Source organism: Loxodonta africana, chromosome 2, assembly GCF_030014295.1.
Source record: "Loxodonta africana isolate mLoxAfr1 chromosome 2, mLoxAfr1.hap2, whole genome shotgun sequence".
NCBI classification, from domain to species: Eukaryota; Metazoa; Chordata; class Mammalia; order Proboscidea; family Elephantidae; genus Loxodonta; species Loxodonta africana.
The window spans coordinates 88,655,485-88,872,871 of NC_087343.1; the positions used below are offsets into that span (position 1 = coordinate 88,655,485).

Genomic DNA, 217,387 nt, shown 5'->3' on the forward strand with positions numbered 1-217,387 from the left:
AATTTGATCCATAGTCAAGAGGAGACATAGCCAATGAAATCATGCAGAAATGAATGGCCTGTTAGATATATATACAAGGACTCTAAGATTGGTGTAATAAAAATGTTAAAGTGTCAGGTGGAAAAGGCAGGCAACAATACCTTATTTAGCTTTGTCCGATTTTGGAATTGTATCATATAAATGATGAGCAATGTATGACTTACTGCTATTCCTTAATGTTATGATTCTGTGATTCATATACATTATTGGATGTAACTATAATTTGTTCTTTTTCAGTGGTATATAGTGTACATTGGTATGACTATGCCTCAATTAGTTTATTCATTCAATTTTCAGCATACATTTAGTTTCTAATTTTTCACTCTTACAAAGACTGTCAAAATGCACATTCTTATAGATGTCTCCCAGTATCTATACACAGGAATTTCTCTATAGATTATCTATGAGTTGAATTGTTATCATAGAGAATCTATATACTCAATTTTACTATATAATGCAATGTTTCCTGCAGTAATCATACCGGCAGGGTATAAGCTCTTTTTTCCCACCAACATCAGACATTGACAAACTTTTAAATTTTTGCCAATGTTTGGTTTTACATGGGAACTCATTGTGATTTTCAGCTGTTTCTCTAATTTCTAATGAGGTTGAGCATCTTTTCATATATTCATGGACCATTTGTATTTTCTTTTCTGTGATGAAAGTTTTTTTTTCTAATGAAATTATAGGAATTATTTCTATTTCCTGCAGACAATTCATCTCTCATTTATGTGTTGCAAAGATTTTCTACTTCTAAATGTATTATAACCCCCACAATACATTGCTATCATGCTTATTTTAAGCATTCAATTATCATTTAACAGATTAAAAATGAGAAAAAGTATTTTATACTCACCATTTCTGATGCACTTTATTTATTTTTGTAAATCCAACTTTTCATCTATCAATCTCCTTCTATCTGAAGAACAGATTTTATAGTATGGATCTGCTGATGATGAATTCTCTCAGCTTCTACTTGTATGAAAAAGTTTTAAATTTCATTTTTGAAACATATTTTCACTGGGCATTGAATTCTATGTTGATAGTTCTTTCTTTCAGTACTTTAAAGGTATGTCCGCATTGTTTACTGGCTTGCATAGATTCTGGCAAGAAGTCTGCTTTTATTCTTATCTTTATACCTCTATTTGTAATAATTTTTTTTTTCCTTTTAGCACTTTAGAGGTGTTTTGCCACTGTCTTTTATAGACTCTGTGGTTTCTGCTGATAAATCTGTGGGTGGTCGTTTGAATGGCTGTTGCGCTGCATTAAAGCCTCTTTTTCTCTAGGTACTTTTAAGTTTCTCATTGGTTATCAACATGTGATTATCAGATGCCTTGTCTGGGTTTTCTTTATGTTTCCTCTGCTTGGAATTTGTTGAGACTCTTGGATCTCTGTGTTTATTGTTTTCAACAAATTTGAACATTTTTTATCTTTATTCCATCAAATGCTTTTCTGTCCTCCTCTTTGCCCCTTCTTCCGGGAGCGTAATTTTGTGTATTTTATTGCCCCAGAGCTCAGGGAGACCCTGCTTATTATTTCTACTCTTTTTCATGGTTTTGCTTCATCCAGGGTAGTTCCTACTGCCATCTCATCAAGTTTGCTGATATTTTTTTTCTGCAGTGTCTCATCCATCAGTTTCTTTTCCAAATACTATAGTTTTCATATCTAGAAATTCTATTTGGGTATTTTATGTGTTTTCCATTTCCTCATCCTCATGTTTCTGTTTCCTGTACTTTGTTGAACATAGTAAGCATATTTTAATAACTATTTTAATATCCTTGTGTGTAAATTTCATCATCCTCATTGTTTAAATGTTTGTTTCCATTAATTAGATTTTCTCCTGGTTACTGATGACATTATCCTGCTTCTTTTCACCACTGATAAATTTTTATTAGATAAAGTTGTGAATTTTACATTGCTGTTTGCTAGACTTTGTTGTATCCTTTAAGGAATATTTTTCTGGCATTCAGTAAAAACCAAAAAAAAAAAAAAAAGAAAAACCCATTGCCAATGAGTCAATTCCAACTCATAGCAACCCTACAGAACAGAGTAGAACTGGTCCGTAGGGTTTCTGAAGCTGTAAATCTGTACGGAAGCAGACTGCCACATCTTTTCTTTGTGGAGCAGCTGGCATATTCAAACCTCCAACCTTTTGGTTAGCAACGAAGAGCTTAACCACTGCACCACTAGGGCATGTAGTCAAGTAACTTGAAATTGGTTGAGTCCTTTCTAGTCTTGCTTTTAAGCGCTGCTTATCTATTGCCTATTAAGCGGTGTAGTGGTTAAGAGCTCGGCTGCTAACCAAAATGTGGGCAGTTCAAAGCCACCAGCAACTCCTTGGAAACCCTATGGGGCAATTCTACTCTGTTCTATAGGCTTACTATGAGTCGGAGCTGACTCCATGGCACCCAACAACAACAACAGGGCAGGTCTAGAGCAACATTTAGTCTAGGGCTAATTTAGTCCTCCCTTCTGAGGACTCAACTCAATGCGCTTTGTATTATGAGATATTTCTACTCTAAACACTGCCGCAGAGTCGATTTCTAGCTGATAAAAACAAGAAATAGCCCAAGCCTTGTGTGAGCTCTTGAAATTGTTTGACTATCTACTTTCTAATGGTTCTTTCCTTGATCTTGATTATTTGCCTTTCATGCCTGTATATATCAGTGCTAAGCCCAAGACCCAAGAGGATGCCTCTGTAGATCTCCGGATCTCCCTCTCTGCAGTTCCTTCCTCTCCAGTACTGTCTCATGTATTTTAATTTCCTTGACTTTCTCAAACTCTGATCTCTATCTCCTCAACTCACTGAGCACAGTATGCCCTATAAGTTCCCCTCCCTGTGATGTGACTTTGAAACTACCTACAGGTAATAAGTTCACCCCTGTTGTTTTCCTTTTTTCTGGGATAATAATCCTGAGATTCCTGTTCTCCAATATTTTAAAATTGTTGTTTTATGTATTTAGTTACATTGTCTAATTGTTTAAGGTAAAAGGATTTTCTGGTTCCTGTTATTCCATCATGACCAGAAGCAGAGTTTACTATTATCTTCTGACAAGCAAAGAAAATTTAGTGAATGAGCAGATGCTAAGTGCACAGAATAACTGCAGTTTCCTTTGTTACCAGTGCTTGGATGAAACCCGGAGCTTGCTCCTGGCCTGACACTCAGGGCCATCCAACCACGTTCACCACCACATATGCTTGGACTGCCCCAAGGGCCTCTCCACCCTAACAGCACACTCAGCAGCCAGCTTTTCTCAGCTACCTGACGTGATGACCATGTTCCCATTGCAGCTGCCCCAGAACTACCACCAGTACTACAGAAACAAAGAATTGGCCAGGTTTTCCTTCAGAATATCAAGAAACCAGACCTCAATGATGGGAGACCTGGATGATGGCAATGGAGTGTGCACGAACCTAGAAAACGTGTGACTATGTCATTGCTAAAACTGTACAAAAATGACCCCCAGTTGTTTGACTTCATTGAGACTCATTACCTGAATAAGCAGGTAAAATCCATTTTAAAAATGCATGAATATGTAATAAACTTGTCCAAGAGGTGATTCCAAAATCTGGTCTCCCAGTGTATCTGTTTGACAGGGACACTCTGACGGACAGTAAAAACAAGAGTGATGATGCCTCAGGCTGGCTTCCCCATAGCCAACAGGGATGACTTCCCATGGGGAATAATGCAGTGCTTTCGAATTTCAGTAACCTTTCGCATTTCAAGCTTTACCAAAATGTCCAGCTCTTCTTCCTTCCTACATTTGCAATATTGCTTTTAAATTTAGTACCTAAATAAATAAATATCTATGAAAAAATTTTTTTTAACTAATTAGTAGCAGAGGTTCTCAACTTTTATTTGGTAATTGGTTATTATTGCTGTTGTTGTTGTTAGGTGCCATCTCATAGCATCTCATAGTTCCGACTCATAGTGACCCCACATACAACAGAAAGAAAACACTGCCGGGTCTTGCACCAACCTCACCTGTGCTGAGTTGTGACATGATTTTTTTTTTTTTTTTTAATAAATAAAGGTTATTCCATAGAGGCTTATGAGAGTAAAACACTTTAGAGTTCACTTTCAGGGACTAGGTTTTTCTCCTTAGTGTTTTCTCCTTAGTGTTTTAAATGCTGCTTTGTAATCCTTTAGACTTTTCTTAAATACAAATGATTTTTATCAAGTACATTTTATTGTGTTTCTTGTATGATTTTCCAGGTCTTATTTCATTATCTTGAATGTTTAACCTACTAAATTCACTCACCCATTGATAATCTTGCTTTCTAAGAACTATTAGATGGGCTAGAAGCTTTTGGGCCTCATAATAGTTCATTCTTAGAAACAGGAAGCACAACTTTGCCAAGATTAGACAAGTTCAAACACAAAAGGTTCAAGGCCAGTTTGAAACAGAAACCACAAATTTTGATTGGATCTGAACTTGGCAGTGTGAGACTCACATGAATTGTTTCTAGTATTATATAAAGACATATATATACAACCTAACAAAGGGAGACAGGGAAACCAGTTTAAACTAGCAGAACATTCAGAAACGGATTTAAAATTCAAGTCTGTTGTAGCGAACACGGCTCTGGAGGCCCCGAGTATTATGTCCTGCCACTATGCCACTAACACACCTGTGGAGTAAGTTAACAAAAGGAGAGGGGCTTTTGGAGAAAAAAAGGAGAGGGGCTTTTGGAGAAGTCAACTAAATTTTCTGAGTTGAATGAATGGCACACAGCAGTATGCCAAGTACACATTCCTTCTCAAAGGGAAAGTCCAAAACTAAGAAATGGGAGTTCAAAAGGTAGAGTTTAAACATGCAAAAGTCAATTTTAGAAGTCTCGTTTTCTTAATTTACATAATGTGGTTAATTGGGTCAACTTCACTTTGCCTGGAGTCAAGGGGAAACAAAAAGGTATTTATGAAGTTTTTTTCAAGTCACTCAAAAGATAGAAGACATATGCATTAAAATATTTTATATTTAAAGTACCATTAAAAAAGAAATTACTATTGTATAACTGGAAACTTGTTTCTCATTGTCAATGGATCTCATGAAATACCACTATCATGGATTGAATTACGTCCCCCCAAAAATGTGTGTATCAATTTGGCTGGGCCATGCTTCCCAGTATTGTGTGGTTGTCCTCCATTTTGTGATTGTAATTTTATGTTAAAGAGGATTAGGGTGGGATTGTAACACTCTTACCCAGGTCACATTCCTGATCCAATATAAAGGGAGTTTTCCTGGGCTGTGGCCTGTACCACCTTTAATCTCTCAAGAGATAAAAAGGAAAGGGAAGCAAGCAGAGGGTTGGGGACCTCCTACCCCCAAGAAAGCAGTACCAGAAGCAGAGCGTGTCCTTTGGACCCGGGGTTCCTGCACCTGAGAAGCTCCTCGACCAGGTGAAGATTGATGACAAGGAATTTTCCTCCAGAGCCGACAGAGAGAGAAAGCCTTCCCCTGGAGCTGACACCCTGAATTTGGACTTGTAACCTGCTAGACTGTGAGAGAATAAATTTCTCGTTGTTAAAGCCATCCACTTTTGGTATTTCTGTTATACCCACTAGATGACTAAGACAACCAGTACTGAATTTGCTGGTATTTCACTGTGATTCTTGAAAGGCCTCACAAACTTAAAAACACAGACCATAACATTTTAAAAAACATTTTGATTGTGAAATATAACACACAAGAAGAACAGTATAAAGCATAAACAAAATGAATTATTATAAAAAATACAACAAAACTATTTTGAAAAAAAAAAAATGTAACCATCACATAGGTCAATGGATAGAACTATGTCAGCAACCCACAAGCCTTTCCCAAGGTCCAGACATATTGAGTTGTTCATTGAAATAAGCCCATCATTTTCTAGAAAATAAAAAGAATATTGTAAATCGTATCTTCAAAAATCAATATTCTAGATAAGTGGCATAGTCCAGCCTTATCTGAAAAGTCCTGTCAAATTAAGGCCAACCATAAGCCAAGACTTGCATTCTGTTGTGGCTAAACCATTTCAAGATAGGAGCTAGAGATAATGAAGAGTCAGCACCCCACAGAAAATTCAGTATTGCCCTAGTGGTTCCTTGCGTCACAAACATTGCACTATTAGGTTCTGCGATTTCCCCTTCGGGTTTCCTTTGTGGTCTAAAAGGACAGTTCCCTTTCAGATTAAAAAAAAAAAAAAAGGCAAATAATGTGAGGCCTAGTAGTAAAATATGCGTAGGGGTGAACGAATATTGGCCTGATGTAGCATCCAGTTTCTAGAAGAAAGTTAGAGCATCTCCTCCTCACAGATGACTTATTTTGTGTTTTCCTTCTGTCTTTCCCAAATCCAGTGGTGCTTCTTAACTGGAAATTGTCTGCAGCAGTACATACATGGTAGGTCAGCACAGCTACAGATTCTTCACAAATAGATTCCAAGGCTCCTCCTTTTCAAGGGGGACCATGGGTCTACCAGAATACTTCCTCTCCTCCCCTGCTCTTTCACCCAATCTTCTTAATTATATTTTGACGTAAGCTTGGATCTTAAAAATGTTGCATACTAATTTTGTTGAACTCTTGATATAGATAACGCCATAAAAACCAAAACCAAACCTGTTGCCATCGAGTCGATTCCGACTCATAGCGACTCTGTAAACCAACCAAAACCAAACCCAGTGCCGTCGAGTCCATTCCGACTCATAGCGACCCTATAGGACAGAGTAGAACTGCCCGGTAGAGTTTCCAAGGAGCGCCTGGCGGATTCGAATTGCCGACCCTTTGGTTAGCAGCCAAAGCACTTAACCACTAGGCCACCATGGTTTCCCAGCAACCCTACAGCTGGGTGCAATTGTCAGGTGAGTAAACTCGATTCCTCTATATATAATTTTATCAAGAAAAAACAGAAAGAATGAATGAATAAATGAAGTTCTACTTACACGCTCTTGCCAGAAGCTTCCAAACTAGGACAAAACTGAATTGCATGTGGTGCATATTTCTTGACTAAAGCTTTTAACCTGGATCAGGATGCCTCAAGTGACACGGAGTCTAATCTTGGTGCCATCACTATCTAATAATATATAAAGTAAGTTTTTAAACATCCTTCTCAGTGTCTTCACCTGAAAAATAAGATCAATGGGATAAATTCTAAGATTATTTTCGGCTCTAAAACTCTTCAAATCTGCTTCACACTCAGGGCCTTGATCATAAATCTTCTAAAGCTACGGTGCTCAGTTTTCATTTTAAAAGAGGGACCTGGATTGCTCTCACCACTGTTCAAAACTGAGATTTTCAGAGAAAAGTGATTTGAATAGCAAATGATACATATTTACCTTTCTCCAAAACTAACCAAACCTGGTGCCGTCAAGTTCACTCCAACTCATACACCCACCAAAATGCTTAGCAGATTGATTCTTCAATGACAGAAGCAATTTAAGAGATGAAACGCCACCTAGTGGACACGTTCCTGGGCAGCGCCCTCCCACCTGAACAAGAGGGGGCTTTGTTCTTTGTGGTTGAATATCTGACCCACGGCTTCTCCTTCCCCCCACCTGAGGCTCCCATCTCAACCTTGTAATTACTTATGCTGTCTAAAAATCACAGAAATGTTCATTCTGGCAGGAGAAAGCGTATTTATTTTAGCCATGTTTGATTTAATTTTTACCTATTTATATAAAAATTATTTGCTTTTCACATTTACAGTACGGCAGACATTTTAAGAAAAAAGATAAGGTCCTGCAAACTCAAACTAAGCCTTTTTACTCTCTTATCAATTTGGTTTGAAAACAATCCTTGAGCAGTCAGAGACACCATGGCTAGACAGACAGAAAAGGGATAGTAGAGTTCACATGTCTTGTGTATGGAGCCCAACCTTTCATCCAGTTCCTCTCCGAAGGCACAGAGTTTTACAATTGCCCTTGTTTAAAGGAAACCCGTTTCCTTTAACGGTTTTTAGAGGCTAATCTAGGGCTTTGGATTAGTAGACTTCTTTCAGTGTGAAGTGGAATCTTTGCCTGGATAATGTTCTCACTGAGCTTAAGAAAATTGACCTCTACTTAAAATGAGCAAAAGGATAGGATTATACAAGCTTTTCTTTCTTCACCAAGGAAAAAATACCCATGAGTTCTGCCGGTGGATGTTCAGAGGAGTTTAGAAGGAGGTGGTCTTGCTTAATTAATGAAACATGGGGAGGATTGCTAGAAACCTTCAGCCCAGCTTCTGATGCCTGTAAGGAACTTTGTTATTTTTGCAGCAGAAACTTAGTCACTCACCAGAGCTAATGATTCCTTCCAGCAGCTCCCAACTGGCCATTCATAATTGGAGTACTAAGGCTCTATATTTCTCCAGCCTCCTCAACATATTTTTTTTTCTTTTCATTAGTTTTTCTCTGTCACCAAGTGTCTGCAGCCAGCTCACGACCTCCTGCTATTTTAATTTTGGTTTCTATTTTAATTTGTTTCTGACAATCACCAGCCTAGTAGAAATTTCTTCACTTCTCTACAGACTTTTCTTTAATTCCTCCTTCTGTGTCTCAAAAAATTATGGAAGGTCTCTGAACTTAAAAATCATTCTTCTATTGCTATGATGTGGAAGAGATTTCAGCAGTGCTTCTAAACTGACAGGCCAGGAAGAAAGGCCTGACAATCTACTTCTGAAAATCAGCCAGTGCAAACGCTATGAATCACAATAGTCAGATCTGCAGATGGCCCTGGGGATAGCACAGGACCAGACAGGGTTTTGTTCCGTTGTACGTGGGGTTACCATGAGTCTGGGGTAGACTTGATGGCAACTAACAACAAAATTGATCCCAGTATCCACCCAAACTAAAGTTCTCTCCCTTTCTCCCTTCTCTGTTTCTTTTCCTCCTTCCCTTCCTCCCTCCCTCTGTCCCTCCTTTCTTTCCTCCCTTCCTTCTTCCCTTCTTCCTTTCCTTCTTCCCCATCTTCCTTCCTTTCAGAAAAATCCTTCAAACAGACTCTGATGAAGGTACGAATGCAATCTCCCCAAGTTCTATAGCCATGTTTGTCAGTGGTGATTCTGTAGAGCCTCAGTCCTAACAAAACCACTTGAGAGTTGTCAAAATTTCTAAGCAGTATTCTTTTACCTCTGCTCTTGAACAGACTTTACAGGCTTCCTCTTCTTAAAGAAGCAATTTTACCTCAAGGAGACCATTTCATTAGGATTTGAAGAATTACCTTCTTATCTATACCTTCTAGAAGAGGGTATATAGATCAATTCAAACAGCCAAGTAGGAAGGACTCAATGCAAAAAGAAAAATGAAGAAATTACAACCCTCGAGGTAGTCTTGGCCACCCCCTCCCCAAAGGAAAATCCACGGTCATACAGAAACTGCCCTTGTTACTCCAATACATTTCATACCCTTAGCAAAATCCCTATGGAGACCATGGGCGAAGACTAATGTACCAATCAACGTACCAATCAATAAGCAAGCAATAAATATCTTTACATATATTCAGGCTGTTTTAGGTGTTGAGTACAAAATAGAAGTAAATATAAGAGCCCAGTTCTTGGATTCTCAGAGCTTCCAATTTTATTTGAATGGCCAGGCTACCATCTAAATATTCATGGGAAACAGAAAAGCAGGCAGGTCATAAATCAAATCAAATTTTCCCATAGAGATAATGGCAGAATTGAGGCTTGTGTTATTGATCAAAGACTTGACGGTATCCTTATGGAATTCATCATAAGTGCCACGTTGAATTAACTATAAATAGTATGCCTGTATGGTATAAGTGTTTGTAACAGGTGTGTCAACAACTCAAATAGAGAAACAGTGTGGTAGATTGAATAGTGGCCCCACAAAAAGATATGTCCACATCCTAGAAGTGGTCAGTGTAAGCTTATTTGAAAAAAAGAGTCTTCCCAGAAGTCATTAAGGATCGCAAAACGAGATCATCCTGGATTACCCAGGTAGGTTCTAAATCCAATGACGAATGTCCTTGTAGGAGACAAAACACTAGAAGATACAGATACAGAGAAGTGCACGTGAAGCCAGAAACAGAGATTGAAGTTATGTAGGCACAAGCCAAGGAATGCCCGGAGTCACCAGAAGCTAGAAGAGTCCTCCCTCAGATACTTTGGAGGGAGGGTGGCCTGCTGACTCATTGATTTCAGACTTTTGACCACCATAATTGTGAGAAAATAAACTTCTGTTGTTCTAAGCCACCAAATTTGTGGCCATTTTTTTATGGAAGCCACGAGATACCAATACACACGGTAATTAATCACATAAAACATTTTTGATGTTCTCATTTTATTTAGCAGGATTCCTGCCTTACTTTTACTGTAATGAATCAGAAATCATAGGCATAGCCACGGAGGAGTAATGAAATTGAGGAGAGTTTCTATAGGGAGTGTGCTAACATCTTTGAAGCATTGTCTGGGGATGATTAAAGTTAGAGAAACTTATCCATGTTATTTATTTTGCACTCACCTTTTCCTTTATTTAAAGTTCTGGGTAACAAGTAAAAGCATAAGAGAATAAGGTTTGGACCATCTGTAAGCTTCAAATGTTTCCTGGGGCAAGCCTACTTAAAAAATTGTGTTCTTTTTTTATAGTCAATGCAATTGATACAATATTAAAAAATCTTCTTTAAAATATTCAAACCAATCCTTTTGAGCACTCTGACCTTCTATAATGTTATTTCACCATTTTGGAATCTTAAGAGCTATATTTAGATTTGATGACCAAAGCCAGAGTCATACATTGTTGAAAACTGTGCATTAGTTATGATTAACTCTATTGAATATTGTTTGCAATCATTACTTTTTCCCTTTAGTGAGTTATCTGGGGGGAAAGTCTGAGGTATAACTCTGAAATAATGAGACTGATTTTTTAACAAAGCTGGGTATACAGTAGGTACTCAATAAATAACTGTTCAGTGTGAGAATTTATTCAACTATAGAAAGAATTTTACTTCAGGGAGACCTTTTCATTAGAATTTGAATAATTAAAATAAACTTACTAAAACTGAAGATACCTACAGAAAGTCAGAGACAGCAGTAAAATAAAGCTTTATATATTTAAATAAAATATTTCTTTATGCAAATCCCTAATGAGGCTGGAAGAGTGAAGCTAACCTGGGGTTAAATAAGAGAGAGGATTGAGACTAGGTTACCTTAGACGGCATGCTCCCTGTCTTAAGTGAGTAGCCACTTCTCACTTGTACCCAATTGTTGCCATGCAGAAATTTGAGCCCAATGTTGCCACTCATCTCATATTTTCAATAGAAGCCAAAAATACAGATGAGAACACTTGCCATTTTAAAAGCTGGCAATGAGTTCGTTTAAAAAAAAAAAAAAGAAACCTTCGTGCTGGCCAAACAAAACACATCTGCTGGCCAGATAGCCCAGAGCCCGCCAGTCTGGGTCTCTGCTCCTGAGCATCTTCCTCTTTTTCCTACTTCCCTTGGGTTTCTATTTCCTTTCATTTCTCTCTCCCTTCAGTTTCTTGAACCACTAATTGGCTAGGAACCAGCATTCAGGAGAGAAGCTGCACGGGGCAGAAGGCTGCAGAACTAACCGGGTTCTATGCTCCAGAAGTAGGCTTACCTGGAGCAAGGCAGAAAGCAGAAAGAGAGGCAAATAAATGGGCTTTGGATGTCACAAGTGCTGGGGTTTGGTCCGTAATTTGATGACTGTCTGATCATTGGAAAGTTACTTAACCCTTGGATTATTAATTTCTCCATCTATCCAAAAAACCAAACCCACTGACGTCGAGTCGATTTCAACTCATAACGACCCTATAGGACAGAGTAGAACTGCCCCATAGAGTTTCCAAGAAGCACCTGGTGGATTTGAACTGCCGGCCTCTTGGTTATCAGCCATAGCACTTAACCACTACGCCACCAGGGTTTCCTCGCCATCTATAAATTCAGGATAATTACATTAATATACACTGCACAGTTATTGTGAAACCAAATGAGATAATAGTTTTACATGAACCTTATCAATACAAAGGGTCCTCCATTTCTTAATCAGTACAGTAATTGCTGATAATGAGATGATGATGTACGGCATGCTTGCTGTCATATGATAGTTACAGCTCACAGAGCACCAGGACTGTGCATAGCCAGAAGTCAAACGGTCGTAAATCAAAAATGCGCTAGGGAATTATACAAGGCAGTGTATAATTTAGAGCTAAATTATGTGGTAGAGACTAAAAGTGCTATAAAATTTCCAAAGAGAGGAAGATTAATGACAGCTGGAGTAGTAAGGGGAGGATTCTTAGAGACAGTGATATATACTAGACTTTGAAGGCTACCAAAGATATTCATAATATTATTGGATTGTTTTAGGTGTCAAAACAAATTTCACTTTGGAATTACTCACATTTTTATGAATATGTTCTATCTGGAGTACCACATAAATTCTTTTGTGAGTTTCTCAAACTTCATTCTTTGATTCTAGTGGTATTTATTGAGCACCTATATGTGGCAGGCACTTTACTAGGTGCTAACAATGCACTGTCCCTGCCCTCAGAGAGCTTACCATCAAAAGTTAGGTTTGGAAAATGCTAGGGTAAGCAAGATAAAACCTTTTGTGTGGAACTATTGCATGTGTGCGTGTGTGTACATATGTGGGTTTAACTGAAGGCTTTTTCAGATCTTTTATTATCCTTGAGTCTGAAAATATAGGAAAAGAGTATATTTATATTTCTTTTTACAGATTAAAAATTGGGCCCATTGCTTTAAATTTAGACACACTGCACCCAAAAAGTACTCTGCAGGTTGAAGAAAAAAAAATTATTTGAACAAATCATTTGAAAACGTAGATATTAGACTGTTTAAAAATAAGTTTGTCTTATGTTTCCTGACTTGCCAGACAACATGAATAATTATAATAACCATTTTGTGGATTACAGAAATATTTTAAGGTATCTATAAACTAATGGTACTTAGCTGGTTAAGAGCTACAGCTGCTAACCAAAAGGTAGGCAATTCAAATCCACCAGGCATTCCTTGGAAACCCTATGGGGCTTTGTCCTATAGAGTCTCTATGAGTCGGAATAGACGCGATGGCAATGGGTTTGGTTTTTTTGGTTTATAAACTCATAGTCCTTAGGTGGTGCAAATGGTTTGTGCTCAACTGCTAGCCAAAAGGTTGGCGCTTCAAACGCACCCAGTGGTACTGCAGAAGAAAAGGCCTGGTGATCTGCTTACATTAGCATTACAGTCAAGAAAACCCTATGGAGTAGTTCTACTCTGTAACACATGGGGTGGCCATAAGTTGGAATCCACTTGAGGGCAACTAACAACAACAATCCATGAACTCATATCCCATTGCTGTCGAGTCGATTCCGACTCATGGTGACCCTGTTGGACAGAGTAGAACTGCTGCTTAGGGTTTCCAAGGAGCAGCTGGTGGATTTAAACAGCTGACCTTTGCTTAGCAGCCATAGCTCTTAACCCTGGCCACCAGGGTTTCCAATGAACTCATATAGTCTTATTATTAATATGGCTTGCATTTATGTATAAGCACTGTGATTTACAAAATACAAAAGCATTTAAAATTGTTCATAGAGTTATGTTGTTAAACACTTTATCAGCTGTTAGAAGGTAAGTCTACCATGACATCAATTTTTTTGAGATTAGAAAAGGGTTCTCTGTAAGATGCATGATACTAACAGTTTTACACACACATTACAATACTCTTACAGTTTAAAATTTTGTATTTAAACTGTTTTGCTTTATTGTTTTCTCACTAGGATAGAGCCTCAACTTAGAACCTTTGGTATATAAAAAAATATTGTTCTACATGAAGTTGGCTCTAGTGACAGTCTATAACTTTTGAATAAATTACCTTTTGGAACAGGGGATTTGTGTGAAAGATTTTCAATGAAACTGTTGTTTCATTCTCCCCTAAATCCATAACCAATCCCTTATTCTGTGTGATTACCACAGACAGGAGTACCTAATATGTGTACAGTGAGCTGTGCTAAGGCTCAAGGTAGCTTGATCACAATAGTCATCAAGCACCTTTCTACCTGTTTGCTTTAATTTCATTTTTACAGTTTTTTTTTTTTAAATAAAGAAGGCCAAGTGATTGTCTATTTTTTAGGGACTAAATGTCAACAGCGGTGTTTTTAGAGTAGAAAAGTAAGATAGATTTAGGGCAAACAGACTCTCAGGAAAAAAGTAAAAAAAAAAAAAAAAGGCATAAAACATAAGCAGAACTGAAGCAATGATTCTCGAGCAGGACAGTTTCCTAACAAAATGACTTTCAAAGCTTTTCAAAAGACATTTGAGTTTCTTGAAGGTAAATGATATATTAAAACATTTAGGGTAAAAATTGGCTTCTTGGTTTTTAATATGATTAATCTTGATCCAGTAGCACAGATATTAGTTAAATTTAAGTTACTAAACCCAAACATTTATAAAAGAAAAGATTTTAAATAGAAAGGTTTAATTTTTCTTCAATGATTTAACCTGCGTTCAAGCATTAACAGTATTCTCTTTGGATTCCTTTGAGGAACTATTACATTTGAAAGCAGAATGCAAGTATACAGTCATTTTTGTTTCTGCTTTTTTTCCTATCTCCACATCAATGACTTAAGTTTCTACTAATGTAATTACCAGGTTTCTATTCCCACTTGACAAATGCTAGTAGTAATGGTAATGGCCAAAAGATAAATATATAAAAACCAACAAACCAAACCAAACTGAAAAAACAGCAACGAAAAGCTCCCACCCACTGAGCTTAATGATGGAGTGGAAGACTAGTAATCAAAGGAAAAACAAAAACAAACCCGTTGCCATTCAGTCGATTCTGACTCATGGCAACCTCATGTGTTACAGAGTAGATTTATAGAGTATTCTTGGCTGCAGTCTTTATGGAAGCAGATCACCAGGCCTTTCTTTTGCCACTAAGTGGGTTTGAACTGCCAACCTTTCAGTTATTTGCACCACCCAGGGACCTAGTAATCAAAGAAATGCTCATTAAAAGGAGAACAAACATTGTTTACATATTGTTTATTGGTATAGTTTAAAAATAATATTCTAGTCCACTGTTTCTGAGGCTCAGTGAGGTGGTTGCACTAAATCAGTAAACTCTTTTCCAGGGAAATTAAAAATGTGTGCACCTTTGCTACTTTGCTACCAAGATGTCCATCAAAGCATTGCTTTCAGTGAACCCCTGTGCAACTACCTAGATAACCAACAGTAAGCGTCCCTGGGTGGTACAAAATTAGCAGCTAACAGAAAGGTTGGAGGTTCGAGTCCACCCAGGCACCTGGGAAGAAAGGTTTAGCAGCCTACTACTGAAAAATTAGTCTTTGAAAACGTAACGGAGCACAGTTCTACTCTGATGATACACATGGGTTGCCATGAGTCAGAGGCAACTGGAAGGCAACTGGTTTAACTGGTTAAAAAACCAAACCCGCTGCCGTCGAGTCGATTCCGACTCATAGCAACCCTATAGAACAGAGTAGAACTGCCCCGTAGAGTTTCCAAGGAGAGCCTGGCGGATTCGAACTGCTGACTTCTTGGTTAGCAGCTGTAGCACTTAACCACTACGCCACCAGGGTTTCCTTAGCTGGTTAGGGGGCTGAATAAATCTTTGTACATCCAGACTGAAGCTCTGAAAAAATTTACAAAACATGTTCTATGAGATGGTTCATGAAAAATCTCTTCAAATTATTTTAGGAAACACTGGATGAACCTACTACATGCTAAGGTCATACTACAATACTACATACTTCAAGTCTTTAAGACACTAATGTGCATAATGAGTTTTCAACCGAAGGATTAGTATTTAATGTTTATTGAGTCAGGAAATCCTTTCCCAAGACATAGTTAATGATATTAGTGTTTTAAGAAACTAGTTTGGGTTCTCTGCTTTCTTCTACATAACCTACCCCTTTTCTTCAATGTGTATTAGTTATTTCAGGATTTACAAAATTATAATGATTTTGAAGCTAAAAATGGATGATGACATTATATATGGTGTACTTCTGTTATTTTACATACTTTTGAGTAAATGATATATATATACACATATATAGCCCTGATGGCGCAGTGGTTAAGAGCTCAGCCTGCTAACCAAAAGGTTGGCAGTTTGAATCCACCAGCCACTCCTTGGAAACCCTATGGGGCAGTTCTACTCTGTCCTATAGGATTGCTATGAGTTGGAATCAACCCAGTGGCAATGGGTTTTGTTTGGTTTGGTTTTGCTTTTTGGTTTACATGAAAATGTAGATATATCTATACATATAAAAATATGTATATAAAAATGTCTTGGAAGCTGCATTAAAGAATTAGGAGTGGTTATTTCTAAAGAGGAGCCCTGGTGCCACAGTGGTTAACCAAAGGTGCTTGGCTGCTAACCAAAGGTGGGTGGTTCAGACCGACGAGGCGCTCTGTGGAAGAAAAATGTGGCAGTCAGTTTCTGTAAAGATTACAGCCTTGGAAACCTGTGGGGCAGTTCTGCTTTGTCCCATAGGGTTGCTGTGAGACAGAATCAACTCGACGGCAATGGGTATCTCTGAAGAGTGGTATGACTGTAACATTTCTTTTTTATACTAATTTTTTCTTGTAAAGTATATGTATTAAGGAAAGAATTTCTTATTTACAATATTTTAAATAATTTTTTTCAATAGGATAGCATATGTAGACTAAAGAGGTGGGAGATATGGGCTTAAGCCTGGGATATAGAGCAGTGTATAAGAGGATACCCGTGAGAAACAAGGCAGAATTTAGGGAATCTTTGGGCAGTAGAAAACCGGGCATCTTTATATGAGGATGATCATGGCGGGGGGTGGGGGAGGGAGCTATGTCACTTGCAGAAAATTTATACCTGATTCACATTGGAATAGCAGTTCAGGCGTATCCATTGGTGAGCTGGATTTGGCTTGTACCATTAGTAGAAAGCCAATTGTGTGCATCGCTTCCCAAATATGCATTCAGTGACCTCACCTTGGTAGCATGAAATTGGCCATGGTGAGCGTATTTAAGTCATGGGAATTGGCAAACACTGCAAATCAAGAATTTCCAACCTCTCCCCGCCACCACCACCTCCCAGAGAGACGAATGTTAAACATTTATCAGCACACAGCTGGTTATACCCAACTTGGTCACACATCCCAAAGTATGCTTCTCCTATTGTTACCTGCAACATGCTTGTCTCTAACACTGACTCCTTCTGCTTACCCTAGTTACAAATTTTAGGGGGGAAATGATTTGGTTTATTTGATTGATTTCAACTTGATAAAGCAATCTTAAGAAAAAAAGTTGGGGAGAAGTCCATCTACTATATGCAGATTTTTTTTCCCCATCTTCACTTCAGCCAGCCAGCCAGCCAGCGCTGTGACACTGAGAAGTAAGACGCTCAGCAGACAGACAACTCCGCTTGTATTAGCTGAACCCTGAACACCTAAGTGAGTTCACAGGGCATTTCCACTCACTTGGTTCATGTTCTCTGAATTGACTCCTATTTTAGATTTAAATTATTTCTGTGGCCAGAACTATTCATGCTGTTTCTAGTTGGGTGTTAAGAATTGATTTCTCAATAATTTATGATAAAGCATTGATCTTGTATTCTTTAAAAACAGTGGCCTCCACCCCCTGAGCTTTCTCTTTTCTCTTTAGACTGGTTGCTTTTGTTTTGACTGCTTCAGGCCCTTTGGCACTGAGCAAGTTAATGTTTGAAGCTCTTGAAAAGTGGGCGCCTTTATTCACAAGCTTTTTGTGCACAGTGAGGGTATTTTACTTCCCCATTTTCATTCCCAGTCTGAACCTGCATTAGAGGGATTTATTACAAATGAACGCCTTGTAGTAGAGGCTTCCTCTTTGCCTCAGGACACTCACCACCTGTGAGGGGCTCCTCCAGTGATTGCTCCACCTTCTGGGAACCATTTCACTTCCCCCGAAGTTCTGCCACTTTCCACCTCCACTGCCTCAGATGTGTGCATGTCAATTGTTTCACCCAAAGGCTAGAATAATTTTCTCACCTGAATTGACTTTCATTTGAAGTAGTGTAAAAATGGAAGGATAATCGCAGGGGAATGGATTAAAAAATCTGCACTAATTAGAACACTCAGATCCCAAGTGCCTGAGCTCTACACTCTCAGACTTCTCAGGAAATGACAGGAAATCCCTCAGACCAGAGTGTCCCCTGGGCTGACCTTCCTTTATGGACTGATGGACTGCAGCATCAGCCTCCACTAGCTTCCCAAAGCTGGACATATTCTCTTAACAGATGAAGCACCCTGTTGATACCAGAAAAGAGCCAAGGCATAACATGGTATCAGCCATCAGAGTGTTTAGGGTAAGCAGATCCTTTACAAAATGAGACAGTTGCTTGGTAAACCACCTCAGACTTAAAATAGAATAAAGTGAAAATTCCTTAAAGAAGTAACCATTGCAGTCAGCTTGTGTGTAATCGGGTTGCTAATAAGCTACTCAAACCAAATCAAGTTACTAAGTTCTCACAGGTTACCGGGTGGGGCACTGAGCAACTCTATACTGCATTGTCTTCTCTGGTGTTGTGCATTATGCAAATAATAGAAAATCAACTAACTGGCCAGGGAAGAGTAATATATCCCCCTTACTTTTTTCTCCTCTCCCTAAATTAATATTAAGAGATCGTATTTTGTCTATGCTCAACTTAATTTATAATAAAGGTTCAATATCCAAATGTAATGCAATACAAATAATAGACTAATTATTTGGTGTCCATAGTAAACTGAAATATTAGAAAGTATGAGGACTGACAGTAATTTCATTTTAGGATCACATCTTTCTTGCCTTGCTTGGTAAATTTAACTGTTTACACTGGAAGAATGAGGACCAATATATATCCCCTCGCCAGAAACAACTGAAAAACTGGACAAAATATATGAAATCATGGTTCTAAAGTAATTGCATATCAGGCAACAAACGACAGACATACCTGATAGGAAAGTAGCAGGTTGAGCCCTACTATTGTCCCAGTCTCCTGCCATGAGAGTTTGTAGGCTGCAAGGCCAAGTGTCCAGGATATGGAGGAACTGAGTCTCTCACATACCGCTGGTGGTAACGTAAATGGTACAAGGACTTTAGAAAAGTTAAGCAGTTTCTTAAAACGTTAAACATATAACTACCACAAGATCCAGCCATTCTGCTCCTAGTTATTTACTAAAAGAATGAAAACATATGTCCACAGAAAGAATTGCACAGAAAAATTTCTAGCCTATCTTTATTTGCAAGGGCCAAAAAATTGGAAAAACCCCCAAATGTCCATCAACAGGTGAATGGATGAATACTCTGTGCTTTAATCCATACAATGGAATATTACTCCGCAATAAAAAGGAATGATCTCTTGATGGTCACAATGGCGTGAATCAATTTCAAGGGAAGAAGCCAGACAAAGAGTATATACTGAATCATTTCATTTATATAAAATTCTAGAAAATGTACACTAGTCTATAGTGACAGCAAGATTAGCAGTTGCCTAGAAATAGAAGCAGAGTTGGTGGGAGGAGGTATGACAAAGAGGCATAGTTCATGTTTTGGGGGGTGTCTCTGGTACATACATCTGTCAAAAGTTGTCAAAAATGCACACTTTCGCTCTGTGCAATTTATTATATGTCCTTTATATCTCAATACCGTTGCCATCGTTGCTGAATTTTTACGCAAATAACCTGCGCCTTCCGCGTTTGTTGGCGGCTGCCCTCTCACGCCCCCCCCCCCGTATTTACGTAAGTAATCTATGCCAATTTTTTTTCAGCCCAACGTGGAAGAGGATTGGCATGGAGGCGCTCCTGAGGTGCCTTTCCAGGGAGAATGCAGGCCCCGAAAACAAACGCAGAAGGCGTTTTTTGCATAAAAATAAGGTAGATTCCTACAGGGTAGAACTGCCCCATAGGGTTTCCAAGGCTGTAACCTTTATGAAGGAGACCGTCACACCTTTCTCCCTTGGAGTTGCTGGTGGGTTTGAACTGCCTTCCTTTTTTTTTTTTTTTTCCAGATATTTATTTATTTATTATTCAGTGTAAACCCAACATGATACCAACATGATTTCATGTCTTTAGGGAAGAAATATATTCTGGTTAAGTGGAAAATTGTGCGGATGGCTTCTGGAAGACCTTCATTCTAAGCAGCTTTATAGGAAAACATTTTATTTAGAAGTCAGGGCCTTCTTTCTTCAGTTTGCTGTAATCCACATTCACTGAGTAGAACTTGTATTGTTCATTGGGGGCCACTCTGTTCCATGGTTCTGGGTTATTCTTTTTGTCCCAACTGACGTCTGGATTAAACAATGCAAGATGCAAGGCATACAGTGCTGCTCCAGTACCTCCAGTTCCCATAAATATGAACAGCGGTATCAAGCTGGGGTGCTTCTTGGCCAGACCGATGACATGGCGGATCATGTTTGCGGCAGAGGCTTCAGATCCGGAAGGAGACTGAACTGCCTTCCTTTTGATTAGCAGCCGAACTCTTAATCACTGTACCATCAGGGCTCCTATATCTCTATAAAACTATTTTTTTTTTTAAGCAACAATAAAGTGAGGATTTTTTTCCTCAATTTTTTAACTTTAAATTGTTACCACTAGCCTGATGATTGGTCATTTATAGAGAAGTTAGCTTATGCCAGGCCTTGGGCGAAGTCTCCTGCTCACATTATGTCCGGCAAATTCTCACAAGAACTCTACAGAACAGACAGTGCTACAAACCCTATATTACCATGTGGAGACTGAGGAGTCTTTTCTTTTTTTGTAGGGACGAGGGTGGAGTTAAGTTACTTTTAGAATTTTACTCACCTAACTTTTTTAGTAAAATGGTGAAGCCATGTTTTGAACCTAAGCAGCCTGCTACTATTTTACCCTTTAAATACCCAGACCCAGTGCCATCAAGTCGATTCGGACTCATAGCGACCCTGTAGGACAGAGTAGAACTAACTGCCCCATAGAGTTTCCAAGGAGTGCCTGGCAGATTCGAACTGCTGACCCTTTGGTTAGCAGCTGTAGCACTTAACCACTAGGCCACCAGGGTTTCTTAAAAAAAAAAAAAAAGAATAATTTTTCAGTGATGAGGAGATAGATGGACTAGAGATTTTTACTTTATCTTGAGTGCTGGGTGGAAAACAAAAGTACAGTAGTCACCACTAATCTGCCAGGGGGATGTGTTCCAAGACCCCTGTGGAGGCCTGAAACCGGGGATAGCACCAAACCCTATATGTACTATGTTTTGATAAAGTTTCATTTATAAATTAGGCACAATAAGAGATGAACAACAATAATTAATAATAAAATGGGACAATTATAACAATATACCGTAATAAAAGTTAACGTAATATGGTCTCTGGGCGGGAGGGAGTGGGACAGCTCCAGACTTCATCAAGCTACTTGTTTAACATTTTTGGACCATGGTAACTAGAACCGTGGAAAGCAAAACCACGAATCAGGGGGGACTACTGTATCTCTGGAGCCCTGGTGGCACCGTGGTGAACAAATCGACTGCTAACCACAAGATAGGTAGTTCAAATCCACCAGCCACTCCTTGGAAACCGTATGGGGCAGTTCTATTCTGTCCTGTAGGGTTGCTGTGAGTTAGAGTTAACTCCACTGCAACCGTTTTGTTTGTTTTGGTACTGTACCTCTGAAATAGAAACCAGATATGTTATTTCCCATCATTCATTTTTTTTCACCAGTTTTTCAGGATATCCAAGTGCCAAGCACTGCTTCAGGAACTTTGAATACAACTGTGAAAAAAATATGGTCCTTGCTTTTAAGGGATTCATGTAATCTATGAATTGTAGCATGGTGGGATAAAAGTAGTAATGGAAGTGCATACAAGTTACAGTAGCTACCTCAACTGAAAGGTAGCAGAGAGGTGAGGTTGGGGTGCAGCAGGTGGAGTCACTTCAGAAAAGCTTCATAGACTAACCACAAACCAGAAGCCATCAAGCCAGCCCTGACTCATGATGACCCCATGTGTGTCAGAGTAAAATTGTGCTCTAAGGGTTTTCAGTGGCTGGTCTTTCAGAAGTAGATTGCCAGGGCTTTCTTTCAGTGCACCTCTGGGTGGACGCGAACTGTCAACTTTTCAGTTCTCAGACAAGAGCATTAACTGTATGCACACACACTCAAAGACTCCCTTCATGGACTAGAATAAACTTAATCAGGTCTTGAAATTTTGGTCAGTTTCTTCCAAATAGACGAAGGTGGGAAGCAGAAAAGACCCTTACAGTGTTTAGAAACGACATATACAAAGGCAAGAGGGATGATCTAAAAGGGCAAAATATTTTCAAAAGCAGAAGTGACCAGGAAATGAACTTTTAAGTCAATTTATTAAAAGTTGTCAATATTTGAGTTGGAAATTTCTGGAAAGTAAGAAGCGTTTATTTGGAGTTCCTTTAGGTTATTATAATTTCCAGAAGTATTTAAACATGAAACTCTCTGTACTTTGTTGCCAGGAGGTAACAGAAATAGATGAACTTGAGGGGGTCAGAAGTGATACACACTCCAGGTCACAATAAGTGACCTAGTATTATTTAGTGCATATGGTCTTTAAGTGGCATATCAGTAAAATGAAAATAATTTGAATCTGGACTAAATTTTTAGATTCTTATTTTTATTACCATCTCAAAGCTATTTTAATAAATGAAATGATGCATATGAGATATATTTTACAAGCTTTACGCTTTTATGAAAACATCTTAAATTTACTTTTCTAAATTCAACTTTATTTAAGAAAATGGAGCACTTGGAACACCAAAGCTTTGCCTGCTGATTTCCCCCTTAAGAGTCCTGTTCTTATGAAATCACTCTTACTTTTGTTTGAAAATTTTAAGTCTATAACTTTTAGTCCCATATAAACAGAGGTTTCTTAGTTATCTTCTCAAACAATTCCTAGTTTTATGTTTATAGATTATTGGCCCAATCTGTAAACATTGCATTAACTGGGGAATCCTCCAAAGACAGTTTTGCATTTTTTTTTTTTTTTTTTTAAGACCAGAATTTCTTGAAGATTTCGAAGCTTCAGTTCGTGTTTATTATGACTACTTCAGGGACTGATAGGGGTCTGAGACCTGGGTAAAGTTTATTACAAAAAGTCTTACTGAGTTTATTTCAAAAACAACTCTATCTGTAAGGACTAATACCCAAGGCTGATGTTCTCATGCTGTGTTACTTTGAAGCATGGTAGAGGGGGGAAGAAAGGTAATGAAAAATATTTAATTGAGTGAGAGCAACTGAACAAAACACCAATTGATTTTTCTGTGTTCTTGCACAAAACTGAATGATGTAGAAGTCAAATTTATCAAAAACAAAATAGTATGTCCGAGAAAAGAGTTTATCAGAATGTCTAGGATAGTATGGATTTACAGAGCACTTAACTAAGGCTGAAAAGGCTGAGGCCACTTAAAAGTGATAAGTATTTTTGCTCCACACTCCCCCCCCTCCGCCCCCGCTCACTTTTAGGAGGACTGAGAGCAGAGCAGTCTGTGCTCTGTTCAGCTTCAGTTTAGTAAAGAAAAATAAATAAATAAGTGGTACCGTATGGAAATAGTTAACAACTCCCTGGGAAAGTTCCAAAATAGTCAGTCTTTAGAAATTCAGTTGCAACCTCTCTTTAGAGTAAGTTGTGCTTTTAATCAGATCTCAGGTCTGAAAATAAGAACAAAATATATCACAATAAATCCTCACTACAGGGTCGCTGTGAGTCGGAATCGACTTGACAGCACTGGGTTTGGTTTTGGTTTTATCATGCTTTCGTGAGACATATATTAGCTTGCTATAATCTCACTCTCGCTCTCACCACTCCCAGCCCCCTTCTCTTATCTCCTCCAAAAAATATGGACAAATGTGACTATATATAGACATATACAGTACAAGAAACCAGCAGTGGGAATCAGTCCTGTCCTGGCTGTCTGAGGTGGTCAACTCCCTCTGTGAACATCAATGTTCTCTTCTCTGAACCAGCTGCTGTCGGGTTGACTCCCCCCATGGAGACCCCGTGTGTGTCAGAGTAGAGCTGCGCTCCGTGGAGTTTTAAGGGGCTGATTTTTCAGAAGTAGATCGTCAGGCCTTTCTCCTGAGGCACCTCTGAGTGGACTCAAACCTCCTACCTTTAGGTTAGAAACCAAGTATGTTAACTGTATCACCCTGGGATTCCTCTTTTCTGTAAAGCTGGAATAACAATAATTACTTTTAAGGATTATGGCTGGCATGTGCTAAATGCTCAGTAATGGGCAGCTATTATTACTGTTTTTATTGTTGTCATTATTATTTATTTTATAATAAAGATAATACTATAATAATAATATTTATTATTTCATTATTACCATCCTGGAGAATGAGGGAGGGCTATTTAGAGCTCATCTGAGATTGAAGCATCCTTTGTATCTTTTGGACAAACACTACCCTGGAAACTAATTATTTTGGTTTTGATAGCAAGAAGATGATGTAATGACTGGATTTGTCATCAAAACAGAAGCTAGAGATTAATACCAGCCTTGTGCATTTAACTTTAACCAACTAGCACAACCTTTTAAAAACCCAATGGTTTTTAAAACTTTTAATTTAAAGGTACCACTACTGACTGCCAACTTCTTGAATGTTTCCTTACCCAGCATCTTAAGTTAAAATTGTTTCCAAATCATTGTTTCAGGATGGCTAACAGTGCTGTCCTATGCCAGCCACACCAGCCACCAGCAGTCGAGTGAGCCCAGCACTTCTACAGCCATTTACCTTAGGCCACGAGTCTTGCCTCTTCCCTTCTAGCTCACTGGAAGAACTGGAGACCATTTCTGCTTTGCAAAGCCAAAGCTAACTTTCAAGAAATAAGAGAGTAGTTCAAAGCACTATTACTAATTACAACTGATGAGACAGTAGATACAGCAGTGCTTTGTAGTGATACAGCACTAGTTGTGGGTAAGTAAACTTCGGAATCAATAGAGAATGCTTACTTCTAAGTGTATTCCATTTCCCATGGAACATACTTGCACAAAGGAAAACTAATTTGACTCTTCAAGGTGGGCGGGGCAGGGGTGGAGTCTCTTGTGAATTAAGCTTTGAATCCCAGGGTGCTTTAGGAGATGTCTCTTAGGTCTGTGGAAGCAATAACCAAAAACCAAACCAAACCCAATGCCGTTGAGTCCATTTGACTAGTAGCGATCCTATAGGAGAGAGTAGGACTGTCCCATAGGGTTTCCAAGGAGCGCCTGGTGGATTTGAACTGCTGACCTTTTGGTTAGCAGCCATAGCTCTTAACCACTACACCACCCTGGGACTCCTCTTTTCTGTAAAGCTGGCATAACACTAAGGGCTTCTGTGGAAGCAACAGCCACTGCGATTGCTAGTGTTCTTCACGTGTGTTTTGGGACAACTGGCAGGTAATTTCGGAATATTGTTACAATTCTTTTAAATATAAAATTTGACAGTATTTTTCTGCAGGGTTGGTATGATATACCCTATGGATAGAAATTAATTGTTAATTAATTAAGCTACAAATTAATTGTTTCCATCATCACTTAAATACTTCTCTCAATTAAAGTACCATTTTATGAGCAAAAAATCAAATCGGATCCTTCAAATCAATGGATCTCCAAGTATCAAAAATTTTAAATAAATTAAATTTGAATCCTATATGTAATCTCTCTTCCTTAGGAAAAAATCTCTAGTCATTTATGTCAAAATTGGACCTCCCAAATGGAGTTACTAGGTACCTATTTCCATCCTCAAACCACACATTTGCTTCACAAATCAAGTAATTACGAGCACAAACGGATCTTGGAAGTGCAATCACTTCACTGACACATGCAAGTAAAATACGATGCTCAATTTCCATCTTAATGCATGCAAATGACACACCCACACGCACAGGCTCTACAACTGTCCCTGTGCACAGCCTCCTGCTTTAGCTATTGGATTTAAGGAGGCATCCTGTTCCTCTGAACATATTGAATGACATTGAGCAGAAGGAGTGTTTCCAATTCTATTTTCATTTACATTTCTTACTTTCATTCCTAAGGGCGTAAATATTGAATTCTAGTACTTAAGATATATTTATCTTTTGTCTAAAAAAACCAAAAAACCAAACCAAACCCATTGCTGTCAAGTAGATTCCAACTTATAGCAACCCTGTAGGACAGAGTAGAACTGCCTCAGAGAGTTTCCAAGGAGTGCCTGGTGGATTCCAACTGCCGATCTTTTGGTTAGCAGCCACAGCACTTAACCATTTTGCCACCAGGGTTGTCTTGTCTAAGAAGGATGATATATTATTATTATATTCCATTTTATAATGAAGTGAAACTGATTTATTATCCTCCTTGTATTCTATAATGTTTGTGGAGCCTTGGCTCCAGGATTTACTAAGTGTGTGGCCTCACCTCCCTGAGACTTTCTGTCCTCATTTGAAAGATGGGACTGTATTCAGGGATGCCACGTGTAGCCCAGAGAATGTATACTGTGCAATGTGAAAGATGCATGCCCATCTCTACACAGCAGCTCAACTCTGTGGGTTAGGAAATAGGTTCAGCCTTTGTTACATAGGCTCAAAGTTAGAGAAGACTAACAAGCTCTGAGTTTATTTCTCTCTCACAGAACTGAATGTAAGCATATCAGAACTGACGTGGCATAGTCAGCATCAGGGATCCAGACACCTTCTCTCTTGTTTGTCTCCCATCCTAGGGTGTTGTCCTCATATACATGACTCAGAAAGGCTAACTGCCACATCCACATTTCAGGCAGCAGGATGGAGGAAGCGGGGAAAGGAGACCATGTTGCCACCCTTTAACAACATATCCCAGTAGTTGCTCACACCACTCCCTCACCGCCCCAACATTGGCCAGAATTTGGTCATATGGTCCTACTCGACTGCTAAGGAATCTGGAATCTCCATTTTCCAGATCACCATAATCCAAGCATTCTGTAAGAAGGAATAACCTAGTTGGAGGGACAATTTTTTGGTGGGAACAACTAGAAGTCTCTGCTATAAGAGTTAGTAATATCTTCCACATGTACTACAGGGGCATAGTTCAAGGATTAAGTGACTAGTGAAAATACTTCGTAAATAGTAAAATTCTATTCAAATATAAAAGCAGTTTTGCAACCAAAAGATGAAAATTTCAAATCTTTATGATCATCTCCTGTCACACAGCTGAAATTAACATCCCCACTCCAAACATTTATTCTGACTGTAGCAAACATTGTAAAAGAAATGGCTGAGGTTGAGGGTGGAAGATGAAATCTCATCGCACTGGTTAGCTGCAAAGAGGCAAATAGAATCTTGATCCCCAAGTTTTAGCCACTTTTCAGGGAGACTTTTTGTTTTTATTTTGGTTGTTGGTGGGGATGATGAAGATGGCAATTGATGCTAAGAATCACCGAATAAAAGATTTCTTTTTTACTACCTTTAAATTTAATTTTTATCATTGAACATATTAAGAAAACTAGAAAATACCATCTTCAACTTTGGCTGTCTTTAAGTACTAACAATGAGAAGAGAGTTTTTTTTTTTTTTTTTTTTTTTTACCCAAACGATTTCTCAATTGCTGGGTTTCAAATACCACATTTCTTACAAGGAAAGATCTTTCAGTAAAACTTCCACAAAAATACAGTTCACTTGTAGGGAAAACAGTGGCTGATAAGCTGAACGCACAGAAGAATGGTCCAGTATTCTTGTTCACAGTGCACAATCCTGGATTTCACTTGCAGGCATGCCTCTTCGTTTGGTCTAGAGAAGGGTCTAGGGACCTGTATTTTTAACAAGCATCCCAAGTCACTTTTAAAAATATACACTTATTTTTTGGATAACAACTTTTTAAGATATCGCTCACATTCCATATATTTCATCCATTTAAAGTATACAAGTAAGCGAGTTTTAGCATAGTCACAGAGTTGTGCATTCATCAGCATTATCACATTCCAGAAAAATTTCATTACCACAAAAAAGAAACCTCATACCCATTAGCAGTCACCCTCATATCTCCACCTCAAACTACAGCCCTGGACAACTACTAACCTTTTTTGTCTCTATAGATTTGCCTGTTCTGGACACTTCATATAAGTGGAATCATGCGATATGTGGTCTTTTGTGACTTTCTTCTTTCCCTTAACATAATGTTTTCAGCATGTTGCATCATGTATCAGTACTTCGTTCCTTTTTATTGCTAAATAAAATTCCACTGTATGGTTAAACGACATTTTATTTATCCATTCATCAGTTGATGGACATTTGGGTTGTTTCCACTGTTTGGCTATTGTGAGTAATGCTATGAGCGTTTCTAGCCAAGTTTTGTGTGGATAAAACCAAAAAACCAAACCCAGTGCCGTTGAGTCAATTCCGACTCACAGTGACCCTATAGGACAAAGTAGAACTGCCCCATAGAGTTTCCAAAGAGCACCTGGCGGATTAGAACTGCCAACCCTTTGGATAGCAGCAGTAGCACTTAACCACTACGCCACCAGGGTTTGTGTAGATACATGTTTTAATTCCTCTTGGGTGGAATTTCTCGGAGTGGAATTGCTAGGTTATATGGTAACTGTTTATTTAACCTTTTGAGGGACTGCCACATTTTTCCAATGTGACTGCATCATTTTATACTCCCGCCAGCAGTATACCAAAAACCCAGTGACATCGAGTCGATTCTGACTGATAGCGACCCTGTAGCGGTATATGAGGCTCCAATTTCTCCACATCTTCTCCAGTATTTGTTATTATCTGTCTTTTTTATTACGCCCTGAAAGTGCAGCGGTTAAAGGGCTGGCTACTAACTGAAAGGTTGGCAGTTCGAACCCACCAGACACTCCATGGGAGAAAGACTTGGCAGTCTGCTTCCATACAGATTTAGAGCCTTGGAAACCCTATGGAGCATATCTACTCTGTCCTGCAGCGTCACTGTGAGTCAGAATCAACTTGAGGGCAATGTTTGAGGTTTTTTTCTTCTTCTTTTTTTTGAGTGAGTGTGAAGTATTCTCTCGTCGTTTTGAATTGCAACTCCTTGATGTTTAATGACGTTGAGCATCTTTTTATATGTTTATTGGCCATAAGTTCATGGTATCTCCTTTGGAGAGACGTGTATTCAGATCCTTTGCCCATTTGAAAAAATGAGGTTATTTGCCTTTTATTGCTGATTTGTAACCATGCTTTATGTATTATAGACCCAAGTCTCTTATCAGATACATAAGTTGCAAAACTCTTCTTCTATTTTGTGGGTTGTCTTTTCATTTTCTTGATAGTGTCTTTTGAAGCCCAAGAGTTTTTAAGTTTGATGAAGTACAATTCACCTATTTCTTCTTTTGTTGCTTTTGCCTTTGGTGCCATAGTTACGAAATCTAAGTCATTTTTGTGCAGTGGCACAAGGACACACTTTGAGAAACACCAGCCTAGTTGCCAGATGGTCCTTGACTTGTGCCAGTTCATTCATTTGAGCCAGTTCTTATGCGTTTACTGACAGCTATCCCCTGTAGGAAAATTAGGCTAAGCTAGACCCCAGTTAAAGGACACTGCCTTCATTCACTGAGTGCCTCCTGGAGGGCTGCCAGCATTGTGGAAATTAGAAAGAGGTGCCAGCTGTGGACAGACAGAATCACTTGGGTGCAAGGCTTGATACGTTTGTCTGAGGGCAGGAAGCAAAATTACCCCTTCCTCAGCCCTGTTGTAGATACAAGCTGGGTCCATAGCTCAACTTTTAGAGCTTGAGTGGGTTTTCAGGCCCTGGTCATTCCCTTGACTGGTCACATTTGTGCAGTGCACAGACTACACACCCATACATAGTATCCCTGGCCACTTTATTGGGTACTTCATTTAATTATCTCATCACACACTTGTGTTAACTCTGTGATATAGATATTGTTATTTTCATTTTGCCAATGAGGAAACTCAACCACATCAATTTGGTTTGCTCAAGTTTGCAAAACTAGTAAGCAGTAGTGCTGAGAGATTCATGTTCCCACCCTATGATTTGAAGTCTAATATTTTTTCTATTATTCAATTCTCTCATATTCTCTTTGTCACTAAAGCTTTGGTATCTTAATGCTTATTAACTTCCTTCACCTTACAGCAGATCACAAAACTGTCCCATATGTCAGGGGAACCTATTTACTTTGCCTGAATCTGCACTCAGATTACTATTACTTTCATAATACCTTCCTATCTTAAACACCTGACCTTTCAAATCAGTTTATGGCAATATTTTTCTTCCTCTACTGCTGAACCACAACAAGATTTCCATGGAATTGCCAAATACTATGAATCAGAAGAAATCCAGGAATTTGTGCGTTATATTGCCTTATCACTAGAATATCTGAAGGCCTTTTACTCAAATGTGATATAAATCCACAAGGAAACAGAGACAAGTGACTACGGCAGAGAAGACTGGAAGAAAGTCTTTTATACTCTTTATTTTTTGGTAGGTGGATCTTTTTTTACTAGAGACATACACACTGCTGCATTTTTGGACAACCTCACCACCTGTTTTTCTCCTCATCAATCTCTCTCACATGGCCTTCCCCCAAACAACATTTCTCTATTCTTTCATGGAGAATGCTGTCTCTTTACCCTTGTCTCCTCATGGTAGAAGTGAAGGGGGGCTCTAAGAGAATAATTCATGTAAATTGAGGTTGTCTGCAAGAAGAGGAGTGCAGCAGATCAACTCAGGAAGTGAATTTGTTGATCATCCTTGCAGCTACCTGAGCAGGAGCAAAGGTGTTTGGAGAGAAGTGACTGGAAGGAGACAGGCACGGGTAGCCTGTCTTCCCACTGTTTCGTCTGGCAAGGATAAGGTTTTGGTAGTCTCCTATGGAGCAAGTGACAGAGAAGAAGGTAACTGAACTAAAGTGTCCCCAGAGTGGCCTGTTAGACTAGGGAATATCAGCAGCAGGGGATTTGGGGTAGGCCATCTGGGTGGGAATTGAGAGTGAAAGAAGAAGAAGCACACCCCTCAGAGGGCATACCTCTAAGAGACATGTTCTACACTATTTCTCAACATTCTACAGTGGAAATAAGCTCCAATTGTCTACATCGACACCTATTTAGAAAACATCCTTCATTAACCTCCTTCCTTTCCCTTTGTTTCCTTACTTTCCTACAGTTGTTTCTTAGCCTCATCTCCCAAGTAAACTAAAACAAAAAACAAAACAAAAAAAACTACCTGCACTCAAATCCTTCTCTCAGAGTTGGCCTCTGGAGGAACTCAAACTAAGATAGACGTCTTGTGAGATTCTGTGGAAGAGAGAAGATCATCAGAGGCAGTTGCCACCAACTAGGAAAAGGAGACAAAATCTCCCCCATAAAGCTGTAGAAATGGGGACTAGGGAAGACCATTACATCTTCTCAACTCTATTTTTGAGGGAAGCCTAAAAATTGGATACTATATTGTCATGGACTGAATCGTGTCCTAAAAATATGTGTCAACTTGGTTAGGCCATGATTCCCAGTATTGTGTGGTTGTCCTCCATTTTTGTGATTGTAATTTTATGTTGAGAGGATTAGGATGGGATTGTAACACTACCCTTACTCAGGTCACCTCCCTGATCCAAGGTAAAGGGAGTTTTCCCTGCAGTGTGGCCTGCACCACCTTTTATCTCTCAAGAGATGAAAGGAAAGCAAGAAGAGAGTTGGGGACCTCATACTACCAAGAAAGCAGCACCAGGAGCAGAGCACGTCCTTTGGACCTGGGGTCCCTGCACCTGAGAAGCTCCTCGACCAGGGGAAGATTGAGGATAAGGACCTTCCTCCAGAGCCGACAGAGAGAGAAAGCCTTCCCTTGGAGCTGACGCCCTGAATTTGGACTTATAAACTACTAGACTAGTGAGAAAATGAATTTTTCTTTGTTAGAGCCATCCACTTGTGGTATTTCTGTTATGGCAGCACTAGATAACTAACACATATATTAAAATCAAACTATTCCTTTCATCTTTGTGATTATATACTAACAAGGTGTAAAAATGGCAGGGTGGGCCAGACCTCCTCTAACTTCACAAGGAGGAGAGAAAATCAAGACCAACATCATCCCAAGGCTGATTCCTATGAGGCAGAGGTCAGACATACCTCCTCTCTCCAACCTTTTTATCAATTCTGATACCAGTTGTCCCTCCCATGGCAATCTCTACTTTTCTGCTAGGTTGGATAATTCATTGCAATGGCCACACAGAACTCACAAACCATACTCACAATTATGGGGTTTATTAGGGTATTAATAAACTGCAGTTCAGGATGAGGAGTGACTCAGGATACAGTTCTTCAGTCATGACAGCTTCTCAGCCATGCCTGCTGGCAGGGTCTCTAGCAGCTCTTGGCCCCTTGGCCCTTGGCCTGGCCTCTGCCCTGCGTGGGCAGGTGTTACAAAGTTCTTTAGCTCTGCCAATAAGTGCCCAGAGATGCCTTACTCTGCCAGCACGCCTCCTGCCCAAAGGCACTCAGCTCTCTCACTCCATGGGTCAGCCCACCCACTGTAGCTGCCTTGCTCCCTGGGCTGGGAATTCCACTGTACTGCTTTGCGCCAGTCTTCTAGTTCTGCTGCCACTGTTTCTCTGCTACTGCTTCTTGCCATCTCCCACCATCCCTGGTGTTACAGCTCTCTCTCTCTGTCTCCTGGGTTTAGGAGATTCTCAGCTCGGGGACTGTGGATTAAAGGACACACTCCACTCCTGGCTCTTCTTGATGGTAGTGAGGTCCCCTCCAGCAGCCTCTGGAATTAAAAAAAAAAGGAATTGGCTCATTTTAATTCTAGTGGGATGACAAAACTGACCAATTACCTCCTTAAGGTTCCATACACCTTATTTGCATGGTCCCTTCCTGCAAGGGGAAACCCTTGTGGCATAGAGGTTAAGAGCTACTGCTGCTAACCAAAAGGTTGGCAGTTTGAATCTACCAGCCACTCCTTGGAAACCCTATGGGGCAGTTCTACTCTGTCTTACAGGGTTGCTATGAGTCAGAATCGACACGACAGCAGTAGGTTTGGTTTTTTTGAGTACACTGTAAGAGTCCCATGCACCTTATTTGCACAGTTAGCAAGCTGTCCAATCCTCTTGGTGGGCCACAAACTCCTTATTTGCATAGTCCCACCCAATCATTTTGTGGGAGTCACAAAAATCAGGGCTAGAAGCACCATATTAATTACTATAATTTCGCAGAAGAAGAATTTTTAGCACATTGTTCTTTTCTCTTGTTTCTTAATGCCTATATTGGTACCCATGCACAGCAGCCAGAGAGAGACCCTAGTGTCTGATCTTCTTTTCCAGTTAGGGTGCCATTCAATGCTTTCCTTCCACCATTCACCTTTTTTTCACGTAGCAGGAGTGTTTGATTTACCAACTCTGAAAGATTTTCAGAAATGAACCCTGAGTACATGTCATCTAATCAACTATATTTATTGTGGGAAAATAAGAAAAATATGATTTCCTCATATACAACAAGGTTAATGCCTGGAATTCAACGTCAGTAGAATATGTGCATGGAAAAGATTTTCCAGTAGAGGAGATAGATCTGTTGAGCTCTCATTTTCCCCTGATCCATTTGCAGTCAATGGCATGTTTTTAAAAGACGGTGGGTTGGACCAGTCTATGAAAACAAAAAATGTATTTTTTCCTCTAAATTCATTAGTCATTATGTAGATAAATTATAACCTTGACTCCTCTAATGGATTAATTTGTTCTCTAAAAATTATAAACTTCTTGAGGTCGGGAAGCAAGTCTTACCTTTTGAATGATGTTTGTCTAATGTCTAAAACAATACACATAGAACATGCTCAATAAATGTCTGTTGAATTGAACAGCGAATATAAAAAGCAATCGAGAGCAGTCTTCTTGTATTTGCTGAGCTTTATAGATAATCTTCTCTTATTTCTTTTTCCTTGAATAATTATTGCAATGATTGATTTCTTTCTGAAACACAGGGTTAAAATATGATCTCCCTCATTTTTCACCAAGGTGTCCCTGACATTTAACAAGACCTGCAATTCTTTTTACTGATTTGTTAATTCTATACCTGTTCTGATGTATATATTAGAATTCTCGAAACATTACTCTCAGTATGTAGAAGTTTCTCTGTTTTTTTCTTGTAGCTACCTTTGCTCACCACAGAGACACCAAAAACTGTCATGGTTTCTTTTGTACTACATAGAGCAGCAGCTTTCATTAAGCTCCTTGTCTCTGGGTCCCATTGTACTCTAATTAAACAAATGGTGAACTGGTAGTCTCTGAAAATAAACAGCAACAGCAAGAGTTTTGCCTCTTAAGAAAACCTCTGCGTTGTTCTTTGCTCTGCCTCTTAGATTCTAAGATCTTTACCTCTTCCTTGTGCTCAGAAACCAGATGCCTCAGTTAGTCTTGGTTCAGCCAGGCAAATGTTTTTATAGCAAATGGCCTATATTTTTCAAAAGGCTGTGGAGTGGGGAGAAGATGAGTTTGGGAAAGAGACTAAGGAAGGGAGTAAGGATGATACGAGCCCATTTGGTTGGGCTGCTTTCTTCATGCTTTGATCTTTTTCTTTGCACAAACGATGGCATTTTTGATGCTCTGCTTAGGGCAGCCTCCCGGGGTGGGGCGAGTGCAGATGTGCTGAGCAGTTTGGCTGTGGTGTGGACCGACTCAGAGAGCCTCTCTTCTCCCTAATGAAGTCATCTCCTCTCGGCAGCCCAGCCTTTCCCATTACTCCATGTTGGAACTTGGCTTTCGCTTGCATAGTTCCATCATGATGTAGGTAGTCTTTCAGTTAGTTAAGTTCTGGAGAAATCTGCCCAACCTGAAAAGCCAGGAGTAGGGCATTTACAACAAAGAAAAGAAACTATTTTATTGAAGGAAATATTTTACAGTAAATTTCGATTTGGGAGTGGGGGAAGCAAAAACTAAGTACATGATTTCTGGGAAAATTGAATTTCTTGTTGAACTCTGAGGATATTTCCCTGGTGTTTACTTTCTCTGAGTAATTTGTATACTTCAGGACAAAGCACAATGAGAATTGCCATCATTTTGCCTTTTGCAAGTTTCTTTTATTGTCTAAGGAAGGCAGCAAAGGCCTTAAACTGCTTCGGCATTTCCTAGTAAACCAAAGAGGATTTAAAGCGGTGGATAGATTGTGTGTCCCTAACCTGTAGGCTTTTTTTTTTTTTAATGAAACAAGCTTAGAAGATTGAGTTCCTTTTTTCCCAGGGTCTTCGAAATTTATTTTGTACACATTTTTAATCTGCAGCATTCTTTCACCACCCAAAAATGATACTTTACCTAGTTGTACCTAGGATCAGCCAGATGAGGGGCTTGAAATGTGAACTCAGTTTTCTGAATTTGGTTGAGACTGGAATTTGTCATCCCTAGTACTTTTTAGTACAGCAAGACACAATGTCATGTCTAAGAACACTTCACCTGATCAATAAAAAAGGAGAAGGCTGAAATTTGATCCTGGAAACTATCAGGAGGCTTAGATGAAGATAATGAAACTCCCTAGAGACCCACCTGCCATCTAGATCCTTCTCCAAGTCATTGGCTGACTGCCCCTGAACTCAGCCAAGTTCTTAAAGACAAGATCAAGGCAAAGAGAAAAAGCACCTAGCTTCTGGCTTGTGGTTTCTTGTAGACACCAGCACTATGAATGAAAATCTTACTCTATCTACACCTGGGACCTTGGGGCTTACATAAAGAATGTCTCAGTACAGGAACATGATTTCAAAGAATGAGATTCCGATTATTGTTTGATTTGTACTTGAGTGTAATGGGAAAGCTGACTTTTAGTTATAAAAGCTCAAAAATTATTTTTCTATTCAAAAACTTCTGATAGTTTTGTCAGACATGGGAGAATCAGAAATAACTGCTCTCTCATTCTCTTTCTCTTGATGAAAAAAGAAAGAAAGGAGGGAAAGAAGGAAGACAAGGACAGAGGGAGGTAGGGAGGGAGAGAAAGAGAGAGAGTCCGTATGGACAGTTACATAGAAATAATATAGCTATAGACTCTCTCCTGAATATGTTGTTGTTAGGAGATGTCGAGTTGGTTCTGACCCATAGCAACACCATGGACAACAGAAGGAAATACTGCCAGGTCCTGCCCTGTCCTCACAATTGTTGGCCCATTGTTGCAGCCACTGTGTCAATCCATCTCACTGGGGGTCTTCCTCTGTTTTGATCACTCTCTACTCCAGAATATACCTGGTTTTCCTTTTTAGATAGCTAGAGGGGAAAAATCTGCCTTAGACAAAAAAAAAAAAAAAGCAGACATTCAGGGATATCATTTCATTTTATTTATTTGACAGCCTTGAAGAAGTGTTTCATTTTCTAAATAATAATGTTAAGAGCCAAAGTAAAGGCATGCAATATAGTTTTTTAGCACTGTCCATGTTCTGACTAGTTAAGTCTGCCTGAGAAAGTGCCTTTGCCCAAAATAACTACTTTGTTAGGAATTGTCATGTCTAGGAACATTGTAGGGAACTATAAACGTTAGAGGGTTAGAGAAACACAACTGGCAAAATAAAGGATAACATCTTAAAATGTGAGGAGTATCTGACCCATAACTTTCCATTATGTTCCATTATGTACAGATGGCATTATTTATAAAACCCAGTGCCGTCAAGTCGATTCTGACTCATAGCGACCATATAAGACAGAGTAGAACTGCCCCATAGAGTTTCCACAAGGAGTGCCTGGTGGATTTGAACTGCTGACCCTTTGGTTAGCAGCCGTAGCACTTAAACACTATGCCACCAGGGTTTCCTGCATTATTTATAGTAAATGTTAACTATTAGGGTTTCCTTGAAAGTGGATATTAATTACACATTGAAAATTCATTCAACATTTAGCAAAGAGATCTGCTATTCAGCTGCTTTAGTTTGTGCTTTAGTTCTTCTTTACAGAAATGCTTTACTTAACTGTATTAGGAAGGAAGAGCCGGGTAATGGACAGGTAAGCTTTTCAGACAGGCAGGTCTGACACTTACAAAATGGCCTTGGGCAAGTCACTTAAATTCCTAACCAGGTTTACTCAAATCTAAGAATAAGAATAGTAATACCTACCTTGAAGTAGGAGCCCTGGTTGCACAATAGTTAAGAACTGGGATGTTAACCCAAAGGTCCGCAGTTGGAATCCACCAGCTGCTTCTTGAAAACCCTATGGGGCAGTTCTACCCTGTCCTATAGGGTCAGTATGAGTCGGAATCGACTAGAAGTCAATGGGTTAATGAGTTACCTTGAAGTAAAGGAGCCCTGTTGAAAGGGCCAGGCCGATAACTGAAAGGTCAGCAGTTCAAACACATGAGCTGCTCTGAGGAAGAAGGATGTGGAAGTCTGCTTCCATAAAGATTACAGCCTTGGAAACCCTGCGGGACAGTTCTACTCTGTCCTATAGGGTTGCTGTGAGTGGGAATTGACTTAACAGCCAATGAGTTTTTGACCCTGAAGTATTTTAGAGAAAGGTCTACTATAATACCACAATGTGTGAGGTTCAATAAAAATTAGTTTTATTTCATTTTTCTCCCTTTCTGAGTGAAGTCTTAATTATAAAGTTGCTTTGGTGAATTACTTAAAAGACCACTGTACCAGGAGTCTAGAGTGGTGTTCTGATAACAACTCCACTATTAATTGTGTGACTTTAGGAAAGTCTATTTCTCGGCCTTAGTTCACTTGTCTGTGAAATGTAAAGCTTGAGGTCCTATTCTGTTCTGTGACTCTGCTATTCTAAACATTTAACGGCAGCAAACTTCAATGTTAGGAATGGTAGTATCAAGTAAATCACTGTGAAAATAAGTGATAAAGAATTAATTAACCTTTTTTTATAATTAATGGTTACATCACTTACTGTAGTGAGCCAATAAAAACAAAGAAAAACAGAAAACAAATGAAAGATGCACATTTTGAGATCTGAAATTCTCCTCATAAACCTCCTTCCTGTTAATCATTTAAACTCGAAGATGATGTAGCGTATACAACTTGAAAAAGAAATTTACAAAATGAACATATTGTAAATGTGCCTGCAACGAAGTCTCATTTACTAAAAGCTTAAGTATGAGTTTAAACCAACACAGGCAAAGAAATTCAGATTGTACACTTGACTTTCTTCTTTAATCACCTCTGTGCTGAGGTACTGTGTTTGATATAATTTCCTAAGTAGCACTTTCATATAGAAGAATTATGAGGATACTTCCATTATTAGTGTAGAAAGAGTTTGCCACTCATTCCAGTATCCCCAGTTACACTGTTACATAGACATGCACCTTAGACTTACTGTGTTCCCATTGTATAAGCTCTTACTTGACTTCAAAGAAAAGGAAAAGCCAAAGTCTCTCTTTTCTAAAGGGCAGAAATCCTTTGTGTCAACTTGTTGACCCTTTTCTCTGTAAGGCTCTATTGGGAATCTTCTGTAACATAAGGCAGAGGACTCTTCCCTGTGTTGATGTTGTTTACACAGTGAGGTATGCCTGGCTGGAAAAAAAAAAAATCGCATAAAAGCATGAAAGATTAGGGTCGCATTTCCTGACAACACAGAAACAAAAAAATGATTGATAAACCGAAGGAGTCTTTGCTCCTCAAAAAACAAAACAAAATTAAATAGCCTGCCATGAGGGACACTTTGAAAAGACTGAGGAAAAAGAAAAACGGAGAAAGTAGAATCTAGACTTATGTGGCGAGATGTAGGTCTGTGACAGAGCAAGAGGACCCCCTTTGAATCCACAAGGGGTTTGCCTGGGGGTATTTCCTGTCCAGCCTTTTATTACCAGGGTCTTTGTAGATTGCGAGATGACGCTGGGCTCCCCATTGGGCAGTTCCCAGGGAAGACAGTGGGGAATTCTACACTCCCTCCCAACGTCGCAGAAGGATCTCAGTTTCTGGGAGTCCTCCTTTCAGGTTGGCAGAAGTCGTGAGCCTGACACTTCCCGCAGATGAGACAGGCAAGCTCTGTGGCCCTGTGGTCCTGTAAACACGCCGTAACCAAGTTCTTCGCTGATTTTAGAGTTTTGTTCGCTCCCAAGAACTGACCGCACTCAGTTGTCTAATGCTTGCCTGCCCCAAGAGAGCCTGGGGGCTCCTTTCCCTTAACCCAGAACTGGCAGCGGTGGGGGCAGGGAAGGAGGGGGTGGGGAGGGAGTTGGAGGGCAGTGGTGTCCGCGCGCCCAGCGCGATGTTACTGAGTCGCTGAATGGGGAGTGCTGCTGTCCCCAAGCCGATTGGTACTTCTTGTCAGGAAGAAACGCCGAGAGGTGGGAGTGCCGGAGGAGGGAGGCAGGCGGTCCCTACCGCAGGCGCGGGGAGCTGCCTTTCCGCCCCTCCGCCTGCTTTCCAAGCCTGGGCTCTTAAGAGTGGCTGAAGCTCTGGAGCGCTTCAGGAGCCTGTGAATGAACCCTCCTCCTCTTCCTCCTCCTCCTCTTCGCTGAGTCTCCTCCTCGGCGCTGACGGTACAGTGATATAATGATGATGGGTGTCACAACCCGCATTTGAACTTGCAGGCGAGCTACCCTGAGCCTTTCTGGGGAAGAACTCCGGGCAGGCGGGTGCAACAGCTACGAACACTAGGTGCTGTGGACAGGCGCTGGGACCGGGATCTGCGGTCAGCCCCGCATCCTCCCGCATCCTCCAGCACCGTCCCGCACCCTCCGCACCCTTCCCCAGGCGATCGTGCGTCCTATGTGACCCACCCCGACAACCGCCGAGTCCATTCGCGCAGCGCTGCAGCGAAATTTTTTCCCCACACTCTGCAATAAGCCGCCTTTCAAGGTAATCACGTTTCTTTTGTTTCCCCTTAAAAAAAAAAAAAAAAAACTTATAGAAAAAAACGCGAGCTTAGTAAAAGAAGTACATTGCAACTGGTAGAAAGCTTTATCTAAGGCAAAGGGAACTAGCTGTAAGGCTAAGTTAAGAAAGTGTGTGCACTTAAAAATGCAGGTAACTTTCTAAAGGTCGTTTGGAGAGAGGAATACAGAGGGACCGTGGTGCTGAAAAAGATCCAGACAAAAGAAGCCCGGAGTGGGGTGGTGGTAGAAGGACTAACGGAATTGGGGGGAAGGGAACTGTAGAGAAACCCTAGAAAAGTCGTGGAGTCGTAAGCCAGAGAGGAAGGGGGGGACCCCCAGTACCTTGATTTTTTTTTTTGTTAACCTGCTCGAGGCAAAAGTTTGAATGGAGACTCCAGAGACTTGCATACTACAAGTCCTTGATACCGCCTTGACGCAGGCCACTTGGTTTTCTGGCCCCCAGTGTGTGGTCAGTGCCCCGCGTTCCTGGAAAGCCGCTCCCTGATCAGCCCCTGACAGTGCAACCGGGCGCCCCAGCAGCCCAGGACCTGCGCGGACGTGGCCCCCTCTGCCTCCAGGCAATCTGAAGGGAGGTCTGGCCGGGGAAGATGCAGAGTCCCCGGCCCAGTCTCTTTGGCAACTCTGGGGCTGTCACGGCTCTCTACCGGTACCCTAGGCTCTTTTGTCCAGCGCGTGGTGCGCAGGGGCGGGCAAGGAAGGAGTTGGGGATGGGGATGGGGCTGCTGAAGCGCCAAAGAGGTCTGGGAGGTGCCTAGGCGGGAAAAGCTTGCCCCGAACTAGCAGGGATGTGCAAGATTTTTTTTTTTTTTTTCTCACCCAGAAGAGCGCCATCGCTCCCGTCTCAAAGAGCAATCTAGCGCCTAAAGCGCTCTCGAGACAAAGGTGGCGGGACCCGAATTACGGGGTCTCTGGGAACAGCTCTCTCTCGGTGCCGCAGCAATCCTCCGTTTCCTTCCATCTCCCCACCCCCTCCCAGCCCCCGGCCGGAGTTGAGCAACTTTGCTGGCTGGTCCGGCAACCGCCCAGAGCGTGTGCCGGGAGCCCCAGGGGACGCCCTCGGCTAGAGCTTTCCTCCGCCCTGCGGAGGCGAGGGAGCTGCAGGGCTATGTCTCGGTGCGTGCGGACTGGGGGCGTCCGGGTTGTCCCGGCTGGTTGTCTGTGTCACAGGGTGTGGACCGGTCAGTGTGTTAGGCAGCGGCGAGCGGGGAGAAAAATAGTGTCATAGCCCAAACTGTTTTCGGATCCAGCTGCTCCCCAGCAAGTTCTGCATGTCCCCGGGAGATACTGCGGGAGGGGGGATAAATTCACGCAGCGCCTGGAGAGCTGCCCCGCAGCGCGCACAGCCGCAGGCAGAAAGGCAGTCTCACTGTCTGTCTCCCTTTTCTCATCTTTGTCTCTCCTTCTCTGTCTCCATCTTTTAAGCCTCCGTCTCTCTCGCACCCGGATCCCCTCCCCCACAACTGACAAATGAATGGCTGGTGTGAAATCCCTGCCTCCTCTGTCCGCCGAGGCCGGTAGGGAGGGGAGAAGGGAGGCGGTGCGTTCCTTGGGATCTGCCCACTGTTCCTTGCTTCACGCTAGCAGAACCCAGATGTCTAGGAATAGAGAGTTTTGTGGTGGGTGTGGGCGCCCCCTGATGGAGAAATCCAGGACAGGTGGAGACAAACGAGTCCCCCAAATGAGGGGGTTCTCCTTCACAACCTTATATTCAAGGATGAAGAACCCTAGTTTACCACTCTAGAATCCGCGACGCAAGTCTAGGGGTTTGGAGAACCTGGAAATAAGGCGACCTTGTCTTTTGTCTGTAAGAAGTGCAGAGGCGCCTTCTCCAGAGGCAGCTGGAATCTGCGCGGCGCTTTGAGAGGAGGCTGCAGTTTGCTGAACACAGGCCAAGGGCGGATCCAGGTTTTTTGGGGCCTGTCGCATATACACTCTTGGGCATCTTTGAGAAGGGTACTACAAAGGGCCTTCCTTCTGCAAGTTTTAAGAAGGCTTATAACCATGTGAGTCCAATACTAGGGCCCAGGACTCTTCAAAAGAGAGACTCTCCTCGCGCCCCCGTCCAAACCTTAAGCTTCCTCAACTTCGAGACACACGTCGGACATGGGTATTGGGGAGAAAAAGGGCATCAGGCTGAAAAAGAAGGGAAGGGAAAGGAAGTGGGAGAGAAGAGACAGTGGGGGAAGGTGAAGAAGAAAGGAACAGATAGGGGCAGTTGCACGCTAACAGCCGGGAGCTGACCGGAAGGGTTCGTTTCCAGGTTTTGGTCTGAATTTCGCGGCTCATTTTTAAGATACTCTTTTAATTTCATCAACGATAACAAATGGGACTGGAGTGGCGTGCTGGGATGGGAGGGTGGGGGAGGAAATCGATGAGCCGAGGTGGTCCAGCCTGGCACAGAAAGGCTGGGACTAGGGGCTGCTGCCGGATCCACGTCGCCTGCGCGGGGGCAGGAACGGCGCCGGGCGCTCCCTGCAGCGCCGGGGCTCACCAGCCTCCGCCACGTGGGCTGGGGTTTCACCTCCCGGCCGAGACGGGTGTGACTTCCTGGGCTCCCCGACAGCTGTGTGATCGCACAGGCTGTCCGCGCAGCCTGCAGGCTGGCAGGGCGCCCCCGGTCCCCGCCCTCAGAATCCGATGGGGGCGGGGCTTTGCTTCCTCCGCGGGACCGGACCTGGGCGGGGCGAGACGGAGCCCCGACTTGGCGGTGAGAGCCCAGCGGCTGCGCACCCTTCGCTAACACTGCGGGCTGCGGCTGGTGTGAGCCAGGCTTCCATCCAGACGGCGCTAAAGCGCTCTTATAAAAAGAATGTTTAAGGTTTTTTCTTGTTGCTTGGGGCTTGTAAGAGGGGTATAGAATTTTTGACTCCAAGGAAACTCTTCTAGTCGAGAAATGAGAGGAGGGTTTATTTTATGCTACATATTTATATTTACTTTTAAAATGCATTCAACTCGGTCCAAAGACCTTTTTTATTCAAATACAAGACTAATCACTTTCCAGACTGCTATAAAGAGTTCGTCTGGAACTGGTAAACGATTGCCATTTGTCAGGACTGATAAAACTCCATGAGGGCAAACATGAAAGGATTGTGGATGTAACTCGGAGGTCCTTGGGCACAAGGAGCCTTAGCGTCGGTCTGACCCATAGTAGGAGCTCTGCACGTATTTATAAAATGACTAAACGAGTGGCCTGGGGAAAGTGGTGTGAGCTAGACTCGGCCACTTGCGGTTGTATTTCAAAAGCCTCTACGTGATCGCTTCTTGTTTGCAAAAAGGAGTTTTAATGATCTCAGATCTTCTCAAATTCTGGTATCTAATCCCTTTTCCCTTTCTTTTTCTCTCCTTCTAAAACCGTGACCTGAATTATTTTAAGTACTACATTCTCAGTTTACTGCTTGGCAATTGTGCCAAACCCCATCTTGAAAATATTCATATAAAGTCCTAAAATAGGATGTAGTGAATTTAGCATAAAATTATCATGAAGGTACCAGTGAAAACAGCAATTAATTTTCTGAGATAAAATCTGTCTCCAGTTGGGTAATACCTAACTTGGAGTGTAAGAGCAGCATAGTAAGAAAAGCGGCTTAAAGAGCCTGACTTCTAGTTCTGAGCTCTAAGTAAAGAAAGGAATACTTGATAAATTGTATGTGCCTGTCTTGACTAATACTCCAAATGGTTCCAATGGATTCCAAAGTGATTGAGCAATTACTTCCTCCAGCAGGAAGTCCACAGTACTTAATCTTTTAGGTGCTGGGAAGAGGGATGAGATTTAAGACAATCATTTAGGGTTTATGTAAGAGTTCAAATTTTTGTTTTTTCTTGGTAGCTTAAGAAAAGTGAAAAGTACTTTCTAAATTGTATTTTCTCCTTTTTAAAATGCAAGTTTGAAAAGAATCTCCCTAGATTTATATATCTACAGATGTAGGTTTCTTTTTTTGTTTTTCTCTCTATGCTTACAAATGGGAGTGAAACACCTGACATTCCAAGATACTTGTATCTGCATACTTGTAAATGATCTAACTCTGTTTTGGGCCTGAAAAGCTATCTCAAGGCTAAATATGATTATGTTAAAGGTACCTCCATTGTCCTCTCTTTTCTCACATTATTATGCTTAAATTCTTTGTGGTTAGTGATTGGTTACTATCTGACACTAACTGAGCATCAGAGCTTTCCAGGGCACGATGACCAACCAACAATGTCTCCGCAGTGATATAACTAACCTAGGCTTTCCTAGTGGAGCTTGAACATTTTTGTTGACCTTACTTGTGGACAAACAGCAGTAGATACTGTATTTAAAACGGGATATTGTCCTGTGACAGAGCAGAATTTCTCAAGACACACGGTTCTTTTGAAGAAAAGAATGAATGACTATAGTGGGCCATTATTTCACCACCCACTTAGAGAAATCAGTTAGGACTGACAAAAACGCATTGTTGGGGGTTACTGGCTCTGGTCTAAGAAAACATGCTGATTGTCACATAGGTCTGCACCTTACCAGAAAACACAAGGCCTGTACTCTCTCTAATTTGGAATCAGAACAAGGGGGAGTAGAGACAGATGTGTTGGCAGGGGCCTAGCGAGGATAAGATCACCCAACGGCAACGTCTAAATTGCGCCCTCCCACCCCAATTTCAAGATGAATAGACATTAATAGTAGCAACTTGTGAATAGAAACACCTTATCCCCTCTTGTCCGGCTGCCTCAGTCAGGCACCTTTCATATTTGTGGCGCTTCAGAATGTCATTCCGTGCCTCATCTGGCATCCCTTTGAATTTGAGCTCAGGGCAAGTGCCGCTCCATAGACCTATCTCTCTCTCTCTCTAGAAACCCTGATGGCGTAGTGGTTAAGAGCTATGGCTGCTAACTAAAAGGTGGGCAGTTCGAATCTACCAGACACTCCTTGGAAACTCTGTGGGGCAGTTCTACTCTATCTTATAGGGTTACTATGACTTGGAATTGACTCAACAGCAATGGGTTTGGGTTTTTGGTTATATATGTATATAATATACACATATATATAAAATATATTTTTTAAGTCCAGGGTTTTTAGACACTAGTAAGCTCTTACACTGAATGTGCTAGTATTTCATTGGTCAGTGCAAACAATCTTTGTTTAATGTGCTTGAGAGTTAGATTTTTTGAAATTCCTCTGGATAGGTCTATTATCTATGTTGTTATTGTTAGCTACTGTGGAGTCAGGCCCCCGCCCCGCACTCGGCTACCCCATGCACAACTAAACGAATGCAGATCTCCAGGCCTTTTATCTTAGTCCGTCTTACTCTAGAAGCTCCACAGATCTTGTTTCAACATCATAGCAACACGCAGCCCGCCACTAACAGACGGGTGGTGGCTGCACGTGAGGTTCATTGGCTGAGAATTGAATGCGGGTCTCCTGCATTGAAGGTGAGAGTTCTACCACTGTTGTTATCACTAACAGACTGTGCTTACTACACAGAAATGGAAAAGCAGAGAAATAGAAACGAGGGTTGAGGTGGGAGAGTGGTGCTGAAAACCAAGCAAACTTTAGGAAGTTTCTCATTCAGTAAGATCAAACACAGATGGCAAATAGCATTCCCTAGCAATTAAGGGCATGGGCAATGCCTCAGAAATGGGCATACATGCATTCTCTACAATGGTGGTGCGGTGGTAGAATCCTCACTTTCCATGTGAGAGACCCAGGTTTGATTCCCGGCCGATGCACCTCATATACCGCTGCCACCTCTGTTACTAGTGGATTGCGTGGTGCTAGCATGTTGAACTGGTTTCAGAGGAGCTTCCAAACTAAGGCGAACTAAGAAAAAAGGCCTGGTGATATACTTCCGGAAATCGGCCAAGGAAAGGTTTATGGGTCATAACTGTCTGATTCACAACCTATCATGGGATGGCACAGGACAGGGCAGCGTCTTGTTCAGTGGTACATGGGGTCACCGTGAGTCGGGGATTGATGCCATGGCAGCTAACAACAACGAAGATTTAAGCTTACACCTGTTTCTGTAGTTATATAGATCTTACCTAATTCTTTTAAGGCATTTGAAGAGGTGTCTATGTCTATAAAAATAAGATTACATAGTTTATAATAAACATATACAATACGTAGTCAATTATAGTTTTTTTTATTATTAAATTGCTGAATTAGATATTATCTATGGTGTAGTGTAATGAGCACTAACTTGCAATTAGAAGGTTTGGGTTGCACTCACCAGCTAAGGAAACCAGATTAAGACACAATTTCTGGACCTTTAGTGTCCTAACCTGTTAAATGGATTATAAAAATCAACAGGATCAATACCTGTGAATGGGCTTTGACAAAATGGAAAACTACAAATAAGGAGTGTTAACATATTATGTCCATGGAACTCATATTGATCAAATCCTATAATCTTGATAATAACACCATTACCCTAACCATGTATTTCCTTCTGAAATAGAAAATGAGTCATATTATTTTAAGAATTGTATAGTTTCAATGAACAGAAGACAGAGTCCAGAAATAGACCCAAATGGACATGGAAACTCAGTGGAATAGGAGGATTATTCAATAAACAATTTCGTAACAACCGATTGGTCCTCCTGAAATAAGCATCAGTCCCTACCTCATTTCTCACTCTAAACTAAATTTAACTAACAGTTGCCATCACATCGATTCTAACTTATGATGACCTTGTTTGTCAGAGGTAGAGCTGTGCTCCACAGGGTTTTCACTGACTGATTGCCAGGGCTTTCTTCCAAGGCACCTCTGCATGGACTGCAGCTTTCGTCCTTTTAGCTAGCAGCCGAATGCTGTAAATGCTGGCACCACTCAGAATTCCAAAATAAATTTAAGATGGATCAAACATGAAATGTAAAAATTGAAATTTTTAAAATAAAATGACTAGAAGAAATCAAGGGATTTTATTTAAAAAAAAACTAGGAGTAGAAAAATCTGTTCAAAGCAAAACATAACTCCAGAAGCCGTATTAAAAAATCGGCAAGTCTGACTAAGAAAACACGTTTGGAGAAGTATCTGAAGCACATGAGAGACAATTGCTAACTCTTTTGACATATCAAGAACTTTTACAAATAAATAAAAGAAGGACCAAAATCTATCAGAAAAATGAGCAAAGGTTATGTGCTGGGAGTCTCAGAAAGAGAAATATAAGTGTTTTTAATCATATGAAAAGTTGCTCAGCTCATTCATAACTAAAGAAATAGTAATTAAAACACCAATGATATGCTGTACCAATTTTAAATCAGTCAGGCCAAAAAAGGTAAAAGAGTTTGATGAAAGTTTGTGTTGGTCAGGTCGTAGAAAAACGGGGTCTCTCGTAGACTCTTGTGGGAATGTAAATAGCTCCACCTTTGAAAGATTTGGTAATAGCTATCAAAATTAAAAAAAAAAAAAGCATTTACCTTTTGGTCCAACTCCACTTCTAAGAATTTGTCATATAGATGTTGGTACAAATGTCACCCAGGACAGATGGACAAGGAAGTCCATTGCAGCATAGTTTGTAATAGCAAAAAATTGGAAACACCTTAGGGGCTCATCAGTCGAGAACTGGTTAAGTAAAAAATGGTATATTTATATAATGGAACACTATTCAGTTCTTAAATATAATGTAGAAAAACTGTATTTTCTGATTTAAAACATTCTCCAATATATGTTGTATTTAAGCAAAAAAAAGTAACATATCAAACAGTGTATATAATATATATCCAATTATGTAAAAAATGTGCGTATATTCATTCATTCAACAGATGTTTACTGAGTCTCCTGGGTATTGTGGATACAGCAATGAACAAAACATCAATGACCCTGTTCTGTAGGAGCTTAATCTAGAAAATGGAGAAAGACAATTCTCAAATAAATATATAAAATGATGATGGGTGCCTTGAGGAAAATAAAGCATGGTATTGAGAATAGAGAATGCAGACTGTTTTATATAGGGTCATGAGGAATTAGGAACAGGGGTTCACCAGGCAGAGGACAGAGCAGTGCTAAGTGCAACGACATCAAAAAGCTTAGTCAAGGCCAGGTTTAGGCATCCAGTTGCAGATTAGTGATAAATTTGTTTGAGGTCATTACTCATGCAGAGTAAATTCAATTTCATGTCTAAAACATGGGATTTCTTTCTTCATTACAGCTATTCCTCCTGTGAGAATGAGCCCAGGAGCAATATGATAGGCAATGTTTATTACATCCATTTTGTGGCTGACGTGTCCCAGACAATTGGCTGTCTAGGGTAACTAATTAGCAGAATGAATGGAAGACAAAACCACTATGTCTGCATCCTTAAGTCACCCTCTCTCAGCCAGGCTTCTCCAGGATCCAGGGGTGAATACTAACTATCTGTTTAATAGAACCTTGGCTCTCTCCTGCTCTGAGTCAGCTCATCCCTGGCATGGCCCTTATCCTCTCTGCAGTCATTTCTCATGGATAAGAATTCAGCATTCTGTTGACCTTGTCTCTTGTGTCTCCCAGACAATTAAACAGTCTCAGTAAGTTGTACCTTCATTGTTCAATGATTTTCTCCTCACTGACTTTGCTGGAGTAGAGGGCTAAATATAGGCATTGGCTCTCCTATCTCTCAGGTCTTTCCATGGAGACAGACTTGTTATCAGCAACAGACTGTGCTTACCAGACAGAAATGGAAGAACAGAAAAATAGAAACGGGGGTTGAAGTGGGAGAGTGTTGCTGAAAACAAAGCAAGAGGCTTTAGGAAGTTTCTCATTTAGTAAGATCAAACACAGACAGCAAATAGCATTCCCTTACGATCGAGGGCATAGGCATAGTTTAAGAAAATTAGAGAAAATGGGCTCTAAGGATGAGGTGATAGAAATATAGTTCTATAGCAGCTAAGGTCAGTGAAACAATCTGAGACATTTACTGTTGTTATTAGGCGCAGTGGAGTCAATTTCGACTCATAGTGACCCCATATGACAAAGTAGAACTGCCCCATTGGTTTTTCTAGACTGTAATCTTTATGGCAACTGATCTCCACATCTTTCTCCCGCAAAGCTGCTGCGTGGGTTTGAAGGCCAACCTTTTTGTTAGCAGCTGAGCACTTAACTGTTGTGCCACCAGGGCTTTTTGAGATATTTACTAAGGGGATATATTAAAAAAACAAAAGCCCAACAAGACCAATCATCGTCAAATCTATTTCAACTTATGAAGGCTCCATGTGTGTCAGAGCAGAACTGTACTCCATAGGGTTTCAATGGCTGTGATCTTTTGGAAGTTGACTGCCAGGCCTTTCTTCCAAGGTGCTTCTGGATGGATTCGATACCCCAACCTTTGCGACACTCAAGGACAAACCATCCTTAATTTAAGGGTTGCAAACTCAGGTGTCTATAGGGACCAGACATTAGTGGAAATGAATGAGAGGCTAAGCGGGGCAGTGATGGCCTGGAAGGCACAGGGCCAAACAGAGACTGCTGCTTGGTTAATGCAGATGATTTACTGCTGGAATATGGATCTAGTGTTGCCAGATCCTCTGATTTTTCAAGAGAGGCCTGAGATCTGGGATTTATTGTGAACTTTTCCAACTTTTAGGCCTTGGCAACTTATTCAAACATGTTTATGCAAATGTATTTAAAACAGGACTGACCTCTCCTTTGTATTTTTAATGCCCCTAATTCCTTCTCTAGACAAGTTTCAGGGGCTCTGATGCCTATACTTGTTTTGCCTATATAAATGAAGTACCATTTCCTCTCTCCCTTAAAAAAAAAAAAAAAAAAGCATTGTTATAAAGATGAAGTTTGGCTCCAGGTTAGACTTTTGAGTCTGGGATGGAAGGTTAGGTTGTGGAAAACCACATTCCCCATCAGAATCATACCTTCTCCTCTGGTTTTGCTAAGTGAACTGACATTGTAGATATTGGCAAATATCATATGCTACGGAGTCATGCTGGAGCCCTGGCGGTACAGCGGTTAAAGCTCTCAACTGCGAACCCAAAAGTTGGCAGCTTGAACCCACCAGCCACTCTACAGGAGAAAGTCTGCTTCCTACAGGGTCGCTATGAATTGGAATCTACTCAGTGGCAATGGGTTTGGGTTTTTTTTGGGGGGGGGGTACGGAGTCATGTTAAATATTCTACTGCGTTAATTAAAATGTGCTGCCAGTGTTAATTAGTCTACCCGCCATATTTACAAATGATTGTTGGCACTTCCACTTCAAAGTGCATTTCTGAACAGAACATGGAGGCATTGGTTATTCATTGGTCTACAAACATTCCTCAGGGGTCCACTCTGAACCTGACACTGTGGAAACATTGTGGGAATTAGTAAATTGAAAAGAGATCAACTCTACCTTCCAGAAGCCTACTGTTCTATAGAAGAGAGAAAATATGTTCAAAATTAATGATTCGGAGTATATAGGAACAAGTTACAGGACAAGTCATTGTCAATATAAAGTTGTACGCTGTTACTGTGGTGGTAGTCCAGGTTTTGATTTTCATATCCAAGAACTTGAAATATTTTTATTTTTATTATTAGTGATATGAAACCAGAAAAAGAAGATCTGTAGAAATCTTGAGTTAGTAATTTTGATAATAAATATTGAGTATCGAACGCACTTTGACACTGAGCTGTACTTTGTATGCATTATTTTATCAATTCTCACAATAACACCAATGATTAGGTACTAGTTTTCACTATCAAATAGCTATAGAAAATGTGGTTTAGGGAAAGTTAGTAACTTATCAGAGTCACAGACCGAAAGTGGAGGATGCAGAACTTCAATTCAGGACTATTTGACAGCACAGCCCAGACTTTCAATATTATGCTTTAAAGGTTTCCTGAAAAACAACAATAAGGACAACAAACAAACAAAAACAAACAAATCTGAGAACAATTTTTCTTGAAGGAAAATAAGAAATTATTGTTTATAAGGACAATTAAAGAAAGGTTTCTTATTTGGATTGTTAACATTCATGGAATACATTTACTTTAACAGCATTTTATGATACAATCTAAACTTTCATTTTGCTTGGAAACTTTAAAATTGAGAGTACGTAAAATTGATATCTTTTTTTTCCCCCCTTGGAATATTTTAGTGGCATTAAGGTATAGGTGAATATCTTCTACTTGCTGTGGTATCTTATAAGGAATTCAGAAATGTAGCACTGTTTGGGATTTCCCAATTAGTGTTTAACAAAGTCTATCAGCATATACCAGTAACGATTTGATAAATAGTAAATTGCTGAAAAGTATAAAGTTGATAGCCCTAAGTTAACCTCATACTTTTCATTGTGGGTTGTCACATGGCCTCTAGGTGAAAAATGTCATTATTATACTAGGTTATAAAAAGGTCCTTCAGAAAATACCTAGAGTTAAAGAATTTTATAACTTTGTTTTGTTCTAACATCTTCCTAGATATATAAAATGAAGAAATCAAACACAGAAGGATATTAAGGAACAAAGAATAGCTGTCATATACTATGAAACTGGACTTGAGCAAAAATTAGTCTTGGATTCTTACGGCTTTTTTTTTTTTAATCTATGTTTCCTAAATAATACAGAATTTGGATGTTTCTAAGGAAGATGTAAAGAAGCTATTCAGGGCACCGGTTAGAATATGTGTCAGGGTGCTTTTCACTGCAGTAACAAAAAGGCCTGATTTATTGGGTTTAAACAAAAACCTATCTATTATCTCATGTAAAAACAAGTCAAAAGGTAGGGCCCACTTTAGGTTGAACTTCTGAGGAATTAAGCCCTTTCCCTCCTGATTCTTGACTGCAATGGGATGTTTTTTTTTTTTCCCTTGGTCTTCTGATTCTCAGCTTTGTCGACAGAGGCCATCTCATACACTCATGTATGCAACACACCTACAACAGTTTTCAGGAGAAATATGCTATCATGACAATGTCCAATGAAGAAAAACAACCATCTCTCCCATTTTTCTCGTGATGAATATAAAAAAAGCAGGGATACCTCACATCTCGTTGGCCAAAATTGCATCACATACTCATTTAGAAACCAGTCACTGGCAAAGGGAATGGGACTACTGTAATTACCTTAGGAAAATCAGGATGGCCCCCTTGAGCTGGGGTTGAACTCAGGCTCTTCTAAAGCATATGGCCCTGTGAAGGAGGTCAGATGCTGGAATGGAATCAGACTTTCATTCAGAAGGAGAAGGAGGAGTGGCTACTGGGTAGCCAACCAACAATAGCTGTCATAGAATAGTTGTAAATACAGCCGAGAAGGCACAACTGTGGACAACAAATAATCCGCCATTCTTCTGAGATTGGCTGTTTGATTTCTAGATGGTCTCCAACACTGGTATTTACCCCCCTTTAATCATATCTTCTTAGAAATTTGAGTTGAAAGGGGCCATTCTGAGACTCAGATTATTAAATGCCCTTCCCAAAGTCACCTAATAAGTTAATAGCAAAGCCAAGGGCAGGGTTTCTTGACTTTTAGTACAGGGTGTTTTCTTTCATTCTTTGCCCTTGAGACTTTAGAACTGCTGGAACTGCTTTAAAAAAAACTCATGGCAAGCTTTGGTTTCTTTTGTAATTAATAACTTATTATAATGTGTTTATTTTATTTGTTCAGCCACCTAGAAACTAAATTGAGTCTGTGCTTTAAAAAGCCTGCTGAAGCCCTTATCCTGTTTTTATACCATGTACATGGAACACCAATGGATTCCTCTTCACATCTGATACAAATTCATTCCTCTCAATATCTCTATTGCTACCCCATCTTCTCTTGTTCCATCCATGACCAGCTTCCTGTTTCTAAATAGACTTTGTGGTCACCCTCCTTCTTTGGGCCAGATCCTGGCTTCTAGTTACTTAGGCTGTGGTCTGTATTACTCTTCCTAACGGCCTACTCAGCTGTGGCTGTCCCACATATCCACACTGTCATATGTCCCCAAATTGGGTTCTGGAATTATTTTGGTGACTACTGCATTGGGTGAGACTCAAACTAATAATTAAAGTGTTGAAACAATTTCTCCTATTACAAGTTCCCTCCTGTTTTTACAACCCAAGAGAAGTTGCTTTTTGTACTTTTGTTACATACAGTGCACTAATAGCATGTGATTTATGGCTTGCCACAAACCAGAATGCTCATGACTTGCTTTGCATTTTTCTTCATTTCTAGGACAAGATGTTGGTAAATATAAAAAGCATCTTATGGATGTTCTCTACCTTAATAGCAACCCATGCATTACATAAAGGTGAGTGTGGTAACACTTTTGTTGGTGCTATTTGAAATCAAAAGCTGAGTACTGGGGAGTGGAATGGCAATATGGAATCAGTGCACATAAAAGATGAAATTTTTGACCTATTCAGTGCTGAAAACTTTCAGCTAACAATATTATTTGGCTGAAAATAGTAGTTTTAAATAAACAAAATAATGATCAGTATGCTAAAGAAGCAAGTGGACTTTCAGTAACTTCCCAGAATACTTGCAAACTATGGGCAGAGGTTCACATCTGATATTGGGAATATTCTTAAAACTCATTTCTTCAATACTACTTAAAGACTTTTCTATAAAAAACAAGATCATTAAACATGTAACGGTCTAGGGTATGAAAAGAGTCAAGAAGATAAAGAAGGCTGACAACCAAGTTTTTGCCCCCATTTCTCTCTTTCTGTAATTAGACAAGTGCTTATGTATTGTTTTTCTTAGCTTTACGTTTTGTATCCACCTAATGAGTGTTCTGTAATTACAATTTTATTATCTAATATATTCAAGGAGATATATCCAAGAACTTGAAGTAAACAACAGTGACTTTTAGTGATCTGGCTTCTTCCTAGTGTACCTATGCAGGCTCGGCTTCCACTTCTTCCCCACACTCAGCCTATGCTTCCGATGTTCTAAAATAATTTACAATTTCATGCACAGGCATTTCTTTCTTTCTTTCTTTCCTTATTTATTTCCTTCCTTCCTTCCATTCATTTATCCACCCATTAGCAACTTTTTTTTTTTTTTATGTGCCAGGCAGTCTTCTGGGTATTTGGGGATACCACAGTGGACAAGTCATATATTGTCCTCATTTTAATTAAACTTCATCTTCTAGTTATTAGAGAAAGGCAATAGTAAACAAACAAGCCAGGTAATTTCATACTGAAAAAAATAAAGCAGAGTGAGGTCATAGAGAATAGGCTGTGTTGGGGAGAGAGAGACCTGTTTTTCATTTTCTAGCAGAATCCCTGACACATTTTCAGCTCTTAATTGTTTTGTGTTGAGTGAATAAGTGAATGAATAAATAAATGAGCAAATAAATGAATGTCTCCTTGATTAATCTAGATGGCCATCAGAGTATAGGCTGTACTGATTTGTTAACGGCCTGGGAGCTGTCTTCTTGAATATCTTTAGGAAGTTAAGTACCAGTGAAGGTCACAGAGAGGAAAGGACAGCAGCATTCAGAGAAGAGGGAAGGCATATAAATAAGACATGGAGAGAGGTGTTGGTTTGGGTGGGCAGAAATGGAAGTGGAATTACAGAGAAAGTAGTGGGAGAACCTTGAAGGACAGGGCAGTCACCCATCCACTTTAAACAAAGTTTAAACTTTCCACTTAAAGAAACAACTCGCAGAAACATTGGGGAGAATTACTTATATGGTAGCTCCTTGACAGTATTCTAAAATACCAATAATAACTAAAAATATTGAGTAATTTCTATGTGCCAGGCCCTGTTCTAAGTATATTACATAGTTACTTTATGTAATCCTAACTTTCCAATGAGGCAGATACTTTTATTACCCTCTTTTTGCAGATGAGGGAACTGTAGCACAAAGAGATTTGGAAACATAGCTAATGTGCAGGATCACTCAGCAAATTCGTGATGGAGGATCCAGGAGTTAACCCAGGCAGTCAGGCTCCATGGTCCATGCCCTTGACCACTGTATTATACCTTACTCCAAGAATCAAGTTCTTTGTAAATCCACGATTACTATCGAGAGATGTAATTAATTTGGGGCTAATTTCAGAAGAGTTTTATTTTTTCACATTATAGGCAAAGTAGAAAACTTATGATTCACGTAAAACAGATCTGCTGAGTTCATAGTAAGAGTGGGATACAATGCGAATACTTTCATCTTAAGGTTTTCTCTGTTTATTCCAAGGTACTCAAGAGGTCAATGACTAAAATGAATGAACACACTGTATACTGACGGTTGGCTTTATGCTAACACATGAAGAGCTCTTTGCTCTAACAATTCATGTTATATTAGGTTACAAATGGTCCTAATCAGTGATCCTCTAGGATTAACGTAGTTATTTGACTAGTCCTCTAATGGCAAGAAATGGTGTCATGCACGATCACGAGTCATTGGGTAAATGAGAGTGATATTTACTATTTGAGAGAGTGAAACATTCCCATATCCTCAATCTGCCATCTATTTGGCCAAAATTTCTGTGTGTGTGTGTTTGGTCAAATTGTGCAGATGGAATTTGCATCATCCTTATTTGGCAGAATTTACTGAGAATGAGGGGTAATTGATCATTCATTATTTAGATCTTTCTCTCTTACTGTACTCCTTTAGACCAAAGCCATCTGGTGGGAACAGTGAGTTTTGTTAGGATTCGTTTCAATTACTTGCATTGTCAGAGTTTCAAACAAGTTCCTGCAGGTAGCAGCTTTTTTAAAATTTTATTTTAAAGCATAGCCTATAAACATGATTCACTGAATTACTAAATTTCTTTCATTAAATATTTAGATTTAGTGAACTTAGCTCTTGTTACCCAATGCATTAAGACCCAGGATTTAATACACAAAAGATTTGACCACACAGCTTTTTGTTAATCTTGTCATTAAGACTAGATTCTACATGAATATGCATGTTTATACAACCAAAGCTTTTAATGTTGTTATATCTATAAACATTCAGAACAATAAATAGCCTTTGAGAAATTTGCTTTTTTACATCATTTTGCTCCAATGTATCTTTTTTATAACCATGCAATTATTTATCAATGCCTTAAAATTCAGAAACCTCCCTAATTAGATAGATTGGGCTGGATCTTGTGGCTGCCTCTCCACAACTAAAATTATGAAAAGAAAGTATAATCTGCTAATAAATATTAAGGAATTAGAAGTAATTTGTCTTTTACTTATTTTGAAGGAGATGATAAAGAATATTGTATTTTATATGATAATTGAAGTTGATGGTAAAGCTGTTTATTTCCCATAAAAAAAGCATTATTTTATTTGTGGTGAATAAAATCATCTAATTCTTCAGGAAGCAAGAAGAAAAGATTTCGCAGAACGTAGGATGAACGTAAGTGAGGAGGTTTTAGCCCACAGAATCCTCACCCCTTCCTTTCCCAGACTCCCGTTTTTGGCAAAAAGAAAAATTAGAGATCGCCTTTGTGCTGTCATCATCTCCTTAACTGGGTCCAAATTTAAGAAATATGACACAAGTGGGGGTCACTGTCAGGGAGTCACCTGTGGACTTCATGAACTTATTTTAAAAATAATGAAATTTCTAAAAGATTTTAGTTTAGATAGTAATTAAAGAATTACAGAAATAGGATGAGTATGTATTCTGAGGAGTCCCTGGGTAGTGCAAACAGGTAATGTACTCACTCAGCTGCTACCTGAAAGGTTGGAGGTTTGAGTCCACCCAGAGGCACCTCAGAAGAAAGGCCTCGTGATCTACTTCCAAAAAATCAGCCATTGAAAACCATACGGAGCACAGTTCTACTCTGACGCACACCCTGACATACACATGGTCACCATGAGTCAGAATGGACTCTATGGCCACTGGTTGGTTAGACTCTGAAAGGCAACTAAGACTAATATTTCTTATGAGATTTAATTTAGGAGTAGGGGAAGAACCCAGTCAATATCAAATTTAAAAGATTATTCAACTAATTATAAAGAGACATGTGTTCTGGCCCAGGTCCTATCATGGGCCAGCCATGAGCTTGAGTGTCATTTTCTTTCGGTGGAACATCCTTAGTAAGGGATTGGGCCAGTGTCACTCTGAGGTTGCTCTTTAAGTAAAACAAATTTATTTGTCAACCAAAGTGGCCATTGAAAATGGAATTATTTCTCTGATCTTATATTCCAGAATGCTAATAATCTCAGTAATATTTTAAAAGATTAATTTAGGGCAGCTAATTCATGGCACATTTAATTTTACTTTTATTTAATCTTGTTAAGTACTTTAATCCTGTTTTGGACAAGGTATATATTGATTAATAGAGTGATTTTCAAAAAAATACCTCATAGCAATGACCATTGTAAGTTTGAAATAATTAGTGATCTCTATAGTGAAAAACCAAAACCAAACCCATTGTTGAGTTGATTCCAACTTACGGCACCCCATAGGACAGAGTACAACTGCCCCATAGGGTTTCCAAGGAGTGGCTGGTGGATTTGAACTGCTGACATTTTGGTTAGTAGCCAAGCTCTTAACCACTGCACCAGCAGGGCTCTGATCTCTATTATAGATACACTAAATATAATACTGTATTAATTATTTTAGATTTATTTGTGTTCAAACATTATATAAGGTTTTATAGGGCAGTTTTTTGAAGTTAAATTTCAATCTTAAGCAATAGAAAGTATTTTTTTTCTTAGAGCATAAGATCTCTATAATATCTTCCTGCAATTTTCAAAATGACTTACCTGCAACTGAATCTTGAGTCTACATTGAAGCTGTATCATTTCATATGCATGTTCATATTGAGATGGGCCTTACCAATATCTTTGACCACTAACATAGATATACGCCACTCTGTAAATTAAAAATCATTATATCACTCCACCTAGTGATAACTTATAGACCATATTTCCATGAAGTGAGATTTGCTTGTGCATTAACAATAATTTGTATTCTTACTCCAACATTTTTTTTAGCCCAATTAGTACGCTCTTGGGGCAGAGGGATGGATTCCTTTAAGAATGAAAGAACATTTTCTTTTGCATGTAATGATGTCGATTGTAGTCAATGTATTCTTGATCATTAAATGTTCAAGGGGTTAAACAGAAAGACATTTTGCAGAGAAATATTTTATTTAGAAGGGCTAGGTGAACAGTAGCCAACTTTCCCCTCAGGAGATACTCGAGAGGCAGTCTTTCACTGCAAAGTGATTGCAGCTGGATTTACCATTATGATAAAACGTTTGGTTCAAACACAGGACCAAAGGGAATGAATCCTTTAAGTATTAGACTTTTTCCAGCTCCAATCCAGTGATGTACTTTTTACAAAAATTCTCACTTCCTTCTTCAAATTTATTTGCATTTCCTCTAAGGTGAAAAAAAAAAGGTGATGTGGCAGTTAAATGTTTTTCATCTTCTGACCTGCAGACGTAATTTTTCACCTTTCAATTACTTTTTATTCTTTTGCCCTTGATTGCCTTCTGTGCTCACTTTATTTTACCACGCATTTTGTTTACATTACACTGTTACATGTGCTTTGAAATGGTTGCCATATTTCAGTACATAAAAGGAGCTTTATTATCCTCTGTCTTTGTTATAAAATTATTTTAATTGTCTCACATTGAAAGTACAAACCAAACCACTGTAAGAATTTCTTGACCATTCACATATTTAATACACTAATTTTGTTTTGTTTTTTAATACTGTTGATCTGGTATTTTCTCTTTCCTCTAGTTGATGTGGAAAAAAATCTTCCCGTGAAGGGCTCCCTCTCTGGAAAAGTCAGCCTACCTTGTCATTTTTCAACCATGCCCACCTTACCACCTAGTTACAACACAACTAGTGAATTTCTTCGAATCAAATGGTCTAAGATTGAAGTGGACAAAAATGGAAAGGATTTAAAGGAGACTACTGTTCTAGTGGCCCAAAATGGGAATATCAAGATTGGCCAGGGCTACAAAGGGAGAGTGTCAGTGCCTACGCATCCGGAAGACGTGGGTGATGCCTCACTCACCATGGTCAAGCTGCGTGCAAGTGATGCGGGCCTCTACCGCTGTGATGTCATGTATGGGATTGAGGACACACAGGACACCGTGTTATTGACAGTGGATGGTAAGACTTGTAAGAAGATAGTACAACATGATACCTTATTCAGAATGTGAAAGGACAAACAAAAGTAATTCTGTTATCCTGGGAAAAAACATCAAGCAAATCAACATTCCATGTCTTTCACCAAAAATGAACTCTTTGTTTTTCAGTTCTGGGGTCAAGGCAGGTGACTTTTTGTGAATTAAAAAAAAAAAAAATCAAGTTGATTAATTAAAGGTAGTGAAGTATATTGTTGTTATGTGCCATCGAGTCGATTCTGACTCATAAAGACTCTATATGACTGAGTAGAACTGCCCAGAAGATTTTGTAGGTTGTAACTTTACAGGAGCAGATCACTGGGTCTTTTCTTCCACTGAACTGCTGGTGGGTTTGAACCACCAACCTTTAGGGAGGAGCCAGGCTCTTAACCATTGCACCCCAGGGCTCCTTAGTAAATATGTTCTTGTTGTGTGCTAAGTATACTGGAAAAATGAATACCTCAGAACATGGTAAACAGTTCAATATTCATTATTTCAGGGTTGAGATCTATCAAGCACTATTCTTTAAGACTGTAAAGGCTTGATCTACATTTTTTTCAATACATATTTATATGCCAACTTATTTTCCCCCTTGTTTTCTCACTCTCTTGATATTATTATTGTTGAAGTATTTGAGTTTGCTTTTAAGAAATATAAATTCTATCTTATATTGAAAAATAAAGTATTTAGTAAGTACTATGTTATGGTACATATTGGTTGGGTATGTTATGGTACGTATTGGTGGAAGCCCTAGTGGCATAGTGGTTAAAAGTTTGGCTGCTAACTAAAAGGTCAGCAGTTCAAATCCACCAGGTGCTCCTTGGAAACCCTATGGAGCAGTTCTACTCTGTCCTATAGGGTCCCTATAAGTTGGAATCAACTCGATGGCAATGTTTTTTTTTTTTTTTTTTAATGGTACATATCAGAGCCCAGATGTTGCAGTGGTTAAGAGCTTGACTGCTAAGCAAAAAGCTGGCAGTTGAAAACCACGAGCCGCTCCTTAGAAACCCTATGTGGTCATTCTACTCTGTCCTAGAGGGTGGCTGTGAGTCAGAATCGACTTGACAGCAGTGGATTTAGTTTGGTTTTTTTGTATGGTACATATTACAGTGCCTTTAAAATGCCAACATTAAATAATTATTGAGTTGGATTAAAAAAAAAAAGAATTTAGTCCATTTTTTTTTTTTAAGGCTAATGCACTAGTAGTTATCCATTAAGTCTTGTAATGAGACATTTTAGTTTTATCCTCTTGCAGTGGTAGTTTACATGTCATTTGAATTTAAGTTAGGAGACAAAGCAAAAAAAAATTGCTTTAATTGGGTACACACATAATGCCATAGCTCTTGGAAGGATATTATTTTGGCAAGTTATTAAGCAAAATTCTAATACCCAGACATGATGGAACAGATTTTCTTCTAACCTTCCATTTTCCTATAAAATATTTACCTTTCAGAAATATATACAAAGGGATTTATTAAAACTCTTTCTTGTGTAGCCAAAAGGAAATACTTTGAATTTCAGATGCAACAGATCAACTTTCTGAACATCCTTTTACATTCGGATTCTATTGCTTCCTTCTATAAATCTGTTTTTATGTTGTCTGGGTATCCATTAAATATTCTGGGCTCTTTTAACATTTTTATCATTTATTTTAGTTAACCTAAGATTATTCTACTGTCATTTCTTTTATTTTATATATATGTGTGTGTACGTGTGTGTGTATATATATATATATATATTTAATTCCAAAAGGAGTTTTAACAACTTCTTACAATTTTTGGTATTAAAGAATTAGCAATGGATTTGTCCCTTGCCCCTCTGAAACAATGGAAATCCTCTACTTAATCTCCTTAGCCCCATGGGGTCTTCACATTATGCCAACAATTACACATACTTATACATCCCTATCATGGTCATGGGGGCCCCTTTGTGCCCTCTTACCACCAATCTTCAGTGTAAGCACAAGAGTTTTAATTACCAAAAAGGCTATTTGAAGCTTTGATCATCGTAAGTCCAGGTTCTTGCTTAGGCCTTAGAGATTACAATAGGCTATCTCTCATACTTACCAGAAAGTACCATATATACTTCCTGGCAATTTTATAAAGCTTCTACAAATGTACAGATTTTCTGAAAGGCATTTGATTAATTTTTTGTAAGAGTTTCTATTCGAGGTGTAAAAGTGGGAAAATGAATGTTAGTTGTCAGTGTATTTACTTGGTCCGGGGCAGGCCTTTTTCTGTTGACACTGATCAGAGGTGCTTATCTATGAACTGACTAGTCCATTTCCCCAGAGTTACTTTATTGGCACACACTCAACTTGGAAGAGAGAGATCATGAAAGGAAAGTCATATGGGAAATAATCTTATAGCTAGGAGTCAAACTGTGAGTGAAACACTGTTGTCAGCCCCAGGAAATTACTAGGGATGAAAGGAAAGTAGAAGCTGTCTTGGGAACCATAAGTCATTCCAAATAAAAAAAGGTCATCTTAAACGAATGGTTAGAATAATTTAAATCTTCGTCTTAATAAAATCTCATTGTAAGATCCAGTTGCCCCAGTTTCTATTTTCCAGCAATTTTCTGGGCTGGACTAACTTTGTAGGCTTGTGGAAATGAGTCACCATTTATTGCAGCTAAAAATGGAGATGCTCTTTTTGCAATGGAAGGAGAGGACCCAGGCTCTATCCCCGCTGCTCTTCTCTCACCCCTTTGATAATTCCTTGAGCCCTGGAGACCAGAACCACTAGTTTAGCCAACCTTAAAATACAACAAAATGGAATTTGAGGCAAGTACCAAGGTGTCTAGCTTCATACCAAGGGATTCTGGAGAACTTTATTTCAGGCCTTCTTTAGGACAAAAATCTTACATTTTGCCTTTGCTGTCACAGCAAAGACCCTAAATTATGCTGGTCAGGTAGTGAATACGATTACACCTTTGGGTAGTACATAATAGCCTACCCGACATTTTTGCGCCCTCTGCTTAATTTGACTTTCACATCAATCAAATCACATAAACAATATTAGTTCCACTTTATGCGGAAGCAAATTAAGGCTCAGAGAGACTGACTTGTATGTGACTAAGAAGCAAAGTAAGGATTGAAAAAAGGCTTTTGATTCACACATAGTGCAGTGTCTTTTGCAGTCTAGTGTATTGTCTCAAGGCCCCTAGGTGGCATAGGAGTTTGCAACTGGCTGCTAACCTAACGGTTGGCAGTTCGAACCCATCCAGTGATGTCGTGGAAGAAAAAGCCCTGGCAATCTGCTTCTGTAAAGATTACAGCCAAGAAAACCCTATGGAGCTGTTCTACTCTGTAACAGATGGGGCTGCCATGATCAGAATCCACTTGACGACAACAGGATTGGTTTTTAGGCTTTATATTGTCTCAGGAAGTAACTATCTCAATGTTTTATGTTTGGAGGAAGTGGTATTAGTGAATGTTTACATGGAACATGCAAATGTTTCCTGTTTCTGTCGAGTTGTCGCTGGGAAAAATCATGAAGTAGGGGAGTTGATATTACGGCCTGCTTAACTCTTGTGTGTTCTGGAGCATCTACTTGCTTTAAGTTCCCAGTGTTCCTGTGACAAATATTGCCTGCGATTAGGACAGCTACCTACCACTGGGTATTTAGTTACTTAAATCCCCTTCTAGGATTGTTTACGTGTTAATAGAAAATTCCTGGCTAGGAAACTTTCTAATGGAAAGGAATGGGAGACCTAGGTGTTAGGCATTTTGGAGCCCTTCAAATCACCATGAAGGTGACTTGCATAGTTCTGGCTTCATTGAACAAAAAAGTATTACATCAAGTAAACATAAAGAACCATCATGATGTTATTACCATTTCCTATTTCCAATTAATTGGATACATTGCTCCAGTGAGAAATTTTGCACAATATGGTGGGAAATGTGAACATGCTCCTAACTGCTTGCTGCTTGCTGTCTTTGCAGGAGTTGTGTTTCACTATAGGGCTGCGACCAGCAGGTACACTCTGAATTTTGAAGCCGCAAAGAAGACTTGTTTGGATATTGGTGCAGTCATAGCAAACCCAGAGCAGCTCAATGCTGCCTATGAAGATGGATTTGAGCAGTGTGATGCAGGCTGGCTGTCTGACCAGACCGTTAGGTGAGAGGTCTAGGGGCCGCAGGCTTTAATTCATTCATTGAATGCAAGAGAAAAGTGCCACTTAGTATCTGTTTATTTCCTCAGATATCCCATTCGGACACCCCGTGAAGGCTGTTACGGAGATATGATGGGGAAGGAAGGAGTCAGGACCTATGGATTTCGTTCTCCTCTTGAAACTTATGATGTGTATTGTTATGTGGGTCTTCTGGATGGTAAGAGCTTTACATTCCTAGAGTTTCATTCACATTAAGAAAATTGAGGGAAAGACACCTTGGAACGTTACAAATCTTCCTTTGTTTGGATTCCAAACAGCAGCATTTAGTGTAAATGACTGTATGATTCTGTGGTAAAATAGGCTTAAATTAAAGCAGAGGGAGAAGGAGGGGTGTGTAAATGGTTATGCAGGTTAGAGATGTCTTTTAGTTAATGGCAGGTTTTCTTATAGCCATGCTGCAATTGGACTGTTTCCACTACACTTTTAGAGCATTAAGAATAGAAAGTTGTAAGGGTGGTACCTATTCTAGTGAGAACCTCGGGTACAAATTTCTGTGATGACAAGCCACTGGGAATCCAAGTACTGATATTTGCAATAAAAAAATTAAACACCCCAAAACTCAACTGAATAACCCTGTAAACTAGCCCAGGAGAGATTCAATGTTTCACATTTCCTCATATATTTTGGTTGCACTCATATGCAAAGGGATTATTCGTTCATTCAACCAATCAACACATTAAAAGAACACCTACTGTGTGATGGCAATGGGGGTTACCAAAAGGCCAGTGGTTCGGAATCCACCAGCTGCTCCTTGGAAACCCTATGGGGCAGTTCTGCTCTGTCCTATAGGGTCTTTATGAGTCAGAATTGACTCAGCTCCAATGGGTTTTTTTACTGTGTGATAGGTACTCTGCTAGTCATTAGGAATATGAAGCCAGGTACCACATAGCTCTTGCTTTAAAGGTGCTTTGAGTCCAATTGATTTTGGCACTATCATTTCTCACTCAGCATGAGTCAGAGATTTTAAAGACAGAAGTTTGACTTTAACAGTGGCACCATTGTGTAAAGTGCACCAAAAACCAAACCAAACCTGTTGCCGTCAAGTTAATTCCAACTCACAGCAACCCTATAGGACAGAGTAGAACTGCCCCATACCACTTCCAAGGTGTGCCAGGTAGATTTGAACTGCTGACCTTCTGGTTAGCAGCCTATGGTGCCAGGGTAGTTTTATTATAAAAACACATGGAAGAGACATTTCTGGTACTTTTGAAATGGGGTTTCATTTGTATTAACAGATACCTTACTTTTAATAAATAAAAAGTATTGAGCTGATTTGTATTTTTAATTTTGGCTGGGTACACATAAAAAAGAATGACCTTGGGTTTCTAATGTATAAAATCAGGAGATTGGACTAGATAATAGGAAACCCTTGTGGTCTAGTGGTTAAGAGCTACGGCTGCTAACCAAAACGTTGCCAGTTCTAATCCACCAGGCGCTCCTTGGAAACTCAATGAGGCAGTTCTTCCCTGTCCTGTAGGGTTGCTGTGAGTCAGAATTGACTTGACGGCAATAGGTGGGGACTGGATAATTTCTCTGGTCCCTTCCAACATTAAAATTCTGTGATTCTATGAATTGAAAAAACAGCTTCAAAGATTGAGAGTTAAAAAATAAGCAGTTTAACAAGTGGCCATCTAAGATGCATCAATTGGTCTCAACCCACCTGGATCAAAGGAGAATGAAGAACACCAAGGTCACATGATAACTATGAGCCCAAGAGACAGAAAGGGCCACATGAACCAGAGACTTACATCATCCTGAGACCAGAAGAACTAGTTGGTGCCCGGCCACAACCCATGACTGCCCTGACAGGGAGCACAACAGAGAACCCCTGAGGGAGCAGGAGATCAGTGGGATGCAGACCCCAAATTCTCATAAAAAGACCAGACTTAATGGTCTGACTGAGACTAGAGGAATCCCAGCGGTCATGGTTCCCAAACCTTCTGTTGGCCCAGGACAGGAACCATTCCCGAAGACAGCTCATCATACATGGAAGGGACTGGACAGTGGGTAGGAAAGAGATGCTGATGAAGAGTGAGCTACTTGTATCAGGTGGACACTTGAGACTGTGTTGGCATCTCCTGTCTGGAGGGGGGATGGGAGGGTAGAGAGGGTTGGAAGCTGACAAAATTGTCACGAAAGGAGAGACTGGAAGGGCTGCCTCATTAGGGGGAGAGCAAGTGGGAGTATGGAGTAAGGTGTATATAAACTTATATGTGACAGACTGACTCGATTTGTAAACGTTCACTTGAAGCTCAATAAAAATTAAAAAAAAAATAAGCAGTTTATATTTTTGTAATACCCTTACTGAATTTGAATAGGCAGGCCTGCTTCCAAAAAGGTTGTTTAATGTGTGTTTCTCTAGCATCTTAACATTCTTATTACCATTGTCATTTAAGACTGGCGAATGTATTTTGTAAATAAAAAGTGAGACACTAATAATTTCGATTTTTATGTAGTGACAAAGGGATAATATATGTAATATCTAAGCTACGGTTGATATATGTAAAACCAGAACTTTTCTTTTCCCTTTTTTCAAGTTTTATTGACTTAAAAAAATTACACGTATGTATATATATATAGAATAGGAGATAGCAGGAGAATCTGGTTCTAGGAAATACATCTGATTATTGCTATTTCAGTAAGGTGGAAAATTTTATCTATCACTATTGCTCTAATTTAGAATAATATCCATCAGAGCGATAAAACAAAAATCTCTGGAATGCTGGTAATACTGGAACTGAACTAGAACTGGAACTGAACTAGAGCTATTTTCTGAGAAATTACATGTAAGATCTAACTACCTATAAGATCTTTACCAAATGTAACTGAAATGGTGCTTTCAGGTGAAAATCCGAGGCCTAATCCAAATATGAGTAAGTATCCCAAGCCAGCCTCCTTGATGGAAAGACAGGTTTATGTACCCAGGATGCCACCAGCAGGAGAGCCCCAGAGGTTGCTCTATGTGTCTGTTCTTCAGTCTTATCCTGATGGAGCTACAAGAGCCTCATTCTCTTAGGACACAGATTCCCCAACTCCGAAAGCATTCCTTCAAGCTTAGAGGAGGCCTCTGTGAGTTCTCAGCTTCTAGAGAAGTACCAGAAATCTTGTGCCCTTTGTAAGTATCATCTGAAGTACTTTTGACAGGTCCAGGTGGTGAAAGTCCTGACAGAGACCTTCCAGCAATACTGTACTCACCAGTCATTGAGAGCTGGCTCCCCTACAATCTGCTCAGAGTATCATAACCAGTGTGCAGAGAACTGGGCTCTGTAAGAAATTAGCTCTGAGCATGTGCATGTAGCCTACAATGGGGAAGGGTTTGCTAGTCTTATAGAGGCCCCTCCTTCCCCGTTTCAATAAACATAGTCACTTCTAAGGCAACTGGGATGTATAAATCCAGTTTCTGCCCCAATATTACCCAATTGTATTTTATATAGTTACTTGGGGGTGTGTGCCCCATATATTTGATGAATGAAAACTGTAATGTAGAATACAGCATAACTTTAATTGGGGCATTTATACCAAATCAACAGAGTTCTAACCCTTTTTGCTTAGCATATAAGAGCGGGAAGAGAAACAGAAAAGAATCAGTACAAATACTCTTTCAAGAACCGGCTGAAATTTGTGTGAGTAGTTTAACGAGACTTTTACTTGTTCAGCTGAGGAATCTTGACAATTCTGGAGGATATTCAGCATGTTTACAATATGGCTTCAGAAATTTTTCACTTTTTATTTGTTGGCCCTTGGAATCATTAGCAAAACTTTGGATACTGGCTTTATCTCTTTTGACTTGAAATTGCAGGGGGTTGAGGTTTAAAGGGAGTTCCTGGGTGGTACAAACAGTTAATGTGCTCAGCTACTAATTGAAAGGTTGGAAGTTTGAGTCCATCCGGAGGTCCTTAGAAGGAAGGCCTGGCTCTCTACTTTTGAAAAAGCAGCCATCAAAAACCCTATGAAGCAAAGTTCTACTCTGACACACATAGAGTCTCCATGAGTTGGAATCAACTCCATGACAACTGTTTTTTTTTGGTTTGGGGGTTAAAGAGACCTTCACAAAATCATTCTTGTAAGATATTTCTCTTTACTTTGCTGAAGTGTATGTCCCTTTGAAATAAAGACCATTTTCTTCTGTGGGTTGATAAAAATTCATGTGGAAAGTTGGCTGTGTAAAATTACATCCGGTGTTTTAATAGCCACGTGGATAAAAGATTGCTTTGACTGTTAGCCAAAATTCCTTATATGAGATATTCATAGCTATATTTATGAATATAATAGTTCCCATCTTGATTTTATTATATATATACTTTTTTTGATTTTATTATATTTTTGAGAACCAAGTGAGTGTGTTTAAGAGGTGCTGGGCAGTCAGAATTAGAGATGTTGACATGATGGAACATTTACACACAAATTAGGAGCCAAGGTGCAATTACTTTCTATCAGAAGCCCTATTACTCTAGATAAGCTTAAGAGAAATGTCAATTAACTATGCAATGAAACCTAATTAAAAAATAAATTAATTTTGCTGTAATTAATTTATTTATTTTGAAATATAGTTAGCTGACAGAATGTCAACCTTCTGACTTTTTCTCCTTTCATGTATTATAATGTCATATTTACCCTGACCTATGTGTTTCTTTATAAAATTCAAACAATTACACTAAATTAAATCCAGGCACTTTGAGGGTAAAACAAAACAAAACTACTTTGCTGCTTCTTCTAAGGTGGTGATTCTAACACAATCATGCTTATGTATATAATATTCAAACTTACTTTTTTTTAAAAAAACTAAACAGTATAAAAGAGCAATTACATTAGCTATATTCACTAGTAAGCATTTCAATATAACTTGTGTCCTCAGAAATGGTCTAGAAGTTATTTTGCCTTATTAGCTGTGATTCAGTAGGGGAATATTGCTATTCAGAAATTAATGGAGTTGGGATTCTAAAATATGAATCTAGAATTTAAGATTCATGAAATAATCTTTATTAGGAAGTCTAATCTGTGTGCCCTAGAAAGGTAGATTTGGAAAACACTGAGAGTTTAGAATAGAGTTGAGATAATTAAATATTTCAGAAAACTGGGTAGAGGATTTGTGATTACTTAGGAGTGGTAAAGACAATACGGAGAGAGGACTCTTGGGAGGCAGTTGACTTTCTCATAATTAAGAATGGGAAGGACTTGAGTCCCAGATCTGTTACTTTCTAGTTGTGAGCTCTTGGGCAAGGCTTTACTTCTCTAAACCTCAGCTGCTGCTTCTTCTCTGAAATGGGGACAATAGTACTTATTTTTCAGTCATGGTGTAAAGATTAAATGAGATAATGTGTAAAGGTTTTATCACGGTACGTGGGACAAATTACTCAGAAAATAATAGATGTTATTATAGTTTTTAGGCATATGAAAGTTTCTTTATTTCCATTGAAATTATAATAGTAGGAAGAAATAATTTAAAATTGCAACACTAAATTAGGTTCGATATAAAGAAGAATTTTCTGACGATGAAAATTGTTAAATGTAGAAAGAATTCTAAGAGGCTGTAAAATTCCTTCTCTGAAGATTTCTTAAAACTAGAATTGATCTAAGATGTTACGAGTGCAATGCTTTACCAAAGTCTATTGGAGTCACAGAGCTTAGAAGGATACAGAAGATAACTGAGCCACTTTATGGGGAGCGGTGACTTCTAGGTCAAGTATTTTGTGTATAATAAATAATGCTCAAATATTACTGAGTAATTAAAAAATAATACTGTGACAAAATAAGAATTCCATATTATTCCCCCTAAATTTTTTGAAATAAGTTTATTCTCTGATTAGAGCATTATCTTCTTGAATCACACTGTTCAGAAATAATTCTATAGCTGACTCCCCACAGAAAGTCACAGACACACAAATATGACCACTTTGCCACTAGAAGATTAAAATACTTCTGAAAGTGCTTCGTGAGTTAATGTATTAACCGAAAAGTAGCAGTTTAGTAGGAAGTATATGTGTGTCTAGTTATATCCATACCAAAAAATAGTTCCTAGATAACAGAGTTCTAGGAAGAATGGAGTACCACGTAAATCTTTCAGCTAAAAAACAACCAACAGCAAATGAACAAACAAAAAACCCACCCACACGCACATAAACAAAAGCCTCAAACTTTTAAGGAACCTCAAACTCTTTTTTAAGGAAATTAATAGATCGACTTTATTTGGTTGCTGTATGGTAGCAGACACTTGTAAGAAAATTATTTCCTTTCTATAGGGATTTAATTCTCTGCAGATAAATCAGAGTGTGGAAAAGAGGTCAGACTGCTTGCTTTCCTGGTTGACACATTTAGTTCCCTTGCAAATTAGTCAACACTTTCAGCTTTATTCCCAGACCTGACAAATGGTTAATCCAAGGATTCCTTGTCTCTCTGACATGGGCACCCATGCAGACATACGTTCTATCCTTCTACGTCCTATGTTTTCTAGTTTAGCCCTACCTTTTGTCTTTTACTTCACCCAAAAGTGATAGAAGACTATCACCCTACAATTCCACTTTCCTGGCCTTTTCACAAGCTTCACAACATGTTGATGTGTCTGTACTGTGGGCTCTCTCTTTCATCTCATGTCTCATCCCTAAGTCCTAGTTGATCTCTTTCACCTTTTTCCATCTCTGAACCTTGAATTTATGACTAGTAATCACCCTCCTGCAAATATTGGCTTATACCTCCCTCTCCCCTACTAGACTGTGATTTCTGGGAGGACAGGAGCCATGTGAATTCATCTGTGTATCCACACCATGCCCTTGGCACGTAGTAGGTGCACCACCAATAGAGTTGAATAAATGAGTGAGTTAATGAATTGACCTCTAAATTTGAAATGCCCATCAGCCTGTTCCACTGGCCTATCCTCACCTCATCTTTACTTGCCTCCCTTCACACTTGCATCTTGGATAGCTTCACACCTCCTCAGTACTCTTCTTGGTTCTCTTTGCTCCAATTTCCTTATTATAAATTTCATTTTTGTACTCTTATATGTAAATCATAAGTCATATCAAATGCTTAGTGAAATGAATGGGGCACAGAAAGGCACATACATGAAAATGTTAATTTCTAGTTTTGCCTCTCTTGCCCCAAACTCTCTTCTAAATTTCATACCCATAGTTGCAGATCATTAGTCATTTTTGTGTCTCTTCTCTGGTTTTGATTCTCACCACCAGTCCCCATACCTTCAACAGTTCTTCATGGGGCCTGTTTCATGACCATCAAAACATTTAAACATCATTGCCATATCATTCCCCTACTCAACGTTGTGCAGCAGTTTTCCTGTTGACTTCCTCCTCAAGCATAAACTCAAAGCCGCTAAAACATGGCTCTGGAGTAACCTGTTCCAACTCATTTTCCTTACCCTCTATCAGGGCACCGCACCCATGCACCTAAGCTCCACAGATTCTGTGTTCCCTCCTGCCTGCAATTCTGCTTTGGTTCTCACAGAGAGAACACATGGCCATCTTTACAACATTCAAATTTTTTCTCTGCCTGAAAACTTACTGTTTCCCGGAGCTCATCTCTGTTTATTCCAACTTACATTGCTATTTCCTCACTCTCGACTACTTTTTCTCAGAGTTAGTTCCACACATTTTGGTGTTTAATTATTCACCAGTTACTTTGCACATTTATCAAATACAAACGATTATGTCTTAGTTTTATTTCTGCAAAACTACTGTAAGGTCCTGGTAGAACTAAAGCCAATCCCAGAGAACATGATCTTCCAGGAAGGGGAGGGAATTGGCAAAAAAAAAAAAAAGGAAAAATTATAATGAGAGGCTAGAAAGGAAAAAGGAGTATCTCTGGGGAAGATTTATTTTTAAGAGACACCCTAGATCAAAGTGAGACAAGAAATCTAAGGAGAAAAAAAAAAGCGCAATGTTGATCCAAGAAAGATACAAAAATTAGTTCCTAGTAAATTTTGTGAACAAAGTGAAGCATTTTTTCAAATGATATAGAAATGACAGATGGTGAGGGCAGTTTCTGAAAGAAACAAAGGCTGGAGAAATACTGCAATTACCACCGACTATTTTTTTGAACAACTATTATGTGTTTATCACTGGAATAGGCCCTGATTGTGGTTGGTGGTGGTACAGAAGAAATTTTTGGCCTTATTCTTTTAGATACCATTGTAAATTAAACTTTCTTAATTTCCTTTTCAGATCGTTCATTGCTGGTGTATAGAAACACAAGTGATTTTTGTGTGTTGACCTTGTGCACTGCCATTTTACTGAATACATTTACTAACTCTAGTAACTTTCCGGTGGATTCTTGCCATACTTTTACTTTTTTCTTCCTGACTTGGATACCTTTCATATCTTTTCTTGCATAATTGCTCTGGCCAGGACTTCCAGTACAATATTAAATAGCAGTGGTGAGAGCAGGTAACCTTGACTTGTTCCTGATCTAAGGGGAAAACTCCCATTCTTTCTCTGTTGAATGTGATGTTAGCTGTGAGTTTTTATAAATGTCCTTTATCAGATTGGGGAATTTCCTTCTATTTTTAGCTTGTTAACTGTTTTAATCATGAAAGGGCATTGGATTTTTGTCAAATGCCTTTCCTTTGGTTCTTGCCCTTTGTTCTATTAATGGAGTGTTTTATATTGATTGATTTTCTAATGTTGAACCATTCTTGCATTCCTGGAATAAATCCAACTTGGTCATGGTATATGATCCTTTTAATATGGTGTTGGACTTAGTTTGCTAGCATTTAAGGTTTTTGCATCACATTCATAAGGTATAAAGGATATTTGCAAGTTATACATCTAATAAGGCATATTGGACTGTAGTTTTCTTTTCTTCGGGTCCCTTATCAGATACATGATTTGCAAATATTTTCTCCCACTCTGTGGGTTGTCTTTTCACTTTCTTTAAAGCTCAGCAGTTTTTAGCTTTGATGAAGCTCAATTTAAAAAAATTTTTTTGGTTGTGCTTTTGTGTCATATCTAATAAAACTTTGCCAAATCCCAGGTTATAAAGAAAACCCCTATGTTTTCTTCTATGAGTTTTGTAGTTTTAGCTTTTACTTTGATCTGTTTTGAATGAATTTATGTATATGGTGTGAGGTAGTGGTCTAAATCCATTCTTTTGCATATAGACATATAGTTGTTCCAGTACCATTTACTGAAAAGACTATTCTTGCCCCACTGAAGGGTCTTGGTAACTTTGTTGAAAATCAGTTAACCATATACATCTAGGTTTATTTTTGGATTCTCAATTCTATTCCAGTAATCTGTATGTCTTTCCTTATGCCAGTACAACACTGTCTTGTTTACAGTTGGCCAGCTGGTACAGTGGTTAAGCGCTAGCTGGTAACTGAAAAGTTGGTGGTTTGAACCTGCTGGCTGCTACATGGGTGAAAGATGTGGCAATCTGTTTCCATAAAGATTTATAGCACTGGAAACCTTATGGGGCAGTTCTGCTCTGCCCTATAGGGTTGCTATGAGTCAGAATCAACTCAGTGGCAGTGAGTTTGTTTTTTTAGGTTTTGAAACTAGGAAGTATGAGTCCTCCAAACTTGATCTTCTTTTTCGAGATTATTTTGGCTATTCTTCTGGATCTCTTGAATTCCCTTATGAATTTTAGTAGCACCTTCTTGATTTCTACAAAGAAGCCATCTGGGATTCTGATAAGGGACTGTGGTGAATCTTTAGATTAATTTGGAGATTTCTTAAATCTTCTGTGAACATGGATACCTTTCCATTTATTTAAATCTTCCTTAATTTCTTTCAGCAATGCTTTGTAGTTTCCAAAGTGTAAGTTTTGCACTTTTGTTAAGTTTATTCCCAAATATTTTATTATCTTTTATGCTGTTCTAAATGGAGTTTTCTTAATTTTTCTTCTGACTGTTCACTGTAAGTATATAAAAATGCAATTGCTTCTTGCATATTGATCTTGTAACCTGCAACCTTGCTGAACTCACTTATTCTAGTAGTTTTCTAGGGGGTTCCTTAGTGTTTTCTATCTACAGTTTTTTTCATTTTATAATCGTGCCTTGTTGTTGTTAGGTGCTGTTGAGTTGGTTCTGACTCATAGCAACCCCATGTACAACAGAACAAAATGCTGCCCAGTCCTGCACCATCCTCACAATCATTGCTATGTTTGAGCCCATTGTTGTAGTTACTGTGTCACTCCATCTTGATGAGGGTCTTCCTCTTTTTTGCTGACCCTGTACTTTTCCAAGCATGATGTCCTTCTCCAGGGACTGGTCTTTCCTGATAACATGTCCAAAATACATGAGACGAAGTTTCACCAACCTTTCTTCCAAGGAGCATTCTAACTGTATGTTTTCCACAACAGATTTGTTCATTCTCCTGGCAGTCCATGGTATAGTGAATATTCTTCACCAACACCATAATTCAAAGGCATCAGTTCTTCTTCGGTCTTCCTTATTCATTGTCCAGCTTTCAAATGCATATGAGGAGATTGAAAACACCATGGCTTGGGTCAGGCGCACCTTAGTCCTCAAGGTGACATCTTTGCTTTTTAACATGTTAAAGAGGTCTGTTGCAGCAGATTGGCCCAATGAGATAATGTCATTTGATTTCTTGACTGCTGCTTCCATGAGCATTGATCGTTTATTCAAGTAAAATGAAATCCTTGACAACTTCAATCTTTTCTTCATTTATCATGATGTTGTTTATTGGTCCAGTTGTGAGGATTTTTGTTTTCTTTATGTTGAAGTATAATCCATACTGAACACTGTAGTTGTTGATCTTTATCTTGCCTTAAACCCAGTGCCATTGAGTCGATTCCGACTCATAGCGACCCTATAGGACAGAGTAGAACTGCCCCTTAGAGTTTCCAAGGAGCGCCTGGTGGATCTGAACTGCCGACCCTTTGGTTCGCAGCCGTAGCACTTAACCACTACACCACCAGGGTTTCCAATCTTGCCTTAGATAAGTAGAAATGTTTTGACACAAACCCTTAGAAGCATGTGACAGTCATTTGCTTTAAGCCTTTCGTATCCAGGTCTCCTGGAGTTCTAAATCCAAAGAGCTTTTTTGGAAATTCAGTGGCTATTTGTCCTTAGCTGTGAAAAGCCAAACAACAACAACAACAAAAAAACAACTGAGCTGATCCTCCTGAAATTGACCCAAAGTCATACTATGCCTATTAAACCAAATTGCACTTTCAATCACTTATATATTTTGAAGACTTGGAAAATGAGAAATCTTTTAGAACCTCTGTCTCATTCTAATTAAAATCTTACTGCTCTGTCAATAGGAAAGAATGAGCACAGACATCTTGAAAATCATACAAATTTCTCTAACTTTTTGTGAACACTCCCTCAGTCTTTAAACTCTTTAAATTGACATACGTGAGAGATTGTACAAAAACACGTTCACAAATATGTGGACTCCTTTTCCCATGAATGTTATCTGATTTAGAGGGTGCTAACTGACTTTTTTTTTTTTTAACTGACTATCAGAGCAGACAGATAATAATAATACTTCAATAAACCAAACCAAGCCCATTGCCGTTGAATCGATTCCAACCCTGAGTAAAACTGCCCCGTAGGATTTCCAAGGAGCTGCTGGTGGATTCAAACTGCCAACCTTTTGGTTAGCAGCTGAGTTCTTAACCACTACACCACTTGTTAAAAACCAAAGCCTAAGTTTTGAGCCACATCACGTTTCTGCTGCAGCCTAAGAAAAGTGAGAAATTCGAAAGGTGCTAACCTGAATGTCCAGTTTCATTACCTTCCAAATTTGAAATATCGCCAGCCTAACTTTAGCTGTAGGTTCTAAAATGGAGTGGAGTTACCTTGATATCATCTGAGTTTTTCTGTTGCTGCTAACAGAAAGTTGGCCTCTGTGCAGGTTAAGGGATTGATATACTTTTGAATTATCTGTGAACATTGGCCCTTAAAAGGTTATATAGTAGCATATATTCGCTGTTAATCAAACATATATAGCTGATGGATTTTGTGATATAGAAAATAATGCTTACTAGTTTTAGGAGCTTTAATTTTGCGTATATAGACACAGGCAAATATACAGACACAGGCAAAAAGAAAGAAGAAGGAAGGAAGGAGGGAGAAAGGGGCAACAGGAAAGGGAAGAAAGTGAGAAAAAAAAGAAAAAGAAACAAACCTTCTTTGAAGAAACTTCAAAGTCCAAAACTTTCTAAAAGAAAAAAAAAATAAGTTGGATTGTTTCTATCACCTTGTTACTTGCTATATAAGGTAAGTAGTTTTATGGTATAGGTATTTAGAAGCTTCTTTCATGCGACTACTTCTAGCTTACGTACCACTTCCAGTGCACACTTGTTACTTATTTGCCATTTTGACCCAAATAACAAGGAAATGTAAAAAATTTCCAAATCTTGAGCTTCCTCGTAGTGGGGGAAAAAACAAAAAACAAAAAACCGTGGGGATTTCTATTCCTAAATGGGGAAACGGGACCATAATTAGTTTACAAGGACTAGTTTACAAATCAGACTATTCAGTATAGTAGGGTTATGAACACAAATGAGCAGAAGAAACATTAAACACGTATCACACCACCCAGAAAACATGCCCAGCTAGAAAATTGTGGCGCGATCTCAGTTTTGACTATTGTAGGAAGCAGCCCCATTAGCCACAGTCTCGGCAAGGATTGTGTAATTACCTGTCATCTGCCAATTCTCCCTTTCCCTTGGCGACCGCAAGGAATATTCAAAGGGAGAGAAAGATCCCATCTAGCCTTGCTTTAGACCCAGGCTCTTGATAATTTTTCTGAATTGGGTATAAACTCTAGCTTTTGAACCCTCTGGGCCATTTCAATGTTTTCGCTTGCTGTTTCCGTATGTGTCATTTCTGAGCCTGCCAAGAAGCAGTTTTTTCCATTTAGCAATCAAAAATGTGGAAAAAGGGCAGGCATGGTCCACTTTCCAGGGAGCCTTTTAGCAGCTAGTTATCAAATTAGAGTATTTTTTTTCCTTAATATTTCTGATGATGCTAATCCCCATGATTAGGATGAGTTTAATTTTTGAGATGACATCAGATATTAAAGTCTCATCAGCAATGTTTTCCACTTTCTTCCAGGACATTCCTGAAAAGTTGAACTAACAGGAATAATTCAAGACCATGAGAATTTAACTTGGAATTTTAGAAAAATATGGCTTAGGAAATTGCATATATGTGCTCCAGATGAATATGCAAATTATCCTGCGTGTGCAACCTTCTCTTCTGCATTATGTTTTTCTATAATGCACACTCATGTGAATGGATATGCACACTAATGTGATTGTATGTGTACAATCTCGAATTATTGCTTATGTCAAGTTAATTTGACATTTCATCTTAAGTAACACACGGTTTTGTATATATAAAAGACAGTTTGCATATTTCTTTGCTGACATTTTATTCCTCTTTTTAATTAGAGAAAACAAAATCTTTTTTTCATAGTAGATAACGTTTAGAAATGTTTCAAATCTGTACTCTAGTTACAGATTGATGTAGCTGTTTGATGAGAGTGCTCCTGGAACTTAATAGCAGACTTGTTGTTAACGGATAAAAAGGATGCTCGCTTGTCTTTATGTAGGGCATCTATTCAGTAAATCTAAAAATAGATTAAGTAGCTCAGGCACAAGTATACAGGAATAAGGATAGAACACAACCTGGTCCTGTGCTCTCACAGAAGGCTTTGTTTCCCCCTCTTACTCTAAAGGTTGTTGTTGCCATTAGTTGCTGTTGGGCGGGCTCCAACTCATGGTGACCTTATGTATATGTGTAACAGAGTGAAACATTGTTCAGTCCTATGCCATCTTCACAATTGTTGGTACTGTGAATAAAGCTGAGAAGGAAATCAGAAATAAAACTGTGCCTTTAAAAAACGTACCCTCAGGATAAGAACTTACACAGCTGGGCCAAGTAAATCATGTTGCGAGGGAGTAACTAAGCAAGTGCACCAAGATGTTTTGGTTAATTTCCCAGTTTTGCCTGTAATCAATGATTTTTTCCTTTGGTTCTTGATTTGGCTTTGCCTCTAGACTTCAGTTTTTATCCCTTGGTACATCCTCATATAAGCATTCATTTTTGGATCAAGTCTGGAGTTGCATTATGGATACTGCCCCAGACTTCATTTCTGCCCAGTTTCATTCCACTGTGCTTTGGTTTAGAACATATAACTTGACCTGTATATAAGTTCTAGCTATGGACTTAAAGGCTGAAAGCACATCAGTAGAAACTTTGAAAATCTTTACATCTTGAGTGCTTTTCTCACTGTAAAAGTGATCAGTGTTCAGTCTAAAATCAACATTTTTCCGTGGGGATTCAAAGATGTGCGACTGGAATTTTGTATGGAGGAGAAAATTTGCCACTTTTATCCGTGGTACTTTGGCTTACTTTTTGAGAAATTGTTATTGATTGCCATCAAGTTGGCTCTGATTTATGGTGACCTTAAGTATAACAGAATGAAACGCTGCCCAGTCATGTACCATCTTTATGATTGTTGGTATGCTTGAATCTGTTGTTTTGGTCACTGTGTCAGTCCATCTCATTGAGGGTTTCCCTTGTTTTCGCTGACTCGCCACTTTACCAAACCTGATGCCCTTTTTCAGCAATTGGTCTTTTCTGAAGACATGTCTAAAGTAAGCAAGCTGAAGTCTTGCCATCCTTGCTTCTAAGGAGCATTCTGGTTGCATTTCTTCTAAGTCTGGTTTGTTCGCTCTTCTGGCAGTATATACAACATTCTCTGCCAACACCACAATTTGAATGCATCAATTCTTCTATCTTTCTTTTTCATTGTCCTGCTTTCACACGCATGTTGTTGTTTTTTGCCATTGAGTCTATAGGAGGCGATTAAAAAGTCTATGGCTTGGGTCAGGTCCCCCTTAGTCATCAAGGTGACGTCTTTGCTTTTTAAAACTTTAAAGAAGTCATTCGCAGCAGATTTATCCAATGCAATATGTCATTTGATTTCTTGGCTTCAGATTCCATGGACTTTGAGAAATTAGCTTCTTGTAAGAACTGAGGTTTTTCTGTTATGTTTAAATTGCTGTCTTAGACACTTGTCAGGGTTTCCCACTCCATATACCCCACTTTTTTGGCTCACTCGCAGGTTTTGACTCAACCCTAGGAGGCAACTGAGTTCATATTACATTTGCTTTGTACTCTCTTCGAAAAGTATTTTGGCTCCTGCTCTGATTCTTGTGGTTACCTTGTCTACTCACTCTGCTTCTGCCTTGAGCAGGTTGACACAGACTACCTTAAATGTAATACTAAACTACGTTTAGTATAAACAAAGTGAGATTCCTCTTCTTGATAGAGACGTACATTTCTCTAGCACAGTGTCTTACAAACTATTCCACAAAATGGATCTGTGAACTATTAATAAGTGTTCTATGAGAAAAGAGAGTTCTCTAGTCACATGATTTGGGGAACCACTGCGAACCATAACTTCCTTGTGGGGACTCACAATAAATAGTATAATAATAAAAGCACCGAGAAGTCTTGTAGAAATGAAACCTGTGAGATAATATACAGTCCCCAGTTTATGAATGTCCGACTTACAGACAACTCGTACTTAAGAATGGACTGCCATAAAGCCTACTATATTAAAAATTTGAGTTAAATACAATGGTTCATAAAAACAAATGCATGCAATACTTTGCGATGTTCATGAAAACATTGTGGTTTGGAAGTGTTTCTTAAGTGTTTCACATGCCTAGAAAGGTAAAATACACACTATATACTAAGACAAACATTTGACTGATAATAAATAAGAAACATATGTACATGTTCCAATTTACCTATAAATTTGACTTAAAGACAGACTTAGGAACAGGTTTCATTCATAACTCAGAGACTGCCTGTATTTGTTTTCTAAGTGGAACCTCTTTTCTCTGAAATACTTATGCATAGCTCAAGGACTACGAGCTACCTGTAGAAGACATTTTTGGAAGTTATATTCTTAGAACTTGGACCATAAGTTAGCAATCTTCCCTATCCTCATCTTCAACAATAAGATTATAGTAGATTAAATCTGATTCAAATATCAGGCCACCTACATCAGTATTATGTTGGATAAAAAATATGTAATGTGAAACGGTTATACAATTAAAACCAGGCATCTAATGAAGTCAGAGAAGACTTGACAGGAGGTTAGTTTTGTCAGTAAAACATAAAAATAAATGTCTTAGAAATCAAGAACACATAGTAATATGGAGTAGTTGATTACTGTTATCTTTGAATTACCTATTAATTTATCTTTTTTTTTTTCTGGTTTGGGTTTTAGTATAAAACTGATGCTGGAATGTCTTGGCACAAAACCTGTCCTGGCATAAAACCAATGGTGATATCTCTTTCAATATTTTTTTTTTCAATTTATTTACAATGTTTGACAAGTTCCTACATTTAAATAAAAAGGCAAATAAGTGGCCTTGGGATAACAGAATTTAATCAAAGAAGTAAAATTATTTTTCTATGGATATTGAATAGATAAATGGAAATTGTACACTCCAAACAAGTGAATTAAATAATTGATATTTTGCTCTAAAGTCAGATTTAATAAGAGTTTCTGTATGAAAAACTCTGTAAGTAGGTCTCTATTCATTTAATAATAATAAGGAAATTTCTTTTTCAACCTGCCAGCCCCTACCGAAACCTTTTCTTTGACATCCCAAACATGTTTGCTGTTTAAAACTGGGAAGCCAGTTACCCATGAAATCACGCAGTCATTTTTCTTCATTAGCCCTTTGGTCTGGCCTTATTTGAAGGAGTTGATTTTCCCCCAACATATATACTAGCAGTGCTGTTTGGAGAAGCAGAGTTTTACGCAGTTCATTTTATTTCCTTGTTACTTGAGGAAAGTATTTTTGCCACAAAGTAGAAATATTTCACAGTGAAGGAAACTAAGGCAACAAAACTGATATTCCAGCTGTAATAACAAGCCCAACTGATCTACCTTGTAGGGCAAAGTATTGGCATGCCGCCTTCTTTCATGCTAAAAAAATTCATGCTAGCGTTCCTTTAAGGCTGAATGCAAGTCTAATACTGAAGAAGCGGGGCTACTCGGGGTGACGCAGTCTCTCCGTCTGCCTTTTGCCATGTTGTCTGTAGGTGAGATGAATTGTCTGCTCCAAATAGCAGCTACTGAGACCACTGCAGCAGAGTTAGCTTTAATGTGCTGTTCAGGAAGGGTGGAAGAAAAAGCGCACCTAATTTCTGAACGAGAACCTGAAATACCACTCATTCAGCAAACATTATTGAATCCATACTATGAAGCTGGTCTTGTGTCCCTGATGCTTTTAAAAGTTATTCTAACTTCAACAGAGCCCCTGGGTGGTGGAAATTGTTAATGTGCTTGGCAGCTAACCAAAAGGATGGGCATTGAAGTCCATTCAGAGGCACCTCAGAAGAAAGGACTGACAATCTTCTTCTGCAAATCAGTCACTGAGAACCCTGTGAAGCCCAGTTCTATTTTGACATGCATGGCATCGCTAGAGTCAGAGTTGACTCAATGGCAATTTTAGCTTAAATCACAGGGAAGCATTGTGGGAGTGGGGGGGGGGACTGACTTGTTCTTAGTATATTTATGAATTTGAGATCACTGTTCTTTGCGGTGGTTACGAGCTTGCGTGCTAACCAAAAGTTTGGCAATTCAAATCCACCGGCTGCTCCTTGCAAACCCTATGGGGCAGTTCTACTCTATCCTATAGGGTCACTATCAGTCAGAACCTAATCAATGACAATGGTTTTTTTTTTTTTTTTAAGTTTTTGCCAGATGACATCAGGGGCAGATGACTCAGTAAGCAAGGTAAGCACGTGCTTACTTGTGCTTTCTTGCTAATCTGTAATGAATAATTTCACATGGTTTCACCACATCACAGATTAGTAAGTAAGCATAAGTAAGTCTGTGCTTACCTTGCTTACTGGGTCATCTGTCTCTGTCAAGAGGCTTTGATTCTGTAGGAAGGTGCTGTGGTTTGAGAGAGAGACAAATGCCAGCCATACCTAAAAGCAGAGTCTTCGAAGTGATGAAAAAATGTGAAAATTTTCGCGACAGATGATCTGGTAAGCAAGGTAAGCATAGTGCTTACCTTGCCTACTGGATAATCCACCCCTGGACCAGATAATTAAGGACAAAAACCTATTCTCACTTCTATCTTACCTTCTTCAGTCAGGTAAAGGTAATTTTTCTTTCTCTTTTTCAAATAGCTCTTATTGGGACTTGGCCTAGTTTCTTCAGTAGCGATTTTAGATTTATGGTGAGAAAAGCTGATATGCGTGTTTGGCTGTTTTTCCCATGACTAGTATTTCTTGTTTTATGAAGTTATCGCATGGAGAGAGAAAGGGAGAGAGAGAGGGAGTAATGGCTGTATTCATTTTAAAGAATTCTTGTCACATCTGGATTTAGGCAGGTGAAGATACAAATTATGAGTGCTCATCACATACCAGCTGTCTAATATACCACAGAATCAGAGGACAGCCTCAGTGAGATGGGAACAGGACCTGCATCTGCTACAACAATGAGCTATCAACATTTTTGCTTCTTCTCTACCTTATTTTATGCCTCTTTGCCTGCCTGTTATATTCGAGGAGATGTTTTCTAATTCTGCCCGTATCTTTTAGCTACTTGTGCTCACACGTGAAATCATCATTTAATTCGAACTGTCATTTCAGCAAGTTGTTATACTGGCTACCTATGTAAAATTCCAACTTAATAAACTCTCTGGAGTTTCCAGAATATTTATTGTAACATGCTTAATGATAATGAATATGCCCTTTGCTAACTGGACCTGGTGATGAACAACAAAAAATGCCCAGCATTTGCTTGCTAACCAACCAACAAAGGTAAAAGTCACCCGGACCTAGTTTGAGCCCCTGCTGGACAGCATCTTTGTGAGAATTACAAAGGGGTGCCTCCTCTGGGAAGATTCTGAAAGATAGCCTCTCTGGGCAGGGAAAGTAGAAAATAAGGCACTCCTTCCTCTAGGTGACTGGGGTCCCTTTGGCCGGCTGAGTAGGAGCTGATGTCAGCCGCCATGCACCCCTCTACCCTGTGCTACTGTGAAGTGCATGGTCTGCAGCGCCATCATAGTAATCCTGGCCCTGGTAAAGGAAGGCAGGAGACAGCATGCTGGACTGTTTCTATCCCTTCTCATCTTCAAACTCCTGTGTGTTTTCTTGTTTTGTTTTATTGGTTGATTTTGGTAGAAGTTAATCCATTTTGATGGTAGTGATACATGAAGAAGGGATTCAGATTATTTTTATTTGGTTTTAGGATAAATCAGGTGACACAACCTCAGTAGGAGTTAAAAAGAGCTTTCCTTTCCCAGCATGCAATGTGAGTAAGTTCACTGCAGGCTCTTTCATTAAAAAGAAAACCCATTCCCTGGACAGAGTTCAAGGAATCAACTGGAAAGGTTTCTTCATTTTAAAGAGTTAATTTTATTATTAAGTGACTGCTTGTATCACCTAAGGGAATGTATGTATGTTGAATGACTTTTCTCCTATGTGCTATTTCTTATTATTTATGTGTAAATAATAATTATAGCAAAATTAAGTACGTTTTCTGCTTTAAAGTATCAGGAGCCGCTGCCTTGCCATGAAAACAGGATTACATGTCCCTCCGCCCCCACTATATCAAAACCCATGGGTGGTGCAAATGGCAAATGTGTTAAGCTGCTAACTGAAAGTTTGGAGGTTTGAGCCCGCTCAGAGACATCTTAGAAGAAAAGTAGCCATTGAAAACCCCATGGAGCACAGTTCTATTCTCACACACATGGGGTCACATGAGCCAGAATGGGCTCCGTGGCAACTTTATTTTTGTTTTAATATCAAAATAAGAAAGGGATGAAGAGTGAAAACTTACGATTTTTTTGTTTTGTTTTCTCTTTTAGGTGATGTGTACCACATCACTGCTCCCAATAAATTTACCTTTGAGGAAGCTAAAGAAGAGTGTGAGAACCAGGATACCCGGCTGGCGACAGTGGGGGAGCTCCATGCTGCTTGGAGGAACGGCTTTGACCAGTGCGATTACGGTTGGCTGTCAGACGGCAGCGTGCGCCACCCCGTGACTGTGGCCAGGGTCCAGTGTGGAGGTGGTTTACTTGGGGTGAGAACCCTGTATCGTTTTGAGAACCAGACAGGCTTCCCTCCCCCTGATAGCAGATTTGATGCCTACTGCTTTAAACGTAAGTGTTTGATATCTTTTTAAAAATTACGCATTTAAAAATATTACTTCAAAGGCGTGCACTGGTGTTCAACCGACCATGGGAATGGATTTCGTGGCTTGCACTGTGTGCTCAGGGATGGAAACAGTTCAGTGACTTGCAAAAGCAAGCCAACTGGACAGCCGTGATGTGGTGAAAATAACAGGAAGTTTGACAAATGGATTTCTAGAGGGAATGAAGAAATGCCAGGTTAAGGTCTTAACTCTGCCCTGTTGTGCCTAGAATCACAATCAGGGGCAGATTAACCAGTAAGCAAAATATGCACGGGCTTACTTGTGTTTACTTATTAATCTGTAGCGCACAATTTCACTTGAGTTTCACCACATCAAAGATTAGTAAGTAAACACAGGTAAGCCCATGCCTACCTTGCTTATTGGGTAATCTGTCCTTGACAGTACATGTTTCTCAATAATTTTATATTAATTGCAGCACTTAAATGCAATTAGATTGTTGGTGCTGTAATGCTGAGGCCACCTGTGGCTGAGTTAAATCCGTGAATTTTGTTCATCTTGTCATTGTTTGATACCACTCCTTCTCTGAAATGGCAGAGAATTTAAATATCAGTAATTGCAGGTGAGTACTTGGAGCTGACACGGATAATCATGATGTTCAACTCTTAGTTAAAAATGAATCATTCTATAAATAAAAATCTCCACTTATTTTATTTCAGGTAACGGAAATATATGCTGTCTAATGATTAATTCTATAATATCATAATGAAGTAAAATATATGTTCTTCGCAAGGGCTAACATAAACAGGCTATCTTCAATTAGATTAACTACTTAAAATCAGTTTCATGTAACATTTCTCAACCTTTATGATATAATCATTTTAATTTTTCAGATGTCTTAGAATTAATTTAGCCATAATACTCACATAATATAGTATCATGACTGTAGACTGCTTAATTGAACAAGCAAATATACTAGAGTCTCGCTGTAATATTTACTGTAGGGTCTATATTGGGCTAGATAAGCAAAGATTTCCCAGAAATTCTGGTAGCCTTTTGGATATATATAAGATGGAGCCGTGTTGAATTTTTCTGAGTAAGTTTGCAAGACACCTTGTAATAGCAATATATAACCAATAGAAAATACACTAGTTTATGTAACTGGTTTCTAAATGAAATACACTGGTGTTTCTCACCAACCAAAAAGACACAGAACTGCGATGCCTAAGTAGTCAGCAAAGGAAAGGAAAGGAAAAGAGCTAAGATACCTCTGCTTGGATTTTCCCCCTGAGAGTCAACTTTCTGAGTGTTAAAGCCACCTGTCGTGTATTTAGCTTGAGACAAAATGGCCATCCTTAAGAGATCATTGAAAAGCCCCAGTCTTCCTTAAACATTTTCTGGAGGACAAACAAACAACAGTAACAAAAAACCTTCCCCAGACTGGAAGAAGGTCATACATTCCTTTAGGCCATGTTCCCTTAAAGAGTTCAGGCTATAAAAGCAGTTTTACAATGAGTGGTTGCTGTGATTAAGGAACACAGTATGCAGAGGGGTGGAGGTTGGAGAGGTTAAGTTAGGGAAGTGGTAGAATTATTGAGCTTGACTGCCTTGTTTGATTATATCCTCTTGTGCTTTATAAAAGTAGCATTAGAAAACATTTAAATAATAGTTTTAAAACATTTTTAAACAATGTTTTTTTCTCCCATGGTGGGGGGGGGGGTAAAATTTAAATCAAAGCCTGTTGATAGCCACAAAAAAAATACTGTTAAAAAATTCATCCTGATGTGTTTTAAATTATTGATTTAAATGAGGAATTCACATGAATGGGTGAAAAAACAAGGTACTCATTTACATTCAAATGGAATCATCAACAACTAAAATGCTACATAAAATCAAAAAAAAAAGGTAGGAAGTTTAGGTTCAATTTTTTTTTTCTCCTTAATTCATTTGAATCTACATAGGAATATAATAGATTGGTTTTTCTCAACTAAAGTTAGAAGCTAGATTCTTACCCATTTCTTCCCTACCTAAAACCCTATCATATCCAAAATTTATTCTACATATAAAAAGTTAAGAGAGTTTAGTCATAACATAGAAGTTGTCTTAACACACAATGCCAAGAGTTTCCCCAAATTTCAAATTCATTTTTCAAAGATTCTTTTAAAACATCTTTTAAAATTTTGAAAACAAAAATTTCAAAGCTTAGTGACTGAATTCTCTAGGATAAAATACGTGAGGGCTATGTTTTTTTTGTTTGTTTGTTTGTTTGTTTTTTATGACCTTAGCTACATTTTCAAAAAGTGATTTCAGAGATTTACTTCAGGTAGAGAATCAAATAGAGGAATTTAGAAATATAGCCATACCTTTTTTACTCACTTTTACCAAATGTAATGTTTTGTGAGCCATTCCTTGGTGATTGAACAATGCTGAATGTTATTTTGCTATAACTCCTTTTTCCTTATAACTGAATAACCCTGACTAATAACAGATATGATTAAAATCTATTCTTGTATAGTAAAAGTCAAATAGATTTGAACAGGTAAATTAGTATCTTCATGAAACAAAGTTTTCCTGCATATTTTCCCTTGATGATTAAACTCCTTTGTGTACTTTTCATTTTTATTTGACCTCAATGTTAAGCAAGTTGTATGAAAGTTAAAGAGTTAAAAAGGACTTTGAAAGATTATTTTGTACACCCTCAAGTTTAAGTGAATCAGAGCCATTGAAGACCCATGATCATCTCCATTCAATGTTATTACGTCTCCAGAGAAGAAGGCAGGGCATGTTTCTTGGGAAACCCATTCTAATATTCTGTGACCATCACTAGCAGATAGATTTTTGTCATTGTCTAAATTTGTTGCATTGGAGTTTGAGCCCATTTTTCCTTCTTAAGTTGGATACTATAATCTAAACAACAGCCATTTCTATTATTGAACACAATTGTTCAGCTGTCCCTCAGTGTCTTGATCAACTGAACCAATTTCCTTCTATAGGGTTTTCAGTTTCTAAGCCCAGATCATCTGTGTGGTCTTCCCTGGAGCCATCACTGTTTTTCACATCCCTCCTTGATTAGCTTGGAGCAAGAAATAGTGGTCTAAAGAAGGTTCAATTAATTACCACTACTTCATATGCCACCTCATTTCTATATTGGTTCACTTCTGAGATTGGCCTGCCCTTCTAAACTATGGTCAGCTTATTACAGTTTTTTGTGACCTAGATCATAATCTGACCATAGGTGCCAAAACTAGTCCTTCCCTAATTGGTATTTCAAAAATATTTCTTATGTATTGAAATTCAATGTTAGCATTCAGTCACTCTTAAAACATTTAAAAGATAGTTTGAATTTTAATCCCATTGTCCCAGCCTTCATCCTTTCCTCATCTACAAGCTGAGAATCAAGCTATCGAATACCTACTCTATTGACAACTTCCCAAGTTTACACGTATTTACGTATAGCAAAAGTAATGTAAAAGAATAAATTTAAAACAAGTCATCTGGCTTTAATGTAGGCAGTATGGGTATGAGTTAAATTGACTGTTGTGCTGCTAATAGGGTGTTTATATGTTATTAGGAAAATCTGCCTTATGTCTCATGACAGAGCACAAAGAAGATAGTCCATAGGACATAAAATACCACAAGGACAGTGATGTGAAACATCTGCATGGCAGACAGCTGCAAAGTTTGGAAGGGAGCTTTTGTGGGGAATGAAGCAAGCTGATTTTTGTTGGCTTTCTCAATAATGAAGTTGAAGGAACGCTGGTAATTTTCCAAGACAAAAGCTTCTCCATGTGAACGTACCTTCTGGAGTGGCACTTTCAGAATAACCTGGAGTTGTGTTTCCACCTTTGTAATTGTCCACAATAATATAGTGATATTTATGCTAAGGACATCTCTTTGGAGCTATTCGTGTTTGTAAAAATTATTTCCTTTTTCGTACTGGCTGGGACAAATGGTTCAGATGATCAGATTCACTGAGTTATGATGGAGTTGGTGGAAAAGCCACCCAACCCCAAAAGGAAGTCTGAAGTTTTCTATTCCAAATAGTAGATTTAATTAAGCTAATTATAAGCAGACTTTGTAACAGGGCCCTGAAATTATTGAAAAGCCTTGTTTTTGAAAATAAAGTCACATAAATCCTGGCGAGAAAAGAAGATTCTCTGGGACATGCTGTTATCACTTTGCTATGCTACGGGGCTAGAGGAAGGCAACACCAAATGGGAAAATAATAATCGACAATGACAGATGGTTATTTATTTATCTTAGAAATCCAAGTCCCTAATTTTTTAAATGCTATAAAAATGTTTTCCTAACACTGGACAGACTTACTAGAACAGGACTTGAATTGGAACATTAAGGAAACCTGATTCACAGACCTCTGTTTGGCCCAAATGCAATCTCATCTCTCCCTTTAAGTTAATTTCATCAGTTACGGAAATACTCCGAGGGAAAAAGTAAATTAACTTTCTTTTTATTAGTAATAATAATATGATTACATTTTCTCATATGCAGTTTACTTCATGTTTATGTTATGCTTCCATGGGAACTTTCCTGTACGTATCTTTTACTGTTTCCCTAAAGAATGCAGTTATAAGACAAGTATGAAATTTGGCAGTTAAATGAGGTAACGGTTATGGAATTTCAGAGGATAGAGAATTGAATTAAAAGGAAAAGAGTCAACTCCGTTTTAGACCCTTAAGTTTGTTCATGTCAATCAAAATAGACCAAATCTTCTTCCAAGATGTAAAGGCAGAAAAAAATTTTCTCAAAAAGGAAAGAAAGAGGTTATTTATCGTTCGTGTTTTTGAAGAGTCCATATCTCTTTTTATTTAGTTTTGTTTGAGTATAAATAGACAAATAACGACAGGCTTTAGAAAACATTTAAATGTACCTTAATATAAAAGGCCACTGAGTTTTTATTATAAAAATAATGAATCTGGGCTTTAAATTGGTCTAGAGAATGACCATAGCTAATAACAAACAGCTCATGCCAGAAAAGAGTAAGAAACCTGTTACAGCCCCAGTCTGATTTACAAGAAAATTACATCATTTTATCGTTAACTTTTGACAGAGAAGGTTGAGTTAAAAGGTGCCCAATTTTGTTTTTGAAGGGATTATTTAAAGTGAGATAAGATATTATAGGTACTACAGCTATCACAACTCTTAACAGGGAGAACAGGCATTCCCCAAATACAACTAGCTTTAAATCACATAGTTTTTCCTTAGTTTAATGGCAGATGGGTTTTGATTTTCAAAACACTGATTTAAAAAAAATAAATAAATAAAGTCTTTGTGTGCTAGGTTGCTGATTTTTTCCTTATGTTGAGAAGGAATCTTGTATACAACATTTACTTTTATACACAAATTAACTTCTTTAAACCAGTCAGATCATTCTTTGTAAATCTGGAGGCATTACAATGTAGCATTTTATGATAACATGTTACTTTATATTGCCTGAGTTTGTCCTTTCTGATGCTCAGGGCTATTGCCAGTGATTTGTAATTACAGGCCTAAAATATATCATGTGGGAACTTTACTTCCTGTTATGCATTTGTGCTTCACGCTAAAGAAAGCCTGGAACCAAGACCCTTAAGAGTTACAAACATAGCTGTAGAACATAGAACAAAAGGTAGAACTACAACAAATCCCAAGCAGCTTCTGCCAGAAATGTTTTCTAATTTATTACAACCAAGGCCACACTACAGAGCTGAAAGGAAGATGATGACAAGTGTCCAAACACCTGGAAACAAATGAAGAGTGGTATTAAAAAGTTTCATATCCTGTTTTTATGAAAGTCTTCACATTATGGACAATGTAATGGTTTATATGTAGCTCTGCTACATTTGATGTGGCTTTTTTGGTTGTTTTGCAGTCTGAGACACTCCCTCTCCCCTGAGATATTATGCAGCTTTAGAAGGACAAAGTGTGTGGAGAAAGCTAGAGGCAGGGCACAGAAGCCTCCAGAATAAGTAGCACGAAGTTCTCCTACTAGATTTCAAATTGCTGCTGTGGTTTCTGAGAATTAAACCCATCTGCATTTACATTTTTTTTTTAACTTCTTTTCATCTTAAAACTACATAATGTTATTATTATTTTAACCAAGAACAGCCAGTCACTCTTATGGGTAAAAGTAGCAATAACCTTTACAATAAAAAGCACAACTAATCAGTTTATGACTACTAAATGTTCAATTTATCTGCCTTTGGATTAATACGAGTATAGTTTTTAGACTCCCCTTCACACCACAAAACACTTTTGGGGCACCCCTGAAATACACAGCAACAAACACAATTAACAAACACTGGAGGTACAACTTTGTATTAGTGACTTGTCTAATCAACTCTTTGAAATTATTTTTCTAGCTAAACAGAATGTATCAGAGGCTACAACCATTGAATTGAATATCCTCGCAGAAACTGCGTCACCCAGTTTATCCAAGAAACCACAAATAGTACCTGACAGAACTATACCAATCATGCCTTTAATCACTGAATTACCTGTCATTACAACAAAGTTCTCTCCTGTGGAAAATATAGCCCAGTTTGAACAGAAAATTCTAGTTCAATCTCAGACTGTCACAGACAGACTAGCCACAGAATCACCTACACCTTCTGGAAGTACCAGGAAGCCATGGGATACGGATTACCAGCCTTCTGCTTCAGGACCACTTGAGAAGCCAGACATATCTGAAATTAAGGAAGAAGTGCCAAAAAGTACAACTATTATCTCCCATCATACTACCGATTCATGGGATGATATCACGGAAGATACACAAACACAAGAATCCGTTACACAAATTGAACAAATAGAAGTGGGTCCCTTGGTAACATCTGTGGAAATCTCAAAGCACACTTCTTCCAAGGAATTTTCTGTATCTGAAATACCATTTTTATCCATGAGAATGACCATGGAATCCAGAATTGAAAAGAAAACAGTAAGCACCATCTCTGAATCAGCGACCACAAACCTCTATGGATTCACCTCGGGAAACGGTGATGGTGAAGACAGAACACTTACAGTTAGACCTGGTCACAGCACGTTGGTCTTTAGCCAAATACCTGAAATTATTACAGTGTCAAAGACTTCAGAAGACACTGCTCACACTCAAGTAGAGGAATCAAAGTCAATCTCAGCTTCCACAATTATTACATCTGTTACTCTGCCTGATAATGATGGCTCGTCCATGGGCAACAGGGAAGAGAAACAAACTACTGGTAGGATAACTGAGGATTTTGTGGGTCAGCATGTATCCACCACACCTTTTCCACCACAGCTTCAGACAAAAGTAGAATCGTTTCCATTTTCTGGTGATAAAATGTTAACAGAGGAAATACCAACAGTTATTTATGCCTTTCCACAAACAAAAATGACACAAGGAAGAGAAAGAATAGAAACACAAAGGCCAGAAATGAGAACAGATACTTATACCAATGATGAAATACAGGCAAAAATCACCAAAGATCCATTTATAGGGAAAACAGAGGAAGAATTCTCTGGAATGGAGATCTCTACAGTATCCTCAGAGCCGTCTGTGGAAATAACCAAATCTTCTGAGTCTTCAGCACTGACAACAACAAAGGCAAGTGTGCAGCCAACAGAAGAAAGGGATATAGAAGAAGAATTTGGAACAACTCCAATGGGGTTAGAAACTGATGGTGATCAGGATACTACCAAGTATGATGAGGGCGTTACAACAGTGCATTTGACTCACAGTACTTTAAATGTAGAGGTGGTCACTGTATCAAAATGGTCATGGGATGAAGATAATACAACATCAAAGCCTTTAGAGTCTACAGAACATGAAGGCTCTCCAAAATTGCCCCCTGTCTTGCTTACCACTGTAGGAGGGAATGGAAAGGATGAAGAAATCCCAAGATTCACTGACCATGGTGATGAATTTACTCTCATTCCAGATAGTACTCAAAAACCATTAGAGGAAATTACTGAGGAATATATAACAGACCATGGAAAATTCACAGTTAGACTTCAGCCAACTACATCAATTAGTATTGCCGAAAGGTCAACTCTGAGAGATTCTACAACTGAAGAAAGAGTTCCATCTATCTCAAGAACTGAAGGCAAAGTTGTTTATGCAACCACAGAAGGAAGTACTTTGGATGAAGAAGCAGATGTGGACATCTCTAAGCCAGTGTCTACTCTTCCCCGATTTACACACACTTCAGATGGGGAAGGACTGGCATTTGTTAATTTTAGTAGCACCCAGCAGCCTACTACTTATGTAGACATCTCCCATACCATTCCTCTTTCTGTAATTCCCAAGAAAGAATGGGAAGTTTTGGTACCTTTTGTTCCATCAGAAGGTGAAGTGCTAGGTGAGCCCTCTCAAGACATACATGTCATTGACGAGACTCACCTGGAAGCAACTATTTCTCCTGAAACCTTAAGAACAACAACAGAAATTGCACAGGGAACAACTCAGGAGGAAGTTCCTTGGAAAGAACAGACTGCAGAGCAACCAGTTCCAGCTCCCAGTTCTACAGCTGAAACAGCCAAAGAGGCAACAATATCATTGGATGAACAAGAGAGTGAGGGATCAGCATATCCAATCCCAGAAGATAAATCAGTGACAGGTTCTGAAAGAGCCCACATTTTAGAAACGACTCCAGCTGGAGAAATTGAGCACAGCATGTCTTATCCACCTGGTGCTATAACTGAGCACAGAGAGAAAATGGGTGAAATGGTAACACGAACACCGAGTGTGGGGACAGAAGTATCTTTAAGTCCAAGGCCTGAACAAAAATATGAAACAGAAAGTAGTAGTTCAATGGAATTTGAATCACCTTTGAGTCCTTTCAGCACCCGTGTTACCCAGCTGATGGAAGAAACCACTATTGAGAAAAGAGAGAAAACATCCCTAGATTATATTGATTTAGGCTCAGGATTATTTGAAAAGCCTACAGTTACAGAACACTCGGAATTTTCGACAATTAAAGCTACAGTTCCAAGTGATATTACTGCTATGTTTAGTACAGTAGACAAATCTCACATAACGTCAACATCTATGCCCTCTTCAACATCCACTGAAAAACCACGTCTCATTGACAGGGAACCCGGTGAGGAAACAACCAGTGACATGGTAATCATTGGAGAATCAACATCTCATGTTCTTCCCACTACCCCTGATGAAATCGTAGCTAAGGAAACAGAAACTGAAATTGATAGAGAATATTTCACAACTTCAAGTACTTCTACCCAGCCAACAAGACCACCCACTGTGGAAGGCAAAGAGGCCTTCACACCTCAGGCAGTTTCCACTCCAGAACCCCCGCTGGGGACAAAATTCCACTCTGACATAAATGTTTATATTATTGAGGTCAGAGAAAACAAGACAGGTAAGTCTTTGCTTTCTAGACATACCATTCAAGGCAATCAGCATTTTATCTTGAAAGTTACATTGGGAAAAAAAAATCAACATATCAAATGCTGCTATTAGAAGATAACTGGAGTGTGAAAAAAAAAATTGTATTTTAGCATTATATATTTATACAAAAATTGGAAGAATATCTTAAACAGTTTGGAAGAATGTTAGATATGATTTTATTTTAAAAGCTGTAAGAGGCCCTGCTTTGTCATCTAATATAACCAAACCATCACTGTTACATCACTTCAGAACATGCAGAACAAAGTGTTTTAATTTCAGTGTCTTTCCATGCATTACTACTCAAGTGTAGCACTAGACTGTGTTAACATTCCATTGGTCTTTAACTATTAACCTTCAGCACTTACAATGTGGACAGCTAAAGTGATATTGCATATCCCTAGAGTTGGTAGAAAGACATCTTAAAATTTGCTTTTTTTTTTCTTCCAGAATTTATTATACCACTTGTGGTGTGGGTACTAGGTGCTGTAGTTTAAATGCTATTTTAATGCAAATTCAATGTATTTTTTAAACTGTTGTCTTTTTTTCCCTCCTTAAAAAAAAAAAACGTGGCTTTGATTATTTAGAACAAATATAATCTAGCGCAGTTCTAGGCGATTATGATGATTTCATAATATCAAATATCTGACAGAAGTTGGATATCTTAGCATTACCTTTCTTTCCTACAAAACCTACAAAATGTTGCTTATTTTGTGATTTAATTATTTTATCTCTAGGAATGTTTGTGATGCCTATTCTGAAATATTTTAGCTCTCTGAAAGAATTCTTAAAAGCTACTTTTTTTTTCCCATTGATTAATATGTGCAATTTTCATTACCAAGCATGACATATTCCTTCCCCAAGGTGAAACCACACCATCTTTTAATTTTTGGTAAGCTCAATTGCAAATACAGAGTACATACAGTTTGATAGATTGATTCAAGTTTGTCTCTTTTTAATTTAAAATTTAAGACCGCTGATTTTTATAAGTTGCTGTATTCTAGCTTAATATGAGAATTAAATAAATTAATATTCTCTCTTTTTTTTTTTTTTTAATTAGTCTGGCTCTGACATGCCTGGCTAGAAGACTGTCTTTATAGCAGATTTCCTCTTTTACTGTGGAGGGATATGCTTCAGGGTGTCATTCTTCCTCAGGGTGTTGCTATCCTCATTACAGTGTGCAGGAGTGCACCTGTTGGAAACAAACAGGTAGCTCCATTATCAAGTCAGCTGGCTTCCCGTACAGCAGATGGAAACTTCACAGCTTCCGCAGGCTTCTGCTGGGCAGAATTTTTTGATTTAAAAGCTCTTGCAGGGAAGAGAATGGAATACATTCCCAGAGTATTAAAATCAATCCCCCCTTGCCAATACAGTTTAAAGAGGCAAGGATTGGAGCATTTTTTTTTTCTGGTAATGACGCTGTTTCTTGGAAATAACTTTCCTTTTCCACCTCTGGGAACTTAAGTCAGAGGAGAAGAGTTTCCAGGCAAGTAAGAATGAGGATTTCTGTTGTAGGGTTGGAAAAGGGGACAGGAAGAGATTACTATGGAGAAGAAAGATAAGAAGTAATGAAAAGCAAAAAGAACTTTACGCTTAACTCGAGAATTTTTTCAGATACTTGAACTACTGACTATGCAAAAGTTTTTTTCCCAGTATTTATTTCTCTCTTGTTAGCATAGATACTGTTGTTGTTAGGTGCCATCAAGTCAGTTCCAACTCATAGCGACCCTATGTACAACAAAACAAAACACTGCCCCAGTCCTGTGCCATCCTCAGCATCCTCAAAATTGTTGCTATATTTGAGACCATTGTTGTAGCCACTGTGTCAATCCATCTCGTCGAGAGTCCTCTTCTTTTTTGCTGACCCTCTACTTTACCAATCGTGATGTCTTTCTCCAAGGACTGGTTTTCCCTGATAACATGTCCAAAGTATATGAGATGAAATCTCACCGTCCCCGCTTCTAAGGAGCATTCTGGTTGTACTTCTTCCAAGACAGATTTGTTTGCCCTTTTGGTAGCCCATGGTATAGACAATATTCACTGCCAACACTATAATTCTTCTTCATTCCTTCCTTGAGTCAAATAATATAGAAAACAGTAAAAATGTCCTGCATTTTACAACTCTTCTTAATGGGAAACTGCGTTAACATTAGAGTGATCAAATTATAAAATGGAAAAAGTGAAACTTGATCTTTCTGAAAGAATTGGCAGCCATCACAAAAACGATCTAAGCTTATAAGTAGTTACTCAAAATGGAGGGTCTGAGCAACCCAATCCTGAAGCAGTTTATACAAAGATGCACATTTGTATTTGAGCCTTGGACTCAATTCAACTGGGACTGAGAGACATGAATAGGTGTTTCTTCTCCTTTCTTCTATTTTAAAATATGGGATAATAATCAGCCTTCAAGCTATTACTGGGTCAGCATTGATAATAATTAGTCAGAAAACTCTGGAGAAGGAATACTTGGACAGGACAGGATTCCAGTGTGTAAGTGTGTGTGTGGGGGGCATGTATGTATCTGTTTATCTGTGCCTCTCTCTCTACGTATATATGTATGAATGACTGTATGTGTCTATCTCCATGTTTGTATGTCTGTACGTATATATCTCTGTATGTATGTATGAATGTGTGTATGTATGTGTGTATCTATCTCTACCATCTTTCTCTGTTTTTGTGTGCTCCTATATATGCACTCTCCTTAAGACTAAAAGTGATGTTTATTGTCGTGATAAGACAATGAGGTTTTTTTCAGATCCAGTTATTTATTTATACTAATTTTGGTTATCTTCTATGAGAAATTCAATTTTTCAAAAATTTTGAACTGTGTCAAGGTAAGATCCTAAAGCGGATGTTAAGTTAATGAGTTCTAAGGCAGATGTATAAATTAATAAGGAAAAATGTGTATGTGTGTGGAAAACCAACTTTTCAATGTCTCAAGGCACATTTTTCCAGTCTGGAAAATCCTTCGGTACATGTAATAAACGTGTATAAATCTATTCACAAGTTTGGAATTGACCTCTACATGTACTGTGTACCAAGTAAGCAAAAATACCACACGGGCTGTATTAAACCAAGGCATTCATAATTTTTTGTTGTACTCGGCAAGTCATATAAATCTTGATTTTTTTTTTTTTAACTGCTATGAAACAAAACATGCTACTCAGGGCACATTTTGTTATATTTATTCAAGTGGATCTTAATAGCAAGTTAGGGCTGTCGCTAGAAGGCAACTGTAGTTAGCAGTTAAAAAAAATCTGAAGGAACTTTTCAGCTCATAAAACTTTTATGAGCTGAAAATGCTACAGGGTGTGTTTAACCGTGGTTCAGGGGACACTAAGAACATGACTCCTGTCTATTTCAGGAGTAATTTGCACACCTGCATTTTTGAAAATTATTGAAAGGTTGTCTTTGTGAGCACGTATGAAGGTTACAGGGCTTAAAGGTGTGGGAAGAGTTTCTTCAATTCTGGACTTTTTTTTTCCTTTTTTTTGGTAGCACTCCTTCTCTCAGTCACGTGAAATGTCACAAATTAGTGTAACAAAACTGTGAGTGTTTTAAAAAACTGATGTGTGGTTATCTTTAAAAGAATTTGGGAAAGTACAGATATTAAATACAGACATTATTATGCAAATAGAGTTATAACCTTAAAATAGGTAGTTTATTAGTTTAAAAAAACAAATTCGTATATACTACTTTCTATATGTCAGGTGGAAACACTGGTGGTGTAGTGGCTAAGTGATATGGCTTGCACTCCTTAGAATCCCTATGGGATAGTTCTATATGGCCACTATGAGTCAGAATCAACTCAACAGCAACGGGTTTGATTTTTTGGTTTATATGTCAGGTACCAGTTAAGCACCTACATAAACATTAATTTATTTAATCTGTATAGCAACCCTCTGTGGTAGATATATTATGATTTTCATTTTACAAATGAAGAAACTGAGGCACAGAGAGGTTAACTTACTTAAGGCCACATACATGACTAGGAAAAGCTGGAGACAAGCCTAGGCAGTTGGCTCCTGAGTCAAAGCTCAACCATTATACAGTAAAACCTGTGAAAGCCAGAACATGTGTAAGGTGGAAACCTGTCAGAGAAGGAAAACTAAATAAAATGAGTGACAGAAAAGTAATAAGACTGCACCCTGTCAAAGGCAGAAAACTTTCGAGACCTGGAAAAACAAGGTAATCCATCGAGTTCTGGCTCTCACAGGATTCAGTGTACCTTTCTACCTCACACTAAGAATACAATTGCTGACTCTCGATTAACCATTGTTGGTCAGTGCTATGAATCTCTTAAATTTTCATTTTTATAGAATCTTCTGGAAACCCTGGTGGTGTAGTGGTTAATAACTATGGCTGCTAACCAAAAAGTTAGCAGTTCAAATCCACCAGGCCTTCCTTGGAAACCATATGGGGCAGTTCTACTCTGTCCTATGGGCTTGCTATGATGGCAACAGGTTTGGTTTGGTTATATAACATTTAACCATTTTCATTAGTTTGTACTCTCATCTCCTAGGTAAGTAGGAAAGACAGTAATAACCATGCACTAAGCCTCAGGGAAGTTAGTCTCAGTGGCATTCCTGAGGTCATGTCAAAGCAAAGATTTGAATCCTAGTCCTATCATGATATTCTTGAATATGAGGGTGACCTAGGTAACTGTGAACTGTGATCTGGTTAATCCCCAAAGTGTTTCCAATGAGATGGGTGAGGTCCCTCTCTTTTCATTCTTACTCTGTTGCATACGCATCCTTCTTAAAACAAAAGGAAACAAAAGCAAAGAGGAAATTAATAATAAATAATAGCCACAAAGAAGTGATTTTGTGGTAAGTTAAGTAAGTCTTGTCTGTTTTCAGGAAACCACACAACTTATCACCTCTCTTCTCCTTTTCCTCCTCTTCTTTTCCTAATGGTCATTCCATTAGAAGGAGGAAGAACTTTTATGGAGGATGATAGTATTATTTGTGAGGTGGTGCAGACTTTTCCTACCCCATTAGCAGCCAGTTGGATTGCTTGGGTCATTATCCATCGGATGGTGATTAAGTAACAATTTATCAGTTCAATCAAAATGATTAGATAAACTGAAATCATTACCTGATTAAACAGGCACTCACCACCAATTTGATTCCAGGCTGTGTCATTTATTTCCCTCCTTGCAATCAATCATCTACTGCATTTGTACTTAACACATTGTTTGGAATTACTCATTATTCAACAAATATTGAAAAAAAAGCCTACTATATATATTTTGCTAGGTTTCTTTATTGAGAATCATTATGCCTTGTTGCTTACATAATTCAGAAATAACTTCCATCTGATTAATCCCTTTATGTTTTTGTTGGCACGTCCTATAAATACACACAAAGCTAAAGGCTTATTTTGCTATGACTTTAAGAAGAGGGTAAAGAATAAGTCATGTTGGCTCTGAGAACAGGAAATCTCTGGGCACATAATAATAGTCAACCTGTTGCTGTTGTTAGGTGCTGTTGAATCGATTATGACTCATACTGACCCCATGTGACAGAGTAGATCTGCCCCCATGGCTGTACTTTTTACTGGATCAGATTGCCAGGTCTTTCTCCCATGGAGTGACTGAGGTTTCAACTGCCAACCTTTTGGTTAGCATCTCAGCTCTTAACGATTGTGCCACCAGGGCTCCTTAATATTTCACCTAAACTGAAAAAAAAAAAAAAAAACCCAAGCCTATCGCCATGGAGTCTATTCCGACTCATAGGGACCCCTGTAGAACAGAGTAGAACTGCCTCATAGGGTTTCCAAGGCTGTGATCTTTACGGAAGTAGACTGTGACATCTTTCCCCCGTGGAGCGGCTGGTAGGTTCAAACCACCGAACTTTCGGTTAGCAGCTGAGCACTTAACCACTGTGGTACTTATAAAATTTTTTAATTACTTTGAAAATTTACTTTCAGGTTTTATGTTACAGGATCAGATTACTTTTATTAAATAAGGTTTCATTGAGGGCCCTCATAGTTTGAACAGATATAAGAGTAGCTGTTTTGGTTAATGTTTGAGGAGCGAGATCAGTAGCCCTGCTTTCTCTGGTCTCTCCCTCATCCCCTGTGGTGGTTTCTAAAATACCATGTACCTCAGAATGCAGCTGGAAAAAGAGTGAAGCCATCTAGAGAATTCAGAATAAAGCACAACAATGATTCATCCCTGAATTAGTTTTCTTAATGAAAATGTTTTTAAAATTGGTCTGATTATTAGTACCTTTCTCTCAGTGCAGTGATGAACATTTATCAACAATTTACCTTTGGATAACTCCATGCGAAATGCTGAATAAAGCAAATTAAGCAAATGTAGTTTCGATCTTATTGATGCCTGCAGTGTAATCTAGATAGTGTACAGTTACATTTCAGAGCATCACAGGCATGTGCCAAGCTCAGTCACCATCAGCTTCACACTTTGGGCTCGATACTTTCAGGACACTTTATGTGTATATTATCTCATTTAAACCTTAGTGATGATTTATGAGACAACTAGGTGAAGTATTGCGGATGTACGGATGGAAGTATGCTGAGCCCAACACTCTTGGCCCTGGGTCTGACCGTCTTGGCACACTTTGGAGCATTTTTCCAGTGAGATGATTCTTTCCCTTGCTGAGCTGAAAATAAGAACAATGAACCTCTATTGGCTCAGGTGCTGTGACTGCCATCAATTCCTAAGAAAGCATAGACTCTGGAAAGAAAGACTGGTTTTCATTGGCACTCTGTTAGTTTCTTAACTGTATGTTTCTTCGATTTGGTTTCCCGCTAATAACGGGGACTATGCACGCTACTCAACTACCTGACATGGCAAGAGGCCAGCATATTGAAATTGTAGCTGTGGTTCTGGGCTGCTTGTTTCCTGTAGAATCTTGGAGCACATCCCTAAAAAAGGATGGGGCTGGTTCCTGTACACGGGGTGGTTCCCTCTGCTGTGCTTCAGTTGTGGCTCTCTACCAGAGAAGCATATTTTTCTGCAGGGAAATAGGAGGGTTTTCCCTTTCCTCACTGGCTGCCCAGAGTCTAAAAGTATTGAATTCCTCTCCAGTAGTCCAAAGGGAAGAGAGTGTCTATCCTCTCTTTGCTTCCATAATATAAGAATTGAGTATACTTTTTTTTTATACTGTCGCTAAATGATTAGTCAGCTTATCACTGCACTGAAGACCCAGAGTTTACCTTTGAAAAAGTTCTCCTAAATGAAGTAGTTTATATGTATACCACATACATGCACACTACCCACACACATGCATGCATAGAATCTCAGTTTTTCACAACGCTCTATGAATAGTTTAATCGACCCATGAGCTGTGAGGAAAAATTTAGGAAATTGAAATTGTTTACTTCAAAGGATGAGATTTGAAAATAAAAGAGGAGTTCCATAAATAACTAAAAGGAACTTTATTCTCTTTGTCCTAAAACGAGCTACTCTGTCTGAAAATGGCCACTTGCAATCACAGCTTGCCATTACCAAAACTACTCCTGAGGTAGGGGCATTATCCAAGGGCAAATACCACTCTGCTATCGGCATTTGGAAACCCTGGTGGTGTAGTGGTTAAATGCTACGGCTGGTAACAAAAAACGATTGGCAGTTCAAATCCACCAGGTGCTCCTTGGAAACTCTATGGGGCAGTTCTACTCTGTCCTATACGGTCGCTATGAGTCAGAATTGACTCAGTGGCAATGGGTTTGGTCTTTTCTTTTAATTGGCATTTACCTGGAGAGAGATGAACAACACTTTCTTCCAGCAGAACGCAGTCAGTCAAGAATTATCTCTAGGTAAAACCATAACATGCCTCGTCCTTTGATAGTTATGGGGGGCAGGTGTGGAGCACAAAAGAAAAGTTAACCATAGGCCCTGCTCCCACAGAATTTAACTGCATATTAAAGAGTCAGTATTAACACAATCAGATGTAGTTTCAGAACAAAAACATATAATTACAAGCTAGGTAATGTGGTACTGACTGTGAATAACAGCTGAGCTCAGCAAAGGAAGGAATCAGTGAAGGCAGGGAAGTTATAGAATGTTTCATGAGAAAGAAGAGACTTAAGCTGGTCCTTGCTGGGGGAGTTGATTTAAAAACAAATGCTTCCCAACTTAGGCTTACCAGTGGGGCTAAGGAGCCCCAAGTACTATCAACTATTTTTCTAAATAGGGCTGGGATCAGAAAGAAAGCATTGCCTGCTTCAGAAGCTGAACATTCTCGTAGAACTCAGGATTGGCTCCGCGGCAACAGGTTACACAGTTCATGGAAACCAGAGATATTATGCCAACTTTCTCATGAGGTGCGGCTGGGGGGTAGGAGGGAGGGAGTATTCTCAACACTTTTCTGTGCTTCAGTGATTCATACTTTATGATAAAGACAGCACCTTCTGTGGGCTAGGTACGTTTAACTTCTCAAAATATACTCCCATGAAGTATCAGTTCAGCAGTACACAATTGTAAAGTTAAATGGCATAAAACTACTTTTTAAAGAGTGCCTGGGCTTGCTAAAAGGCGATGTAAAGGTTTATGACATTTTAATTCAAGTGAGAATTGAGTTGGTAGGATTATAGGAGCAAGTGCTGCAAGTCAGGGAAATCTGGAGTTCAGCTTCTTTGGTTGTCTGCAATGTGTCTGGACCCAGGAATTTCTTAATTTCATTGTCAGAGTTTTGTGTCAGTAAAATAGATACAGTGGTTATTGTTATATAGAAAGAATATTTCTAAACTTTGACCCATATTCTTTCTCCAACGATTATGAAACCAGGTACTCACATAGGAACAAAACAAAACCCATTGCCGTCCATTCGATTCCAGCTCATAGCCACCCTATAGGACCAAGTAGAAGTGCCCCATAGAGTTTCCAAGGAGCACCTGGTGGATTTAAACTGTAGACCTTTTGGTTACCAGCCCTATCTCCTAACCACTACGCCACCAGGGTTTCCTCATACACACATATACACTTATATTTGTACACACACATATACTTATTTATTAAATTGCCAGATACTTACCATGGCCAAGCATATAAAAGGTATCACACTAGAATTAGACTAGAACTGGAGTTTTCTGAAGAACCGTACATTTCCATCTGTGGTATTCTGAATGAACATGGCCACAGAGTTTGCCCCGTAGGCTACATGTAAGGGTCAGCAGATGTAGTGGGAACAGTCTTTGGAAACAGACCTGGGTTTGTTGTCACCATTGTTACATATGATTAGTTTGGTCTTGGATAAATTATTTATAATGTTATAACATTAGAAAGATATATTAATACTACTAAATCACTAGATTGCTTAAAAAAGGAGAAGGGGATCTCTTCAAGTACTTGCCATATGCTAGTCACTGTGGTAAGTATTTTACATACATAGCTGACTGCTAACCAAAAGGTTGGCAGTTCAAATCCACCAATGCTCCTTGGAAACACTGTGGGGCAGTTCTGCTCTGTTTCATAGCGTTGTTTTGAGGCCGAATCGACTCGACAGCAACGGGCTAGTGAAAAAGCATTGAACGCATTGCCTGGCATGTAGGAGATACTTAGTACAAATTAATTCCCCTTCTGTTTGCAAATGATTTCATTCTGAACATCTAAATGTGGAAAAATATAGATGGCTTTGTACTAAGTAGGTAAAAATTGAATTATCTTAAGATTCAAGGCGATTTTTGCTGTAGGGAGCCGAACACAATTATAGTATTTGCTTAACTGCAAGAGCCTGTTAAATTTTTAATCCTCCCTGGGTTGTGTTTATCCAGGGTGATGCCATTTTGGGTGCAAATCAGAAGCAGCTGCAGCCCTTATTTACAATTTAAATATAGTATTAATCCTATAGCACCTCAATGTGGAATTCATTATCTTTCTGTTCTGTGTTTTTCAAGTGTGAAAAGTGGGTTTATGATTTTTTTGATGGCTACCAATTTAATTTTTTTTCAAAGAAAAAGGCCTTTTTACAAAGTCTTTATAAATCTCCCCAGGTACTGGGCCTAGCCTCTTCCTGCATATTCATAGAATGCATGGGCATTCTTTGCTGTCTTTCTGTGGTTGTCAAGGAAACCCCCAGTTCTCTACACAGGGATTACATTCTTTTTTCCTAATAGCTCTTAGATCATTCATTTGTGCAACGAATAAAAAATATTCATGTGTCCAGACAGTGTTTAGAACATTTTGGAGCGAGGAGTGCAGCTAGACGGAGAGGTGTGGGTGTTAAGAGGAGCCCTTGGAATAAACGAAAGGGAAAAGAAATGCTCTCTAAAGTTTCATTAAAATAGAGAAAGCTGAAAAAGCTGAAAGTTTTATGTTTTTACGAAGACATTGCTTACTTTTCGTCAGTTAAAAAAAAAAAGATTACAACATTAAACTTCAGTAAGCCCAGTTTGTGAAACTGAGAAACAGTTGGTTATTAAGAGGTGGCATTGATAGAACCATTCCAAGAATGGGGCCCTGGTTGGAGGTGGGTGGGGGAGAATGTATTTTAGTGAAAACTGTAGTATATATATGTGTGTGTATATATATATACTTTTTTTCATTTGTATCAAAGTACTTGGAATTTTTCACCATGTAATTGAAGTGACAGAAAATGTAAAATATTCTTTTGTCCTAGGGCCTCATGTGGACCATTGAGAACAGATTTTATTGCGTTAAAAAATGATCTTTATAGAGACAGTGTCATTACTACGCTTTTCGAATATGAATCAGAAGGGTTAATACCCATTCTTGGCAAAAAGAAGGATATGATTTTTCTTAAAAGAATGATACGCTTTTTTGGAGGAAAATAAATTGTGGTGAACCTTCTAAGTACTTGCTAGAATTATTGAAGTAATGTTGAAAGTGTTTCTCCGTAAATAATTTAAAGTGTAAATAACCAAACCAACGAAACCCATTGCCGTCAAGTTGATTCTGACTCATAGAGACCCTAAAGGACAGAGTAGAACTGCCCCGCAGGGTTTCCAGGGAGCACCTGGTGGAGTCGAACTGCCAACCTTTTGGCTAGCAGCCCTAGCTCTTAACCACTACGCCACCAGTGTTTCCTAAAGTCTAAATAAAAAACCCAACCCAGTGCCGTCGACATAGTAGGACATGGTAATTTCTGGAGTGGAAGGAAAAGTTTAACAGTATTTCAGCATCTAGTCTATGAAAATTACTTGCTGTATTGTGTCCATGTAGCACACACCAACTTGTTAGTATGCATGTATAATCAGTGCACAGTACTGTGACTAGGTCCTAATGACTCCGTCTTTTTTGTTTGTAGCATAGTGTTCCTGGTGTCTCATACACACAAAACCCATTGCCACTGAGTTGCTTCTGACTCATGGTGACCACGTGTGTTACAGAGTTGAACTGCTCCTTAGGATTTTCTTGGCTGGAATATTTATGGAAGCAGATTGTCAGGCCTTCCTTCTGTGGCACAGCTGGGTGGGTTTGAATAGTCAACCGTAAGGTTAGCAGTCGAGTGCAAACCATTTGTACACCACCCAGGGAAGAACCTTGGTGTCTCTCAAGGGGTGTTTTAGTTGCTTTGGGCATTTGCTGTATGTTATAGATTTCTGAAAATTTTGGTTTTTCTGAGTTGAGAAACAGCAAAGAAAAGGCCATCTATTAATATATATTTCTGGTAGAGTCTGAAGGAATATAGTGTAACTATAATTTGCACAATGTTGAACTCTTCTATTGCTCTTCTGTATAGAGGAGCCCATCTTACTCTATGCAGATAAAACATTCCCTGTCTATTTCTGCACCCTACTCCCAGGAAACATTTTAGAGCTTTGTTGAAATGCAGCCATTCAATCAAGCTATTAGATGGCTGGGGAAAAAATAACACAATTTATGACTTAGTTGGTCAGGCAATTTAAATAATGAGCAAGAGAATACATGTTGTTGTTGCTGGTTGCCATCGAGCTGATTCTGGCAACCCCATGTGTGCAGAGTAAAATGGCTCCACAGGATTTCCAAGGCTGTGACCTTTCAGAAGTAGGTTGCCAGGCCTATCTTCCAAGGCTACTCTGGGTGGGTTTGAACTGCCAAACTTTCAGCTAGTAGTTGATGGTTTTTAACCATGTACACCACTCAGACACTTCTAAGAGAGTACGTGATAAAGAAAAACTTCTTGCTTGGTAAAAGGAAAAACAGAAGCTAATTTGAAGTACAAGATAAGAAGCATCTTTAGCAGGTCAAGTCTCAGATTTGGTCTCAGAGAAAATTCAGGGCATTCATACCCTCATTGAGCAACCACTCAGTTTACCTTGGAGTGTCCAGACCTGTCTTACCATGACCCAGCCTGGCCGACTGCCCGTGATGCTGTTCTGTGCTGTGGACTGAGGAGCACCAGGACATCTCCTGGCACATCAATATTGCCCATGCTGCTTCTCAACCTTGGCTACACATCTGAAGCCCCTAGGAGCCTCCAAATAAAAATACACGCCTCCCCATCCCCCACCAGACTACTTAAGTCTGAATTTCTGGTGGTGATATATTGGAGGACTGAGGACTTTAACTGGGTTACTTATAAATGGGTGGGTAATGTTCAAAAGAAGGAACCCTGGTGGCACAGATGTTAAGTGCTAGGCCACCAACCTAAAGGTTGATGGTTCGAACACACCTGCTGCTCTGCGGGAGAAAGATGTGGCAGAATGCTTCCATAAAGATTACAGCCTTGGAAACTCTATAGGACCGTTCTACTCTGTTCTATAGGGTCACTATGAGTCAGAATCAACTTGTTGACAACAGGTAGTGTTCAAAGTGGGATTTATGAGGCATTCCAAGTTGGGGCCAGATTGTTCTTCTTGAACCAAAGTCTGAGGTGGAAATGAGGGTGATATTGAGATAGGGATATGGTTTGATGGACTCTGATGCAGAGAGTGATAACAGAGAACTGAAAGAAGCGATGATGTGAGGCCACTTAATTGAGCTGTTTGAATACCTTGTTGAAGAGGCCAGGTTGAAAAGGCGACGAGAAACTTTCAAGTTTTGAACAAAGAAAGGAGTGACGTGATTAAGAATAAAATGGTGTTTGATAAAGTTTAGCTTAGTAGCTATAATTTTAAGGCCTTAGAAAAGAAACACACACACATACACACTTATGTATGAGGGGCGTTTGTTTTACTTTAGCCAAACTTTTATTTATTTTATTTTGTTGTTGAGAATATACACAGCAACATGCACCAGTTCAACCCTTTCTACGTGTGCAATTCAGTGACATGGATTACATTCTTTGAGTTGGGCAACCATTCTCATCTTCCTTGTCTGAATTGTTCCTCTGCCATTAACATAAACTCACTGCCCCCTAACGTTCTTATCTAGTCTTTAGAATTGCTGTTATCACTTTGATCCCATATAAATCTTAAAAGAGCATAATACCCAAGGCAGACATTCTTTACTAGTTAGGCTAAGCTATTGTTTGGTTTTAAGACTTCAGGGAATATTTTTGGTTTAAGTTTTAAAAATTATCTCACGGTAATAGTTTCAGGGGTTCATCCAGTCCCCATGGCTCCAGAAAGTCTAGCGTCCATAAAAATTTGGAATTCTGTTCTGCATTTCCCCCTTTTGATCAGGATTCTTCTATAGAATCTTTGATCAAAATGTTCAGTAATGGTATCTAGAGATCATCCAGTTCTTCTGGCCTCATGGCAAAGGAGGCACTTGTTCATAAAGAAAACTTCTATTTTTAATTCCTTGATTCTGACCAAAATACATCTCTGAGTGCTAGGCTATCTGGTAATATCTTCATAAGAAAAAGTTTTTATGATATTGGAGAAATAAAATGAAAAGATAATAAAAGTATTGCCCTATAGTTGGTTTCCGTTAATTTGCTCAGCTTTTGATCCTTTAAAAAACATTTAGAAACTCAAATAATCTGACTTCCCTCTTTTTCATATAACCCTTTATCTTATTGTTCAAAAATGCTTCAAAAAAACAAAAAACCAAACCCAGTGCAGTCGAATTGATCCTGACTCATAGCGACCCTATAGGACAGAGTAGAAGTGCCCCACAGAGTTTCCAAGGAGTGCCTGGAGGATTCGAACTGTCGACCCTTTGGTTGGCAGCATAGCACTTAACCACTACGCCACCAGGGCTTCCAAAAATGCTTGAAGGTCCCCAAATTAGTTAATTATGCTCCCTAGGAAAGCCCTTACTCTTTACAAATTGGAGGTTTTGAAGTCCTTTGGGCCTTTCCTATAGGCATGAAGAGCCCACATGCCATGATATCTTTTCAAGTGCACTTAGATCAGATGACTGTATCTCAACACCTTCTTTCCACTTTTCACTTTTAAGAAACAGCATTATGAGAGGATTAGCTGAAGTTGCGAAAAGAGCTGATTCCCGTTTATCATCTCCATAACATGTCTGTTTCTTAAAAGCGAGGTCATCAGATATGTTTGTATTGTTTATACACACGTATGTTATGAGTATAAAATTTATGAATTGAGAAATATTGGACTCCTTGCTCAGTATGAGAAGGCAGCCAGTATAAGATAGCATGCTTGAGTGGGACCACAAATGGACTTCGGCTAGCAGAGCTAATAGGGAAATATGGTTCACAGGACCCAGTATTGATCTCTAGATTTTTAGTTCCGTGTGTCTCTTATCTCCTGGGGGATTGATTATTGATGTAAAATATCAAATGATTTTCTATTATTACAATAATTAAGGATGCAAAAACATCTGACAAGATTTGGAAAAGATATCTGTGTATCTTCATTACTGATGTGATTTTTTTTTTTTTTTAACACACTGGATATACCTTATCAAAGAGTTGACACCATTTTTAATTTCTCAAATTTTGAAAATGTTTGGTATTTTAGAATTTCTGAGGAAATTTGGTTGAGATTGATATTAGGTGTTTTTTGTTCGCTTTTCCTTTTTTTTGCTTCATATACTGTCAGCATTTTATTTTCATTAAGAATATTAAAGGTGAATAAAAGTGAAGCATTAATTTCTTTTTGGTTATTGGATGTATATGTATGTGTCAGAAAACTTTAACATCTTATAGGACTTCAAGCTTTTTCTATTTAAGTTCAAGAGGTATTTCTTAAGCCCTTTGGTATGGCAGTCTATTATATTTTTAAAATAAGGGAACAAAATTTTTTTTGTTACACATTAAAATGAAATATATTTTAATAAAGAAATGTGATCCTCATACATCTTTGCTGAGTAAAAAATTGGTATGCACTTACATTTAATTAAAAGCTCTTAAACTTAAATTGTAAAATTCCCTAAAGAGAACATGAACTTTAACCAGGTGCCTATGCATCTTAGCAACTATGTTTTGTGTCCGTTAACAGTATGACTGGAAGACTTGTGCTATGTCTACAAAGCTCTGCCATGAAGTACTAAAAAATACTTGGTGAATAATATGAGGTCAGCTAGCAATAAAGCTTTGTATGAAATGCCATTAAAAAACCTATTAACCATGCTACTAGTATATTCAAGTCAAGCTGTTAAAATATATTCATATAAACATAGAAAAGATTATACACACACTGTGTAGAGTTCTGTGGTCTGACTCCTGAAATCCAAATAAAAGTTATGTTACCCTAGAATACAATTCAAAAATAGAGCAGTCTTTTATAAGGACTTGTTCACCTAAAAGTGTGGAACATTTAATACTCCATTGGGTTGTTCTGTTGGTACAATATAGACCAGTTATAATTTTGGAACGAGATACCTACTTTCACAATAGCACAGGTACCCCCCACCACACCCCACAAGGAAACTTTTCTGGTTTGCAATAATTATAGCCTTTGCAACTTTTTAATAATCTGTGTGGTAGATGGGGGTGGAAACAGGAAAGGGGGATGAGGAGGTAATTTTAGAGGCTGAATCAACAAAGAGAAGCAAGTGGGAATGTGGGTGAGACGTGAGGTGATGGTGACAGGAGTGTGGGGTGGCCAGAAGGAATTATCTATAGTAAAGAGATTTCGTACCCCCCACCCAGGCCATTTTAAAAGCCTGGGAACAAGCCTAACCACAGTGAGAGAATAAAATGTAGATTGAGTTGCAGACAATCTGTTCGTAGGAAAATTTAACTTCATAGTCCTAGGTAATTAACATTTCCCCTATCCCTGAACTGATATTAAGAAACCCAGTAATAGCTTATTTAATTAATGGATAATAATGGGTAAAAAAAAAAAAAAAAAAAGTAGTTGCTTATTCCTTTCAGCAAAAGCAAACAAAATAATTTCAACTCTCATTTCATATCCTGGTTTCATTTAAGAAATCCTATTTAGTAGAAAAATTCTATTAATAATTATGAAAATGAACACTTTAATATAGTTTCTTCACAGTTTTTTTTTCTTGTGCTTTAAATGAAAGTTTATAGTTCTAGTTTCTCATTCAAAAATTTATACACACATTGTTATGTGATCCTAGTTGCTATCCCTATAATGTGACAGCACACTCCCCTTTCTACCCTGGATTTCCTGTGTCCATTCAACTAGTTCCTGTCCCTTTCTGCCTTCTCATCTTGCCTCCGGACAGGAGGGAGCTTCCCATTTAGTCTCTTGTATCTACTTGAACTAAGAAGCACACTCTTCACGAGTATCATTTTATGTCTTATAGTCCAGTCTAATCTTTGTCTAAAGAGTTGGCTTCGGGAATGGTTTTAGTTCTGGGTTAACGGAGAGTCCGGGGGTCAATCACTTTTTTATAATGTGCCAATAATTCTTTGGTCATTGCTGGCTTCATGGTCGTATAGGAAGCGTAAGATGAAACAGCTTGAAATGTTTCTAGACTTTCAATGATTTTGAAGGCAAGTCAGATCAGATATTGGGAAGTGGGTGAAGAAAGGAATCAGTCTGAATTTAATGATTGGTACATTTGCAATATGCACACTCAGGAATTTCCTTTTAAAATAGGGAGAAAAGAGTTTAGTAAGGCCAGTTCTCTAACCTATTGGAAAGAGCGTTAGAGAGAGAGAGAGAAGAAACTTGGAAGTCTTGAGACTCTAGAAAGTTGGTAAGCAAGTGTCAGCCAGAGGGTCTGATACATAATAGGCACTTAGTAAATTTTGTGTAATCACTGGGGTCCTGGGGAGATAGTAAGGTTATGGTAGCATGCATAGTTATGGTAGTGCATTTAATTTTTGTGCAAAAGGCAAGATGAAGTAGAGCTGTGTGGGGAAGTATGTGCAAAGGTCATATTTTTGCTATGTGTGCATTGCTGTGATTCAAATATTGTGATAGTCATTTAAGTTAGAAAATGGAATATACTGCATCTAACAGTTGAGTCTTTCAGTAAAATATTCTGATATGGTATGGTAGAATATTCAAAAATGCTAAACGTCCTCAAAGATTTATGAACAACAGGGAAGGTTTGAGTTCTTTATCCAATGAGTGGAAAAAGGACTAAAAGAATTCTATGATTTGTTCATTGGAGCTAAAAGGACCGTCTAGAAAGTGAATGTCCAAGTATTTTATTAATAGAATTGATAGTTGATAAAGTCAGTGAAATTGTATAAATTGCTTATTTACAATCAAAGTCCTTCTTTGTTTTCTTTCCCAGAAAACATTTTATTTTAAATTATTCATTCCTTTGTAAGATATTTACTTGCGTGCCATAAACATTCATCAGCTCCTTTGACACACTGACACACACCTTAGTGTCTTCTCTCCTTCTGCTTTTCTTTACCCCACCTTCTTCTGAGGCATCAACATAATACTTGATTTCTATCTACAGTTATTCACTAAGAAGATCATGGGGTATATTTACATCAGCTTTATTGTTTTAAAAGTAATGAATTTACTTACAAACCAATAAAAATCTAAAATAGTAATGAGTGGTTTTACCCTATTCTCAGTCTACCAAAACGAAACAAAACAAAAAAAACCCACTGCCGTCGAGTTGATTCATAAATATATAATATCGAGCCAATATTTTCTTATTTATCTTCATGTTTGGCTAGAGAAGCCTAACTAAATATCTAATTTTAACTCTACTATTTTAAAAAAGGCACAAAATGTGGTGGGGATTCTTTATATGCTTAAAATTGACCATGTGTTTGATTTAAAATTGTTTCTGTGTTTCAGTGAAAGACATTGTGGCACTAAATAGACAGATGTGAATTTAGTGTAATTGTGTGTGATGCTTCTTAATACTGAATTCTAGTTTTACTTATACCAAATAAAACAAAGTAAAAAGGTTGTACGTAAAGTGACAGCAGAAACTGTTTAGGATATGCACATTTTTTTGGAGTTCCAGTTATATCCCATGAAGTTGTACAGAATAGTATAAATAAATCTGCTTTAATTCAAGTATCCTTAAATAGTATTAGCAATAAGAGATAACTTGATTTGATGATTTGATAAAATTATTGATATTTCAAGAGATTCATTAGTGCAAAAAGCATTTAAAATGTATTCTTTCATGTAATTTAAACATTTTCTGCATGTAAGACTTCCACCAGAACCATATTAAGAAGGTGAAATTTTCTGAAGATTTTATTTTGTCATCTGTAAGATCACAGCAACAATTGCAGTGCTGTAATACTGGACCAACTTTTCTTTTTAATTTGTGTTTTAAAAAGTAAGATATTTAGTCATTTTCTTGAAGTGGGCAATATTTGCAACATCTATGGCAGAAATTATCTGGGTTCATTTCATGTTTTTATGGTATACTAGAGTTATGCATTGATCTAACTTCTCTGTATGGTAGAAATATTCTTCATTTGTTTGAATACCCCTAAGTCTTTGTCAAAAGGCTGAATGTATGAGGTGGAATGGAAAGGGGATATAATAAATGAACTATAATGTGTGAAAGTTAAATAAGAAGGACATCTAGTTAGGGTAAAGGTATCCCAGCCCTATACAAATAGTGTTTATTTAGATAATTTAGTGGGAATATGGTGTGAGATATGAATATGGTGAGAGAAGTTTTCTTTTTTTATTAGAGTAAAAGGAATAAATGTAAATATAGTATATGTCTTCAAGTTGCATGAAAGTCTTATGGTTTTTGTTTTTCAAATTTAAAAACCTAGGAGGAGCTTCTGTAGAGTTTATATTGATAGTTCATATGCTTCTATGTTTATGCTGACACAGAATCGACTAGGATACAAGCCATACTGGTTCCTCATCAATGGGGTTGTTTTCTTTTCTGATGTATTAGTAAATACTAGATATTGATACATACCTACATAGAAGGAAGCTGCCTCTTAAACAGGAGCAATTCATGAGAAAACTACTCTTTCTCCTCTAAGATGGGGTTCTGTCATAATAATTCCTCCTATAAACTTATCAGTTTCACCCTAAGCATGTGTTGCATGGATGGGGGATGGGCTGCAAAGTAATTCTGCGACAGTATTTCTGGAGGTGGAAGGGAAGGACAGTGCATAATCCTCCATACCTCTCTTTGTTTTCTCCATGGGTCAGTTGATACACAGGTGCCATTTTGCACTACTGTGTCCCTGTGAGGTTCTTTGGTAGCAGGACCCTCTCCTAGGCCAAACAATGGCCACTACAATGAGGGTGAGGGTCCAGATCTTCCTTCTTTTTAGTGCCCATGTTGAGGAGCTTTGCTGGTGTATTTCTAGTGGAAGAAAAGTCAATTGGCTTAGTAGTTGGTGCCCTATGGCAGTTTACACTCTAGGGAATGTTCTGATGATAAATGCTATTTGAAGTATGCTAGACGTGTCTCCTGAACTTCCCTTGGAGAAAATACAAATATCAAGAACTGTGAATGACCCAATCCAGGTGACCTCCCACAAAGAATAAAGGTGTAAAGACCCTTGCTTTCTGGTTCTTTCCATTAAGCTATCCCTGCACAGAGCAATCCCATCCAGGGCTTCCTGCTCTTGTGTAAGGGGTATGACTGCAGCTGTGGCTTCTCCACAGCTCCTGCCTAACTGCTACAGTGCATGGGGTTGTCACTGCATTGTGAAAACACTGTAAAGAAGCCTCTCTTGGTTACTGAAAATATTCCTCTTCCAAAAACAGTGTTCTCTAGTACAGATTTTGACAAAAGGCCAGAAGGGTTCTCTCCTCATTTTCTTATTGAATAGTGGTTTCTAAGTATTCCCTTACATTCAGGGACAATAATCAATTACTTGTTCTGTTTGATCCAATGAAATGATCACGGTTAAAAATATATATATATATATATGTATATTTTCATTTCACACAAAGATGAGTTCCCATGTCCAGATTACAATGTATATGTGATTTCTCATTTCATTTTAAGGGCTTTGTTGCTTTCGTTAAACCTTAACCTTAAATTGGATTTATTAGATTTATTTATTTTTCCTATTGTTAATATAACAGCAGATTCGAAGACTGAGAATCATGTGTGAAGGGTAACTGCACTTAATGTGAAAAAAATTTGCATCCTTTGGGTGTGTGATTGTGGTCAGCCTTGCTATCGGTATCTTCTGTAGTACACTGCCAAATCTTCTATTTAAGTATTGTGAAAACTCTTTGTTTTTTTCAGGTCGAATGAGTGATTTGAGTGTAATTGGTCATCCAATAGATTCAGAATCTAAAGAAGAACCTTGTAGTGAAGAAACAGAACCAGAACACGATCTAATTGCTGAAATTTTACCTGAGTTAATTGAAATGGCTATATACCCCAGTGAAGAAGATGAAGAGGAAGAGGAAGACTGTGCAAATGCTACTGATGTAACAACCACCCCATCAGTGCAGTACATAAATGGGAAGCACCTAGTCACCACTGTGCCCAAGGACCAAGAAGCTGCAGAAGCTAGGCGTGGCCAGTTTGAGAGTGTTGCACCTTCTCAAAAAATCTCTCACAGCCATCCGTTTGTAATAGCTGAAACTGAATTGACTCCTGCAGTGCAACCAGATGAATCTAAAGAATCTAAATCACTTGAAATTACATGGAAGCCTGAAACTTACCCTGAAACACCAGAGCGCTTTTCCAGTGGTGAGCATGATGTTTTCCCCACAGTCCAATTCCATGAGGTAGAAGCCACAGAGGGGGCAGACTCAGTCACAGAGAGAAGTCCTGAACTTGATCATCTGATACATAAAAATGCTGAAGAGTCTTCAGGAAATGATGCCATTGACCAAGAATCTCAGAAAGTGGTCTTTTCAAAGGCTACAGAAGTAACACTTGGTGAGGAGGCAGAAAAAATTACTTCTGTCACATATGCTCCAAGCATAGTCCCAAGTTCTGTGTCAGCATATGTTTCAGAAGAATCAGTTACCCTAACAGAAAATCCACAGCCTGCTGATGCATTCTCCACCATAGAAAGCTGGGTAGAAGTAACTCCTAGACATGTTGGAGAGCTTTTAGGGACTCCTTCTTCAATTCTAATGCCAGAAGGCTCTGGGGAAGGAGAAGAGGAAATTAAAATGTTCACTGTGGTAGCTGATTTATCACAGAGAAATACTACAAATACAGAAGGTACTTTAGGTACTAGCAAGATGATCACGGAAAGCCTTTTTGATGTTCCTGTAACTACCATTTATTCCGTTTCTGAACAGCCTTCTGCAGAAATAGTGCCTACCAAATTTCTAAGTGAAACAGACACATCTGAATGGGTTTTTAGTACATCTCTTGAGGGAAAGAAAAAGAAAGATGAGGAGGAAACTCCAGGTACAGCTTCTACAACTGAGAAACATTCACCCACACAGAGATCAGATCAATTAATTTTACCCTCTGAATTAGAAAGTTCAAATGAAACTACATTTAGTGATTCAGTATCTACTACTAGGAAAAGTACTACGTCCTTGACAACATCCACACCGTCTGAAAGGGAAATGACAAGTTTTACTCTCTTTACAGAAACAAATGGTTTAGACAATTCAGGAGCACAGGTCACTGAGCACAGCAGTAGTAGTCAACCTGAGGTTCAGAAAGGGCTGACCACTGTTCCAAGTATTCCTGTCTCCCTCTTTGTAGAGCAGGGCTCTGGAGATGCTGCTGCTGATCCAGAAACCACCACTGTTTCTTCATTTTCATTAAATTTAGAGTCTGATATTCAAACCAAAAAGGAAGCAGCTAGTACTTTGTCTTCCCACGTGGAAAATACATTCCCTTTTGAGCCAACAGGATTTATTTTGAGCACTGTAATGGATAGACAAGTGGCTGAAATTATAAGCCAAACATCCAAGGAAAACTTGATTTCAGAGGTGTCAGGAGAGCCAAGTCATGGGGAAGAAATAAGGGGCTTTCCTACAGATTTTCCTTTGGAGGAAGATTTCAGTGGTGAATTTAGAGAATACTTGACAGTATCTCCTCCAATAACAAAAGAAGAAACAATTATAATGGAAGGCTCTGGAGATACAGTGTTAATGGATACTAAAACCTCACCCTCTGCAGTACCTACTTCAGATCATGCTAATCACGTGCCTCACCCAGAAGGACCTAATAACACCACGGTCAGCACTTCAGCATCCCCTTGGGAAGAGTTCACAGCCTTAGCTGAGGGCTCAGGAGAGCAACTGGTCTCAGTCAGCAGTTCTGTGGATCAAGTGCTTCCCAGTGTCATGGGAAAAGTTTCTGGTATAGATTTCCCATTTACTGGCCAAGAGTTGGGAGAAATGGGAGCTACCACTGCAGCTGATAAAAGACTCACCATTTCACCAACAGCAGAAGCTGAAGATGTTGAATCTCCAACAGAAAAGGGGGAAGTAATAGTTGGTGGCACAATTTCAGTAGACTTTCCCCAAACTTTGGAGCCAGCCAAATTATGGTCCAGTCAAGTCAACCTTGTAAGACAAGAAATTGAAAACAAAACAGCATCAGAAGAAAAGATTAAAGAACAAACATCCTTTGGATCTCCTCAAAGCTCTGTTGCACCAGAACAAATCATTTTTGATTCACAAACATCTTCTGAAACTGAGCCCCCAACAACAGATTCTGTACTAACAACAAAGAAAACTTATAGTGATGACAATGAAATGGAGGAGAAAGTCATTCCCTTAGTACACATGGCTACTTCAGATCCAGGTACAAAGGGCTTGGAACCATACACTGCTGTCCCTGAAGCTACTGAGAAATCACACTTTTTCTTAGCTACTGCTTCAGTGACTGAATCTGTACCATCCGAAAGTATAGTTATGGATTCATCAGTCAAAATGGAGGAAAGTATAAAACCCTTTCCCAAAGATGTGAGACCGACCATTAAAGAGTCAGATACTGATCTCTTATTCTCTGGACTGGGATCAGGAGAAGAAGTTTTACCTACCGTAGCTATAGTATCAGTGAATTTTACTGAAATGGAACAAATCATTAGCACATTACATCCCCAGACCTCTCAAGTGGAAAATTTAGGAACAAGGGTCTCAAGTGTTGTAACTGAAGACTATGAGGGAATGGAAAATGTAACAAATGAAGTTAAGCCACTTATTTCCAAAACCGATAGTACCTCTGAAAGCAGTCCAGCAACATCCAGCTCGACCTTAACGGGAATTTTCAGCGATACCAGAGCAGGAGGACCCACTGCGGCACCCCTCTCCCTCCCCACAGACACTGAACATCCTCAAAAGCAGACTGTCAGCTGGGCAGAAGAACTCCAGACCAGTAAAGCACAAACTCTGACTGAACAAGTTTCCAACGAGACTTCTTCAACAGCAGAAACTAAAGAAACGGCAACCTCTTCTGGTTTTCTGGCTAGAACTTACAGCCTCGAAATGGCCAAAGGATTTGTTACATCAGCACCAAAACCATCTGAATTGTTTTATGAACATTCTGGAGAGGGATCTGGGGAATTAGGTACTGTTGATTTAGTCCACACTTCTGGAACTACTCAGGCAACCAGGCAAGGAAGCACCACATTTGTTTCGAATAGATTCCTGGAAGAACACCCTGAGGTTTCTAGTGCTAAAGCTGTTACTGATGATGGATTCCCAACTGTTTCAGTAGTGCCTTCTCCTCATTCAGAGCGGAATGAAAGCTCCCCTGATCCAACTAGCACACCATCAAATACAATGCTCTATGAGAGGTCCGCAGAGAGTGCTACAAGTAGTTTCCCAGACAGTTTCAGAGGATTCGAGGATTCCACCTTAAAGCCTGACAGGAGAAAAGCCACAGAAAATATTATTATAGACCTGGACAAAGAGGACAAGGATTTAATATTGACAATTACAGAGAGTACTATCCTGGAAATTCTACCTGAGCTGACATCAGATAAAAATACTATCATAGATATTGATCACACTAAACCTGTATATGAAGACATCCTTGGAATGCAAACAGACACAGATCCAGAGCTACCAGCAGGACCACATGGCAATAATGAAGAAAGCTCTCAAGTTCAAGAGGAATATGGTGCAGCGGTTAACCATTCTTTAATCAAAGAAAAACTGGAGGGTTCTGGTGACACTCTTCTGGCTAGCTATACTCAGGCAACACATAACGAATCAACGGCTCCTGAAGACAGGAGCCAATTAGATCACATGGGTTTTATCTTCACAACAGAGATCCCTGTCCTTAGCACAGCAACAGAATTAGAGACTTTACTTCCCACAGCAGCATCCCTGCCCATTCCTAGCCAATCTGCCACTATAAATCCAGAGATTGAAGAGCCCAAAATTGAAACTAAAACCCTGGATGACATTTTTGAATCAAGCACTTTGTCTGATGGTCAAGCTATCGCAGACCAAAGTGAAATAATATCAACATTGGGCCAGTTGGAAAGAACACAGAAGGAGTATGAAGAAAAGAAATATGTAGGCCCTTCATTTCAGCCAGAATTCTCTTCAGGAGCTGGGGAGACACTGATAGATCATACGCCGGATGTAAGTATTGGTACTATCCATCTTATGGCTCACAGTTTAACAGAGGCACCTACAGTGGTGGAAGCATCCAACCCCCCAGGTTATACTGATACAACGTTAGCAGCTTCAGCATTTGCAAAGTTATCCTCTCAGACACCGTCATCTCCAGTCACTATCTACTCAGGCAGCGGAGCCTCTGAACACACAGAGGATCTCGAGACAAGTGCTTTGCCAGGTACGGGTGTGGAAACATCTCAAATGTCTTCAGGAGATTCTGCCAAGGAAGCTTATGCAAATATTGAAGCCACTTTCAAACCATCACTTGAAAAATACTTTCACGCAACTGAGCCTCCATCCTCATCTCCCAACACAGAATTAGAACTTTCAGAAGTTGAAAGTAAACCTGAGTCATTAGAGGAAAGGGAAGCTTCTCCCACAGAACTAATTGCTGAGGAAAGGTTTGAGGTTCACCAAGACTCCAAAAACAAAACCAGTGTTCAGCTTTCTGGAGAAACAGTCAAGGAGTTTCTCAGTATTAGAACGCCTGAAACTGGAACTGTTGTCACAGCTGCAGGTGAAATTAAATTAGAAAGTGCTTCACAGTGGCCACATTCCACTTCTGCTCCTGCGACTGAGGGGATCGAGACAGGTGTGGTACCTCAGCCCAGCCCACAAACTTCTGAGAAGCCCACCGTTCCTTCTTCTCTGGAAATAAACCCTGAAACACAAGCAGCTTTGAGCAGAGGGGAGTATTCCACAGTAACAGCATCAGAACAGCAAGTTTCAGCCAGAATTCTTGACTCTAATAATCAGGCAACAGTAAGCACTGCGGAGTTAAATACTGAGCTAGCCACACCATCATTTTCCCTTTTGGAAACTTCTAATGAAAGTGATTTCCTGATTGGCATTAATGAAGAGTCAGTGGAAGGCACAGCAGTCTATTTACCAGGTAAGGCCACAATATTTATAAAGCTGTTTCTAAACCTGGAAACAGTTGCTTAGTTCTAACATATGTGTATATATTTTTATTGTGATGTTAAATCAATGTAGATTTTCATATTGTTCACATAACCACAGGTCAGGCCACAGTATTAAGCCTATAATGAGATGCAGCGAAAGTAAGTATAGATTATTTCTAAGCTTTAAATATATACTTCAAATTTTTCTGGGTTTTAAAAACGACATACAGTTGTAACATAAAAAATAAAATTATTAATGGTGTAAAAATTTAATTTGTTTTTACTCATAACTAAAATATTGCTGTATTGCTATATGTTCTGTAGTTATGCATCTTAGTTTTAAAAACAAACAAAAAATACTGAGTATTTTTTCCCCCCTTTTTTAATCTCTCCCAATGGGCGTGATTGTGGCAATATCAAAATCTGTCAGGTTTTGAAAACGTGAGATTAGTAAGTAGCTGCTTACTATGTTTTGCAGAGTTTGCGCGATATCAGTTGTCTGTTCATACTTTCGTGTAAATTCTTTGCTTCAGATAGTTCACATAGTCTTATAACATAGTGCCTAGCCATAGTGGGTATTCATTCAGTGAACATTCATGTTCTGCCTGTGGAGGGAAGGTTTCTGTGTATCTACTGAATGTACAGAAAGCACAAATTTGATACTGCTTCATATAGACCATCTTATTTGATCTTTACAAAAAATCTGCAAAGCGCATATTATTATTCCCATTTAAAAGATTAGGATGTGGAGATTCAGAGAGGTGCAGTAACTTGCCTAAGGATGCACAGCCATATAGTAGTAAATGCGGAATTTAATCCAGATCAACTTGGCTATGAAATCCATGTTCTTTAGTGGAAAGAGCTGCTTTCTAATATAGTCTTTAAAAAGCAACTGAGATTTGATGATATGTAAACCAGAAATTTGGGGATATTTACTTTGTAGAATTTATTTTCCTGTTAACCTAGCCTGAGAATATGGAGAAGTTGGCTTTATTGTGTTTCCAAGGAAAGTTATTATTTAAGTAACAATGTTAGTGGACTTGACATGTTGACATCATCACCTAGCTGCTACCAAGAAAAAAAAAAAAAAAAAAAAGAATACTTTAAGGGTAGTGGTGATTGAAAATGTACTTTTAATTTTAATGAATATATTTTACAGCATGACTATAGTTAGAATTATTCTTCTGATTAGGTCAAAGTTATTTTTTGTGTCTCTAATACTTCATTTTGATGTGTTTCAGGTAGAGTAAAATAGTCATAAAAGTAATTTTTTCTTTTTTATAAATAGCTTGAAGTATATTATGAATGAAGTTTACCAAAGATGGTTTACATTGGAATTTTTTTTTTATTGTTCTTGTTGCTCTATATTTAATCTGTAAATGATAATCAAATAGTCTGGCCAATATTCACTCTTTTGTAATTTAGTTGAAATATAATTCAGGTTGGTAAAATGTGATATAGAAATAGTTGGTAACAACAATTAAATATATAGAGAAAGGAATACATATATACCAGTTATCCAGTCCACAGTGTTTACAAAGAATTTGTGTTTTTTTATTCATTGCAGGGAAAAAAAAAAAAAAAGCCTCTTTAGTTTCATTCAGTAAACAGAAACTAATATTGGGTTGCCTGGTCTATCTGTTGCAGATGCAGTTTTCAGAGGTTAATACAAACTGTTTAGGGAAGGATACAGTTCAGGAAAACAAAGCTTTTCTCCTAATCTGGACTACTTCAAGTCCACAAAAAGGCCCAGTTTCTTGCCAAGCCCTTGTCTCACACGCTCAGACTCGCGTCTAGTGTCTGTGGTGGGAATAGTAACAGTATTTCATGTTTGTGTGGCACATTACAGTTTCACCAAGCACTTTCACATAAGTATCATTTGGATTTTGCATGGAGGGTAATGTATAGATAGGTTGTTGACTGCAGCCTCGTTGCTAGGCAGTGGCGTTTCAAACGGAGAAAGATAAAAAATAAAATGGCTGTTTTGGGAACTATAAGAGTCTTAGAAAATTTGGGGTAGTTTTTAGAAAAGCAAGGGTAAGCATCTGAATTAACCTAACTTTAACACGAACCCCCAACGTGTGAATGTATATCTATCAAGTCTTTCTAATAGTTCAGAATTTACTTAACACTCAGAAAGTTTGAGTTTGACTTCCCAGTGTGGGAAAGGCTCAGTTATCTCCTACAGAAATAACTCGTTTGTTCTAATACCCCTTAAGTTAATGTTTCATAATTAGTTAGATATCTTCTTTGCATGGGCAATTATTTAAAGGCTTCAGGACTTAAGATTCCTGAAAATATGGTTGTATTCCATATATAATCTATTTCCTTTCAATTATTTTGTGAAACTTTTAACTCTCATTTGGACTCTTGAATATTTGGGAACTTAAGCAATGCTGACAAAGTATGCAAACAATAAATACAAGCTATTCGTGTCAATACAACTATCCAAATAATCCCACAGAATAAACCAAGTGCTTCAAATTGTATCAAACCGTTTGCATTTAAGAAATATATTTCAGACCGTTCTTGTCGTAAGTTTACGTCTTTAGCCTTTATCTGCTAGGAGCGTCAATTTTATTTGTGTTTTAATAAGAAAATGTTAAGAAAACTTTGGGGTTTCATTTTCGGCAAGGTTTTGTATTTGGGTTTGTTTTGATACAGTAGAGTTTAATCCACATGTTGCTTTTTTTCAAGTATAGTTTAAAGGAGTACATTTGGAACGTGTTTTTGGAAAAGCATGTTCATGTAGCAGAAGAGACTACAGTGCACACTTTCGAAGAAAAACAGTTTCTGAGCATTAAGTGGTAAAAGGCAAAAATAATTCAAATGATGGTAACAAGCCAGTCTGCTAAAAAGAATGCATGTTTTGTGTTCCCAGCCATTTCACATGAACTAACCCCATTTAAAAGAATACATTTTCCATTCACTGTGCACATATGTGTAACCATTTTTGACTAAAATCAATTGCCATTATCATGCCAACTAAATCTGCTGTAGAGTATATTAGTTGCCAGATATAGTACAAAATATTGTTTAAAAAGAATGCTGATTGAATCCCAGAAATGAATAGATGCAATTGTAACAATTAGCTGTAATGCCAAGAAACACTCCAGAGAGTAAAGCTCATGTTAATTTTTGTGTGTAGCCTCTCTAAATTGCTATGGTAAAGCTTATATGATGGTAGCAGTAAGTGGCGTTTTGTTTTTGCTAAAATATGTTGAAACCTTAGTGATGAGCCTGATCACTTTTCTTATTTTCCTGAACATCGTAGGATCTGATCGTTGCAAAACGAACCCATGCCTTAATGGAGGCACCTGCTATCCTACTGACACTGCCTATGTGTGCACCTGTGTGCCAGGATACAGTGGAGACCAGTGTGAACTTGGTAAGGTGTTCTTGGCTGAAAGTAGGTGATTCTTTTCCAGATTGCGTATATAGTGCTTGAATCAATCGGAGGAGTGCAGGGAAGCACAGGTGTAGATGAATTATCTGCTAACGAATGAAGTTAAGGCCTAAGAGTAATTTAATTAGGAGCCAAAAAGGGGGAACAGCTGTTTACTGAATTCTGTGATTATACACAAGCTTCAATGAGGCTGGAAACCCTGGTGGTATAGCGGTTAAGTGCTATGGCTGCTAACCAAAGGGTCGGCAGCTCAAATCCACCAGGCACTCCTTAGAAGCGCTGTGGGATAGTCCTGTAGGGCCGCTATGAGTCCGAATCGACTCGACAGCACTCAGTTTGGTTTTTGTTGGTCAGTGAGGCTTACTGAGGCCAGCCATTTCTTTTTGTGGATTTACAGGTAGGTTTTACAGATGTAAAGATGCGTAAATGTTAACAAAAAGATTGAATCTATAGCCCGAATCTGCATAACAGTAAATGATCAAGTTAAAGAAAACCTTTTTTCCCAGAATGCTATATTCAAAAATTAAGGAATTTAGTTGTTAGGTTTTGGGATAACTTGTTCCTCTGTGGAATGGGCTAAAAATCCTTCTCTGGGCCTCCTCAGTGGCCAGATGCACCTCTACCTCAAGGACGTCTGGGGCTTGTCTTCCTCCCTTCTTTTGCGTCCCAAAGAATATAATGAGCTGTTTACTAAATCAGTTCCTTTTATGCCCGTATTCTTGTTAAGGCTTTCTCTTTTTCCTGTCTTTTTTTTTTTTTTCAAATAAAGGCCCAGTTTTGATGTGAGAAAATCTGTGAGAAAAGAGATGGAGTGTATTATCCAGGTGCTCTTTTTAGAGGTGCCATGAAGGTTTGCTTATAATGATTGAGTAAAGGCTCAACGATAGCACTTCAGATTACTCTGAGATATTGAGATAAAATCCCCAGAACTCCTGTTAAAAGAGCACTGGTTTAAAAATAATACAGCACATTTAGTGAGCTCTATTTTTGTGCTGATTAGTGAGGATATAGATATAACTATAAAACAAAAACAAACTCACTGTTGTGGAATTGATCTTGATTCATAGCAACCCTATAAGACAAAGTAAAACTGCCCCATAGGGTTTCCAAAGACCAGCTGGTGGATTTGAACTGCTGACCTTTTGGTTAGCATCTGAGCTCTTAACCACTGCACCACCAGACTTCAAGATAGCAACAGATAACAATTACGGAATAATTACATCTTAAAATATCAAATATACATACATAAAAACATCTATTTGGTCCCCTTTCTGTTTTATATTATTAATCAATTAAAAACAATTTAATGACAAAAACAGTAACAACAAAATGTGTATGTATACAGAAATAATGAGAATGTTCATGCATTGTGAAGAATGTAACCAATGTCATTGAACAATTTGTATAGATATTGATGAATGGGAACCTAAGCTGCTGTGTTAACCTTCATCGAAAACAATCAATATATGTATGTGTGTAGGCATATATGTATATAGGTATGTATATGTGAGTATATACAAAAAACAAAAAAACCAAACCCATTGCCATTGAGTCGATTCCAACTAATAGCAAACTTACAGGACAGATTAGAACTGCCCCATACAGTTTCCAAGGAGCACTTGGTGGATTCAAACTGCTGACCTTTTGGTTAGCAGCCAAGCTCCTAACCACTATGCCACCAGGGTTTCTGTGAGTATATATATATATATATGGCTGTATGTACACATTCACATATATAATAAAGCATATAGAGGGCATAGTTACAGATACTTCTTAGGCATTACCAACCACCTTGTGGGATTGGTTTTCTGGGTTTGGATGATTAGGACCATAGTCTTGTGGAACATCACAGTCAATTGGCACGATATAGTTCATTCATAAAGTTATTTTCTACATCCTAGTTTGGTGAGTAGTATCTGGGGGTCTTAAAAGCTTACAAATGGCTGCCTAAGATACAACTATTGGTCTCCACTCCTCTGGAGCAAAAGAGAAAGAAGGAAACCAAAGACTCAAAAAAAGAAACTAGTCTACAGGACAAATAGCCTACATGAACCATGGCCTCATCTACCCTGAGACCAGAAGAACTAGATGGTGCTAGGGCTACAACTACTGACCATTCTAATCAGGGCCTCAATAGATGGACCTGACAGAATGGAAGAAAATCGTGAAACAGAACCTCAAAATCCTAAAAAACGAAAAACTGACTTACTGGACTGGTTGAGACTGGAGGACTTCCTGAGATTATTGTCCTGAGATACTCTTCAAATCGTGAACCCAAACTAACTCCTGAGGCCACCTTGTAGCTAAATAAAAGATTGGCTCGCAAAGTAATGCATATCACCTGTGAGTACTATGCTCCTTTAAGAAATCACCTATATGAGACCAAACAGTCAATAATTACTTTAAAACAAAGATGAGAATGTAAGAGGGCAGGGAAACTAGGTTAATGGGAGTGGAACAACCAGAGTAGAAATAATGAGAATATTCATGCATTATGAAGAATGTAACCAATGTCACTGAACAATTTGTATAGACATTGTAGAATGGGAACCTAAACTGCTATGTAAACCTTCACTGAATACACAATCGAATATTATTAAAAAAAAATAATAATAATGAGTTAATGTATATGGAACTCCTATGCACTTAAAAGGAATTGCTGTCAGGTCAACTCAGATGCATGGTAAACCAATGCGTGTTAGAGTAGAACTATGCTCCGTAGGGCTTTCAGTGGCTGATTTTTCAGAAATAGTCACCAGGCCTGTCTTCAGAGGTGCCTCTGGGTGGACTTGAACTTCCAACTGTTTGATTAGCAGTCAAGCAAGCTAATCTTTTACATCACCCGGGGACTCCCCTAGGCACTTAGAAAACACTATAGAAGTGTTTGGAGCCCTGGTGGTGCAATGGTTAAGAGCTGGGCCGCTAAGCAAAAGGTCTGCAGCTCAAATCCGTCAGCCACTCCTTGGAAACCCTATGGGGACAGTTCTACTCTGTCCTATAGGGTCGATGTGAGTCAGAACCCACTCAGCAGCACATAACAACACCAACAGCGTAGAAGTATTTGGTATCGTTAATATATAATAATCGCCACTAAGGGTATTTCTTTAGGTAAGAATATATTCTATGCCTCATGGAAATTTAACTCATTTTTTATGTTTTTAATTTATTTTTAAATATTCTTTTCATTCAGTTTAAGCATTAATTAAATTTCTAGTGAAATTGCAAAGTGCTAAGGGAATAAAGTCATTAATTTAACCTGGAGAGGTCATAGGGTCTGTGTAGAAAGGTTATACTTGGTATAGATCTTAAAATTGGGGAGGATTTAAATAGGTGGTGGAGGGAAATATGGACACATCTAACAGAAGCACAGAGACCCACAAACTACAAAATGTGTTTGGGGAACTGCAAGTATTCCGGTATGCCTATTTACAGGTTTGTGGGAGGGAAATACATTGGGAGAGAATACTAGAAAACAGATTGGGTCTAGGTAGGTCTGAGAAGGTCCTGGATCAAATGTACTGAATAATTTTACTGTATACTCTACATCAGTGATGTTTTAAGTTCTACTGTGCAGCAGAATCACTTGGATGGCTTTGTAAAACAGATTGTTGTCCCCACTCCCAGAGTTTCTGATTCAGCAGGCCTTGGGTAGGGCCTTGGAACTTGCTTTTTAATATACACAGGTGATGCTGATGCTGCAGGTCCTGGGAGCACACTTTGAGGACCACTGCCATAGGCAATTGGGACTCCTGGAATGCTTGGAAGCAAAAGAGTAAAATTATCATGACTGTGACTAAAGAAGTTGATAGTGAACAGAGTGTAGAGTATATTGTCCAAGGAAGGGCCTAGAGAGAGAGAGGTCAATTAGGTATTTTCAGTATTCTACATGTGAGTTAACTGATGACCCAGAAGTGGTGGTGGGAAGCAAGGGGGGATTTCATGTAACTCTACTAGCAATGGAAACAATGACCCCACTCTGAAGATTTTTGAAATTCTCATAGGGTTGCCAAATTTAACATATAAAAATACAGGATGCCCAGTTAAGTTTTAATGTCAGATAGAAAGAAAAGGAATTAGATAAAGAAAATAGATAAAGGAGCCCTGGTAGTACAATGATTAAGTGCTTGCCTGCTAACCAAAAGGTAGACGATTTGAATCTATCAGCAGTTACGTAGGAGCAAAGACCAGGCAACCTGGTTTCATAAAGATTACAGCCTCAGAAACTCTATGGGGCAGCTCTACTCTGTCCGATAGGATCACTATGCATTGGAATAGGCTTCAGGACACATGACAACAGTAATGTCAGATACAGATAGCTGCCGTTGAGTTGACTTCCCCTCATGGCGATTTTATGTATGACATAACAAAACATTGGCTAGTCCTGGGTTCATTTTAAAATTGCCAGCATGTTTGAGTCCATTGTTGTGGCTGTCATGCTAATTCATCTCACCAAGGGTCTCCTTGCTGGCCCTCTATTTCACCAAACGCAATGTCCTCCTCTAGCAATTGATCTCTCCTGATGATGTGTCCAAAGCAAGTTAGTTGGACAATGTTCAGCTGGGATCTGTAAAGTTTTCATTGGCTAATTTTCAGAAGCAGATCACCACGGCTTCCTTCTAGTCTGTCTCAGTCTGGAAGCTCTGCTGAAACCTGTCCGTCATGGATGGCCCTGCAGGTATTTGAAATACCTGGCATAGATTCATCATCACAGTGATATACAAGCCACCAGAGGACAACAAACTGACAGATGGGTGGAGGAATTTTTTTAGTGTAAAGTGTCTTGAAAATATTATATGGGACATACCCACTGCCCACTGCCGTCAAGTCGATTGGATATACTTATACTTAAAAAGAAAAAAAACCTTTATTTTATTAATATATATATATATTTTAATTTAATCTTAAAATTTAACTGAGTGTCCTGTGTTTTATCTGGCAACACTACACTAAGTAGATTTTTTTTTTTTTCTCTTGTTGCAACTGGTTTTGTGGACTTTTATATTTTATTTCAGATTTTGATGAGTGCCATTCAAACCCCTGTCGGAACGGAGCCACGTGCGTTGACGGTTTTAATACCTTTACATGTCTCTGCCTTCCAAGCTATGTTGGTGCACTTTGTGAACAAGGTAAGAGCTGTTGTAGCACTTGGGTAATAAAGATTCTTGATACTTCAGATGTTGCTTCTGAATAGTATTTTGGCGTGATGAATTGGATGTTTGTAGCAATTTTGGCCTTATTGCATATTTTTTCCTGCAGAAGAAATTCGCAGGATATTTGACTAGATTAGGTTTCCTTATGTGTGGATATCTCCCAACATCTGAACTAGTATTGACTTGATCATTATTGTTTTGCTGATCGACAGGAGTTGCAGACACATACGTGGAGCAGAATTTAAGGACATCTACCCAACAAAAAAGTACATTGTAGTATATATTCTTCCTAGAGACTAATTAGGCATCCACCTTAATCCCCATACGTGGTCTTCCTAACAAGGGGTATTGAATCCAAAGTTAGTTGCTTTCATTTTCTCTCCCTCAGCACTTGAGACTTAGTGGACTTAGTTTTCATAGTCAAACTTCTCTGGAGAATGAACTGACATAATTGTTAGAATATATTAACCTTGACTTGGCAAACAGTACGTAAAAAATATCGTGAATCTGCTCCCCAGGAAATTTTCCTACCGAAGAAGCATCTACATTTTCTGAATGAAAGACAGGCCTATGTTCATGATAGCTTGAATCTTGTGATCTCTGTTATTTGCATTTTTATGGCCAACCTGAGAGTGTATTTTAGGTGGTTAATGGTAAAATTTCTTAGTCCATCAATCAGAAACAGATTGCACACTCAGCACACTCATTCTTGGAATGTCGATTTCCTGTACTTAAAGACATACAGTGGTTTGGCTTTGGTGAAAATGTTCAGTGCCAAACTTCCATTCCACCAGACAAAATGAAAACGTATTAGACACTCAGACACATAGGTCTGGCCCGTGTTCTGCTTTGCAGTGCTAATTTGGATTTCTCTGAAATTAAAGCAAAGCTAAAAGGAGCTTGTATTGAATTGCCATTTAAAGGGAATGGGTGATTACTGAGTTATAGGTTTTTTTTTTTATTGCATAGATTGAGTCTGTTTGTTTTAGAATTTTAAATGCCTAATGTGAAAATAGACCAGACAGGATCCTCTTCTTAGAGGAAAAAGTTAGGAAGCTGCCATTTGTTAAAGAAAGCAAAAGGCAAGACGCTTCAGACATTAAAATATGCTTAAATGATTCTGGCTGCCCTTGTTCCCAAGTACAAGGAGCAATTCAAAAATCATTTGTTCAGCAAATATTTATTGAGCAGCTACTGTGTTCCAGGCACTGTTCTACGCACTGAGATAGAGCACTGAACAAGACAGACAGAAGTCCCTGCTCTTGTGGAACTGATATCCTGATGATTCAGACAACTATTCACAAAGAATAAAAAGATTTCCTGTTGTTTAAGACTTCATAGTTTACCAGGTGCTTCATTTGTCTGACACACCAGTTCAACGAGTTAAGTAGGCCAGACCCTGAGGCTCAAAGAGGAAAAGTGATGTGTTCAGGGTCACACAGCTAGTGCATTGCAAAGTGGGAAGAAAAATGAACCTAAGTGGCCTAACCCTAAAGCTTAAGTTTTTCTCAGTGTTTCCACACTTCTAAAAGAGCTGTTCAAGGAGCCCTGGTGGTGCAAATGGTAAAGCTGCTAACATAAAGGTTGGTGGTTTGAACCCAGCCGGTGGCTCCATAGGAGAAAAATCTGGTGATCTGCTTTCGTAAAGATTCCAGCCAAGAAAACCCTACGGGGCAGTTCTACCTTGTCACATGGGGTTGCTGTGAGTTGGGATGGACTCCGTAGCACACAACAACAACAACAACAAAGGAACTCTCAAAGATAAGCATTTTATTTATATGTACATCTCATGGATTAAGAGAGAGATAACAGACCTTTGAAGAAATTTTGGGGCCAGTTACCGTTTTCATCCATGAATGAAGAATGTTGAGAAGAAAAAGAGTTAATTAGTCTTCGATTTCTGGTGCCACCTAACTTTCACATGTATTTTATTTTATCTTAAAACAAGTTTATCATTCATCTACATTGTTTGCTAGGGAACAGCTCTCCCAGTCTGTTTACCAGATGCAGCTGTTGTCCTGTGATTTACTGCCAGGATCCTAGAAGATTTTTTTCCTCCACTTTTCAGGTTGCCTAAGAACAAATGATTTCTTCATTAACAGCGGCATTGTTGTCTAAACAGTATTCTGTCCAAATTTCGGTGATGACTGTGCCTTTGTTTCTTCAGCTGGCTTTTTCTCTGCGTGAATAATTTCCCGACCCTCAATAACTCTAGACTAGAGCACATTTTGGTGGAATGAAAACATATAAAACCTAAACAGGGGTCTTGGATCAGTAGAGAGACAATTCTGAACTCATAGTTTGTCCTGAGCCAAAGCTAATGATAGAGTGTGCCAGTGAGAAATGTCAAAGTGATGGCAATTACATAAAGGTTGACAGCTACATGCCAGAAGTGTTGAAGAAGTTACCTGTACAACATAAAGAGGATAGCTTTCAGCTTTTGTGGTTATGAACAAGAGTTGTAAGCTATGCACCTGCACCTGCTAACTGAGAAAGCCATCATAGCAATGATGTGGTCATGCATCTAAATTTTCTGATTCTTTGTTTTTGTTTTTTGGTATAAGAAGAAAAATATCTAATGGTAATCTGTTTTAATGACAAAACACAAAGAAAGAAAACCAGACAAAAATCACTTGGGTTAAGTAAGGACAAGAAAGGGTATGCAGAAGAATTTTTTTTTTTTGATATATTATTTAATAAATTAGAGGTCTTTGAGAATTTTAAACTGTCTTGAAATAAATGATGATTTCCAAGGTTAAGGAAAGCTATGCTATTACGGAATCAGATTATTGACTTTGGTGGTAAGAATATTGTGATTTTTTTTTTCCAGTTCTCCTCCACTCATAAACTAATTCCCTCGTATACAAGGATCTATTTTCTCCTCTACCCTTCCCACATCACCTCTAAATTCTTCCGAAGAAAAATACTATATCCAAGTAGCCAATATTTGCTTCATTCTTGGGTGCTGAGTGTTACTTTTATACCAAACCAACTAGTTGTGTCTTGAATTCTCTCCTGTGAGATTTGGTGGTCTCCAAACAAGACTTTAATAAAACTTAAAACTAATTATGCAAAACAATTAGTCAGTCAGCTACAAGTAAACAACAGGCCTGACAGACTAAACTGAAATAAAGACTGATCTCAGAGATAAGTGCCATCTGTGATTATGGTTGAGATCACTTAACCAGGGACAAAATAAATTTTTCAGAATCCTTACTTTCCCACAATTGTAGAAAGAGGAGCAAACAGAATGAGGGTCAGGGGACAATTTGAGTTCCAGTTTGGCCACCAAGTCTGACATACAAGGCATGCGTTTATTTAATTTAGTAAGGTTTGTTTTCTTCGTCAATCAGTAAAATTTGGTGGGGGAGGGGGTGATGGGCGTTATTAGGTAACTGGAAGGTTTTCATGGTACTTAAAATTCTATGAACTTTGCAGTTTTGCTAGTTTTTACATGTAATTAGTTCCATATATTTACTTTTTCAGAAGTTGAATGCTAGCATATTTTAAGAAAGCCAAAGTTATTTCTACTGATCATTATTCAATGTATATGAATAATTGCATTGAATTATTTGACCCCGGGAACCCTGGTGGCGTAGCGGATAAGTGCTAACCAAGAGGTTGGCAGTTCGAATCTGCCAGGCGCTCCTTCGAAACTCTATCAGGCAGTTCTACTCTGTCCTATAGGGTCGTTATGGGTCGGAATCGACTCGACGGCAGTGGGTTTAGTTTATTTGACCCTACCTGTGGATCGGTGAGTCTGAAAGAAGATTGCCAATAAGAATATAGTGCAATGAACAAGACTGGTTTCTTTGTGAAAAATGCATAAAAACCGGCATTCTTGAAAGTCTAACTGAAACTTATTGCCAGTGTGAAATTTAGATATATTTGAAAAATGCTTTCACCTGCAACAAGATACTGATGATTGTGTGCTTGTTGTGAAAAAGAATAAATATACACACGCACACACACGTGAAATGGAGGGTACTTTAACTTGGGTTCTTTTGTTGTTAATAAAAGAAAACAGCTCACATTATCTTTACATCCTGGTGCATTTGCACAGGGATTGCTCTCCTTATGTGAGAAGGCACACAGTCCTAGCCATATATCCCAGAAGCTGCCTACTCATGAAGGATTTTTTTTTTTTTTTTCTGTTTTCTTTCTCTTTGTAAATCTTACATGACAAGAGCCTGTGGCCCCCCAGTTGCCCCTCTGGGAAATGGGAAAGCACTGCTTCCGAGGCTTTGAAGTCCTTATGCAAATAGGGCGCTCATAATCCTGCTATCTGGAATTCTTACCTTATCACTTGAATGATTCTCTTTAGAAAAGTTTTGTTGGTAAGGAATTAGCCCCAATTGCCTCACCAGGAAGTCGGCAGACACTGCAGCCCAACAGGTTTTGGCTGGCCCCTAGTCCACTTTTCTCTCCTGCGGCAAACTGACTTTAATCAATGAAATTGCAGTTAGGGAAAAATACTGACTTCAGCCCAAAGAAGTAGAGCCACGCACTTCTCAGAAGTCAGTTGGGCTCTTTTTATAAACATTTCTTTGTCATTGGGTAGATTGTCACCAAGTTTTATGAATCAGTTACCTCAGGGACATTGCACAGATATTGGCTTGGATCTTCTGTTAACGCTTGGATTGGCAAGCCATGCTTAAATGACGTGGGTGAGTTTAATAAGCCCCTGCCTGGTTTTCTTCCCAGACACTGAGACATGTGACTATGGCTGGCACAAGTTCCAAGGGCAGTGCTACAAATACTTTGCTCATCGACGCACGTGGGATGCTGCGGAACGGGAATGCCGTCTTCAGGGTGCTCATCTCACAAGTATCCTGTCTCACGAAGAACAAATGTTTGTGAATCGTATGTACCAAATAGACTTGTGTTTCCTGAAGCCTCACTCATTCTCACCACTATCTTAGGTTTTTTCTGTAACTGACGGAAAGAAAGTAGCTTTCTTGATTGTAATTCAACTTATTAAATCCCTCATCCGTGAACAACTTAAAATCATCCCACTGTATGAGTCCCACATTTTGGGAAACATTCAACTATAATATAAGAAGGTATTGCTTGGTCTGCCAGCAGTAATATGTGGAATGGCATGTTATAGGTTGAAATTGCTGCCAGTTGATTATTTCTTGACTTGCAAAAATGGTCAATTCATAGGGTTCAACCGAACTTTTCATAATCTCTATTATGAATATGCTTATGTGTTGTCTAATATTAAAGAGAAAAGATACTTCTGTTATTTTATTCTCCTAGTTAAAATTGAATTGTTAATAGCATCTGAATCTTATCCTCTGCACCTATTGGTTCTCATCCAAGTTTCCAATTATTTTAAACCATAGAAATTGGGTTTCATATTAAGAACACAAGTATGTGGAGATTGGAAGCTAACAAAACTTAGTACGACAAAGCTGCTTAATAACTCCAAGTTTAGATTCACTACCAAAATAAGATAGGATTAATGAATTCTAGCAAAGAGGAGGGCAGCTAGTTTTTATGTAGCAAATATGTGAATTTTTTTTGTTTAGGAAGCATTGTTTGGTGCACTCTTAAATATGTTCTCATGATGCTGGCTATCTTTAAGACATTTGATTGTTATTTTGCAATCTGGACAGAGGTCCATTTAACATTATTGCGTGGTATCTTTATTTTCATCTCACCATGAAAATGATTTTTTTTTTTTTTTGATAATTTTCAGAAGTGTCTGGTCTAGGTGTCCCCTGTTTAAAATGCCTTGAGAAGAAACACGTGGCTTCCAAAAGTCAAGCTAGCATGGGTAGATCTGGCACATTTTATTGGGCCATTGAATTTCTGCCAATGGCATACCAGAAAATCCAGTGCCGTCAAGCCGATTCTGACTCATAGCGACCCTATAGGCCAGAGTAGAACTGCCCCATAGAGTTTCCAAGGAGCGCCTGGCGGATTCGAACTGCCAACCCTTTGGTTAGCAGCTGTAGCACTTAACCACTACACCACCAGTGTTTCCATAGCTTAACTGAAAAGTGAATGGAAATTTTCTGCCATGAGTTAGGATGGGGGAAAAAAATACTATTATGATAAACTACTAGGGAAATAATTGTGTCTGATATTTTAATGTCCTACAGATATGTTTGTAAGTTGGCTTTTTATTTTGAAGCACATAGGGCAGAAGAACAAAATATAGTTACCCTATGAGAGTTTTTTATAAGCAGCTAATTAAAAAAAAAAAAAAAAGCCAGAGGAAGCATGATTCACTCTGAAAATAATTCTCTTTGATGTATTTTCATACATATATGGGAAAAGAAGTAAAAATATATGTGTTGCTTCCCATCCCTTAGGTGTGGGCCATGATTATCAGTGGATAGGCCTCAACGACAAGATGTTTGAGCATGACTTCCGCTGGACTGATGGCAGCACACTGGTGAGATGCTGATGAAAACGATAACTGATTTGGGAAATTTGGGGCTATGCAATGATCGAATGTTTCACGAGGGTGCTTAGACTGGAGATGAGTTAAGTGACTTGCTCAGGATCACTCAGTGAAATTGGGAAGGGTTAGCAATGGAGTCCCGGGCTAACTGATCCAACTCCTAGTGCTCCAATCACTATGACTCTCTTTAGAAGAGGTGTGCATCAGGTTTCCATGGAACTGGAAAACTAGATAATCAGCAGAAGTGCACCAGGTTGGCTTTCAGATGGTTATCTTTGCTTTTTTATAGCTTCAAAGCAAAAAGGCAAAGAATAAGTGTAAGAGAGCGCTTTTTCAATTAATTTTCTTTTTTAAACTTTTCTTCCATCTTTAATAATTGAGGCAGACATCTGCTATAAGGAGGCATGGTTCATTTTTAGCCAAGCTAAAATGCTCATTTTTTCAGTCTTAAAAAATTGTTGATTTATGATCATGTGAATCTCCTTACATTTCAACTATGCTAAATATATATACATTTCAAGAAAGGAGTGACTTGGTAAGGATGACCACAAAATGCAATTGAACCTAATTCTTTGGAAATAGTTCAAGTGGGACTGGCTATACTAGTGGTTCTCAGTGCGGGCTGTTCATTAAGATCACCTGGGGAGTGCAATTGAAAAATTGGTGCTTGGGCTCAGCCAAGATGCATTAAAACAAAATCTCTGGTAGATGGGGCTTAGGCAGCTACGTTTTTTAAGTATTTCCAAGGTGATTCTAAAATGCAGACAAATTCGGGATCCATTGGGCTAGATATCTAATTCTAAACAGGTATTAAACCAAATCCACTGCCGTTGAGTTGATTCCAACTCATAGAAACCCTATAGGAAGGACAGAGTAGAACTGCCTCATAGAATTTCCAAGGCTGTAAGTCTTTACTGCCACATCTTCTTCCTCTGGAGCGTCTGGTGGGTTTGAACTGCTGGCCTTTTGTTTTGCAGCAGAGAGCTTTAACCACTGTGCCACCAGGGCTCCTAGATTAGCTGAGAGTAAAAATTAAAAAATCGTTTTAAGCTCTTTTTTGTGTGAATTACTTAGGTCCTTATATATTAACATTAATTTAAAATAGACTACTTTGTTTTCATTAACTTAATTTGCAAGTGAATATAAAAATTAAAAGATTTTTTCTATGTATTATAGATAGTTAAAACTGTTTTTATACCTTTGTTAATGTATTCACTACATAGTAGAGGCATTTAATGAGTTCTCTCTTGTTGAATGCAAAGTTCATTTCTTGGAATAAATTGGGTTTCTAGGGTACCTAATAGTCTATTATCAAGCCTCCCTTCTACCATCTTTCCCTTATAAATAGCCCAGTGAAAAGTACAGGTCCTTGTGATCCCCAGACTGCATCATGGAAACTATAGGAATGCTCCGGGATTTGGGTGGCCAGTTCCAGTTGGTGCTTACTTGTGCCTTGCAGACCTGGGCCATGACCTCTCTCAAAGTGTGTATACCTATTGGCTGGGTTCCTGTATATTCCAGCCCTGAGCCTACAATAGCTGCATTTGGCCAGGTGGAGTGTTTGAAAGGCCTGTCATTTGCTACGAACTGATCTGACTGAGCCAAGTCCCAGTCTGCTTCCAATCTGTGGTTGGTTATATAGAATTGCTTTGTATGTTTTCATTGTTAGAGTTTATGCGCATTACTAGATGTTTATTCTGGTCCCCCATTAGCAGTTAAGCTCTTCAAAGGAATGTTCTTTTTGCTACTTTTTATTTCTCACAGTGTCTAGGATGAGGTCCTGCACTCCCTGTGTGCCTGGTTAGTGAGATTGAATAGTGGCCTATATCTGGCAGCCACACCAGGTCTGTAAAATACCTCAGGGAATTTATCTTTCTTGTCAGGTGCCATATAGGTGAGCTTAACTCGGGAGATATCATTCTTCCTCTATGTCAAAGCAACTATTACTTGTCTGTGTCCATTAATTTTTAAGGGAGGCTTTTTTTTTTTTCATGGATACTGTAGAGAAAATAATTACTTTTTCCGTTGTCTAGACTGACCCTAAAATTGGTAAACAAATAAGCATTGTACTTTTTCGGAAGAGAAATACCCATCTTCCTCTGTAATGTTCATATTGGTTTACTAGGCCATATAAACAAGAATATGACTTTGAGTGAATTTAAACTTTAATTGAAACTTAGTGATTATGGAGCAAGAACTAAGTGAGGGCTTGAGTTTGAAGAAGGGCAGCAAATGAAATAAACAAGCAGAGCTTATCAAAGAAATGACACAAGTAAATCCAGATAAAAACCCAGACAGGCCCTTGGTTTCTTCTTAATTCACTCTTTGTGTAAAATAAAAGTGTGTTAAGGAGTGTCCCTTAACTTTGAACATTTTGGAACAGAAAAGACCATCTGCCCAACAGCCTGTCTCCCTCCCATCTGACTGATCTCTGTCCCACTTCCCTGCTTTTGTAACCACCCTTTCCTCTAGCCCCTTCCTTTCTGAGAAGGCCTAGGTGTCTCTTAAACTCGTTTGTAATTCTTTCTACAGCCACCATCCCCTTAACGGGTTCCATATGTGTGCTGGCTTTGGAATAAAATAGTTCCCCTTTGTTCGCTGTTTACTCCAAGTTTCTTGCTTTTGAAAATATCCCTGATAGTTAGTAAACTCTTCATTGTGGAGAGCAGTATCTGATTACACTTGGAAATGGTGTTAACTGGACTGTATGCATTTTTAAGGACTTTGTTTATATTTTAGAGTGATTTCTCCCATCTCTCTCTCCCCTCTCTTCCATGTTTTGTTTGAAAGATTTATTAGAGCTTATCCTTCTTGGGAGGTAGAGCAGCATTAAAACTGAAAGAGCCTTTGATATTTACCTTATACTACCCTTTGCTATATAGCCTTACAATTCAATAAAAAACAAAATTTATATTAGGCCTCGATTTCAATAATTTCTTTAATTGAAATAATTAAACTTTACATTTAATAAATTTGCAGTATAATTAGATCATATTCAATATGATTATGCTTTATAGCTAGACTTATTCAGTTATAAAAACTTATACCAAATTACTGATGCTGTTTGACCAAGTTATCTAAATTGTCCTTGTTCTTCAGACTCTGATTGATTCATTCCACCTTATTGGCCTCTGTTGTAGAATGTTGCTATCATTAATAAAATGCCAAATTCTTGTCTTTATTATATATTCAGTCTTTTTCTTATTATTTATTTGGAACATTTTCCCAATAAATTTCACAAAAGAGCACTCATGAATAAAACTGGTTCTAGCCTAACACTTGTGATTTATAGTAAGGTTATCTTCTCTGAACACATTGTAGTCTTTAATTTGTCACCCGTCTTTCTGCTAAGCATTGTTCTTTAACTTGACTATTGAGCTCCAACAGTGAAATGCTTCCAGTGCTGTATTAGAAACCCTAACAAGTAACTTCAATAACGAATTGCTTTACTTGTCACCCAAGTAATGTCTTCAAAAACACCAAGTTAAACCATCCAAGTTAAATACACATTAAAGCTGGAATGCTTAAGGCGACTTTTTTTTTTTTTTTTAATCTAGCGTCTATACTATTAGCTGACTTTTAACTTCTTTTTTTTAACCTTTTGTTAAATGGATGACTAATCTGAAGTGTCTTCTCCCAGATGTTTTCCACTTCCAACGACCTTTCCCTCCCCTAACTACTCCCTGGTTACTTTCTTCTTAGAATTCTTTAAAGTCTCTCCATTGCCTTCAGTATAAATTTTGATTATTAGCATAGCACACAGAACCCTTCATGATCTGGTTCCTGCCTACGAACTTCATCTCCTGCCACTTCCTAAGCCATATCACCTCGAAGTGCTCACAGTCCTGGATATTAACCGTGATCTTGCACCTCTGTGGGTCTTTGCATACACCTGCCCTAGTGCTTAGAATATTCTGCCTCTAATTTCACTTACTAAACCTTCAAATGCCTTTCTGAGCCAAGAGTCTCCTTCTTCCAGGAAGGCTCTCTGACTGGAAGTGGCTTAAGAGCTGCCCCCTGTGTTTCTGCAGTCTTCCCTCCTAGCACAGAACCCTGTGGGGTTGACTTCCTGACACTGAGCCTTCTGAGACGGAAATTAACTTTCATCTTTACTTCTTCAGCCCGTAGCAAAATGGTTCACCTAAAGCAGATGCTTAGTAAATGTTTGTTACATGAACAAATGATAATTAATACACATACATCGCTTGGCCAATTCACTGTTATCTTTTGAATCCTGAAATGACCACATTAAGGCTTTTGGGTTTGTCTCTTTGTGACATTTTCTGTTTATCTGAATGAAATATATATATATTTTTTAAGTTGTACCTGTATGAAAAACAATAGATATTTTAACCTTGGCAGCACAGACAAATAGATGGGTTTTCAAATATGGTGACCAAAAAAAAAAGTTCCTGAAAAATAGAAGTGCGTAGCTGAGCGTAATGCTTCTTACCACAGTTATTAACTCAGAGGAAAACAGGTATTTCTCCTGGAAATGATGACAAATTTTGTCTGTGGCTGTCCCAGAAACACTTTTTAAATAAATGTTGGAAAGAAAAACTGGAAAGCAAACTTTCCAATCTTTGTCACACCTCCATGTTTGAATTTTATCAGGACAGGTTTTACATGAAGCTTTAGGAAACCAAGTTACTCAGAACTTTGAAGGAGGATTTTTTTTTTTTTTTTTTTTTAAAGATAGCCACATATTCTGTCAATATATTTTCTAAAAGAAAAATAACTTTAAAAAACATTTATATTCATATAGTAGTGAAACAGGGAAAGGAAATATAAGTCCTAGATGTTATCAGCTCATTTCATTTTTTATGGATTGTTTGGCCGAGAATGTTTTGTTGCCTCAGGCTGGACAGAGCTTCATTTATCCGTCTACTACCTGAGCCTCTTCTTTCAAGGACAGAGGCAACCAGACAACAGAGTGCGCTGTGGGGCCATTTACATTTTCCCGTAAACCTGCTCCCGTTGAGTTAACTGTGACTACTGCTGCCTCCACGTGTGTCAGAGGGGAACTGTGCTTACAGGGGTTTCAATGGTTGACCTTTCAGAAGCAGACCACCAGGCCTTTCTTTGGAGACATCCCTGGGTGGGCGCAAATCGCCAACCTTTCTCTTAGCAGCAGGGCGTGTTAATTATTTGCACTACCCAGGGATTCTATATTTTTCCATTATTCCTGGCAAAATTATTTTTACGACTTCCTTTTAAACTAAATACTATAGACTGTCTATCGGACAGCACTATTAGAGAGATATCCAAAACTATTAGGTGCCGTGATTGGACTACTTTGTAGAGCACAACTCCCCAACAAATGGTTGAAAATCAGCTGGTAGACCTCAGAGATTTAAAGCTGTTACCATCTTGCCCCCTCTTTGCTCTGACCCCCAGGAATAAGTTTCTTACAAGGGGAGGAAGAATTCTCCTTAATCTGTATTGCTCCTTTCTTTCTCTCTTCTCTTACTGAATTCTGGCACCGCCAAAGATTACCACTAACCACTGGAGATCAGAGACTTCAGTAAATCAGACGTTAGCTCAAAGAAATATGGCATCCTAAATGGCTATGTCCAGAGGTTGAGGATGGAATAGAACTGACATTCCTGTTCTATTTTTAAAATGTTGAGGAGTTTTAGGAAGCTTTCATTTCTTCAGCAAAAATAACTCTGATTTTATTTTTATCCATTTAAAAAAACATTTTCTACATCCCCTTCACATTTTTACTTCAGTTATCTCTGGCTTGTAAGTGCTTGGTGTTGACCCCTGCTAGGCTGTTGATTTGCAGGCTCCCTTGGAAGCAGTCCTGGCTTCCTTTTCATTCTCCAGCTTACTAGTTGGTCAAAACAGAGATTTTCTCTCTTCTGTACTTGTCTGAATCTAGCCAGGAAGTTGTTACTAAAACGTAATTAGTAAATGTCCTATATTCTAGCTCTAACCAATTCATTTTGCCTCTTGATAGCTATGACATTGATTATGAAAGGCTCCTTGATAGGGATTCCTTTGAGAAGTGTGGTCCAGCCCTAGTAAGGTAGCACACCTAGAAGTTGAGATACCTGCTTTTGCCTCTCTGCCAGTTAATGTACAAGAATGCTCAGATTGGTTGTGGGTTTGGCTTTAAATCCAGAGGCTCCTTTTCTTCTTCGACAAATAAATACATCATCAGTCTGTCAAGGAAAGTATTATGAGAAAAACCAGCATTGAAACAGGTAGAAACAATAAATAGCCCTGAGTCCAGGGACAGACACTTAAAAGGGGCATAGAAAAGGAGTAACAAATCATAGACCATAAACCATTATTCTTTTTCTACAGGAATGTATCATTATTATCCTTTTATAAACAAAAACTTTTCTATCCTCCTCCCTTTCCCAGATGTCCTGGACACTGAAAAGAGAATCAGGAGTACAGAATTAATTAATTCTCGATCTTTCTAAGCTTATTTGTAGGTTTCTGCTCTTTTGAAAGGATTGCGCATGATTTGGTCATGCAAAACAAAAAGCCCCAGACCCAAGACTTAAGTTTTACTTTTTTCTACCTGAAAATCTTAGAGGACTTTCTATAAAATATTTGCAGATGGATGTGTGTCAGGCTTTGGTGTGGTTTTAGCTCCAAGTCAGAGGCCACTTCTCTGTGAACAAGTTACACTGCATGTCAACAGTAATCTAATTATCTTAAACATCACGGTCTTCATAATATTAACCTGAAAGTCAAAGAAGGACATAGGCTGTTCCTTCGTTCTTTAACACATTACTCAGGATGTGGGAGAATTTTAACATTACTTTCTGCAAAAGACCACTAAGCTCTTAATGAAAATTTTCACTTCTGCTGCAATTTAATTTGATTTGAAATCCAGAACGAGTTCTGGTGATTCTACGTGCGAAATACTGAGCAGTACTTGAGCACAAAACCCCTTTCTCTGTTTGCCTTGACTTGAGTGCAAATAGCCAGTGACAGGTCAAGCAGCTAGAAGAACAATGTTTATCCATCCCTGGAAAATCATTTCATAATTGGTAAGATCATACTAAAAAAAATGAGAAAAGAAGATTTATCAATACAGTTGTCCTCACTGATGCTTTGCCAACAATGCTCTATGAAACTTTAAAATCACATACAGACATTTAAATTTAATTGCTAATTAGTTTAAGGCATGCATAACCATGGGCAAGGCAAAAAAAAAAAAAAGAAAAAACTGAATGGTTTTTTTGGCAGTTTCTCATTGCATTTGGATTGTGAGCACTTCACGACTGATGACCTGTGCAAATAAGCTTGGAGGGATGGAGCCGCTGGCATCATTCATGTTATGGATTAAACTGCAAGGAGCTCCGTGGGGCTCTGCCAGAGGCCCCCGTCTCACAGTGGGAGTAACTCACATCCTTTGGAAAATGCTTTTGATAATTACTGCTTTGTAGGGTAGTGAGCTCACTCTATTACACAAGATTAGTGCTGTACTCAAGAGCCGGCCAGATTGTCTCTCCCGCACAGAGGTTTGCCAGCTAGGAAAATAATGGGCATGTTGCCACTTTAACAACTGTCAGGAGACCCCAGGTTAGTTTTTCTTCCCTTCAGCATATTCGTGTTTGTAGAACTGGACGCCAGGCTGCCAACCTAGGGTAGTGACACCAAAACAAACGTCTCTTTCTTCTTTAAAACAAAGCTGCTTTTTTCCTTTCAGTTGTGGGTCAGCAAATTACCCTGTTCAACTAAAAGACAACAGCAAAACCATAAAGCTCCCTTAAAACATAAATAAATAAGGAGTAACTTTAAGCAAGTGCAAGGATCAGAAGAGGGTATATCCCTACCTCTCAGGAAGGTCAGTTGCCTCGTACAAGTTAAACACAGTTAAATGTAGTCCGCACAGACTACAAACAAATGCCTATTATGTACGACAGCCATCTAGGGGGAAAAAGGCATTTTAAAGTTACCAAATGTTTTGATTTCTGTAATAAGTAGTCCTCAGAGCCTCCTTTCAGATAACCATTTGACCTATGTGATGAAAGGCTGGGGGGTAACCCAGAGTGATTATTCAGGGTGTTTTATTTAGTGAGAGGTGGTTTCTTATCATCTGGTAAGCCACCCTCTTGGGAAAGAGTTTTCTATTCAGAGTTTGCTTTTGTACTGGGGTGGTCATCTGCTTACCCTTGGCATTGACTTCATTTGGATTTAATTTCTAGTTCTGGGAGCACAAAAAACAAAACAAAAAAAACAGCAGCAGCAAAATCAGTCCCAGGTGATAAAGGGAGTTTATACATAGAGAAGTCTGCCCGCTTCAATTCAGGTGTTTTTGTGGCTAATTCAGATAAGTTTTTACTCTAAAAATAAGCTGTGAATCACACTGCAGGCATTTCTTTTGGGCAGGTAAGTGTTTATTTATGGTTTGCTCTGTTCTAAGGAGGATTTCAGGTGGATATTAGAGATTTGACTTCGCTTCTGATGCAATTTCACCTTTGATGTAAATTATGTTCTGATCATTTTAAAAGAACAAATGGAGAAAAGTAGATTGTAGATGAATAGTTTAGTCAGAGAGAAAATTTAGAGTATGTCTCAGTGGCCTGCAACAAAATAGAATGCAATCAGATTGGTAAATACTGATGAACTGAGGCTTATCTTCTAGTAAAGGGTTTTCTTCAGTTTTCCCTCACAAAAGTGGGAGGGCACATCGTAAGTAATCTTTTTGCCTTTTTTTTTTTTTTTTTTTTGCCACATAAATAGTCATGATATTTTCAGGGTATTCTAAGATCCATTTTGTTAATAGGGCTTTAGTTGGTAAAAAAAGGCATATCAAATACAATGATGGATGGATATCACCACCTAGTGGTCATATTATGTTATGTGTTTCAAAACTTCACCTTCCTAGAACTCCACCTAGAGCTCCGCAGGAATAATATTCTCTGTGAATTAAGTTCCTGTAGCTTTGGGTTTGAAAATTCTTATATGAATTGCTTAGTATTGTGAACCTGAAAGTTCAATGTGAAATGAGATGGTTTTTCAAATGCAGTGTGAAGCTGATGCAGTGTTTGTCATATGCTTAATAAGATCGTAGCAACTAAGGGAAATTTTAGGACCAATCTTTCTGTATACACAGTAATAGGATCCAGCAGAAAGTTTTCCTTGGATAGTTTCCTTGGCAGGTGAACCAATAGGACTTTTGTGGTTTTCTTATGAAAGTTTTTAATGGTGAATTAAATTAGCAGTGCTTGGGGGGAGAGGGGGAGGTGGAGAGCAGTAACTGGACTGACTGTTCAATGAAAAAAAAAAAAACCCAAATTATAGCTTGAAGCGTTGTAAATTCACTTAACAACCATAATAATGTGTCACAGCAGGGCTACACTGGACAAATGTCAAAAATAATTTTATCAATGGAATATGTGTGATTGATTGGTAAAATCCATAACATTTCCACAACATAGAGTGCTTAATTGGCCAGTCAAGACAGCCTAAACTACAGTGAATTTTAAAGCATAAAAAGTGAACTGCACCTAAGCTGAAAAATTAGATCCAAATATGTGCGTGGATGGATGGATGGGTGGGTGGGTGGGTAGGTAGATAGATAAGTATACATATAGATATATAGATAATATAGCAGGTTCTTGACAGTTGCAGATTCCAGGTTTGCAGTTCTAGCTATACATGAGAGACCCTACAGATCCACAATATGAAATAATTTACACTTTTTGCTCAGTCATAAATTTGAACTGTACCCAATGGCTGCCTATTGTGTAAGAAGTGTTTCGTTAGCTATCATGCTTAATGGGACAGTTCAGTTTTCCCATCTCAAGATATCTGTTGCTGTCTAATTTTTGTTTTTCTTTACTATGTTTATGGTAGGAACTTATCTGCTATACAGGTCTAAACAAATAGGGGCATCACCAAAGGTCTTAGCTATATCCTTCCTTAATGCCAAGAAGCTTTCATACGTGTATTGGTGTGTGTGTGTGTGTCTGAGAGAAAGAGGTAAATCTCAAATTTATGACTCACAAAAGGTGAACTTTAATTTTATCTAGTGCCTGTGAAAATTCTGTGTTGTTTTCATTTATATCTTACTATTTGTGAGCCAGCAGAGAGGAAAAGAAACCAAGAAATTCTAAACAGAGAGTCTGAATCTTTAGGAGAACCAGCACCCACTGATGATTCTTTGAAGCTATTTGACCGAGTTAAGAGACAGTAAAATCTCAGTGAAAACATCTGTAATGCGTAGAGTATTACGGAGAAGGGTTAGTTATTGATTAGTAAGCTGTGATAAGAACAGCTGCTCTGAAAACTTCTTAGTCTTAAGATGGTGATAAAAAGGATTTAAAAACAAGACTTTGTTGAATGGTCTGAAAATTCTCTGTAGTAGAGGTTGAAATATAACCTTGTATCTTTAGGGTTTTGATTATCAGATTGGCATCATCTTTTTTAAAGTCCTTTAAAAATCTTAGTATGGAAAAACAAATACTATTTTGGAATGTTGCATGGAGGGATAAAAGTAAGTCCTTCTATGGTTCCAGACCCTTCCTTGCTCCATTCTATCGTTTTCACTACCCAGCTGTATGGGTCTTTCTGTAAAGATTCATTTCCTTGTATATATATGATGTGGAAACTCTGGTGGTGTAGTGGTTAAGAGCTACAGTAGCTAACCAAAAGGTTGGCAGTTCAAATCCACCAAGTGCTCCTTGGAATCTCTATAGGGCAGTTCTACTCTGTCCCATAGGATTGCTATGAGTCGGAATCGACTTGATGGCAATGGGTTATACATCGTGTAGAGAACCAGCTGGAATGTGACTGTCACAGTAGTGACTGACTAATACTGGATGGTTTTATTCCGTTTCTTTAACTGAGTGCAGTGCTCAAAGCTGAACCCAAGCAAGCTCCTTTATTAAACCAATGGGGGGGGGGGGCGGGGAATACTGGTCTAGTTTTTGGATGTTTTGGAAGGAATCCTGTTTTAACCTTAGAAAAGAGGCAGTTATCCATGACAGCACAAGGCAAAACAGTCAATTATTTGTATTTTTATTAGCAGTTTGTTTTGCTCATGCTTGTGAGGCTAGTTATCTGCTGAGTTTTTAGGGCCAGAGCATTGGTCATGGGCATATGATATTTTAAAGGTACGAGATCAACTGTTATCTCTGAATGGCAGTTGGCCCCTTCAGGACACTATCTAATCAGAGAGTCACCGAGAAGATGTAAACCTTGTCTGAATTTAATAGGTTACTGATAAATTTCAAAAGCAGAGACCATTTGTCTTCCAATGTGCTGATGTAATCAAGTTGGAGACTTGCAAAGAGTTGAGAAAGAGACACGTAGCTTTGCTGCATTCTTGAATGAGAAGAAAATAGTCAAATCACTCTTTAAAAAGAAAAAAAAAAGGTTGCCATCAAGTCAACTCCAACTCATGGCAACCCCATGTGGGTCAGAGTAGAACTGTCCTCCATAGGGCTTTCAATGGTGCTCTTTTCAGAAGTAGGTTGCCGGGCCTTTCTTCTGAGGCACCTCTGGGCGGACTTGAAGCACCAGCCTTCGGTTTAGTAGCCAAGCATGTTAACAATTTGCACCACCCAAACCAAAAGCAAACCCATTGCCATCTAGTCGATTCCTAGTCATGGCAACCCCATAGGGCAGACTGGAACTGCCCCCTAGGTTTCCAAGGCCGTAATCTTTGTGGAAGCAGACTGCCGTATCTGTGGAATTGCAGTTGCTCTGTGAGGTAGAAATGTGGGCACACAGTGTAGCCATGTTTACTGCCAAAATACTGCTAGATAATTCTGTTTCATATTAATGTGAGACACAAATACATTTTTAAAAAGTAGAGTAAAACAGATTATTTGGAACAAGATAATCTAAGCATTTAAAATGTTCGATAAATTTTGATGAATTACTTTAGTCCTGTCTGAGTTTTTTCCACTCAGGATTGGTTTGTAATGAGTTCTTTGGTTTGTGGGGACAATTTAAATGTCAGAGGAACTGTACTTAGGAGCTGTTGGGTTTCAGCCTGGGTTTTTTGAATCATTTTATGATTTTGGCAACCGGTTTGCTTGAATCTAATTGGGGGAAAAAGAAAGAAAGAAAAAAAACAATGACTGAATCCAATTTAATTGAAATGGTTGTCTTTTTTAGCATATTTTTTTTTTTTTTTTTACTATATAGAGAACTAATCATTTAATTGGAATTCTAAAAATGAAGTAACTATCATATAATATACTGCATTAGTAGCTTCATGCTAGGTGAAAAATAGTTCTTGCTTAATAAAATGTTTTTTATTAACTTTGTATGTAAGATGCAGAAAATTTTACATCTCCGCTGACTTGCCTCTACACCAAATATTTTGAATTTTATGTCATAGTTTTCTCTGCTATCAGAAAAGAATAAAAATGCAAAGTAGTTTTAGGGCTCTCTTTTTAGGGATAGAAATGATCCTAGACCCTGGGGAAAGCTATAAAAGTTTAGGGTTTGTCATGGGGAACATGAGTCCCTAAAGTGCAGACAACCCTGCAGAGGCATAGCCAAGATTTACTTTTGTCAAAGGGATTAAAATGGATTCTCCCCAAGTCATGTTAGTTTTTTGAAATAATTCTTAGTTGGCCGTCCAGCCCAAGAAGAGGGTCGAACTAGGGTGGATGTTCATAATTGCAAGTGAGGAAAAAAAAATCCAGGTGGGAGGTGGTGAATTTTTCTCTGCTTTTTCCAAGAATCAGTATTACCTGTATATATGAGGCACTGCCTATATGAAGGGGAACTACTTCATTCTCATAACTCAGAATTGATTTCCAGAGGAGGAATTTCTTAATATTTAATTTTAATGGAAAAATATGTTATTAAATCTAAAGTCAAAGGTTTCCCCTTTATATTCTTTCTTCCTGTAATGTTAAATAAGGCTGTACAGAATTCAGGAGGAAACAAAGAAAGCTGTTCAGAAAACTCGAGTTTCCTTTGCTAAGTCAGTTGGGCAATAACATGGAGCAAAATCAAAGCCGCCCAGCCAAAATAAATCTGCACAATGGACTATCAGCTATGAGGTAAAAGTGTGACAAGCCTGTGGGTATCAGACATTCTTGTAAAAACCACAGAGCTAAAATTTGGTCCTGCACCATGAAGCCACAGCTCTGCCAAGCAACAACACAGAACACACGTTTTAAATCATCTCTGCAAGCCAAATGTAATCCCCACCAAAGACAATTAAACCTTTTACCAGAGGTCTTGAATCTGGACAACTTGAGCCCTGAGAATCACTTCAGTGGTATGGAATCCAAATCTCATTTCAGTGTGAAAACGAGATGGTTATTGTTCAAATCAGGAGGAAACAGCAGCTGCTAAGTACATGGCGGTCAATTCACTTGGTAATTTGAAGTGATATGGTTGAGGTTAGATCAAAAAAAGTTTAGCTAAAAAATCTATGGGTCCTTTCTGATAGCTGTGTTGATCATTTTATAATGTTCATATTTACTGATTATAAAAATAGTTCATGTTCACCCTTGAGAATTTGGAAAATACAAAAGAATGTATAGAAGAATAAAATAGTATCTCTTAGTTGCATGTCACTCAGAACTAAATTTTATAACATTTTGCTGCTAGTCGCATTAACTCTCAGGAATGAGCTTTATGACATTTGTGCTGCATTTCCTTTTGGTCTTTCATACACACATACACACATACACACATACACACAGAGATGCAGCTGAGAGTATGTTTAACATTTGGACTATTGTAATTTTTTGAGTATCTCACATTTTAATTTTAACTTAACTCCTCTTTTGAATATTTTCTATTTCCTTACATATTCTTCAAAGACAAAACATTTAATGGTTACATAATATTCCATTTATCTGGCCAAACCATGATTTATCTAGCATGTTCATCCTATTAATTGTTCCCATTTACTTCTAGTAAAAATGTTACCTTACGTAAAAAGTTCACATCTCTGATTATTTTTTAGGGTAGAGTTTTGGAAGCAGTAGAATTACTGGGCTATAGGGTAGGAACTCTTTGAGGCTATTAATATGTATTGCCAACTATTTTCCAAAAAGGCTATTTACTTCCACTGGTGAGGTCAGTATGAGCCTGTCTCACCTATCATTTACTAGCGTAACAAGGAACATCTTTGATTAGGGGTCTGTATAGGTGGGAAAGCATGCCATCCCCTTGAGGGTTCATTATTTCTAACTATTTATTAAACAGACCTATTATGTGCCAGGCATCATTTCTGGAACTAAGAATCCAGCAGTTGAAACAAACAAAAACCCTCGTCCTCACTGAGTTTACATTTTACTAGGGGGGGGAAATAAATAAGTAAATTATATATGATGTCAGAAGGTAATAAGCACTACGAAGAAAAATAAACCAAGGAAGGGAGAGGGGCAGTGTGGGTGGCAACAAGAAATGTGAGAGCATCACCATTTTAAAAGTTTGCACTTACCCTAGAGGGGCTGAAAATGTGCCACCTCTAAGGACGTTTACTGGCTTACTGTAAGATGTTAGTTAGAAAGCAAATTCAAAAGTATTTAGCTCCAAAATCCAGATTAACTATTTTGGGAACTCTGGAATCTTTGGCCGTAGAAGATAGTAAATATAGATTTTTGTTGTTTTTCATGAATTCCTATTCTTTTGTTTTTTATTTTGCTTTAAATTTGTCTGTTAAGGGCAACTTAGTTACACATCAGGAACAGGCTGAATATGACTTTTATACCTCTGTTTTGTTACCCCATTTTCTTGTTTATTATCTATTGAAGAAGACTAGCCAAAAAAAATTTGCTGGTTGGAAGCTGAAGGATGACAAAGGAGAGAAAGTAAGAAAAGGAAAGGAAAATAGAGAAATAATTAAAAACATATTCAGAGCAAATGCCAATTCCTGGCTTAGGGAGATATACCAGGCATAGACTGCTTTGGTGAGTTATCTCCCTCTGAGTATCCTAGGGCCATCAAGGGATAACTCATTGGCACTATCCAGAGTTGGATTGAAGTCCTTCTCATTTCTGGATTAGTTTATCCAATGAAAAATGGAAACACTCTTCATTCTGAGTTTTGGCAAAGAAAGTAGATTATTAAGCATCCCTTGACTCCTTGCAATTTTATCATTTCTCATGAAGACTCTTTTTTTACATAGTACTTTCTTACACCATATCTTAATTTTGGCATGATTGAGGTCATTAAAGTAAACCTAAGTAAGGAAATTAAAAGAAAAGTAGGTTAATTAATTAATCCCAAGATTTCTAGTCTTCAGATCTTACAAATTATTCTATCAAAGATCCAGATTTAAAAATGTTTTAAACCACTGTTTTTTTTTTCCCTGAGAGGGTCTCTATGAGTCGAAATTGACTCAACAGCAGCGGGTTTACTGTATTTCTGATACATTTTTTTTTTTTAAATAACTTAAAAATAACCGTGGTGCTATTGGGGATAAATAGTAGGCCTTTTTTTTTTTTTTTTTGGCATGCTTTGAATTAAGAACAATCATCTTAACTCTTATATACTTACTTTAACTTTAATTCAAAGAAAGGTTAACGAATGTATAGGCCCAGAAAAGATAACCATATTAGTCATTGTCACATAAATCTGAATCCGTGCTTCTCCCCTGTTGAGGAAGGTAGTCTTCATTAGTCTTGCCGGTGGTAAATGTTATAAAACATGACAGTAAGCACAGTAGAATCGGTACGTGATACTTGAGTTGAGACAGAAAGACAGTGAACAAACAGATGTACCCCATGTCATATTCTAGCTAACAGGAGACCCAAGACCAGAAAACCAGTTTCTTATTTGTGTTCCCGTATTTTTTATAATCCAAAACAACGTTTGTTATTCTTGAATAGACATAAAGCCAGTGGCCACTGATTTGGATTCTGATTTACTGTGACCCCACGTGTGTCAGAGCAGAACTGTGTTCTGTAGAGTTTTCAGTGGCTGACTTTTGGGAAGCAGATCACCAGGACTTTCTTCCACTGAGCTTCCAACATTTGGTTAGCAGTTGAGCACATTAACTGTTTGTACCACCCAGGGACATGGAATAGACATAGGGAGTGTTTTTTTTTTTTTTTTGTATAATTATTAGTTGCAAACAAGGCTTCAAATTGGTCCAGCTGACAGAAGTAAGGCAGGGCCTCAAACCAGTTCAAAGTGGTTCAGTCATGGCCAGTGGAAACAAGGGCAGCATATGCATTGCATAGCACACAAAGCTCTTTCATGTAGGCTTTTAACCTGAGTAGGAAACAGGGAGTGCTACCCCTCTCAAGGACGGCAGCTGGCTGTAGCATTTCAGATATGTGTTGTTCTCCACAGCCCTGTCAATAATTCAATCTCTTGCATCAGGCTCCTGAAAGTATCCTGATGTGGGAGACTGGATTATTGACCTCTGAAAGTTTCCTGATAGGGGAGTTCCAAATCACAACCAATCATGCTGGATTGACATAAGAGATGATGTATATCAAGTACTTAGCAGAGGGCTTCTTCCATTAAAAATTGCTAAATAAATGACTTGTATTTTGGAAACTCTGGTGCCGGAGTGGTTAAGAGTTTGGCTGCTAACCAAAAGGTCAGAAGTTCGAATCCAACAGGCACTCCTTGGAAACCCTATGGGGCAAGTTCTACTCTGTCCTATAGGGTCGCTATGAGTTGCAACGACTCAACAGCAAGGAGTTTGGTTTGGTTTTTCATTTTTTACTGTGGTTGAAAGCAAATGATTTTCAGGTTATATATTATTGCTTACAGTGGGGAATCAGTAGATACTGTCCAGAGATACAGATTTAAGGGTAAACAGTAGAGAAACACCAAACCAAAAAAATCTTTTTGAATTACCTAAAGTAACGCCTGCCATACAAAGAAAAGCAAACATTATAGTAAATTTATAGTATTTATAGTAAAATATATTTTTAAAAGCATGTGTTCCTATTAAAAGAAAACAGCTTTCATATTAGATCATAAAGCAAAACTACTGAAATCACATCTAAAAATAGCTCAGGAAGGTTGAATATAAAATGATGGGTGTAGATATACCAAGCAAATACAAATGTATACGTGCATTTATATATGCTTTTTTTTTTATAGGGCAAGTATCTCCATGTTGTTACCAAATTAATAAATTTGGATAAAAATAATTACATTAAATAAGATAAAGAAAGGTACCAGATAGTAAAGATAAGAAGAGAAAGAATAAAGCTTCTATTGTACTATAGTCACAACTATATAAAATGATATAGAAAACACCATAGATTACAGTGGTGAGATTATGAATTGTTTTCTTTATTTCCACTTCCATTGATGTTATTATAAGTAATAATAATATGGTGGGATTCTTAAATTAAGGATTGGTTATATATTTAGAAATCTAAGGTAATTAGACTGAAATTCCTCAGGTATATCCCATTGTTAAAGGGGGAAAAAATGACATTTGTTGAAGAGAGACTTTGAAAATCTGATATGCATTTTCCACTCAGAGTTTAAAACTTTTTTTCTTCATGTACTTTAGATGAAAGTTTACAGAACAAATTAGTTTCTCATTAAACAGTGCACATATTGTTTTATGACATTGGTTAACAACCCCATGACATGTCAACACTCTCCCTTCTCTACCTTGGGTTCCGTATTACCAGCTTTCCTGTCCTTTCCTGCCTTCTAGTCCTTGCCCCTGGGTTGGATGTGCCCCTTTAGTCTCCTTTTGTTTTATGGGCCTGTCCAATCTTTGGCTGAAGGGTGAGCCTCAGGAGTGACTTCATTGTTGAGCTAAATGGGTGTCAGGGTTTCTCCAGTCTCTTAGGCAAGTAAGTCTGGTCTTTTTTTGTGAGTTAGAATTTTGTTCTACACTTTTCTCCAGCTCTGTCTGGGACCCTCTGTTTCGATCCCTGTCAGAGCAGTCAGTGGTGGTGGCCAGGCACCATCTAGTTGTACTGGACTTAGTCTGGTAGAGGCCATGGTAGTTGTGGTCTATTAGTCCTTTGGACTAATGTTTCCCTTGTATGTTTAGTGTTCTTCATTATTCCCTGGTCCTGAAGTGGAGTATTTTAGATGGCTGCTCACAGGCTTTTAAGACCCCAGACGCTACTCACGAAAGTAGAATGTAGAACATTGTCTTTATAAAAGATGGAAAACTTCCTTTCTTTCTTAACCACCACAATTATTTCTGCTAGGTGGCCCAACAGAAATTGTTGAGCCCGTTCTAATGTGATTGCGACGTAATGCCAATGTTGCTCTTAAAATATGTTGTTGTTAGTTGCCATTGATCTGATCCTGACATGGCAACCCCCATGTGTGTCAGAGTAGAACTGTGCTCTGTAGGGTTTTCAAACCTGTGACCTTTTGGAAGCAGATCACCAGGTATGTCTTCCAAGGTGCCACTGGGTGGGTTTGAGCTGCCAGTCGAGTGCTTAAGCATTTGCTCCACTGAGGGACTCCTACAATATGTTACTCTTGGATGATGAAGTCGTTATCTTCTCCCTCCATTCTTACAGCAATATGAGAACTGGAGGCCCAACCAGCCAGACAGCTTCTTTTCCTCTGGTGAAGATTGTGTTGTAATCATCTGGCATGAGAATGGCCAGTGGAATGATGTCCCCTGCAATTATCATCTTACCTATACCTGCAAGAAAGGAACAGGTAATGATTACCCTATTAATATTATATATTTAAGTTAATCTGCATTTCAATTATCAAGAGAAGGCAGAAAGAATAATCTTCCTTCTTTGAATCACAACCTGAAAATGTTATAGATGTCATCTCTTACTGCTTTGGAGTATCTCCCACTTCCAATACAATTGAAAAGTTTGTTCTCAGTAATGTTCTCACCTTAGATTTCAGGTGTTTAGGATAACTGTATAGTATTTATATAACAAAACCCCTTGGTAGTATCTTTTAGGAAAACAACTGCCAGCCCAAGAGCATATAAACCTATTTATTTTGATGGCAAAAACAATGATTTTTTTATTTTTTAATTAGTTGCCAACATTTAAAACTTGGGATATGTCATAATAATCTGGATTTTTTTTTTTTTTTTCTTTTTTACATTGAGAAGACCTGGTACCATTTGGTCCATATCCACACTTGTCAGTGATTTGAAGTACTGGAGCTGAGAACCGCTGACCTTCCTCAGTGAGGGCTTTGGTCTTCAGTTCATTGCAATCTTGTTCTTTTGTTAACTGCTTGGTTTCGCAGGCATTTGAGTTTCGTAATCATTGCCTTAGAAGCCTATTGGATACCTATAAATCATCAACAAAAATGCCAGCCCTATATCTATGGCTGAATACCTTTAAGATATGATCAAAAATTCTTTTAATGGAAGCTCCATGATGAGAAGAGTCGCTTAGCTGATTTTAAACAGATAAAATTAAAAAAGCAGATTTTAAAAAGGGTATTGCGTTTATCATTGTTCAACATGTTTGAATTTCTAAGTGTGCTGCCTATCTATACTTGTCCCTTGAACAAATAGAAAGTCCATAAAAATGTTTAACCTCTTTGCAATTCTAATGGTGTTAAAATTTGAATTATATTTTGTCCCAACCCAGATGTTTTTACCACCTCAAGTAAAAGATATAAATGCAATGTATAAAATCTACTTGATTAAGTTGCCTTTGAATATAAAAATAAAAACACATACTGTATGAACATGTTAAAGAAAGGCTTAAACACCAATAATGAGAAATTCTGTTATAAGAAAGAGAACACTAAGGTACACAAAGCCCCAGTCTCCAATGAAGCTCAGCTGCTATCAATGACTGCTTTACACTCCTATTCTCCGTCTACAATAGAACTTATGCCTAATATCCTTTCTCTCTGAGAAGCTTTCCTGACTGTGTGCATTCTTCAGCACTTCTGCAATGGGACTTGTAAAAATAGCAAATCTAGTATTTGCCGTTTTCCCTGTTCCTAGTGTAAGAAGTCTTTAATTAACTGCTTGTCTTTATTCGAATGTCACGTTTGCCTTCTTAGTTCTCCAAATGGCCCCTGGAGTCATGCTTTCTATTCTATGATCCAAACATTCTTATATTTCTTATGTTTTTTTTTTTCTATATCATGGCTTCTTAACAGCAGCAGTATTGACGTCTGGGGCAGGATAATTTTTGGCTGTGCGTGACTGTCCTGTGCCCTGTAGAATCTTTAGCAGCATCCCTACCCTCTATGCACTAGGTGCCCCCCAGCCAGTTGTGACGACTGAAAATGTCTCTAGCCATTGCCAAATGTCCCCTCGGAGTCATGGGGAGAAAAATTGCCACTGATTGAAAACCACTTCTTTCTAGCCAAGAAAGAGTCACAAAAAGTGCCATCATAGTTTACGTTCCTAATGGGGAAAGAGTTTTATAAAATGTTGGCTCTACCTCATTAAAGGAAAAAACAAAACAAAATAAGGTTATTCTTGTATTTTCATCTCCCTAGTGTCCGCTTTTTTTTTTTTTTTTTCTAATGTATAATCAATTCTTTGCTAATCAGTATTCTGGTACTGATTTATCAATCCCTGTAAAACCAAAAACCAACTCATAGCAACCCTATAGGACAGAGTAGAACTGCCCCCATAGAGCTTCCAAGGAGCGCCTGGTGGATTTGAACCGCCGACCCTTTGGTTAGCAGCCGTAGCACTTAACCATTATTCCACCATTTTTCCTCAGTCCCTATAGACTTTTGCAAAATATAGCTGCTGTATTCTTCTTTCAATTTTTAGACATCTTCAAACGCACAGACCTAAGTAGTTCTATTTTAATTAAATAATTGTAAAAATAATTACAATATAAATGAAAGGGATATATATATATATTTAAGAGCACTTCAATGCATACTTTGGGCAAATCTTTGGAGCATTCTGTGTGTTCCTTCCATTCCCATCCATACCAACTCTCCTTAGAGATAATGACTTAATTTCCTTGCTTTTCCCTTTGGTATTATAACATATGCATATATCTCTAAATAATAAATTGTTTAGTCTTGCATGTTTTTGACCCTTTCGTAAGTGGAATCACACTGTACGTATTCTGTGTCTTGTGTTTTGTTGTTGGTGGTGGTGGTTAGCATTGTGTTTGTGAGATTTATCCATGTTGACACCTATGGCTGTATTTCTTCATTTTTGCTGCTGTATAATATTTCATTGTATGACTGTACAGCATTTTACTTATCAATTCTCTTGTATGTGGAAATTTGGGTTATTTACAGTGTTTTTGCTATGACAATGTTTCTTTGATCATTTTTAAGCTTGTTCCTGATACATTTGTGTAAGTTTCTGTAGGATATATTCCTAGGAGTGAAGTTGCTGAGTCATAGGATATATGTAACATCACATTTACTAGAAAATGCCAAATTGTTTTCCAAAGTTGTACTAATTGGCACTCCCACCAGCAATGTGTAAGAGGTCCTGCTTCTCCAACATTTGATATTATCGGAAATTTTTGCCAATCTGGTGGGTATAAAATATTATTTCTTATAATTGAATTTATATCTTCTTGGATACCTTTCCCTGAATATCTTTTCATATGCTTATAGGTAATTTATAGATTTTTTTTTTTTTGGCAAAATTTTTGTTCACGTCTTTTCCTTTTTTTTTTGAATTTGTTGTTTATATTTTTACTGGAGTACCTGTGTGGTGCAAATAGTTAAGAATCTCAGCTGATACCAAAAGGTTGGAGGTTCTAGTCCACCCAGAGGCACCCTAGAAGAAAGGCCTGGCAATCTACTTCCAAAAAACCAGCTATTGAAAATGCTATGGAGCACAGTTCTACTATGACATGTATGGTATCACTGTGAGTCGGAATTAACTTGATGGCAACTGGTTTTTGGTTTTTTTATCTTTTTATTTATTGGTTTGTAGAAGTTCTTTATATATTCTTTTACTAACCCCTTGACGCGTCTATGCGTTGCAAATATCTTCTCTTAGTTCGTAGCTTGTCTTAACCCTTTGTTTTGTGCTGTTGATTGCAACTCATTGCAACCCAAGGTAACAGAGTAGAACTACCCCATAGGGTAATCTTTGTGGAAGCAGCAGATTTCCAGGTCTTTCTCCAGTGGAACTGCCAGGTGGGTTCTAACCACCAACCTTTCAGTTAGCAGCTGAGTGCTTAAATGTTGCACCACGAGGGCTTCTCGACTTAACCCTTACCCTGTGGTATTTTTTGATGAACAGAATTCTTAATTTTGAAGTAGTTGCATTTTCCTTTATGGTTTAAACTTTTTTTTTTTTTTTTAAATGTCTTAAGAGATCATTACCTGCCCTATAGTCATCAAGATATTATATATTGACTTATAAATGTTTCATAGTTTTGCCTTTTGTATTTATGAATTTAAACCATCTGAAATTGATTTTCAGTGAATTCCTTGAGTCAGGGGACTGATTACATTTTTTTTCTCATGTGAATACCCAATTTTCCAAGACTACCTTTTCCTAACTCTTTTGCCATGTTGTTTCTGTCAAATATCAAGCATACATTTATGTGTGGATTATTTCTGGTCTATTTGCCTATCCCTGCCAATACTACACTCACTGAGTTATTTTAGCTTCATAATATGTGTTTACATTTGAAGAGTTTTAAAAGAAATCTATACATTGCTTTCCCTTATAATTACAAAAACAACTTCTAACTTGGTAGGCATAGCACAGAATCCATTATAGTGAATTATCTAATTGGTAATTTTTAACCATCTGCATTACTCTGATGTCATTACATTTGACACTGGCTAGCGTCAGGACCCTAGTAAAGGCTTTTCATATTACAATGAAAGAAGCGTGCCAGGTATCCAGATTGGGATTATCAGCAAACCACATGTACAGTGTAATTTAATGACTGATAATGAGATATTATTATAGCATTCTCAGATTATGTGGTAAGAATTTGTGAAGATCACTTAGTCACATGCATTCATATTTCTAATTTCTCAGTTACAGATACTACGACATTTCAATGCTTTTTTTTAGGTTATGTCTATCTGTGTGACAATTGCTTGTGTGAATAAAAAGAGACATTTGGTCTGTGTCGTTAAAGACAGCTTTGTTTGCAGTGCATCTGTTCATCCCAAAGTGTTTTATTAAGCAAATACAAATTAGAGGAACTAAATAATTAAGTTAAGGCTGAGTTCTCCATTGCAAAACAGTATGGCTATAAACGGCTTTCTGAGTATATAAATAAATTTAAATAATTGTAAACTTTTAATATCAGGATGTTGACATGCAAATATCTTGGTACCCAGGTTTCTGGTAATCATTCTTTCATTGAAAAAAAAAAAAATTGAAGAGTTGCTTTATTTCATAAGAGAATATTACATGGTCTTGCAGGCTTTATGGCATAATTTTTAAAGTAAATTATGGCTAAGATGCCATTTAAAGAAGTTATATTCAAGATAAATTACATTTTTATTAGACAAAAACCTAAGAAGAAAATGTAAAGCCCAATCATTTAATAAAAGTTAAATTTTTGAAAAGGCATGACTACTATGTCTTCTCTTTCTCCCTGTCTCTATAGAGAAGGCAGAAAAGAGCAAATTAACATAAATAAAACAAGAGGAATTTTATTCATGCATCAGAGTTTATGTCCATATTTTGAAACTATCATCTTTTTATATACTGCAAGCTTTTTTCAGGGAAATGAGTGAAATAGTCCATTGTTACATATCCATTTTTGTCCCAAGAAAAGGAGGGTAATAAATAAGTACTTTGGAATGGTGATGAAGACAATGGCAAAGGACCACGCACTGGTACAAGACAGGTGCTTTTTAGATTTTTTTTTTTTTTCTTAGAGAAGTAGCCCTGGCAGATGGATAGACAAATGTGTGACCCTTCAAGCCTATGGCCCTTTAATAACATGCAATTCAAGATGACATCATCCAGTATTCAAACTAGCCACAGAGCTTCAACATTTAATTTTTCTCTCCAAAAATTCCCGTTTCTTAATTCTGAATGATTGCCTTTGATGAAGGTGCTTGGTTTGGTGCCATGAGAAAAAAAACAAAAACAAAAAGAACAACAACAACAAAAAAAACTAATGCTAATTGAAATATTTAAAGATTATTTGGAAATAACCAATTTGCTTTTCTTTAGTTGCTTGCGGACAGCCCCCTGTTGTAGAAAATGCCAAGACCTTTGGAAAGATGAAACCTCGTTATGAAATCAACTCCCTGATTAGATATCACTGCAAAGATGGTTTCATTCAGCGCCACCTTCCGACCATCCGGTGCCTAGGAAATGGAAGATGGGCTATACCTAAAATTACCTGCATGAACCGTAAGTGGTACTTTAGAAAGAGTGGACAACCGTGCCATAACAACTACTAGACACCCTCATTTTACGGCTACGGTATTGGTAGTTTAGGGTATGGAGCAAGTAATATTGTTGTGTTTTCTTTCTTTCTTTCTTTCCTTCCATGTAGCATCTGCATACCAAAGGACTTATGCTAAGAAATACTTTAAAAATTCCTCATCAGCAAAGGACAATTCAGTAAATTCATCCAAACATGATCATCGTTGGATTCGGAGGTGGCAGGAGTCGAGGCGCTGATCCCTAAAATGGCGAACACGTGTTTTCATCATTTCAGCCAAAGTCCTAACTTCCTGTGCCTTTCCTATCACCTCGAGAAGTATTATCAGTTGTTTGGAGTTCTTGGACCACCATTCAGTCGTTTTGGGGTTGCCGTGCTCCCCAAACATTTTAAATGAACGTATTGGCATTCAGCAAGAAAGCAAACAAAAAGAAAGAAAATAAGGGCAGAAAATAACCATTTCCAGCCTATCTAATTTCTTTAGTTTTCTATTTGCCTCCGGTGCAGACCATTTTATAATGTATACCAGCCTACTGTACTATTTAAAAAGCTCAATTTCAGCACCAATGGCAATGTAAATAAGATGATTTAATGTTGATTTTAATCCTGTATATAAAATAAGAAGTCACACTGAGGTCAGGCATATTTAATGATGATTACGGAGCCTTAGAGGTTTTTAATCATTGGTTCGGCTGCTTTTATGTAGTTTGTTTAGGCTGGAAATCGTTTCACTTGCCCTTTATATTTCAGCAACACTGAGGATGGCTTTTCCCGGACAACTAACAAACACGCAGTCTTGTAGGTCACTGCACCCATCTCAGCCAAAGGTGCAGTTTGCTTCCCTGCAATATGGCTAATGGGCTCCTGATGGAACTAGGGACTGCAATATGGAAGTCTTCTTTGCTGCATTCCTTTTTCTTCCCTTCCAAGAAAGGCCTGAATGGAGGACTTTTCTATGGCCAAGAGCATTTTTTAGGGGTCAAAGTGCTAATTATTAACTCAGCCAGGTCGACTTTTTAATGGCTTTCACAACACTAACTTGCAATGTTACAAATCAATGCATTTCAATTGATTATAGACCTAGGGCTCTGGAGGGTGGGGGGATTGTTAAAACAACACATGCAAAGAAATTTTGTATATATAACCATTTTAATCTTTTCTAAAGTTTTGAATGTTTATGTATGAATGCTGCAGCTGTGAAGCATACATAAATAAATGAAGTAAGCCATACTGATTTAATTTATTGGATGTTATTTTCTCCAAGACCTGAAAATTGACATAGTATGCTAGTTATTTTTCAGCGTTAGCCTTTATACTTCCCTCACACAGTTTGGAACCGTATAATATAGGTACCTTGTCCCTGATTGAATAATGTGATGGATAGAATGCATCAAGTGTTTATTATGAAAACAGTGGAAAAGTGTATAGCTTTCAGCAAATGGTGTTTGCCCATTCTAAGCAAGGAACATATATCTAGCGATAGTATTGGCATTTCTTTCCATTAGGTGGAGTGTGTATTGAACTTTCTCCCTATTTCTTCCCGCTCCATTTCTTCCCTTTATTTGAGCAAAGTAACTGCTGAAGATGACTTTGAATCGTTATCCAGTTAATTTAACGTTTAAAGAAAAATCTGTAATGGAAAGAAGGCATTTAGGAATCTTTCCCTAATTTAAGTTGGAGTGACCTGGAGAAAGGTAGACAATAAATAAAATAGAAAAAAGGCGAAAGGGTTGGCTCAGTATTGATTCTTCTTCATGAAACCTCCTTTAGCTCAGAAGGAAGAGCCGTAGCCACAGTCATACACCGTGTCTTTAAGCAAGTTTTCTTGGTTGCTGCATCAAATGTAGTCCCCCAGAGCACAGAACAACACTGTGCCGACCTAATAGGTTTTAATTTTTTTCTTCTTCCATTACAATGCACAAAATACTTTCCTGTATTTATATTATAACTTGTATAGTGTAAAATGTGAATGACTGTTTTTTTTTTTTTTCCTGTGAATGAAAATCTAAACTCTTTGTAACTTTTATATCTGCTTTTTGTTTTCACCAAAGAAACCTAAAATCCTTCTTTTACTATACTATGACTGGTCTGGTTATTTACAACTTTAAAATATGAATGTGCACCAACATTTTTACATTCTAATTCCATCACAGAGAACAAGCGACTGGCTTGGATGAAATGATTTTTCTGTTAGCAGAGAGATGATTATATCTGGACTGGAAATGAGGAGTGGGAAATTGAGATAGTAATTCTGATGCTTTCCTCTCCATACCTATGCATTAAGCTTAAATGTGAAATAAACATAGGCAAAATGAGAGCTCACACTTACACAATGCTTCCTATGTGTTATGTGCATTTTCTTACAAGTCCACGAAAGAGGTGTTGTTACCGTCTGCCAGAGAAGGATCAGGCATACAGGACTCTGGCCATTTGTCCAAAGCCACATAGTCACTGTGTGGTGGACAGAGGTAATCTGAATCCAGAGCCTGCCTGATATTCTCAAGAAAAATATAAAATATTATGCTCTTGATTTTTATACATTTAGGAGTTTAAATCACTGTCAAGAAGATCATGCCTAGAGAATTGCTAGAAGATGTAAAAAAACATCACATTCCTATCCATCCATTCCTTTATTTTTCCTTCATTCACTGTTTATTAAGTACTTGCTGTGTGCCGGGCGCCGAGATTCAGCAATGAATGAGCCAGGCAGGTCTCTTCCCACATAAAGTTTTTATGCTGAGTACATCCCACAGGAATTACCTTACAGACCATTCTCTTCAATGTCTTTGTTGATAATCTGGAAAAACAAACCCATTACGTTCTGCGGTTGTATAGAAGATATCATAAGGACAAAGGTAAGTTGAAGATTATTTTGAGGTTTCTTCCTTAGAATGTAAAATATACGGGAAGTTAGGCAAAAATATGCAGAAAAGAAGAGATTCTTTTCCTTCCTGAGCTTTTCTTTTTAATGTGCAGTCTGTCATATCTTTTACACAGAGCTTTATGGAAATGATCCAAGGGATATATAAGAATTTGTAGTACTTCTGCATATACACACTTACTAACCCCCAAATCAAGCCCCTTGACGTTGAGTTGATTCCGACTCATAGCAACCCTATAGGACAGAGTAGAACTGCCCCATAGAGTTTCCAAGGAGCACCTGGTGGATTGGAACTGCCGACCTTTTGGTTAGCAGCCGTAGCTCTTAACGACTATGCCACCAGAGTTTCCAGAGTTTCCAAGGTGTGTCTGATGGATTTGAATCGCTGACCTTCTAGTTAGAATCTGAACAGTTAACCACTGTGCCACCAGGGCAGTTCATACACCCTTATTAGATGTTTATAAATCCATCAAGTAGGTATTTATTGAGTCAGGTGCTAACGATGGAATCTTTGGGATGTTTCATTATCCAGAATAGTCGGACAGAATAAAAAGTTTAAGGAGGCTGGCACTACTCAAAGTCAGCAAGAGATGGGTTTCCATCCATTTCTAAAGGCTGGGTGACATGTCAAAGTGAAGAATGTTCCCCTGTCATACGGAGCTATAGAAGAAGACTTGGTTTTCTAGGGTAGCTGAAATGGAAAAGAGGTGAGATAGATTGTATAGGGAAGGATACATCATTTTAATGTGACAGTAAGTAGACTTCTGCTGATCTTAAATGAATTGAGAGTCGCTGTATGGTGCAAACGGTTAACATGCTTGGCTGCTAACCAAAGGTTAGAGGTTCGAGTCCACCCAGAGGCACCTTGGAAGAAAGGCCTGGCAATCTGCTTCCAAAAAGTCAGCCATTGAAAACCCTATGGAGCATAGTTTTACTCTAACACACATGGGGTTACCATGAGTTGAAATCAACTCAACAGCAACTCGTATGTGTGTATTTGTCTAGAAATCATGCCTCATGTGCAATAAACATATGAAGTTTGGAAATGAACAGAAAAAAGAAACAGGTTGAGAAAAAGATTCAGAGTTGATTTTGTACATGACCTATGCATGATGGTGTCCCAAGAGAACAATTTACAAGGGAAAAAATATTCTAAATGAAGGTAAAAGATGTTATTATAAAGTGTCTAAAGACTCAATGATGTCTTCGACATTTTTCCATGTGCATCTTCTCACATTCCCTAACATTACAAGCGTAGTTACACGGTTGTGAAGGAAAAGGCCCACAGTGATGAGTTAGCATTGACATTTGTGCATCCTTCTTTTTACTGTGCTGCAATTTTCATTTGCTAAACAAACCAGAATTCACCCAAATGATTCTAAGACAAAGTCCAAACAGAAATTTGACAAAGGCCCTTGAATGAGTCATTCAAGATTGTATAATCTTTTCCCATTATTACTCATTTCTGTATGTTTGGATCCCAGCTGGATAAGAAAGAGCAAATGCCAAAATAGAACAATAAAGGGTTTTGTTGAGGTGTTTACAGAATAAGCAAAGCCTGGGTTTTCAGTGGAACTTAATTCAGAGTTCTGTCTGAGTCCATCAAATGGTCTTTGCCAAAGATTGAAAGTTTACGGCCTCAAGGCAGTAGTCTTAAATGAATTTTGATAGTGTTTGCTCTAAAATAAATTTGAAAACTGATGGACTCCTCATATCTTAAGTTGTTAAATAAAATTTCTCATCATAAACTTAAGCAATTGCAAAGAATATTATTTGTGGTATATTTTAAATACTGACATTCTGAAATAATTAACATCACTTTTTAAAATATATTCAATGAATATATTGAATCTAAATTCCGTAGTGGTTTGATAACCACCATCAGCCTTTTAAAAAATACTTGAAGAAAAATAGTCTTAACAGTCAGGATTTACATTTTTCCTCTTTTTATCTTCGGACTTGTTTTTTTTCATTTCAGTTGCCCTTATGAAATTTTATCCAAATTTATACATTTATATGCTTATAAGCCTTCTATTAACCTTTCAAACATATATACATCATAATTTGTATTTAAAAATTAAAACTTATTTTTTCTTGTGACCATAAAGCTATAAAAATGAAAAATCATCTGAATCGAGTGATCATTATAATCTGCTAATATACAACTGTATATATTTGCATTACAAAATATGAAAGAAAATTATTAAAATTGCATAATTTTATCAGAAATGCATTTCAATGGGATGATTAGGGCTGTTCCTAATTTATGTTTTCGTGGGTGAATATTAAAATTAGAATATGACATGGGTTAGCATCAATTCTATTCTTATTTTGTTTTTATAGATTTGAGCACTGAGAAAACGTGTTCACATAAATAAGTAGATGGAAATGACAGCTTTATTATAGTAATGCTACTCAATTATTGGAAACCCCGGTAGTGTAGTGGCTAAGTGCTACAGTTGCTAACCAAGAGGTCAGCAGTTTAAATCCTCCAGGCGCTCCTTGGAAACTCTATGGGGCAGCTCTACCCTGTCCTACAGGGTCTCTATGAGTCGGAATCAACTCGACGACAGTGGGCTTTACTCAATTATTTGAGCTTTTTCTGAATTATATGCCAAAATTCACGTAGTGCCCTATTAACTCCTACTAGGCAGCCATGTCCACATAGTCCTCTCTGCCTCCTGGTTCCAGTACTGTTCTCTCACCTTGCCTCTTTGGTCTGGGGGCGGGGTAAGAGCTTTTTACTATTAATGGCACAGGGCTACTGCTTTATTCCTTGTGATTTCCTTAAGCTGCCAACTTCTGTAAATAGTCCCTTTATTAAACTCTTTTTGATTTAACCAATTTGATAATCCTGCTGGATTCCTGATCTAATAAAGTGTTCTTCGATGCATTTCTTCAGGGAAATTATGAAAGAAACCCAATTCATATCAATTGAAGGATGGGTATGCTACATTATAGTTGGGAAGCCTCCAAACTGGTTCTCTTGGGTTTATTTCATGGGGTTTTCTTGTGTGCTTTTATGAGGTTGTATCTTCAGTTTCTTTCTCACAACTTCTAAATATTAAACATGTGATTGTTGCAACCAGCCATTTTTCTGCCTCAGCATGCATAAACACGGCCACACAGCAGACTGGTGGGTCCTGAGGCTGTGTTCTCTGGCTTCGGTTTCCAAAATAAAACATGATCCTGCTCAGCATGAGATAGCAATTCAGTTCTGTTTTCAATGCTTATTTTATAATTAGGAGCAAAGAAAAGAGGAGGGGTCTAGTTATACATGTGTACTGCAGGTTTCTCTGAGACCGAACTTCAATGTCCTTAGAACTTTACGGCCATCATGGGAGGAGTGGGAAGAGGAGGGAAGGGAAGAGAGACAGTTATGTTATAACTTCCAGCAAATTTTGTTTCTTGAAATAGAAGTTTTCCTTCATCTTTTATAGAAGCCTTTATTTTACCCTTTGTTTTTGGAATAGTCATTCTGGGGGTCCTGTAAGTTACACAGCTATAAGCTCAAGCTCTGACTTTGGAAATAATTAGTAAAAGGAAGAGTCGAGCTTGTTTGCATTTAAAAGTAAATGTTCTCACCTCACACAACATTCTGTATGTTTCAGATTAAGATTTTTTTCTTTAAGAGAATTTCTGTTTATTTTTTCTGGGGGTCTTGATTCCAGAGAGTGGAAAATTGGCTGAAGGTCCTTCTTGTGGTGGGGTGGGAAGTGAGTTCCAGCAACATGGCGGGAGATATGCTGAAATCAAGAGGACTCCCTAGTACAGATTTGTGGATGGGGCTATAAACTCTGGAAGTTGCTCAATAGTTTGCACCTTTTTAAAGTGCTCCTTAGCACTTTAACTCTCTACTTTTCCTCAAGCTCTCAGAATATTTTGTTAAATATTGAGTAATGTCTTAGCTGGGCTTTCAGAGTTAAGAGATGGACCATGCTTTTGCTTGGGTAAGGCAGAAAGGTAGCAAGACCAGTAGCAGTCTTAATAAGCCGGGTACAAAATGGTGGAATAGGATCTCAAGTCATACACCTGGTACCAGAGGACTGGCTGAGGTCAGAGCGACATGCAAGGTACATTTATGGAATAGAGTATTCCTTTACAGAATGCGCCAGAAATTTTTGAGGAAAGACCAAAAAACCCACTGTCGTAGAGTTGCTTCTGACTCATAGTGACCTTGTAGACAGAGTAGAACCGCCCCATAGAGTTTCCAAGGAGTACCTGGTGGGTTTGAACTGCCAACCTCTTGGTTAATAGCTGTAGCATTTAACCACTATGCCACCAGGGTTTCCTTGAGGAAAGAAGACCTCTAAAATTCTTGATTTTTTTTTTTTTGGTTAAATAACATGTGGTCTTCGGAAATATAATTTCAGCACTTAAAGGGAAGTGTAACATATTATAACTAAATTTGGTAATATCTATGTTACATTTTTTTTTATGTTACATAGGCTTTCTTATAAGTAATATTTTCGTTGCTTAATATGTGATAATATTTTGAATTTTAACTCTGAGTCCCTTTCTCCTTAAAATATGAGGTGAATTGCTAAATAATTTCATTTTGTGTATGGATATTTAGGGCAAAGACGGTGCTTTGAAATTTAAAATTAATATAATAAGCCAAAAGAAAAAAAAGTATCTAGCAAAAGAAATGAAGAAAATCAAAGAAAACCAGTAAAGTAAATGAGAATAATACAATAATATTGGGATTTGGAAGGAGATTTAGGGAGGGAAGAAGACTTGCCAGGATTCTACAGGTGGTACTATCTAGGTTTAGCCAAAAGATGTCCTTAAAAACAGGCATTGGGATTTGGTGATGCTCTGATTATGAAACGAGGAAATTAAATATAACATTTAGCATGCAGAGTTGAAGGAAATAGAAATACTAAAAAGCATTCATGCTAAAAACAGAAGACAATTTACATGGCAAACCGAGAAATATTTGAAATTCACTATGAATAGGGCAATTGTCAGTGAGGCTTGGGAGTTTCTGATTGTAAAGGAAGAAAAAAAATTAGAATTTTTAAAATTAAATGAGGGCTTGAAAACACACAAATAAAGGTCTTACCCATCCACAAAGAAGGAGATTCAGGATGGAGACCAGGCTCAAGGATGAGAGATGGTGAAATAGCTGAGAATGAATGGTCCACTGTGCTAAGCCTGGAAAAATGTGCCTCCTTGGCTGAAAGCAGCATGGGCAATTAGTGTTTACTGAATCATTACCTGAGTCATAACTCCCTCTATTAGACACTGTGAAAACACTTTTCCATGTTTATCAAATTATGTCATTACTCTTTTGTTGCTGTTATTAATTTATTACTTAAGTAATACGTGTTTATTGTAAATATGTTGGAAAATACAGAAAAGCACGAAAAGGAAAGTAAACATTCAAGAGAACATTTGCTCCAGATTACCATTTTCAGCCCATAAGGCCCCAAAGAATGCTTAGTGACTACATGCAGAAAATGCTATTTATTGGGTGCCGGCCATTCTACCAAGCGCACTGACATCTGTTTCTTCACACACGAACGTAAGCTCTATGAGCACAGGCACTCCTCTGTTGGGTTCATCATCATGTTGTTAACACCTGGAGTAGTGCCTGCTATGCAGCACACACTCAATAAATATCTGTTAAATGAATGGCTAAATCACCTCTTGCCATGTTCACATCAGTTTTATTGTCATTTCTATTTACAGATGAGGAAACAGAGGCACAGAGAGATTACGTTGACTGCCCAAGTCGTTTAGTGCATAAAAGGTAGAGTTAGGACATAAATCCAAAAAGCCTGACACTGGAACTCATTAAAACATTTGGTTATAACTTCTTAGGTAGGAGAGGGAGCCTGCTGAAACTGCGGTCAATGGAATGATGCTAATAACCAAGATGAAAAGCCCTTACCTCCTTGCCACAGGCACTATCAAGAACCTATTGTGTTATATTCACTGAGCAGCTCTACTAGCCAGCTGTGTCAGAAGAAAGATCTGAAGCCATTTCTCACCATTCTTTGCTCCAGAAATATGCCATCCACTGTTGTCCACCCCCTAAGTTTGTGACTGAATGGTTTAGTAGGTAATTACATGGGCTATTGGGAATTGTGGAATATCACACAAATGAATGTCTAGAAAAATATAGGTACAATTTGTGTCTGTCTAAGCCTGCAGTCATAGTGAATTTCAGGGTCATTTTACGCTGGATGTCAGTACACTCTGACTTACACCATTGCCTATTTTACCAAAGTAAATATTTGCCATTAGTACAGAATCAGAAGTAGTTTTCCCGATGTGGACAAATCCCCACGCAGCCATTTAACTTGATCCCAGAGATCCAGAAATGATTGCATGAAATTTGTAAATATAGCCCACGTTACAGCATTTATAGCAGTTACTGAGATGCTTTTTTTTTTTTTTTTTTTTTTACTGAGATGCTTACATCCTATGTCCTGAGACTATTCACATATGTATGTGGATACATGAATTTTTGAAGTGAATGTAGAGATTAAAGTAAAAACCCAACTTTCTACTTTGAAAGAAAACGTAGCAGAAAAAAATATAGAAGTCTGTTCTAAACTTTTGTAACCCTTAGAATCCACTTAGATTTATGCTCTGCAGTGTGGTTTTGTAACTCCCACCCAGGTGATTGGGTGCAACTGTGCAGATAGGGTATTCGTAGCCTACAAAAGGGATTGCTCAATTTTGCCATCCTGTAGGGCTTGAAATGAGTGACCCCAGAGGTGGGAAAGAGAAGATCCCACCACCACCAAGGAAGAATAGCCAGGAACCAGCATGACATTTGGATCCAGTACCCTGTGCTGAGAAGCTCCTGGAAGCAGAGAGAGAGACAGAGAGAGAGAGAGAGCTGTAACCCTGAAGATGGTGAGAAGCAGTAGCAGGAGAGACCCAACAGCAGAGACCTGGCAGCAGGAGACGGCTTGGTGGGCTTTCCAGCCCACGTAGAGAGACAGCTGAGTGCCTTCAGGCAGAGGCTTAGGGCCAGGGAGAAGCATGCCTGTGAGCAGGGCTGGGAAGAGGCTCTCTTGATGGACGAACTGTATCGCTGAGTGTTCCTGAGCTTGAATTTTAACTGTTACTTCCCTAATAAACCCCATAATTGTGACTATTGCCTGTGAGTCCTGTGTGGCCATTGCAGTGAATTATTGAACCCGGCAGAGAAGTAGAGAGTGCCGTGGGAGGGACTGTTGGTGTCAGAATTGGTAAAGTTGGTGGACAGAGGAGGCTTGTCTTACTTCTGCCTCATAGGAATCAGCCTTAGGCTGTTGATCTTGATTCTCCTTCCCTCTTGCAAAGAAGGAGGAGGTCAGACGTCACCCCCAAGTTGTTTTTACAGGCTCTAAATGTAAAAGCACCTTTTGCAGTGACATCATTCATTTATTTGTACACTCATTTTTTCATTCATTCAACTCAATTTTTGAGCAGGAACTTCACTCCAAGAACTATTCTGTTTAATTTCTTAGATTCATTTCAGATTTTATTATGTTGTTATTACAATAGGACAAGACTCTTCTGGTTTTTAGTAGTTGCTCTTAAAACATAAAGGTTTTCAGCTGTCCAGAGTCGATCTCACAACATCCAATATCTGACACACTGAAAATATATATCATCAATTTGAGGATTAAAGACTTTTAAAATAAAACAAGCTTTGTTGGAAATTAAAAAAAAAAAATTTTTTTTTTTTTTTGTTGGAAATTAGATACAACTTGTGAGTTCAGAATGGAAATAAATGTTTGGGGGTAGGAAGGAAGGCTTGTATTCAAGCAAGAAATATCCATTGCTGTCGAGTTGATTTCGTCTCATAGCGACCCTATAGGACACAACAGAACTATCCTAAAGGTTTTCCAAGGCTGTAAATCTTTATGTCACTACACGTCTGTCAGTTTGTCGTACTGTGGTGGCTTGTATGTTGCTGTGATATTGGAAGCTTTGTCACTGGTATTTCAAATAGCAGCAAGGTCACCCTGGTAGAGAGGTTTCGGTGGATCTTCCAGACTAAGGCAGACTAGGAAGAAGGACCTGACAGTCTACTTCTGAAGACCCTCAATGAAATGAATTGACGCAGTGGCTGCAACAATGGGTTCAAGAGTAACAAGGACTGTGAGAATGGCACAGGACCGGGCAGTGTTTCGTTCTGTTGTATATAGGGTCACTACAAGTCGGAACTGACTCGAAGGCACCTAACAACAACAAATCTTTACAGAAACAGACTGCCGCATTTTTCTCCCGAGGAGTGGCTGGTGTGTTCAACCTGTCAAACTTTCGGTTAGCAGCTGATCACTTAACCACTGCACCACCAAGGCAAGGAATAGTTTGTAATAATTTTGTGGCAAATAAGAAGGCTCTTCTTGAAAATATTGCCTCAACTGTTTCTTTCAAAGCCATGTCTTCTGCTATCTTTACAATGTAGTGACATGGTGGCAAATATCTCCCAGTTTCTTGTTTGGGAATTGGGGAACTGTGTAGTTGTCCTCAGTGTAGACAGGAAAGCCTTTTGTACATCTTGAGCACCACTGAAAGATCCCGAGTTAACCCTGCAGAGTGTGCCATGCAGGGAGAGGCGGTTGTCAGACCGCGATAGAGGCAGATTACATGTGGTAGAAAGCAGACCTGCCTGGGATCAGACAAAGCAGGATCAGACACCAGCATCATTATCTACTGTCTATAGTGGCACAATGGTTAAGCGTTGTGGCTGCTAACCAAAAGGTTGGCGGTTTGAATCCACCAGCCACTGCTTGGAAATCCTCTGGGGCAGTTCTACTCTACTCTCTACTAAGAGTTGGAATTGACTCAACAACAATGGGTTTGATTTTTTGGTTAGTTGAGACTCAGACATCAGACTCTGCTATGGATCAAATTGTGTCCCCTCAAAATATGTTTTGGAATCCTAACCCTTATACCTATAGATCTGATCCCATTTGGGGATAGGGTTTTCTTTGTTATGCTAATAAGCCATATCAATGTAGAGTATGTCTTAAACCTAATCATTTCTGAGTTATAAAAATAACAGATCAGACACAGAAGGGAACAAAAACTGAGGGAGACAGACACCAAGTAGGATTATCTACAAGCCAAGTAGCCAAGGAATGTCCGAGGCCACTGACAAGGAAGGAATGCGCACAGCCTGATTTGGACTTTTAGTCTCCTTAACTGTGAGAAAAGAAATTTCTCCTCTTTAAAGCTACCTACCCATCTTCGATATTTTTGTTAAAGCAGCACAAGGAAACTAAGATAGGCCCTTAGGAGTTTTCTCACATCCGGTAGCCAGCTTCTGTTGTCATGTGCCACTTTGTTCATTCCAACTCACACGACAAAGTAGAACTGCCTCATAGCGTTTCTTAGGTTGTAGTCTTTACAGGAACAGATCCCCAGGCCTCTTCTCCTGCAGAGCTGCTGGTGGGTTTGAATCACCGTTTTGGTTAGCAGTCCTGCGCTTAACCATTGTACCACCAGGGCTCTTTAGCCCTAAACCAGGGTTTAGGACCTAAACCAAGGTTTAGGATATGGTTGTGTCTGAGAAACTGTGAAAAGATGATTCTTAGGAACCATTTTTTTTTTTTTTTTTTTTAATGAATACACTTCTACGGGGGTTTTGGTTTGCCAGAAAGCAAAAGGAAAACGTTTTTCTTTTTTCTTGGTGGGGAGGTGAGAGTATGGGGACCTGTCTCATCTGCACTGAGAACTTGAGAGAAAAGTTGAAAGAGGTATTTTTATTAGAGATTCTGAAACCAAAGCTTAAGCAATGCTGTGCTTTAGGGAAAAAAAAGGGACAAAATGTGAGCCACGTTTAGAGGGAGAGAAGTGGAAGAAATCTGGTGGCTCTGGCACAGTGAGGGCTGCAGGGAACACGAAGGAATCATGGGAGCTATGGGTGCTTGAGGCCCTTTGAGTATAGCTGAAGGGGAGAGTCAGACTGATTTAGTTATTCAGCCTTTGTGATCCCTATGAGGCAGATGCCATCTCCGTTACCTCATTCACTACAAATGAGGAGACTCAGAGAGATTAACCAGACAACTCCTCAGTTTCTGTATTGAGGACTGAAATGTATTGCATGTATTTCAAAGTACTGAAACGTACACAAATCAGTTAATTCTGAAGTCTACTCACACCAAACTGACTATATAGTTTTGGTCCCACTTCCTTTTAACTTAGGTCTGTTTCATTATGGGTTATGTGGCAGAAGCTAATCACTGGAAGCCTGTAATTTCAAGTGATAGCTAATTGAAACTTGGGTTGTCTATGAATATATCTGCAATGCTTAATACATTATTAAACACTAATTATTTAAAACACAAATGAAGCCAGTTGAAGTCAGCTCCAGCAGTTGGTGGTTAATAATAAAATCAAAGCCACAGCTAGTGAACATGGGTCCAAAAAAGCTCAGTTCAAACCGGCCTACATAAATTATTTTTTGTCATTTAATTATGTATTAATTATGACATGCTAATAAGCCTAATTTTATTTGGTCCATCTATATTCACCTCATGTACTCAGGATGAAGAATAGAAGAGAAGTTTTAGGGAGAAAATGACCTTCCCACACTTATATTAATATTTAATCTTCTTTACTGAATTAATACCCTGAGGTTGTCAACACAAGCTTCAGTGGAAATGATGACTTTTTAAACAAGAATATGAAACCAGATTTGTAGATTCAAATAGAATGTTATTATTTTATAAAATTTGGTCTTTTTTTTTTTCTAAATGGAAAAATGTTTCATTAGCATAATGGAATCTATGTCAGCAATAGTGTCTGTGTGTGTTGTTGATATACATACACACACACATATGCCATAGCATATCTCTCTCTCTATATATGTATACACATTATGATAAATATAATATATATATTTAAACAGATCGCTGATGAAATTGTAAAAACTGAACTATATGCCTTCATCTGAATGAATAATTCCTACGAGGCAGATACTATAATAAATATATAAACTAAATATGATAAATATATAATATGTGAGTATATATAATAAATATAAAAAACCCAGTGCCGTCGAGTCGCTTCCGACTCATAGCGACCGTATAGGACAGAGTAGAACTGCCCCATAGAGTTTCCAAGGAGTGCCTGGCGGATTCGAACTGCCGACCCTTTCGTTAGCAGCCGTAGCACTTAACCACTATGCCACCAGGGTTTCCAATAATAAATATATATTATATAATTACCTTCTTGGTTTTTGCTCTTGAAAGTGTCCATTTGAAGCTTTGGATCCTGCAGTAGTGTTGCTTATGATGATGCATCTCGTACAAGAGCAGAAAAAATGTGCGTATTACTAAAGAATGGTGGAAGTAATAGCTACTGGTAAACATGCCTCTGTAAATTGAGGAAAAGCCTCCATTTCTCCAGTACAAATATGCCATAACCAAAAAACCAAAACCAAACCCAGTGCTGTCAAGTCGATTCTGACTCATAGCAACCCTATAGGACGGTAGAACTGCCCCATAGAGTTTCCAAGTAGCACCTGGTAGATTCGAACTGCTGACCACTATGCCACCAGCGTTTCCCAAATATGTCATACTGCTAGGAAAATAGCTGTTCTAACTTCCTCTGCTGCTTCTTTCCCACTTAGGGCATTGGGAGCAAAACTTTATTCTAGCCTATTGATATCATTGTGGGGGCTTTTGAGCTGTATTCTCTAATACTTGGTTTTCCACAAGAGCAACAATCTCTAAGGCTAGTTGTCTTTGCAAAGAAATTATTGTAGACATAAGGATCTATAACTATATTATAGATAGGAATTACAAATCTTTCCAACCCCAGTTCTTTCTTTCTGGATATTAAAATAATTTACAATCTCTTCCTAGTTCCAACTTACAACAACAATTAAAAACAAAAACAAAACAATAACCGTGTCACAGAGTGAGGTTTTCCAAAGTTTCCCTGACCAAGGGAGACACATCAGCTGTGTTTTACTCCAGGTACCATTTGACCCAGTTGATCATGCACATAAACTTTTCTCAAAAACACTTTCTTCGCTTGTCTCCCAGGAATCACATTCTCATTTTCTTCTGCTCCTTAGGTTTCTTCTTGTAGTCTCCCTTACATGTTCCTCTGCATTTTTTTTTTTTTGTTGTACTTATATTCCCTCCCTTGTTGATCTCATCCAGTCTCATGGCTGTAAATGTTATATATACGTGTGTTTCTGACTCAGCTTGGACTTCTCTCTTGAGCTCCAAATTTATATGGGTGGTTGCCTGCACTACATTTCTACTTGGATGTGTAATAGGCATTTCAAACTTAACATGCGCAAACATAAACTCCTAACCTTACTTCCTACTTTCTCCATCTATTTTCTTTCCTATCTTAGCACTTCCGCTTCTACCACCTTGGTCCCACCACCATTATCTCTTGCCTGGATTAAGCAGTAGTATACTATCTGGACTTATGGGTCCATTCTTGCTATCTTTCACTGGGGCAGCCAGGGTGAGCCTGTTAAAGTCAGAGCATACCACCCCATGACTCAGTGCCCTCCAATAGTTCCCCATTTCTCTCAGAGTCAAAGCCACAAATGAACCACATTTGTGTAAGGTGTCTACATAACCTGGCTCCCTTCTCCTTAGTATCTTTTAATTCCTTCTTCTACTATTACCATCACCACGCTCACTATGCTTCAGCCATGTGAACCTCCTTGATGTTCCTTCAGCATGCCAGGTTTAGTCCCACCTCAGGGCTTTGTACTTGCTTTCCTGCCTTCCTGGACCACTCACTCTCCACCTATTTCCTTGGCTTGTTTTCTGACCTCCTTTGAATCTTTACTAAAATGCTACCTTTTCAGGGGAGCCTTTCCTGAACATTTATTTAAAATCCCAATCCCTTCCTCAATACTCCTTATCTTCCTTCTTTGATTTATTTTTCAGCTTCTAACATGTTATTTGCTTTCTTTAATTTCATTATTATCTATGTGTTTCCATTAGACTGTGGGCTCCATGCCCAAACCAAAACCCATTGCTGTCGAGTTGATTCTGACTCATAGTGACCCTATGGGGCAGAGTAGAACTGTTCCCATAAGGTTTCCAAGGAGCAGCTGGTAGATTCTACTGCCTACCTTTTGTTAGCAGCCAAGGTCTTAGCCACTAATCCACCAGAGCTCTGTAGGCTTCATAAGGGCAGGTATTTTTTTCTGTTTAGTTTCCTACTATATCCATCTCTATTGCCCAAAAGAGCAGATGGTCCTTAGCAGGCTCCCAATAATATTTGTTGAATAAATGAATGATTGTCTCCTTACACATGACTCCTCTGAATATTTTTATAGAACTGTTCCTTAAAATAATCTTTCTTCCTATTTCTCAATGCCTTTTTGTTCTAAAAGCTAGGTTTCCGTCTTCTGTATCTTTCCTTCAATAAATACTTATCCAATGACTCCTATGTATCAGACTCTGTGCTAGGTGCTGGCTTATACATTAATAAAACAAATACTATCCATATTCTCATGGAGCTTACAATATACTTATCAGAGAAACACATTGGTTGACTAATAATACAAATACATGTAACATTATAAATTATGGTAAAAGTTATGAAGTGTAGAACCAGTGAGAATAAAACAGAATAAAAGTGGGCAGGAGTACTTACTTTAGATAGTGTGGACAGGAAAGGCTACCCTAAGGAGGGACATTAACTTACTGTGAAACGTGAAAGAAATCAGTCAAGCAAAATTGAAGGAGAAAGAAAAGATTCCGTATAAAGGCCCTGAGAGAATAAAGAACATGGCATAGTTGAGAAACCAAAAGAAAGCCAGTGTGATTGAGGGGGGAGATTGGCAGTTCCTATAGATTCTTCAACATCATATAAGGGTTAGGAGCTTGGGGCACCAGAGCCAGACTAAAAAACTGAAAACCAAATCCATTGCTCTTGAGTAGATTCTTACTCATACTTTATAGGACAGAGTAGAACTGCCCCATAGGGTTTCCAAGGAGTGGCTGGTGGATTCAAACTATCAACCTTTTGGTTAGCAGCCAAGCTCTTTATCACTGTGCCACTAGGGCTCTAGTGCCAGACTTCTTGTTGTTAGGTGCCATTAAGTTGGTTCCAACTCGTAGTGACCCTATATACAACAGAACAAAACACTGCCTGGTCCTGTGTCATCCTCACAATCTTTACTATGCTTGAGCCCGTTGTTGCAGCCACTCTGTCAATCCACCTTGTTGAGGGTCTTCCTCTTTTTCGTTGACCCCCCAGCTTACCAGGTGTGATGTGCTTCTGCAGGGATAACATGTCCAAAGTAAGTGAGATGAAGTGTCACCATCCTTACTTCTAAGGAGCATTCTGGCTGTACTTATTCCAAGACGGATTTGTTCATTCTTCTGGCAGTCTGTGGTTTATTCAATATTCTTTGCCAACACCGTAATTCAAAGGCATCAGTTCTTCTTCTGTCTCCCTTATTCATCGTCCAGCTTTCGTATACACATGAGGTGATTGAAAATACCATGAATTGGGTCAGGGGCACCTTAGTCCTCAAAGTGACATCCTTGCTTTTCAACACTTTAAAGAGGTCTTTTGCAGCAGATTTGCCCAATGTAATACATTTTCTGATTACTTAACTTCTGCTTCCATGGGCATCAATTGTGGATCCAAGTAAAATGAAATCCTTGACAACTTCAATATTTTCTGTTTATCATGATGTTGCTTATTGGCCCAGTTGTGAGGATTTTTGTTTTCTTTACACTGAGGTGCAATCCATACTGAAGGTAGTCTTTGATCTTCATCAGTAAGTGCTTCAAGTCCTCTTCACTTTCATCAAGCAAGGTCGTGTAATCTGCATATTGCAGGTTGCTAAATTTTAATAAGTCTTCCTGCAATCCTGACGCAGGGTTCTTCTTCATATAGTCTTAGACTACCTGGGGTTAAATCCTAGATTCAACTTTTAATAGCTTGTAATATTTGATAAATTAACTGCTATGTGCCTTATTTTTCTCATTTCTAAAAGGGGTAATCATTGTTCCTGCCTTATATGGTTTTTTAACAAATGAGTCATTGCATGTAACACACTTACAACAGTATCTTCAGTGTAGTATATATTTTAATATAAATTTCAAGATGTATTCTGAACCCAACCACTTTGTGCCACATCTAGAGCTTCCACTCTGGTCAAAACCACCACGATTTCTCACCGTACATGTAAAGCTGCCTCCTATTTGGGTTCTATATATAATCACTCCTAACCCCTTAACCTCTATGTAATACATTCTCCATATAGCAGCAGGGTAAGTTGTTTTTAAAAGAAATTTAATCATGTCAACTGCTTAAGACTTTCTTAGATTTAGAGTAAAATTCACTGAGAATAAAATACTGAGCTTTTTCCATGATCTTCGAGACTCTATTATCTAGCCTTTGCCTGCCTCTCTGGGCTCATTTCTTACCAGGTTTCCTTAATTCGTTACGCTTTTTTATCTGAAGCTCATTTCCATCTCATGGCCCTTTTATGTAATATTTTCTCTTCTGGAATGTTCTTTCTCTAGCTTTCTACTTATGTTTCAGGCCCGTGTTCAAATGTCATCTTAGAGTCAATATGCTATTATTTTGGGATATCATACATGACATTGAACAATACATGGTACAAATTAGGAAGATCCATGTAACATTTCAGGGCCATGGTTGTGCAGTGGTCAAGTTTTTGGCTGCTAACCAAGAGATTGGCAGTACTAATCCACCAGCTGCTCCTTGGAAACCCTATGGCTCAGTTCTACTCTGTCTTATAGGGTCACTATGAGTTGGAATTGATGGCAATGGTTTTTTATTTTTTTTTTTCTTTTGGTTTTATGTAACATTTTCTTATTTTTTTCCTAGAACTTATCTCTGTTATTTCAGATCTGGTTGGTTGAGGAAAAATGGTATAACCAGGCAGTTCCTAGAGTAGATGGTTTTGTCACACTCAGTGTCTAAGATGTGGCCTGACACTATGTGATGCTTTGAACAATATCAATAGGTTGTCTCATATCTGAATGATAGAAAATGGAACACACTAAGAAAATACCTCCAAGAATTTAATTTTTCTAAGAGTCAACACAATCTTTTTTATTTAAATGCTAAAAATGAATTGATGTAAAATTTATTCAATAGAGCTATACTTGGAAATTTGGTTCAAAACAATAAGAAATATTTTCTATAGAAAATCAGGCTTCTATTACATTGCTTTCTAGGCAGAATATTTCAACTTAAATACCCTTGGATTGCCTTTCTGCAAACTGAGAAATGGGTAATTATTCATCTATTAGCACTCATGTTTTCTACTTTCATTTAGAAGGAAAAAATTTTAGTCCATCAGTTTAAATGCTGAAAATGGATGGTTTTGACATAGCATAGAAAATTCTTTGTTATTTAATCCTTTGCATAATGAAAGGGAAACATATAAAGAACTTAGGAGAAGACTTTACTGCTGGTTATTTTTCTGATATATGGCGCTAAGAGTTTATCTTCTGCAGCCAGGCCTGGTCTGGAGCAAGAAGTTGTGTATGGATACTCTTAATGTACCTTTATTATACTTACAGAAATAGGGCATGCAGAAAAAGCAACTAATTTAGACTGAACAACTGTCTAATGCAAATGGAAGCATCAATTAGTAATTTTTTTAATAGCATAGCTTGAGTTTTAGATGCAAATGGAATTTTGAAAATTATTTTTCCACATGACTAGGTTAACCCTGGATCCTTGGGTGGCGCAAACCCTTTGCACTCGAGTACTAACCTAAAGGCTGGTCATTTGAACCCCACCTGTGGACCACCAAGGCTTGGCAATCTGCTTTCATAAAGATTACAGCCAAGAAAACCCTACGTTGTTGCTATTTTAATTAAAATTTTTCTTCCTTTTTGTTTCCTAGCTTTTTTTCTGAAATATAGAAATGCTATTGATTTTGGGTATTAGGTTTTAACCAACTACCTTGCTGACTTAATTTATTGTTTAGAAGAGATCTTCTAATAACTCTCTGGGGTTGTCCAGGTATGCAATTATATTACATGCAAATAATGGCCATTTTCTTTCCATATTGTAATTCTTACACTTATTTTTATCTTGGCACACCTGGTGGTAACATTATTTCTCTGATCTTGTTTCTGATTTTAATGAAAATGCTAATTTTAATGTTCAACATTAAATTGTTGCTTTTTAAACTTAAAAACAAAGCAAAACAAAACCCAACCCCGTGGTTCTACTCTGTAACACAGTGGGTTGCCATGAGTCAGAATCTACTTGATGGCAATGTATTTTTTTTGTTGCTGTTGTTTAGGTTAACTCTAATAGCTTGACTTTGGTGCTTAGCTTTGAGATGTTAAGTTAAAACCTTTGCTGAAGTATTTTGGTTGAAGAATCACTTAGAAAACTTGACTTGTGGAAATCTCATTCATCAGACATTTCTGGAAGACCATTGTTATTTACTGGATAGGAAAGAAAGGGAAGATTTGAAAAAAAGGAGGAAGGGAAAATAATTTTTCTCAGTCAAGTGTATATGCAGCAATCCCCAAATGAATGGATGATAGGTCTAAATTGCCATAAAAATATTCCTGGGACACTGAGTCTAAATATGAACAGTTCATTTAGTCATTAAGCAGACATATAAAAAAATGTTAAGCACAAATTATGTTTAAGGCACTCTTCTAGGTATTTTAGGTATATCAGTGAACAAAAGTAATAAAAATCCCCTTGATTCCTTCCCTCCTGGAACTTAAAACCTACTCAGGAGTAGACAGACAATAGAAATAAACATCATAAATGAGTATATTACAAAGTAGAGAAAGTGATAACTACTTTGGAAAAAAAATAGGGAGTGCAGTTGGGGCAGACAAGTTGGAGGCAGCATCAATGATGTTTGGGTAGACCTTCCAGAAAACATAAGATTTCAGCAAAAAGTTAATGGACATAAGGTACCAAAATGATATCTTGGGAAATAGTGTTCCAGTATGAGGGAGTTGTCTATGCAAAGGCTCTAAGATGGGAGATTCCTGGAACACAGTAGTAGCAGTAAGAAGGCCAGCATGTCCAGAGTGGAATAAGCAGGGGAAAGGTGTAGCAGGAGATGAGGTCAGAGAGGTAATAGGGAGCTAGACCATATAAAGCTATGGGTTTTGCTCTGAGTGACATAGGAATTGATTACATCACTTACTACCCCATTCTTAAAAGTGTCTATCCTAGGAGACCTCTTCTGTCCTGTATGTCTCAACAGAGGCTAAAACTGCACTATTTCTTATTCCAAGCACCATACCACCATCTTTCAAAAGGTTAACAGTTTGAATCTATCAGCCGTTCCTTGGAAACTCTATGGGACAGTTCTATTCTGTCCCATAGGGTTGTTATGAGTTGGAATTGACTTGATGCCAACAGGTTATTAAAGTTTTCACCTTATGTGATCTCATTATGCAGCCCTTACTTCCTGTGAGCTTTTGCTACTCATAGGGCATACCCCTTCTGAGTTCTCAACTAAAATCTTGTGATGCTTTCTAATGCCTCTCCACTTTGGTGGGGCGTAAACTCTAATCTCTATCTCCTCAGCACAGCATGCTGCTGAAATCTGTGATCAGCTTCTTAGCTTTCCAGTTGCTGTTTTCATCTGGGTTTCATAGAGTCTCACCCCATTCGCATACAGCTTAAGAGCTGTCCAACTTGTGGGAAGTATATACGCTGATTTCTGGGCTCCTTTTCTGAGGTTCTCTCACTCTCCAGCAATTTGCCCTTCAAGTCCCAGCCCTGAACTCCAGTGTCTGACTCTTCACCCCTGCAAGACAGCCACTTTCTGCTTGGGCTTTATTTCCCCATGCTTGAACGTGGAAAACTACCATGGGGAAAAACCAGGAAGAATGTGGAGCTCAGTGTCTATGCTTTCCTTCTTAAATATTACTTGTTCTTCAGTGTCAAACAGTTGTTTTTGTTTTTGTACATTTCATGAAGCTCTTAGAGTAGTTTTCAGCTGTGATCAATACAAATTACTCTGTCTTGTCCAGACCCGGCTCCCCTTTACTCTAACTTCCTCTACTGTAGCATCCATCACACTATGCCATTGCAACTGCCCTTGCCAGTGTCACCAATGACTTCCATGGTGCTAATGCAGCTGATTATTTTGAGTCCTTATCCTGCTCTAAGGTGGCGCAATGATTAAGCACTCAGCTGCTAACCACAAGGTTGGAGATTTTTAACCCACCCAGTAGCTCCACAAAAGAAAGACTCAGTGATCTCTTCCTGTAAAGATTAGAGCCTAGAAAACCCCATAGAGCAGTTCTGTTCTGTCACATGGGGCCACTATGATTTGGAAATCATCTCGATGGAACCCAACAGCAACATCCTACTATTTCTTTCAGTTTTATTTGACAGAGTTGGTCACTTTTTGTCTTTGGTTTTCATACTATATGGTCTTGGTTTTCTATCTACTTCTGAGGCCATTCTTTTTGTCTTAGCTGTCCATTACCAAACCTTTAACGTTGGAGTCCCTCAGACCCTCCAAAGGAGTGTTAGGTGTTCTCTCCACACTCTACAATTCCTTCCTAAGTGGTTTTACTCAAACCCCTGACCAAAATTTATCTCTTCTTATGATGATTACCACAATATGCTGAAAAAGCTCTAATTTATATTTTCAGTACAGGCCCCACCTCTCAGCTGTACAACTTAGACTTAACGGCCTGTTTGAGATCTCCACTTGGATGACACACAGGAATTTTCAAACTTAACATGTCTAAAACCGAACTATTTTTGTGTTGTACACATCCCCTCCCCTTGCTTTCCAAGTCCCTTAGCTTAGCAAAAGGCATTATTCTCCTCCTGTAAGTCTTGCCAGACACTTGGTAATCATCCTTGATTCTTCCCTCACTCTTCAATACACCAGACTTCAGCAGCTCACCTTTTGACCAGACTCTCAATATTGACAGCATCTATCTCTTTTCTAGCTGAGGACTTTACTGTTGCTTTGCCCTGGACCAAGTGCATGGTTCTGGAGCTCATCACAATCTTTTACGTTAAGGTATTTGAGGGCACAGGGGCTGTGAACCCTAAAATCTCACTGTATCACAGCATAGAATAGATACAGAAATTCATAGCAAGACTAAAGTCATCAAATAAAGATCATATTATGTTCTCTATTCTGTGCTTTAGATGTTTAGGATATTTATGATTATTTTTTACATGATTTCTCGGAAATTTTAGATATTTGGGGGCTAGAGAGGTGGGCTATAAAGAAGGTAGAAGCTGTAGGGCTTGTCTTGGAAACTGATTACTGTCTTACAGAGCTGCATTTGAAATTTATTTAACTGATACTAGCTGGATGGGCTATCAGTTTATGTTACATGGGCTGAAATTGTCAGCTTTTTTTTTTTTTTTTTTGATCACTGATACCTGGGAGGTTTAGATTTATGCACGCCATCTAGCCTATTAACTGTCTTAAAAATTAAAATACTTAGTAGAAAGAATGATATGTTTTAGCTATTGAGTCTCTAGAGAAATATTATAAATAAAGTTGATTCTCTTACTTTTTGTAAACCTGCTTCAGAACACCTAGGTGCAACAAGAAGTATCCCGCTCACCTGGGTGACCTTGGGTGAGTCACTTACCTTCTCTGTCCTTCATTTTCTGCATTTATAAATGATGATGATAGTAGTGCTGACCTCATAGGTTACTGTGAGTCTTAAATGGTTTCATATTTGTAAAATGCCTGGAAAAGTGCCTGGCATAGGTAAACATGTTAATTAAAAGTCTGTTAAATACATTAAATGAACTATTCTCAGCTTTTCCTTTTTAATTTCCTTGTTGCTTTGTGAGAGAAACTCTGACCAAGGAGACAGGAGTCCTGGAATCTCATCCCAAAGGTGCCTTTGTTTAGCTGTGTTACCTTAATACCACTTAACTTTTAGTATCCCTTAAATTTGGTTCTACATCTGACACATAATAAGTATATTTAACATTTATTGGATACTTCCCGTATGCCAGGCATTCTTCAAAGCACTTGACATGCATCATCCCCTTTAATCACAACTCTTCCTAGAGAGGAAACCCTGGTGGTGCAGTGATTATGCGCTACAGCTACTAACCAAGAGGTCAGCCATTTGAATCCAACAGATGCTCCTTGGAAACTCTATGGGGCAGTTCTCCTGTGTCCTACAGGGTTGCTATGAGTTGGAATCAACTTGATGACAATGGGGATTTTTTTGGTGGGGTGGGGGGTTATTCCTGGAAAGGGGCCCTGGTGGTGCAGTGGTTAAGAGCTATGGCTGCTAACCAAAAGGTTAGCAGTTCAAATCCACCAGCTGCTCCTTGGAAACCCTATGGGGCAGTTCTACTCTGTCCTACAGGGTGGCTATGAGTCAGAATTGACTCGACAGCAACAGGTTTGGTTTTGGGTTATTCCTCAAGATAGGTGGTATAATAATAATCTTCATTTTACCTAAAGCTGAGACACGATAAATGACTTACCTGAAATCGTACAGCAAGTAACTGCCTGCCTTATTAGAGTAAGACATTTCTGTTGTCTGCTAGGCCCTCCTAGTGCAGTCTGGGGCTCTCACCCACCCAGCAGTTCCCTGCACCTGTCTACCTGTCTGGAGATGAACAGCAGGCATCTCTGCCAACCTTTGTTCCTTGGCTTTTTGCTCTGCTCTGTCACTGCATTCTCTCTGGGATGCATTTGCAATTATAACAAAGAAATCACGCAGACCTTGAGCCCTATGTTACCTCTTTGCATTTTCTCCTCTGAATCTTGCTCTGGTTTCCAATGGCAACCATATAGCTGAATATTTTGCGGGTCCCCATAAAGACGGTCTCCTCGTAGTTTTAGCATTTCATAACTGAACCCTGTTGTCAGTATAATTGTTTATTATTGTATATCCTTGCAGTGGCCTCAGGAGACAGTGCCTTTGTCATTTAACCCCTTTGTGATCCTAATTGCAAGGAGAGCAGGCCAGGAAGATCTGTAGGGTAGCAGGGTAGTGTGCTTTTAGACCTGCAGAATCTCGTGACACCTTTGAAATCACACACTGTGTGTATATGTGTGTGTGTGTGTATGGGGGTCAACTGCTCCTTGACTCAGTGCCTATAGAATCATTAAATGTCAGTGCTAGAAAGGATCATAGACAGTAGACCAGCCATTGTAGAGAAGAGAAAATTGAGGTCCTTAGAGGTTAATAAGGAGTCCCTGGGTGGTGCAAACAGTTAAGGCTCTCAGGTCCTAAGCTAAAGGTTGAAGGTTTGAGTCTACCCAGAGGCCCCTCAGAAGAAAGGCCTGGTGATCTACTTTCATAAAATCAGCCATTGAAAACCCTATGGAGCACAGTCCTATGTCTACCATAAATTGACTTGTTCTAGATCCCTAAATGATCTATACTGGCTACTTGACACCAATGCTCTGTGCAATGTCACCTCTTCCACATTGAACTCATATGTATAGATGGTATAATTCTCAGGCCACAGTTTCAGAAGGCTACTAAATTTTATATTTTCTGTAATTCAACATAATTTTTTTTTTTTTTTTCTGTAGCTCTTCTTGACTTAAGCTCAGTCAACTTAATTACATTCCCTACCCCTCAGGGCTGTGTCCTAGGTACATAACACTGGCATATGTCCAACCCAGTAGTTTGGAGGCATCCTTTGTTTCTGTCCCCATGGCCTCTACAAGTCTAATTATTCTAGCAGCTTTCAGCCTATTTTAGGGCTTGGAGTTCTCTGAAGGGCATTTTACAATCCTGGTTGAGGTGTTATGGATATTTCCTCAGTGAGTGTTTCTTTGTCCTGGTGGCTTTCCAAGGGGAGAAGGCTTCAGGGACTCTTTTTCTTTGTGTCTTTTCTCTCACCTTTATTCCACATCTGAGGTCACATAAATAATTAGACCCAAATCTCCTCCCCACCATCCCATTTCTTGGTACTCTTCCTATACCCTTTATATATGCCTTAATCCTCTAACTTCCTAACTTAAACTTTTGGAACACAGAAACCCAAAGATTTGCAGGCTTTTTCAGCTTTCTTGCTTGTCATATTCCTCCCCTGAGGCAAGGGATCCAGAACACTTGCTACAGAGGAAGTGGACAAAGAGAGTGGGAAATATTGGTGGAAAAAATAAAGAATATAAGTTAACTTGCCAATACTATTATCTGAATAAATATGGTATGGAAAAAAATACACACGTGAAGCCAAAGAGACATGGAATCAGATGCCAGCAATGCAAATTTTTAGTTGTAAATATTAGGATGAGTTGTGTTTAGTTTCTTTGAACCTTCATACTCTCACCTGTCAAAATAGGGGAATTAAAGACCTAACTTCTAGAGTTGCTGTAAGGATTAAGTTTGGTGAGATAACATATGCAAAGCCATAGTGCCTCCAGTTAGCAAAAACACAAACAAAATTCCGACTAGTCAACATTGTCACAGAAATGATTGAGGGCTGAGTCGATTTCCCATTCTTTCATAAGGAACCCACATCTGTGGAGATGCTAACTATGTAGACTGAAGATTCTTTCTGTATTTGGCCTCCCACTGGTATGCAAGATGTTACTATGGAGGATGTCTGGCTTCTTAACTTTCTTTCCTGTGTTAAGGAGGGAAAAGCCGGAGATTGAGAACTAGGTTTTCAATTCTCCACTATCGTTATTTTCGAGCTTTGGTGAACTTTGGCTTTTGTGCTTTCCTGAATCCAGCTAAATACTCTGAAGACAGACAAATACCTTGTATTTTAGTCTGCCTCATTCTTAAAACTAGAACACCACCTAACTATGCTGGGGAATAAGATATGATCCAGTGTTCCCCGCCCCCCCCCCCAGGAGTTGGTGAAACCTGTTGACTTTGCCAGAATTTTCCTCTCTAAGAGGCTGCCATGCAGAGGCAGAGCCACTAGATGTCACAAATGGGGAAGTGTCCTGCCTTGCTCCTTGTGGTTTCTCCTGCAAGGAGAGTCATTGACGTGCCATAATCCGTTTTCAGTGCCAGTGACCCCCTAGTGCAGGCTGGTAATATCTGTGTTCCATCCTTACGGCAAGGACCCAGGAAGATGGTGTATTTTCCCCACCCTTGTTTATAACAAGGGCTTCAAGAGGAAACTCATTGGAAAAGCCTTCACACTGAATACTGGCAATGTAGGCAGAGATAAACAGGAGGTAAAATAATGTTATTGGAGGAAGACTCCAGAATCTCAACTCTCTAACATTACATTATCTTGATTAGTGGTTCCCAGACTGATCTTCAGGTTGGTGATAATCTACGACAGTGTTTTCAGGGATTATCCAGCAAGTATTTACTGACAGCTCCTGCATGTGAGGCACAGAGCTAAAGCCCTAGGAAGACAGTGGCAACAAACACAGAAGTTTCTGCCCTCCTGGAGGGACGAGTGAAGGAGACAGATGTAACCTCTGGTTATAGTGAAATCAGAAAAGTAAGGACAGACAGTAAACTTTCCTGTAGCTAAAGGTATTAAATTTATAGCACTGGGCTTTTTAAAATTGTTTTTCTTTTGTATTGTTGTTAAAATGGTCTTTATTTTATAAAACGATAATAGTAGTTTTAATTTTAGTACTTTTACTTGGAAAAATTAAAAGCTGATGGCTTTATTTTGATTCTCTTATATGTTTTTGGAAATTGTACTGATCTTTGAAATCCCAAAGTCTGGGAACCCCTATGCTTGATATCCCTAAATGTCTACAATTAGAGACCAAAGATGCCACCCAGTAAACATTATTATCCGCATCACATCTAATTCCCCAGCCACTGCCACTTGAGGAGCAATCAAAGAAAGTAAAAGGCAACACCTTCCAGATGAATTCAAGTTGAAAATAAACAGAATTATAGGATGGGTAATGAATAGCATTAAAGCTCTCCATAGGGAAACAATTTTCTGAAAGTACCAGTTTTTGCTGGCACATTGTTATATAAATATATAAGTATTAAATTTGGGTCTTTGGGATTGCCTTAGGAAATACACTTCTATTTTGTATGAGGTCTACAATGGAATTTTACCTGTCTAATAATCCAGTATTCTCTGGTAAACAGAATAGTACAAGAAAAACAGAAAGGAGAAACTCTACCTGAAATAACTGGCCCTACCAAGTAAACATAAGACTTTCGTTCCCTATTATGGTCCATTCAGCTCAAATCATTTAAAAACCTGGAGGTAATGCTTCAGGACCTAGATTTTAACAATGGATTCTTAGATAAGACACCAAAAGCATGAGTGACAAAAGACAAACTAGGAAAATTTAACTTTATCAAAATTAAAAACTTTTGTTTATCAAAATGAAAAACAACAAAGTGAAGAGAAAACCTACAGATTTGGAGAAAACTTTCGGGAACTATATATTTGATAAGAGAGTCTCTGGGTGGTACAAAAGGAGCCCTGGTGGCATAGTAGTAAATCGCTCAGCTGCTAGCTGAAAAGTTGGCAGTTGGAGCCCACCATTGGGTGAAAGATGTGGCAGTCTGCTTCAGTAAAGATTTGTTTTTGTTGTCAGGTGCTGTCAAAATGGTTCTGACTCATAGCAACCCTATGTACAACAGAAGGAAACACTGCCTGGTCCTGCGCCACCCTTACTATCGTTGTTATACTTGAGCCCATTGTTGCAGCCACTGTGTCAATCCATCCCATTGAGGGTTTTTCTCTTTTTTGCTGACCCTGCACTTTACCAAGCATGCTTACAGCCTTAAAAGCCTTGTGGGCCTATTCAAGTCTGTCCTCAAGTATCAGACTCAACTTGACGGCAGCCAGTTTGTTCTTTTTTTTTTTTTTTTTTCATGTGCTACAAAGGGTTAATGTGCTTAGGCCTGGCAGTCTACATCCCAAAACTTAGCCATTGAAAACCTTGTGGAGCATAGGTCCACACTGACACAGATGGGGTCACCACAAGTCAGAATCTACTCCACAGCAACTGCCTTTTTAAAATATTCCATTATACGTATATACCACATTTTGTTTATACATTAATCTGTGGATGGACATTTAAGTTGTTTTATGTACATATATCTGGTTGAGTCCCTGTTTTCAAGTCTCTTGGGGGGCTTTTTGGGTATATATCTAGGAATGGATTGCTGAGTCATACAATAGTTCTATGTTTTGACTTTTTGAGGACCTACCAAACTGTTTTTCACAGCAGCTGCACCATTTTGTATTCCCTCCAGCAGTGTACGAGAGTTCCAATTTCTCCACATCCTCACCAACGCTGGAAACTCTAGTGGCATTGTGGTTAAGAGCTACAGCTGCTAACCAAAAGGTTGGCAGTTCCACTCCACCAGGCACTCCTTGAAAACTGTGGGGCAGTTCTTTTTTTTCCTTTGGTTTTCACCAACACTTGTTGTTTTCTTTTTTCTTTTTCTTTTTTATCATAGTCATCCTAGCAGGGAGTAAGGTGGAATCTCATTGTGGTTTTGATTTGCATTTCCCTGATGACTAATGAAAGGAGCCCAGGTGGTTCAGTGGTTAAGTGCTCAGCTGCTAATCAAAAGGTTAGCAGTTTGAACCCACCAGCTGCTTCACAGGAAAAAAATGTGGCAGTCTGCTTTCATAAAGATTAGAGCCTTGGAAACTGTGGGGCAGTTCTTCTCTGTCCTATAGGGTTGCTGTGAGTTGGAATCCTCTTGACAGCAATGGGCAATGACTAATGACTTTGACCGTCTTTTCACGTGCTTGTTGGTGTTGCATGATTAGGGGCCCTGCCCTGGAGCAGTCGAGCCAATGAAACGTACTCCAAGTCAGAAAAAGAGTAAGTTTATTAGGAGGTGACACCAATGGGAAGTCCAACAGCAATGCTGGCTATCTTCATGGAGTTTCAAAGGCAATTTCTACATCAGAGCTTGTGTATCATTTTTGTAAGGGTTACATAATGTCTCCAGGCATGTAGCCCACAGATGGTCAGATGAGTATACATCACAATTACAAGGCACTCTTTATTAGACTAAAGATAAGCATGCCAGGCATCTGGACTCTAACAAAGATAAGGAGGAAAAAAAAAAAAAAGAAAGTTACAGACCAAAAATGCCAAACAGCCTTCCTAGCTGCCACCTCGCAGGCTGAAGGGCATCCCCCAAGAGAACAAAGAAAGGGAGGGAAACCAAGGGTGCAAGCGCCAAGAAGGACTCGCACCCCCTTGGAAATAGACCAGTGCAGTTGATATAATAAAAAGGGCCTTGTAGGTGCGAGTGTAAAAATTACCAAGCCAAAAAAAACGTACCGGTTTAGAGTGCTATTATGGCATTAGTTATAGCAAGCTCTCTATCGCCCATTTTGAAAAGCAGAAAATATGTCCTGAGTATTAGGATCACATTGGCCATTTGCATTTCTTCTTTGGTGGAATGCCTATTAAAGTCCGTTGTCACTTTTGATAGGGTTGTTTGTCTTTTTGTTGTTAAGTTGTAGGAATTATTTTATATTCCAGATATTAAACCCTTATGAGATAGAAAACAAACAAACAAACAAATGATTTGCCATTGAGTCTATTTCAACTCACGGCTACCACATGTGTGTGTCAGAGTAGAAAACTGGGCTGCATAGCATTTTTAATGGTTGATTTTTCAGAAGTAGATCACTAGGACTTTCTTCTGAGGTGTCACTGGGTGGACTTGAACTTCTAACCTTTTGGTAAGCAGCTGATCTCTTTAACTGTACCACCCAGGGACTCCAGTGGAATATTAATCTGCCATAAGAGAAATAAAGTCCCAATATTAGAATACGAATGAACCTTAAAAAACATTATGCTGAATGAAAGAAGTCAGATGTAAAAGGACTCATATTGTTATGATCCCACTTACAGGAAATATCTAGAATTGGCAAATGTATAGAAACCAAAGTTTGTTAGTTTTTTTTTTTACCAGGCACTGGAGGGAGGGGGAAAAGGTGAATCATTGCTTAGGGACACTGAGTTTCTGTTACTGGTAACAGGAAAATTCAGAAATGAATAGTGGCGATAGCTGCATAACATGATGAATGTAATCAATGTCACTGAGTTGAATTGTACATGTAAAAAATGTTGTATTGGTGTTTATATGTATATGTCACAATGAAAAATTAAATTTATATACAAACCTATTGCAAAAGGATGTTTGACTGTCAACGACAATTAAAAAAAAAAATGGTATATGAATGTGCTAGAACTAAATGTGACCAAATCAGTTGTAGCGATAACCCCCAAATAAGAATTTGCTGTTTCTGTCAGGAGGCAATGCTTAAGAAGTAAAAAAAAAATATGGCTAAATGAGGGGGTAAATGGTTGGTTCTTCTAGAATAAGGAAAGGGACTGAGTTCTTCAGGGATGGTACAGGTTACAACCAGGATAAAGAGAACTTTATGGTATTCACACACTTAGTACCAACAGCATGGAAAGAACTGGGAGGAGGACAGTACTTGGCTAGAGAATTCCTCAGGAAGCAAAGCTGGCATGGGGCTGGCCAGATGGTGGTGCAGGGGTTCTTCGAGTGCAGTGCTAAGTACCCAAGTAAGTGCCAAAACAAGAGTGCAGCATCCCCAAGACTACAAGGTGTATGTGATGGACCTAGAAATATACCACTGAGATCCTTCTTCAAGGAAGGAGTGCTGGGAGTGCAAACAGAAGACAGCCTTTATTTGTCAGCCCCTTCAGGAAGGGGTGTGTGTCCTGTGTTGCAACATCTGCAACACAGGACACACACTTTGTGGGGCAGCTGAAATCCAGTGGCTCACTGGTGTATGAAAGCCCAATCATTTCAGCTCAGTGTAAGACAGCTCTGAAGGGCCATTTTAACTCCTGAACTCCCCATGGGATCAGCTGAGGCTGTTTATTAGACCTCCGTCTTAGCTTGACTTCTCCCACTGTTGAGCCCTGCTTCCTTCTCCTCCCTTCCACAGGTGTTGATAGCAAGAGCACTTCCTAGATGATTTCCTGCACACTAGCCTCTGCCTCAGAGTCTGCTTCCTGGAGAACCCAACTTACCTCAGTATGTACATGGAAAGACAGAAGCTTCTTGTTATGGATTGAATTGTGTCCCTCAAAAAATATGTTGTAAATCCTAAAGCTGTATGCCTATGGATGTAATCCCATTTGGGAATAGGATTTTCTTGTTATGTTTATGTGACCATATCACCTTAGGGTATGTTTTAAAATAATAATCTTTGATATATAAAAAGAGTAGATTATGCCCAGAGAAGGAAGCACAAACAGAGGGGAAGATACATGCTACCTGAAGATCTCCAAGGAACCAAGGAACAGAAACTAAAAAGGGACAAGGATCCCCACTCCCGAGCGGAAAGGGAGAGAATGTCTTCTGTTAAAACTGACACCTTGAATTCAGACTTCTAGCCCCTCAAACTGTGAGAAAATAAATTTCTGTTTCTTAAAGCCACCCACATGTGGTATTTCTGTTATAGCAGCACTAAGAAATTAAGACACTCCTGAATCACATTCAGGCTTCCCTTCTAATCTTTGAACAAAGCTAGGTATGCCCATGAGTGAGAAGAGTGAGCAAAATAATTTACTTTCTAAATTCAAGATTATCAGTTACACATTTTAGCTGATATGGCTAAAGAAAATACTGATTACAAGTGTAAATAAAAGGTGTTATGCCATACAGAACAATGGACTGAAGTAAGTTTCCATAAGCTCTAAATCCAGTAGGGAATTACTATTTTACAATATTCTGATTCTATATAACTAGGTGAACACTTTGTGCTTTTCAAAATCTAGTTTAAATATCTAGCTTAAATGTTTATTCTTTCTGTAGTTTCCTCAGAAAACCTCATCGTCCCCTTTCATTATGCTCACATAGTACTTGGTCTGAGTGTCACACCAAGCAACGGTATGGGAGATGGTGAGGGGAGCAGCCTGCCCTGGAGACTGGCAACAAGGGCATAGTGCCTGTGGAGAATTTAAAAGCAATAATAAAAGTAAGTAAAAGTAAGTCTTCGTTTCATTGTTTCATTGTCACCAGGCACTGGCGATTCAAATGTTCCTTCCCATAGCACTTATACTTCCCTCCACCTCAGTATATACCTTAATTATGGCAACAACCACCTCATATTATACCATTTACCCCAAACTATAAGTTCTCTGTATCTAATTTAAGTATGGCTGGTGCTTGCCTCTATCTCTATTTTCACCATTGCATGATCCCTATTATATTCCTGGCCCATAGTAGACACCAATTATATTTAGTTGAGTAAATAACCAAAATCAAAACCAAACCCGTTGCCTTTGAGTTGATTCCGACCCATAGTGACCTTATGGGACAGGATTTTCAAGGCTATAAATCTTTATGGAAGCAGACTGCCACATCTTTCTCCTGTGAAGAAGCTGGTGGATTTGAACCACTGACCTTTTGGTTAGCAGCCAAGTACTTCAACCACTGCGCCGCTAGGATTCCTTAGTTGAATGAATAAAGGATAGCAATTCAGCTCTTCACTTACATGTGGGAGTAGCAAGTTATTACAGAGATAATAAAAGTCTTCTAGCCCAAAAGCTGAACCAACATGTCAAATCAGTGTTGTTATATCCTCTCGCACTGTATTTTTTTCAGTTTTTCACATAGTTAATAAATGAAAACTCCAGTTTTCTCTGGTACCACCAGCCTACAGGAAGAGATGAACTTATGCAGTAGTAACAATTTAAATTTCACTAGTCCATGCCTCTACCTGCGTACTCAGAACCATCAGCCCACTCATTCATGCATTAAAACCTACAATGGATAATTATTCATGCAATGACTAAATGTTGAGTACCCCATGTGCCAGGCACCGGGCTAGCTCTGCTGAAAGTCTCACCAATTATGTCTGAGAGTCCCAGTGGGGATGTCAGCCATGATCACAAGCAGAGTAGAAAGCAGCTAAAACACACTTGCCTTTCCCTTGCTGGTATTGACATTTTCCCATAATACAACTTCAGTGCATTGTTACATAATAACATCCCTGAGTTTGTACCAGTTTTAGCAAAGACCCCTCCTTACAAGGACTGGAAGAAGCAGGCAAGAAGGAAAGAAAATTCTCCCTTGCCCACATATCACCTTTCAAATCTCCAATCTATCCTTTACTTTGTGGCCAGAGCTATCTTCTAAAGTATATAGATAAGATTAAGCCACTTTCTTCATCAAAGGTTTCCTATTACTACAAAATAAACCCCATATATACAAGTATCCATGGCATTTAAGGCTAGCGGAGGAAAACAACATGTAAACAAATGTCAGAGAACCAAAATGATTGACATATGAGACCTCTCAGGCTTTTTCTTCTCATTGCCAACTGGAGAGAGTGGTCTGGCTTTCCTTGTTCTGTTTTCTCCTTTTTTTTTCTTTACAGGGGAGTTCTGCCAGCATCCAGTGCACAGCTGCTGATTGGTGGTATAGGCTGGGGGCCGTGCAATGGGGGAATAGCCCTTAGCTCCAGCCTATGCTGAGCCTGTCAGACTGTGTTCCTGGGGCCAGGACGTGATGCTACACCCAGAAGGGTGATGATTGTCTTGTTCTCACAGAGGTCCTGAGTGAGATAGCACTGGCCTTAGCAAAAGGGTTCTTTGACTTTTGCAACCCAAAATTAGAAGAATGGTGAGGAGCCCAGACCAGGGAAGAGAAGGAAAGAGGACAGCAGATGAGGATGAGATGTAATCTGGATAGGGCAGAGAAAGGAGGTTTTACGGGTGGTTAGGATGCGAACTCACCACCCGTCTGTCAGTTTGCCACCATGGTGGCTTGTGTGTTGTTGTTAGTTGGAAGCTGTGCCACTGGTATTTCAAATACCAGCAGGTCACTCATGGTGGACACCATTCAGTGGAACTTCCAGACTAAAACAGATTAGGAAGAAAGGCCTGTGATATAGTTTCAAAAATTAGCCAATCAAAACCCTATATAGATCACAACAGAATATTGTCCAATATAGTGCTGGAAAATGAGCCCCCCCAGGTTGAAAGTCTTTCAAAATACACAGTGGCCACAACAGTGGACCCAAGCATGCCAATGATGGTAAAAATGGTGCAGGGTCAGGCAACGTTTTGTTCTGTTTTACGTGGGGTTGTTGCTGTGAGTTGGAGCCCAGTCAATGACAGGTAAAACAATAGGACAAGAAAAAACCTGCAGCCGCAGGTTAAGAAGGGAAGGGATGGGCAAAATATAGGATTTTAAGAAGGATTGCTCTGAAATTTCTTTTGGTTGCTGGACTATGTTTTCTTGGTCTGCCCTCGTGTTAGAAAAACCATTTTACAATCCAGACTTCATATTTAAGTTAACGAATTAGCTAAGGTCTGTAACTGCCTTCTAGGGCAGTAAGCACTGAGGAAAAGAATCCTTTCATCTTTGCATTCAGCAGCTGTTTAACCCTGAGAAAGTTAACACTTTCTTAACTTCCATATTTTCATTTGAAAACTGAGGTTGGTAAGAGTACCTGCCTTCTGGAATCATTGTGGATTAAGTGAAATCATCTATATATAAAGCCCTCTACTCAGTACTTGGCATGATGGAGCTCTAAATAAATGATAATGTTCTAGTAAAGGTTTTTGTTGTTAGAAAGGAAAATCAAACTGAATCCTCAGTCTCCAGAAAGAAGTTATGTGTCCTGGCAAGCTAGATGGGACCAAGAAAGAACCCTGGGGCTTGCCTATTGAAAGTGACTAGAATCAAAGCATTCTGCTCCTTCCAGTGGTTTCCGTATGCCACATATAGACACAGAATATTTTTATTTCTAACTGCTAACATGTCATATTTCCCCTAAGCAGTAGTTTTTTATGATAAGATTTCATGTAATTTTAACATTTCTCTGCATCTCATTTGCTTAGTTTTTTTTTTCTGTTTTTCTTCCCCATTCCAGCTTGTTTGCTTACTTATACTCAAATCTACTCTATTAAAAGTATGTGTACTCTTCCATTTCAGAACTGCAAACCAACTTCGATTTGAATTCAAGTGATGAATATAAGCTTAGCGTCTCATCTCTCTTCTCTCCAAGTCACCGCCTCTTTCCTTCCTGCTGCCTGCCCTACACTTTAGACATTTTTCCCAAGAACAACTTGTTCTTCAGGATCTCAGCTCTTTTTCCCTCAGAGGTGAAAAGGATAGAGGCCTTTAATCAGTTGAATCATTTTGTTTTCATAAGGAAATAACAATAACAACAAAAACCATACTGTCTTAACAGCTAGTTGTAATTATACGACAGATACAACTTAAAGAACAAAAAACAAAACAAAAAAACACTAGGGCAGAAATTCTTTGAGACTGAGTGGTCCAGGGGCTCACTGTCTGCCTTTTCCACGTTTTTTTTTTTTTCACTTTCTCCTGGGTCCCTAAAGCTTGGTCTTCACTGGCTGTGCCCTCTCACGCCATTTTAAAAGACACAGTGTTCTTGGTTTATGGCCTGAGCAGGTAGCGTGGAAGGGCCTTACTTGGAATCCGTGGATGGATCTCAAGGGGAAAGAAATCTTTAAAAACTATTTTAAAAACAAGTGTGTGTGTGTGTGTGTGTGTGTGTGTGTGTACATATTCATGTGCACAGTCATACATATTTTTTGGGGAGAGGACCATAGCTCTCAGGAAAACCCAAGGACCCTCAATGTTAATCACATTCTGTAGGACTTTAATGGCTCATCTAAGCACATAATTCCATTTGTGTTCTCTTTCCCCTTCTCTCATGGTCATCATACACTGATAGCTCTGTATAAGCATGTTAGATTTCAAAGCAGAAATAGTTCTTCCTTTTTCACTACTGCCATGACAGAATGAGAGCATTATCACTTTACTGCCTGTTTAATAGGCATTTCAATTCAACTGGTGTTTTGAATCAGTGTGGATGCATGGTGATAGAAGAAAGAAAAAGGCATGGCTCCCACCATCCAGGAGATTATAATAGAAAAGAAAAGCAGATATGTAAAATAAAATCCCCAATAACAATAACAGCAATATAAAGTTATTTATGTGGAGTGTGATAGCAAGGACAGAGTGAAAACCAAAAAACCGTTTCATCTAGTTGATTCTGACTCACAGCGACCCTGTAGGACAGAGTAGAACTGCCCCGTAAGGCTTCCAAGGAGCGGCTGGTAGATTCAAACTGTGGAACTCTTGGTTAGCAGCTGAGCTCTTAACCACTGAGCCACCAGGGCTTCAAAGACAGAGTAAACCTGTTGCCATGGAGTCAACCCCAACTCATAGCAACCCTAAAGAACAGAGTAGGACTGTCCCACAGTGTTTCCAAGGAGCACCTGGTAGATTTGACCTTTTGGTTAGGAGATGTAGCTCTTAACCACTATGCCACCAGGGTTTCCAAAGACAGAGAAGGGGTGTCTAAATCTTCCTGGGAAGTTAGAGGAGACATGTTGGGACAGGTGATATTTAAATAGACCTTGAAAGACATGTTGAAGATTTAGAGAAAGAACAGGCAGGAATTGTCGGCAGAAATGGGAACAACAGTTAGTTTAGGTGTATCTGAGGTTTCGAGTGAACAGATAGGAGTGGTGGGACCTGTGATTGGAAAGGTAGATTGGAGTCAGGTGAATGACCTCAGGTGAACGAACTGAGATTTCAGGTCAAGCCATGTGTACATATATATAGGTGTATGTGGCCTCACCTCTATGCATATCCAGAGAAAACCCAATTGCCAGGAAGTCCCAAGGATGTGATACATGGGAAGGCAGAGGGTGAGCAGATATAGATCATTTGGGAACTGAGGAGGCAAGCTTCTAAGCCCTAGAAATATAGATCCAGGTCTGAGGTGAAGAGAAGGGGGCACTATGCAAGAAAGGGCCTGGTTCTGCCAGAGGGGCGCAGGCTAAATATGTTATATGTTAGATTTTATGAGCGTTTTAAAAGACATCAGTGAATATAGACCCTTAAACATTTCTTAATTGGTTTACTTAAATTGGGATCTTTGGGCTTATTTTATCAAGAAGATTCTTGGTTTTTGCGAAGAGCATTGTACAGAGTGCCTGCGGTTTAGGTCATGCAATTATGTTCCAAAGAAACCCTGTTACTCATTGGTAAAGATCAAAGGAAAAATGACTATTTTTGAAAAGGTGACTCACATAATTTCTTTGCTTCTTAATAAATAACATGTTAGTGGGCACTTCTATTTTGAGCATGTCCTTAATGCCTCGGCAAAAACGGCTACACAATGTTTTCACCCATAATCACATTCCGGATGGCAGAGCCTATAGGCCAAAGAACACAAGACTAAACATTTTAAAGTTGTTTGTACATTAAGGTTCTCTGTGCAAACATCAGGCGTTTTTATCCCTTGCCTAGGGCTTCTCAGAGACAGTTTTTCTGTCAAATAAAGTTACTAAATGGGCTTTTAATTTACTGTATATATCAGGACCTGAGGATAATGTTGCAAGTATCTGAGAACTGGCAAGCAGAACAAGACAAATTTGGCTGTTATCACTGTTAAAGGGGCCATATTTGAATCATTGTTTTAGTTTGCAGAACAAAAGTATTTTTAAGGAGGTGCCGAGATAATAAATTTGAATTAAATTTAGAGGACAGATAAACTATGGAAAGATTTTTGACCTGAAAAGAGTTTTTATTTAGGCCCTTCCTCACGATATAGATTGAAAATTTTAGAGGTTGGTATTTTTGTTTGTTTGTTTGTTTGTTTTAATTTTTGTCCACCAGGAAATATCTACTAGTTATTTTTCTTGTCTGTATAGTCCATGTTTCTGCCATTGGTACCTCAAGTGATTTTCTCTAAACATGTTACCTATAACCCAATCAAATCCAAACCCATTGCCATTGAGTCGATTCTGACTCACAGTGACCCTATAAGACAGAGTAGAGCTGCCCCATAGGATTTCCAAGGAACACCTGGTGGATTCGAACTGCCAACATTTTGTTTAGCAGCCAAGCTCTTAACCACCAGGGCTCCATATAGCCTTTGCATATGCTTAAATCAAGAAACTCCAAGCTCTTGCAGGCAGGAGGATGTGTAATAATGTTTTACAGGATGTACTCACGCAGGATTTATTAGAAATAGGACAAGTTTTTAAGGGAACATCCACCTGGAAGTTGCTTTCTTCCTAAAAAGACTATGGCAGTGTGTGGAAATAGTGCCAAGTAGAGCCACAGAGAGAAAAGTCCCCAACTGGGTCCTCCTAGGCATCTCCAGAAGGTATATTTGCAGATGGGAATTAGCAGAGAGGGTCTGTGAGAGTCTAGCCCTGCAGGACTTTAAATGCACTGAATTCAGACTTTTTCTAGAAATATCGAACTGTATTAATAATGGTTAAAAGATATTTCTCTGTAAATGGTATATTAGCCCTCACATAAAGATGTGATACATTTCAGGGAAGCCATTGTGGGACATAGGAGAGGAGAAGCAGGAAATTTAAACCTCAGGGTATCAACAGAAGATCTGGGTATACCCTTTCACCAAGCCTATCTCCTTGAGGAACAAGGCTTTTTTTAATGTCCCAGTGTGGGAATTGTAACCTCATTTTACATAAATCTGTGTATGGGCTGTAAATTTTTTTTCTTGGGGAGTAGAAATCATCTTAACAACTGGCAGTAGAATTCTGTTAAAAAGGGAAATGTCTTTAGGAAAATAACGTGCATAATGGTTTAGGGTGAAAATGTGAGCTTGGAGATAGTCGACTAAAGAGATAGTAGAGTGGTTGCGTGTTAGGAAGAGAGACTAGAGGAGAATGGCAAGAAGAGAGGAAGCAGGGGTATGGTTGGACAATACGGTCGATGCCAAAGGACACTTAAGAATAGGCATTCCTAATGTTCACTTTTAAGTTTTATGTTTCCATACTGGGAATCTCCTTCTAGCTCACCAAGACATTGAACATAATCTGCTGTGCACCCCAAAGCTTCCTGTGAGTAATTCCTAACACATCCTTTTCTTTGGCCATCAGTAAAAGAATAAAAATAAGTGTAAGGGTTCTGACATCTGTTCTTTATCCCTTTAAGCACATTTTCTTTTTTTTACTGTAATTGTCTATTCACTTATCTCTCTCTTTTTTTAAACTAGTTTATTTATTGTGCTTTAGGTGAAAGTTTACAAATCAAGTCAGTGTCTCATACAAAAAGTTATACACACCTTGCTATGTTCTCCTAGCTGCTCTCCCCCTAATGAGACAGTACACTCCTCCTCTCCACCCTGTATTCCCTGTGTCCACTCAAACAGCTTCTGTCCCCCTCTGCCTTCTCATCTCAGCTCCAGACAGGAGCTGCCTACATAGTCTCATGTGTCTACTTGAGCCAAGAAGCTCACTCCTCACCAGTATCACTGTCTATCCTACAGTTTAGTCCAATCCCTGTCCAGAGAGTTGCCTTTAAGAACAGTTTTAAGATACTAAAATGTTAATCGGAATGTCAATATCATGTTTAGGCCCTTTATAGTATTAAAGAAGGAGATTTAGAAGTTGTTTGCAACTGTGCTTTTTAATTTATTTTAATTTTTTGGTAATCCACTTGAAATCCTGTCTTGACTATTTAAAAAGGAATTCTACATTGTGACTTAAAGTATCTTTCCCCCATCTTTTATCAGGAAAGTTATAATTACGATCATTTAAGAAGCAATTTATTAGTGTGATTTTATAACTTGTCATAACTCATTACCTTTGGATGCTGGTGCCCTGTCTTGATTTCTAAAGCTTTACACATTCATTACCTATAATTTGATAGTTAAAATCATTTTGTCCATAAACTTCAGCAGCTAGCAATTTAATTCTTTCCAAAGGTTTCTTTTGTTTAAATATGAAATCACAACTTTCACTTTTATCTAGGGACCGCTTGTCTAGAAAATAGTTATTTTAAATTGTGGATAAACCTAGTCATGTAAAATTATAGGATATGATATACTTCAAAATATTACCACCCTCCTCTAACAAAATTTAGTATCAGCAATGCTATTGCTTTCTGTGTTCGAAGAACCCTACTAGCTTGTTTAGAAATGTTTTTCTCCCAAAGACAAAGACTCTGCAATGTTACTTAAACAGGATTGGTTAAGCAGTTGGTGTGTGGCATCCAATGCCGAAACATTTTTTTGCATAAGGAAGATGAGAATCTAATGAATACAAATTGTCCAAATAGTCAAATCTGTAAGTGTAAGTAAATCAGTGCATCTTGGTACATAACCATTTTTTTCAAGAGTTCTCTCCCTTAGCTTACCTTGAATCACTTCCATATGTTTGCCTTTGTATTTACGAGTGCTAAGCTTAATTTTATTTCTTCAGCATTTTGCTCAGCTGGAGCCCTGTATTATCATAAAGTTGTCATCAATATTAAAGCTTTCGAATTTACTTTGAAATTTCAGGAAGTTTCCCTACTCTCAACATTTAAAAAAATTATATATATATGCCCGTAGTACCCAATTTACAGCAAGGTTCCATTCTGATGACTCTGTCGTAAGTCAGCTGTAATTCGAATATCTCATTTAAAAAAAAATTTCATTATTACCTTTTATATTAGTATCTTTATAAATTTGATCTTTATTTGTCTTTGAGGGTTGGAAACATTCCGTATAAACTTACAGATATATTTTGACACTATATCTAGTACATACTACTAACTATAAGATGTAAAGAAAAAAAATCACCAGACGGTTGTAACTGCATTTCATCTTAATTCAAGTAAGTCGTAAGTCGGGAACTAACTACAGCCAACAAACCAACCAACCAGTTGCCATTGCATCCATTCTGATTTGTGGTGACCCCATATGTTTCATGAATAGAAACTTTGCTGTTTTCATGACTGTGATCTTTCAGAAGTAGATTGCCAGGACTTTCTTCCGATGTGCCTCAAGGTGGATTCAAACCACCAACCTTTCAATTATTAACTGAGCACTTAACTGTTTGTGCCACCCAGGAACACACACATATAGTCTTAGTTATCTAGTGCTGCTATAACAGAAATGGCACAAGTGGGTGGCTTTAGCAAACAAAAATTTATTTTCTCACAGTTTAGGACACTAAAAGTCAGAATTCACAGTGCCAGCTCAAGGAGAAGTTTTTCTCTTTGTGTTGACCCTGGAGGAATGTCTTTGTCTCTTTGAGCTTCTGTTCCTGTACGATCTTCATGTGGCTTGGCATCTCTCTTCCCACATCTCTGCTTATTGGCTTACTTGTTTAATTTCTTTTATATCTCAAAAAAGATTGGCTCAAGACACACCCTACACTAAACTGGTCTTGTTAACATAAAAAAAGACAACCCATTTCCAAATGGGATTATAACCACAGGCATAAAACAAAACAAAAAACGGTAGGCATAGAGGTTAGAATTTACAACACGTATTTTGGGGGGACACAATTCATGCCATAACATATACCCATTATTTTAGTTCTATTTCAGTATTTATAGGAAAAATGTTTACTTAAAATACTTGTGTTTTTAAGGTAGTCATCTGTGGAGTTATTTGTTTAACTGTACAGTTTTAAAGTTTTATTTGAAGAGATAAAGAAAGCTATTATAAACTTAAGTATTTAATTATTTAAGTGTTTTGCCATGGCTAATGTACATTTCTTTTAAATGTACATTAGAATATTGAAAACCAGTCATTTGACTTAGAAGGTAAATTACAAAGTTTAATTAAATGTTTGAAGGCTATAACAATCTTGATTTGGACATCATATTCCTGATGAACTGTGATAGTGTCCATATGCTTCTTTGATGTTATTGCCGTCATGATGCAGCAAAGTACTCCTTAGTGGCAGAAACAATGTTAGAGAACTGGCTGCTTCGGAGTGCTCTGCAGGGCTTCCAAGAAAAAAATTATAAACAAGAGCTTTTAGTTTTTGACCCAAGGAATGGTCAGATGATCAGAATTATCTTAAAATCATCTGGTGTCTTATAACCATACTGCTGTTATAGCTAAAATAAGGCTTGGGAGTTACTGATGATAAGTCAAGTCGAATTTCCAGCTTTACTGCCTCTCTTCTTCTGTGGCTGGGAAGGACAGAGATCACGAGGCTTGGAAAGGGAGTATGACACTGAGTGTCTGTGTGTAACAACCCAAAGGCAACTGGACCCAAGGTTGGCCACATCTCCAAGAGACTGAAAAAAGACTCCAGAACCAGCAGTCATGACATATGGTTTATTGGGGAGCTTATTTATGGGACTGTTGGTCCAGGGTGGTGGCTGGACCAGTTTAGCACTCCATAACCACCTAGCAAGGGACATAAGCTTATATACTGTTCTAGCTGGGACCAAGGCTCATTTGTTTTTATCCCAAGTCTTTGGGCAGTCAGTGTTCCCAGGGACTTCATGTCCAGGCCCAGATGTTTTTCTTCTTGTTGCTAAGGCATTCCTTGGCCTTGGCCACCAACCCAGTCTTGTACTGTAGCCAGAGTCTATCCCGAGTCCATCCTGAGCATGCTTCAGGGAAGAACAAAGTTGACTACATTAGGAGGGGATGCATATAGCTGAATAGTATTACCCTACAGTGTTCCAAACCTCAGTCTCCACAGGGCCTCCCTTTGCCAGCAGAAGCAGCCTTTCTCTTCTTGTCTGATGTAGCAAGTCCTGCCTCGCCTAGAAACCTGAAATGACAACACCTGAGATAGGACCACACCTGAGATAGTTATTCTGCAAAGGGGAGGCCTGCTCTCCTTATGTCCTACCTTTTCAGTCTCTTGTTTCCATGCCTATAACTAGAGTCAGGTCCCAAGAAACCCTAAGAAGGTGAATACAAACTCTGACTTGAGAGAATAATGCAGAAATAAAAAGATTTGCAAGGCTCTGACAAGTCCTGTAACCAAAAAACCAAGGGTAGAAGTGTGGTAATTGATATTATTGGCCCTAGAGCAGGGAGGAAAGAACATGATTTTAGATGAGGGGACTCATTCCCCCAGCTGCTAGAAATCTTGGCTGCTGAAAACTCATACCTGAGTTTCTCAATAGCCATTGATCTTTACTGATGGGACTTTTCCATGGAGCAGCTCTCATCCAATGACTGGTAAGTTTAGAGCAGGGCTTCAAGACAGTTTGTTTTAGTTCGAATCCCTGCTGAGAATTTGTATTTCTAACAAGTTCCCTGGTGATGTTAATACTGCTGGTTAGGGACTAATTCTGAGAACCACTAGTAGAGCCAAACTGAAATGAAACCCATTGCCATAGAGTCAATTCTGACTCACAGTGACTCTAGAGGACAGAGTAGAACTGCCCCATAATGTTTCCCAGGCTGTAAATCTTTACGGAAGAAGATTGTCAAATTTTTCTCCTAAAGAGTGGTTGGTGGGTTCAAACTGCCATTCTTTCAATTAGCAGCCAAGCACTTTAACAACTCCACCACCAGGGTTTCTTACTATTAAAGCAGTAGTTCTCAAAATTTATTATACATAAGAATTGCCTGGGGATCTTGCTAAACTATAGATTCTGATTCAGTATATCTGTGGTGGAAATGCAAATTCTCAGCAGGGAGTTTGAACTGGAACATACAATTTCTAAGCTCTAGTTTAGAGACATAAAGGCCTCACCCCTTTGCGTTAATTCAGGACAACTCTGAAGGTTTATCCTAGCTCCAGAGTCCCCAGGGGATTGGTGGAGGCTCTGTTGCAAATGCCTTACGGTCCAATTTCTCCCGAAGCTCAAATATGCTTCTATCATTCTCTCACAAATGTTACTCCTGAAAGCACAGTACTGTCAACTTCCTGCATACAAACTGTTATGGATTGAATTGTGTCCTCCAAAAATGTATGTCAACCTGGCTATGCCATGATTCTCAGTATTGTGTGATTGTCCACAATTTTGTGATCTGATATGATTTTCCTATGTGTTGTAAATCCTGTCTCTATGATGTTAATGAGAGGGGTTAAGTGGCAGTTATGTTAATGAGGCAGGACTCAATCTACAAGATTAGGTTGTGTCTTAAGTCAATCCCTTTTGAGATATGATTTAGGAAATAACATTGGAATTGTTATTCCCTGTCCTCGAGCATAGAGAATGTGACCCAGCTGGAGCTGGGATCACAAGGATTCACAAGAACACATCAACTGGGCTATGAGGTATAAAGACAATGTTGTTGTTGTTGTTAGGTGCCATCAAGTTGGTTCTGACTCATAGCAACCCTATGCACAACAGAACGAAACACTGCCCCATCCTTTGCCATCCTCACAATTGTTGCTATGCTTGAGCCCATTATTGCAGCCACTGTGTCAATCCATCTCATTGAGGGTCTTCCTCTTTTTTGCTGACCCTCTACCAAGCATAATGTCTTTCTCCAGTGACTGATCACTCCTGATAACACTTCCAAAGTATGTGAGACGTAGCCTCATCATCCTTGCTTCTAGGGAGCATTCTGCTTGTACTTCCTTTAAGATAGATTTGTTCATTCTTTTGACATTCCATGGTATATTCAATATTCTTTGCCAACACAATTTAAAGGCATTATTTCTTCTTCAGTCTTCCTTAGTCATCGTCCAGCTTTGGCTTGCATGCGAGGCAATTGAAAATACGATGGCTTGCATCAGGCGCAGCTTAGTCCTCAAGGTGACATCTTTGCTTTTTAACACTTTAAAGAGCTCTTTTGAAGCCGATTTGCCCACTGCAATGCATCTTTTGACTTCTTGACTGCTGCTTCCATGGGTGTTGACTGTGGATCCAAGTCAAATGAAATCCTTGACAACCTCAATCTTTTCTCCATTTATCATGATGTTGTTTATTGATCCAGTCCTGAAAATTTTTGTTTTCTGTATGTTGAGATGTCATCCCTACTGAAGGCCATGGTGTTTGATCTTCATCAGTAAGTGCTTCAAGTCCTCTTCACTTTCAGCAAGCAAGATTGTGTCATCTGCATGACGCAGGTTGTTAATAAGTCTTCCTCCAATCCTGATGCCCCTTTCTTCTTCATATAGTCCTGCTTCTTGGATTATTTGCTCAGCATACCGATTGAATAGGTATGGTGAAAGGATACAACCCTGACACACACCATTCCTGACTTTAAACCATGCAGTATCCCCTTTATCTGTTCAAACAACTGCCTCTTTATCCATGTACAGATCCCTCATGAGTACAATTAAGTGTTCTGGAATTCCCATTCTTCACATGTTATCCATAATTTGTTATGATCCACACAGTTGAATGCCTTTGCATAGTCAATAAAATACAGGTAAACATCTTTCTGGTATTCTCTGCTTTTAGCCAGGATGCATCTGACATCAGCAATGACATCCCTGGTTCCACGTTCTCTTCTAAATCTGGCTTGAGTTTCTGGCAGTTGCCTGTTGATATACTGCTGTAGCTGCTTTTGAATGACCTTCAGCAAAATTTTATTTGCATGTGATATTAATGATATTGTTCAATAACTTCTGCATTCTGTTGGATCACCTTTATTGGGAATCGGCATAAATATAGATCTCTTCTAGTTGGTTGGCCAGGTAGCTCTCTTCCAAATTTCTTGACATAGATGAGTGAGCACTTCCAGCGCTGCATCCATTTGTTGAAACATCTCAGTTCATATTTCTTTAATTCCTGGAGCCTTGTTTTTTTGTTTTTTTGCCACTGCCTTCAGTGCCACTTGGGATTCTTCCTTCAGTACCATCTATTCCTGATCATATGTTACCTCCTGAAATAGTTGAATGTCAACCAATTCTTTTTGGTATAGTGACTGTGTATTCCTTCCATCTTCTTTTGATGCGTCCTGCGTCATTTAATATTTTCCCCATAGAATCCTTCAGTATTGCAACTCGAAGCTTGAATTTTTTCTTCAATTCTTTCAGCTTGAGAAATTCTGAGTGTGTTCTTCCCTTTTCATTTTCTATCTTCAGGTCTTTGCATGTACCATAATAATACTTTGCCTTCTCAAGCAGCCCTTTGAAATCTTCTGTTCAATTCTTTTACTTCATAACTTTTTCCTTTTGTTTTAGCTACTAGATGTTCAAGAGCAAGTTTCGGAGTCTCTTCTGACATCCATTTGGGCCTTTCTCTCCTGTCTTTTTAATGACCTCTTGCTTTCTTCATGTATGATGTCCTTGGTGCCATTCCACAACTTGTCTGGTCTTTGGTTTTTAGTGTTCAATGCCCCAAATCTATTCGTGAGATGGTCTCTAAACTCAGGTGGGATATACTCAAGGTCATACTTTGGCTCTTGTGGACTTGTTCTCATTTTCTTCAGTTTCAACTTGAACTTGCATAGGAGCAATTGATGGCTGATCTGCAGTCAGTCCCTGGCCTCATTCCAACTGATGATATTGAGCTTTTCCTTCACCTCTTTCCACAGGTGTAGTTGGTTTGATTCCTGTGTATTCCATCTGGTTAGGTCCATGTGTACAGTCACCGTTTATGTTGGAGAAAAAATATATTTGCAATGAAGAAGTCATTAGTCTTGCAGAATTCAATCATGCAATCTCCAGCATCATTTCTAAGGCCGTATTTTACAGCTACCAATCCTTCTTGTTTCCAACTTTCACGTGTCAATCATCAGTAACTATCAGTGCATCCTGATTGCATGTTCGATTATTTCAGACTGCAGAAGTTTGCAAAAATCTTCAATTTCTTCATCTTTGGCCTTAGTGGTTGGTGTGTAAATTTGAATAATAATTGTATTAACTGGTATTCCTTGTGGGCGTATGGATATTATCCTATTACTGAGAGTGTTGTACTTACCATTGACCTTTTGGTAAATAGCTGAGTACTTAACTCAATAAATGTTTATTAAAATGAAATGGATTTGATTGAATTTAAAAAATTGTGCTATATTATATAAATTCATTCCAAGATGGACACCATTTGCTGCTAATAGCTGTACCCAGCACATACTGAGCTGTCCTTTTGGTATATGATCAATAGTTTTTTGTTCTGCATACATACACCAGAGAAAGAGAGTAAAGCAGGGGCTATGAGTTCCACCATGGTCCTGATTCTGCATTGTCTCTGGTTGCCCAAGGAAGGAGGTTGTCCTCTTCCCCAGGAAGGTATACAAGTGTCTTATCCTCTGTTCTGGATAGATCAGATAAGAGGTAGGGCAGAGTCCTGGCATGTAAACCACGGTGGATGTTGATGGATAGACAGTGGAATGAAGGCTGGCAATTGGTGGTCCTCATAGGGCATCGATTCTGCACTGACTCAGTGTTCAGACCACTCACTGGTGCTGGTGGGGACTACTTGATGGGTCTTTCTGGTTCTAGCTCATCCACTTTCCTATCTGCACCACAGTCCTCTGTTCTTTCCTCTCTCACTGTATCATTTTTCTAGTTTGGAAGAGCTGAAAACCTCTTTCTGCAAGGATGTATCAGAATCTCTGAGCATCCTGTTAAGTCAGTACTGTTGAAGAGTTGAATGTATTAGCTTTATTTTTTAGGCTCTGCTTGAGCAACCTGTGTTTGCTCTTGAACACTGGCGGGGGAGAGGAGGCCCTCAGGGTATGAGTGAGCAAATTCAGTATTTGGGATGAAAGACATAAACTTGTACTTCAAAATAGTATTGTACCACAATAATATGTCATGAATCTTTATATTATTTGTTGCGTGTGAGGTGGCAGAAAGAAGTTTGAGAATGGCTGAAGTCTATAACATCCCTGACTAGATCAATAAAGTTGGTCTGCTTCTAAAATTTGTGGCTCTTACAACACACGACTGGGATAAATTCCATGTATTTCCACTCAAAACTCATTTGTTTAGAAACTAGAGATCACTTGCTGACTTGGAAATTTTCTTCTGACTCCAATTTCTTCCCACATTTCCTAAGATTGACCTTTATTAAATCACTAAACACAACTTGAACAAGCATCAGTAATATTTTTCCCTTACACAATTTGCTTTCCTTTGAAGGCTACACGAAGAGGAATAACTCAATTATTTTAAAATAAAACATTAGATTAGGTAGAGCTCTGCAAGTTTATCAGCCATCTGGTTCCCTCACAATCTCCCCAGGGATCCTGAACATATTTGCAATTGAAAAGAATTTGAACTTGAATGACTTTTAAATTGGGACATAAAATGTGGCAACCCAGACTCTGCACAGGTACTTAGCAAAGACTAATGAGTTGATCTATTTGGAGCCTTATGCCCCATGATGTTTTCTTTTCTTCAGAGAGAACTAAAAAGGATGTGTGTGCTTGCTAATAGTTAAGTAAAAACTCTTTTCCAAAACTTAAACCATACCTGTAAAATTTATTTTCAATTAATTCAAAAAGTCTTTTGCTCTGAGGTTAGCAAGCCATAATAATAATAATAATTCCGTTGTGAATGATCTTTTTCACTTACCAGTATGTAAAGAAAGATGCTGTCTGTAGTTAAGTTCTTATTTATGGGAAATTCAAGGTCTTTTATAGATTAGTCTGGACACTCCAAAGTAACAGGCTCAATTTTCATTTGTAGGATTGTTTTCATTTTCATATTAGACACACTTCATCAGCCGTCTACTCCTCCATCAAGCTGTAACTTTACTGAGAATCTATATTGAGCAGTACATGACAGCAAGTGCTGCTGGAACTATTAAGAAAGTAGGGAATTATGTGTAGTGTTGACCCCAAGAAACTTACCCTGTTTCCGTGTCACAGAAAATGTAGGTGACCAAGTCCTATGTCAGAATTAGTTGACTTACAAATTACAGCGGTATGCCTGGCAAACATCAATTTCAGGTATTTTTAAAATAGTTAGAAGAATCCCTGTTCATTACCTAAGCTACAGTTACCTTCACTTAGGGACTGCCGTCTATACCGACACAGGCTCCTGCTGTGTTTTGGCATGATCATTTACGGATTTCCCAAATCTTTCGTGCATGTAATCAACAGCGAGCAATTTTGAGACAGTTGACTCTAATTTTGAACCTTAAAAGGAGGATCTTGGATGGATGCAAAAAAGCTTTTCTTGCTAGCAGGAAGATTTACTAAGCTAGGAAGAAAATATTTTCTGGTTAAACATCATTGGACTTGTATTTTAAGACCAAGTCTCAAACTTTTCAGATTTCAAACTGTCTAGCCAATGCAGAAAAACCTCCAAAAGAACATGTATGACATACATTGTATTTGGTTAGAAAAAAAAAAAAAAAGAAACAAAAACAGTTGCCTTTGAGACACTGCTGACTCCTGGAGACCCCATGTGTGGGTCAGAGTAGGACGGTGCCGCAGGCTGATTTTTAAGAAATAGATCACCAGGATTTTCTTCCGAGGAGCCTCTGGGTAGACTTGACTCTCAAACTTTTTGATTAGTGACCCAGCACATTAAACATTTGCACCACCTAGGGACTCCTGTATTTAGTTTTACAACTCAATATATACTTATAAGAACATATGTTTGTAAAGAAATTTGGCAATATGTTTGAATTATAAATTATTAGGAACAGAATCATTCTATTAGAAATGTATGTTTGACTTGCGAGGGCTCAAATTTTGACTGTTGATCAAGAACTGTTTAGGTCTTAAGTTTATCATCACCACGTTGCAGGAGGAATGACTTGCCTTGTACAGAGCACGGCATACAGCAGACAAAAGGGTAATCATTATAAGCTTTAGGCTTTGTCATTTATATAAAATTGTTATCTAATATATTGCCCTTGCAAAGGAAATAAAAATAACAACAATGAGGAAGAAGATCATGATGATGTTTGCAGCATTTATTGAACAGTAACTATGTCCCGGGTACTCTTTGAAGCACTTATACACATTAACTCATTTACTCAGAAAATAATTGCTAAAATACATGCTAAGGTAAGATCATCTGTCTTCTAAGTTCAAACACTTGCAAAAGAACTGAAGATAAGTGAGAAAATAGAAATGGCTAAAGCATTTAAGGGCTTCCAGGGGATGATCTGCCTTGACTGAACCCCTGGGGGATGGCTGGTTTAGGAAAAAACACACCCATTCAGCCCTGGTGAACCTTAAGGTAGGTGCTTGGTCATGGCCAGCCAATAGTAGATGTAACAAAGATTCATTGGGGTGCATAATAGCATCACCAGTTTGCCTTCTACTCTAACCTGTGCCCTACCCTGTAATGGAAAATCCAAGCAGTGGTTCTCAAAAATTGTGCTCTTTCCTCTCTTGCAGATGTTAAGAAAATGTGTGTGGTGGGTTTGGGGTTATTATAGTGCTGGAGGGGAGTGATAACCGACAATGAGTGGCAGGAGGAGTGAGGGATATTACGTGTCCTGAAAGATGAGTTAGTCTTGCCCAACAAAAAATTATTTTGCCCAAAATGCCCTTGACACCTCTCAAGGAACCCAGGGGATAATTCCAGCCCTCACCAAGGAACATCCAAGTTGGTGTTACAGTGACTGACTGGGAATGGAGAAAGATGAATTGAAATGGAGAAAGATATAGTAGGAAGAGGTTTATAGAATCAAATCTGGAATTTTTTTTTCTAAATTATTTGGAAATTGTGAGGCTCCCTTGAGAATATGCTCATATTGTGGCACAATAATTTGTTAAATAATATTTGTAAAATACATCTTTGCTGTGGAAACTTTGAAAGCATAAGGAAATAGGATAACTTCCACAAATATATTGGTGTATTTTTCCTTCCAAGTTTTGCTGTGCATATTAATTGATTGCACATAGTTGAGATCATAAAGGCAGCACACATTTTTTAATTACTGTTTTTTATTATCTGCAGAGAAGGGAATAACTTTCATAGCCTCAGATCAACATTGGATGCTTATAAATTCTTGGAGTTTCTTAAAGGCCTCTTTAAGTGAAGAGCTATTAAATATTTACATCTCAAATAGGAGTAAGCTTTTATTATCTTTTCTGAGTTTCAATTATCCTTGTATTGTTCCAAAGAAGATTGGTGGGAGTTTATTTATATACATGTCAAAACTGATTTGTGAACTACCTAATGCTATAGCCAATAAGATGAGGGCATTTTTGTAGTCCACTGTCCCAGAAATAGCTTTCCGCTGTGGACTTCCTGAAACATTAGGCAAGAGTCTCTAGTTACTGTTATTTTGGGGGATGATGCTGTATATTGGCTCAAGTCTTTCAAAATTTCCAAAGTACATCTCAACAGTCCTCTCCCACCAAACCTTCCAAACCCTGATGCCTGAATTTCCCTCTACCAACCCTGCAATGGAGCCCCAGGGGCAAAGTGGTTAAAGAGCTCAGCTGCTAACCAAAAGCTCGGCTCTTCAAATTCACTAGCTGCAGCTGCTCCTTGGAAACCTTATGAGGCGGTTCTGCTCTGTCCTATAGTGATGCTATCAGTCAGGAATGACTTGACAGCAATGGTTTTTATTTGGCTGGGGGCGGGGTGGGGGAGTGGTGTGCAGTTGTTGGACCCTGTAATATGGAGTAAGCTCTGAATGAGTTCATCACATGTCAACAGTTTTCTATAGCCTTTTGGGGCCAACTGACAGTCTCTGGGTGGAACAAATGGTTAAGTGCTCAACTATTAGCCAAAAGGTTGGTGATTTGAACCTACTCAGTTGTGCCTGGCAAGACAAGCCTAGTGGTTTTCTTCTAAAAGGTCACAGTCTCGAAAACCCTATGGAGCAGTTCCATTCTGCTTACATGGGATTGCTATGAGTTGGAGTCAACTTGACAGCAGCTAACAACTAACAGCAACAATAACAATTGTTGCCATATTATTTGTGTACCTTTTTAATGAATGTTTACCCTTCTTAATCCAGTCAGCTGATTGGTTATCATCCTTTCCTTTAGAGTTATCCTTCCCAGTGGAGAGGACACAAAACAGAACTTTATTCTTTATTTTCCATGGGAAGTATTCTGATAGGAAGCCTCCTCGGTCCACAGCCACCTGCCTTTTCACTGCGTAGTCTAAAGCCAGGGAAGGACGGGGCAGGTCTTGGTACACTGGTGTCTATGCCAGGCCCTTGATCTGTGCCACCGTGCTTTCTTGTGGAACTGCAGAATTAAGAAAGTTATCTAATGGCTGAAAAAGTTCGTAGGATAAACCTCCTAGGGAGATAGCCTGGCATTTCAAGTTAATTTGTTGTTGAATTTTAGTGTTCATATCTCTCACTTGCATCAGGTTGAGTTGTAGCAGACTCAAATGCTTTATGCCATACTCACAGGCCAATTAGGGACATAATTTATGGTTTTCTTAATGATATAGTTTATGTATCTTATATTTTCTAGAGTTACTTTATTATCTTGATAACTAATTTAGTAAGTACTTATAATCTACAATGATAACCTAATTTTTAGTAAAAAATGATGACCTATTCACATACATTGTTGTTGTTGTTGTTGTTGTTAGGTCCTGTCGAGTCAGTTCCGACTCATAGCGACCCCATGCACAACAGAACGAAATACTGCCCGGTCCTGTGCCATCCTTACAATTGTTGTTATGCTTGTGCTCGTTGTTACAGCCATTGTGTCAATCCACCTCATTGAGGGTCTTCCCCTTTTCCGCTGACCCTGTACTCTGCCAACCATGATGTCCTTCTCCAGGAACTGATCCCTCCTGACAGCATGTCCAAAGTATGTAAGACGCAGTCTCGCCATCCTTGCCTCTAAGGAGCATTCTGGCCGCACTTCTTCCAAGACATATTTGTTTGTTCTTTTGGCAGTCCACGGTATATTCAATACTCTTTGTCAACACCACAATTCAAAGGCGTCAACTCTTCTTCAGTCTTCCTTATTTGTTGTCCAGCTTTCACACGTGTATGATGTGATTGAAAATACCATGGCTTGGGTGAGGCGCACCTTAGCCGTTAGGGTGACATCTTTGCTCTTCAACACTTTGAAGAGGTCCTTTGCAGCAGATTTGCCCAATGCAATGCATCTTTTGATTTTGTGACTGCTGCTTCCATGGCTGTTGATTGTGGATCCAAGTAAAATGAAATCCTTGGCAACTTCGATCTTTTCTCCGTTTATCATGATGTTGCTCATTGGTCCAGTTGTGAGGATTTTTGTTTTCTTTATGTTGAGGTGTAATCCATACCAAAGGCTGTGGTCTTTGATCTTCATTAGTAAGTGCTTCAAGTCCTCTTCACTTTCAGCAAGCAAGATTGTGTCATCTGCATAACGCAGGTTGTTAATGAGTCTTCCTCCAATCCTGATGCCCCATTCTTCTTCATATAGTACAGCTTCTCAGATTATTTGCTCAGCATACAGGTTGAATAGGTATGGTGAACGAATACAACCCTGACACACATCTTTCTTGACTTTAAACCAATCATTTGTTCCATCTGAACAACTGCCTCTTGATCTATGTAAAGGTTCCTTGTGAGCACAATTAAGTGTTCTGGAATTCCCATTCTTCGCAGTGTTATTCATAGTTTGTTATGATCCACACAGTCAAATGCCTTTGTGAGGTCAATAAAACACAGGTAAACATCCTTCTGGTATTCTCTGCTTTCAGCCAGGATCCATCTGATATTAGCAATGATATCCCTGGTTCCACGTCCTCTTCTGAAACCAGCCTGAATTTCTGGCAGTTCCCTGTCGATATACTGCTGCAGCCGTTTTTGAATGATCTTCAGCAAAATTTTGCTTGCATGTGATATTAATGATATTGTTCTATAATTTTGACATTCAGTTGGATCACCTTTCTTGGGAATGGGCATAAATATGGATCTCTTCCAGTCAGTTGGCCAGGAAGCTGTCTTTCATATTTCTTGGCATAGATGAGTGAGCCTCCTGTGCTGCATCTGTTTGTTGAAACATCTCAATTGGTATTCCATCGATTCCTGGAGCCTTGTTTTTTGCCAGTGCCTTCAGAGCAGCTTGGACTTTTTCCTTCAGTACCATCGGTTCCTGATCATATGCCACCTCTTGAAATGGTTGAATATCAACTAATTCTTTTTGGTATAATGACTCTGTATATTCCTTCCATCTTCTTTTGATGCTTCCTGCATTGTTTAATATTTTCCCCATGGAATCCTTCACTATTGCAATTTGAGGCTTGAATTTTTTCTTCAGTTCTTTCAGCTTGAGAAACATGGAGCATGTTCTTCCCTTCTAGTTTTCCATCTCCAGCTCTTTGCACATGTCATTATAATACTTTGTCTTCTCGAAAGGCCCTTCGAAATCTTCTGTTCAGTTCTTTTACTTCATCGATTCTTCCTTTTGCTTTAGCTGCTTGATGCTCAAGAGCAAGTTTGAGTCTTCTCTGTCATCCATCTTGGTCTTTCCTTTCTTTCCTGTTTTTTCAATGACCTCTTGCTTCCTTCATGGATGATGTCCTTGATGTCATTCCACAACTCGTCTGGTCTTCGGTCACTAGTGTTCAATGTGTCAAATCTATTCTCGAGATGGTCTCTAAATTCAGGTGGGACATACTGAAGGTCCTATTTTGGCTCTCGTGGACTTGCTCTGATTTTCTTCAGTTTCAGCTTTAACTTGCATATGAGCAATTGATGGTCTGTTCCACAGTGGGCCCCTGGCCTTGTTCTGACTGATGATATTGAGCTTTTCCATTGTCTCTTTCCACGGATGTAGTCAATTTGATTTCTGTGTGTTCCATCTGGAGAGGTCCATGCGTATAGTTGCCATTTATGTTGGTGAAAGAAGATATTTGCAATGAAGAAGTCGTTGGTCTTGCAAAATTCTATCATTCGACCTCCGGCATTGTTTCTATCACCAAGGCCGTATTTTCCAACTAGTGATCCTTCTTCTTTGTTTCCAACTTTCGCATTCCACTCACCAGTAATTATCAATGCATCTTGATTGCATGTTCGATCAATTTCAGACTGCAGCAGCTGATAAAAATCTTCTGTTTCTTCATCTTTGGCCCTAGTGGTTGGTGTATAAATTTGAATAATAGTCATATTAACTGGTCTTCCTTGTAGGCATATGGATATTATCCTATCACTGACAGTGTTGTACTTCAGGATAGATCTTGAAATGTTCTTTTTCACGATGAATGGAACACCATTCTTCTTGGAGTTGTCATTCCCAGCATAGTAGACTATATGATTGTCCGACTCAAAATGGCCAATGCCAGTGCATTTCAGCTCACTAATGCCTAGGATATCGTTGTTTATGTGTTCTATTTCATTTTTGATGATTTCCAATTTTCCTGGATTCATACTTCGTACATTCCAGGTTCTGATTATTAATGGATGTTTGCAGCTGTTTCTTCTCATTTTGAGTCATGCCACATCAGCAAATGAAGGTCCTGAAAGCTTTACTCCATCCACGTCATTAAGGTCGACTCTACTTTGAGGAGGCAGCTCTTCCCCAGTCATCTTTTGAGTGCCTTCAAACCTGGGGGGGCTCATCTTCCAGCACTATATCAGACAATGTTCTGCTGCTATTCATAAGGTTTTCACTGGCTAATGCTTTTCAGAAGTAGACTGCCAGGTCCTTCTTCCTAGTCTGTATTAGTCTGGAAACTCAGCTGAAACCTGTCTGCCATGGGTGACCCTGCTGGTATCTGAGTACCGGTGGCATAGCTTCCAGCATCACAGCAACACACAAGCCTCCACAGTACGAGAAACTGACAGACATGTGGGGGAGTGTAATCTAGTGTAATATAATACAATGTAATATTCATATACATAGTAATAGAAAATATAATATTATAAAACAAAGTTTAAGTGTTTTTCCCTAGGTATTGGGATTATGAGTAATCTTCATTCTCTTTTGGAGCTTACCTGTATTTTCCAGTATGTTTGCTGGACATACGGGTTCAACTAACAATGGCTCAAATTTTAACTGTTGGGTAAGGCCTGTTTAGGTTTTAAGTTGCTCATCACCATATTGCAGAAGAAATAACTTGCCTGTGCAGAACATGACATATAATTGACTCTTAATAACGGGTGGTCATTATAAACTTCCAGGCTTGGGGATGCATTCAAATTTGCTAATATACTGCACTTGCAAAGAAAATCACAAATAACAATCATTGTAACAACTCAAAACACACCACACCTGTTTTCCTACATCTCCAAGAGTGGCAATAGTACATTTTTTTATTAAGAACAATGGTTTTTAACACTGGCTGCCCTAGCATCAGTGGGAGGGGTGGGGCTTTGAAAAATCCCCATGCCCAGGTTATACCCTTGACCATAATCTCTAGGAGAGGGACTTGGGTCTTAGTGCTTTTCTAAAGTTCTCCACGTGATTCCAGTATGAATGCAAAGCTGAGTATGACTGCTTTAACCGATTACTGAATTTTCATGAACTGATAGGTTGGCTTTTATACAACATCCTTTCTATTAGAAGAGCAGGCTTAAAGGTAAAAAAAAAAAAAAAAAAAAAAATTGCTTCTTAGCTGCTCTCATCACAGGAGCAAGTGCCTTCCCATAGAGCAAGGATGTTCAGTTTGGCAGAACTCCTGCACGGGAAGAACCACAAAGGGCTTTATTTATCTTTTCTCTGGGATTGCAGCAATCACTATATGTGAATGTGTTTATTTATCATAATAATAAATGAGTGGTTCTGCAGCTCTGTGTTTAGATTCACATGCAAGATTATCAGCATCTTCAAAGAAGGACTGTTCAAAATCTCTAAACCCTCACTCACTTGCTTTTTATCTTTCTCTTCCGACTACATATGTGTGTGTGTATATGTATATATGTATATGTATATATATATATATATATATATATAAACCTTGGCAGGCTTAACTTTCACTGACAGAAATCAAAGAGAGAAACAATTTTTCTTTTTAAACAGGCATTTCAACTGGTTGAAGAGCTGGCTAGTGGGCCTTTTAGAGAAATATGGTGATACAAGAATCATAGAACTGTCTTGCCATCCAAGAATGTTACATTTGTTCACAAAGTCAACAGCTTCATTATTAGGTAAGGGAGAATCGGAACTTTCTCTCTATCTTGGGGATAGAGCAATCAGGTGCCATTGACGTGAACTGTGCTCCATAGGGTTTTCAAGGCTGTGACTTTTCGGAAGCAGGTTGCTTGGCCTTTCTTCCCAGGTGCCCCTAAACAAACAAACAAAAAAACCCAAACCCATTGCTGTCAAGTCGATTCCGACTCACAGCAGCCCTTTAGTGGGTTGAAACCTCTAATCTTTTGTTTAGTTATCGAATGTGTAACTGTTTGTGCTACCCAGAGGCTCATCTCTGGTGTACTGTTGTGAATAAACAGAGCTCAGGCTATAGTCAGATGCCGACTAAATGAAAGAGTCATGTTTTAATACCTGAGTTACAGGACACTGAAAAACCCCACTGGAGAGGAGAGTAACAAAGATAAGCTGAGAAGGGAGATTGGTTGATTTCATGAAAGGCCTGGAACCACCACTGGCCTGGCCCACATTATTTCAGAATGGCTATGGAGGTGATGGAACTTTCTGGCCTGAAAGAAATAGAAAATGATTAAGTTTTATTTGCTTCCTTTAGTGGGGGAGAGATGTGTGCATCGAGTTTCCTCTCTAAGATTAGAACACATAGTCTGCTATCGGCTTCCTGAAATACCACTTACTGAGAAGCAAAGACTGCAGAGCCATCTTAAGCTGCACTAATAATAAATGTAAGACCTAAGAAATCAAGGAAGGACAGAAAATATAATTTTCTTACTTTTGGTGCTAGTTTCTTCTTAGCTCATCCATGTCTACTTAGTATTCCCCAATAATTTTCTTGCTTTTAGGCTTACTCTCCCACATGTCTCATCTCCATGGACAGGGTCCATTCTGCTCAAGAAGAGTCTTGGTATCAAGCTTTGTCACTTGGTAGAGAACTGAGGGCATCGCAACTGAATAGTTTAACTTGTCTTTATTTAAGCATTATAAAACTCCACAAGACATTTTGAGTTTTGTTTGTGACCAGGTTGTAATAATACATGAAAATTGTTGGCAAAGTGAAGATGATATCCTCCATCTGTGAGAGAACTTCAGCACTAAATGAAGATGACTTAGTTTTCATATTTAAACTTCTTTCCTCTCCAAGGCTATTCAGTGTGTTCCAAGTAAGTATGGGAAAAACTTTAAAGCATACTTTCTGTTTTGAAAGTCAATTATTCAAACTCGTTTAGGTGTGTTTCCATGCAAGTCATTGCGCCAGGAATAGACTCTTGCACCAAAGAATCCATTTCTATATGCCAGGAAAACACAGAAACCATTTCCATGTTGAAAGTTCAGGGTGGGGATGAAAATACTGAAAAATATGTTTCTTGTCATTGGGGCATAAAGAGCTAGAGAAAAAGACTTAACTATGAACATAAGAACCTTCCTTTTTAATTCAGTACTCGTAATCGATATCACAAGGTATCTCAAGCACATTAACCTAATCGATGACTGCACAGATTTCTGGGTTTGCTAACCTAGTGAGAAAAATAAACTATACTTTGACCCTATAAAAAGACAATAATGCCAATAGATTTTGGGATAGTACTACTGCTGATTGAGCAACACCGAATTTATGCTGCTGCTTCTTTTTTTTTAAGTTTACAAATACACTAGGAAATGAAAACCGTTACGTGTTTACAACTTGAACCCATATGTACCAGAACAAAAATGGGTTAAATATCATTTCTTGAAATAATGCATTTATAGATTTTGACACAAAGAACAATAGCTAAGATTCTACAACTAAGAAGAATCAAAAGATACTGCAGTAACATAAAATTGACTTTTAATGTTTACCAGTCCATTGTCTTACAGAAAAATGAAAACATTTTTTTTTTAAAACACAGATTGGTTCTTCTCCTCAGATTTGTATTCAGTATGCATTAAATGCCTTTAAATACTGATTTTCTTTTAATCAGGTGGTTTAGTGACTTTTATATTTTTTCATTTCTTTTGCTGTACACTATTGCTACTCTGGCAGTAGTGAACTATGACACAGTTGACTTCTCAACAAAAGTATGTCAGCTACTCATTGATCTTTCTCCATGCATTCTATATTGAAAATTGGTAAGTAATTCCTTTGTAATCCTCCTCTTTTTTAGTGGTCAGTTACTCCATGAGACAACCATATTATTTGGAGAACTGAAGTCAAGAAACTCAATATGGCTGCCAGCAACCAAGTTGGAATCTCCATTGAGTCTAATCCTAATTGCCAAAATAATAAGCAGCTATATTATTGCATAAACTAAAACCTTAACAGGTACCAGCCCCCTTTCTATGAGAGAAAGTTTGAACTTACAAATACCATATTTGACTTAAAATTACTGTGATAAAATATGGCAGCAATCATTAAAAATATGGCTTCCAGTGTTAATGTGACTAACTTGTTTTCATTCCTATACTTTTTATGTGAATTATTTCTTTTTGTTTGGATTTTCAAATGTAGGCAGCTAAGTGAGATTTGCAGATATACTTTGCTCCTTAAATGGACCAAAAGTATTAATTATGGTCAAAATAATCATAAGATTTCCTAATCCAGCCTTCCATCTCATCCCTCTGATACTCTTGGAACCCAAGTCTGAGTAGCATTTCTGAATTAGTCAGTGCTGTACTGAACTGACTTTCTGTTAGGAATTATACTAGAATAACCTTTCTCTTTCTGACATTCTCATTGGAGAATGAAGTAGGAAATGGATATTTGATGGAAAACACAAAAAAATGAGAGCATTAAAAAGACCTCTTATTCAAGTAGAAGTCCAGAAAATATGGGGATTCTGATCCTTTAGGTGAAATAAGAGGTAAAACTCTGCCCCGCAGTATTCATTCTGATAAGATTTTCTTTTTACAAGAATGAAAAAAAAAAAGGTATGCAATTGGTATGGATTTTAATCAGCTAACAGTCATTCCAGGAATTTTGATCAGCACCAATTCCTATACTAGTAAGTATTCAAAAGTTAAGAAAGCTATGATGCTTAA

The 217,387-nt window shown here is 38.6% G+C and overlaps 2 protein-coding genes across 3 annotated transcripts; one reads left to right on the forward strand and one right to left on the reverse strand.

The window, feature by feature from the left end:
- Positions 1–19,985: 19,985 nt before the first annotated feature.
- Positions 19,986–20,413, reverse strand: LOC100668904 (cytochrome c oxidase subunit NDUFA4). Its single transcript, XM_003408122.4, has one exon. The coding sequence runs from the start codon at positions 20,383–20,385 to the stop codon at positions 20,137–20,139; it is 249 nt and encodes an 82-aa protein (XP_003408170.1). The 5' UTR covers positions 20,386–20,413; the 3' UTR covers positions 19,986–20,136.
- An 18,823-nt stretch (positions 20,414–39,236) lies between these two features.
- Positions 39,237–158,695, forward strand: VCAN (versican). 2 transcript variants are annotated; one of them, XM_003408123.4, is made up of 15 exons: positions 39,237–39,650; positions 52,770–52,845; positions 58,236–58,613; positions 62,571–62,745; positions 62,830–62,957; positions 82,637–82,930; positions 89,280–92,270; positions 112,692–117,893; positions 121,178–121,291; positions 126,322–126,435; positions 131,164–131,322; positions 132,783–132,865; positions 151,285–151,429; positions 156,843–157,025; positions 157,171–158,695. In XM_003408123.4, the coding sequence occupies exons 2-15, from the start codon at positions 52,776–52,778 to the stop codon at positions 157,296–157,298; spliced, it is 10,164 nt and encodes a 3,387-aa protein (XP_003408171.2). In that variant the 5' UTR covers positions 39,237–39,650; positions 52,770–52,775; the 3' UTR covers positions 157,299–158,695. The 2 variants fall into 2 exon arrangements, with proteins under 2 accessions (XP_003408171.2, XP_003408172.2); XM_003408124.4 differs by lacking the exon at positions 89,280–92,270 and having other exon boundaries at positions 39,253–39,650.
- Positions 158,696–217,387: the final 58,692 nt, after the last annotated feature.

Bases quoted from the DNA above. Each gene is read 5' to 3' on its own strand.
- LOC100668904 (XM_003408122.4), bottom strand. From the start codon at position 20,385: ATGATCCGCCATGTCATCGGTCTGGCCAAGAAGCACCCCAGCTTGATA.
- VCAN (XM_003408123.4), top strand. From the start codon at position 52,776: ATGTTGGTAAATATAAAAAGCATCTTATGGATGTTCTCTACCTTAATA. The intron at 82,931-89,279 runs GTAAGTGTTTGA...TTATTTTTCTAG, and splicing joins TGATGCCTACTGCTTTAAAC to CTAAACAGAATGTATCAGAG. The intron at 131,323-132,782 runs GTATGTACCAAA...CCCATCCCTTAG, and splicing joins AGAACAAATGTTTGTGAATC to GTGTGGGCCATGATTATCAG.